This window comes from Malania oleifera, chromosome 3 (genome assembly GCF_029873635.1).
Source record: "Malania oleifera isolate guangnan ecotype guangnan chromosome 3, ASM2987363v1, whole genome shotgun sequence".
In the NCBI taxonomy this organism is placed as follows: Eukaryota; Viridiplantae; Streptophyta; class Magnoliopsida; order Santalales; family Ximeniaceae; genus Malania; species Malania oleifera.
The window spans coordinates 28,328,308-28,571,275 of NC_080419.1; the positions used below are offsets into that span (position 1 = coordinate 28,328,308).

The 242,968-nt window shown below is 36.2% G+C and overlaps 9 protein-coding genes and 1 pseudogene across 13 annotated transcripts; 6 read left to right on the plus strand and 4 right to left on the minus strand.

The window, feature by feature from the left end:
- The first annotated feature begins 33,384 nt into the window (after positions 1-33,384).
- On the plus strand, positions 33,385-49,273 carry LOC131151067 (calmodulin-binding transcription activator 5). Its single transcript, XM_058102243.1, has 14 exons — positions 33,385-33,583; positions 33,695-33,783; positions 34,604-34,729; positions 39,698-39,813; positions 40,209-40,297; positions 40,432-40,477; positions 41,763-41,901; positions 42,505-42,624; positions 42,722-42,783; positions 44,811-45,251; positions 46,328-47,025; positions 47,373-47,919; positions 48,173-48,481; positions 49,097-49,273. Exons 2-14 carry the CDS (start codon positions 33,720-33,722, stop codon positions 49,142-49,144), a joined length of 2,805 nt encoding a protein of 934 aa, XP_057958226.1. The 5' UTR covers positions 33,385-33,583; positions 33,695-33,719; the 3' UTR covers positions 49,145-49,273.
- Positions 49,274-51,893: 2,620 nt separating this feature from the next.
- Positions 51,894-55,248, minus strand: LOC131151068 (GTP-binding protein SAR1A-like). The gene is made up of 3 exons (XM_058102244.1): positions 54,756-55,248; positions 54,430-54,561; positions 51,894-52,505 (listed from the first exon to the last, which is right to left on the minus strand). Exons 1-3 carry the CDS (start codon positions 54,882-54,884, stop codon positions 52,185-52,187), a joined length of 582 nt encoding a protein of 193 aa, XP_057958227.1. The 5' UTR covers positions 54,885-55,248; the 3' UTR covers positions 51,894-52,184.
- A 22,031-nt stretch (positions 55,249-77,279) lies between these two features.
- Positions 77,280-86,985, minus strand: LOC131151363 (dihydrolipoyl dehydrogenase 2, chloroplastic-like). 2 transcript variants are annotated; one of them, XM_058102607.1, is made up of 7 exons: positions 86,790-86,961; positions 86,303-86,365; positions 86,135-86,209; positions 85,959-86,037; positions 85,755-85,855; positions 82,015-82,128; positions 77,280-77,937 (listed from the first exon to the last, which is right to left on the minus strand). In XM_058102607.1, the coding sequence occupies exons 3-7, from the start codon at positions 86,162-86,164 to the stop codon at positions 77,599-77,601; spliced, it is 663 nt and encodes a 220-aa protein (XP_057958590.1). In that variant the 5' UTR covers positions 86,165-86,209; positions 86,303-86,365; positions 86,790-86,961; the 3' UTR covers positions 77,280-77,598. The 2 variants fall into 2 exon arrangements, with proteins under 2 accessions (XP_057958590.1, XP_057958591.1); XM_058102608.1 differs by lacking the exon at positions 77,280-77,937 and adding an exon at positions 81,669-81,912 and having other exon boundaries at positions 86,790-86,985.
- LOC131151364 (large ribosomal subunit protein eL29z) lies at positions 78,056-79,034 on the plus strand. Of its 2 annotated transcripts, none has more exons than XM_058102609.1 (3): positions 78,056-78,191; positions 78,361-78,464; positions 78,708-79,034. In XM_058102609.1, exons 2-3 carry the CDS (start codon positions 78,363-78,365, stop codon positions 78,789-78,791), a joined length of 186 nt encoding a protein of 61 aa, XP_057958592.1. In that variant the 5' UTR covers positions 78,056-78,191; positions 78,361-78,362; the 3' UTR covers positions 78,792-79,034. The 2 variants fall into 2 exon arrangements, with proteins under 2 accessions (XP_057958592.1, XP_057958593.1); XM_058102610.1 differs by lacking the exon at positions 78,056-78,191 and adding an exon at positions 78,200-78,235.
- An 887-nt stretch (positions 86,986-87,872) lies between the features above and the next one.
- LOC131151362 (pentatricopeptide repeat-containing protein At2g22070-like) lies at positions 87,873-90,406 on the minus strand. Its single transcript, XM_058102606.1, has one exon. It carries the CDS (start codon positions 90,280-90,282, stop codon positions 88,195-88,197), a length of 2,088 nt encoding a protein of 695 aa, XP_057958589.1. The 5' UTR covers positions 90,283-90,406; the 3' UTR covers positions 87,873-88,194.
- Positions 90,407-96,637: 6,231 nt separating this feature from the next.
- LOC131151365 (large ribosomal subunit protein eL29z) lies at positions 96,638-97,653 on the plus strand. Its single transcript, XM_058102611.1, has 3 exons — positions 96,638-96,779; positions 96,949-97,052; positions 97,292-97,653. The coding sequence occupies exons 2-3, from the start codon at positions 96,951-96,953 to the stop codon at positions 97,373-97,375; spliced, it is 186 nt and encodes a 61-aa protein (XP_057958594.1). The 5' UTR covers positions 96,638-96,779; positions 96,949-96,950; the 3' UTR covers positions 97,376-97,653.
- A 3,385-nt stretch (positions 97,654-101,038) lies between these two features.
- Positions 101,039-119,137, minus strand: LOC131151366 (dihydrolipoyl dehydrogenase 1, chloroplastic-like). 2 transcript variants are annotated; one of them, XM_058102613.1, is made up of 15 exons: positions 118,573-119,137; positions 113,966-114,112; positions 113,658-113,792; positions 113,359-113,476; positions 112,271-112,395; positions 109,159-109,284; positions 108,995-109,075; positions 107,287-107,349; positions 107,119-107,193; positions 106,935-107,013; positions 106,731-106,831; positions 102,997-103,110; positions 102,017-102,130; positions 101,715-101,786; positions 101,039-101,421 (listed from the first exon to the last, which is right to left on the minus strand). In XM_058102613.1, exons 1-15 carry the CDS (start codon positions 118,873-118,875, stop codon positions 101,374-101,376), a joined length of 1,701 nt encoding a protein of 566 aa, XP_057958596.1. In that variant the 5' UTR covers positions 118,876-119,137; the 3' UTR covers positions 101,039-101,373. The 2 variants fall into 2 exon arrangements, with proteins under 2 accessions (XP_057958596.1, XP_057958595.1); XM_058102612.1 differs by having other exon boundaries at positions 101,039-101,322; positions 118,573-119,105.
- A 21,107-nt stretch (positions 119,138-140,244) lies between these two features.
- LOC131151368 (uncharacterized) lies at positions 140,245-177,794 on the plus strand. Of its 2 annotated transcripts, XM_058102614.1 has the most exons (25): positions 140,245-140,326; positions 140,492-140,548; positions 143,453-143,533; positions 143,684-143,783; positions 143,936-144,020; positions 144,156-144,205; positions 148,379-148,458; positions 149,420-149,479; positions 157,593-157,692; positions 157,779-157,856; positions 158,715-158,782; positions 159,119-159,187; positions 159,281-159,358; positions 159,475-159,570; positions 164,534-164,604; positions 164,797-164,874; positions 164,987-165,080; positions 166,034-166,144; positions 167,554-167,771; positions 167,860-167,974; positions 175,698-175,829; positions 175,924-176,031; positions 176,111-176,220; positions 176,319-176,405; positions 176,488-177,794. In XM_058102614.1, exons 1-25 carry the CDS (start codon positions 140,321-140,323, stop codon positions 177,020-177,022), a joined length of 2,667 nt encoding a protein of 888 aa, XP_057958597.1. In that variant the 5' UTR covers positions 140,245-140,320; the 3' UTR covers positions 177,023-177,794. The 2 variants fall into 2 exon arrangements, 1 of the variants encoding a protein (XP_057958597.1); XR_009135717.1 differs by lacking the exons at positions 167,554-167,771; positions 167,860-167,974; positions 175,698-175,829; ... (2 more) ...; positions 176,319-176,405; positions 176,488-177,794 and having other exon boundaries at positions 140,260-140,326; positions 164,992-165,080.
- Positions 177,795-179,208: 1,414 nt separating this feature from the next.
- Positions 179,209-210,117, plus strand: LOC131151369 (outer envelope pore protein 16-2, chloroplastic). Its single transcript, XM_058102615.1, has 8 exons — positions 179,209-179,611; positions 179,696-179,747; positions 179,833-179,904; positions 207,908-207,939; positions 208,322-208,355; positions 208,787-208,854; positions 209,686-209,829; positions 209,916-210,117. The coding sequence occupies exons 1-7, from the start codon at positions 179,483-179,485 to the stop codon at positions 209,827-209,829; spliced, it is 531 nt and encodes a 176-aa protein (XP_057958598.1). The 5' UTR covers positions 179,209-179,482; the 3' UTR covers positions 209,916-210,117.
- LOC131152001 (SKP1-like protein 1A) lies at positions 191,479-197,589 on the plus strand (annotated as a pseudogene).
- Positions 210,118-242,968: the final 32,851 nt, after the last annotated feature.

The window sequence follows — 242,968 nt, forward strand, 5'->3', positions numbered from 1 at the left end:
TGGCCGACCCGGTTAGACCAAAATATCATATCACATATCGCGTCTGTAGTACGACTGGTCGGCCTGTAGTGTAGTGACCTACTTAATTTCCATATATTTTTTCCCATAATATAATAAAACCATAATAACAAATTTAGCAGACCATAATCTACCTAAACCTATGGGTATTAGGGATATAACAGAAATACAAAACGGAAGCCTAAGCATTAGGAAACATGAAATCATAAACACAAAACCCTCCATTTTCAAACCAGAGTAACTACATCCATTGTATTCAAGTATGTACATCCCAAAAGAAAATCCTGGGGTCGTTTCCCCATAAAAAACCAACCAACCTTACCAAAACTTACCCTTCAGAAAGTGCAGGTCAACCATATCTACCTCAGTGAAGCTTTATCCGCTCTCCTATTAGGGGCTCCTGAAAAGTTCATATTTTTCGGGGTAAGACACCTCTCAGTAAGGGAAATAAATTAACTCTAGTGTGTGGCAACATGAGTGTTGAATCAGGTGTAATCCCAAGAGGGGGGGTGAATTGGGTATTTAAAAATTCTAAGGCACTTAGTTACCTTTTAAACCCTCCTTATAAATTTACCAACAACTTTTTGTTGCTTAATTCTGTATGTGTAAGGCTATTCAACCTATACATACAATATACCCAAATGTAAATGCAATGCTGAAAATAAAGAGTAAAGGGAAGAGAGAAGACAAACGCAGTTTTACGAGGTTCAGCTGACTTGGCCTACGTCCTCGCCTTGAGCAACCACTCAAGGATTCACTAAAACCCTGCTCCTTAAAGTGGGACAGAGCTTCCCTTACAATCCGTTGCTTACAAAAGGTACAGCTTCCTCCTACTCCAATGCTTACAAGAGATACAGCTCTCTCCACTCACACCGGTTCACACACCGAACCGTGTATACAATAGAATCTGAAAATTAACACTCAAAACAATACTTCTAGCAAAAGCTGGTGAGTACAATTCAAAATCCTAATACATTAACATATGATATAACTTGAAGCTCATGAATGTATGAAAACGATACAATTGTTTTAATGTATGATATGCTTCAACACACAAATTCCTCTTTAATCAAAACTCCCAAATAATGAAATATTTGAAATGCTTTGGAGTCAACAAGGGTTCTTGGTTATCTTGTTTAAAATAGCTATGTATATGTATAGGTACTTTCAAGATCAATCTTTTAATCAAACTAAGTTTTCAACAATAAGCTCTATGTAAAAATATATGTATATTTATATACCCTTGAATCAAAGATCAATCAACCAAGTTGAATAAACTTTCTCAAGTAATGTTCTCTTCACAAACAATTTTTATATGACTATGCACACTCAAGATCAAAACTTTTCTAATGATAGTCAAGAACACGCAATGAGATGAGATGAGAAGTTCGTAAGAATAATAACTTGAAAGATCAAACCTCAATACTAGATTGAAGTATGAATGAATGCCCTTTGAAAATCTAAGTTGATTTGCCCAAGCTTGAAGATAGGAGATTGAAGTACAAGCAATCGTATAGCACTAGAAGCAAATTATCGATCTTCTTTCAACAACGTGTGTTCTTCTCTTTTTTTGTGTGTCTAACATGTTTTCTAGGGTTTAGATATTCAGAATATATAGTATATTATCCTTAGAATTGATCTCATCTGTTTGATCAATAAAATAGCTCGCGAGTCCTTTTAATAAAAATATGATTCTTTAAGTTTCCCGCAGGTTCAGGCAACCGAAGTGGGGTTTAGGCTTCTGAAGTGACAACTTCAGGCGCCTGAGGTTCCAGGGTCAGGTGACCAAGGTACCTTTGCTAGGTTCTGTTTTCCTATTTAATTCTTCAGGTTACCGAACTTAATCTTCAGGCAACCGAAGAAAATCTTCAGGCGACTAAGGTTGAGTTCAGGCTACCAAAGTCCCCTTTTTCTCAATTATTCATTTCCAGTTTAAAAATTTTGCTTTGCTTCTTTGCTTGGGTCTTTTATAAAACAAGTTTTCCATGATTTTAAAAACTTTTCTAAGCCCATGTAAGTTCCCTAATGATGTACATGAAATGCATGAATCCTAAAATCATTTTAAGTTATGTTGAGCCTCAAATTAAATCATACGTAAATGTAAGTATATGAGTTCTAAATACCCATTCCCAAGATATTCTTGAACTTTGCCGCTTGTATCTTGATTCTCGTACTCTTTGAGTTCCATGGATCTTACTAAGATTTGTTAGCTTTACTTTGTGACTTCCATGACTCGTTATCTTTCCGTGCATGCTTAATATGGTTTATGTTCACAAACTTAATGCACAGATCAAATACCAAGTAATTTGTCATTATCAAAACAGGATTGGACTCGTAGAGTCAACAATGAGCATTTCTGTGATATATATATAATCATAAACATAACCAGTAAAACTGTATATATATATCATTTCTGGGAAAACATGTATAATCAAAACATGGCAGAACATGATGGTTTCCATAGCATAACTCATCTCATATAAATAATAATACGAAAACAACCCTGGTAGGTTAACTGGTTGTTGTCATGTATTACCCCCACATGACTGGGTTGTGTGGCCCGAAGGCAGGACCTGACAATGGTTGGCCGACCACTGCTAAGTCAAAAGAATAGTATGTAAGTCCGATGCGTCTGGCAGACCTAGTCCGTACACCAGGGGCGCTCACACTCCTTAAAACCACATCGACCATCCAACCTCACGTCACTCCGTACAGCAGCGTCAACACAAATATCATGATAAATCATAAACACATAGCATCGGTACCATGCAAGTGCTAGCCTAGACCAAGTCAACTAAGTTCTGATAACATATAGCATATAATCAAATTGTGATACATGAATATTTCATACTAACAATTGTCAAGTTTATCATCACATCATTTTGCGTATTCATATATATCATAAAAATCATTGGCTCGTACGCCGGCAAATCATATCAGTAGCACGGCATGTATGCCGGCAAATCACATACATAGCACAGCCCGTACGTCAGCAAATCATATACATAGCATGGCTCGTACGCCGGTTTTCCATTATAAAAGTCCATATCATTATCATATCCCAGAAAACAGTATTTCATTATAAATTCTACTCATGCCACATGAAATAGGTTTTTCGTATATTCAACATACCATCATTTTCAGCAATATTTCCCAAATATAAAACATATTTATATACAAATATACATACATATATAATATATGTATGTATGTATGTATATGTATGTATACATATATATTCCTGAAATCAGATGTTGTAATAACATACATACTTCCATAAAATAACTAACTTAGTTTAACCTTTTACCCGAGTCCTAAAAAGCCCCTAAGAGAAATACTCTTGCACCCGTAGGGTTTACCGTTCAACACCCCAAAAATGATATTCCCCAGAACTAAATTTCAGTATTTCTACGCATACTACGCTTTCTACAACTGTCAAAAAGTCAAATACTGAGTAGAAAGCGTTACCCTGAATCTGGGATGAATTCCGAACTCGACCCACCGACGATCCACTCTAGCAGATATGCAGAGAACTTCCTCAGGAGTGTCTTGGTGGCTTTGGATCGTAGATCCGATGAAGAATGAACCCAGAAAGCTAGAGAGAAGTGAGGGGAATCGAAGGGAGAAAGAGAAGAAATTTCTGCGGTCAAAATCCACCAAAAAATGGCATTTAACACTATTTATACACTGGCCTTCGTCGACGAGCCACGTCACCTCGTCGACGAGCTCATGAAGAAAACTTGCCGATGAACTCTCTCCTCGTCGACAAAATTCAGAATTACCCAAAACCTCTCTTGATATTTTCTCGTCGATGAATCATACCTTAGTCGACGAACCCAATATACAACGTCGTCGAGAAACTCTTCGCGTTCGTCGATGAAGACCTACTTTTGCCCTTTTTTTAATTTCCTTTTCTCCCTTTCTTTTATTATTTAACTATTATAATTCCTCTGGGTCACTACATTCTCCTTTCCTTATAAAAATTTCATCCTCAAAATTTACTGTTCATGTAACTTATCATACCTTAAAAGAAAAAAGGCCTACTTATTTTATTACTTACCCTCACTTATAGCGGAGGAATACCGTGATTACATTCCAAGTCCTGGGAGATTACATTCACAAAATAAAATTCCCCCAAAACTAAAATGTTACACACTAATTAAATCATTACATGTACCTGCAAAGAAATACTACCTAACTATTTACATTTACCTGGTTAAACTTCTTGGAAAAAGTGCGGATACTTCTGCTTCATCTGCTCCTCTGACACCCAAGAAGCCCCTTCAACTGTGTGATTCCTTCACAAAACTTTTACCAGATGAATCTTTTTGTTATGTAACTCCTATACTTTCTTATCCAGAATCTGTACTGGTACCTCCTCATATACTAGTGAATCACTAAGCTCTAACTCACCATAACTGATAATGTGAGAAGGGTCTGGGACATATTTCCTCAATATGGAAACGTGGAATACGTCATGGATTCTGGACAACATAGGTGGCAAAGCTAGCCTGTAGGCCACCGGCCCCACTTTCTCTAGCATCTCAAATGGACCGATAAACCTATGGTTAAGTTTAACCTTCTTTCCAAATCACATAACCCCTTTCAACGGAGCTATTCTCAAAAATACTTGATTACTCACATCAAATTCCAGATTCCTGCAACAATTATCAGCATAATTCTTTTATCGGCTTTGAGCTGCACTTATTTTCTCTCCGATGAGTTGAACCTTATCACGCGCTTGTTGAACAAGCTCTGGTCCCACTACTCACCCCTCACCCACTTCATCCCAAAACAAAGGAGAACAACATCTCCTACCATACAGTGCTTCAAATGGTGTCATGCCAATGCTGGTCTAATAACTGTTATTATATGCAAATTCCACCAGTGGCATGAATTAAGTCCAACTACCCCTAAAATCTAATACACACGCTCGGAGCATATCCTCTAATATTTGTATCGTCCTCTCAGTCTGCCCATCTGACTAAGGATGGAATGTCGTGCTAAACGATAACTGAGACCCCAGAGCTTCCTACAAGCTCCTCCAGAAACGTGACGTAAAACGCGGGTCTCGATCCGACACAATCGATATTGGCACCCCATAAGAACGAACTATCTCCTGAATGTAGATCTCTGCTAAATGGTTAAGGGAGTAGCTGATCTTGATAGGTAAGAAATGGGTTGTCTTAGTCAAACGGTCAACAATCACCCAAATAGCATTCTAGTCGTGCAATGTCGTCAGCAATCCCGACACAAAATCCATAGATATATGATCCTACTTTCACTCTAGGATAAATAATGGCTGCAACTGTCCTGCTGGCCTCTGGTGCTCAGCTTTTACCTGCTAGCACGTCAGACATTGAGCTACATACTCTGCAATTTCTTTCTTTATACCACTCCACCAATATGACTCCCATAGATCCCTGTACATCTTCGTACCACCAAAATGAACTGTGTACAAAGATCTGTGGGCCTCTTCTAAGATAGTCTTTCTAATATCAGCATCAGCGGGAACACATAGCCTGGAACGGAATCGTAGAGCTCCGTCATCTACAATACTGAATTCTTCCCACTGACCACTCTGCACTCTGTCCATCACCTCTGCTAATTCTGGGTTTCATTTTAAGCAGCTTTAATTCTTTCTTGTAGAGTAGGTTGCACTATTAAACTAGCAATATGTACCTAATAATCATTCCCAACTAATTCGATGTCGAGTCTCTCTAGATCCATCATAATCGGATACTTGATCTCCATAGTCGCCAATGCTGATTCCCGCGATTTCCTACTCAACGCATCAGCTACCACATTTTCTTTCCCTGGGTGATAACTGATGGTATAATCAAAATCCTTAATTAACTCCAACCACCTTCTCTGCCTTATATTCAGTTCCTTTTGCGTGAAAAAGTACTTCAAACTCTTGTGGTCGGAAAAGATTTCACACTGCTCGCCATACAGGTAATGCCTCCAGATCTTCAATGCATGTACAACTGCAGCCAACTCAAGATCATGGGTAGGGTAGTTCTTTTCATATTATTTTAACTACCTAGACGCATATGCCACCACCCTGCCATGCTACATCAATACATAGTCAAGTCCCTTCAAGGATGCATCACTGTAAATGAATAACCCTCACCCCCTGATGGGATGATCAATACTGGTGATGTGACTAATCTCTGCTTCAATTCCTGAAAACTCTGCTCACAGCTTTCGTCCCACTAAAACCTGACATTCTTCCTCGTCAATCGTGTCAGAGGCCCTGATAATGCTGAGAATCCTTCAACGAAATGATGGTAATACCCAACTAGCCCCAAGAAACTCTTGATCTCATGGATATTCCTCGATCTAGCCCAATTCACTACTGCCTCAATTTTACTGGGATCCACAGAAATACCATCTCCTAAGATAACAAGCCCCAAAAACACGACTTTCTCAAGCCAAAACTCGCACTTACTGAACTTAGCGTATGACTTCTTTTCCCGAAGCGTCTGCAGAAGCTACCTCAAGTGCGTCTCAGGCTCCTAATAGCTCTTCGAATAGACCAGTACATCATGAATAAATACAACAATGAACTGGCCTAGGTATTGATGGAAGACTTTGTTCATCAAGTCCATAAATATTGTAGAAGCATTCGTCAAACCAAATGACATAACAAGAAACTCATAATGCCCGTACCTAGTCCTAAAGGCTGTCTTCAAGACGTCTTCTGCTTTCACTTTTACTTGATGATAGTCAGATCTGAGGTCAATCTTCGAATACACCCGTGTACCCTAGAGCTGGTCAAACAAATCATCTATACGGGGTAGAGGATATTTGTTCTTGATTGTCACTTTATTAATCTCCCTATAATCTATACACATCCTCATGGACCCGTCTTTCTTCTTTACAAATAGAACTGGAGCTCCCCACGGAGATACACTAGGTCATATAAAACCCTTGTCAAGCAAATTTTGTAGCTAATTCTTGAATTCTGCCAACTCCGCTGGCGCCATTCAGTAAGGCACTTTAGAAATCGACGTTGTACCTGGAAGTAGATCAATAGAAAAATCTACCTCGCGATCAGGTGGCAAACCTGGTAACTCATCAGGAAACACATCTGTAAATTATTTCACTACAGGCATACTAGCAAGTTTCAATTCATTCTCTGACATTTTCTTTACAACTTCCACAAACCCCTGATAACCACTCAGCAGAAGTCTCCTGGCCTAGATAGCTAAAACTAGCTGAGGCGGGGATTGCACTCGCAATCCTATGAACTTGAATTCTGCTCTCCCTGGAGTTTTGAATATCACTTCTCCTGAATAACAATCTATGCTGACAAAATTAGTTGCTAGCCAATCCATGCCGAAGATCACATCGAACCCATGCATGTCCAGCACTATTAAATCAGCAAATATAATTTCCTTTAGATATCCACTAAACAACCCCGGAGCACCCTACTTCACCTTACTACAGACCCAGTCGGTGTAGACACTAACAATTCAGTATTCAACAATTGTGCTTCTATCCCACACAACTTAATATACCCCAAAGACACGAACGACTGTGTGGTACCTGAATCAAATAATGCACTAACTTTAAAAGAAAACATACTAACCATACCTATCACCACATCACCGGCTACCTCAACATCACCCGACGTCAAAGCGAACACTCTGGTTGGAGCTATATTCTTATGCTAGCCCCCACGTGGCGCTTGATAACCTCCCCGGTGTGGTCTAGGAGTAGGAGCTGCATCTGGTGGTGTAGGGCAGTCTTGCACCATATGTCCTAGTCTACCACAGCGATAGCAGACCACTCCACCTGCTCGACACTCTCCCCAGTGTCTCCTCACACAAGCTTGGCAGACTAGAGGGCCCTACACTTCCTGAACCTCATGACCTCCAGTCTCCTGTCTCCGTCCTCTACCATGATTTCCTCTCCTCCACTAATTCTGTCTAGGACCCTACTAATAACTCGAAGATGCAGATCTCTTTCTCTGTCCCTGTTCCTCTATATCCAGGCGCTCACCAACCTCTGCCAATGCTGCTCTATTAAGTAGCTCAGCAAAATCCTGGATCCGTAGCACTACCACCTACTTGAATATACTCCGCCTCAAGCCTCTTTCAAACTGCCTCACCTTTTTCGCCTCATCAGGAACAATATACGGGGTGAAATGAGAGAGCTCGATGAAACGCGCCGCAAACTACTGGATGGATAGTTGTCCCTGCTTCAGACTCAGGAACTCTTCCACTTTAGCCTCCCTGATAGTAGCTGGAAAATATCTATCACCGAACAACTCTTTAAACCGATCCCAAGTTATGGCTATCGAACTCGCCCTCTGCTGCTCCAGCAGTCTCACTACAGTCCTGTAATAACCCCAAAAGGGGATATAGAAGATTAGTGGAATGATTCCAAAAAAAAAATTTTAATTAATTAATTAATCAAAATTATAAAAATAATAATAATAATAATTTAAATTTATTTTTATTTTTATTAATAAAATATATTATTAATATTAATTAAATATATTATTAGTATTATTATTATTATTATTAGTATTATTATTATTATTATTACAAACATACTTCCTTTAGGATCATTCCTGAAGGAAGGAAAGAAAGGAAAAAAAAAAATTTCAAGAAGGCTCTGCGCACCCCCCCCCCCAATTCTCTCTGAACTCTCTCTCTCTCCTCTCGTTCTCTCTCCCTCACTCCTTAGTTACGTGGCGGATTCTCGCCCGATTGAGAATTAGAAGATACCGTTGAGCTCCATTCTCCGCGGCCGTCATTTCTACTAGAGCGGATCGATGGTAGGAGCGGCATAGACGTATCTCCTGGAGTAAGTCAATTTCCCCTTTTTCTTTAATTTATTGCAAATTATAAGCCTCATTGATGAACGAACACCACCACGAGAAGTAAAGTGTATTATAACTGAACTCATATGGCCACACACTGTAAATAATTTATTCCTTCTTACTGAAATGTGTCTCGCCCAAATTATCTAATTTTTTTTCAGGGAACAGGGATAGATCGGGTGATAGAACTTTGTAATTATAGGGAGCTAGGACCCTGACACTTAGGGTGAGGTTTGTGGACTAGGGGAGGTGTAATTCCTCTAGAGTTGTGTTGTTTTTGAGGTTGTGATGGTAGCGTATATATTTGTATGTATGTTGATACTATGAGTAGTGTATTCTGGTAGTTAAGTATGTATTAACTTCTACTGTTAGGTTATATAAATAAAATAACTTTTTACCCGGTACCCAATGCTGGTCGGGTCGTATAAATGATAGTAGGATTGTTGACGTGGTTGATTTATGGATGTTGTGTATGACAAGTGAAAATTTATTTATTATTGATTTAAAAAAAAATTGTATGAAAATCGGGGCGTCACATTTTGATATCAGAGCCTAAGTTACTAGGTTCTATAGACTTTAGTAGACAGCGGAATACAATACTAGAGTATAGGAGTGGATTTTGAGGGAAATAGGAGATGGGTATATTGAAATGGGGGTTTGTGGTTGTTAGAGGATGAGGTGAGAATTTAGGATTCTATCTTGCGGCCTAGAGGTAGGAGTACCGGAGTTGTTTCTGTGTTTTTCGTGGGGTGACGATTTCAAGAAAACCATGGTTACTATCGCTGGGTCTTGTTTATGAGTGGTAGGACTGAATCTTAAATGGGGATTAAGAATGGGGATAGAAGAGTAATGTATGAATTATTGCAGTGTATGGGTTGTGTGATGGTAATTTTATGCTGAGATTAGTTGCTTCCTTTGCAAGTGGATCTAGGGAACAGTAACACGAATACGGGAGGTGATGAAGTAGGGCCTTCCAGTATGGGTGGTGGAGACCCTGACGCAGTGTTGCGTAGTGTCATTCAGTAGGTGATGGCTGAGATGGCTAGGAGCTCGGGGGAGCGGAGCTATACGATCGAGCAGTTCACGCGTATGCGACCCCCGTCTTTTGCTAGAGCAGCGAACTCACTGGTAGCAAAGAACTGGGTTCAGGACATGGAGGATATATTGACAATCCTCTCATGTATAGAGGGGCAAAGGGTGTTATTTGCTACATTTAAATTGACCGGGAAAGCAAAGCGCTGGTGGAGATCTGTGAGATTACTTGAGGAGCAGAGGCCAAACCCTGTAGCGATGACGTGGATTCGCTTCAAGGAGATTTTCTTCGAGCGGTACTTTCCCGCTACGGTCAGGAGAGCAAAGGCATCGGATTTTATGTATCTGACACAAGGGTCTATGACGGTACAACAATACCCAGCGAGGTTTGTTGAGTTGTCCCAATTTGCCCCGTATATGGTGCCAAATGAGGATAGGAAGGTGAGGAAGTTTGAGGAGAGTCTAAGATAGAACCTGTATGAGCAGGTGGTAGGTTTCTGAGCTCAGACCTTCTCGAAGATAGTGGACAAGGATACGGTGATTGAGAGCAGCATGCAGAGAGGCGCAGCAGCCCAGAGCTAGAGGAAGAGGCCCGTGCCTTCTGATTTTTAGGCAGGGCCTAGTCGAGGGCCATGGAGGAGATATGATAATAAAGGAGGATGACGATAGGGAGGAGGAGAGCGAGTAGTATAGGGTAGACAGATGTTCCCTCCTTGTCCTAGATGTTTGAGGAGGCACCCAAGAGAGTGTCGAGCGAGGGAGGTTGTCTACTATCAGTGCCACCAGCTTGGGTATATTGCGAGGAACTGTTAGGCACCGCCAGCGGTAGCGGCTGCTCCTCGACCATGTAGAGGAGGCTATCAGGCGCCTCGAGGGGGACAGTAGAGGAATACTGCTCCAACACGAGTTTATGCACTGACGTAGTGAGATGCTGAGGTTGCTGGAGATGTGGTGAGAAGTACTATTTCAATACTATCATTTAAAGCTACTGTCTTGTTTGATTCTCAAGCGACTCATTCTTTTATCTCTCGGGATTATGATAAGTTGTGTGGGTTTGAACCTCAATAGTTAGATATTAGTTTGTTTGTTGTTACGCCGACTAGGGCTGTAGGGATATGTAGAAATATACTCAGAGACTGTCCAATGGGTATTCAGGGGAGGTCTTTGTCAGCTAATCTGGTGATTTTAGACATGCATGGGTTTGAGGTAATCTTGGGAATGGACTTGCTAACTGCCCACTATGCCAGTATTGATTGCCATCAGAAAAAGGTAGTGTTCAGACCTCCAGAGGGACAGGAGTACAGGTTCGTGGGATCACATGTGCGTACCCCAACTCAGTTACTATCTGCTATTCAGACACGTAAGTTGCTATCAGAAGGTTGTCAGGGTTATTTAGCCTGTGTGAAGGCAGTATTAGAAGGGGAGCTGAGGGTGGAGGATATCCCAGTGGTGAGGGATTTTCCTGATGTATTTCTCAAGGATTTGCTAGGACTACCTCCTAATCGTGAGGTAGAATTTATTATTGATCTAGTTCCGGGGACAATGCCGATTTCGAAGGCACCATATAGAATGGCACCGGTAGAGCTGAAAGAATTGAAAGAACGGCTGCAGGAACTATTAAATAAGGGATTTATTCGGCTTAGTGTGTCGCCTTGGGGAGCACCGGTTTTAATTGTAAGGAAGAAGGATGGGTCGATGAGGTTGTGCATCGACTACAAGGAAATAAACAAAGTGACTATCAAGAATAAATACCCGCTCCCGCGTATCGATGATTTGTTTGACCAGTTACAAGGGACACAGATCTTTTCAAAGATAGATTTACGCTCCGCGTACTATCAAGTGAAAGTCAGGGCAGAAGATGTTCTAAAAATGGCATTTAGAACACGGTATGGCCATTATGAATTTCTAGTTATGCCGTTTGGTTTGACGAATGCTCCTGCAGTGTTCATGGATTTAATGAATAGGGTCCTTCACCAGTATTTGGATTAGTTTGTGGTAGTGTTTATTGATAATATACACGTGTATTCGAAGAGCCCAGCGAAGCATGAGGAGCATCTGAGTATAGTGCTTTAGGTATTGCGAAAGAAGAAGTTTATGCGAAGCTTGAGAAGTGTGAGTTTTGGTTGGAATAGGTTACCTTCCTTGGACACGTTATATCCAAAAGTGGTATTCTGTTGATTCGAGTAAGATTGAGGAGGTGGTAGACTGGGTATGACCAAAGAATGTGCATGAGATAAGTAGTTTCCTGGGATTGACTGGGTACTACCGCAAGTTTGTTGAGGGCTTCTCTAAATTGTCAAACCCACTTACCAGATTGACCAAGAAGGGAGTGAAATATAAGTGGTCTGATGAATGTGAACAGAGCTTCCAGGAATTGAAGCAGCGACTCGTCACTGCGCCTGTATTGACGATTCCTTTAGGAGAAGAGGGGTTCGTAATTTATAGTGATGCATCCTATAAAGGGCTTGGATGCGTGTTAATGTAGCGAGGGAGAGTGATATTCTATGCCTTACGATAGTTGAAAGAATATGAGAAGAACTACCCTACCCATGATCTAGAATTGACAGCGGTGGTTTACACGCTAAAGATTTGAAGGCACTATCTACATAGGGGTAGGTATGAGATATTCACTGACCATAAGAGCTTAAAGTATTTCTTCATGCAGAAAGAATTAAATATGAGGCAGAGGAGATGGCTGGAGCTAATAAAGGATTACGATTGCACTATCAGCTACCACCCAGGAAAGGCTAATGTGGTTACTGATGCTTTGAGCTGAAAATCAATGGATTCGTCTGTATCTGCGGTGGAGATTCAGCTTCCAATCCAGATGGATCTAGAGAGGCTCAGTGTGGAGCTGGTAGAGGGTAATCACCAGGCGTTCGTTGCTGACTTGGTTTTGCAGCTGACTCTACAGGAGAGGATTAAAGCAGCCTAGAGAAATGATACATAACTAGTAGAGCTTATGGGGAAGGTAAATGATGGTCAGGAAACAGAGCTTAGCATCTCAGATGATGGAGCCTTGTGGTTTCGTGCCAGGTTATGTGTTTCTACCAATCCTGAGATCAAGAAAGTCATTCTAGAGAAAGCGCATCGGTCCCTATATACTGTATTTCAAAGTAGCACTAAAATGTACAGGGATCTTCGAGAGTCCTTATAGTGGAGCAACATGAAGAGGGAGATAGGCTAGTATGTGGATCAGTGTTTGACGTGCCAACTAGTGAAAGCTAAGCATCAGAGACCGGCGGGATCATTGCAACCACTCTACATTCCTAAGTGGAAGTGGGAGCATATAGTGATGGATTTCGTCACAGGATTACCGCCGGCGTTGCGTGGACAAGACGCTATTTGGGTAGTGGTGGACCAATTGACAAAGACTGCCCACTTTATGCCAATCAAAGTTAGCTACTCCATTGATAGATTGACTGAGTTATATATCCAGGAGATAGTTAGGCTCCACGGTGTCCCAGTGTCCATAGTTTCTGACAGAGACCCACGGTTCACATCTCGTTTTTGGAAGAGTCTACAAGGGGCCATGGGTTCTCAATTGTCGTTCAGCACAGCTTTTCATCCTCAGATATATGGGCAGACAGAGAGGACGATATAAATTCTGGAGGATATGCTGCGACCATGTGTGCTGGACTTTGGAGGTCGTTGGATGCAGTATTTTCCACTGGTTGAGTTTGCGTATAACAACAGCTACCAGACTAGCATTGGGATGGCACCATACGAGGCGCTATATGGCAGGAGGTGCCGATCCCCATTGTACTGGGATGAGATCGGGGAGAGACAGATTTTGGGGCCAAAGCTGAAATAGAAGACTCAGGATAAAGTCAGACTCATTAGAGACAGGATCAGAACAGCACAGAGACGGCAGAAGAGTTATGCAGATACTAGTCGGCGAGAATTGGAGTTTGACGTAGGAGATCATGTGTTTCTGAAGGTGGCACCGATGAAGGGGGTTATGAGGTTTGGGAGGAAAGGTAAGCTGAGCCCTAGGTATATTAGACCATTTGAGATTCTTGAAAGAGTGGGTCTAGTTGCCTATCGTTTGGCATTACCACCGGTCCTATCTAGAATTCATGACGTATTTCACGTTTCTATGTTGAGGAAATACGTCCCAGACCCCTCCCATGTGATCAGCTATGAAGCACTGGAGTTGGGAGACACTTTAGCTTATGAGGAAGTGTCAGTGCAGATTCTTGACTTGAAGGAACAGGAGTTACGCACGAAGAAGATTCTACTGGTGAAAGTTTTGTGACTCAATCATGTCGTTGAGGAGGCTTCTTGGGAACTGGAGGATCAGATGCGCCAAAGATATCCACACTTATTCAGTGGAGCTTAGAGTTAAGCCAGTCAAGTGAATGGAATAATATTGTATATTTTATTTGTATAGTGTAATGTAGGATATATAGGGTTTTTAGTTTTGAAATATGAATGGCTTTGGGAGAATTTTGGAAAAGTTGTAATCTCCCAAAACTCTCGTTGTAACCGCGGTATTCCTCCGCCATAAGTGAGGGTAGTTAATAAATTGGAAGTGTTTTCTCTAAGGATGGGAAGTAGAGGAATAACAAATTTCAAGGACGAAATTTTTATAAGGATGAGAGAATGTAATAACCCCAAAAAGGCATATAGAAGATTAGTGGAGCGATTCCCAAAAAAAAAAAAAGAATAATAATAATAACAATAACAATAATAATAATTAATTAATCGGAATTATAAAAAAAATAATAGTTTAAATTTATTTTTATTTTTATTAATAAAATATATTATTACTAATATTAATTAAATATATTATTATTATTATTATTATTATTATTATTATTATTATTATTATTATTATTATTATTATAAACATACTTCCTTCAGGATCATTCCTGAAGGAAGGAGAGAAAGAAAGAAAAAAATTCAGGAAGGCTCTGCGCACCCCCCCCCCCCAGTTCTCTCTGAACTCTTTCTCTCTCCTCTCATTCTCTCTCTCTCTTTCTCCTTAGTTACGTGATGGATTCTCGCCTGATCGAGAATCAAAAGATACCGATGAGCTCTATTCTCTGCTGCTGTCAATTCTACCAGGGCAGATCGATGGTAGGAGCGGCATAGATATATCTCCTGGGGTAAGCCAATTTTCCTTTTTTTCTTTAATTTCTCGCAAATTATAAGCTTAATTGACGAATAGACACCACCACGAGAATCTAGGGATGATTCTCTACAAGTCTAGCAGGATGAAATTCTCGTGGGGTCGTCGTGGGCAAAACCCCAAATTTGGGGTAAGAAAGTTACTAAATGGCTTATTTTTAATTAATTAGGATTAATTTAGAAATGCTAAAATATTGAGCATCTGGAGTTCAAGTAGAATTTTTGAAATTTAGGGTCCGGGTGAGCGCCGTGGGTGTAATTTTAGGACCCACAGGCAAATTCAGAAAACTAAGTGGGGGTGTCAAATATTTGTTTAAATGTTAATTTTGTGACGCCCCGATTTTCATATAATTTTTTTTCTCAATAATAAATAAATAATCACCTGTCATCCACAACATCCACAAATCGATCACGTCAACAATCCTACTATCATTCATACGACCCGACTCGCATCGGGTACCGGGTAAAAAGTTATTTTATTATACAACCTAACAACGGAAGACAGTATATACTTATCAATCAGAACACAATACCAAGAGTATCAATATACACATATACACAATACTATCTCATACCCAAAAACAATACAACCCTAGGGAATCACACTTCCCTAGTCCAAACTCACCCTGTATATCAGGGTTCTAGCTCCCTACTATCACGAAGCTCCATCACCCGGTCGGTCTCTGTTCCTTGAAAAATTTAGATAAATTGGGTGAGACACATCTCAGTAAGAAGGAATAAATTATTTACAGTATGTGGTTATATGAGTTCAGTAGGAACTTCATGCACACAATCTCCCCCTACTGAGCATACCTCCCCAACGACATCAGTAGGAACTTCACACACACACACAGTCTCCATACTGAGCATACCTCCCCAACGGCATCAGTAGGAACTTCACACACACACACACACACAAAGTCTCCATACTAAGCATACCTCCCCAACGGCATCAGTAGGAATAGAATACCACCCACCCACAACTATTATGCGGTATTAACATATCATCAATCATATTTCAGTATATCTCAATTCAATTTAATCTAAATATTCTCATCATTTTTTATGCACATTTCATCATCTTATAATAATATATATCATATTTCACATATTTTCACATTTCCCAAAATACTCATATCAGTAATTTGTACAAACTCATTTTTCATGCAAATAATTTGTACTCACGTATAAATATCACATTTCATTATTTTCCACTAATCACATCAATCATTCTCATTTCAATATTTTCTCAGAAAATACTCATCATTATATTTCACATTTTTCAACACATGTCATGTGCCACACAATGATCATCTAATATTCATAATATATTAATTTCATATTCCAAAGCATCACAATTTAATATTACTCAAATACCACACAATTTATCTAATATTTATATCATAATAACTTTCAGGCAAAATACTATAGGCTCATTTTCACATATTAATTTAAACGGTAATTCTAAAAATGCTGCTATAATTTATTTTCCTTACCTGACTTACAGAGAGTCTCGTTAACACCCAGATCCTACGCTTTTGGTGCCCGAAACTCAACTCCTGCAATTTGCATTTTTCCTATATTAATTAACATATTTCCCCAAAATAATACCCATCTAACCTTCCCTAGACTCCATATACCTCAAATTAACATTTAAACTAATATTTGACACCCCCACTTAATTTTCTGAATTTTACCTACGGGTCCCAAAATTACACCCGCGGAGCACACTTGGTCCCTAAATTTCAAAAATTCTACTTCAACTCCAGATGCTCAACATTTTAGCATTTCTAAATTAATCCTAATTAATTAAAAATAAGCCCCTTAATAACCCTCGTACCCCAAATTTGGGGTTTTGCCCACGACGACCCCACGAGAATTTCGTTCCGCTAGACTTGTAGAAAATCACCCCTAGATTCTCGTGGTGGTGTTCGTTCGTCAATCAGGCTTACATTTTGCAAGAAATTAAAGAAAAATGAGAAATTGGCTTACCCCAAGAGATACGTTTACGCTGCTCCTACCACCGATCCACTCCGGTAGAAATGACAGCAGTGGATAATGGAGTCTAGCGGTATCTTCCGATTTTCAATCGGACGAAAATCCATCATGAAATCGAGGAGAGAGAGAGAGAGAGAGAGAGAGAGAGAGAGAGAGAGAGAGAGAGAGAGAGAGAGAGAGAGAGAGAGAGAGTTTAGAGAACTGGGGGGGTCTGGCGCAGGAGTGTTCCTGTAAAAGAAGAGAAAAAAAATTTTCTTTCCTTCCTTCAGGATCATTCCTAAAGGAAGGATGTTATAATAATAATAATAATAATAATAATAATATATTTAATTAATATTAATAATAATATATTTTATTAATAAAAATAAAAATAAATTTTAATTAATTTTTTTCTTTTTTTAAAATTCGATTAATTAATTTATTATTATTATTATTATTATTATTTTTATTTTTGGGAATCACTCTACTAATCTTTTATAGCCCTTTTTGGGTTATTACATTCTCCCCTCTTTATAAAAATTTCATCCTCGAAATTTGCTTATTCATGAATTTTCCATCCTTAGAGAGAAAACACACTAATTTTATTAATTACCCTTACTTATGGCAGAGGAATACCGTGGTTACAACAAGGGTTCTGTGAGATTACAACTTTTCCAAAATTCTCCTAAAGTCATTCATATTTCAAAATTAAAATCCTATCTATCCTACATTACATTATACAAATAAAAATATATAATATTATTCCTTTCACTTAACTGGCTCAACTCTAAGCTCCACTGAATAAGTGTGGATATCTCTGACGCATCTGATCCTTTAGTTCCCAGGAGACCTCCTCAACTTCATGATTGCGCCACAAAATTTTACCAGTGGAATCTTCTTCGTGCGTAACTCCTGTTCCTTCCAGTCAAGAATCTACACTGGCCCCTTGCAGACTCTTCCAAAAATGAGATGTGAACCGTAGGTCTCTGTCTAAAACTATGGACACTAGGATGTCGTGGAGCCTAACTATCTCCTGGATATATAACTCAGCCAATCTGTCCATAGAGTAGCTAACTCTAACCAACAAAAAGTGGGCAGTCTTTGTCAGTCGATCCACCCCTACCCAAATAGCGTCCTGTCCATGCAATGCCGACGGCAGTCTCATGACAAAATCCATCGCTATATGCTCCCACTTCCACTCAGGAATGTGGAGTGCCTGCAATGATCCCACCGGTCTCTGATGCTCAGCTTTCACTTGTTGGTACGTCAAACACTGATCCATATACTAGGCTATTTCCCTCTTCATGTTTCTCCACTAAAAGGACTCTTGAAGATCCCTATACATTTTAGTGCTACCCGGATGTATAGTATATAAGGACCGATATGCATCCTTTAGGATAACCTTCTTGATCTCAGGGTCAGCCGGAATGCATAACCTGGTACAGAACCTCAAGGCTTCATCATCTGAGATGTTGAACTCTGTTTCCTGACCATCATGTACCTTCCCCATAAGCTCTACTAGTTTTGCATCATCTCTCTGAGCTACTTTAATCTTCTCCTGTAGAGTCGGCTGCAAAACCAAGTCAGCAATGAACGTTTCGTGATCACCCTCTACCAGCTCCACACCGAGCCTCTCTAAATCCATCTGGATCCAATGCTGAATCTCCACTGCAGATACAGATGAATCCACTGATTTTTGGCTCAAAGCATCAGTAACCACATTAGCCTTTCCCGGCTGGTAGCTGATAGTGCAATTGTAATCCTTTATTAGTTACAGCCATCTCCTTTGCCTCATATTTAATTCCTTCTGCATGAAAAAATATTTTAAACTTTTATGGTCAGTAAATATCTCACACCTACCCCCATATAGATAGTGCCTCCAAATCTTCAGTGCGTAAACCACCGCTACCAATTCCAGATCATGGGTAGGGTAGTTATTCTCATGTTATTTCTACTATCGTGAGGCATAGGCTATCACTCTCCCTTGCTGCATCAACACGCATCCGAGCCCCTCATAGGATGCATCACTGTAAATTACGAACCCCTCTTCTCCTGAAGGAATCATCAACATAGGCGCAGTGATAAGTCGTTGCTTCAACTCGTGGAAGCTCTGTTCACATTCATCAGACCACTCAAATTTCACTCCCTTCCTGGTCAATCTAGTAAATGGGTCTGACAATCTAGAGAAGCCCTCAACCAACCTGCAGTAGTACTCAGCCAATCCCAGGAAACTCCTGATCTCGTGCACGTTCTTTGGTCGTACCCAGTCTACTACTGCCTCAATCTTACTCGAATTAACAGAAATACCACCCTTGGATATAACATGTCCAAGGAAGGTAACCTGTTCCAGCTAGAACTCACACTTTTTGAGCTTCGCATAAAGCTCCTTCTAACACAACACCTAAAGCACTATACTCAGATGTTCCTCATGCTCCACTTGGCTCTTTGAATACACCAGTATATCATTAATAAATACTACCACAAACAGATCCAAGTGCTGGTGAAAGACCTTGTTCATCAAATCCATAAACACTACATGAGCATTTAGTCAACCCGAACAGCATAACCATCAATTCATAGTGTCCATATCGTGTTCTAAATGCCATCTTCGGAACATCTTCAGCTCTGACTTTCACTCGATGGTACCCAGAGCGTAAGTCTATCTTCGAAAAGATCTGTGTCCCCTGTAACTAGTCAAACAAATCATCGATACGAGGGAGCGAGTATTTATTCTTGATAGTTACTTTGTTTATTTCCCTGTAGTCGATGCATAATCTCATCGAGCCATCCTTCTTCCTCACAAAAAAAATCAGTGCTTCCCAAGGCGACACACTGGGCCGAATAAACCCCTTATCTAATAGTTCCTGCAATTGCTCTTTCAATTCTTTCATCTCTGCCGGTGCCATTCTATATGACGCCTTCGAAATCGGCGCTGTCCCTAAAACAAGATCAATAACAAACTCTACCTCACGACCAGGAGGTAGTCTTGGCAAATCCTCAGGAAATACATTAAGAAAATCCCTCACCACTGGGATATCCTCCACCCTCAGCTCCCCTTTTGATACTGCCTTCACACGGGCTAAATATCCCTAACAACCTTCTGATAATAACCTACATGCCTGAATAGCAAACAAAAATCGAGGTAGGCTGCACACACGTGATCCCACAAATCTGTACTCCTATCCCTCTAGAGGTCTGAATACTACTACTCTCTGATGGCAATCAATGCTAGCATAGTGGGCAGCTAACCAATCCATACCCAAGATTACCTTAAACTCATGCATGTCTAAAACCATCAGATTTGCTAACAAAGGCCTCCCTTGAATACCCTCCAGACAGTCTCTGAGTACCTTTCTACATATCCCAACAGCCCCAATCGGCATAGCAATAGACAAACTAATATCTAACTGCTGAGGCTTAAACTCACACAACTTTACATATTCTCAGGCGATAAAAGAATGAGTTGCCCCAGAATCAAATAAGGCAATAGCTTTAAATGACAGTATTGAAACCGTACCTGTCACCACATCTCCAGCCGCCTCAGCATCTCCTAGCGTCAGTGCATAAACTCACACTGGAGCAGTATTCCTCTACTGTCCACCTTGAGGTGCCTAATAGCCTCCTTTGTATGGTCGAGGAGTAGCCACTACTGCTGGCGGTGCCTGACAGTTCCTCACAAAATGCCTAGGCTGGTGGCATTGATAGCAGACAACCTCCCTCGCTCGGCACTCTCCTAAGTGCCTCCTCAAACATTTGGGATAAGGAGGGGGCATCTGTCTGCCCTGCACTGCTCGCTCTTTTCCTCCGTATTGTCGTCCCCCTCTGCTATCATATCTCCTCCACGGCCCTCGATTGGGCTCCGTCTGAAAATCAGAAGGCGCGGGCCTCTTCCTCTGACTCTGGGCTGCTACGCCTCTTTGTATGCTGCTCTCAATCACCATAGCCCTATCCTCTATCTCCGAGAAGGTATGAACTCGAAAACCTACCACCCGCTCATACAAGTTCTGTCTCAAGCCCTCCTCGAACTTTCTCACCTTTCTTTCCTCATCTAGCACTATATACGGGGCAAACCGGGACAACTCAACAAACCTCGTTGCATATTGCTACACCGTTATAAACCCTTGTGTCAGATACAGAAACTCTTATGCCTTTACACTCCTGACCGTAGCGAGAAAGTACTGCTCAAATAAAATCTCCCTGAAGCGACTCCACGTCATCGCTACAGGTTCAGGCCTCTGCTCCTCAAGTAATCTCACTGACCTCCACCAATGCTTTGCTTCCCCGGTTAATTTAAATGTAGCAAATAACACCCTTTGCTCGTCTGTACATGAGAGGACTGTCAGTATATCCTCTATGTCCTGAATCTGGTTCTCTACTACTAGGGTCCGCTCCTCTAGTAAAAGACGGGGGTCACATATGCGTGGATTGCTCAATCGTACAGCCCCATTCTCCCGAGCTCCTGACCATCTCAGCCATCACCTGTTGAGTAACGCTACGCAACACTGCGTCAGGGTCTGTACCACCCATACTGGAAGGTCCTACTCCATCACCTCCCGCATTCGTGTTACTATTCCCCGGATCCATCCTGCAAAGGGAGCAACTAATCTTAGCATACAATTATTATCACACAACCCATATACTGCAATAATTTATAAGTTACCCTTCTACGACCATTTATCTCCACATCCCTAATCCCCATTTAAGATTCAGTCCTACCACTCAGAAACAAGACCCAGCGATAGTATCTATGGTTTTCCTGAAATCGTCACCCTAGGAAAAACACAGAAACAACTCCGGTACTCATGCCTCTAGGCTGCAAGATAGAATCCTAAATTCTCACCTCATCTTCTAACAATCACTAACCCCCATTTCAATCTACCCATCTCCTATTTCCCTCAAAATCTACTCCTATACTCTAGTATTGCATTCTGCTATTTACTAAAGTCTGCAGAACCTAGCAACCTAGGCTCTGATACCAAACTGTGATGCCCCGATTTTCGTATAATTTTTTTTTCTCAATAATAAATAAATAATCACTCGTCATCCACAACATCCCCAAATCGGCCACGTCAAATATCCTACTATCATTCATAGGACCCGACTTGCATTGGGTACCGAGTAAAAAGTTATTTTATCATACAACCTAATAGCGGAAGACAATATATACGTATCAGTCAGAATACAACACCCAGAGTATCAATATACACTTATACACAATACTATCTTATACCCAAAAACAATACAACCCTAGGGAATCACATCTCCCTAGTCCAAACTCACCTTGTATATCAGGGTTCCAACTCCCTACTATCACATAACTCTATTACCCAGTCGGTCTCTGTTCCCTGAAAAATTTAGATAAATTGGGTGAGACACATCTCAGTAAGAAGGAATAAATTATTTACAGTGTGTGGTCATATTAGTTCAGTTATAACATACTTTACTTTTTTCCAAAACAACATTTCATCTGAGAAAATACACTGATATTTACATTCTCATAATCATATAAATATACAACACAAGCTTTTATAAGCTTTAAAATCATTTCTCAAGTTTATTCATTTCCAACACACACAATTACCCGCGAAGTTCCCGAGAATAGGGAAGATTGCCCGCCCATACAAGTAGTTTCCCTCTGCCCTAACATGTTATGCTGCCAAGAATGGCCACATATGATACCTATCAGGGCACTCACCTTACTCAATAAGCCCTCAGGCGGAGAGTTTCACTTCGTCTCAATTATTTATTTTATAAAACACACACTCTTTCATTTTTCATAATCATTTCCCATTTTAACACATTACATATCTATGTATACATAAATTCACATTTATGTACTTTACATAATACATTCGATCACATAATTCCAATTCTCAACACATTCACAATTTCCATACTGAGCATACCTCCCTAACGGCATCAGTAGGAATCTCACAACACAATTTCCATACTGAGCATACCTCCTTAACGACATCAGTAGGAACTTCACGCACATAATCTCCCTACTGAGCATACCTCCCCAATGGCATCAGTAGGAACTTCACACACACACACACACAATCTCCATACTGAGCATACCTCCCCAACGACATCAGTAAGAATTTCACACACACACACAAAGTCTCCATACTGAGCATACCTCCCCAACGGCATCAGTAGGAATGGAATACCACCCACCCGCAACTATTGTGCGGTATTGGCATATCATCAATCATATTTCAGTATATCTCAATTCAATTTAATATAAATATTCTTATCATTTTCTGTGCACATTTCATCATTTCATAATAATATATATCATATTTCACATATTTCACAATGGTATCTTCCGATTTTCGATCGGGCGAAAATCCGTCATGAAATCGAGAAGAGAGGGAGAGAGAATGAGAGGAGAGAGAGAGAGAGAGAGAGAGAGAGAGAGAGGGAGTTCAGAGAACTGGGGGGGTCTGGCGTAGGAGTGTTCCTGCAAAAGAAGAAAAAAAAATTTCTTTCTTTCCTTCAGGATCATTCCTGAAGGAAGGATGTTATAATAATAATATTAATAATAATATATTTTATTAACAAAAAAATAAATTTTAATTAAGTTTTTTCTTTTTTTTAAATCTGATTAATTGATTAATTAATTTTTTTTTTGGAATCACTCTACTAATCTTCTATAACCCTTTTTGGGGTTATTACAAATTTGGAGTACATGGGGCCTAGGGAAGGCTAGATGGGTAGTATTTTGGGGAAATGAATTAATTAATTTGAAAAAATGTAAATTGCAGGAGTTAAATTTCAGATGCCAAGGGCGTAGGATTTGGGTCCTAACGAGACTCTCAGTAAGTCAAGTAAGTGGAATAAATTATAGCAGTATTTTTAGAATTACCGTTTGAATTAATATATGAAAATAAGCATATTGTATTTTGCCTAAATATTATTATGATATAAATATTAGATAAATTGTGTGGCATTTGAGTAATATTAAACTGTGATGCTTTGCAGTGTTAAATTAACATATTAAGAATATTAGATGAAAACTGTGTGACACATGACATGTGTTGAAAAATGTGAAATATAACGATGAGTATTTTCTGAGAAAATATTCAAATGAGAATAATTGATGTGATTAGTAGAAAATAATGAAATGTGCTATTTATATGTGAGTAAAAATTATTTGCATAAGAAATGAGTTTGTACAAATTATTGATATGAGTATTTTGAGAAAACGTGAAAAATACGTGAAATATGATATATGTTATTACGAGATGATGAAATGTGCACAGAAAATGATGAGAATATTTATAATGAACTGAATTGAAATATACTGGAATATAATTGATGAAATGCTAATACCGCATAATGATTATGGGTATGTTGTAGTGAACCCTGATGGATGGTTATGATATTAAGCACGGTACCGTTGCTAATGGTGTTAGTGCAACCACACGAACTCTTGGAGCGTGTGGTGTGACAGTCGACTATGTCATTTTGTAGGGTTATTGGGCCCCCTGAGTCCGAATCAAGGCTATAGGCCGGCCAGTTGTACTACAGACGCAATATGTGGTATGATATTTGATCTAATCGGGTCGGCCAACCGCGGTTAGATCCAGCCTTCGGGCCGCACAACCTTGACCATGGGGGGAAGCATGGTGTGGATAGAAAGATCCTCAGGGTGGCCATGAGTTACCAAGAATACTCATGAGCCATAAAGTAAAATGGAAACGGAAAGTGAAAGAACGATAAAATTGACTAAAATGAGAAATGAAAAGAAGAGTGGAAATTGAGAAATAAAGAATGATAAAATTGAGAAATGGAACCGTGTGAGTTAATAATATACATATTTGAGGCGAAGTGAAACTCTCCGCTTGAGAGCTTACTAAGTAAGGTGAGTGCCCTGGTAGGTATCAGATGTGGTCATACGTGGCTGCATAACATGTTAGGGCAGAGGGAAGCTACCTGTATGAGCGGGTAATCTTCCTTATTCTTAGGAACTTCGCGGTAAATATGTGTTGGAAATTATTGAATTTAAGAAATGGTTTAAAAGTTTATGAAAGTTTGTGTTGTATATCTATATGATTATGAGAATGTATATATCAGTGGACTAGGGGAGGTGTAATTCCCCTAGAGTTGTGTTGTTTTTAGGTTGTGATGGTAGCGTATATATTTATATGTATGTTGATACTCTGGGTATTGTATTCTGGCAGTTAAGTATATATTAAATTCCGCTATTAGGTTATATAAATAAAATAACTTTTTACCTGGTACTCAATGCGGGTCGGGTCGTATGAATGATTGTAAGATTGTTGACGTGGCCGATTTATGGATGTTGTGTATGACAAGTGAAAATTTATTTATTATTGATTTAAAAAAACATTGTACAAAAATCGGGGCGTCACAAGTCCACCACCTCTCGGCCTCTCCTGTCAGTCTATAGGTGGCAAAGAAGACCCTTTGTTTCTCAATACACTGCAACACAGCCAAGACTTTCTCGGTCTCCTGCATCCAGTTCTCAGCGGCTACAGGATCGAATCCTTCCAAAAAGGCCGAAGGATTCATCTTCGTAAACTTCTCGCTAGTGCACCCATGGCTGGCCGACGGACCACCCTACTCTCTAGAGCTCCTAGTAATCTCAGCCATCACCTACTGAGCCACGCTATGTAATACCGCGTCAGAGTCAGTCCCGCCTACACCTGATGGCCCTGCTCCATCAATGTCACTCGCATGGGCACTACCTCTTCCTAGATCCATCCTGAAAATATAAAACGTAACTTAGAAATCCCATCCTTATAATTTACCCACCTAACCTCACCACTTAGCTTAACATTCTCATCTTATTCCTAACCCTAGTCCTACATTTTAGGAACATAACCCGACAATAGTTTACTATGGTTTTCTTGAAATCGTCACCCTAGGAAAAACACAGAAACTACCATGGAAGTCTTGCCTCTAGATTGTAGAACAAAACCTTAAATCATTTTCCTATACTTTGGTATTGTTTCCGCTACATTGTAAAGTCTACTGAATCTAACAACCTTGGCTCTGATACCAAACTGTAGCGACCTGTTTAATTTCCATATATTTTTTTCCACAATATAATAAAACTATAATAACAAATTCAACAGACCATAATCCACCTGAACCCATGGGTACCAGGGATATTGCAGAAACACAAACGAAAGCCTAAGCAGTAGGAAACATGAAATCATAAACACAAAACCTTCCATTTTCAAACCAGAGTTACTACATCCATTGTATTCAATTATGTACATCCCAAAAGAAAATCCTAGGGTCATTTCCCCACAACAAACCAACCTACCCTACCAAAACTTACCCTCCAGAAAGGGCAAGTCAACCGCATCTACCTCAGCGAAACTTTATCCGCTCTCCTATCAGGGGCTCCTAAAAAGTTCATATTATTCGAGGTGAGACACCTCTCAGTAAGGGAAATAAACTAACACTAGTGTGTGGCAACATGAGCATTTATGTGATATACATATAATCGTAAATATAACCAGTAAAACTGTATATATATCATTTTTGGGAAAACATGTATAATCAAAACATGGAAAAACATATTGGTTTCCATAGCATAACTCATCTCATATACATAATAATACGAAAACAACCCTAGTAGGTTAGCTGGCTATTGTCATGTATTACCCCACATGACTGGGTTGTGTGGTCCGAAGGTGGGACTTAACAATGGTTGGCCGACCACTGCTAAGTCAAAAGTATAGTTTGTAAGTCCAACCTCACGCCACTCCGTACAACAACGTTAACACAAATATCATGATAAATCATGAACACATAGCATTGGTACCGTGCAAGTGCTAGCCTAGACCAAACCAATCAGGCTCTGATAACATATAGCATATAATCAAACTGTGATACATGGATATTTCATACTAACAATTGTCAAGTTTATCATCACATCATTTTGCGTATTCATATATATCGTAAAAATCATCAGCCCGTACCCCGGTATTTCATATTTTACCATAGCTCGGCCCGTATGCCAGCAAATAATATCCTTAGCTCGACTCGTTCGCCGACAAATCATATCCATAGCACGGCCCGTACACCGACAAATCACATACATAGCACAGCTCATATGCCGGAAAATCATATACATAGCACGGCCCGTACGCCGGTTTTCCATTATAAAAATCCATATCATTATCATATTCCCAGAAAATAGTATTTTATTATAAATTCTACTTATGCCACACGAAATAGGTTTTTCGTATATTCAACATACCATCATTTTCAGCAATATTTCCCAAATATAAAACATATTTATATACAAATATATATATATATATATATATATATTCCTGAAATTAGATGCTGTAATAATATACATACATTTCCTTAAAATAACTAGCTTAATTTATCCCCTTACCTGAGTCCTGAAAAGCCCCTAAGAGAAATGTTCCTACACCCATAGGGTTTCCCGTTCAACACCCTGAAAATGATATTCCTCATAACTAAACTTCAGTATTTCTACGCGTACTACGCTTTCTACAACTGTCAAAAAGCCAAATACTGAGTAGAAAGCCTTACCCTGAATCTGAGATGAATTTCGAACTCGACCCACCGACAATCCACTTTAGCAGATATGCAGAGAACTTCCTCAGGAGTGTCGTGGTGGCTTCGGATCGTCGATACGGCGAAGAATGAACCTAGAAAGCAAGAGAGAAGTGAGGGGAACTGAAGGGAGAGAGAGAAGAAATTTCTGCGGCCAAAATCCACCAAAAAATGGTGTTTAACACTATTTATACATTGGCCTTCGTCGACAAGTCACGTCACCTCATCGACGAGGTCATGAAGATAACTTATCGATGAACTCTCTCCTCGTCGACAAAATTCAAAATTACCCAAAACCTCTCTCGGTATTTTCTTGTCAACGAATCACTCCTTCGTCGACAAACCCAATATACAACGTTGTCGACGAACTCTTCGCGTTCGTCAACGAAGACCTACTTCTGCCCTTTTTTTAATTTCCTTTTCTCCCTTTCTTTTATTATTTAAATATTATAATTCATCTGGGTCACTAAATATAGCCCTGATCCAGACTCAGGGGGCCCAACACCTCTACAAAATGGCACAGTCGACTATCACGCCACACGCTCCAAGAGTCTATGTGGTTGCACTACACCACTAGCAACGATACCGTGCTCAATATCACAACTATCCATCAGGGTTCGCTACCACATACCCGCAATCATTATGCGATATTGGCATTTCATCAATCATATTTCAATTCCATATTGCAGCATTCATATTTCCCATTTTCACATTTCAGTATTTCCATATCAATACACATTATTAAATTCATATCAGTATATCTCAATTCATCTCAATATAAATATTTTCATCGTTTTCTGTGCACATTTCATCATCTTATAATAATATATATCATGTTTCAAGTATTTCAACATTTCTCAAAATACCCATTTCAGTAATTCGCAAAATCTCATTTTTCATGAAAATCATTTTTACTCACATATAAATGTCATATTTCATTATTTTCCACTATTCACAACAATAATTCTCATTTCAATGTTTTCTTAGTAATTACTCATCGTTATATTTCACATTTTTCAATACACGTCATATGCCACACAGTTCTCATCTAATATTCATAACATATTAATTTCACACACCAAAATATCACAATTTAATATTACTCAAATGCCACACAATTTATCTGATATTTACATCATAATAATTTTCAAACAAAATATCATATGTTCATTTTCACATATTAATTCAAATAGTAGTTCTAAAAAATACTTTTATAATTTATTCCCCTTACCTGGCTTACTGAGAGTCTCGTTAGAACCCAAATCCTACGCCCTTGGCATCCGAAACTCAAATCCTGTAATTTACAATTTTTCCAAATTAATTAACTCATTTCCCTAAAATAATACCCAACTAACCTTCCCTAAGCTCCATATACCTCAAATTAACATTTAAACTATTATTTAACACCCTCACTTAAGTTTCTGAACTAAGCCCGTGGGTCCCGAAATTACACCCACGGCGCTCACCCGGACCCTAAATTTCAAAAATTCTACTTCAACCTCAAATACTCAATATTCTAGCATTTCTAAATTAATCTTAATTAAATAACAATAAGCCCTTTAATAACCACCTTATCCAAAATTTGGGGTTATGCCCACGACGACCTCACTGGAAATCCGCTCTGTTAGACTTGTAGAAAATCATCCCTAAATTTTCGTGGTGGTATCCGATCGTCAATCGGGCTTATAATTTGTAAGAAATTGAGATAAAAGCATAAATTAGTTTACCTCAGGAGATACGCTTACGCCACTCTTACTACCAATCTGCTTTGGTAGAAATGACAGCAGCGGAGAATTGAGTCCAGCGGTTCTTCTGATTTCCGATCAGGCGAGAATCCGTCACGGAACTGAGGAGAGAGAGAGAGAGAAAGAGAGAGATAGAATTTCAGAAAGAGAGGGGGGGCGCTGGATCTCTGCGCAGGCTTTTGAAGAAAAAGTAAAATCCTGAAGCTTTCTTTAAGCTTCATGATGAGTAATAATAATAATAATAATAATAATATTATTATTATTATTATTATTATTAATATTTAAATCATAATAATATTTTATTTAATTAATAAAAATAAAAAAATTAATTATTATTATTTATTTATTTTTAATATAATTTATTTATTTATTTATTTATTTTTTGGGAAATCACCTCATTAATCTTGTATAGTCATTTTTGGGATTATTACACATGACATGTCATTCCTCCTTACACATAACTATAGGATGGATATGCAATCTCAAACTTAAAGACTAATGTCACTGTGAAGCATATATCTTATATTGGGAAATACCAAGAAAAAAATTATCTTATTTGGGAGATAATATCAAATGAAATGGACATTTTTCATTTTGCAAAAATTTTAATATAGATCTAATGCATGTGATCATCCTAATTACATAATGGTTGTTTATTTAATTACAATAATTGTTTGTGCAACTTTAAGTCATTATCATATATTGTTATACTTTTTATCTATTTAGTAAGCTTAGTAATAACAATTTATAAATCTCAACTTTAATTGCCCCTTCAAGCTTCCTAGTAGCCAACGTTATGAAAATGTACTCATTACCTTTTGACCTTTGAAAGAAAAAAAAGTCAAAAAAAATAAACAAAGAGAAGAAGGAAAATAGAACTTCAATAATCAAAAAATTTATTTAAAAATCTGAAAAAAAAAATCATAAATCATAAAAACGTTTAAAAAAATATGAAAAAGGAAAAAAAAATGGTCAAAATTTTAAAATGAAGGCTTTTACGATTTGAAATTTTGATAAACCTAAATGAAATTTGATCATAGAGGCTATCCTTTCTCAATGATACTCTTGAGACGAGGATTCCTTCATATAGCTGGTTTAAGGCAATGAAGAGATATAAAACTGGTCCATACTCGCAGAACAAGAAATGCGCAAGAAAATGACATATAGAAAGAAAAATAAGAAGGAAAAAAAAAAGAAAATGGAACAAAATGTGAAAGGTAAAGTGGTAGCTAAGAGGCTCATTTCAAATATTGAGTAGTCGACGAAATATGATAACTCAAACTTGGCAACAATGATCATTGCTTTTGCTTACCGATACTATTCGAGAAATTCCAATTTTGTCAATGCTGTAATTTGAATCTTTAGGATGTGTTTTCATTTTCATTCCCATTTCCCGTGTTTTTTTTACTTATGACGATTGTTTGTATAAAGAGCTAATTTTTTCAGATACTTGGTCATATTGTTTATATGATAATAACAAAAGACCCATTTGAATTCTTCCTATCGGTAAAGTCTCATCATTATATAGATGATTAATTAAAAAGTGACAATATCTCTACTAAACAATTAACGAAGATAAAATGTTCTTCACCTTTTCAAAAGTCTCACAAATCAAAATATGGATTTTTTAGTTGTCCAAAGCAATCCAAAGTTATACAGTATCATTAGTGTTATTATACGAGAGGCTTAGTGCATAATTGCTTATGGAAACAGATTTTAAATAAATGTACAACTAACACATTCGTTACGCATACTCAAAATAATAATAAGAGCAATAATGTCTTCATCATTTTCAATTTTTATAAAAATATCTTTCTCATTCCCAAAATTTTTTATCATGTTTAAAGCGCTCTTATTTCACTTAGATGAAATCAAGCATAGACATAAAATCAATATCAAAGTCTATTACAATTTTTTCTCCTTAATTTGTAAAAAAAAGTTATCATCTTTCTCCTTTTGAAGTAGTTTCTACAATACTCATCAATGAATATACTATCTCAATAATAGTTATTAAAACATCAAATCAATTTATGATCAAAAGAATAAATGTTTGAACTATCTTGACTTTGTTTGCCTAAACAAAATCCCCATCCTTTACAAAAAAATATATAAGATGAGAAGGCTAGGACTTAAACTTAGGTCCCTAATATTTATTTAGAGTTAGTTTGGACCAACGATTTTATGTAGGAAAAGAAAATAAAAGAAAAATAAGGAGAAAACTTATTTTTCCTTATATTTTTTTCTCTATTAAATACTATAAAAAATGAAAATTTATTTAATACGAATAAAAATTTTAAAAATAAAATATTAATAATGTATAAAATCAAATTTTTATTTATAAATTTGATATATTTTTTATTTATTTTTTTCTTATTTTTTTTTTAAGAACGAAAATGTGGCTTCCTTTACCAAAAATGACATGACCACTTACCAATCACAGGGCCTATTAAAACAGAGTCCACATCCTTTCCATGCAATACATGCTTCCATCTACTTCTGCAGTGCAGGATCATCCACTCTGCTTTTATTATTTTATTTAATAATTTAAACGAGGAATAAATGGATTTCTCATATTATATTTTTAGAAAGTGTTTCAAAAATTGAATCTGCGCAACTTCTATTTTGATTTTTTAATATCTAACATTTATTTTTATAAAAAGCTAAGTCAAAATTTAATTAAATTATTAAAAAAATTAGACCAACTCTATAAATTTACATATTGTTTTAAAGTAAAAAGTATCATATTTTTTTGAAATATTGACGTTATATTTGTATTGCATTTCTTCAATATAATTTAAAATATATATTTTTCATTTACATAAAATTTAAATATAATTATATTTAGAATATAAATATAAAATTAATAAAATATTAGTTTTGAGATGAGTTGGTGAGCATTACTAAGCAAGATATGATAGAGTGATTCACTGATTTATTTAGTTCTAGAAACATTTTATATTGAATTAATGTTTGAGTATTATTTGTTAAGAATAGATTTTTGATTATTTTTTTAAAATTTTAAACTAAAAATATAAAAATATATATGTAAAGATGTCAACCTAAATGAAGGTAAATATATTTTTTCTGCATCAAAATAACAACATTGTCTTTCTTATCACCAGAAGAAGGAATAAAAATACTTCTAATAATTCAATTCCTATTTAAAAATAATTATGTCGAGATTTTTCATATTCATTCTCAATCTAAAATTTTAAAATATATATTTATAAATAATCTTGATAGCAATATTATTGTGCAAATTTCTAGTTAGCTCTCTTATTAGGAAAAAAACATGAATAATATATTCTAAATATGATATTTATTTACTTGAAAAAAAAAAAAAACAATCCAGTGCACAACTCTCATGTATGCAGGATTCGAAGAAGGGGTATATCACAGTTGATTTATAATACGTAGTTTTATTTTGTATTTTTATAAGAGATTGTTTCCACATCTTAAACTCGTAACCTGCAGGTCACACAACAACAAGTTTAACTACCCTTCATTTATTTACATGAAAGAAAGATGAGAATTAAAAAAAAAAATTAGCTATGCTCTCATTAATCAGTTCATGTTTGGAGATTGGACGGTATTGATTATAAAAATATATATTGATATGAGTTAAAATATTTTAGTGGCTGAGATTAAGCCAATGTATAAGTTAAAAAGATTTTGGTGGCTGAGATTAAGCCTAGTGACTGTATTCTCAATGAATACGTTCATGCGTCGTACGGCACCATGGACCAATGTACCCGCGAGAATTAACTAATAATTAATTAATTGATTAAAAAAAAAAAAAAAGGCTTTTCCCACCGCAATTTTATATATATATATATATGTAAAAAGCGAAAGCCGCCATAAAACGCCGTCGTTTGGATCACATCAGAATTAATTGCGATTTTATCAAGATGAGATCACGTGTGTCCCCTCTCCATCACAACAAGTTGCGCTGGCGCCTAGGATTCTTCTTGTCCTTCATCAAAACAAATCTCTACCGTAGATCACTCACCCTGAGCCCACCTAGGCTATTTTCCGGTGCGCCGCGTGACATGAAATCATTTCTTATGCTCCCCTTTATTTTTAATTTTTTTTTTGTTTTTTTTTTCCGGCTTGACGCAAACTATGACCTGTGACCTGAGTACACAGTACGTTGCTGAAGTGTGGAAAAGCGTCCCCTCTACCGTTCTTCAATTCCTCTGTTCACTCGCTTGCTCGCAGGCAGATGTTAACGGAAGAGAAGATAGAGGCTTTGTAGCTGTTATCCTAGGGTTTTGTTGTATGTGATGATACTTTTTTATTCTTTTATTTTTTTGAAAAAAATTTGACTCTGATCATTCGAATTCGTGTGTATGTGTGTATTCTTGTGCGATTGATCAAATTTTTTCAGAATTTCGCTGGTTGAAGCTCTCGCCATGGAGAGCAGAGTGCCGGAGAGACTTGCAGGCTGGGAGATTCATGGTTTCCACACACCAAAAGGTACGGTCGCACGGATATGGATAGAGCGCGAGCTGTTCCCTTTCCTTCTCTTTGGGAGAAATTGTGTGTGTTTCTGTTTCTGCTGTTGTTTTGGTTTCTTTAATTTCCGGAATTATGTAGAATTGGTGTCGCTCTCTCTCTCTCTCTCTGGTGTTTGAGTGGAGTTCAACAAAATTCAAAGCAATTCTGTAATATGTTTTGTCTTAAATCCAAACAACTTCAAAACCAATCTTAATTTCCATACACTCAACTGCGGTGTCAGTAACTGGTTGGATGATTGTCTCAATTTATTTTTGAGAATTTTTGCAGTATGTTGCCCTGTTATTTTTGTAGCCAAAACCATCACTCTTCCTCGAACACCCATGCCTTTTTGTTCATAAAATGAGCTTGGCTGGATCGAGGATATTAGGTTCGACGAGAGACAATACAAGAAAGAATAGGTGCTTGGAAATAACTCATTGCTCGAGAAAGAGATGAAAGAAGATTTCATAATGAACAGTAATGGGTAGAAAAGCGGAAAGTGATATGTTCAGGTTGAAGGCATGTGGTACAGGATTTTGGGGACATTGGGTAGAAGTTCTGGAAAAAAAAGACATTGTTCCTGTGATTTAATAATATAATTTGGCCACAAAGGGGCAATGCTGGCTGAGTTAAGGCGTTTTTTAGTTGGTAGTTATATATATTAAGGATTGATTAATGCTTTTTGTTGTGGTTAAAGTTAGATTATGTCTGCAGGATGTTGATTACTGTTTTTTTTTTTTTTTACACTGATGCAATTTATTATGCATATAGAATTTATGATTTCTTGTTTCATGAACAGATTTGGATGTCCGGAGCATTTTAGAAGAAGCTAGAACGAGATGGCTCAGGCCAAATGAGATTCATGCAATACTTTGTAACCACGCTTATTTCAAAATCCATGTCAAGCCAGTCAACTTACCCCAAAGTAACTATATATTACTTGCAACATGAATGTTATGGAGTCCTACAACATTGTGCTCCCCCATCCTAGTTTTAATTCTGGATTTGATTTTTCAGCCACTTAAGTAAATGTTTAAACCAATTAATGATCAAACTCTAAACAGGAAAGATGTTAGACCTGCATCCTACTTTTTTAATTGGTTTCCGTCATAATGCACTCTAATCAAGATTTATCATGTTATTCCTGCTCTAGTATTGACTAATCCCACCTAGTGAGACTTACGGCTGGTGGTTATTGTTGTATTTCTGCTCTAATATGACCATATATTTTTTGGAAATTTTTTTAGTCATGATCTAACTAAATTTTCACATTGCCATTCACCACAATGTGATGTTTTGCTGCATTAGTGCATATCCTATTTAAATATCATTAACTGAGGGGGTCTCCAAGAAGTTAAAGCTATTTGTTAAAGTGGTGCCCTTAGATAAGTGAGTTTCTATACTCTCCTGGTCACTTACTATTTGGAAAATTATCCTTATCTTACATTTTTTATGACTGCAGGACCTCCTCTGGCACTCATAAAAATAGTATTGGCTTTATCTAATATAGAATACTGCCTCTCTGTCTACCATACATCATTGAATTGTTTGAAATGACTCTCATACACCCTATTGAAAGTACAGAAGAATTTTCACGAAGTATAGATGGCAAGTTGAGGCAAAATTATCATCCTAAATCAAAATACTTGATGATTTTTCGAATTTCGTCAGTATTCTTGATGACCTACTAACAAGGTGTGTTTCATATTATAGCAAGCTTTAGAGAAATGTTATTCCTATACTTCCTTTGCATTTGGGACATGGAATCGGACCTTGCGTTTGGATTTGTGTGGATTTGAACCAAATGTAGCATAAATAACAGTGTTTCTTTCAAATCCAAGTTTGAAATCCACACTCCCAACACTACCTTAAGAGTTCATGCACAGGTAACTAGGGCAAACCATGCTAAGATATTAGTGTTCTAAGAAATTGACCTAAAAGGACAACTTTTTCTCTTTTTGACTAATAGGGCCAGCGAAGGCAGGAAAAGGCAATGGACTCGTACTTAATTTGATTTTTGTGTAGGCACCTTATTGTAGTCTTTCTTTTGAAAACTCCCTGCTAGCACTTGCCCTTAAACAATGTTTAGGTTCTTCATTTCCACCCATGGCATTGAGTCTGTTCAGAGAAGCAGTGATTGGTGTTGAATGGTAATGAAGATTAGATTATCTGATTGAAAAACATCGGTGGCCCCAGAGAGATTACTGGAGATTCTAACTCTTTTGTCTTAATTTATATAAAGACTCAACCAGTGAAAATTTAGCAATGCCTACTATTTGGGATTTCTCAGCCTGATTTTCACTGTTTTGATTTGGCTAGAGTTACTGTTATCAATTGACATGAATTTCTTTGCTTTGAATTGTGTGCAATAATCGTCTGCTGTAAAATCAAGTAGATACTGCCATTAGTAACCTAGATAATGTGTCAGTACTGTTGTAGCAAGAAACCAGGTTATGCTTGCATTATTTTCCTCACTTTTAAAATGGTATACTAAGCATATTTTTTATTATAATATGTTTTTTTTATGACTTTTTTATTTTGTATGTACATGTCACAACAACATTTTACTCATACAAAATACATAAAAAATTTTATCTTTTTTTGTTTCCTTTCAAGTCCAAATGTATTGCGATTGAGATGTCTTACAATGTAAATTATGACTTTAGTAGAATTTTTTTCTCCTTGTCTAATGGGTGTTGAATATTGTTTGGGTTTGTTGTCGTCCTAGTTTATATATATAGATGTATGGAGGAGGGTTATCGAATCATTCAGTATCCCAGTTATTTTAAGTTTACCTTTCCCCCTCCTACTACCACTAACAGTAGCTAACGAGCGCTTATTAAATGTAATAGAAAGAGGAAGAGAAGAAGGGAGAAACAGTGGAATAGAACTGAAATTAGAAACAGAGCAGAGAAACAGATAGAGAAGAGGGAAGAAGGAGAAGGAAGAAAAAGGAGAAGAGAGGAAAAATGAGAGGAGAAGGAAGGAGGAGGAAGAAGAAGAAGAAGAAAGAAGAAGAGAACAGGGAGAGGGCTGCATGAGATAGAGATAGGGAAACAGGAAGCAGTTCTGAATTTCAAAAACTTATTACTGACTGTCTCACACAACTCGAAAAAAAAGAGTACTTATACCTGCATCTAACTAAAACACATAATTACTCATAAGAACAGCTTAATTATATAATGAATCGAACACAACTGGGAATTATACAACACAAACAAAATATCGAACACATGCATAGTTTCCTAAATCTACGTCAATATAAGTGTTCAGAATAGGCGGCCTAAATGATGTAAGCATTCCACAATCACACTCCCCCTACTGAAAGGAGCTCGGCGAGAGTCGGACTGTAAGTATGATTCAAACAGCTCAAGACCACCCCTCATGACAACACCCTCAACAGGCCATGTAGCATCCGAAGGGAGGCAACCTCTCCATTAAACCAAATACCATTCAAAAATCACTGTGAGGAGAAGTCATGTACTCATCATCCATAAAAGAATCCATTGTCTTGTGGCTAAGAAATGGAAGGAGCCTGAAGAACTATTACCCTGCACAAGTGCTAGATGACAAATCAGGGGGTTCAAAGGTGCATCAACAAGGTGTCTAATTAGTGTAGGACACCTTGATGGAGAAACATGTAAATACGAAGAGAAAACATGGAAGAGAAGAGAAAGAAAAAAAACAAGGAAGAAGAGGAAGAGAAAAAGGAGAAGAAAGAAGAAACGTGAGAAGGAGGGAGAGAATCAGATGGTGGGGGGGGGGGGGGAGAAGAGACTGCCGTGATAGAGAGACAAACATGAAACCCAATTAATTATATAAAGTTCATTAGCCTTACATCATAATCTTATATTTATAGGCAGCTGAGAAATCCTAGAGATAAAACTAATAAAAATTACAACATAACCCAAAACAATAAAAAAAGTCATAAAATGACCCCATAACAGGAAATTGCACAAAACAAACAGCAAATCTAATACATGCATAGTTTCTATAATCTACACCAAAAGTAAGTTGAATAGGTGGCTTAAATGATGTAAGCAGTCCTCTAAGTGTCCAAACCATTTAAGCACCCTTTTCTTGTTTCCCCTGCCATAATGTGATGTGCTTCCAATGCCAATAAAAAGTAACCCATCCAATGGTATTTAACATCCAGAAAACCGCCAAATAAAATGGGTCCCAAGTCAAAATATCACAAGTACCACCTCGTCCTGGACCATCGCAAGGAAAACTATAACCGAAATCTTTTTTATCTGGCATTAACTTGGAACCGCGTGCAGCTAAAGCACCTTTTACCAATATCAATGTAGTTGTATGTAAACCTAGAGCAATAGCATGATGAACTAAAAAGTCTCCCGGACCTATTGTATCATCTACATGTGCTATGCCCAACTTACCACAAATGTGTTCATATCATAATTTATATTTTGGAGTTATATCAGTCATCAGCCTTAGTATTCTCATTTCAGAAACTTTTAACTTTTAGATATATTATTTCGTAGTTGCTCAGATCCATATAGCATAGTTGGTCAACTTGGTCTTATTGTGGTCCTATAGAACCCTCCTTTCAATTTTAAAGGCATTCTATGATCACCCATGCCCAAAGACTTCTCAATTTTACACATGTTTTTCATCATCCTCAGTTCCTCCTTGAGCTTGCATAATAGATCCAAGGCATCAAAATCTAAGTCCTAATGATTTCTCGACAATCATGTTCTATATTTTCTCTAATACTCCTAGTGAAATGAACAGAATTACATTTCATGAATTATTTCTACTTATCTTAGAATATCTAGATTCTAAAACTTCTATTGTGATTCTAATTTAGATTCAACTCAACTTTTAGTTTCATGAATCAAGACAATATCATTTGCAAACAACATGCACAATAGAACCTCATTTTGAGTGCCAATGCAAAAAGATGAGGACTCAAAGTAGACCCTTAATAAACACTTATTATGATTGGAAATCCCCTAGATTCTCCACATGCAATCCTAACATTAGTCATTACTTTATTGTATATTTGCTACATACTCCCTTTTTCTTTTGTTAGAACCCACAACTTCCCTAAGGTACCATATAGTAGGCTTTCCCTAGGTCAATAAGAACCAGGTGCAAGTCCTTTTCCCTAAACTTTTCCGCTTATCTGCTTAATAGATGTATAGGTCTTTTAGTTGGTCTCCTGGTCATAAAACCAAACTGATAAAACGTTCATTTATAACCTTAGTCTTTGTTCAGTTACCCTTTTTCAAAGTTTCATTGTATGACTCATAAATTTAATTCATGATGGTTATTGCAATTTTGGACATTTATGTTTTCTATGTGTAGGTATTAAAGTGTTTTTCCTCCTTTGTTTGGAATTCTCTTACTTCTTATGATAGTGTTTACAAATTAGTTGACCATATTATTCCATTAACTCCTAGGCATTTCAAGTAGGATGTCATCCAGCCCTACAGCTTTTCCATTTTTCATTTTCTTTAATGCATACTTAACTTTATTGACTCTAATTTTGTGTATAAATCTCAATTTTTTTGCCTTCTCCATGTTTTTCAATTCTAAGTTTAAGTCTTCTTCTTGGTTCTTATTGAATAGCTTATTAAAATAAGTCTGCCATTTTCTTTTTATATCTTCTTGTTTAACTAAAACACTATTATCCTCATTTTTTATACATTTGATATTATCTCCAAGCCTCTGCTCTTTCTCTATAGCTCTTACAAGTGTAAATATGTTTTTCCCCTTCTTTAGTATTAGTCTAGTGTGTAAATTATTATATGCTGTGTTTAGTTTCGCTAACAAAACATGCATACATACATACATACATACATACACACACACACACACAGAGGTTGATTCAGTCGTAGCTTATCTAATTTCAATCCTTGCGATGTGACAGGTGGCACAATTGTATTATTTGATCGTAAAATGCTGAGGAACTTTCGGAAAGATGGTCATAACTGGAAAAAGAAAAAGGACGGAAAAACTGTTAAAGAAGCCCACGAACATTTGAAAGTCCGGTTTCTCATTTTTTAAGGCTGGATGGTGTCAGATATATTATGCAATTTATAGTATCCCATTGGATTGTAGGCATTTCTTCAATAGCTGCTCATAAAATTTTGTTTTTCTTGGTTTAGTCAAATGCCCTTTGTATTTATTTTTAAAATTGATGGGAGCGTGGTTGCTTATAGTTTAACATATGAAATGGCCCTAGATAAAGCTGAAGGTGAAAAAGAATGTGTAACCATATATCTTGATTGAAATAATTTTTTTATTTGCCATTTTTTAGTGGGATCTTCTATTTTTAATTTTCTTCCTTGGGTTTTATTTGGACCAAAGTGCCTATGTTCTCCAAGCAAACTTTGTTTTTAAGAAGTTGTCAATTTATGACTTTATGTTTCATGATACAGGTTGGTAATGAAGAAAGAATCCATGTATACTATGCTCATGGCAAAGAGAATCCAACCTTTGTTCGTAGGTGTTACTGGCTACTTGACAAGTATGTAATCATTAATGTTTGTCCAGATTGATATTCCAACTAGAACTACTTGTTTCCTGTACTTGCTTTGCCTAAAGATGATGCATTTTAACTTTGGCGTAGCATCTAAGGAAGCCTTATTGTTTTTGTTTCAGGAAGCTGGAGCACATTGTCCTTGTACATTATCGTGAAACAAAAGAGGTTGGTCATTGTATCTCATTATCTATTATCTTCAAGCAACTTGAAACTTGAGGAATTCCTTGGTACTAGAAGTTTTATTTCTTGTCTGGAAACTGTGTTTCTCATATTAGGTTTCAACCCTTTATTTGTTTTTGATCCTCTATCTTTCTCTACACTTGTGCGCACGGGAGAACTTTTTGTTTTGTTCTTCAATATTATATAGGTTCTGGTTTAGACGACATTATTAGTCTCCCTTTGCTTGTTTGGAAGGATTTTAAATCTACTATTTTGTTATCAAATTTTCTCATGAATAATCAGCCACTTCATTTTTTCATCTCCTTTAACATTAGTCCCTGATATTAAAGTGATATTAATTAATGTTTTAAAATATATTAGATTCCCATCCTTTTAATGGACATATTCACCTGAATATAGCCTTTTTGTCTCTTTTAGAATTGTTTTCCATTGTAATCATGGGTTGAATTGCAACCACTGCTGCAGCCGCAGCTCACCCCTCTCTCCCTTTCAAAGAAAAACAAAAATCATAATCACAGTTTCATTGTTTTTTTTTTCCCCTCCTTTTTGGATAGCTTGATAGAATAATCATGATTTCATTGTAAAGATAATTTTTAGTCATCTTTAAGGCATTATGCAGCTCTCATCTCAATCCACATTTAGTCATGTGAGATCTACCTTCATTCTCACCAATATTTCCACTTTAATGACCTCATTTTTCAATAGCAAAATATAGTCTTTACTCGATCCTCATTTGTGATTATTTGGTCATAAGGGCAACTTCAGGGTTATGTTATATTTCAAAAATTGATGAAATGTAGTGGATGTAATGGTCAAGGGCGAAATTATTGAGCAGACACATTTGAAAAGACATAAGGGTGACACAGATCTACTGCCTAAGGGCAATAGCTCTATTCTGAGTATTTGGGGTAAAACAACAAATTTTGATCTGATTTTCAAGAGCTGTAATTTTTACTCTTATGAGTGGTTAATTAAAGGTCTTTGACATTCTGAACCTTATTTTAATGAGGATTCCTATTTTTAAAAAGGGAAATCAGCATTCCATATTTGAAAGTTATTTCGAGCAGACGTCCTAACTGTTTGTGCAGAATAATTATAGGTTCAGCACCTCTGTAAGGTCATCATATGCCCAGGAAGATATTTTTAATGGAAGATAATTAAGTTGACTGCAAAGACAGATGACTAATGAGTTTTGTTTCTGCCATTCATTCTGACTTAAATTAATAGGATGTTCTAATCTTATTTCGGGCATGGTTGACTTATGATACAGTTGCAAGCTTCTCCAGTCACGCCTGTGAATTCAAATTCTAGTTCAACCCTTTCTGATCCATCTGCTCCTTGGCTTTCGTCAGAAGAAAATGATTCTGGAACTGATTGTGCATATTATGCTGGTGAGAAGGAACATACAGGTGATGATAGTGTCTTTTTGCAAATCCAATTATGTAGTACTACCACTTGTTTTTGTTGTTTTACCACTTGTTTGATTTGGTAAAAGGGTAAACGCACTTACCTACTTGGCAGAAAGACGTGGACCTCCCTTGAGGTTTCAAAAATCACACAATCCTCCCTTAGGTTTGGCAAAAAGATGTGGGACCTCCCTAGAGTTTTAAATCCCAGACATCCCTACACATTTGATTTTTGGGTCACTTATACTTCCTCCTGGGCTTGATCTTGATGGTATATTATTGAAGAGGGTATGAGCACCCCAAAAATCAAATGTCAAGAGAGGTCCATCATGGCATTTTTTAAACTTAAGGGGTTGGTCACATCTTTATGCCAAACCTCAAGGGATTCCAATGTCTTTTGCCTTTACCAAAAATGATGAAACTTTCAGTTGACAAAATTGAGGAATGTATTTGCTTGTACTGCAAAATGGCTGTTCGAATTCTATTAACTGATAAACAAATAATATGTGGGCTTACATATACAATTGGTGTCAAGTTGTTGACAACTTTTTTCTCAAAAATGCTTGTTATTAAGTGCTGACCTTTTTCTTCTTGGAAAATTGACAGGACTTGAAGACTGTGTGACACTGAGAAATCATGAAATGAGACTTCATGAGATAAACACACTTGAATGGGAAGAGCTTTTGGCAGCAAATGATCCCAATGAATCAGTTGCACTTACAGGAGGTAGTTGTCTGGGATCTGGATGGTAATTGCAGACAAGCCTGTAGCTTGATCAAAACCTATTAATATTGCATTTTTACCTTTCATTTTGTATTTTCAGGAGACAAAGTTTCGTTCTTTCAGCAACAGGCTCAGCATATAGTTAATGGCTCCAAATTCGATGTAAGTAGGCTATAGGATCATTTATAGTTGTAGGACTTTATTCCCACACTTTATCTTGTTCTTCAAAAGTTATTTTGTTTTTCCTTTTTCTTTGAGATTTTATATCCTTTAACTTCTACATTTTTTGTTTTTTGGGATAATTAATTCCACCATAGCTGACGAACCTACTTCAAATTTTAGTCTCTAAGCGAAGCTTAAGTCTCTTGTTTATCATCTAAATGCTATCCCACTAAAAGGCATCCCTGAGTCACAAGGCTTCCCTTGTTGCAAGGGTAGGGGGTATGCAGCTTTGCCCCTGCTTTTATGTAGTGAGGCTGTTTCCTTGGACTCGAACCCATGAGCAACCAGCCACAAAGGAGCAATCTTATTGTTGATCCAAGACCCACCCTTACCTAAATACTGTCCTACTCTATCTACCAAATTGAATATGTTGCACTTATTATCAAAACTGTGATATCTTAGGGCCTGTTTAGCTGTGGAAAACATTTTCTTTTTGTTTTTCAAATTTTAATTCTCCAAAAAATTATAAAAATTTAAGCCTACTTTTAAAATTTTCAAGATTCGTATTAAGAAAGAAAATAAAGAGTTTGTTTAATTATGCAAAACAATTTTTCATTTCTAATTTTTGGATTTCAAAAGAATCACAAAAAAACAACTTTTTGTCCAAATTTTCAAAATTTTTATTAGGTAGTGTTTGGAATCATGGATTTTGCGGCTTGAATTTATATTTTTGTGGATTTAGAAGAAACTCTATACATAGTCCACACAAATTAAAGTTCAAGATCCAAATTTCATGCTCCTATTTGTAAAGTAAGAGTTAGAAATCTAGAAAAATAATGAAAAGATATTTTTCAACTTTTCTATATAAATTTGGAAAATTGGAAAACATGGTGGTGTATTTGTAATTATTTGAAAAATTAGAAATGAAAATTAAAACTATTTTCACGAGCAAATAGTGCTAAAATTGTTTATTGTTCATTTATTTCATACAAATGTTGTAAAAATGAAAGTTAGCCAATTAAAATGGAAAATGAAAACTGTTTTCCCAAACTAAATGGGCCCTTAATTTTTTGGACAAAAGTTCACCGATTAAATTTTGACATAAGGTTTTAGGTTGCCTCGTAAATAAATAAGCAAGAAGAAGAGAAATCTGATGATGGTATATTTCTTTTATTGTTCTTGCTCTCAAACTAAACTGAGGATTTGTATAGCATGTGATGCAGGGCACCAATTATTTGGACGTAAGGTATTAGGTTGCCTCATTTTTTAAGAAAAGAAATCTGGTTCCGTTATATTTCCTTTATTGTTCTTGCTTTCAAACTGAACGGAGGATTTGTAAAGCATGTGGTGCAGGGCAGAGTAAGGAAGGATGCAGAACAACAATAAGGACACTACCCAGCAGGAAAAAAAGGAGAGAAATACTGAAATCGAGAAGAGAGATAAAGAAGAAGAGGAAGGAGATTACAATGGGGAAAAACTCACACTTGCTCAATTCAAATTCACCGAAAGCAGACTTTTAATGGCTTTTTCACACCCTATTTATAAGAAAGCCTAAGTTACAAGGAAGTTACAAGTAACCATAAAGTTACGAGAAACTACAAATAAGCTAACCAAAAACACATCCATTACAAAGCCACCCTCAAATACATAAAAGCCTATTTACAAAATTAACTAAACACATTTGGGTTTATGGCCCACAATCAAGAACCTATTCTTTGAAAGAGGTCTCCAACTTGGGTTATAGTGATCCATCCAATTACCTGCTTCCCGTCCTACATCAGTGTGTTTTATGGGCATCACTGTAGGGGTCATATTGTATATAGTAGCATATATTATTCTGCTAGGAATCCTTTTTTCCCAATGTCATTTGCACATATTGCTAACTCATGCCTTTGATGCTTTGTTGCTTTACTTGCTTATTGCCAGTTTGCAGTAAAAGTTGTTATGAATTTTGATTTAGCTTATCCCCTTTTTCTATGTCCTAAATACTTCTCTCACTCTCTCAACCATATATTAACTGATCGTAGGATTCATCTCTACAAAGTAGCCCTTTTACAGCCAATAACATGCAAGCGAAAAGTCCTTCACTTGGGAATCCCACTGAACCAATTGCTGCAAGTGATTCTGTTCATTTCAACTTCCCAGGCCCTGTTTGCTTTCAGACAATGGAGAGTCAAGAAAATCCTAATTTGGAAAGTAAAGATTCCACTATGTTGAGCCCTGGTGAATCATTAAACACTCTGGTCAGAGATGGTTTGCGAACTCAGGATAGTTTTGAGAAGTGGATGAATTGCATCATGACAGACTCACCGGGATCAGTTGATGATCCGGTACTTGAACCTCCATTAGCTGGTCATGATTCATTTGCATCTCTGGTGATGGATCAGTATCAAACTACTGTTACAGAGAAAGTATTCAGTATAACTGATGTCTCACCAGCATGGGCTTTTTCAACTGAAAAAACAAAGGTTTTATACTTTGCACCACTTTATGTATTGTTATTTTGTAAAATCTATTTTACTGATTGGCTTTTTATTTTATTCTTTCCATATAATGAACTCTTTTTATCCTTGAAGAATCTTGAATTGATATAGAGATTCAGATAAATTGATTTAAATACTAAGGCAGAAAAAAGTAATGCTTGACTTTGTTCCATGAGAATCAGTTTATCTTAAAATTACCACTAGGATCTGTGGTTGATTGGAAAAAATTCACAATGATATTTCTTTTCATATTTTTCGGTTAAGAACTTCACAAATTATGCATTTGCATGGTTTATATCTTTCAATTGGCTTAAAAGCAAAACTATCTCATCCACGGTGTCACAGGCTGAGTGGTGGAAACAGCCTCTCCACATGTGGGGTTAAAGGCTGTACACTCACAAGTTGGCAGGAGCCACATTTGCTTGACTTTTCCTTTTTTCAGTTAAACATAAAAACTTTCAAGATAAATCTTTTATGCTTACAGCATTATGGTTCATGCTCACTATGATGTTGGGATTGAAACTATCAAAAGGTACAACCAAATGAACAAGATTTGTATCAACCATTATTTCATTATAAATAGAGGGATGGAAGTGTCTCTTGTTGAATGCAACTGTTTTGAGTCCAAATGGATCTCTCAGATTGAAATCTAGAGATATGTAATGTGTGTAAAATGTTTGGTAATGTTTATTTGGGGCAGTTTGATCATGAAGTTATCTAGTTGATCTTCTATCAGTTAACACAAAACTCTTAGCACTAAAGGTCTAGATGTGTTGAGATTGCCATCAGCTCCTTTTCTACAAAACCTGGACTTCAAATAGTGTGTCAAAAATTCAGATGTGTCCAAACTTAATTTGTATACTCAGTGATATGGGAACTTGTGAATTTTTTAATTTATGTTTTTTGTGATAAATGGTGAACAGGTTTTGAATTGACTGGGAAGGTTTATGTAGCAAAATTATTTCTTCTTAAGATGTGCCATTGTGTTAGCATTTTGGGCACTAAACAATTGGAGCTGAAAAATATCATGATTTTTTAAATCTAGTTAATTGTTGATGCAGATTCTTGTAATTGGATTTTTTCATGGAGAGAATCAACAGTATGCGAAGTCCAATTTACTTTGTGTCTGCGGTGACACATTCGTTCCTGTGGAAGTTGTTCAAGCTGGGGTATTTCGTTGTTTGCTACCCCCACATCCCCCTGGATTAGTAAATTTATTTTTGAGTTTTGATGGCCATAAACCAGTCAGTCAAATTTTGTCTTTTGAGTACCGCACTTCTTTAGCACATGATCAATTAATTTCCTCCAAAGATGAGTCAAATTCAGAAGAGTTTCAAGTTCAGTTGCGGCTTGCGCATCTGCTGTTCTCTACGTCCAAGAAGCTTAATATTCTGTCCAATAAAGTGTCATCAAATGTCCTGCAGGAAGCCCAAAAGTTTACACTCAGAACTTCTCACATTGCCAATTATTGGATGTATTTGATCAAGTCAATTGAAGATAACAAAATCTCATTTCCACAAGTAAAAGACTCTTTGTTTGAGCTTGCTTTGAAGAACAGGCTACAGGAATGGCTTTTGGAAAGAATAATTGAAGGGGGCAAGGCCACTGATCAGGATGATCAAGGTCGAGGAGTCATCCATTTGTGTGCTATTCTTGGTTATACATGGTCTGTTCCTTTGTTTTCACGGTCGGGCTTATCATTGGATTACCGGGATAAATATGGGTGGACTGCTGTTCATTGGGCGGCGTACTGTGGAAGGTAAAGTTTTATTATTTGATAAAAAAATTGCTGGCTGCTACATCACTGATTTGGTTGATGCATCCATTCTTTTCTCATGAAGCTTTGGATCATTTCTTCTACAGCTCTCTCCCCCCCAAGCGAGATTTTGGCTGTGTTCTTGATAATCTATTAATCTTTCACGTTTTCATTTTTTTTTTTCTAGCAATACACATATCCAGTGCTTAGGTTTGTGAGACAGCATAGTTTAGAGTAGACCATTTCTTCATGCTTTCTATTTTAGGGTCACAAGACACTGGTTGAAAATTGCTGTCAATTCTCATTGTGTGAGCTTTTGAGTGTTCAATTAAAAGAGTGTCCATCCACAGGGAGCAAATGGTTGCAGCTCTTTTATCTGCAGGCGCAAAGCCAAGCTTGGTTACAGATCCCACTTCAGAAAACCCCGGTGGATGCACTGCTGCTGATCTGGCTTCAAAAATGGGTCATGATGGTCTAGGAGCCTTTCTCGCTGAAAGTGCTCTAGTGGATCATTTCAATGACATGACCATAGCTGGAAATGTCAGTGGCTCACTGCAAATTAGCACAACTGACTCCTCAAACATCGAGGTTTTCACTGAGGATGAGATCTATCTGAAAGATTCTTTGGCTGCGTATCGAACAGCCGCTGATGCGGCTGCTCGCATACAGGCAGCATTCCGAGCGCAGTCACTGAAGCTACGGACAGAAGCAGTTGAGACATCTAATCCAGAGTCTGAAGCTCGCTACATAGTTGCAGCAATGCGGATCCAACATGCCTTCCGCGATTATGAGACACGAAAGAAAATGGTTGCTGCTGCCCGGATTCAACATAGGTTCCGGAGTTGGAAGATAAGAAAGGAATTCCTCAATTTGCGTCGTCAAGTTGTAAAAATTCAAGTACGCTCTTGTCCCCTTCCTGACCTAATTAACCTTTCAATGAGATGCAATTACTTGAAGATAGAAAATGGGTGAGGTGAATCCATAGCTTGATTTAGTGAAATTGAAATTACATTCTGTAAATGCTAAGTCAAGCTAGGCGGCAATTATATCAGCTGGTCAATCTTCTTTTTGTACTGTTAGATTGTGGCATGCCTAAAGTGCAGTATTTGAAGAAAAAGACAAATTATAATGCATTTTTTCTTTTGTGTAGGCTGCTTTTCGGGGCTATCAAGTGCGAAGACAATATCGTAAGATTCTATGGTCGGTAGGAATTGTTGAGAAAGCAATTCTACGCTGGCGGTTGAAGAGGAAAGGCTTCCGCGGGCTTCAAGTTAACCCTGCAGAAGTGGTTGTGGATCAGATGCCTGAAAGCGTTACCGATGAGGCCTACTTCCGAGCTAGCAGGAAACAAGCTGAAGAGCGTGTAGAGAGAGCTGTTACACGGGTCCAAGCCATGTTCCGGTCAAAGCAAGCACAACAAGAGTATCACAGGATGAAGCTGGCATGCGAAGAAGCTAAGGTTGGTATAATAGTATGGAAATCATTTAGGGTCCATTTCAAACTCAGAAAACACGAAGAAAAAGTAAAGAAATATTGAAAAAATAGATCTTGATCATTAGGGAAAGAAAAAAAATAAAAACCAATATACAAGGCTCCTCACTTTGCAAGGATTAAAAGCGGGGTGGTTTATAAAAGTATTCACAGCCTTACCCTACTTTTTATGCGTGGAGGCTGATCTTGGATTCGAACCTGTTACTGATCGATCATTTGAAAAAAAAAAAAAAACAGCCTTACTGTTGATCCACAGGTCTGCCCTCTCACGTATGGAGAGAGAGAGAGAGAGAGAGAGAGAGAGAGAGAGAGAGAGTAAATCAATGGACAAAATTTTTGTTTTCCACGTTCTTAGTCTTCAATTTTTCTAAATCTTAAATATATCTTGATTAATTTCCATTCTTAATAGCATTTGATATACAAAGAACACACAAAAATTGCTCTCTCTCTCTCTCTCTCCAACACACATTTTTCTCTCCCCCTTTCTCTGTTGCAAAATCTTTCATCGAAAGGTAATGAATATTAGGGTTGCAATTCAAGTCTGCGGATCAGCTTACGGTTCTTTTAACTGTGTTTAATGCAGCTGGAATACGAAGGGCTTCTTGACCCTGAGTTTGCGGCGATTAGGTGAGGAAGGATTGTAACTACGACTCTATTGCTACCACAAAATTGTCAACCCAAGCTGGGGATTATGTTTGTTGAGTCTGTACATTTTGTAAATGCATCTACTAGATTAATAATAGTTTTGCGAGTTGATCTCTTTTTATGGGTAGCTTAGGGTCCTTGTGGAACATTAATTGGTTCGGTTGAGCATCCGTTACGTTGATTAAGGCAACCTCTTGCGTTGGGGTGTGTTCATTTTACTACCATCCATGTGGCGGCTTTCGGTTGCTAAAAAGTTAGTTTTTTCGAAAAAAATATTGTGCTTATAATCTCCCATTGACTTAAATAATTACGAGTTGCATGCAATCTAATCTCCAATAGTTAGACTAGGATTGCAACGGTTTTAAAATTATATTGATTGCAATTTAAAGTTTGTAGTCGTATCTCATTTTTTGAGAGTTATAATTATTTAAGGTTAAAAATTTAAACCAAATAGTGGTGGAAATAACATTTCAACTTTAATTTGAGGCGCAATAAATCCCTCAGCACCTATTGCATATTGGATGTTGATGGGTTTCAAAAGGAAAGGTCCCCAATCACTTTCTAGCATTTAAGGAATTACGATGTATATGTACCCATACAGATCCTTCACAATTTATATAAATTTTTTTACCCGGTTTAAACAAATTTTGATAGACTTGAATCAATATTTAGTTATTAAATATAATTTCAGGAGTTTGGTATAATTCATGATTCAACTAATACAACGATCGTGCACCTTCCAAGAAAAATATATACAAATGGGTGTGCAAAGTGATAGTGATTTGGTGCGACTTATGGAATCTACCAGTCCAACAGGACAGCAGGCCAGCACGGTTAGAGTCCCATTTTCAAACCACTAGCTGTGGAAAGAAGCACTGATTCAATTTTAAAATCACATAATGCCAAACAGGGCTGGATTTTAAGGTCCCCTTGGAGCTCAAAAAATATTATGAATAGAAAAAAAATATTATGAAATTTTCATATTCGGTTATAGGGAAAAATGAGAGAAAAAAATATATGTTAAATTTATAAAGAAAAATTTGATCTTACACATTATTAATATTTAATTTTTTAAAAACTTTTAGTCATATTAAAACATATTTTTATTTTTAATAGTATTTAATAGAGAAGATAAATTTTCCTCCTTATTCAAGAGAAATATGTGCAATTTTTAAAACCTTAAAAAAGATTTTTGAGTATTTTTATATCTTAAAGGAGGTCAATATTTTTTTTATCAAACCTGAAAAAATAGATTAGTGCCTCTTACCATATATTTTTTTTTCCTGAGCAATTTTAGACGCCTAGTTAAGATTGGATTCTATTCCTAAATTCTTATTCTACCACCGGACATTCTAATTCTACCACCCAACAGCAGGTGTCTGCAACCAGATTGAAAGAAGTTAAAGTTGGTGTTAAATAAATAGATTTTAATATCTAAATATGAATTTGTTAGCATAATTATGTACTATATTTTATTTTGTTGTCTTTAGCGGCTCATTTCTTGATATGGTTGACATACACAAAGAGGAGAACATAGTTAATACTAGCAATATGAGAAAAACCATCGATGATTTCATTAAACCATCATTAAACCATCGACACTTTAACTGAAATCTCATAAATCTACTCTCGGTATCTTTCTGTCAAGCAACTGTCGTAGGGGTCTCTAAAACCGTTGACGGTTTTGGTCTGGCAACAATGCTAAATTCAAAATTTGAATATAAACATTAAGTTGATTCAATTTTAGAAAGAAACCTCCGAAAAAAAAACTTTGTTTATACACTTATCTGAGTATATTTAGAAGAGAAGATCATTGTGTATTGTATTGTTTCTTTTGACATTTACATAATAAAAACCTTTGTTGATTGCTCCCAAGAATATAGGCATTATAAAATCACGTAAATCTCTGTATTGTCATCCTTACTTTCAAATATACTACGTATGTCTTTCATATTTGTTCTTCATTTAAATTCTATTGTGCAAATACAAGTTTCATTCACAACATATTTAAATTTATACACACTCAAATTTAAAATTCTTAATTCATGACTCTCAAATGCTAGTATTTTTTATCATCTCCATGTGCCTAATGACGATGCTGCAGTTCACATGCCTAGCTGGAATAGAACTTTTGCAAGCAAGGAGTGCTGGGATTGTCGTAAGATTCCAGTATTCTAAACTCCCAAACACCAAAGCTTCCCCCAAAACTTCTAAGACGTCAAGTAAAGTCCTCATCTAAAAGACATTTCCGTCCTAAAATTAAAAGATAATCATTCTTTATCCATTCCTAATCAGATTTATAATGACACTTTTTGTAACTGACTAGAACATCTTCTTACAAATAAACATCAGCAAACCAAACAAAGCCTAAATTACGACTCCGTGGTGTAGACGAAGTCCAAAGTTAATTTCAATTACAGTGGATCAACAACAGGCGGAGTCTCCTTGCAACACGTGAACAAAGAACCGGGATTCAGAGAGAGAAGATAGAGGAACAAAGAAAAAAGGTCTATAAAAAATAATAACACAGCATTTGAGCAGTGATACGAAGTAAAGTTTCTATTTCTAGCCAAAGCATGGGCGAGAACATTTTTTTTCCCCAAACATGACAAATGACAACCATGTGGAGCATAGCACCTTTTCCTTTCTTCATATCCTTCTACTGAAAAAAGGGTGAAGCATTCCAAAATTGAATTGGGGGAAATCAATCTGTACTTGCAAACATCACACAGTTCTGAACCTCAATCCCTTATTCTTCAATTTGATTGCCCATACAAAGTGAGGAAATGAAAAACAAAAAAAAAAGACAAAAAACAAACACAGCTTACCTTTTACCACCAAAAATCAGAAACCCATGAAGTACGCAAGCTAAAATGTAGTTAAGGGTAGCATGAAAATTACATATTCAATTTACATAGCAACTATAATTAAATACCTCAAACATCCACTTTGAATGCTGACTGCAGCAAAGGAAGGTTTCATTTAAGCATCTTCAGTTCAGCACATCAGCTTGTCTATTCATTCGCCTACTTGATGTATTGAGAAAGCCACTTGAAACCATCGCCGTATCCCATCTTGCGGACGATACTGCACATGAAAACCTCAAGAGGGCGGACATTCGAGTCGGAGAGATTAACCCTTCCCTTACCTGTGGTAAAGTTGGTGAGGCCCATGTGGTAACGCAACTCATCCTCTGATGCTGCATATGGTATGTCAATCTTGTTTCCTAGTATGAGGAATGGGACATTTGCCAATGACTCGTCGGAAAGAAGAGCATCCAGCTCCTTCTTTGACTCTGCAAATCTTTCCTTGTCAAAAGCATCAACCAGGTATACAACAGCATCCACCTACATGGAAAAAAGCCTGATCATGTATTATCTAGGAACTGGGAACCCATCACTGGAAGCAGTAATTTGACTTTTTTACACCCTTGGACCCCAAAAGCCAAATCAACAGCAATCATGATCAGATACTGGCAATTATCAGACAGCAACCAAGGAAGCAATGAAATAAAAAGGTTCCAGCCTCAAAACTTCCAATAGAATGTCCCTTGTTCCCAACCAAACACAAGTAAAATGTTGCTTCCTCATTTGTGCCACGTAATCTGCATGCATGCATATGTGTGCACACGTGCACACACAGAGATCACAAGACAATGCGGACACACAAACACAAACATAAGCATGGATAATCTAACCATGGATTATAACAACTTAGCTGCCGCATCTTCATGAATGCTCCTACACTAGTAACAAAATAACATATGAAACACCATGCAAACACTTGTATGAAGAATAAACTCTTGAGTTACATACAAGAATCAAGGCAATATTCAAAAGAAATACCAAAATAATTGCCACCAAAAGACTAAATAGCTTTGGTGCAAGAAAATTGAACTTTGGCACTTCAACAGGCATGAATTTCCACAACAGAAAATGTTAAAATTATAAGCTTGTCAGGTGAGGCCTCAAGAATGATGTCATTCTCTCTTTAATGTGCCCTGCACTTGAAATCTCATTAGGCTTGAGGAGTGAATGGATAAAACACAGGCCCACCATAACTTGAACTGTAATTTTCTAATTGAAAGAATGAAAGCAACGAGATTTGAACTTTACACCTTTTGGTCATAAAAGCTCTAATGCCATGGCAAAGAACTAATTCTTGGATATCATGTCCATAGTTCGTCAATGGACGAAGTTATCATGTCCAAGTTATCTCAACAAAGCTACCCACAACAATGCCACTCCACACAACTTAGTGCAAGATCCTCTAAAAGTTGGAGTACCATCAAATATTTCTTAACGACCTTAGTCTAAATTATTCAAGGTCTACCCTTTCCTTCAACAAAATTATGTATAAAAATACAGGAAAAATCTGTGCAGAAGATCTTTGTTTGTTCCCCCCTCCCCCTTTGGTGGGGGTGGGAAATTGTTATCTAGTAAAACAATTACAAAGTAATCATAATTTCACCGCAGTATCTTCAATACAACACAGATCATGAAAACCGATGTCAAATACCTAGCATTTGAATCTTAACCAAATGTCTACTGCCTATGAAAAATCAAATGCACATTACTTTCCTCCTCCCCTCCACAAACTTAAGCATCAACGTAAATCCTTCTCCCAACTAATAATTAGTCGTGCTCAATCCAATGCTTTTGTTTGTCGTGGGCTTGAACCAACAACATACAGTTAATCACATTTCACACAAAGCATAAAACTGTGAATTTTGAAACACGACATTTTACCAACATTCCATTCCTGGGGGCCCTAAAAGCAAACAGTTGCTTCGTGCACTCTCCTCGTGCACTCTCTCTCATTGGGCTGTTTGCCCATGTTTCTCAAACATAATATGAGATAATCACTTAAAACAGTTTTGGATTCTCAATTTTTACATATCTTTCCCTCTAAATTATGATTCAAGGTTAAACAGGCAGCCTCTTTAGTTTTTGAAAATTACGTCAAATGAACCAATAACAGGTAGGACGCAAGGGAGAAATGCATAAAGCAACTTTTCCTTAGCATTCCTAAATATTAGGCACTTGATGAACATCGGTTAAGGGAAACTAAAATTTTGTAGAGACTAATATTGTGTCCAGACATCATCTAAGAAAGCTCAAATCAGTCTCAATAAGTGGCATTCTCCTCCAACATGAATATATGTATAAATAGATAACACAAAGTTTCTGAGCCAAACAAAAATAGAAAAACAAAAAACAAGAAAAACAAAAAAGCATCACGTGTAAGACATATAGAAACAATTCTAGTTACCTTGGCGTAATAGTCTTTCCAGACTCTGCGCGCAATCTGATGCCCTCCCAGATCAAAGGCTTTGAACTTAATTTTCCCAATACTCAGCTCCTCTGACGTCGGATACTGTGTTGGTTGATGCTGAACTAGTCTCTGAAACGACAAGGGCAAAGATTGAAACAAGATTACAACACTAATTTATTACGTGAATTTGTTAAAAATATATATATTTGGCGCTAAAGAAATTTTCACCCTCTCCCTTCCCCTTAGTTTCTCAGTAACCATACGAAAAAATCAAAATCAAGAAAGACAGAGAGAGAATCCAAATCAGAAGAGAGTAAAAAGACCTCGTCTTTCAACATGTGAAGGAGCGTGGTCTTGCCAGCATTATCGAGCCCTAGAAACAAGATCTTGGCCTCCTTTTGCCACAGACCTAGAGAGGCGAGAACTCCATAGAACCAGTCGACGAGAAACATGGCCACCGATGAGAATCAAAACCCTTGATTCCCCCAAAAACCAGCACAGTTCAAGCGAAACGCACGCGCCGGCGACTTCAAAAGCGCCGGAGGGATGGAGAGAGAGATAACGGGAAAGATCCGACGAGCGGAGGATAGATATAGAGAGAGCAGGCGAGAAAATTATAGACAGCTGAGAAAGAAAATTTGTTGGCTGTATATTCTATTTTTTAATTTTTTCGGTGGGGAAGATTTTCCGGGAATTTATGGCGTGAGCTGGGTTGGGTTCGTGTTACGGGTTCAGCCGGTGCGGGGGTTGGCGCCCAGGGTGCACACGGGGAGGTGACTGGAAAGTCCGGTTGCTGAGCTGTTGGACAGGTGGGAGACGACGATTGGGTGATGCTCGTCATCGGACGCTTAACAGCCGTCGATTTGAAAACCGGCGGCGATGATCTTTGACAAATAATGACAACGCAGGTGAGGCTACGTGGAAGGAAAGCCATCGCCTATCCCCCATCAGGGAAATGAGGAGTAATTAGGTACGGGCATGACTAGGGAACGGATTGAATTTAAACAGATCTAACGGCTGAGGAGCTCCCACGTGCCAATCATTAAGATCTCTCTCTAATTTTGAGCCTAGGGGCTTCTATTCTGGACTTGCTCTTTGATAAATTGATTTACGATCATAAATTATGACAATATTTAAATATATTTTTTAAGTATAAGATTGAAAAAAATGATTTTTATATTAATTAACTTTCACAATGAAATTGGTGCCATTTTGGGCTATATGTGAGATTATATTAAACTTTGAAATTAATATTTATAATATCTATTATTAGCTTTGGTACAATCCGAAGAAGGGGGATGAATTGGATATTAAAAATTATTTCCTAAGTCAACCAGTCTAACAATAATATTACGCAACTTAGGATCGGTTTATGCAATTATAAATTCAATCCTTCACAATAAAACATACACGTGTGGTAAGTAAATTGCAGTAATGAATTACATACACGATATATGATTGAGGTTTGGTCAAAATGCTTATATCCCCGCCTTGGCTCACCAGTATAAAGATTTCACTATAAGCTCACTTCACGGGTGGAATGACACTGAATACAATCAGGTAAATTAACGGGATTGACCTCAACCTACAACTACACCTTAGCAAGATAGTGTACCTAGCTTTCCTAATCAGGTCAAAACTAATCTGGAATTATGCAACAGGACTAGTCTCTCTCTTCAAACTCACGCCTAGAATACAACAAATATTCAATATAAATTTTGCGTGCACGGAAATATGCTTCTCAACAAGCAGATATGTACCACAATACAGTCATGATAATAATGCAAGCACATATGATAATAAATATGTTCACTCAATCTATTGTAAATATACAATCAAAATCTAGAGTATATTTCCAAGCAAACTTTGAAACAAATAATCAAAGTAAATTAATCACCACAAGTTTCAAAGTGTTTCAATAAGAATATTTAAAATATCCCAAACAAGATTTTTCTCAAAACAATAGCTCAAAAGATATTTGAAAAATGTAAGCTTGTGAAAAATATTTTTACAAGTCAAAAACACACAAGTTTGATGAGTCTTGCAATCAAGATGCAAATATTCACTAGCTATAAGGATTTTTCCACACAAAGATCTATTGATTAAATCAGGGGAAAAATCCTAGCAAAAACTCTATGAAAAATAATAAAGCAATCAACAACAAAGAAAGTTTAAGCACTTTGAATCACTCAATAACACTTTTAGGAAGTTAGATTTCTTAAAAGAATAGCAAAGAGTGAGTGTATGAGCTTAGTATGTGAAAGATATGATTTTTGAAAAACAGAGGATTTTTTGCTAATCAAGTATGCTAATCACCCTTTATTTTTGCAAATGAACTCATATATATAGAGAGGACCAAAATTATAATAGTTAGAGACACACAGGGAATTATTAAAAATATTTTAAATGAGTTTAAGAAATTAACCTTGATTTTCCCTAATTAACTAAGGTAACAATTAAAACAACTTGAGAGTTTCGAGCGTCTTTCCTTTGGTTTGGTCACCCGAACAGACACAATAAAAAAAGTGATTTTTGAAGTTCGGGTGTCTAAATTTAGGTTCGGTTTGCTGACCAAAGGCGATTTCCATTTTGTCCGAGGTTCAGTTGTCTAAATCAGAGTTTAGCTTACCGAACTTCCAAGTTCAGTCGCTCAAGGAACTATAAGTTCGAACACCCGAGGACGATGAAAAAGTACATGGTACAAGTTCGGTCGACTGTGGACATTGCAGTCATTTGAGTTTGTTCGTTAGAAGTCTGGTCAACTATTTGACCAGTCCACAGTTTAGTCGATTGAGGCAATTAGACTTTCCTGGTTCGGTCGCCCGAAGCCTCGTGATTTTAACCTAAGGTCCATTCTTTGAATTTAATTTAACCTCTAATAACATGTGAAGTATAGTGGGGCTTTGCGCACTAAGTGTGGGAACCTAAGGTCTATCTAAGGTCATTATGAGCATATTGTCCTACCATGCATGATGTAGATTATTACATGTCATATAGTGTTACAGTCCATAATTAATTACAACCCAAAATGAAGAATATAAAAACAAAATTACAAATAAGATACAATATTCTTCAGTCTTCTGTAATATCACCATACGCCATCATGATATAGCATTCTTTTCAATTCCATGTGTAACCTGCATGCAAACCTCAATGCAAACATCAGTACTAAGTGTATTTGTCATTATCAAAACAGGATATGACCAACTAGGTCAACAATTTTCCCCTTTTGATGATGACAAATACTTTATGTAAAAGTGGGTGCAGCCAAGAAAAACTCCCTCTAACTATATACATAAGAGAATTGAAGCTCAATTAAATTAACTAATGTACCCAATTTTGCCTCTTCTCCCCCTTTTGGCAACAATAAAAAGGGCTAAAAATAAATTATTATAAGTAATTTGGGCAAACAATGAGTAACTGTCAATTAGATACAAGAAATAATTTAGGAATATTTCCGAAAGTTTCGGCAACATGTCGTTTGAAAATAGAGTCTTTCCTAAAATAAATTCGTACCTAAGTTGTGACGCCCCAATTTTCGTACCAATTTTTTCCCTTTTTTTTACAATAATAAATATTTACACATCATCAACAATATTCACAACTCGGCCATGTCAACCACCCGGTTACCACCCATATGACCTGACCCGCATTGGGTACCAGGTAAATAGTCATTTCATTTATACAACTTAACAGCGGAAAATGGTATATACATAATAATTAGAATACAATACCTAGAATATCAACATACATACATATATATATATACATATATATATATATATATATATATATATATATATTACCATCACATACCCAAAAACAACCCCAACCCTAGGAGAATTACACCTCCCTAATCCATGAACTCACCCTGTGTAGCAGGGTCTCAGCTCCCTATGGTCTCAGAGTTCTATTAGGTTGCTAATACTCCCAGTGTTCCTATTTGATTGATTGATTTATTTTTGGGGAATTAGCAAGGTTTTCCCACAGATTTCATTTAATAAATCTTGTGTTGGGAAAAACCTAGTAGCTTAAGGATCTTTGCATTGTCATTGCAAAGATTCCTATAACTTGGATTTTTGTTGTGCAAATATTTTTAAACAAGCAAACTATTTTCAAACTAGTATTGTGCTTATTTCATTTAGGAAAATTCGTTGAACTAGTTTGATTATTTGATTTGTATACTTGGAATATTGATGTGCTATTGAAATAGTTTTGATTCCAAGATACTGCTTGTTGTGAACACTCTTGAGCATATTAGCGATCATATCCTGTTGAGTGTAGCTTGCACAAAAATACACATCACTGAGCTTACATCTACCTACATTGTTTATGTGCATTTGATTGATTAAGTATACTGCGCGTATATGTGTATACATCTACTTTACATGAAAGCATAATCATTGTACCATTTCATAGTATTTCAAATACTGTTGTATTTCTAAGCACTGGCCTGAAAAGGGAGACTAGCCCTTTGAAATAGTCCTGGATTAGCTTAGACCCAGTTAGGAAAGCTAAGTGCGCCATCTTGGTAAGGCATGTAGGTTGAGGTCAGCCCCACTATTGACCTGGTTGTACTAGGTGCCGCTCCACCCATTAAGTGAGCCATTAGTGGAATCCTCGGGCTTACAAGCTAGAGGCAGGAACGTAGGCACAATTGGCCGAACCCCAATAACATATCGTGTGTCTATTTATATTTCTGCACTTTATATTTATCGTAAGTATATGTTTTATTGTAAATGATGCGTATGGTTTAAATTTTCGCATATTATATTAATCTGTGCATTTGGGATTGCATAGACTGACCCTAGGTTTCGAATATACTGTTGTTAAATTAACTAAACCTAGGGGAGAAATTTTTGAATTCCAATTCACCCCCCCCCCCTCTTAGGAATACACCAAAACTAACAGGGGGCTCCACCGTAAAGGAGGGTTATAAACGGTTTGTTCCGTTCGCAAAGGTATGTGTTAGTGGAATCCTTAGGTGCTCTTGCCTAAGGCGAGGACGTAAACGGGGGATAAGCCAAACTTCGTAAAAAATCTCGGTCACACTTTCTACCCTTTTCTATTTAAATTTTAACATATACAAATTGTGTTTCAAAGTGAAGGATTGTTGAAAACTGAAATTGAGAAGACCTTTTAATTTAAGAAAGTACGTTGGTTAATCTTTTTCAAAAACCTTAAAGGGGGTACATTGATTAATTGCTTGCGAAAATCTTTGTTAAAATAAATGCATAAAAATTCATTCATATAGGGCTATAAACTGAAATTTTGGCAAATGCTGAAATAAGGAATTGCTGCAGCTCTCACAAATTGGTTAAGTATTGTCATTGATTGATTGATTGCTACTTGGTTTGTGATTGGTATTGTGTTTATGATTGTGGTTGATGTGATTGAGTATTTAAAATCAAAAACTTGTGTGGTTACTAAGTTGAAAAAAAAAAAAAAAAGATTGTGAATTTGTAAAAACACTTAAAAGAGTTTTATAAACCCAATTCACCCCCCTCATCTTGGGACTACACCTTGACTTTCACTACTGTTGGAAAACAAGAAATCAATTTATATTAATTTGAAAAAGTTCTTGTAACTGCAGAAATGGTTAAAAGGCGGACAACTTTAAATATTAAAGCAAGAAGCCCTATAATAAAAGGTGTTAGCTTGGGTGGCTACGTGATCCTAATTTTTGTATTTTGATGATAAGGACCCATTAGTGGTTTTAAGTTAAACTAATTTTTGCATACTAAGTTATGGCAGATATAAGTGGTGAAATCACACAAATTCGAGTTTTAGTGCAAAGATCAAGCGAACATTCTCATAAGCAAAGATCAAGTGGTCAATTCAAGAAGGAAAAATCAAAGTGGACAATCACTCGAAAGGACTCAAGTACAACCATCAAAGCAAATGTAAAGTCAAATATATAATGGGAAGTGTTTGATGTAGTATTTATTATAACTCTTGTAGTCCTGATTCGAGCAAGTTTATTGAGTAAGAGTTGAGTAAATTGCATGTGCATACTAGTTTGTAAAAGTACATAGGATATCACTGAGTCATAAGTTCAATACTTATGAGTTTTCAAAGTCAAAACAAGAGTTTTATAAAAATATCCTTTACTCAAATGTATTTTTATATGAGACACGTTTTAAATCATATTAGTGTTATAATCTTTTAAAGACTTAGTCCTGGTTGGGTTTAAAGCCTCATTTATGCACCAGTCAAATTCTTTTCTCAAATTTCTTAAAACACCCTTCAGTATTTTGGAACATAACTTTCACTAGAAAACTCCAAAAAGGGCGATTTTGGTATCTATAGAAAGCTAAGAAAAAATCTCACAACTTTTGTGTTGAAGATTTTCACATATGAAAAGGTTTAGATAATGAAAAAAAAAAAGGCAAACCATCAACGGTTTGGGCAAGTGCATCAACGGTTTCAGGCAGAGAGCTGAATGGTTTTTTGCCTAAGGAAACGTTGACGGTTTCCCCAAACCGTCGACAGTTTGCACCAGGACTCGAGATCCAATGGGTGAAAAAATGGTTAGTTTTCAAAATATTTAATTGTTTTAAATGTCCAATGGTCATATAACAGCTAGTTTGTCAATTTGCCTATATATACAAGCTCAAAGATTTGTTTAAAGATTTATCTTAGTTATTAACATCTTTAGAATATCATTCACAAGCACTTTCCATTAGTTCATCTTCTCAAGTGCTCAAAATGTCTCCTACTCTCTAATCATGTGTTGATTCATTACTTGAGAGATTTGTGTAAGGTTTGTGTTGTATCAAATATCTGCTCATTCAAGGAGCATTATTTGTAATTCTTTTTCATCTTATAAGGGTTCTTTGTGAACCAAGTGTTAAAGGGATTGATTCCCTTGTTTGGGCTCTTTGTGAGTAGTAAGAATTAGTTCATGTCTGAAGGTTCTTGGTGAACCTTACTAAAAGGCTCTAGGTGAGCAATGTGTAAAGGCTTCTCCACCAGTGAAGGAAGTTGATAGTGGGTTGTGGAATCCTTAAGTGTGTCTCAAGGCGTGGACGTTGACAAGAGGCTAAACCACGTTAAAATTATTTGTCGAACTTTTCTTCCTTTTATTTATGTCTTGTGCATGATTTATATTTTATATATTATGATATAATTGCTTGTATCTTACCAAGATTTATATTTTATAAAGAAAAGTGAAAATACGCAAAAGAGCCTATTCACCCCCCTCTAGACTCGACTCTAGGGCCAACAAAAGGGTTTTAATCAATGGTTGCAAATTAACTATGTAAATAATGTTGGGGCTATTATAATTGTAATCTCGACTTAGTTGTATTGCTTGTACATTGTAGATTTTTATGTCCTTTTTCCTGTCACATAATATAGTGGTGCTTAATTCTTCTTAAAAACATATAAAAAAATATTTAATAATATACTATCTGTCATATTAATGAAAAAATACTTTGTACAAAATATTGTTTTTACTCAATGATATATTGTGTATTAGGAAGCACAACAATGAATAATTTAAAAAAATAAAATTAAGAAACATTCAAATTAAAAGTAGGATCTTTAAATTGAAAGTTTGAAAGCTGGGAACATCACACTTTCTTCCAAAATGTATTCCTAATAAATCCATCTCAACATCTACTTAAAGCCCATTATTTTGGCTTTGTCTCGAACTAGTCCTTTGCATGTACTTTGTGAGTTTTCATTTTTTTTATTTTTATCAAAATTATAACTACAAATTTCAATTTTACACAATATAGATGTTAATAAAACAAAGGTGATATTCAAAATTATAATAATTATTATGGAATTAAGATTATGAGTCATGAGATGATCATGAAAATGTGGAAAAGAGTAGTTGAACAAAAAAAGTAAGACTAGAAACTAGAGTTTTAGAGAATCAATTTAGTTTTAAGAAGATTAATGGAAAAGTTTAAGAAAAAAAATAGAGACTTACATATGATTTTTATTGATCTATATGAAGCCTAGGGTAGAATACTTATGGAATTTCTTTGCTAAGTTTTTTATAAAAAAAAATGAATATATAGTAGATATACTAAAGTCTTCAAGGATATGCATGATAAGATAACTACTAATGTTAGTATTATAGGAGGAGACTTTAAAGAATTTCCAATCACAATATGTATATATCAAGGTTATAATTTGACCCCTAATCTTTTTACTTTAATGATTGATGAACTTACTAAAAATATTTACAACAAGATCTCCTGGTGCATGTTGTTTGTAGATGATATTGTTTTGATTGATGAAAGTACGAGCTGAGTAGAATCTAGGTTAAAATTTTGAAAATCACTTTAGAGTTTAAAGGTTTTAGGATAAGGAAATAAAATTAAATACATGAAATGTAATTTCAGCAATGAAAGGAGAAGTATAGGAGATTAGATTAGACTTGATAATCAAGATATTAATAGCACTAGTAGATTTTGCTATCTTAGATCTATTATATTGGCGGAAGGAGATATTGAAGATGATGTGATGCATAAAGTCAAAGTACTATGAGTAAAAATGTAGGAGAGTGTCAAGCATATTGTGCGATTGTAGACCCTTAAAATGAAAATAAAAGTTCTATAAGATAGCTTAAGGCAGGTCATGCTTTTTATGGATTGGAATGTGTTATGCAATTAAGAAACATCATGTACAAAAAGTTGAAGTTAATGAAATGTGAGCGTTAAGGTGAATGAGTGGTATAACACTATGAGATAAATTAAGAAACAAACACATATGCAATAAATTTGGTACAATACAAGTCAAAGACAAGATAAAGGAGTAGGGACTTACACAGTTTGGACATTTGAAACAAGGCCAAATAGCACACCTATGAGAAGAAGTGAGTTAGTTATTATTTATCGTATTAAAAGAGGTAGAGGTATAGATCTAAAATAATCGGAAATAAGGTTGTAAGGAAAGACTTAATAGCTCTTAAGTTAGCAGAGAAAAAATGCCCTAAAACAAGTGAATTAGCAAAAGCATATTCATGTGGTCGTCCCATCTAGTGGGACTTAGGATTTGCCATTGTTGTTGTTATACAAGTGACTAGTTCGAAAAGTTAATCTTCTAATTTTTTTTATCATCTCATTTCACACTTTGACAATTCACTTGAACATCTATCCGCTAAGAGCTTGTACTTCATTAAATTGATATAGATTTAAGAGTATATAAATCAAACTACCTCCTCAATCTTGAGATGTAGAGGTATACAATCAATTGGTTTAGCGGTTCAAAAGTAAAAGTGTCAGAATCAAATTTTTTTATGAGGATAAATCAAATTGAACCGAACAAATGGACCAACTAAAATTGAACTAACTAGTTCAATTTGATCTGAAAATATAAAAAGTAGAACAACCCTAAAAAATTTGAACCCTTAGAAACTAAATTGCATAGTGAAACTTTGTAATCAACTAAATTGATGGAGAGTTTAACTAAATTGTAACCCCGCGTGCATGCGTGCGCAAGAGAGAGAGAGATTAAGAGAAGAAATGACCTTCAACCTTCCAATTCACATGAAACATGAACAAGTTGAAAGCATGAAGTTGAAGCTCTATAATTGTAATCGAACCTTTGATTCTTTGAACACGAACACGATCACAAATTTCAAATCTTTAATTAGCCATCACGAACACAAATATGAACACAAATACTCTTGAGTCTCAAACACGAGCAAGTTGTGTTTCCAACTTCAAGCCTTCATATCCTCACCTTCACAAATGTCTAACATCTCTAGTTGTGAAATTATCTAAGCCTACACTAAGGCAATAACCTTAAAACTTTCAGATTTGGGAATAAGGGGAAACGGGAATATGGTATTTGAGAATGGTCAAATGGAAATGGGCTAAGCACAATTGAGCTTCGGTTGAACTTGGGTTGGGCTTGGACATGACTATTACAAGCAACTTTGATTTTTTATGTTTTTTTTTATTCCGAACGAAACAACCATTACAAAAATCAAAAATTGAATCAAAAATTTTTTATAAAAAAAAAAAAAAAAAAGCTAGATGAAATTTAACCAATTTCAAATAAAAAATGAATTAGTTTGATTCAATCGATTATTATGATTTTTACTGATTTTTGTACACTCCTATTGAGATGGATAAAATAGTGGAATGAGGTAGAGATGTGAGGCAAACTTCAGGTGCAGGGAATCCGCATCTTCACAGGCATGTCAATTTCACCGAACCTTTCTCCGAGACAATGCCCAGATCGTTACACCTTTCATGCTACACTTTCGTAACTCCAAATACCCGAATTCATTATAGCCCACTTGGGTGTGATACTCCAACCACCCCATGAAATGGTTATTCATAAACGAGTATTTTGAAATTGAGATGAGACTTGGTACCTAATTCTAATAATTATCGTTCTTATTCTTTTTAAAAATTTCAATTGAAAAAAAAAATGCATGACTGGTGTAACGACTCGAATAAAAATGGTGTTTAAACAATAAAAGAAAAGGAAATGGAAGTTGGGAAAGAAAGGAAGCTGCCAAGCTTCGTCGACAAACACAGGGTTTCGTTGACGAAAGCTTAAGAGAATTCGTTGACGAATATAGGGCTTTGTCGACGAGAAAATACCGAGAGGGGTTCTGAGGCAGCCTGAATTTCGTCAACTAATACAGGGTCTCGTCGATGAAATTTGTGAAGGACTCGTCGACGAAGAACGGGCTCATCGACGAAATCCCCTGTTTTATATATACGAAAATCCGGGTTTAAGCTTCTTTAAGAAGCTAACTTTTTTCTCTCTCTCTTCCCTTCGGCTCTCTCTCTCTCTTTCATCATTTTTGGGTTAGATATACGTCGGATCGACAATTCGAAGTCACCACGACGCTCCTGGCGGAGTTCTCTCCAAATCTGCTAGAGCGGATCGTGGGAGAAAGCTAATTGGAAATCATCCCAGAGTTGAGGTAAGGCTTTTTAAGCCATATTTGGTTTTGCAGTTATTAGAAATGTTGTGCGCATGAAAATATTGAAATTTAATACTAGTGGTTTTTAGTTTCAGAGTATTGGTTAGAGAATCCCTCAGGTGTTAGACTTGAATACGTTTGGGTAAAAACTTTCTACTCAATATTAGGTTTTTGACAGTTGAGGAAAGTATTATATGCTTAGAAATACTGAACTTTAATACTAAGAATTTTCATTTTTAGGGTGTTGAGTTAGGAACCCTGCGGGTGCAGGGAAGATTTTCTTAGTGGCTTTACAGGAATCAGGTAAGGGGATGAACTAAGTTAGTTTGTTTTGAGAAAATGCATGTACATATATTTAGCATCTGATTTGCGAAATATATATATATATATATATATATGTTTTATATTTGCAAAATACTAGGAAAATGATTGTATGATCGAATATGTGAAAATTCGTTTGTGTGGCATGAGTATAAACTGTTGTGAAAAATTGTTTTCTAGGAATGAGATTATGACACAGGTTTTCATGATGGGAAAACCGGCGTACGGGCCGAGATATATATATATATATATATATGTGATTTGCCAGCATACGGGCCGTACTATGTGGATGAGATTTGCCAGCGTATGGGCTGAGCTATGTGATTTGCCGGCGTGCGGGCCGAACTATGTGATTTGCCAGCGTACGGGCTGAACTATGATAAAATATGTAATACCGACGTACGGGCTGATGATTAATTTTATGATACACGTATATATAGATGCAAATGATATGATTGCTGTGAAAATGAATGATATGAGATATCTATGTATCACGGTTTTAGTATATGTACATGATATCAGAACCTGGTTGGCTTGGTTTAGGCTAGCACTTGCACGGTACCGTTGCTATGTGTCCATGGTCCTCGTGATCATGATATCTGTGTTAACGCCGCTGTACGGAGTGGTGTGAGATTGGATGGTCGATGTGGTTTTTTCAAAAAGTGTGCTGTTATCGCCCCTGGTGTACGAACCAGTCTGAGTAGACCCATCGAACCTACAGACTAGGCTATTGACTTGGTAGTGGTCGACCAACCATTGTCAGGTCCCGCCTTCGAGCCATACAACCCAGTCATGTGGGGGAAAAACAAGACAATAGCCAGCTAACCTACCAGGATTGTTTTATGTTATTATTATTATGATATGAGATGAGAAGTGTTTATGAAAATGCAGTATGTTCTGCCATGCTTTGATATACATATGTTTTCTCAAATTTGATATACAATACTAAATATGATATGTATGGTATATGTAGAACATGGAATACTCATGTTGCCACACACTGGTATTAGTTTATTTCCCTTACTGAGAGGTGTCTCACCCCTAAATCTTATTAACTTTTCAGGAGCCCCTGATAAGAGAGTGGGGAAAGCCCCGCTGATCTAGAGTGGTTTATCTGCCCTTTTTGAAGGGTAAGTTTTTGGTAGGGATAGTATGGTTTTGTTGGAATTGTCCCTAGATTTCATTTTTTTGGGATGTATATATGGTAGTACAGTGATTGTAGTAACTTTGGTACATTGTGATGTATGATATGATGGTATGAATATGATTGTACATTTTCTGCTGCGTAGGCTTCTGCTGTATGTTCTGATGTATCCCTGGCACCCACTAGTCCAGGTGGATTGTGACCTGCTGAGCTAGAATATGAGATGTGTAGTATTGATTTTATGATGATATTATTATAAAAATAAAAATAAAAATAAAAATAATAATAATAATAATAATAATAATAATAATAATAATGTGGAAAAATGAGCAGGTCGTGACAGTTTGGTATCAGAGCCTAGGTTGCTAGGTTCTGTAGACTTTAGAGTGCAGCAGAAACAATACCAGAGTATAGGAAATAATTTGAGGTTTTGTTCTACAGTCTAGAAACAGGACTTCCATGGTAGTTTTTGTGTTTTTCCTGGGGTGACGATTTCGGGAAAACCATAGTAAGCTATTGTCGGGTTATGTTCCTAGAATGTAGGACTGAGGATTAGAAATGAGTTGGAAATGTTGAAATAAGTGGTGAGGATAGGTGGGTAAAATATAAGGATAGGATTTCTGAGTTGCGTCTATTGTTTCAGGATGGATCCGGAAGGAAATAGTGCCTATGCTAGTAGCAGTGATGGAGCAGGACCATCAGGTGTAGCTGGGACAGACTCTGACGCGGTATTGCATAGCGTGGCTCAGCAGGTTATGGCTAAGATCGCCAGAAGCTCAAAGGAGCAGAGTGGTCCATCTGCAGGCCATGGGTGCACTATAGAGAAGTTTACGAAGATGAATCCTCCAGCGTTCTCAGGTGGAGTTGATCCTGTAGTCGCTGAGAATTGGATGCGGGAGACAGAGAAAATCTTGGCTGTATAACAGTGTACTGAGGAACAGAGGGTCCTCTTTGCCACCTATAGACTGACAGGAGAGGCTGAAAGGTGGTGGACTGTGGTGAGACTATTGGAGCAGCAGAGGGTGACTCCGATAGCTATGACATGGGACCGGTTTAAAGATCTGTTCTTTGACAGACATTTTCCAGCTACTGTAAGGGAGGCTAGGGTAGAAGAGTTCCTGAGTCTGAAGTAGGGACAACTATCCGTCCAGCAGTATGTAGCATGTTTTATCGAGCTCTCTTATTTTGCCCCATATATTGTTCCTGACAAAGCGAGGAAAGCCAGGCAGTTTGAGAGAGGCTTGAGGCGGAGTATATTCAAGCAGGTGGTGGTGCTGCGGATCCAGGACTTTGCTAAGTTAGTTGACAAGGCAGCCTTGGCAGAGGTTGGTGAGCGTCTTGATGCAGAGGAGCAGGGACGGAGGAAAAGATCTGCATCTATCGGCTACCAGCAAGGTCATAGACCGGGCCAGTGGAGGAGAGGTAACCATTGCAGAGGACGGAGACAGGAGACGGGAGAATGCGAGGTGCAGTCAGGGCAGAGTCCTCTAGTCTGTCAGACTTGTGGTAGGAGGCACTGGGGGGAGTGTTGAGCTGGTGGTGTGGTGTGCTATCCCTGTGGTAGATCGGGGCATTTGGTGCAAGACTGTCCTACCCCACCAGATGCAGTTCCGGAGTACTATCGCTGCGGTAAACCAGGGCATATGGTACAAAATTGTCCTACCCCACCAGATGCAGTTTTAGCTCCTAGACCATATCGGGGAGGTTATCAGGCACCACGTGGGGACCTACAGAAGAATACGGCTCCAGCTAGGGTGTTTACTCTAACACCGGGTGAGGCTGAGACATCAGGTGACATGGTGATAGGTATGGTCATTATGTTTTCTTTTAAAGTTATTACTTTGTTTGATTCTAGAGCTACACACTCGTTCGTGTCATTTGGGTGTGTTAAATTAAGTGGGGCTAAAACACGATCATTAGATATTGAATTGTTGGTATCTACACCGATGGGGTCGGTCGTGAGGTGTACTAGGGTGCTCCGAGGTTGTCCAATTGATATTCAAGGAAAGACTTTGTCTACCAACCTGATAGTGCTAGACATGCACGGGTTTGATGTTATATTTGGTATGGATTGGCTAGCAGCTAATTTTGCTAGCATAGATTGCCGGGCACGAGAAGTGATATTCAGATCTCCGGGGAAAGCAGAATTCAAGTTCGTAGGGTCACGAGTGCAATCCCCGCCTCAACTAATTTCAGCTATGCAGGCCAGGAGACTACTACTGAGTGGGTGTCCGGGGTTTGTGGCTATGGTGAAAAAGATGTTAGAAAATGAATCAAAACTTGCTAGCACGCCCATAGTAAAGGAGTATATAGATGTCTTTCCAGACGAGTTACCAGGTTTACCACCTGATCGAAAGGTAGATTTTTCCATAGATCTACTTCTAGGTACAGCCCCTATTTCCAAAGTACCTTATCGAATGGCGCCAGTAGAGTTGGCAGAATTGAAGAATCAGTTGTAAGATTTGCTTGATAAGGGCTTCATACGACCCAGTGTATCTCCGTAGGGAGCTTCAGTTTTATTTGTGAAGAACAAAGACGGGACTATGAGGATGTGTATAGACTACAGGGAAATTAATAAAGTAACAATCAAGAGCAAGTATCCTTTACCTCGTATCGACGATTTTTTTAACTAGCTCCAGGGTACACGGGTGTATTCGAAGATTGACCTCAGGTCCGGCTACCATCAGGTAAAGGTGAAAGTGGAAGACGTCTCGAAGACGGCCTTCAGGACCTAGTAAGGGCATTACGAGTTTCTCGTTATGCTGTTTGAATTGACGAATGCTCCTGCGGTATTTATGAACTTGATGAACAGAGTCTTCCACCAGTACCAAGACCAGTTTGTTGTTGTTTTTATTGATGATGTACTGGTCTATTCGAGGAGATATGAGGAGCATAAGACGCACCTGAGGCAAGTTTTGCAGACACTTCGTGAAAAGAAGTTGTACGCCAAGTTTAGTAAATGTGAATTTTGGCTTGAGAAGGTCGTGTTCTTGGGGCATGTTATATCTGGAGACGGTATTTCTATGGATCCTAGTAAGATTGAGGTGGTAGTGAACTGGGCTAGACCAAGGAACGTCCAGGAGATCAGGAGTTTCTTGGGGCTAGCTGGATATTACCGTCGTTTCGTTGAGGGATTCTCAGCTTTGTCAGGACCCTTGACACGACTAACGAGGAAGAATGTTAGATTTGAGTGGGACGATAGCTATGAGCAGAGTTTTCAAAAGCTGAAGCAGAGGTTAGTCACAGCACCAGTTTTGGTTATCCCATTTGGGGGTGAGGGGTATGTCATTTATAGTGATGCGTCCTTGAAAGGACTTGGCTGTGTATTGATGCAACATGGCAAGGTAGTTGCATATGCATCCAGGTAGTTGAAAGAATATGAAAAGAACTACCCTACCCATGATCTTGAGTTGGCTGCAGTAGTACACGCATTGAAAATTTGGAGACATTACCTGTATGGCGAGCAGTGTGAGATTTTCTCCGACCACAAGAGCTTAAAGTATTTCTTCACACAAAAGGAACTGAATATGAGACAAAGAAGGTGGTTGGAGCTGATTAAGGATTTTGATTGTACCATTAGTTTTCACCTAGGGAAAGCGAACGTGGTAGCTGATGCGCTAAGCAGGAAATCCAGGGAGTCAGTGTTGGCAGCTATGAAGATCCAGCATCCGATCATGATGGATCTGGAGAGACTCGGCATAGAGTTAGTAGAGAGTGATCTCCCAGTATGTATTGCCAGCCTAATGGTACAGCCTACTCTGTAAGAAAGAATTAAAGCCGTTCAAAAGGAAGACCTGGAATTGGCAGAGGTGATAGACAAGGTACAGATGGGTCAAGGGGAGGATTTCAGTATAGCAAATGACGGAGCCTTGCGATTCCGTTCCAGATTATGCGTTCCTACCAATACTGAGATCAGGAAGACTATTTTAAAGGAAGCTCACAGATCTTTGTATAAAGTTCATTGTTGGTAATACGAAGATGTACAGGGATCTGCGAGAGTCGTACTAGTGGAGTGGTATGAAAAGAGAGATAGTCGAGTATGTAGCCCAATATTTGATGTGCCAGCAGGTAAAAGCTGAGCACCAGAGGCCGACAGGGCAATTGCAGCCGTTATTTATCCCGGAGTGGAAGTGGGATCATATATCTATGGATTTCGTGTTAGGATTGCCGACGACGTTACATGGTCAGATTGCTATCCGGGTAATTGTTGAACGTTTGGCAAAGATCGCTCACTTTATTCCTATCAAGATCAGCTACTCTTTTAGCCGTTTAGCAGAGATTTATATTCAGGAGATAGTTCGTTCTCATGGGGTGCTTGTATCGATTGTATCGGATCAAGACCCACAATTCACGTCACGATTTTGGAGGAGCTTGCAGGAGGCTCTGGGGTCTCAGTTATCGTTTAGCATGACATTCCATCCTCAATCAGACGGGTAGACTGAGAGGACGAAACAGATACTAGAGGATATGCTCTGTGCATGTGTACTAGACTTTGGGGGTAGTTAGACTCAATTTATGCCACTGGTGGAGTTTGCGTATAATAACAGTTACCATTCTAGCATTGGCATGGCACCATTTGAGGCACTATATGGTAAAAGATGCCGTTCTCCTTTATTTTGGGATGAAGTGGGTGAGCAGCGAGTAGTAGGGCCAGAGCTTGTGCAGCAGGCGTGTGATAAAGTTCGGCTTATCAGGGACAGGATTAGTGCAGCTCAGAGCCGACAGAAAAGTTACGCTGATAATGGCAGCAAAAATCTGGAATTCGATGTGGGTAACTATGTGTTTCTGAAGATAGCTTTGATGAAAGGGGTTATGCGATTTGGGAAGAAGGGTAAACTTAGTCCTAGGTTTATCGGTTCATTTGAGATTCTAGATAAAGTGGGACCGGTAGCCTACAGGCTAGCTTTGCCACCTGTGTTATCCAGGATCCACGATGTATTCCATGTTGCTATGTTAAGGAAGTACGTCCCAAATCCTTCTTATATCATCAGTTATGATGAATTTGAGCTTAGTGATTCACTGGGGTATGAGGAGTTACCTGTACAGATTTTGGATAGGAAAGTACAAGAGCTACGTAATAAGAAGATTCCTCAGGTAAAAGTTTTGTGGAGGAAACATGCGGTAGAAGAAGCTTCTTGGGAATCTGAGGAGCAAATGAGACAAGGGTATCTGCATCTATTTCAAGAAAGTTGATGGGATAAAAAGCAAGTAGATAGATATTTTCTTTTGTAGGTACATGTAACGATTAATTAGTGTAGTATTTTAGTTTTGGGAGAATGGTTTTCTTATGTATATGTAATCTCTCAAGACTCAAATTGTAACCATGGTATTCCTCCGCCATAAGTGAGGGTAGGTAATAAAATGAGTAGACCCTTTTTCCTTATTAAGGGATGACGAGTTACGAGAATAGTAAATTTCGAGGACGAATTTTTATAAGGAGGGGAGGATGTAACGACCCGAATAAAAATGGTCTTTAAACAATAAAAGAAAAGGGAAATGGAAGTTGGGAAAGAAGGGAAGCTTCCAAGCTTCGTCGACGAACACAGGGTTTCATCGACGAAGGCTTAAGAGAATTCGTCGATGAACACAGGGCTTCGTCGATGAGAAAATACCGAGAGGGGTTCTGAGGTAGCCAGAATTTCATCGACGAATACAGGGTCTCATTGACGAAATTTGTAAAGGACTCGTCGACAAAGAACGAGCTCGTCGACGAAATCCCCTGTTTTATATATACAAAAATCCGAGTTTAAGCTTCTTTAAGAAGCTAACTCTTCTCTCTCTCTCTCTCTCTCTCTCTCTTTCATCATTTTTGGGTCAGATATACGTCGGATCGACAATCCGAAGTCACCACGACGCTCCTGGCGGAGTTCTCTCCAAATCTGCTGAAGCGGATCGTGGGAGAAAGCTAATTGGAAATCATCCCAGAGTTAAGGTAAGGCTTTTTAAGCCATATTTGGTTTTGCACTAGTTATTAGAAATGTTGTGCGCATGAAAATACTGAAATTTAATACTAATGGTTTTTAGTTTCAGAGTATTGGTTAGAGAATCCCTCAGGTGTTAGACTTGAATACGTTTGGGTAAAAACTTTCTACTCAATATTAGGTTTTTGACAGTTGAGGAAAGTATTATATGCTTAGAAATACTGAACTTTAATACTAAGAATTTTCATTTTTAGGGTGTTGAGTTAGGAACCCTGCGGGTGCAGGGAAGATTTTCTTAGTGGCTTTACAGGAATCAGGTAAGGGGATGAACTAAGTTAGTTTGTTTTGAGAAAATGCATGTATATATATTTAGCATCTGATTTGCGAAAAATGTATATATATATATATATATATATATGTTTTATATTTGCAAAATATTGTGAAAATGATTGTATGATCAAATATGTGAAAATCTATTTGTGTGGCATAAGTATAAAATGTTGTGAAAAACTGTTTTCTGGGAATGAGATTATGACACGGATTTTCATGATAGGAAAACCGGCGTACGGGCTTAGATATTTATATATATATATATATATATGTGTGTGTGTGTGTGTGTGTGTGTGTGTGTGTGTGTGATTTGCCGGTGTACGGGCCGTGCTATATGGATGAGATTTGCCAGCGTATGAGTTGAGCTATGTGATTTGCCGGCGTACGGGCCGAGCTATGTGATTTGCCAACGTACGGGCTATGCTATATGATTTGCCGGCATACAGGTCGAGCTATGATAAAATGTGTAATACCGACGTACGGGCCGATGATTTTTATGATACACGTATATATAGATGCAAATGATATGATTGATGTGAAAATGAATGATATGAGATATCTATGTATCACGGTTTTAGTATATGTATATGATATCAAAACCTGGTTGGCTTGGTTTAGGCTAGCACTTGCACGGTACCGTTACTATGTGTCCATGGTCCTCGTGATCATGATATCTGTGTTAACGCCGCTGTACGGAGTGGTGTGAGATTGGATGGTCGATGTGGTTATTTCAAGAAGCGTGCTGTTATCGCCCCTGGTGTACGGACCAGTCTGGGTAGACCAATCGGAGCTACAGACTAGACTATTGACTTGGTAGTGGTCGGTCAACCATTGTCAGGTGCCGCCTTCGGGCCACACAACCCAGTCATGTGGGGGTAATACATGACTGCCAGCTAACCTATCAGGATTATTTTATGTTATTATTATTATGATATGAGATGAGAAGCGTTTATGAAAATGCAGTATGTTCTGTCATACTTTGATATACATATGTTTTCCCAAATTTGATATACAATACTAAATATGATATGTATGGTATATGTAGAACACGGAATACTCATGTTGCCACACACTGGTATTAGTTTATTTCCCTTATTGAGAGGTGTCTCACCCTAAATCTTATTAACTTTTCAGGAGCCCCTGATAAGAGAGCCGGAAAAGCCCTGCTGATCTAGAGTGGTTTATCTGCCCTTTTTGAAGGGTAAGTTTTTGATAGGGATAGTATAGTTTTGTGGGAATTGTCCCTAGATTTCATTTTTTTTTTTATGTATATATGGTAGTACAGTGATTGTAGTAACTCTGGTACATTGTGATGTATGATATGATGGTATGAATATGATTGTACATTTTCTGCTGCGTAGGCTTCTGTTGTATGTTCTGATGTATCCTTGGTACCCACTGGTCCAGGTGGATTGTGACCTGCTGAGCTGAAATATGAGATGTGTAGTATTGATTTTATGATGATATTATTATAAAAAAATAAATAATAATAATAATAATAATAATAATAATAATAATGTGGAAAAATGAGCAGGTCGTGACAACTGGTATATTCAAATTAAATTGACTCAATGTAACCAGATATTCAAACTCTCAAATAAATTTGATTTACATATGCTTAAAAATATATTTAGATTCACATCATTTGCAAAAGGGTAAAAAATAAAAAGACAGTCTTTCTCATGGGCAACGTCCCATTCCATTAGATCGGGCCACATCTAGGTCGACTTGCAAGGCTATTTTCGTCATTACAGATTCCATTGAAACTTGAACTAGGGTTCCTTGCAAAAAGAAGCCTCTCTATTCGCACTATCACTCCCAATGAATCACAAACCCTAGCGGAGTCGTAGAAAATGAGTTTTTTCCCGAATTAACTTTTTTTAAAAAAATATATATTAAATAATACCCCTTTCTATGAAGTATTTCTCAGAATGACTCTGACGTAATCTCGTTACTCCAAGTAGTGAGATGTAAACAAATGTCGTTACTCCGAGTAACGAGATTTGCCACATGTTGACCTTAAGCAAATCTCGCTAATTGGAATAGCGAGATTTGGTTGTCACGCGTCTTTGCAATAATGGGCCTAGCATTTAAATCTCGCTACTCGGAGTAGCGACATTTGCCACGTGTTGACCTTAAGCAAATCTCGCTACTTAGAGTAGCGAGATTTGATTGCCACACGCCTTTACGAAAATGGGCCTGACATTTAAATCTCACTACTCCAAGTAGCGAGATTTTCTGTGCACCAGGTTTTCACTATTAATTAAATTGTTTTATGAATTAGGTGAGTGAAGAATCAATTATTACTTTAAATTTTCACTTATAATAATTTACAGTTTGTAATTTAGTTAAAAATATTTTTTTATCAAAAATTAATATAACACTCATACACTATAAATATACACTAATTATATTTAATTAAATAGGGAAATCTTTATATATTTGATTAAGTAGGAAATATTTAAATATTAACATGTTCCATTTGTTGCCACTATCTCTGGCATAAAAAGAGCCACTGATCCATCAATTTATCATACTGTTCCTTTTGATGGAGTTAGGATATTAATTTTCGCATTTCTGGCATTTCGTATTTTGTGTTTGTTCCTCTATTATCCTCTCTCTCTTTCTCTGTTTCTGTTCCACCATTTTCCCTATAAATTCTAAGGTCATTTTTATTTTACTAATATGGGTGTTTCGATTTTCTTCTGTTAAGGGTTAATTGTTTTTTTTTAAATTACTGAGAAAATTGGAATGATGAAGAGTAGAGAATAAAATGTTGATCATGAGTCTTTGTGTGTATATATGCACATATTTATGCCTGATATTTGTATATGCACTACTAAGCCCTAAATGGCATTCCATCAAATGAAAAGGCTAGCCTTGTGGAAGACTAGCTGGTCTATTTCAAGCAACATTTTAAGGTGTGGGAGTAGTAGCTGCACTACTAGTAACGTAATATTAAACATTTTGGACCATGCTTTTAAGGCTTGTTTCATTCAAGTTCCTAGGTACTTTGGACAGGTAGAGGCCTATGTCGTTGGAAAAGACAATATTGTCTCTGGAAATTTAGATGGTAAACATATGTTTGTTGGTTTGTATATAGGATGTTTCTCAACACAGTAAAGAGACTTAGAATCATGAAGACATCGGAAGCTAATGGACTTGGTACCTAAGATTATTAATTATGAAGACATCGAAGTTTGGAAATGCCTAGATGATACGAAATTATATGTTAACTAATTTACTTAACACAATTATAAAAATCAAGAAAATGTCAAACGAATAGAGGAAAAACACTTTAATAGCTATAAACAAAAATAAAGAATATATTTACAATTGTAATAATTACTTTGCAATTACGTTTATGACTCATGGAATGGAACTGCGGTAAAAGATAGTGGAACTAGCATTAAGGTTAGAAGCTAAGGTTTCAAAAAATCAATTTAGTTTTATACTTAGGAGCTCTATTACAAAAGTAATATATCATCTAAGAAGATTGAGCATATAAAAATTCAATTCACCAGTTTCGTACACATTCAACCTATCAAAATACTAAAAAAATTTCGACAGAGTCCTCTTAAAAGATTGAGCATATCCATCCACACACCTGTGCAAAGAAAACATTTTTCAAATACAATTGATATCAGTATGTTCACAACGTTACATTCACAAGTTTCGTATATATTCAACCTATCAAAATACTATTATAATTTCGGCAAAGTTCTGTTACAAATTGAGCATATCCATCCACGCACCTGTGCAGAAGCAAACATTCTTCAAATACAATTAATACCAGTATGTTCACAACGTTACATTCACAAGTTTTGTATACATTCAACCTATCAAAATATTATAATAATTTCGGCAGAGTCCTGTTTACAAATTGAGCATATCCATCAACGCACCTGTGTAAAGAAAACATTCTTCAAATACAATTGATACCAGTATGTTCACAACGTTACATTCATAAGTTTCGTATACATTCAACCTATCAAAATACTATAATAATTTCGGCAGAATTCTGTTTACAAATTGAGCATATCCATCTACGCACCTGTGCAAAGAAAACATGCTCCAAATACAATTGATACCAGTATGTTCACAGCGTTACATTCACAAGTTTCGTATACATTCAACCTATCAAAATACTATAATAATTTCGGCAAAGTCCTGTTTACAAATTGAGCATATCCATCCACGCACCTGTGCAAAAAAAACATTCTTCAAATGAACAAATTAACATGTTTGTCACTTTACATATGGGTCCTCTATACATTCAAAATTAAGAATAAATACATTTGTACAAATGAAGTAATGAACAAATACATAATGTACAAATGAAGTAATGAATAAATACATTATGTACAAATGAAGTAATGAACAAATACATTATGTACAAATGAAGTTATGAACATATATATGATGTACAAATGAACATATACATGATGTACAAATGAAAGAATGAACATATACATGTTGTACAAGTGAAATAATACAACGATCATCGCCTACTCGGTGCCACAGGGAGGTCGTCTCCGGTGTCGGGGTGGCTACCGTCTGCATCTGCCCTCGCCTAGCTGCTCGTCAACATCTGGCGTTCGGTCACGTCGATGTGCTGCATGTCCGTCGTCTCCACCCATAAGTACTGGATAATCTATCTCCACGTAAAGTGAACGGGGAGTTATGTTGTATGAAGTCTCTGGACAAGTCTGAGGTGGCAACGTGGGTGTGTCCACCTCCTCCGCATCGAAAGGGTCGTCTAGTAGGTATGACATCGATGGAGTGGCGGCAGAGTTAGATCGATAATCCGCCAGTCTACTGAAGGGGCCCGCAATATCGGCGGCTGTCGATGGGGCATACGGTGCGGACGATCCGAATACGTACTCCGCCTGTACAACATTATATTCTCATTCTAAAAATTTTTTAAAAAAAAATTGTGAAACTTTCTAGGTAGCTAAACATCCCATTTTTAAAAAATAAAATAAAATATTTAGGTAATTAGGCCCATGAAAATCACAAGTTAATGACATGTCGAGCTTGTAAGAGTAGCTAGGAGAGGATTGACAATATGAGTTTTACTCCCAACAAATCACAAACCCTAGCGGAGCCGTAGAAAAGGGTCTCATCTTCTCCTTGCCTTCAGGTTCGTTGTTCACTGAACATCATCTTCATCACTAAGTGATCGCTGTATTGCACTTCAATTTCAACAATCGATTGTTTTCTCGCTTCTCTTCTCGTGCTTCATTTCTGGGAAGGAGTGTTCTCGATTTGAATCTATTCTCTTTAATTTTGTCTGTTTTTTCGATTGCCAGAGATGGCGAAGTCGAAGAACCACACAGCCCACAATCAGTCGTACAAAGCTCACAAAAACGGCATCAAGAAGCCCAGGAAGCACCGCCACACCTCAACCAAAGGGGTACTTAATTTTCCCCTGGGAAAACAAAAATGAAATATTTTTACGATTTGCTCTCTTTTAAACAGCATTTCTGCTTTGATTTACTTCATGGTTTTTGTTTTTGTTTTTTCTTTTTGGGTTTCTTGATAATAGTTTTTTTTTTTTTTTTGGTTTGGAATTATATTTTTTCTTCTTGGATTGGTTTATGTGTATGTTTATTTGAGTTGTTGTACCTAAATATAATTTTTTGTTTGTGCTGGGTAGATGGATCCAAAGTTCCTGAGGAACCAGAGGTACGCGAGGAAACATAACAAGAAGAGCGGTGAGTCCGCTACCGAGGAAGAATAGACTGTAGACCTTCCAAAGATTTATCTGCTTCATGTTGGAAGGTGTAGTGATTTGACGTTGCACTTTCACATATCCGTGGCCACAGACATCAGCTTTTGGATGCATTGCACTTCCATGTAGGGGCAGTGCCCTTGAGCTGTTTGCTCTATTGTTTCTGTTTTTTGTTTGAAGATTTTAATTTCTGAAGTCTTAACTATTACTATTGAGCAGTTGATTAAAATGAAATGTTATTAATCTTTTAAATTGTTGTTGCAAGTGTTCAGATCTGGGAATGGTGTGTGAATACGGATAGTTTTTGGCCACTAAGCTATATTTTAAGCAGTGATTTTGAAATGAAAGGGATAGTACTCACCAATGTGTTTGAAATTTGTGTTAAATTGTGGATTATACTATTATAGTTGCTGCTCTGATGTGTACAAGACTTCGGAAAAAGGTAGCGTTGTTACCCTTTTCTTATTTTGATATGTTGTTAAATAACAAAAGTTACTAGGAGAGATAGTTACATTAATTCCAATGTTCCCTTAAAATTTGAGGTTTGATAATGGAAAGAGGAAATGAGGAGTCTTTTCAGTACGCTGCTCTTTCAAAAAAATACAAAATGATCAAACCTCTCATTCCTGCCCTTTTCCTTCCCCTCCTTCCAAATATACTGTTATAAGTTTATTTCTAGTTTTGCTCAAGCCTTGCTTAGGCGATAAATGAATGGAGTGGGATGAGGGATAATCAGGATTCAAAAGCTCCCTCTCAGGCAGCCGAAAAAAACCAGCATTGGCCAGCTTAATACAGGCATAGGAGCACATGCAGTCTCGTTGATATCTCATTGCCGAGTTCCCAAACTTTTTTTGGGAATATTGCCTGATTTCAAGGAGTGTTGGACAAAAGTTTTGGTTGCTTTTATTGTTGTTGATTTCATGTAGTTGAACTGATCTTTTAACTTACAATTGTTTTTATATACTTTGTAATGTGTCCTGGTTCTCAGTGAAATTCTATGATTATTTCGTTTATAATATTGCCTCCTGGGGATTGCTTGGTTAACCTGGCTTTTAAGTTTAATGTGCTGGATATGTTTTTTGGGATGGTTTGAGCTTGGTGCATCATTCTGTAGCTGGAGCAAATGGGTGAGAAGCAACATTTGTGGATCCAGCTGGTAGTTGTTGGCCTATTTGGAAGTGCATATTGCTGAAGAGCTGTCAGTTAATTTGATTGCTTAGTTTTGCATATCATTTACATGGTGGCCTGATGATTTGAGGGGTAGTTGTTTTGCAAGTTTTGGATGGTTGCTATATACAATTTCATGAATGCATTTCCTTGATCTCAAGTTACCAACCCCCATCTTCATGCAGCTTAGTGTTACAATGATAAATATCCCAGAAGGCTTAGCTATCTATTTCTATTTCACAACAGCCTGTTTCGTGTGGGGGAGAACACATCCATCTTATGTTTACATCAGATTAAATAGAAGTTTAGGCAAAACTTCTATATTTTTTGTCCTTTTTATAGTTGAGAATGGGTGTAAGAGCTTCCAGTATTAGGGCTAGGATTTCAATTGCATCTTTTGGCCATGAATTTTTGAAGTCAGGTATTTGGGAGGATGTTGTTTCGTGGATGACCTGGTCTGGGTTTCATACAGTTCTTGCCTGATCCATACCTTGATGAATGTGGGAAGAGGGGTGAGGGCTAGGATTTCATTTGCATCTTCATCCAAGAAGCATGAATTTTTTAAGCCATGTATTCAAGAAGATGGAGTTTTGTTGATAACATGGTGTGGATGTCTTGTAGGATCCATACTCTGATCAACTACTCTGCAGAAGGGATCGTTTTGTTTTGGCATTCAGATTGATTTTTAGACGTTTCTTCAGCATTTTGTGGCAGATGCCTTCAGGGTAGAATGTCATTGACAATCTTTAGAAACTTAACTCATGACATGACTTCAATTTGTGAATGCAGTTTTGCTTCAATTCTATCAAAATTTGGTAGTTCCAGTAGTTCAGCTTGCGAGTTAAACTTTGCCCCGCCAAACATGCATAGGTCAAATAAACAGTATTCCTGGAGTAATGGATTTTCAGTTTATCAGGGGTAGTATGGATCCGTCGAAGTAGGGGAGAAAATTACTGGTTTGAAATATGCTACCAATAAATTTTTCTCTTACTATAGTGTGGAGATTTATCAACATCAAGTTTTTAAAAAGAACCAAATTATTATTGTTAATTATGGATGATACAAAAAAAGAAAATTATGAAAAACCTTTCCCTCTTTTTGGTTTGTGATTCTCTCTTATCATTGCAATTCATCCCTATATTCCCAACAATGGAGGCATGCTATACCCATGAACACTAACGGTTTAAACCCCAGATTTGAGTGAAGCTTGTGTGTTTTCCCCTGGATGAAATAATTACCTTCTTGGGGAGTGAAAAATAAAAGGTTAACTGATTGCTGGTGTTGATCGAGGTGGAGGATATGAGACAAATTATTGCCAACGTTTACCTGTCAAATTATCATTATTTAATACTATTATAGAGAATTTTTTTGTAAGGAACTTCTATGGGTATGAGATCAACAATGTAAGCAATTTTAATGAGGGGTGAAAGACTTGCACAGAAAATAGGACATTTTTTTTGGGGGTGCTATATGGAATTATAAAATAGAAGTTAATAAAGAAAATCACTCTAAACTTGTCACTTGTCAGCAAGAGAACTCCGGCTGTCAGAGGGATGTGTCATATCCAACATTGAGTAAGTATTTGAGTTGAACTCGATTTGGCTAAATAATCAGTTGTATAATTATTCTCCACCAATTCTATAGATATGATCCATCATCCATCTAGTAACTCAACTTAATGGTATCAAACTAAGATCATGTTAAATAACAAAAGTGCAAAGGTCAAGCCTATTTAGTATCATTATATATATATATTAAGAAAATTGATCATATCAATGAAAAGAGTGAGACACATGATGTTTCTAATGTATTACTCAAATGAAGGGTCATATAAGTTCCATCAGTGTCGGAGAACGCATCCTTACTTGCATTTGCATGCATTTTGCTTGGTGTCCAGCATTATACCAAAGAGGAAAATGGGTTTTCTATGAACTATTGGAAATACAACCATGATTGTCGGCGTCTGTATAACGTATCATATAACATTTGAAAAACAGAATCCATCAGTACTATACCATAGTTCCTGCACACAATGAGCATTAAAAGAGGAGCTCAGGGATATAACCTTAGCGAGTCCCTCTCCTTCATTCTCTGCTAGGGCCTTTGTATTAGCCTTAAAACTTGTTTTGGCAATACTTACTTCAAATCCCTCCTTTTCCGCTTTCTCCCTTGCTTGAGGCTGCAAATGTTTAATATTCAGTCAGAAGTTCTTAAGACAATCCACTAACAAAAGCTCCCATTCACAACACAAAAAATAATACAAGAATAAAGGAAAAAAAGTGTGCAATATTCATAGGCATCAAACCCTGCGGTACAATTGTACAAAATCAAAACAAACAAACAAACAAACAAAACCAAGCCTTAAGTCCCACTAGATGGGGTCGGCTACATGAATCCTCTTCCGCCTTGATGCGATCATGGGCAATTTCTTTCGACAAATTCAAGGCTATTAAATCCTTACAATTGTCCAAAATCACATTCTTTTAAGTGATTCCTATGCAGCTATCTACAAAAGAGACTAGTGTTTAGGAGCATGCAATTTGGGTCTCGGATTTGGATTTGTATGGATTTGAAGAAACTCAATACAACATTACACTACATTTTGTCCAAATTCACACAAATCCAAATTAAAGCCCTGAAATCCATGCTCCCAAACGCAGAGTGGGAGTATTAGAGGTTTGTAGAGTAGCAACTTCAAAAAATTATCCTACGCATGAATGAGGACTGTCTTCTACAAATTATCCTTGTACTTCATAGGAGATACTGAGCATCCATCTAGTGATGGCATGCCATGATCTGTACATGCAAGAAATGAGAGGGAGAGAGGGAGAAGGGGAAGGACAGAGCTGATAATTCCAAATATACATGCAATTCCCAATACCCATTTGGCGTTAGATATCTTTCTTGCGGCTCTTAGAAGTTATTCTTTCCCAAAACTGCTTTCCACCAGCAAGTGTTTGGGAGTTGGTGTATTCCCTACTGGGAATTGGCTGGGGTTAACTTGAAGTCAGTAAGAGGAATGCATTCTCACCAAGGTTTTTTGCAAGGAAAACAATGGGAAAGCTTGGACTTTCACATGTGTTGTGATTTCTGGCTTCACATGGAAAAAGAAATCAATGATTTTTTAAGGAACTTTCATTCCAGGCCTTAAAAAAAAAGATGGGTCAAAACTCCTCGTTTTTGCAAAAAGAGTAATGTATATCTAGGGTTTTAGATTTTGTAATTTTATTGATAGTTTACACTGCAATAAGTGGGGGTATTGACGTACACACTGAGCTTGTATTTTGCACTTCAAAGATGCCTCGTTCAGCGTATTTCATTGAATGATATGCTTTCCATTGCCATTTTTTCAGAAGGGCAAAAAGGGAGTGCATGGCTATGGGAATAGATGGTAAAATTGGGGCACTTGTGCATACTGTGTTTGAGATGCAATTACACAAAGGAAAGGAAATTTTCACCACAAATGCAAGAATTGAATTTTAGCCCTCAATTCTACAGACATACACAACTGCGGGCTAACTGTCAATATTGTTATTCAATTGAAATGTGAATTTTAAACATATTCACAACACCTGAAAGAATTCACGGGCAATGAGGCAACTGCTATCTTGGGCCAGCACCGAAAAGTGAGAAGTGCCACCAGTAATTTGTATGTCATTATTGAATGCAACATCTTTGGTTGTGGAAGAACCCTCCCTCATCACAATATTTAAAGTGGTGCATTTTCAATCTGGATAACAATTGTTTGGTGTCGGGTTTTGAAAAAAAAATTGAGAAATCTGATCTTATTTCTTGCTTTTGCATGGAAAAGCACAAGATCTGGCTAGAAAGAGGGTGGGAGAAGTGACATTTAGAGTCTTGGCAGAAGGATCGTAGAAATTTGTTCCCTAAGTCTAACATTCATCAGTTTCACTGTGTGCAGCATCGCCGGCATGCAACATAAAGTTTTTGGAGTCATTGTTGCCACAGGGAATTTGCAGGAAGACATTACAGAGAGCACTGACAATAGTTCATAGAGAGAGAGAGGGAAAAGAAAGAGAATGAAAAACAAAACTTCCCTCTTTTTCCCTAGTTTGTTCACTATTTTTTTCAAATAACTGATGCTATGACTAGTTACATAACCGGTTCAGTTCGGCTTTGGCCTAGACAAATGACCAAACCGAACATGCCGAAACCAAAACTGAATTGTAAACCAATGATTCAAAAAGTAACAACAGCTGGGGTGTTGTGATTCAGTTAGGTTAAATATCAGTTTTTATAACCTTAAATTTTTGAACTATCAATGAAGGTAATGGATGATGATTTTAATCATTTTAAACCATTAATAAGATAATATGGGTAATTAATTAAGACATTAATTATTGTTAGTGGCTCCGCTTAAGAATCTAGCTTGTTCTATTGAGGTCCATGGGAAGAGAAAGGCAGGATTAATATTTACAGAAAGGGGAAAGCTCTTCCTTTCTCCGACTCAATCAATGTGAAACAAGTGCAAGGTCAGCACTGCCAACAGGAAGTGGAGTAGTATCATGGATTCATGGGGCAGGCTTGCGGGTAGGCAGCACGCAGCAGCAAGCACTGCTGCACAAGAGCTGGGCACTGGGCAGTGGGTACCTCCCCTTGTCCCACATCAACAAAATGGAAGGTTAGGGAGCCTCTCAGCCTCTATAGAAACCCCACCTATGTTTGTCTTAGTGACATTACCGCATTTTTCAAAGAAAATAAAATTAATAAAATTTCATTTTTTTAGAATAATTCAACCCATAGGCAAAGAGATATTAACAAATTATGATTAAATAAATGTATGAATATAAAATATAAAATAACATTTATTTTTGGGCTTTTTGGTTTACTTTTTCGGCCTTTTGTAAAATCAAAAGCAAACCTAAAAATCAATTTTGAAATAATAAAAAACTGAACTCAGAAACCAAAACTGAAAGGGCGAATCCAAATTTTAAACAGTTCAGTTTAGGCGTGACTTTCAATTTTCCAGTAATTTCTGTACGCCGCTAGCTATGATCATGTGAAAACAAAAAAAAAAAGGGACTGGGAAAGAAAAAATAAATAAATAAACAAATAAACCAAAAGGGGAGGAATACCAACGATTGATAAAGTTTTTTAAATTGCAACTTTTTTTTTTTTTTTTAAATTTTGGGAAAGTTGCAAGATACCCAATGGGTTTAGATACTATTTATCATCACTGCTCGAGTAATTTTTAGAATTCTTTAGAATATTGATTGATTTATTTGAATAAAAAATTCAACAACTTATAGCCAAGGTTACCAGCAAAGGAATTACACATTAATTTGATAAAAGAAAAAAAAAACATTTCTAACAAGTTAATTTAATAATGATAACAATAATTTAGGTTCTCTGGTTGTTTGTGTAACAGGGAAAAAAAATATAAATAATAAACTCTGACAAATCCTCTTCTTTGTTCCTTGTTAGTTTCATAATTTTTTTTTCTACCAACTGCAGTCCGAAGTAGCATTCCCACAAAGTGACCAAATTAAGTTTGTCAAAACATACCATGATCTAAAATACCATACCAACGAAGCATAATCCCCCAGCACCAACTACCAAATTAAGTAGTGCACCCTGTCCCCGTATTCGTACCTTGACCCAAAGTCCCAAACATTCCGCATTCCAGGTAACTATGGTGGTGATCATATTAATGATGGCTACAATGGAATGGACTAATAGATGAATAATGCTTTGTCGAGAAGAATCTTTCTAAACTCATAATATTTTTCCCAAATGAAATAAATCAAGAGAATAACAGTTTGTATCTAGAAGACCTATATTTACCTCTGTCAACCCAACCATACTGATTTCAGGATGAGTGAAACATGCTGCTGGGATGCTCAAATGATTAAGCACATGATCTTTTCCGCTGACTTGTTCAACAACTACGCCAACAAACGCACACCAAAAAAAAAAAGAGTAGGTTGTAGCTCAGGGAGTGAAATCTAAAGAAGCAACACAGATACAACGAGTGAGCTAGTGACTCACCTGAAATTCGTTGCGCACTTGCTGCATGAGCTAGCATCATTTTACCATTTGCATCACCAATGCAATACAAGTGAGGAACCTAATAAGAACAATTCCATATTAGCAACAACAGGCTACAGCAAAAGAAAAGTACTATAAATAAATAAATAAATGTGCTCCAAAAATTTTGGACCGACCAATTTGCCATTTGCATCAATTACTCGCATGCGGTCGTCAACAGGAACGAAACCACGTTGCGTTACTACATTGATCTACAAAAAAATCAATGCCATATATACAGTAATTCTTATTTTCATTAATTAGTTGCATATGAATCAAATACATAAATTTTCTAGACAACATACATTCTCCAAGCCAAGACCTTTTGTAAACGGAGCCCTTCCAGTTGTAATTAATGCTGCATCCACCTAGGGAAAATACAAAGTTGAAAATTAAAACTTCCATGAAATGACTAAAAGGTTAAAAGGTATATGCACAAAAATAAAAATAAAAGTAAAAGTAAAATAAAATAAAGCAAAAATTAAAGAAAAGGTTAAGATCTCAGATTGGGGATTTCAAGAAAGAGTCATCTATACTACTGTAAGGAACAACAGCTTCACAAGGACAGAGGTCTGTTCAAAAACGTACTTCTCACAAGCCAAAGGCAGAAACCTTCAAGAAAGTTTCAGGGATTTCCCACAAGGATTACTAACTACATTCATGGATTGAAATACAATCCAAAGAATTATATATATATATATATTCACACAAATATAAATCTAAAATCTGAATTCCATATTCACACAGTGTCAAAATATTTTAAGTAATAATTTGTAGAACAGTAGAACATACCAAGGATGCAGGAAACCAAAATCAACAGTATAGCCTTGTTGTAAGCTGCTGAAACCTTGAATCAGCAGTGAGTGGCCTTTCGCAAGCTGAATTAGCAAGCCTTAACCCTATGTTGAAGTGGCCTTGGATTTGGATGAGATGTAATTGAACTTTGTTCAAATTCGTCCACATCTAAATCTATGATCCAAAATCCATACTTCCAAACGCAGCGTAAGTAAATTTAATCAGCTATGCTAAGATCAGGCCATGATATAATTGAACTGTGAAAATATCCAGGAATGTGCAACCTGGATGGATACAATTTGAAATCATACTCAATATTTACCATCAGTGTGCAAAACAGAAGACAATCAAGAGGAAAAAAAGCATGCATATTAATTACACATGCAACTATGCAAGAACAAAATAAAAATTTTTAAGAAAAAAAATACATGGGACGTAAGAAGGTGAACATATAATGCCTTAAGCAGTTACTGCTGAACATCACCGGCAGCATTGTTATTATTATTGAAAATAATACTAGTAATACCCATTGCAAACCCTGTGTAAATTGATATTTTCAAAATCATAGAAAAGACAAACTTCAGTGATTGCCTCACCAAAGAGATATTAATGAAATAACAAGACAGAGGACAAAATATGCTATGTGGACAAACAGCCAACAAGAGTATGACATAAAATACAACTCCCAAACATCCGTGACCTTAACAACCTGAAGAGCCTAGGATGCTGTTATTAGCTGATATGCTGCTTTGTGGTGCAACACCCCAAAATCTCAAGCAAAATAAATAAAACAAAACAAATTCAATATAACCCATCCAAATTTATAAAATAAAAAAAAATAAAAAATTGAGATGATCATTACATGATCTTCATCTCCACCCACCAAGGACCCCATTTGTAAAATATTACATAAAACAAATAGGAATTTCTTGGCATCCCCCCCACCCCAAAAATCCTAGGTACTGTACATCGTAAAAAAGCAGTCAAAAGTATGCAAGAAATCAAATTGTACACGTAGCCTTATTTACCATTCATCTTTACCAGTTACCTGGGAACTTTCAGAGAGCATATTGGTTTCTTTCCCAATCTCATCAGCTTTCCAAGAAAAGAAAGATCCCACTGCTCTTCTATCATTTCCCCTTACTGTAGCAGTATGCATCTTCAGTTCTATTATGCCTCAACCTCTAAAAATGGACTCTGCAAAAACCAGTTCATCTCAATGCAGTAACTCATGCCTTTGCTCAGCCATGTGCCTTAGCAGAGTCCAAAAATTAGTTCCCTTCCAACATTTATCAGGGGAAATGACACTTGCAGTAGTCCAAACTCCTCCCTGTTTCTGTGTGTTTGGTTTGTTAGTATCTCAAAAGCTATCAAGCGCAACCACTCTCTACAGGTCTTCTTGCTACCAATTGTCCTTGCAGGAGCACTCCCCCCCTACAAAATGATGAAATCTGTTTGAATCTCTCAAGATGATAGGCCGTTCAACAATTTTACTTACAAACTTCATAAAAGTGTGACAGTCCCCACAAACACGGATGTTCTTTATAATCCTAATGGGCATTCTTCCATCAGGCTTCTTGATCAACCCAAATGCAAGGGCAAGTTTCTCACTGTGGTAGCAGATGGATTCGAACTTCTCATCCTCCCCCACATCATGAAGAACCAAGTTTGTATCAGGAGTAAAGCCAGCTTTCTGCAGTTCTTTTATCAATCTTTCCAATTCTCCATAAATTATTTCTGTTTCAGGATGGGTTCGATCTCCTGCTACAAACTTATGGACCTTGTTATCAATCTCAATCCAGCTGTAGGCAGCAAATTTCTTAACTTTCTTACTCTTCATGAGAGACCTCATAGATGCTACATCTTTCCATCTTCCACAAGCAGCATATATGTTGGAGAGCATAATATAAGGTCCAGCATTGAATGGATCCGTTTCAAAGAGATGTTTTGCCGCCATCTCCCCATGTTCAATGTCGCCATTTATTGCAGAGACAGACAAAAGGGTGGACCAAATTAGGCAATTCGGTTTATGAGGCATACTTTTAATGAGATCTATTGCCTTGTTTGGGGATCCTGCACGGCCAAGAAGATTGATCATACATGCAAAATGATCCAAAGTAGGCGTCATTCCATGCTGTTTGCTGATTGAGTCAAAATATGCCTGCCCATGGTCGATCAAACAACCATGGACGCAAGCAGACAAAATGCCCACAAAGGTAATATTATCAGGTTTCAAATCTTCTTGCAACATCTGTTCATAAAGGGCCAGTGCCTCTAGATCCTGTCCATTTTGTGCATAGCCCACAATCATGGAGTTCCAAGAAATCACATTCCGAATTGTCATCATTTTGAACACAACCCAAGCATCTATGGTTTCTCCACATTTGGAATACATATCAATAAGGGCACTAGAGACAAGCAAATCACCATCAACACCCACAAGAATGGATTTTCCATGAATTACCTGACCATGATACAAAGAAGCTAATTTGGCACAAGAACTGACAGCAGCTGAGATGGTAAAAGTGTCAGGTCTAATATCTTCCAATTGCACATCTCGAAACAACCTCAAAGCATCCTCTTCTTTTCCATTTTGTGCATATCCCACAATCATTGTCGTCCAACAAACAATATCTTTCTCCCTAATTTCATCAAAAAAATTTCTTGCTCTATGTAAACACCCACTCTGAAAGAAAGCACCAAGAACATTTGAAACAGTAACCTGGTCAGGCTTGAACCCCGACAATTGCATGTCATGAAACAAATCAATACATTTGTTGGGCTGTCCATTTTTCAAATAACCAGATATCATTGAATTCCAAGAGACCACATTCTTACAAACTGTGCGATCAAACAACCACCGAGCTTGATCAATCTCTCCACACTTGGCATACAGATCAGTCAAAGCATTCCAAACAAAAACATTCTCCTCCAAATTACCCACCGCAATCCTTCCATGAATTTGTTTCCCAAGCTTCAGATCCAACAACTGTGAACAGGCATGCAACGCAATCACGTGGGTATACTCTGTGGCCTCAAACCCATCTCTCTGCATTCTAACAAAAAACTCCAAAGCTTTCCTCGAAGACCCATTTCCGGAAAAACCAGCAATCACTGTATTATATGAAACCGAATCACGAATAGGCATTTGATCAAATAATGCCCGCAAATCCTCAATAGAACCCAACTTCGAGTATGCGGATAGCATTGCATTCCAAGAGAAAATGTCTCTTTTGGGCATTTTATCGAACAGGTTTTGAGCATGAGATAGTTCCCCAGATTTGGCATAGAGGTGGAGAAGACGGTTGTGGAGGAACGTGTTGGTGGGTTGAAAGGAGTTAAGCTCCATATGAGATTGCAGTCTCTTTGCTTGATCAACATCGTTCATTCGAACACATTCAAGAACGAGATGAGTGTATGTTTCGTAGCCTGCACATCCTCGAGAGTACAAGACGTCTATGGCTTTGCAAAGCTGGCGCTTGCCTTTCATCTTCTCCTGAATTTGAATGTTTGTTTTCTGTTATTTACATCTCAAATGGCGCTATCTAAAACTAGCCGTGTGGCTCCCTATTTTTATTTTAATTTTTATAAAGAAAAAACTATGAAGAAAATCAGAAAAAGTTGAAAGATAGTTTGAAGTTAATAGGGTATTTTGCGCATTTTTAAAAAGTAGGTTATTTTATGTTACTTGGGTTGGTATTGGATTTGAATAAAATATAATATAAAATTATATTAAAATTCATCCAAATCTGCCCAGAATTAGATTTAAGGTTCGAAACTCATGCGACCAAATATAACAGTACGTAGTAAATATAGAAAAATTGAGTAGAATTTTATTTTCAATTTGAATAATAATTGTAGGGAAAATAATTAGAGTTGAATATGGAGAATTTATAAGTAGTTTATGGAGTGTAAATTTTTTAGTTTGAAGAAATATTTGTAGAAAAAAGAAAGAGGAGTTGAAAGGAATTTTTAATTTCATTACAAAAGTAGTTATTAGTAATGACAAGAGTATTTTAGGTATTTAAAAATTAAACTAAGTTTGGAGAATACTTTCTAAACAATGTTTGATAAAATGAAATAAAATAAGTTGATATGCAATAAAATGAAAAGATATATGACAATTGATAAATATGCAAAAATATAAATACCACTTCCATTCCATATTCACATATCAAACATCTCATTAATTCTTGTAACCTTTGAAGCTCAAAACCTATTCAAGACCATTTCCCAAGTCCAAGCCCAAAACCCATTCTATGACTACCAGCTTCAATGTTCACAATTCCAAACCCAAACCCTGCCTAAGCCCAAAACCAATTGTAGGCCTCTAAAAATCATAGCACAAAATCATCTCCCCCCTCTGCCTCACCTCTCCTCCAATTGTGGGTCATTGCCTAGTTCACCCCCTGCACAAGTATAAACAAACTTACACAGGTCCCCTCCATTTCACCTGTCCATGGTCCATTTTGCTTGGGTAGTTCATTTCCTCTGTTGATTTTTCTTTCAATTGAGGTTCATTTCACATCCTTATCCTGTGTTTGGAATTTATGAATTTTTATAAAATGTAACTGAAAATCATATTAAATATTGTCCAAATTTACAATTCAAATACAAGTCATGAAATTCATACTCTCAAAAAAAAAAAAATAACATTTCTTTACCTTCCAAGTAAACAAAATTTTCAATAAATTCGTAAAAGGATACACTTCTTGTGCCAAATCCCTAAATAACGCGTGTTATATTTGTAAAACCAATGTAAGTATATAATTTTGTTTGAGGTCACTCCAAATAGCCCATAACTACCCGAGGTTGCTTTTGAAATTTTTTTTTTTTTTAAAGAAAATTTACCTATTTAACTTTCACGTCTAGAGGTTTTACACACAAACACATTAAGATATTAGAATAAGGTTGTTGCATGTTCTCGAAACTATCCAAACTTCGAATCCTACTTACTCAAAATATATTTTTTTAATTCAAAATTACTTTATTCTCATTGATTACTTGATCAATTATGTTCAATTCTATTAGTTATACAAATTTATATATTAAATATATTAATTTTCTTGGTCACTTTACTCCAAAACCATAATTCTTTTCCTTGAGCATTTGCACCATTTGATTGACTACTTAATAACAATAGTATATTTAAGAAGTTTCTTACTAGACATCTTAATAGTAAAAATTTGAGACATTCATGTTGAAATTTTAGGTTTGAACCTTAAGAGAGGTGAAAAAAAGTACAACATGAGAGATTGGCTAATATACTATTTCTGGTCGTGTAATCTAGCCCTAGCGAGTCTCTAATAGGTTGGAGAAAAAAAAAAGCACATCTAAGACACACTCCTCTTTTATGCCCAAATTTTTGGCTTTAATATTTTTTTATTATAAACACTTACATTGTCTAATTAAGTATTTTTGGTTCTTATGATATGTTTTTTTTTTCTTTGTCTATAACATAAAATTGTGCCATGTTTTGTTTAAAGATAATTTTATTTGTGATTCATCACAAATCCATGAAACCCAACAAGCCAAGCCAGTAACAGAGAACCTAAAAAATAAAAAAAAAAATCGTAACTCACCTCCACGGCTCCACCTCTGGCCCTCTGTGTCTGTGGATTGTGAGGGAGCTTGATCTATGAGGCCTAAGAATGCTTAATCTTACCATGGAGCAGCTGGAGGCTGGAGGTGTGGAGAAGTGGTCTGTGAAGCTGGGGGGGGGGGGATTGACGCCTGTGGCTGTGGTCCGTGGAGCCTGGAGGAGACGACAACTTGAGATGCTCAAGGTGTGGAGTGGATCGTTTGTAGGCTCGCAGCACCGGCAGGTCTATTGAAGAATGAAGGAAATTAAATTGGCTACAGGCAGCCGTCCAAACCATAACTACTCAGATTCTTTTTATTATTTTGTTTTATTTTCTCCTCTTTTCTATTACAAGGAAATTGTTAGGAATAACCGTATATTATTCCTGTAGTTAGCATCCAACTAATTTTTAATTCCATTTGTACTCTATTTATGCTGATCCTTATGATAGAAGGAATACACGAAAATTCTCTCCATCTCTCTTTTCTCTGTTCAACATTCTTTCCTGTTCTTATAGTAAAGTGCATTCTCTCATTCTCTCCCTTGTATTCGATCTGTTGCAGCTCAGCAGTTCTCACTCGCAGCAAGCAGAGCTTAGCAGTTCTCACTCACAGCAAGCAAAGGCAAAGTCTTATATGGTATCAGAGCTAGGTTGGAGGAATCCTTCAATACCAGCCAAACCACTCCTCCAAATCCACCACCAAACACCATTCCTGTGCAGCCAAACACCAATTCGTCAGGAGCTGTTCCTCACGACCCAATGCAACCCACCAATCCTTATTATATTGGCAGCAGCAATGGTTCAAGTGCCATGCTTGTCACACATACCTTGGATTGCAGCAACTACTATTCTTGGGCTAGATCTATGAAGAGGGCTTTGCGGATTTAGAACAAGCTCAGGTTCATTGATGGTACAATCTGTGAACCTTCTGACCCTAATGATCCTCTAATGGAACATTAGCTGAGGTGCAATTACATCGTGATAACATGGATGCAGAACACAATGACAATTGATATCAAGTCTAGCACTACATATGCAGAGACTGCGCATCAGCTTTGGTTGGAGCTGGAACAACATTTTGCTCAACAAAATGCTCCGAGAATTTTCGAGGTGAAGCAAGGCATCACAAACCTAAAGCAAAACCAAGACTCAGTAAGCATTTATTTTTCTAAACTTAAAACCTTGCTTGATGAACTACTCAATTATGAAACAATCCCTAACTGTACATGTGGAGGGTTAAAAGTTGTAGTTCAGAACTAGCAAAGGGATTGTGTGATGAAATTCCTAATGGGGCTCAATGATACGTATAAAGCTATTAAAGCACAGATATTGCTGATCAAACCTTTTCCCATCTTGAATGAGGTTTACTCCATTATCCATCAAGAGGAAAAGCGAAGAGAAATTTCTACAAACAACCTAGGCAGTGACTCTATGGCTTTGGTGAGCAAAGGGAATTTTAGCAAACAATCTACTGGGCAACAAAGGAGGGATAGGTATTATTGTACCTTCTGTAAAATCCCAGGACACTCTCTGGAGAGATGCTTCAAAGCAAATCCAAACAAGCCCACATGTACTCATTGCCAAATGCCAAGCCACACAGCAAAAAAATGCTACAAACTGTATGGATACCCAGCAAGATACAAAGGAGAAGTGAAGAACAAACCTGTTTTGAATCTGCCAAATGTAAATGCAGCTGTTGGTCCTGAGCAGGGGGTTCTGAAAGACAAACCTCAAATGTCATTGACACAAGAGCAGTATACTCAACTTCTGGCCCTCCTTAAACCTATCTCAAATAGGCCTCACATCAATGGTACTCAAAACTCTCAAATTTCATCATTCACCAAGGATATATTCAGTCCAAGGCAGATTACAGCTTGTTCAAAAAGGTAATTGAAGGCTCTTTCACAGCTATTCTAGTATATGTGGATGATGTAATAGTTGTTGGAAATAATATGGATGAAATTGATCAATTGAAGAGATCTCTTGATGACCAATTCAAAATCAAAGACCTTGGTAATTTGAAGTATATTCTGGGTATTGAAGTGGCAAGGATGGCAAAGGGGATTCATTTATGTCAACGTAAATATGGTTTGGATATTTTAAGAGACTCGGGTACCATTGGCTCCACTCCAGCAAAGATTCCCTTGGATCAAAATGTGAGAATGTCCAAAGAAGAAGGAGAATTGCTTCTCGAACCTGCTCTTTATAGAAGATTGATCGGTAGATTATTGTACCTGACCATAACCATGCCTGAATTAGCTTACTCAATCCAATTGTTAAGCCAATTCATGAAGAATCCAAAAGTGCCACACCTGTAGGCAGCCCACAAGGTACTGCAGTTCATCAAAAGGTCACTAGGGCAGGGTTTGTTCTATCCAGTGGACTCATAAATCCATCTTAGAGGTTTTAGTGATTCAGATTGGGGGGGGTTGTCCAAATGCTAGGAGGTCCGTGAGAGGCTACTGCGTTTTCCTTGGGAAATCCTTGGTGTCTTGGAAATCAAAGAAACAAAGTATGGTCTCTAAGTCTTCTGCAGAGGCAGAGTACCGGGCAATGGCAAATGTGAGTTGTGAATTGACTTGACTGAGGTATTTATTTAAAGATCTACAAATTGCTCATTCACAGGCTGCTTTCTTGTACTGTGACAACAAATCAGCTATACACATTGCCACCAATGCCATATTCCATGAGAGGACAAAACATATAGAAATAGATTGTCATTTAATTAGAGACAAGATTCAAGAGGGTTGCATTTCAACAAAGCATGTGGAAAGCAGGTTGCAAGTGGCAGACATTCTCACAAAGAGCTTAGGCTCACAAGCCTTTTATTCATGCTTATCCAAGATGGGAGTAGAAGACATCTACTCTCCATCTTGTGGGGGGTTGTTGAAGAATGAAGAAAATTAAATTGGCTGACTGCTTAGATTCTTTTTATTATTTTGTTTTATTTTCTCCTCTTTTCTGTTACAGGGAAATTGTTAGGAATAATCATATATTATTCCTATAGTTAGCATCCAACTAGTTTTTGATTCCATTTGTACTCTATTTATGCTCATCCTAGTTTTTATTATGATAGAAGGAATACAAGAAAATTCTTTCCATCTCTCTTTTCTCTGTTCAACATTCTTTCGTGTTCTTACAATAAAGTGCATTCTCTCCTTCTCTCCCCTGTGTTCGATCTGTTGCAACTCAGCAGTTCTCACTCATAGCAAGCAGAGGCAAAGTCTTATAAGGTCTGGCACGTAGCAGCACACCAGTCACCAGAGGAGAGGAAAGGAGACTCAGGACTGGAGGTCTCATCTTTTCCTAGCTTTCAGGTTCGTTGTTCACTGAACATCATCTTCAAATCTTTAATTAACCATCACGAACACAAATACTCTTAGAGTCTCAAACACGAGCAAGTTGGGTTCGCAACTTCAAGCCTTCATGTCTTCACCTTCACATATGTCTGACATCTCTAGTTGTGAAATTATCTAAGTCTACACTAAGGCAATAACCTTTAAACTTTCAGATTTGGGAATAAGGGGAAATGAGAATATGGTATTTGGGAATGGTCAAATGGAAATGGGCTAAGCACAAGGGTTGGCTGATTGAGCTTCGGTTGAACTTGGGTTGGGCTTGGGCATGACTATTACAAACAACTTTGATTTTTTATTTATTTTTTATTCCGAATTGAACAACCGTTACGAAAATCAAAAATTGAATCAAAATTTTTTCAGAAAAAAAAAAAGCTAGATGAAATTTAACCAATTTCAAATAAAAAATGAATTAGTTTGGTTATTATGATTTTTATTGATTTTTGTACACTCCTATTGAGATGGATAAAATAGTGGAATAAGGTGGAGATATGAGGCAAACTTTAGGTGTAGGGAATCCGCATCTTCACAGACATGTCTATTTCATCGAACCTTTCTTCGAGACAATGCCCAGATCGTTATACCTTTCATGCTACACCTTCGTACCTCCAAATACCCAAATTCATTATAGCCCCCTCGGGTGTGATACTCCAACCACCCCATGAAGTAGTTATTCATAAACGAGTGTTTTGAAATTGACATGAGACTTGGTACCTATTTCTAATAATTATCGTTCTTATTCTTTTTAGGAATTTCAATTGAAAAAAAAAAAAAAAAGCATGACTGGTATATTCAAATTAAATTGAATGAATGTTCAAACAAGGGCAAAAAATAAAAAGACGGTCTTTCTCATGGGCAACGGCCCATTCCATTGGACCGGGCCACATCCGGGTCGGCTCGCAAGGCTATTTTCGTCATTACAGATTCCATTGAAACTTGAACTAGGGTTCCTTGCAATAAGAAGCCTCTCTATTCGCACAATCACTCCCAACGAATCACAAGCCCTAGCGGAGCCGTAGGAAAGGGTCTAATCTTCTCCTAGCTTTCAGGTTCGTTGTTCACTGAACATCATCTTCATCACTAAGTGATCGCTGTATTGCACTTCAATTTCAACAATCGATTGTTTTCTCGCTTCTCTTCTCGTGCTTCATTTCTGGGAAGGAGTGTTCTCGATTTGAATCTATTCTCTTTAATTTTGTCTGTTTTTTCGATTGCCAGAGATGGCGAAGTCGAAGAACCACACAGCCCACAATCAGTCGTACAAGGCTCACAAAAACGGCATCAAGAAGCCCAGGAAGCACCGCCACACCTCAACCAAAGGGGTACTTAATTTTCCCCTAGGAAAACAAAAATGAAATATTTTTACGATTTGCTCTCTTTTAAACAGCATTTCTGCCTTGATTTACTTCATGGTTTTTGTTTTTGTTTTTTCTTTTTGGGTTTCTTGATAATAGTTTTTTTTTTTTGGTTTGGAATTATATTTTTTCTTCTTGGATTGGTTTATGCGTATGTTTATTTGAGTTTTTGTACCTAAATATAATGTTTTGTTTGTGCTGGGTAGATGGATCCAAAGTTCCTGAGGAACCAGAGGTACGCGAGGAAACATAACAAGAAGAGCGGTGAGTCCGCTACCGAGGAAGAATAGACTGTAGACCTCCCAAAGATATGGCATCGTTAGGGTTTTTAATTTTGCTTCATTTATCTGCTTCATGTTGGAAGGTGTAGTGATTTGACGTTGCACTTTTACATATCCATGGAACCGCAGACATCAGCTTTTGGATGCATTGCACTTCCATGTAAGGGCAGTGCCCTTGAGCTGTTTGCTCTATTGTTTCTGTTTTTTGTTTGAAGATTTTAATTTCTGAAGTCTTAACCATTACTATTGAGCAGTTGATTAAAATGAAATGTTATTAATCTTTTAAATTGTTGTTGCAAGTGTTCAGATCTGGGAATGGTGTGAATACGGATAGTTTTTGGCCACTAAGCTATATTTTAAGTAGTGATTTTGAAATGAAAGGGATAGTACTCACCTATGTCTTTGAAATTTGTGTTAAATTGTGGATTATACTATTATAGTTGCTGCTCCGATGCATAGAAAACGTTACTGTGGTTAGGAAGAAAAAGGTAGGGTGGTTACCCTCATCTTATTTCGATATGTTGTTAAATAACAAAAGGTACTAGGAGAGATAGTTACATTAATTCCAATGTTCCCTTAAAATTTGAGGTTTGATAATGGAAAGAGGAAAAGAGGAGTCTTTTCAGTACGCTGCTCTTACAAAAAAATACAAAATGATCAAACCTCTCATTCCTGCCCCTTTCCTTCCCCTCCTTCCAAATATACTGTTATAAGTTTATTTCTAGTTTTGCTCAAGCCTTGCTTAGGTGATAAATGGATGGAGTGGGATGAGTGATAATCAGGATTCAAAAGCTCCCTCTCAGGCACCCAAAAAAAACCAGCATTGGCCAGCCTAATACAGGCATAGGAGCACATGCAAACTTGTTGATTTCTCATTGCAGAGTTCCCAAACTTTTTTTGGGAATATTGCCTGATTTCAAGGAGTGTTGGACAAAAGTTTTGGTTGCTTTTATTGTTGTTGATTTCATGTAGTTGAACTGATCTTTTAACTTACAATTGTTTTTATATACTTTGTAATGTGTCCTGGTGCTCAGCAAAATTCTATGATTATTTAGTTTATAATATTGCCTCTAGGGGATTGCTTGGTTAACCTGGATTTTAAGTTTAATGTGCTGGTTATTTTTTTTTGGGATGGTTTGAGCTTGGTGCATCATTCTGTAGCTGTAGCAAATGGGTGAGAAGCAACAGTAAAATTTGTGGATCTAGCTGGTAGTTGGCCAATTTGTAAGTGCTTATTGCTGAAGAGCTGTCAGTTAATTTGATTGCTTAGTTTTTTGCATATCATTTACATGGTGGCCTGATGATTTGAGGGGTAGTTGTTTTGCAAGTTTTGGATGGTTGCTTCATGAATGCATTTCCTTGATCTCAAGTTACCAACCCCTATCTTCATGCAGCTTAGTGTTATAATGATAAATATCCCAGAAGGCTTAACTATCTATTTCTATTTCACAATGCCCTGTTTTGTGTGGGGGAGAACACATCCATCTTATGTTTACATCAGATTAAATATAAGTTTAGGCGAAACTTCCATTAAATAGAATGGGTGTAAGATCTACCAGTATTAGGGCTAGGATTTCAATTGAATCTTTTGTCCATGAATTTTTTGAAGTCAGGAATTTGGGAGGATGTTGTTTCGGGGATGACCTGGTCTGGGTTTCTTACAGTTCTTGCAGGATCCATACCTTGATGAATGTGGGAAGAGGGGTGAGGGCTAGGATTTCATTTGCATCTTCATCCAAGAAGCATGAATTTTTTAAGCCATGTATTCAAGATGGAGTTATGTTGATAGCATGGTGTGGATGTCTTGTAGGATCCATACTCTGATCAACTACCCTGCAGAAGGGATCGTTTTGTTTTGGCATTCAGATTGATTTTTAGACGTTTCTTCAGCATTTTGTCGCAGATGCCGTCAGGGTAGAATGTCATTGACAATCTTTAGAAACTTAAAGACTCATGACATGACCTCAATTTATGAATCTGTCGAAGTAGGGGGGAAAATTACCGGTTCAATAATATGCTACCAATAAATTGGGTTTTATCAACATGAAGATCGTGAAAAGAACCAAATTATTATTGGTAATTATGGATGATACAAAAAAATATATATTATGAAAAACCTTTTCCCGTTTTTTGTTTGTGATTCTCTCTTATCATTGCAATTCATCCCTATATTCCCAACAAAGGAGGCATGCTATACTTATGAACACTTTTAACGGTTTAAACCCCAGGTTTGAGTGAAGCTTGTTTGTTTTCCCCTGGATGAAATAATGATTCGTATACCTTCTTGGGGAGTAAAAAATAAAAGGGTAACTGATTGCTGGTGGTGGTGGCCGGTGGAGGTGGAGGAAATGAGGCAGAGAAACTATTCTCAACGTTTACCTGTCAAATTATTATAGAGAATTTTTTTTTAACTTCTATGGGTATGAGATCAACAATGTAGCAATTTTAATGAGAGGTGAAAGTTTTGCACAGAAAATAGGACATTTTTTTTTGGGGTGCTATATGGAATTATAAAATATAAGTTAATAAAGAAAATCACTCTAAACTTGTCACTTGTCAGCAAGAGAACTCCGGCTGTCAGAGGGATGTGTCATATCCAACATTGAGTGAGTATTTGTGTTGAACTCAATTTGGCTAAATAATCAGTTTGTATAATTATTCTCCACCAATTCTACAGATATGATCCATCATGTTAAATAACACAATTGCAAAGGTCAAGCCTATTTAGTAACTTTCTACTTTTGTTATTTGTTTTTTTGTAAAAAATTTAAAATTAAATTTTATAATTTTCAATTGTTTTGATAATTTATTGTTAGAATACAATAAAATATAGAATTAACTTTTATAAATTAAATAATTCATTTTATATATAATTTAAAACTAAAATTAATAGAAAATGAGTCAAATGACTGGCCTGAAATATATAATTTTAAAAAATTCCAAGGAATATATGAAAGGAAGTTGCTTAAAAATATTTTTACCATTTTTTAATTTTTATGTACAGTAAAATTATTCTTTAAGAACCAAAAAGTGAGTTTTGAATTATAATAATTAAATAAAATAGTTAGTGATTTTTTTAGCATAATATTTAAATTTATATTGTTTGATAATTTTATTATTTAAATAATAGTTTTACCCATTTATTGATGCAAGGATAAAAATGAGCATTTCTTCAATCAAAAATTTTAATTCATATTAATTTTATAAATATCAATCAAGTTGCTAATTTTAAAAGAAATAAACATCAATCAATTACTAAGTTCACAAATAATTTAGTAAAACTCAGACTCAGGACAATTAAAATTCAACATATGGTTCAATCCTTTTTTCTTTTTCATTTTTGTTAAAACTCTTGTTTTGCATGCGCTGCAAGTCAAATCTCACAATAAACTTTTTTGGATTCCTTTTTATCCTAATTTACGTGCTTATTCAAATTTATGCGACTAACAAAAAGGAGATAATGAGATAATGTCAAATATTTACCCTATATTTGAAAAGCGTTTGGATTTGCATTTATATTGAATTTGAATAAGATGTAATATAAAATTATATTGAAATTTGCCCACATCTAAATCCAAATCTAATGTTCTAAATTCATTCTTCCATAGACAGCATTTGATTTTTTTTTGACAGCATTTTCGTCATACTAGAAGAAGAATGAACTTCAAAAAATTGCATTCAATGGATCCCCCAACATCAACTCTTATATATGCAATAGTTTTCCAAAATTTAAACTAGAAAACAAATTTGTGAAGAAAATTAAATATGAAGGCAAACAGATCTCTAAAGCACTGTAAAACAAACTCTAAACATAGAGACATTGCAACAAGGAAAATTTTGGGGCTCACTGTTGTCAAGAAGCCGGGAGGTTCTAGCGGGCTGATGTTACTGTTCATATGATAGGATGCATCTCCATTTTTACTTTTGGCAAGAGAAGCGCAGTTTCTTGAAATTCCCTAATACAAGCAAATTTCTTCAAAAATATTATACCAGCAGTGTTGAGAAGCTTAGACTGCAACTCCCTCCCTAACTGGACTAGAAACATGAGCACTAACCTGCACCAGAAATTTAAAACCACCCCAACCCAAAAAGAAAAGAGAAGAAAAGAAAACAATTTTCTTGTTAGTTTTGCATATGAGATTTATTTATCTTCAGCTTAAGGAGGGTTTGACTGCATAGGCAATAATAAAATTTAAGGCATTTTTTTAACAACAATCTATGCTGTAGAAAAAACTGGGCTCATTCGTTTTTTTCACCATAACTCTCAAAAAACACATAGCATGGGCAAAGAGGAGACTGGTGCAGCAACACTAAAAACAGGCATTGGCAGTCGAAATTGGAAACTTACCTTTGCCGATTTAAAGAGTTCATCAAGCACTTCGGACAATGTTGGATGTGCATGAACTGCATACTTAATGTCCTGCAGAGTGTCAACATAGACAAATGTTGATTGCACTGAATCAAATACAACTTCCACGCATAATGTCAAATTTTGAACAAAACTAAATATAAGTTTGTATTGCATTTGATTGAAATTCACACAAATCAAAATTCAAAGTCTCCAAATTCTAAGCCCCCAAACACAGCTTTAAGTAATGTTAGATGTGGCAGTCCATCTGCATAGAGACTAGTTCAGCATACAAAACTAACCTGAATACGTGTCCCTAATGCTATAGCATTGGATGCTTCATGGATGAGGTCCGCAGCATGCAACCCAAAAATATGAACTCCAAGAATCTCTCCATTGTCAGGTCTGTATATCAACTGCATGAAATTAATAGACAGAGTTCAGAAAATATTAAAATATTCAGGGAATGCGAATCAACAGCAAAAATAAAGCCAAAGAGTCAGATATTTGAACTTTCACACAGATGCAAAACTGAAATCTAAAGGGTCTGGAATTAGTAAAAGCAACAAAGAAATGCGGGAGAACAATAGAGTGCTGCACACTTTAGCTCAAGTTATACCCCTTGTAACTCTGATAATTTGTTCGGAACACAAGAATGAAATAGGCTTTCATACACATATTCGTCATATTATTTTTCATTCCATTCCACTCCCAACCAATTCCCTTCCAGCATAATGAATATTGCATTACAATAGCACACTAAGAAAGTAAAGGGAGTAAGAATCTCTAGCACATGACCAGGAAAAGGTCAGGGTAAAGATAATTACCAGCCTCAGCAACATGAATGTAAGTGGAAAGGTAAAAAAGAAACAAAAACAAGAGCCTCCTTAAATAAAATCATAAAAAGCAAATTTTCTCTCATTTCATAGAGTGCTATGTCCATGGAAAAATCAAGAAACATGGTGCACATTAGAGTTGCTTGAATCATATTAATGAAAAGAGTGAGAAACATGATGTTTCTAAGGTATTACTCAAATGAAGGGTCATATAAGTTCCATCAGTGTCGGAGAACGCATCCTAACTTGCATTTGCATGCATTTTGTTTGGTGTCAAGCATTATACCAAAGAGGAAAATGGGTTTTCTATGAACTATTGGAAATACAACCATGATTGTCAGCGTCTGTATAACGTATCATATAACATTTGAAAAAGAGAATCCATCAGTACTATACCATAGTTCCCGCACACAATGAGCATTAAAAGAGGAGTTCAGGAATATAACCTTAGCAAGTCCCTCTCCTTCATTCTCTGCTAAGGCCTTTGTATTAGCCTTAAAACTTGTTTTGGCAATACTTACTTCAAATCCCTCCTTTTCAGCTTTCTCCCTTGCTTGAGGCTGCAAACGTTTAACATTCAGTCAGAAATTGTTAAGACAATCCACTAACAAAAGCTCCCATTCACAACACAAAAAATAAAACAAGAATATAGGAAGAAAAGTGTGCAATATTCATAGGCATCAAACCCTGCAGTACAATTGTCCAAAATCAAAACAAACAAGCAAAACCAAGCCTTAAGTCCCACTAGATGGGGTCGGCTACATGAATCCTCTTCCACCTTTATGCGATCATGGACAATTTCTTTCGACAAATTCAGGGCTATTAAATCCTTACAACTGTCCAAAATCACATTCTTTTAAGTGATTCCTCTGCAACTATTTACAAAGGAGGCTAGTGTTTAGGAGCATGCAATTTGGGGCTCGGATTTGGATTTGTATGTATTTGAAGAAACTCAATACAACATTACACTACATTTTGTCCAAATTCACACAAATCCAAATTAAAGCCCTGAAATCCATGCTCCCAAACGCAGAGTGGGAGTATTAGAGGTTTGTAGAGTAGCAACTTCAAAAAATTATCCTACGCATGAATGAGGACTGTCTTCTACAAATTATCCTTGTACTTCATAGGAGATACTGAGCATCCATTTAGTGATGGCGTGCCATGATCTGTGCATGCAAGAAATGAGAGAGAGAGAGGGAGAAGGGGAAGGACAGAGCTGAGAATTCAAATATACATGCAATTCCCAATACACATTTGGCGTTAGATATCTTTCTTGCGGCTCTTAGAAGCTATTCTTTCCCGAAACTGCTTTCCACCAGCAAGTGTTTGGGAGTTGGTGTATTGCCTACTGGGAATTGGCTGGGGTTAACTTGAAGTCAGTAAGAGGAATGCATTCTCACCAAGGTTTTTTGCAAGGAAAACAATGGGAAAGCTTGGACTTTCACATGTGTTGTGATTTCTGGCTTCACATGGAAAAAGAAATCAATGATTTTTTAAGGAACTTTCATTCCAGGCCTTAAAAAAAAGGATGGGTCAAAACTCCTCGTTTTTGCAAAAAGAGTAATGTATCTCTAGGGTTTTAGATTTTGTAATTTTATTGATAGTTTACACTGCAATAAGTGGGGGTATTGACGTACACACTGAGCTTTTATTTTGCACTTCAAAGATGCCTCCTTCGGCGTATTTCATTGAATGATATGCTTTCCATTGCCATTTTTTCAGAAGGGCAAAAAGGGAGTGCATGGCTATGGGAATAGACGGTAAAATTGGGGGCATACTGTGTTTGAGGTGCAATTACACAAAGGAAAGGAAATTTTCACCACAAATGCAAGAATTGAATTTTAGCCCTCAATTCTACAGACATACACAACTGCGGGCTAACTGTCAGTATTGTTATTCAATTGAAATGTGAATTTTAAACATATCCACAACACCTGAAAGATTTCACGGGCAATGAGGCAACTGCTATCTTAGACCAGCACTGAAAAGTGAAAAGTGAAAAGTGCCACCAGTAATTTGTATGTCATTATTGAATGCAACATCTTTGGTTGTGGAAGGACTCTCCCTCATCACAAATTCACAATATTTAAAGTGGTGCATTTTCAATCTGGATAACAATTGTTTGGTGTCGGGTTTTAAAAAAAAGTTGATAAATCTGATCTTATTTCTTGCTTTTGCAAGGAAAAGCAAGAGATCTGGCTAGAAAGAGGGTGGGAGAAGTGACATTTAGAGTCTTGGCAGAAAGATCGTAGAAATTTGTTCCCTAAGTCTAACATTCATCAGTTTCATTGTGTGCAGCATCACCGGCATGCAACATAAAGTTTTTGGAGTCATTGTTGCCACAGGGAATTTGCAGGAAGACATCACAGAGAGAACTGACAATAGTTCATAGAGAGAGCGAGGGAAAAGAAAGAGAATGAAAAAAAAAACTTCCCTCTTTTTCCTTAGTTTGTTCACTATTTTTTTCAAATAACTGATGCTATGACTAGGAACGTGACCGGTTCAGTTCGGCTTTGGCCTAGACAAATGACCAAACCGAACATGCCGAAACCAAAACTGAATTGTAAACCAATGATTCAAAAAGTAACAACAGCTGGGGTGTTGTGATTCAGTTAGGTTAAATATCAGTTTTTATAACCTCAAATTTTTTAACTATCAATGAAGGTAATGGATGATGATTTTAATCATTTTAAACCATTAATAAGATAATATGGGTAATTAATTAAGACATTAATTATTGTTAGTGGCTCCACTTAAGAATCTAGCTTGTTCTATTGAGGTCCATGGGAAGAGAAAGGCAGGATTAATATTTACAGAAAGGGGAAAGCTCTTCCTTTCTCCGACTCAATCAATGTGAAACAAGTGCAAGGTCAGCACTGCCAACAGGAAGTGGAGTAGTATCATGGATTCATGGGGCAGGCTTGCGGGTAGGCAGCACGCAGCAGCAAGCACTGCTGCACAAGAGCTGGGCACTGGGCAGTGGGTACCTCCCCTTGTCCCACATCAACAAAATGGAAGGTTAGGGAGCCTCTCAGCCTCTATAGAAACCCCACCTATGTTTGTCTTATTGACATTACCACATTTTTCAAAGAAAATAAAATTAATAAAATTTCATTTTTTTACAATAATTCAACCCATAGGCAAAGAGATATTAACAAATGATGATTAAATAAATGTATGAATATAAAATATAAAATAACATTTATTTTTGGGCCTTTTGTTTACTTTTTCAACCTTTTGTAAATCAAAACCAAACCTAAAAATCAATTTTGAAATAATAAAAAACTGAACTCAGAAACCAAAACTGAAAGGCCGAATCCAAATGTTAAACAGTTCAGTTTAGGTCCGACTATCAATTTTCCAGTAATTTCTGTAGGCCGCTAGCTACGATCATGTGAAAACAAAAAAAAAAGGGGACTGGGAAAGAAAAAATAAATAAATAAACAAATAAACCAAAAGGGGAGGAATGCCAATGATTGATAAAGTTTTTTAAATTGCAACTTTTTTTTAAAAAAAAATTTTAGGAAAGTTGCCAGATACCCAATGGGTCTAAATACTATTTATCATCACTGCTCGAGTAATTTTTAGAATTCTTCAGAATATTGATTGATTTATTTGAATAAAAATTTCAACAACTTATAACCAAGGTTACCAGCAAAGGAATTACACATTAATTTGATAAAAGAAAAAAAAAAACATTTCTAACAAGTTAATTTAATAATGATAACAATAATTTAGGTTCTCTGGTTGTTTGTGTAACAGGGAAAAAAATATAAATAATAAACTCTGACAAATCCTCTTCTTTGTTCCTTGTTAGTTTCATAATTTTTTTTTCTACCAATTGCAGTCCGAAGTAGCATTCCAACTAAGTGACCAAATTAAGTTTGTCAAAACATACCATGATCTAAAATACCATACCAATGAAGCATAATCCCCCAGCACCAACTACCAAATTAAGTAGTGCACCCTGTCCCCGTATTCGTACCTTGACCCAAAGTCCCAAACATTCCGCATTCCAGGTAACTATGGTGGTGATCATATTAATGATGGCTACAATGGAATGGACTAATAGATGAATAATGCTTTGTCGAGAAGAATCTTTCTAAACTCATAATATTTTTCCCAAATGAAATAAATCAAGAGAATAACAGTTTGTATCTAGAAGACCTATATTTACCTCTGTCAACCCAACCATACTGATTTCAGGATGAGTGAAACATGCTGCTGGGATGCTCAAATGATTAAGCACATGATCTTTTCCGCTGACTTGTTCAACAACTACGCCAACAAACGCACACCAAAAAAAAAAAGAGTAGGTTGTAGCTCAGGGAGTGAAATCTAAAGAAGCAACACAGATACAACGAGTGAGCTAGTGACTCACCTGAAATTCCTTGTGCACTTGCTGCATGAGCTAGCATCATTTTACCATTTGCATCACCAATGCAATACAAGTGAGGAACCTAATAAGAACAATTCCATATTAGCAACAACAGGCTACAGCAAAAGAAAAGTACTATAAAAAAATAAATAAATAAATAAATGTGCTCCAAAAATTTTGGACCGACCAATTTGCCATTTGCATCAATTACTCGCATGCGGTCGTCAACAGGAACGAAACCACGTTGCGTTACTACATTGATCTACAAAAAAATCAATGCCATATATACAGTAATTCTTATTTTCATTAATTAGTTGCATATGAATCAAATACATAAATTTTCTAGACAACATACATTCTCCAAGCCAAGACCTTTTGTAAATGGAGCCCTTCCAGTTGCAATTAATGCTGCATCCACCTAGGGAAAATACAAAGTTGAAAATTAAAACTTCCATGAAATGACTAGAAGGTTAAAAGGTATATGCACAAAAATAAAAATAAATAAAAAAAAGTAAAATAAAATAAAGCAAAAGTTAAAGAAAAGGTTAAGATCTCAGATCAGGGATTTCAAGAAAGAGTCATCTATACTACTGTAAGGAACAACAGCTTCACAAAGACAGGTCTGTTCAAAAAGGTACTTCTCACAAGCCAAAGGCAGAAACCTTCAAGAAAGTTTCAGGGATTTCCCACAAGGATTACTAACTACATTCATGGATTGAAATACAATCCAAAGAATTATATATATATATATATATATTCACATTGTTTAATTTCAGCAAACTTGTACAGAAATAGTGGAGAATATAAAATGTTATCATTCTCATCCATTTTCTAGGGAACATATATTGTAACACATATACTGTACCAGACAAAAATCTAAGATATCACAAATTTCAAATTTTTAGGCAAGGGTTTTCTCCCAAAAACTAAAAAATTGACAGTAAACAAATCTTAAAAAAAATTTAGAAAGTACTTTGGATTTCTATTTGCTCTGTAGGACACCGTTGCCATATAAAGAAAAAATTATATTACTAATGATTGAATAATACGCTTAATTTATCCTAAATGACAACCATTTTTAAAAAGTAGACTCAGTTTCTTATAATTTTTATATAGTCCATGTCCAACTTAAGAGAAAAAAAAAAGTAATTTAATCATATTCGCATTTCAAATGTTTGATTACTTTTATTTTTTATATAAAAAAAATTCACACAAATAAACTTTTCTCATGGATTAATATTAAATCCTTTTCGGAAAGAATATCCTTGACTTCGTCCTATATTACATAACTTTTATCTTTACAGGTAACCCTAACAAACACAACCCCCACCCCCCCCCCGCCCCCCCCCCCCCCCCCCCCCAAAAAAAAAGTTTTATCTAATCTGCATCCAACTTAGGAAAAAACAAAAGTAATTTAATCCCAAATAAGTTGTTATCACATTCCTAATGCTCAAGTAATTTGATTCTCTATACAACATGCATTACATTTTTCATGTAGACAAAAAATTAAGAAATTTAAATTTAATACAAAAAAAAATTTGAAATTTTTATCTTATCTATATATTTATTATTAAATTTTGTCTCATTTACGTTCAAAATATATTATATTAAAAATGATTGATTCATAAACAAGCTCCTAATTATTATATACCAAACCTTTTGTTAATTTAATTTAGTAAATTATTTTTTTAATAATTTGTCAAAACAATTCATAACAGTGGAAGGATATTGTCATGATTGGCATTCACAATGTCCCCAAATGGACAGCCATTCAAAATCCTCTCCAAACACCATTCTCTCATTAAGACTCGAATTACCATAGTAATATGGATCAAGGATATGTATGAAAACCAATAGATCAAAGGCTTAATCTGTGTTTATTCTGTAATCATTTTGCTCAGATTTTTTAGTATCTACCTAACCTGCTGGCTTATTGTTTAATTTCCTTGTGCATCAAAACTATAACATGCAACTAGCATGCTTCTGTGATTAGTAAATTTAAATACAAAGGAATCTACTGGCATCTTAAGCTCAGATTTAATCAATACAAAACAGGAAATTACCTCCAAAGTATCTTTTGGTTCCTTAGTCTTGGCATCAATAAGCTCAATACTGACTGGTTTTCCATCCTTTGCTGGAGTGATCTGGGAAAAAATGTCAGGAAAGATGTGCCTTAAGGAAACTTTCAACTAGAAAACAGATAAAAGTAAATAAATAAACACAAAACCTTGGTTGCAAACACTCCAATGTGATAGTCAATTTTCCGTGGATTTATTAGAATCCTTTGAGCCAACTTCCCAATCTCAGGATCAAACCCAGGCATTAGCTGATCTAGTGCTTCAATAAAAGTCACCTGTGCAATACATACAATGATTAACTTTGCCCAGCTTATAAGAAAATTTTAAAGGGGGCTCAAGCCTCAAATAAACATAATCAATAATGAAGTGATACAAATTACACTGGAGAAATTACAGGTTTGAAGTGCATTTCCTCAAAAGTAGGGGAAGGAGATCATGGAAGGAAGCTTTAAAATGGCATTTTATCTTGTGTAGAAAAATGGGGAAGAACAAACAATTTCAAATATTTTATTTTAGAATCCTTTCTTTCCACAAAGTCTCCTCAATTTATTTCCCCCTAATCAACCAAGCCTTAAGTCCCTCTAGGTAGGGTCAGCTACACGAAACCTTTTCTACCAATTTATTCAACCGTAGGCAATTTCCACCAACAATTTAAAGGCTATTAAATCCTTACTCTCTATCTCATTCTAAGTTGTTTTAGGATTACCCCTACTCCTTCGCCTCCAGCAGTAACTAGCTCACTCCTCCTCACAAGGGCACTATTTCATCAATGTTGAGATGCTCAAAGCATCTAAGCCACCCCTCCCGTATCTTATTTTCTAAAGTTCTATGTCTAACTTACAGCAAATATGTTCATTCCTTAATTTATCTTTTTAACATCCATCCACCTTAGCATTCTCATTTTGGCAACTTTTACTTTGTGGATATGTTGTTTTTGTGTAACCCAACATTCTGATTCATATAGAATAGCTAGTCTTATAGTCATCCTATAAAACTTTTCCTTTTTATTTTAAGGGGATTCTATGATCACACAAAACGCCTGCAGCACTTCTCTGTTTTACCCACCCTGCTTTAACTCTATGTATAACATCTTCCTTCAATTTCTCCTTCAGCTCGCATAACAAACCCAAGGTATCTAAATCTAGTAATGCTATTAATTTCTCAACCATCAAGTTTTATCTTTTCTCCAATATTTCTTCTCCCAAGACCTCTGTCTTATTTCTACTTATCTTAAAACCTCTAGATTATAAAGCTTATCTCTATAGTTCTAACTTAGATTTTACATTGTCTCCAGCTGCATCAACCAAGACAATATCATCAAAAAGCAACATACACCATGGAACCTCAATTTGAGTACTCCAAGTAAGTTCATCCATCACTAATAAAAAAAAATTAGGGCTCAAAGCAAATCCTTGAAGTTCACCTATTGTAATTGGAAATTTCCTAGACTCCCTATAGTCCTATCATTACTCATTACTCTTTCACACATATTCTTCATGACATCAGTATACCTACTACATACTCCCCATTTCTTTAAAATCCACCAAAGAGCTTCTCTAGGTACCCTACGTTTTAAGTAAGTCAATAGAAACTATATGCAAGTCCCTTTTCTTTTCCCTAAACTTTTCCATTAATCTTCTTAAAATGATATATAGCTTCTATAGCCAATCTCCCAAGCACAAAACCAAATTGGTTTCAAAGATTCTTGTGTCTAACCTTAGTTTTTATTCAATTACCCTTTCCTATAGTTTCATTGTATGAATCATAAGTTTAATTCCATGATAATTATTACAATCTTGAACATCTCCTTTATTTTGGTAAATAGGTACTAAATTGTTTCTTAGTTTTTATAATTGTGTTAAAATTTTCATTATCACCTAGGCATTTGAGCACTTCCAAACTTCAATTGGGATATCATCTGGTCCTATAGCTTTTCCATTTTTTATCTTTTACAAACTTAACTTCATTAACTTGAATTTTGCAAATAAATATCAAATTTGTAGCCTTTTCCTTATTTATCAATTCGAAGTTAAGTCTTCTACATGGTTTTCATTAAAAGTTTATTAAAGTAAAAAAAAAAAAAAACTTCATTTTATTTTATGTCTTCTTTAACCAAGACACTATCATGCTCATTTTCTATGCATTTTACATTTCCTAAGTCCTTGCTTTTCTTTTCTGTAACTCTAGCAAGTTTAAATATGTTTCTTTTCCACTCTTTTGTGTCTAATCTAGCATATAAATTATTATATGCTCTATGTTTAGCATCACTAATGACCTTTTTTGCATCTTTTCTTGCCTCTTAACACTTTTCAAATTTTTTCATGTTTCTATATGTTTGCCATGTGTTCCACCAAATTCTTCTTGTCTTTACGATTTTTTAGACATCTTAAGCCCGCCACCAACTTTCTTTACTAGTTGAGAATCTTCCTCTAGATTCACCTAAAAACTCTTTTGCTATCTCTTTAATATATACATAGGAAAAAATCAACACATGCAATCATATGGGAAATAATAGCATACAGCGTACACAACAATGCTTAACAATTTTCATGCATAAGAATAATAAAATACTTGTAACAAGGGGACTGTACAAGCTAACCTACTAATGACATATGAAACGTATTACACACAGACTGCAATCAAGAAAACAAACAAAAAACAAGCACATGTAAAAACACAAAGATTCCTGTGGTTAGGCAAGAGGCAGTGTCCATGGAGGAGAGGAAGATATATTGAAAGAACAAGTACAGGCATCACTCTCAACCTCACTCTCAATACAATGACAACTCAATTATTTCTCGAGAGGAAGATATATTGAAAGAACAAGTACAGGCATCACTCCCAACCCCTCTCTCAATACATGACAACTCAATAATTTCTCTCTTCAGAAAAACAAAACAACTTTTTGCAAGTGTGAAAAAAATTTCTACTTTGATCTGGTCATAAATTGGACCACTCCATCAAATATGGGGTTAACTACTAAACTACCCCTTTCATACTGCCATAGACTCCATTTTACCTTCACACCAACCTGGTGACCATCATCATCATGAGAATATGACACAGTCGCAACAATATGAAACAACTGATTGGGAAAATGTGTTAAGGAGCCCTAATTTTTTCAATTTCAAAATCAGTCTTGCTTAGTACCTCATTACCTATTTCAATTTTCATCTCAAAAATAAAACTCACTGATTCAGTTGATTTAACGCATACTAGTAATGACTTCAAAGAGAGAGAGACAGGTGAGGGAAAAGCTACCTCACTTCCAAGTGCTGTGTATACATCACTGAATTCAAGACCAATATAACCACTTCCCACTATAGCTATCCAATCAGGAACAAACTCCAGTTTAAGTGCATGATCACTGGTAATTACAGTCTTCCCTGCAGATTACCAACAAAATATAAATTCATAACACACATACAAACACACACAAGAAGAAGAAGAAGAAGAAGAAGAAGATTGTGAATTCTATATTATAGATATTGCAGACAACCAGCATATATTTCCTTCCATCCATAACCACTATTATTGACGAACCTAGCCAAAGAACATGCTTTACGCATCTTCAGCTGTCTGTCCCTCACTGACTCATAAAACTAATGCAGCTATTTTTCATCCAGCATATGAAGTTTTTCTTTTTATAGGTAAAAAAAAAGGCACTAAGGGCACCAAGAGAACGCAACCCAAGCAGAAAAATTACAAGTAGATAGAATCAACAAAATCAAACAGGAAGCCTAAACAATAAGAAAATGCTGCCTGCTGAACCAAAAATACACAGTTTTACACCTTCTGTCTTCTACATTATTAGTAGTTTTTTTTTTAATTCCTTCAAAAGTTTTAATAAATCAATATTTAGAAATGAAATTAGGAATTCATTTCTATATTTTTGGTCCTTTCTTTAGAAAGATATACCTAGAATTTTTTTCAGCTTCTTCCAAACAATGGAGGACTTTGGGACAGTTTCTTGACCACATCAATTCCTTGATACACCTAGGCAGGCTATGCAACAAGAGCTGACCATTTTTCTTTTAGCAGGGCCAGAAACCTCATTTTCATAGTTCCATGCATTCAATTCTTTGGAAAACCCCTCACAACCATGTTGGACAACGATAATGTAAGGCCTAAATCAATGTTCTCATTACATAGACCTGTAATAATTTCCTCAAGCAAGTTGTCCCTGGACTCCCGTCTTATAAATAGCATACATCTTCAATTTAGTTAAGACTAAAGTGGAAAACAAGATGCATCGTTTAAGAGATACCAAACACAACACTACTCTTGTTAACAAACTTTGTTAGAAGAAGCCACTTAAAAGTAGGGATAAGCAGAAAAAGAAACCCTACCATCAACTTCAACGCCTTTTGGGACAAAAGGTACAGAACCAGTAGCAATAATAATATCTTTTGCAGTTATTACTTGGTCAGAGAAGCCAACTTTCCCATATTTCACCTTTTGAGGGCCCTGAACAAATCCATAAATGAAATTATGATCATGACTCATTGTGATTCCCACAACAGTGATAAAGATAAACAGTAGGCCAACAACTAGTTAATAATCAATTCTTTATTTAATTTTTAAATGATTACAAGAATCATTGACATCTATGTTGCCCTAAATCCAAATGACAGCACATCAGACTAACCAAAATTGTGCCAACACCAGTCAAAATGTCTACACCAAGGGCCTTCATTGAATTGGTCAAATTGCTACGAATTTTAGAAGCAAGATTATTAGCATGATCAGCCACTCCCTGTCTGTCATAACCAGCAGCTGAAACCTAAGTCATGAGAAGTAAGAACTGTAAGTTCAAGAATGTTGGTGAACATACAGGAAACAGGGTGCAGTAAATAAGCATGCACCAGACCCAAAATAATAGCTTTCGTTAACAGTTTAAATTTGAAGATACCAACCTGCATAAAAAAATAATTAAAAAAATAATAATCATCTTACTTGCAAACCCAAAGCCTTCAAGTGATGCTCGGACTGAAGTTCACGCATTCGACCACTTACAGCAAGAAGTGCTTTAGAGGGAACACAGCCTCTGTTTACACATGTTCCCCCCACCACGTCTCCCTCAACTATAGCAGTTTTCAGACCCTGAAATAATTGTCTTTAAATTATTCACTACTTCTACAACTCAATTATCAAGAAGAATAAGCAGCTAAAAAAAATATGTTGCCTTCACCCCAACCATGCAACAGTCAGATGGCTGATTCATCATTACCACATGAAGCAACAAATGAACATCATACAGAAACATTTATGTGCCAGTATAACTTAATGCAACGTAATGCAAAATACTTGAAGTCTACAACTGCCAACACTGACAGCACACGAAACATCTTTAATGGACATTTGTAGAGTTACTCATTCCAGATATCTCAGTAAATGTGCTGCTTCCATTCAAATTATATTCAAACCCCTTCTTCAAGCTATTAAGTAGACTACTGTTGAGAAAACCAATTCATAATGGAGAAACCCAGACCAGAGTTCTAAGCAGTTATGAAGGACATTTCAACCTCAACAACAAAAATAAACATGCATCTGGAATAACAATGAAGACATGGGATCTCAAAGATAAAATGGAAATAGGATCCAAGCTAACACACTCAATTTTATTTTATTTTATTTTATTTCTGATACACCCAAAATTGATAGGAACACTCATAGGGTTGGACAGTTATAAGACCAACATTTGATGTCTCACATAATCGCCCTTAAGTTACCTATAACCACCCTAGGCTTAATGGTACAGTTACAAGAGAGCTATTATTGATGTCTTGCATAACCTCCCTTAAGTTACCTATAACCCCCTAAGCTTGATGGTACAGTTACAAGAGAGCTACTATTGATGTTGTCTCGTATAACTCCTACTAAACAATCAATAATCCCTTGTGCAGTTACGGAGACTGCAATTGATGGCTTACATAACCGCCCATGAATTACTTGCAACCCATGAGTTGCTTGTAACCCCTTAGACATAAAGGTACCTCATGAATGTCAAGCTGAAGGAGGGTTTGCCTCCACCACTATAAAAAAGGATCCTAAGAGGAGGTAAGCATCTCACTCATACTCACTCTTTCTACTGTTGCAATTCAAAGTCTCTCATTAGTCCATTACTTAGGCATCGGAGTGATCCCCCAGGGTATACCCCGGGTCCTCCAAGTCATTATTATTTGTTTCTTTTCAGGTTGTCGTGATCAAGGAACGATTCGTGAAGGTCGTTCAATTTTCAGGCAATAACAGTTGGCGCTATCTATGGAAATTCTTTTGAGAGGTTTTTTCAATCCTTGATTATGGCTACATCACACAATTCAAAGTCAGAATCGGCAATGGGTGACCAATCACCCCAATCCATACATTTTGCACCAGTTGACAATTCTAGCGTGATGAGAAGTGAATTCCTTGCATTTCAGAAAATGATGGAGGACATGTTCACATGATCCTATAGCAAAAAATGGATCATAAGGAACATGCTCCTCATCCTAACCGAGTAGAACCCGAGTCAAACGAGAAAGTTGCAGTTCCACCAGAAGTCACTAGCAGGGCTTCTGATCTAGTAAAGAAGTTGGAGGATGTGAATAGCGTAGGAATTTATGAACAACGGTCACACGAATTCAAAAAAATAAATCAATTGGAGAAAATGATGAAGGAAGCTCGCAGCAACCCCTCCACCGGGGAGTCCTCGGTCAAATATTCAGATCCATCTTTCACTAAAGAGGTAATGGACGTTCCCCTACCTAGTAAGTTTAAAATACCAAATATAGAAGGGTACAATGGCTTGTCCGATCCTATTGATCACTTGCACACTTTTACAGTAGTGATGCAATTGCAAGGCGCACCATATGCAATCATGTGTCGAGCATTTGAAGTCACTTTAAAAGGGAACGTCAAGGCATGGTATCGAACCTTGAAGCCTAGTTCCGTTGGATCTTTTTCCGAAATGGAGTAGCAGTTCGCTAGACACTTCATCAGCAGTCGGAAGATAACAAAAAATTCGCGCTCATCTGATGTGTCTTGTTCAAGGAGAAAGGATAACGTTAAATAAATTCATGCATCGTTTCGTCAACGCAACCCTGGAGATTCGAAACTTAGATCACAAAGTGGCAATAGCAGCCCTGACAACGGCTCTTTAGCCAAGGGATTTCCTAAATTCACTAGGAAAAAAGTCCCCAGTCAATATGGGAGAGCTGATGGCACGTGCCTAAAAATACATCAACCTATAAGAGGTGATGACCACAAGAAGGAGTCGAATTGACTTGAAAATGAAGGGCCCAATAGATGAGCACCGTTCATGTGGCCCAAATACTAGCCTACTTGATGAGGACGGCTCATGAGGCAAAACAAAGACTGAGCACTACTCAACTGAGTGGCCCAATTGATGAACATAACTCATGAGGCCTGAAGACTAACCCAACAGATAAGCACCGCTCATAAGGCCTAAAAACCAACCCACCTGATGAGCACAGCTTATGAGGCAAGACAAAGACTGGGCACTACTCAACAAAGTGGTCCAACTGATGAGCACAGCTCATAAGGCCTAAAGACTGGCCTAACAGATGAGCATCGTTCATGAGACCCGAAAACTGGCCCAACTGATGAACATAACTCATGAGGCTCGAAAACTGGCCTAGCTGATGAGCACAGCTCATAAGGCATAAAAAATTGGCTCAACTAATGAGCACAACTCATGAAACCCGAAGATCAGCCCAAATTGATGAGCACAACTCATAAGGCAGAAAAAGTTTAATCTACAAAATCGTAATGCATCCTGCTCGAATCGAGCAGAGGTATAAAACATATCAAGTAAAAGCACTGATCAGCTTGGACTGAGCCAATTCAGGGATAAATTGGCTTAGATTGAGTTGGTAATTGTGCCAAACTTGGCTCGGATGGAGCTAGTGTTTGAGATATAGGCTCAGATGGAGCCAATTGATGTAAGAACCGGCTCGGATTGAGCCAATTGGAAGCGAAACTCGCTCGGATTGAGTAAAACTCATGTGGCCCTGAAGACCTGCCCACTTGATGGGCACAAAGGAGTGAGCATGATTCACCTGTAACGCCCCTTCTAACGAGCGTTGCTTGGATAATGCCAGCCTAGTCATAATACGCTTTTTTTTTCCCGGTTTGGATTGAGTCGAGTAATGTAGAAGTCGGCATGAAGTGAGCCCAAAAGTAAGTGCATTGACTCGGATCGAGCCGATTGAACTAAATCACTCGAGGTCTGATTCGAATTACAACTCTCGAATAAAAGAAAATATTCGAGAATGTTGAGGGGCAACTAATACACCCAAAATGGAACACTCATAGGATTGGACAGTTATAAGATCAACATTTGATGTCTCACGTAACCACCCTTAAGTTACCTATAATCCCTTAAGCTTAATGGTACGATTACAAGAAAGCTAATATTGATGTCTTGCATAATCTCCTTAAGTTATATATAACTCCCTAAGTTTAATGGTATAGTTACAAGGGAGCTACTATTGATATCTCACATAACTCCCACTAAACAATCAATAATCCCTGGTGTGGTTACGAAAACTACAATTGATGGCTTACATAGCCGCCAATGAGTTACTTATAACCCCTTAAACAAACAGGTACTTCGTAAATGTCAAACTGAATGAGGGTTTGCCTCCAAAACTATAAAAGGAGATCTTAAGAGGAGGTAAGCATGTCACTCAAACTCATTCTTTCTACTGTTACAATTCAAAGTCTCTCATTAGTCCCTTAGGCATCGGAGTGATCCCGAGGTACACCCCGAGTCTTCCAAGTCATTCTTATTTGTTTCTTTTTAGGCGTTCGTGATCAAGAAACGATTCGTGAAGATCGTTCGATTTCAGACAGCAACAATTTCAATTCATTGCGAAGGGTGGCGGGAGGAGGGGAAAGTGAAAAAACAAAAAACCTAAACTTGCTCATTTTGAAAGTAGTTAGCATATATTGTCCATCAATATGAAATTTCAAGGAGAACCTAAATTCTATCCTATCTGGTACTATTTACTGATCTCAAATACGTTCGAATAAAAATTCACATATGCAGTGTGTTGCTCCAACCAAACCGAAGCAGGTAAAAATTTAAGATCAGCTCCAGAAAACAATTGATCATTTCAAAGATCCGGCCATGTATGTTATTCCAAATCAATCCAATTAATTTCAAAGACGCAGATGCGAATTCACAAATCAAACTAATCATTTCAGCTGAAGCAACGCTCAAAATCCATAAATTTCACACCATAAAAGAAAAAAAATTGTTTAGTTCGGAAACTTTCTTACGTGTGCCAATCCACTCTCAATTCAACTAATTTCAAAGGCATGCAACTGCAAATTCACACATCAAAATGGTCATTCCAGCTGAACTAAGCTCAAAACCACAAACTTCACATCAATTCGAGTATAAAAATGATAATTCAAAAAATACAGCGCTATTGCACAATCAATTCTACTAATTTCAAAGACGCGAAGCGCAAGTTCACATATCAAACTGGACATTAGAATCATCTCAGCTGAATTACAGCTCACAAACGCAAACATCACGTCACTAATGCTTATACCTTCTCGACGGCGTGAAGCGCGGCTCCGTGACCGCCGACGCCAGCTCCTATTATGACCAAATCGTAATCGAATGCTTTCGGAGTGCTGCCATTGTCGGACGCCGAAGCCGAGACCTTCTTGGCGCGCCTGCGAGTGGATAGAAGAACTCGACGAGAGTCGTAACCAAATCCTAGGGCCTCGCGCTGAAGACCGCAGAACCGGAGGTTCAGAGGCTTGAATGGGACGGCAGAGGATAGGTCGGAGATGTGATTTGATCTGGCAATGGCCGGAGAAGAGGTGGAGAGAGAGAGCGAGCAGTGCATCGTGAGAGAGAGACAAAGACAGAGAGAGAGAGATCTGAAAAAATGTGGAGACCGAGAGTATGGAGTGGAGATCGCAGGGAGGACTGGGGTAGTCCGTTAAGAATGCAGAAGGGGGCGGAGAAATCAAAGAGCGGCGGATAAACCACCCGCGCCTCTCTGTTTTTGGCTTCGCGTTGCTAAAGTGCGCATGGCGCGTGATTGCCCCTCCTTGCCTGGGAGAAAATCACAAAGCGGTGGCGCCGTGCACTCTTCGCAATTAATTTGTTGAATGTCAAGGGGAAAAAGGTACTTGCAGTTGAGATCAATGTGTTCATATGATTGGGTTTTAAATTATTTAATCAAACATGCAATGAAATACCTTTAATATGTATAATTTTTATATGTATACATCACAAAAAACAATAAAATGAGCTTAAAGTAAGGTTTAGACCTATAATAATCAACGTCGCTTAGTTCAATTTTGAAAAATTAAATTTTAAACACTCTAGATTTTGACATTATGCAAATATGATTGCTCAAAAAAAAAATTGAATCTTAATGGGTTAAAAGTTAGGAAACTTCATTGAATTGCAAGCTTAAGTATTACGAATAGGAATGTGCTGCACCATTTGAGTTCAGATGTTGTTACAGGTACAAAATTTCATTATTCAAAAACCTATAATGAAGTCATATGGATCCGTATTCAAAAACTATGAATGCAAGTTTAGTATATATGAATATGAGTAGCCTTTTTCTTATTACAAAAACACTCAATTTGAAAGTTATTTCCATATTTTCGAGTATTGTTTGAGTTTGCTAATTTGCATTTTTTTTGAAACTTTACTTGTAGTTAAAAGCAAGCACAAATCGTTACTCATTACAATTTTACGTTATTGTTACTCATTGTTGTACTTTATAATAATGGTTGACTTACTTTCTTTTGAATTTATATACTTTTTGTATACTCTTTTAACATTTTTTTAAAAAAGTATAAACCGTGGAACTATATAGTTACTCTTCATTCATAATATTTTTAAAATACAATAGGAGTCAGAAGTCAAATACTTTCAACTAATATGCATTATTTGAGCTTTTATATTTCATCCCCAAAAGAAAGTAAGAAGTCAACATAAATCACAACAAAATGATAATATAGGAAGGGAAGTAGTGACAAACACTCTTGACAATATCAACATGATATTCTAAGTCAAGTGTTAAGTACAAACAATGATTAATAAAAATCGACATGATTGAGACGAGGGCATTATTAATGCAACAGAAAAAGGCAAAACATAATGCATTTTCGATTGCACAAAATATTTCTCTTTTTTTTTTGACTAATTACAAAATAGTCACTTTATTTTTAATTTTTTCAACATTTATTTCTAATACTATAAAAGGAATTCCTCTTTCTTGATCTAGTTTTTAACCTACTAAAAACACCTTAATAAATATTCACAATTGTCTTAAAACACCCTTATAACTACCCATATCACAGCGAGCTCAAAAATATCTTTCTAATTAATCATAACTGTTCATTTAGATGCACTTTAACTCCTGTTTTTTTTTTCCACAATTATCTACTAAAAATAAATATAAATTTAAAAAAAAACCACGAAGTGCATGCCCACGACTATTATAAGGAAAGCCAAAAGATAATAAAAAAATTGAATTTTTTAGTGTAAATGCTAGAAATTTGAAAACCTAAGTGATGCTTTTGTAATTATTTTGAAAATCAACAATAAAAAAATAAGAAATAATTCACTTTTTATATTCAATTGCCAAATAAAGTTAAAAAGAAAATTAAAATACACCAAATCAATAAAAAAAATTCTACATACCTCACTAATATTTGATTATTCTTAATTTTTAATAATTTTAAAATTTTTTAATAGTATTTAATATAGGGTGAGCTTGTCTCACTTTATTTTCCTCAACCTCTTACTTTTTAAATGTAAAAATGGGTCTAAGCACTTGATAAACAATCTATGCAACTTTTTTTCAACAGATTATTTTATTCCATTGCGTTGTCCTAATTATTTTTTTTTTCAAATATTACGAAATCATCACTGCATTAATTATATATTTTTAAGAATACATATTTATTTTAATCATTTTAAATACTTTTATGCATGTTACAACTTTTAATCAAACACTCAAAATTAACTTTTGCTTCTAACTATTTTTTACCCTACAAGAGGGCAAACATTTTTAAAACAATATCAATAAACACCTCAGTTTAAACTAAGTCATAGAGAGAATATCATAGAAAGTGAATGTTCCTATTTTTCTTTATTTTTTATTTTTTAAAATAAAATCTTAATTCAAACATTTCTTAATTGTTTTATACAATATTTTTTAAATATTTAAGCACAAACATAAAAAATTTCCCACTTCTATTATTGAGATTTTAAATTTTTAATAAACCAAACCAAAAGGAAAACGAGAAAAAAAAGCCCTCCAAACAAATCACATTTTTAGGATTTTAATATTTATTAAATTAAGTCCCGTAAGAGTTACTTAGATAATAAATTCAGTGTTTTCTTAATTAAATGATCAGATTTCAAGTTTTGAGAATAATTTTTTATTTGAAATAATATCTTACTATTTAAATCGAAAAGAATATAGGAATTGATTAATTATTTTGATGGATTAGTCGAGTGTCAAAGAGTTTCAATACTATCATTTAAAAAAAGAAATAGAAAAGGAAGAAACCTCCAAACAAATCCATGCACTCAAAAGGGCTATGATTCCCTACCATTACAATACACTTTTGAAGTGGAGGAGGACAGCCACGATTTCGCATAAGCACAAATTTATAGGGATTATTATATAAGCACATGATTATTTGCAAGGGAAAACCCAATTCCAATCATGCCCATCTATTTAATAAAAAGAGAAACTCAAAGCAAGTGTCAAAGCCAGTCGGAATTTGATTTTCCTGGTAATCCATCGCAGGCGCCAAACGTGGGAAAAAACTTGTTTGCAGCGTGGCATACGGATACCGTACAACCGCGGGAGGCATATAGATGGGCATGATTGTTATTTGTTCCATTTACATGTGCAAACAATAGTCATCAAAAATAACTTCAAGGCACCTTTTATACTTGGGACTAGTTATTTTGATATAGCTAAAAAGATCATTATAAATTATTTTAAAAATAAATATAATTTAAATTTAAAATTTATTTTAATATGACTAAAAATTTAGGAAAAAAATGATAAGAGTGCATAAAATTAAATTTTTTGTTCATCAATATAGTATATTTTTTTACTTTCTTTTTTACTTTTCTTGACAACCAAACATGAAAAACTAAAATTTTTCGTATTTTCTTTTCCCTTCTCCAATATTTTTTAAGTTCCAAACAAACCATTAGGGTTTCCTAAGATTTTGCTCACATACCCAAAATTTCATACGCACAAAACTAAAAAAAAAAAAAAACTTGATTCATTTCTTGTTGATCTGTGCGCCATAGGTGGAGACGGAAGCCACCAACCCCAGTAGCTTATGTTGATTTTGCAGAGGAGACCAGCAGCCCTCCACCAACCTTGCCTACCATGGTTGAAATGCAGCCACCAACCCTGCTCACCTTGTTTGAATTACACCCCCCTTTAAAGGTTATATAAAGGAGATGTGTGTGTGTAATTGTGAGTGGGGCAATATGTAGAATTGGGCGTGGCTGTGTGTGTGTGCAGCAGAAAGCTGTGTGTGTGCATAGAATAGAGTGTCTGAAAGAATTGTGCAGTGAATGGGGCAAGATGTAGAATTGTGTGTGGCTATGTGTGTGGGTGGCAAGAATCGAGAGTTCTTGTGTGCAGAAAGTGTTGTGTGGTGTGTCATGTGTAGAGCTGTGTATGTGTGTGCAGCATAGAGTTGTGAGGTGTGTGTGAGAGAGCAAAAGATTTGAGTTGAGTAGTGTGGCTCCTCCTTGTATTATTCTCCCAGTTTATAGTGAAGTTGTGTGTGCTTTATGGACGTAGGTTGTAAAGACCAAAAAAATTAAAATGATTAAAATAATTAAAGAAAATTAATAAATAAAATAATAGATAAAATTAATTAATTAATTAAAATTATTAATCAATTAATTAGTTAAACATTATTAAATTGATGTATTAAATAAATAAATAAAAAGAAATAGTATGAAAAAAAAAGAAAAAAAAAACTAATTGAAATAAGATATATATGTAAGTTATTATATATATATATATACTAAATATCAATTTGGATGCTTATCATCCATTTTGATTTCTCAATCTCGGAGCGGAGAAGGTTCACGCCCCCTTGCAAGTCCTGTTGTGCGCGCCGCGGCCATCTTCGTATCCATCTCTCTCCCTCTCTCAATTTCTCGGCGGATCATAAAACGGAAGGTGTCGTTGGATTCATAGCTCCGCCATCGATATTTCTACTGAAGCGGATTTGTCGTGAGAGCGGCGTAGGCATCATTCCTAAGGTTTTTCTAATTTATCAATTTCTTGTTAAATTTGTTGTTAAATCGACGATCAGACACCACTACGAGGTCCTAGTCATGATCGTCGTCATTTTGACAAAAGTAAAGTTCTAATTGGGATTTTTTAGGCCTCACTCTAAAGCGAGAATGAGATTTTGGAAATTTGGTAATTTGGCTATATTTAAAGGTATATTTATTTATTTAGAATTTATGGGTTTAAGAAATATTAAAATAATATTTTATTCATGATCAATTATATAGAACTAGAATTTTTGATTTAGGGTCCAGATGAGCGTCGCAAGTATTTTTTCGGAGTCCCTGTCGATGTAGTTCAAGAAACCAGGTAAGGGAAAAAATATATATTAAATCAAAAATTTTATAAATTTAATGAAAAATAAATTGTGTTATATATACGTGTATATGTTTCGGTATGAGTTTAAAATTGTCGACCATTTAAATACTGTTTTTTTGAGTTTATAGTTGTTTATTATATACGTATATGTGAAAATGAACTGATGAAAGTGAAAAATATTTTCAAGATAATCATGTAAGAAATTAAAAGTATTTTTCTAGTATATAAATGTTAAAGGTGGGTTGACTTATTTTACAGGAAATATATGCATGAATTTTACTGCTAAATTGTGTGGCATGAGTAAAATAGAATTTTATGTGGAATTATGTTATATATATGAGATGCAAGATATACAGAAATGAACTGAGTATGAAAACGATATATGAAATATGCTGCATGTGAGTGTTAATGCAATCATGGAAATAACCACGGCTGAAAAGATGCCGACCACGGATGAAAGGATGCCGAAACTAACCAACCACGACTGATAAGATGCCGACCACGACTGAAAGGATGCCGAAGTTAACCAATTACGACTAAAAAGATGTCGATCACGACTAAAAGGATGCCGAAGCTAACCAATCACGGCTGAAAAGATGTCGACCACGGCCGAAAGGATGCTGAAGCTAACCAACCACGGCTGAAAAGATGTCGACCACGGCTGAAAGGATGTCGAAACTAACCACCCACGGCTGAAAAGATGCCGAGTATTTATGAATTAAAATAAAAATGAGTATGAAATAGAAATGAATGAAATGTGAAACAAGAACAATGTAAAATGTGAAATAGTTACTTAAAGTGAAATGAAATAGAATGTTAAAGTTATAAACATGAACATGTGTGAATGGTTGAGTAATGACAGAAAGAACAATGTATTATGATATTAGAAGTATCTATGCTTGTAGAATATGTTACGATTGGGCGAGGCGTACTCTTCGCCCGAGGGCTTACTGAGAAAGGCGAGTACCCTGGTTGTATCAGGCATAGCAGTAGACTGCATAACGTGTTAGGGCAGAGGGAAACTACTTGTATGGACAGGTAGATTTCCTTATTCTTGGGAGTCTTCGCTGGTAAACTTTTCTATGAATTGTGTAAGTACGAGATCAATTTATCACTCGAGGGCTTACTGAGTAAGGTAAGTGTCCTAGTATGCTTTAGTTGTGACCTTTGGGTTGCCTAGGTGTAAGGGCAAATGGGTGCTACTTGTATGGGTGGGTAATCACCAATATCCTTAGGTAATCTCGTAGGTAAAATACTTTACATGTGTTTGAATAGGATCAGAGAATGATTTTAGATATAGTGTTTATGATAACGTTTTGCAAATGTTATTAAAATAATATTTATGAACCTCGTGTTAATCACACACTGTTTTAATATATTATTTATTCCCTTACTGAAATGTGTCTCACCCGAATATAAATGTTTTTTTTTAAGACCTCATCGAGATCGAGCTTAAAGAGCTCAAGATTTTATAACGTTTTTGGGAGATATAATAAAAATGGTATAAACATTTAATGATGTTTTGGAAATGTAAATATTTATGTTTTATGTCTTTATGTTTTAAGGTTGTTGAGTAAGGAATGATTGTGAAAAATACTGAAATGTTTTGGGGGTTATATAGATTTATGGAAATGCAATTGATGAATGATTTATTATGGATTATAGTTAGAATTAGTAAATTCTGGTATTATGTTATATGAAAATTTTGTTTATGTTTTCCGCTGCGTATATATTGACTTATGGATTATTAGAGATTTTATCAAGTATAACGCATCGGACCCAGGTTTAAGGGTTCGGGGCGTTACATAGGTCAGGTTGGACCAAACCACATAAATTTAGTGTTCCATTCTTGTTTGTGTATTTTTACTCGTGTGAGATTGTTGCTCATAGATCCACCCCTAACAATTGGTATCAAAGCGAGGTTGGAGCAAAATCGTCAAATCGGAGCAGACGGTTTGTAACTCTAGGTGAGTGATATAGTAAAAAGTCGAGACATGAAGTTTATTCTCCTGACATGCTAACAGTTGGAGGACCAAATGTGTAGCCAAGGTCAATAAAGATCATCTAGGCTGGGGATGGATCCGAATAGGGTCAAGACGTGAGATGTATGATTGGTTTGAAAGCACGTGGAATGCAATCTAACACATGTAAGATGTCAATGGTAAGACCCACTTGAGCAGCTGTTAGAGAATTGGACTTACTCTTAGAAGGGAGACGATTTCCGTTCAAGGGGAGCAGCTAGAACTCACAAGTGAGGGGAAGATTGTTGAGAATTCCACTTGTGAGCTTGTCCCACATTGGAAAATTAGAGTGAATGATGTGTGTTTATCTACATAATTGGCCCCAAGACCCAATAGGTTTAAGCTTTTGAGACAAGTTGGTGTTCACCCATGTGTATCAAGCCTTCCCATAGGCTCCTCCGGTCCCAACATTTCTTACATAATAACCTCCTTTAATTAACTTGTTCAAAACTAATTGTACCAATCAATTCTCTGAGTTTAATAAAATTTTTACTTTGAGTGGTTTTGTGAAAATATATGTAACTTGATTTTTCAATAAACAAAATTCAATTATAATTTCTTCATTTCTATCACAAAAAAATTGGATTTTTTTTTCTTTAAAGAATAGCAAAACTATCCATTATCACGAAATATCTTTATAAGATTATTCCACTAGTATTGTTGACCAATATAAAAATCGCATGTCTAGGGCTCCTTAAACAAAACTAAATATAGAATTCATATAATAAATAATAAAGACTCCTTACAAACTTAGGGTTTGCTACACACAAAAAAAATAATATAAAACTTTTTTGCAATAAATAAAATGAAAACTTGGTTTATTCATTATGAGAGATAATAATAGTTGAAAAAATAATTAAAAAGTTTAAGAATTTTCTTTAAAATTCGAAAATTATAATCATTTTACTAAAATATTTATATGCTTGGTATTTGCACATCTTGTAATTAAATTATAACTTGCAAAATTGAAGGTTTTTTTTTAATCAATTAAGAAAAATAAGCATATTGAAATGATTATTACACAATTGATGATATTAAAACAGTATCGAAAGATCAATACGTGATATGCTAAAACGTAAAACTTAATGGTAAATTTGGAAATACTGGTAAAGTTCATTAAAATAGTGTTTGGAAGCATGAACTTCATGACATGAATTTTGATTTTTGTGGATTTTAAAGAAACTCATTATAATTTTGTACTAAATTTTATCCAAATATATATAAATTCAAATCAAAAGTTTAAATTCAATGCTATGAAACTTATATTTTTTAGAGTATACATTTCACTTTTTGAATTTGAATTTGTTTAAATTTGAACGAATGTTCTATTTTGCTCATATACAAATTCAAATCTAATATCTAAAATGTATATTCCTAAAATGCATGATATTTTCAGACAATTAATTCAAATTTGAGAAGTTAAATATTCATTTTGCAGATAATTATTTGCTTAAGTATAACATTAATTCATAACTTAAGGAAAAAATTCTATCTATAATTATATAATTTAATTAATTTGTTTAAAATTTGATATAATTAATAAATTTATTTAATATTTTTTAAAAGGAATTTGGTGAATGCTATTTAATTTAACCCATCAAAAGTCACCACATGGCACATGGCTACTAGACTTTAGATGTCTATACTATATGTCAATGAAACTATAGTTTATAACTATTTTGTTTAAACTTTAGTCAATTTAAAAATTATTTTTTTAACTACTTTAATAACATCGTGCGGCATGTGTATTTGATAAAAGAAATAAATATAAAATTTTTAAAAAAATTTACATAGGGATCGAACCGACAAAATGGATAAAAATTCGTTAATCCGAACCGAATCTGACCCGCTCGAATTGACTTGGAATCGATCCGCACATTAAATGAGTCGAATATGGTTTGAACTTTTTTTTTTATCTGTCTCTAAATGAGTCGGTTAATGGTTTTATGATTTTATCCGATGGATATGCATCTATCCACTAACAAGTAATGTTTAAATTCATTAATAATCCAATATGCTTATGCTTATTAGCCATCAATCAATTAGCACAAATTCTATTGGTCAAAACTTAGTCTTATACTCTTAACTCCTGCACTACTCTATGTGTGACATGGGTTTCTAGGTCTATTCTATGCCCACATTCAAATTTGAGCCCAAATACTTTTTTTTTTTTTTTCAAAATAAAAGTCTCTAAACTCATGCTCTGAAAAATAAATAAATAAAATTAAAATTTTATGATTAGTTATTAAATGTTTAATATATTACTAAATTATAATTTTAAAAATAACTTCAGTTATTGTGTTTTAAAATAAATTGTTCATTGGATGGTAAAAATATATATATTAGGAATGAGAATGACGGATTATCCGCCATTCGCTACGAATTATTTGATCTAAATTGTCATAAATCTGCAACTTAAATGAGTCAAATATGAATTGTAATATTTTCATATGATAATTCGCCTAATCTACTACGGATTATCCGACCCGATCTACTTTACCAAGTCTACATAAGGAGATAAAAAATAATTTTTGCATCTGAAAATTTCTCATAAATTATTCAAAAAATAAACAAAAACATGCTTTATAATGTATTAATCTTATATCTTGACATCATTATTGTTTTCTCATATAAGTGATAGACTTGTGAATCCATATTTTGGTTTAATAGACTTATATTTTAGTGTTAAAAAGGAAACATAAAGTTTAATTGCTTAACTACATTGCATTTAGATAATTGATCAATTTTTTTGAATATAATCGTTCAATGAATAAACTCTACCATGTGCCTTTAAATTGTTTATGAGGTGTGTGAACCGAGTGAGCATAGATAAAATTTCTTCGTCTTCATTTAACTTAAACATTTCATATTCTCTAACTAGCATGCATATTTTTTATTGTTCAATTTGTGATATGTTTCTATAGATGTTTTCAAGTACATCCCACATTCCTTTTGTGGTTTGACATTCGCAAATAAGACTATGTACATCATGATTTAAACCACAAAGAATAATATGCTTTGCTTTAAAATTTAGTTTAACTAATATTTTTTCGCTTGGTGATTGTTCCAATATAGCCTTTAGAATATCCTCATTTTTCTTTATGATTGAGAAGTCTTCTTTGGAGATGATCTCCCACAAATCCAAGTTGTATGCTTGAATGAACACGGACATTTGATTTTTCCGCGCGTGGTAGTTGAACCGTTGAACATCGGTGGTTGATAAATGGATTGTCCATGTAGAGACCTGAATAATTATCGTAATTTAATAACAGTAGGAGGAGAGGAAAGAAGAATTAAAGAAGTAATTAAATCGGGTCTCGTCGACGAACGCAGAGAATTCGTCGACGAGCAGACATGAGGGGCTCGTCGACGAGGACATGTCTCGTTGACGATAAGATACCGAGAGGATATATCATAGTTCTGAATTTCGCCGATGAGGAGTAAGCATTCATCGACGAATTTTCTTCTTGACCTCATCGACAAAGTGACGTGGCTCGTTGACGAAGATCAGTGTATAAATAAGCCTAAACTTCATTTTTGGCCAAAATTCACGCACTAATTCCTCTCTCTCTCTCTCTCTCTCTCTCTCTCTCTCTCTCTCTCTCTCTCCTGTTCGTATCTCCCATCTTCTCTCTAAGTTTTTAGGCCGAATTCTTGCCGGTTCTACGATCTGAGGCCGCCACGACACTCCTGGAGAAGTTCTCTTAAAGTCTGTTACAGTGGATCGTTAGTGGAGGCTGCCTTGGATTTCATCCAAAATTCAATGTAATGTCTGTCATTTAATAGTTGGCCTTACCATAGTTATAAGAAATGTAGTATTCTGAAAAATACTGAAATTTTGTTTTGGGAGATGTTGTTTCCAGGGTGTTAAGCGGGAAACCCTGCAGGTGTAGGACCAAGCACAGTAGGGGCTTTTCAATAATCAGGTAAAGGAAATATGTTATGCTATAAAATCTTAATAAAGTTATCAGAAATGTTATGCATGTTTATATATATATCAGTTCATTATCCAGTTTTCCAAAATATGAATTTAATTTGTGTGACCTGAGTAGATATTTGTCTGATATAGAATTTATATGGTTTTTCCCATAATATCATAATTTACGGTATATACAAATATAGACAGATATTTATCAGACAAATATTATAGATGTTTTTTCAGACTATTATGTTACAGTAATTATAGCATGCCATGTTTTCTAAAGCCATGACACTTAGATTTACAGATTATACAGTCAGTTATTACAGTCAGATATACAGATATAACAGTCAGTTGCTACAAATATGTTATACAGATGTTACAGTATGTATAGTTCTGATTTATAGTGTTATGGTTATTTTGAAAACATGATGAAAACAGTAGGAAAATTATAATAGTAGTAGTAGTATATATATATATATAGTATCAGATCCCTGATGAAATATTTCAGACAGATTTAGACAACAGAGCACGGTATCGTTGCTATTTTCAGATCAAAGTGCAACCATATATCTCAGATAGTATGTGGATTCCGTTAACCGCGCTCAAAGAGCTTGCAGTCTCCCTAAGAATCTGGGTTTAGGGGACTCGGTTTGATGAGGTAGTTTTCCAGTTCCGTGCTTAGGAGTAGATGCAATTTGGCTGGACTGAAGAAGGGTAGAGTATAGTGACTTACCTGGTAGGCCAACTAGAGTTAAGTCCAGCCTACGGGCCGCACAACCCTGTCATGAGGGGTCAAATCATAACATACAATTTTCTAGGGAAAAGGTCACAACTATGTATATGCATACAGATTTACAACATTTAATGATTATAGTATGATATTAGCAGTATGAATGGTAGAAAACTCATATGATACAGTTATGTTTTAAATTACGACGAATGCAAGTTATACTTTATATTAATTCACCAACTGATACAGTTTTGGATATTATAATAGTATTTATGCAACTCGGTCGCCACACGCTAGTAATAGCATATTTCCACTTATTGAGCGTCGTCTCACCCCACTACTCTAACATTTTTCAAGTGATCTAGTTAGGCAAGCAGATCAGGCTCGCAAATAAATTGACCTTTTAATTGCCCTGTTGATAGGGTGAGCATATTTTGAGGTTTTGTTTTGAGTAGGTGGTGTCGGTGGGAAATGTAAAAATGTACCTATGGTTTAGAAACATTGGATTCTTGTATTATATTTATATATATGGATTGATGACTTTATGTTTTCCACTTCATAGGTGTGTTTATTATGTATAGGAATACTTCAGTGCTCTTCTAGGGTCTGAGATGTTATAGCAGGGGTATCAAAGTAATTTATTTATTTAAAAAAAATGGTATAATTTTGGGTCGTTACAATCCATATGAAGAGGTGCTTACCGAATACTTCATTTGATCTTTTATGCTCTAGATTTTACCCTGAAAATACAAGTGTCTCGCTCTGATACCACTTGTTAGACGTCCTAGCCCTGGGAGTATATAATTTAGAGGGGGGCGAATAGACTCTTTTCACGGAATACGTATTTCTCTACAAAATAAAAACTCTTGACAATATACAAGAAATTATATCACAATATAAGTAAATGTAAATCACGCACAAGACAAATAAAATGAAGAGAAGGGTAGAGAAAATTAACACCGGTATTTTCACGTGATTCGACACCAAGCCTACGTCCATGCCTTGAGACCAGCCCAAGGATTTTACATTCCACTAAGGAACTCCTTCACCGGCGGAGAAGCCTTACAACTTGGGAACAAATCCCTACCATGCTCACAAAGAGCCTTCACTCGGGAACAAATCCCTACCCACTCACAAAGAACCTCTTCGGTTCACAAAGAACCGTCACCAAACGGTTTACAAAGAACCTTTACAAAAAGATGATGGAAATACAATATGATGCTCCTCAAATGAGCAAATATTAAATACAAAGCAAACCTCACACTCTCTCTCAAGTAATGAGTCAAACACAATTAGAGAGCAAGAGAGAATGAACACTTGTGAATGAAAAACAACAATGCAAAGTGTTAGGTGCTTAGGTTTTGGTGTAAAAAGATGTTTTTCATTAAGAATGATCAAAAGTCTTCAAAACCATGTTAATACAAGTCTAATAGCTTGTATTTATAGCCCAATAGCCAAAGGAGCCGTTAACTAGACGTTGGGGGGAATAAAATATATTTTATTTGGTAAACTAACCGTTTTCTGCCCATTATCATCATTCTGCTCTTTAGACTCGTCGACGAGCCCCTAATCTTATCGACTAATCACACATTGCAACTCATTGACGAATTTCATGTGTTTGTTGATGAGTGCCTTGAATTTGAAAAAGTCACCAACATGAAAGTTGTGGCATTTTGTCTCACCTTTTCAGGGACACCAAGATGATCTCATTTGGAATTTTCTAACAAAAGTTATGCCCAAAATATTGAAATATGTTTAGGACTCAAGGCTGCACTACGGCAGTGACGATTGCTTTGCTTTTCCTTGTCAACAAGAGTTTTAATGATTCAAAAACATTATTGGACAAAAGTATATGAAATGTATTAAGTCTAATTAAGATTAAAACTTGTTCAAATAAGTTTCCTTTTGAATATAAGATATCTTGATTAATAAAACACATTTGAAAACCCATTTTGATATCTTATATGCTTAGTATGTCCTTTTATAAATATACTTGACTTTCTTTGAACCTTTATGACACAAGACTCGTTTTGATAAAACCGGGACTAATTATGAAGATGTTCAAAATACCAAGATGTTTGAAAACTTGTCTCTTTAGAAAACGTATCTGAGTTTATGATTCATTTAACAAACTCTTTAAGTTTAACTTTGAAAAGCCATGAAATGTGAGTTTGTGTTTATGTCTTTAGCGCAATCCTATAAACTCATGTGTCCTAGTATGCATGTGCTTTGCTCAACTCTTGCTTAAAAATCATGTAGAAACAAAACGCAAGAGTTACAAACTGAACCTACCACTCACACAACCCTTATTACAAATAATTCAACAATTATAAAACATTTGGTTGTGCTTGAGTCCTTCCGAGTATGTGTCCATTTGATCTTCCTACTTGACGTCAACTTGGTCCGATCTTTTCCTCTGATCTTAGTATTTTATGTAATTGCCACTGAACCTATACTAAACATGATATGTAAAGATGGAAAACACTAGAGACCACATATAGGTTAATATCATCGAAACACATAAACCATGATAGTGTAGCTACCAAGGCTAACAATATACCTCGCCCCAAAAACATGTAATACTTGTAATGACCCAAAGAATAATGGTGTTTAAATAATAAAGAGGGAGGGAAATGGAAATAGAAACAAAATGAGGCAGTAGATTTACACAAGGCCTTGTCGACGAACACGGGGAGTTCGTTGACGAGCACATAAGGAGACCTCGTCGACGAAACCATGTCTCATCGACAAGAAGATATCGAGAGGGGTTTTGGGGCAGTCTGAAATTCGTCGACGAGGGAGGAAGTTCATCAATGAAATTCCTTAAGGACTCGTCGACGAGATGATGTGTCTCGTCGACGAATCTGGGGCTATAAATAATGAAAACCCAGATTTTTCAACAGAAAATTTGTGTAAAAACTTCCTCTCTCTCTCTAAAACATCTCCCACTCCTTCTCTTTTTGATTCCGGGTCCGTTGCCTGCTGGATTGAAAGATCAGATGCCACCACGACGCTCATGACAAATTTTTCTACAAGTCAGTTGGAGCTGATCGTTGGTGGAATTGGTTTGGAGTTTATCTCAAATTCAGGGTAAGATGTTTTATTCAGAATTTGTTTTCCCTGTAGTTATAGGAAATGTTGTATGTAGGAAAATATTGATGTTTTGTTATAGGGGATGTCGTTTTCAGGGTGTTGAGTAGAGAACCCTGCGGGTGTAGGGCCAGTTTGACGAGGTAGCAGCCAGTCCCGATCTTAGGTTTGGATGCAGTTTGGCCGAGTTGAGGTAGTGTAGAGTATGATGACTTACCTAGAGGGCCGACCAGGTTAAGTCCCGCCTACGGGTCACACAACCCTATCATGAGGGGTCAAATCATGATATACAAAGTCCCAACGAAAGAGCACACTTATATATATGTATATGTATTCAGTTTTACAGCTTTGTTGTATATAATATCATATTAGCAGTATGAATGATAGAAAGTATAGATGATACAAATATTTTAACCTGCTATACATGTGATATATGTACTTTACAGATTTGTCAGATCATGTAGTTTTAAATACTATTATTATAGTTATACTACTCGTTCGTCACATACTAGTAATAGCATATTTTCACTTACTGAATGTCGTCTCACCCCATTACTTTACCACTTTTCATGTGAGCCAGCTAGGCGAGTAGATCAGACTCGCGGATAGAGAGTTTACTTGGTTACCCTAGTTGTAGGGTAAGTTTGTGACAGGGTTTTGTATTTTTTGGGTAGATGATACTGGAGGGAGTTATTGTATATGACTATGATCTGAATGTACTGAATTCTGATATTGTTAGTATATATGGTTGTATGACTTATGTTTTCGTTGCTTAGGTATGGTTGTATAGATATTTATAAAAAAAAAAATTTGTGGACGTTACAATACTACTATATTTAATACTGATAATACTTTACTACATTACTCTTTATACTGTTATCTTTGTGTTTTTCATTACATTCACATTCATATTCTACTTTTTTCATTTATGTATTCGTGTCTGCTTTCACATATTCTGATATCATATCATTCTTGTCTGCTATTCTTATATTTGTTATTCTTATATCTGCTGTTTCCAAATCTGTTGTTCTCATATTATCAATGGTTAAATTAACAATTATGCATTTAGAACTCTTTATACCGGTGAAGAAATCACTGTCATGCTTTCGCCCCATAATGGGTTGTGCGCCTTGTAGGCTGTACTTGACCCTAGTTGGCCCTCCAAAGTTAAATCAACCACATTCTACAGTTTGAAGGTCCGATTGGCTATTTCTATACCATGGGGGAAAATGGTGTGTTAGTTTCAGGGAGTGTCTTTTAAGCATATTTGTTGATTTATGGAATTGGTGTTATTATTTATTGAACTGGTTTATATTGATGAAGCAAATGCATATTTTTCAACTGTAAATGTATGAGGATTTATATGTAAATAAAAATGTATAAATGTTTATGATGAAGTAAACTCTTCGCTCGAAGGCTTATTGAGAAATGCGAGTACCTAGATAGGTATCAGGTGTAGCCATACTAGGTTGTATAACGTATTAGAGTTGAAAGGAGCTACGTGTATGGATGTGTAATCTCCCCTATCCTCGGGAACTTTCGCTTATAAATAATTGTGTGTGTGTGAGAGTATGGTCTGAGAATGATTTTATAACTATGGTTAATTAACAACAGATGATATTTTGTATACACTAAAACTCTTGTTGGCCACACACTGATATAAACTTAATATGTTTTACTGAGAAGTGTCTCACCCCAATATACAAATCATTTTCAAGACCATCTCGAGATCGAACTTAGCAAGCTCCGGGGCGGGGTGATAGCTAGATTCTGTTTGTAAGTGTTTGTTAGAACTCTAATATATTTAACTTATGTTTGAAATCCCTGGATATGTAATATGGTCGTATGGGCTGAGTTAGTTTTTTTTCTTTTGGTTGGGATGTAATATAAATATTGGGAGACTTTTATGTATGTTAACTATTTAGAATTCTGGTAATGTATTTTGAGGATGTATCTTTTATTTCCGTTGCTTTTATATAATGAATATAATATTAGGAACACAAAGGTTACTAAAATAGCACCCTGGGCCCCATGTCGCTGGTCGAGGCGTTGCACCACTAGTATTGTTGACCAATATAAAAATCACATGTCTAGGGCTCCTAAAACAAAACTAAGTATAGAAATCATATAATAAATAATGAAGACTCCTTACAAACTTAGGGTTCACTGCACACAAAAAACTAATATAAAACTTTATTGCAATAAATAAAATGAAAACTTGGTTTATTCATTACGAGAGATAGTAATAGTTGAAGAAATAATTAAAAAGTTTAAATTTTTTTCTTAAAATTCTAAAATTGTAATCATTTTACTAAAATATTTATATGCTTGGTATTTGCACATCTTGTAATTAAATTATAACTTGCAAAAATTGAAGTTTTTTTTTTTTTTAAATCAATTTAGAAAAATAAGCATATTGAAATGATTATTGCGCAATCGATGATACTAAAACAGTATCGAAAGATCAATGCATGATATGCTAAAACGTAAAAATTAATGGTAAATTTGGAAATACTGTCAAAGTTCATTAAAATAGTGTTTGGGAGCATGAATTTCATGACATGAATTTTGGCTTTTGTGGATTTTAAAGAAACTCATTATAGTTTTGTACTAAATTTTATCCAAATATATACAAATTCAAATCAAAAGTTTAAATTCAATGCTATGAAGCTTATATTTTTTAGAGAATACATTTTACTTTTTGAATTTGAATTTGTTTAAATTTGAATGAAATCAAACATAATTTCATGTTCCATTTTGCCCGTCCATACAAGTTCAAATCTAATATCTAAAATGTATATTTCTAAAATGCATGATATTTTCAGACAGTTAATTCAAATTTGAGAAGTTAAGTATACTTTATGTAAATAATTATTTGCTTAAGTATAACATTAATTCATAACTTAAGGAACAAATCTATCTATGATTATATAATTTAATAAATTTGTTTAAAATTTGACATAATTAATAAATTTATTTAATATTTTTTTAAAAGGAATTTGGTGAATGCTATTTAATTTAACCCATCAAAGGTCATCACATGGCACATGGCTAGTAGACTTTAGATGTCTATACTATATGTCAAGGAAACTATAGTTTATAACTATTTTGTTTAAACTTAGTCAATTTAAAAATGATTTTTTAACAACTTTAATAACATCGTGCGGCATGTGTATTTGATAAAAGAAAAAAATATATAAAATTTTTAAAAAATTACATAGGGATTGACCCAGCAAAATGGATAAAAATCCGTTAATTTGAACCGAAGCCGACCCTTTTGAATTGACTTATAATCGATCTGCACATTAAATGAGTTGAATATGGTTTGAACATTTTTTTTATCCGTCTCTAAATGAGTCGGTTGATGAATTTATGATTTTATCCGATGGATATCCATCTATCCGCTAACAACTAATGTTTACATTCATTGATAATCTAATATGCTTATGCTTACTAGCCATCAAATCAATTAGCATAAGTTCTATTGGTCAAGACTTAGTCTCACACTTATAACTCTTGCACTACCATATATGTGACATGCGTCTCTAGGTCTACTCCATGGCCACATTCTAATTTAAGCCCAAATACTTAGTTTTTTTTTTTTTAAATAAAAGTCTCTAAATTCATGCTCTGAAAAATAAATTAAAAAATTTATAATTTTATGATTAGTTATTAAATGTTTAATATAAATCTGCAAATTAAATAAGTGAGATATGAATTGTAATATTCTCATATGATAATCCGCCTAATCCACTATAGATTATCCGACCCGATTCGCTTTGCCAGGTCTACATAGGGAGATAAAAAATATTTTTTGCATTTGAAAACTTCTCATTAATTATTCAAAAAATAAACAAAAACATGCTTTATAATGTATTAATCTTATATCTTGACATTATTATTGTTTTCTCAGATAAGTGATAGACTTGTGAATCCATATTTTGGTTTAATAGACTTATATTTTAGCGTTAAAAAGGAAACATAAAGTTTAATTGCTTAACTACATTGCATTTAGATAATTGATCAAATTTTTAGATCTTCAACGATGAGATAATTTATTGAAATGGATTAATTATTACCTTAAAACTAAATGGATTTATTATCACTTCAAAACTATTAAAAGGTTAAGTTTAAACAAATGATCCAAAATATAGCAAAAATGCATATAAGTTGCATTTTATTAATTGTTTTCTAAAAATTGTTTTTAAGAAATATGAATAAACATTGTTTAAAAGATTAATTTTAAAAAAATTTCAAGATATTTTTTGTGTTTTTAAGCATAAGATATAACATACAATATACTTTCTATTACAATAATGACAAACAACAAAACAACAACAAATTGTCACTCAAATCAACCTTCACTAAATGTAATTTGATTCTTTTTATTTTTGTGAATAATTTAAAAAAGCATGTGTTTTTGAGTATTAAAAAAATACATCACATTGTTTTTTTTATATTATTTTTAAAAACAATAATGCAATAATACTTTTTTTCTTTCTAATTTTTTGAACAAACATAAGGTTGAAAATGAACCAAATTGTTCACGAGTGACTCGAGAACTTGACTCGGTAATAGTTCGTTAAAATTTGTTCATTATATAAACAAACGATTTTCAAACCTTTTTTTTTTTTTTTTTGGCAACTAGTTAAACAAATGAGTAAAACCTAAACACAAATAGGCTCTTTGGTTTAAACTCGCGGGTAGTTAGATTTGGACTCACTAAATAATCTCAAATTAAAATCATTATGAACTAATTTAATAATGTGGAATTAGGTTTGATAAAGTGTTGTGGACTTGAAAGTAAAAACAGTTGTGTATAGGATTATTTAGCTCATATCTCATGACTTGAACTTAGTAATAATACTAATTATCAATACTAATATGTTGGTGTGGCGGAGTTAAAAAAAATTCTAAACTCTTTTCTTCGAGAAGTATTGGATTTGAAGTTATATTGAATTTGAATAAAATATAATATAAAATTGTATTAAAATTTACTTAAACATAAATTCAATGCCTAAAATTCATGCTCCTAAATGCAACATAAGGTAGTATTATTGAGAGTCACTTTTACCTTTTTGTCTAACAAAACCTTTATTTTCTTGAAATGAGAGGTTTCAAAAAAATTAAACCATTGGTGAGTATCTGACTCGATAAGAATATGTGACTTTGTTCATTTGTAAGATAAATAAACATACGAAAATAAAAGTTTAATTTAAATCTGACTTAAGTTTAAGTTTAATTAAAAATTTAATAAACAAGCTTGAACATTAGTTGACTTGACTTGGTACATTTGTAGGTGCAAAGAAAATTAGTTAAAAATCTAAGAGGTTGTTTGGTATCATTGTAAAAAATTAGAGACGTTACAAATAATATACATTAAAAAAACAGCTATAATAAAAATAAAATGTATTATAATTATTTTACTTAATTGCTCTACATTCAAATTTTAATTTAGAATAAAAATTTGATTGAACATGACATTTGAAAAAATTCGTTTCATTATTATTTTAAAAAATTTTACGTATATATTTTTTAAAATAATAATGAAACAAATTTTTTCAAATGTCATGTTATTTTACGTATATATTTTTCTTTTAATTATATTTAAATTCATATGATCATTTAATTTTGATTTTAATTTAAAAGTGTATAAAATGAATAATTTAATATAAAAAATTATTTTTAAATATTAAAAATTCAGATAATAGGTTGTCAAAACAACTGAAAACCACAAAATTCGATTATCAGTTTTTTGACAAACAGTCAAATAGTAATAGAAATATAAAATTGACAATATAAGGGTCTGTTTCGTATCGTTGTTATTTTTTGTTTTTTGTTTCTCCATAGTGAAAAAGTAGATTATAAAAACACGTTTGTTTTTTTTTTTTGTTAATTTTTTTATTTATGTTAATAATTTTCAGTTGTTTGTCAAAAAACTGAAAATTAGATTTGATGGTTTTCAGTTGTTTTGACAACCTATTTTTAGAAATTTTAATTTTAAAAAATATTTTTTCTAGATTATATTATTCGATTTATACACTTTCAAATTAAAATTAAAATGAAGTAATCAAATAAATTTAAATATAATTAAAATAAAATATGGATAAATTTTATAAAATAATAATAAAGTCAATTACAAAGTACTTTTATTATTTTTCAATTGTCATGTCTAATAAATTTTTCATTGTAAAGTAAATTTTGAATGTAAAACAATTAAGTAAAATAATTATAATATATTTTTTATTTTTATTTTTAAAATATATTATTTGTAATTTTATTATTTTAATTATTCTTTTATAATATTATTTGATTTAAGAATAAAAATGAATATTTTTTTAATTAATGGTTTTTAAGTTTTAAATTTTAGTTCTAATTTTAGTCCCTTAAAATAAATATATTTTTATAATCTATTTTTTCAGTATAAAAATAGAAACTGAAAACTAAAACACCCAAAATGGGTTCCAATGGCGCGCTTCGTCCGACAACTGGCCCATAACAAACAAGCTCCCCGGTTCGTCATCAGCTACGTGCGCGAGCGTTCACACGGGAGCCGCAGCCACACGTGTGATATGATTCATCTCGAGTGCCAGCCAATCAGAGGCCGCTTCCGTCTCAGGGCCAGGCATGCATGGGGCCCACTTCAAGACACCAATGGATGAGCGTGGGCGCGTGAATTTACGCGCGCGCCTGGGTTATATCTCTCGCAAGGAGGCTAGTGGCTTATTGGTAGTTTACGCTTATTCCAGGGGCAATGCGGGGAATCTGGATTCTTACATTTTTATTGGCTCGCTTATAAACAGGTCGGGAAAGATAAAAGAACAAAAAGGAAAGAGAGAGGAGAGAGGAGAGAGAGAGAGAGGGAGGGAGCGAGAAAAACCGAAGGTTCACTGCTCTGCGCTTATGGCGGTTAGGGTTTTCTATTGATCCCTATTCTCTCTCCAACTCTTTGCATCCTCTACTCTTTCCCTCCCTTTCTTTCTCCCCTCTTTCGAAATTCCAATTGTACGTTCGCTAAGTCGCTGCTTCCATTTCATCTCTGCAATTTTCTCCTGCGAATTTCGATTCGGATAGGGCGAAGCTGATATGGGCGCGCAAGAGAAGACACCTGCTACCGCCAATTCGATGCAGGTTAGTTGTATAACTGCTGTAGAAAGTTTGTTGCTTTGCTTTACTTGGAGCCGCCTTTGTTGCCCTAGAATTGAAGTCAAGACCGATTACTTGTTGCTTATAGGATAATCACTGGTAATTGCACTGCTTAATTCAGCGATGTAATTCTATTCTTCTTTGGATACAATTTTGCCGTACTTGGGAACATTTTTGGTTTAAGCATATTTTGAGGCGTGTTATGTGGGGATTGTTTCTAAATTGGTACTTAACTCCATGATTTTCCTTTTTTTTTTAGTATCAGTTTCAGTACTATTTATGACGAGGTTTTGTAGTGGTTGTAAGTATTTGCTATTCATGCCGGTCTGTTCTTGTGATCGAAGTATTTGATGTCATCATTAAGGGGCTGAATTAGATTTAGGCAGTTATGGACTTGGGATTTAATAGCTTGAAATTTTTTATGTGCGTTTATGGTAAATGTAAGCCTATTGCTGTGCAAGTCCTTTGAGGGGAGAGTTTGATCTAGTTTATGATGTGAACAGCTTAAGCTGAAGTTATGTATGGGCCGTACTTCATAGAAAAATATGATGCTCAGAGTAGGTTTTCAATCCATGTTCAAGCTCTTAGTATTCAGAGCCCAGGATTTCAGAAATGTTTTGGCTTGGCTTGGCTTGGCATGGCATGGCTGTACTTAATTACTCAGGTGTTTGTGTTTGTCTTTATCTCACTGAACAGTGATTGGAATTTGGGAGATAGCATACGGATATTGATGGATTATCCTCTACTTTTTCTGCTAGTATTCGCATAGCGATTTCCTTGTGTGGAGAAATATATTTTGTTAAACTGCTGCATTGAACTACCATTCCGTGATACTATTTGGTTCAACTTTTATTTTTGCTTTGTTCTCAGTTTTTAGGGAAATCCACTTAAAATCATATGATATTTAACATGCTTCTCGAGCTGAGGTTGGTGAAATTGGGATCCAACCTCGGATTGCTAGTAAGGTTAACAAGATCAGATCTGATGTACTAGCCGGTTTAATGATATAATAAATATAAAATGCATTTAAATGCTAATTTTTTTTTCATAAATTTCATTGATATAAACCTGAAAAACTAGCAAGGGTTCAAGATGAAGAAAATCACTAGTAGCTCATGTGGTAAGCCCCTCATATAACATAGTGATCAATTGTTTCAGCTAAATCGAATGATTCAAACCAACTTATAATATAAATGGAATCAATCAATACTTATGAAAAATGAACTTAATTTTTAACTCAAATGATTTGACCCTAGAATAAAAAAAATATTTTAGCAAACAAAAACAAAATACAAACGTTAAAGCTACCTCCTCAATATTAGTGTCAGCATCCAAGCCACTATGTGTTTCACAGGTATTAAGATCTCATCAATGACTTCATCAGGCCCATCATTAAAATCACGACCGTCATCATCATTACTGTTATCAAAGGCATTAATGTATTAAATATCTATCTTCATGCTCAATCTAAACATTAACATTATGAAGCTTGAACCACCCAGTGAAAATCAAAGAACTAAAAAGATATTTTGTCGATGATTTTATTAATATGAAATATACCAAAATCACTTCTAAAATTTATGGTACAAGTCATACACGGCTAACATCGAATCTATAGCACAAGCTATTTAGTATAGATAAAATATCGTTGTCCCACAGAATCTTACAATCCTACCTTTATCCTTTCACAATCACCCTCCTGTAATCCTACCAATTTGTAAGGATCAAGATCATTCTGCTAAAAGTAGAATTGTACAGTCTGGTTCATGATTTTAACTACCATGTTCTCCATATGATTGGGTATTGGAAATTTATTGACCCAACATTTTGTGCAGGCCACCTCCAGACACTTGTTGTAATTAATTACTCAGGTGTTAGTGTGTGTTTATCATTTAATCTCGTTAAGCAGTCATTTTAAATATGGATTTTGGAAGATATATATCAATATATGGGCTTGTCCACCACTTTTTTGACAAGTGTTCCCAGAGCAATTAGCCAAATTGGTGCACCTCAATACTACCTTTTGGACTAAGTATCTTTGGATGCATGAAACCAACAATTTTCTTCGTAATAGAATTGTGTGGAGTAACTTATTTTGTTGAACTGCTGCATTGAGCAAGTGCCTTGTCATGCTGACTTAACTGAACTTTCACTTGGTGTTTTATTCCCAGTATCTTGGGAAAACTAACATCAATCCTATGGTATTTAAGATACTTCTCCAGATGATTCACTCTGGGGCATTTTTGATGCAACTTCCTTTGCTGGCACTTGTTTGGGTACTTGCAAAAAGATTAATATATTTAACCTTTGTAAGAAAAAATATATCATGCCCTTTCATTTTGCTTTCTCAGTTTTTTACTTCAGGATTCTGGCACATATGGCGCATATCCATGCATGTGAACAGGTTAAGGTGTAGACAGAATTAAATATACTGGTTTATGAAACATTCATATGGTTATCTAATCTACTATCATAGTTTCTACTTTGATGTTGTGTTTCTATTTTATGTTTTCAGATGTCATTTACAGCTCTTTGTAGTCTTTTTGATATTTTGTGTTTTTTATCACTGAGAGTTGTTCTGGAAATGCATCATTGCTTTTTGGTAATTGTAAGGTAATTGTAAATTTATAATTTTAATTTTTTATTGTTTATGTTAGCTTTGTATCAGAGAGGTTATGATGATTTCTCTGCGCCTACTAGACGCATCCTCTAAAATCTTAAGAGAACTATTCAATCTAGTTTTAGTTTCCTTCTGACCCCCTTTCCCGTAGTTAACTTGAAATCCTATTTTTTAGCCTGGACTTGAAGCTTTATTGAGATTCAATTATTAGCGTGCTATGAACTACAACTGGTAAATGTGGTCTGTTATAATTAGTTTTTGAATTGCAGCGTGTTAAGGTCTATCGCCTGAATGATGATGGGAAATGGGATGACCAAGGAACTGGGCATGTCACTGTTGATTATCTAGAGGTTTGTTTCGTTTCTTGATCTGGATTGAAGTGTCCCCTCGTTCTCTGTTATTTTGACAGACTCAAGTTATTAAGTCGCTTGACAAAAATTATTGGTGGAAATTTTCTTGTTGATCTGCACGTTGACTGAATGCAAAAATTTCTTACACAGAGATCTGAAGACCTGGGTTTATTTGTTATTGACGAGGAAGATAATGAGACATTACTTTTGCATCGGATCAGTTCAGATGATATATACCGAAAGCAAGAAGGTATTCTTATCTGTGCTGAAGTGAATACTATGCCTATATTCTTCTTTTTCTTATTTTTTGGTAGCTAATGTGATGTTCCTTGGGAAAGATGGTGTCTTTTTGAATTGTTGAATTTAGCTAATACTCTTATGTATTTACCTACAATTCATTAGATACAATAATTTCTTGGAGAGATCCAGAATATTCTACCGAGTTAGCTCTTAGCTTTCAAGAGACCACAGGCTGCTCTTACATCTGGTACCTTTCTAATACTTTTTAATTTTTTTTTTTTCGTTTATTGATTTACCTTTAATCTGTTGTTATGATCATTTGATACCACAATAAATAATGTACTTGTTTTATGATCTTTACATCGTTTGATATATTATGTAGGGATCACATTTGTAGCGTGCAAAGAAACCTGCATTTTAATACTCTCAACAGTAAGTATTTGTTACATTAATGTTACCATTTATTGAAAACAAGTGTGACCATGTTCCCTTACTTCTTGAGCACCCTACTTTTGTGGATTTTGACACTTTTTCTTGCTTCTTGCCCTGTGAATCAGGCTTTGCATGTGTCTGGCATTGCTTAGTTTGGTAGGACCTTGGTAACAACTTGAAATGATATATATTCTATTACATCTCCCATAATATCTTGAATTTAAGAATTTAATTGATATAGCCATAAGTGAGTATAATAAAATATCAAATTATCAGCAGCAAAAGATTCTTCAGATTTACCAACCACAACTAGCTTTGCTGCAGTTTGTTTATGAATATTTGCAGGAGTGGCTGCGTCTTCCTAATTGTTGGGTTGAACTTTTTAACATTGCTTGAAATGTAAATATTTTGTGGAATCTTTTATGAAGTTTTGATTTAAAAGCTGGTCGATTGATTCAAGACCTGAGAATAAATTCTTTGGATTTTACTGGTATTTCAAATCCTTTCAATTGAAAATTTTCAAAATTGTAATAGCTGTCATGGAATTGAACTTAAAAGAGTCATATGATGTAACTTTGGAAAAAGGTAATTGAATAAAGGCTAAGGTTTGTAACTACAGTTTCAAAAAATCAGTTTGGTTTTATGCTTGGATGATCAACTACAGAAGCTATACATCTATTAAGAAAAGTGGGACCTAAAAGAGAAGTTAAAATTTGGAATATTGACACGTATTTCGGGGACTTTAGGGCTTAGAAAAACAGCATTTTAGGTGAAATTAATTTATTGGATAGGAAAGAAGAAGGGGGTTTTCTGGAGTGTGATGATAAGGCTAGGAAGGTAAAGCTGATTAATGTTTTAGAGGAGGTAATTTTTAGGTAATTGAGGATTTGGAGGCAAAATAGGAAGTCTAAATGGGTTGGGGAAGGTGATTGTAATTCAAATTCTTTTCATAGGTTGGCTACTGGTAAAAAGAGGAGGAATATGATTGCAGAATTGGAACTGGCAGGAAGGAGATATTGCTACTGATTCTTCTATGATTTCTGAGGAGATTACTTATTTCTTTGATAATTTGTTTAGAGGAGGATATTAGTCTACGCCTATATGTGAGGGGTTGGAGCGAAGTCTTATTTGCAGTGATCAGATGAGATGGTAGTTGGAATGACCTTTTTTGAAAAAAGTGAGGTTAAGGCGGTCGTGTTTAAGATGGAGAGGGATAAGGCTCCACACCTGAATGGGTTTAGTATGGCTTTCAATGTAGTTAGAAGGGATTTAATGAGGATCTTCAGTTAGTTCTTCTTTAATGGGCTGTTGGGTAATACTATTAACTCAACTTTTGACCACTTTGTTGCCTAAGACTTGTAGATTTTCAGCCTTTTACTTTAGTGGCGCATGTGTATAAGATCATTGAAAGGTTTTAGCTGATAGGCTGAGCTTGTGAGGAGATACTATTTTGGATGTTCAAAGTGCTTTGTGGGGAATGGGCAGATTGTGGATGCTCTTTTAGTAGAGGTTGTTGAGGATGTTTGTAGAATGAGAGATAAGGGGGTTGTTTTTAAAGTAGACTTTGGAGAGGCTTATGACTGAGTAAGTTGGAATTTTCTTGATGAAAGGAAGTGGTTGGGTTAAAGGTGGTGGTCTTGAATGAAGGAGTGCTTTTGTAATGCTTCTTTCTTTCTCTATAATGGGAGAGCCAAGATCTTGTTTTAAGGCTTTGAGGGGAGTTAGGCGGGGAGATCCACTTTCTCCTTTTTATTCATTCTTGTGTGTTTTAAGTAGGTTGGTTTACAGGGCTGTAGGATGGGGTTTGTGAGAGGGATTAGGGTGGGAAGCGAGGGGTTTTGGCTTCTCATCTTCAGTTTGGAAATGATACTGTTTTCTTTTTGTAAGATCATTGAGTCTCTCTTTTAATGTGCTTACTATTTTGCAATTGTTTTTTTTTAAAAAAAAAAGGGGGGGGGGGGGGGAGAACTTTAGTTTTAAAATAAATTTGGAGAATGGTAGGATAGCTTTTATGAATTTGGATATTTCTAGATCTTTGGCGTTATCCTCTTTAGTTGGGTGTGGTATTCTTGAGTGGCTTCTGTTTTATTTGAGTGTGCTTTGGAGGTGGCAAACCTAAGGTGGTTAGGCTTTGGGATCTTGTGGTGGAGAAGGTGTGTAAAGAGGTTGGATGGGTGGAAGGGTGCTTTATTTTTTTTTAAGTGCATGTATTACCCTCATTCAGGCTTGCCTCGCTAGTTGTCCTCTTTATTTATTTTCTATTTTTTGAATTCTTGTAAAGTGTAGCTTGTAATATCAAGAAAATTATGAGGGCTTTTCTTTAATCTGGGGTGGGTGAGAAAAAAGATCATTTGGTTAGTTGGGGGAAGCTGTTTGCAGGTCGTCTAAAATGGAAGGTGGGGGGGGGGGGGGATTGAGACTTGGTAAGTTGGTGTCGAAGAACATTGCTTTGATGGATGAATGGTTGTGGTGTTTTCCCTTAGAGGAGTATTCCCTTTGGTACAAGGTTAGTAAAAGTAAATTTGGCTTCTAGGGTAATGGGTGGGATGCAAATTTGGGGTTGAGATGTTTTTGTGGAAGTCCTTAGGAAGGGGTTTTTCACAGTTATATCCGCTTTTTATTCCTTATGCTAAATTTTATTGTGGGAAATTTGTGCCGCATCCGGCTTTAGGAAGACATTTGGTGTGGGGTCGCATGCTTTTCACATACTTTCCTTGTTTTGTATAGACTGTCCACTTTGCATGATGAATCTATTTTGTCATTCCTTATTTTAAATGAGGAGGGATTCTCTTGGGATTTCTATTATTTAAGGGCTCTTAATGATAGGGGGCGTGTTGGAACTTGCTTCATTATTAGGGAAAACACGGTGGACTGGCACATGGCTTTTATTGACCTAGAGAAAGCCTAGATAGGGTACCTAGGGAAGTTCTATGGAGGGTTCTAGAGAAAAGGGAGTATGCAGCAGGTGTATTGATATCATTAGCTGTATGCATGTTAGAATAAAGCGTTAGGACTATAGGTGGAGAGTAGAGAATTTCCACTCACAATAGGTGTACTTCAAGGGCCTGCCTTGAGTCCTATCTTTGTTTTAATTGTGATGGCTGGACTTACTAGGATTATTCAAAGTGACGTTCTGTGGTATATGTATTTTGCTGATGACATTATCTTTATTGATGAATCTAGACATGGGGTAGAATCTAAGTTATGAGAGAAGCTTTAAAATTTAGAGGCTTTAAGATAAGTTAAATAAGATATAATGTATGAAGTGTAATTTCAATCATAGCAGGAGGAATATTGGAGAAAAGATATATTGGTCAAAATTGCAGTAGTAGATTTTGATACGTAGTATCAAATATGCAAGAAGGAAAAATTGAAGACGTGATACATAAGAGTTAAAGCAACTTGGGTAAAATAGAGAAGTGCTTTAGGCACGTTGTGTGATCAAAGAAACCTTTAAAATTGAAAAGAAATATAATATTTTTGTAGGACGAGCTATATTCATATGGATTTTGGGCAATTAAACTAATAACATATCCAAAAAGAAAAAAATTGCTGAAGTGAGGATGCGAAAGTGAATGAGTGGTGTGTAATGCTTAAAGATGAATTAAAGAATGAACTATTTGTGGTAAGTTAGACATAGTACGTGTAAAAGATAAGACAAGGTTGGCGCAGCTGAGATGGCTTGCAGACATGCAATGAAGACCAAATAATGCACTAGTGCGGGAGAGTAAGCTAGTTAATGCGAGTGACAGTAGAAGGGGTAGGGGGTAGACCTAGAATAACTTGGAATGAGATAGAAAGGAAGGATTTGCCCTCAACTTGTTAGAGGATATTGCCCAAGATTGTGTAAATTGGCAGAAAAGGATTCATGTAGCCCACTTCTCCTAGGGACCTAAGGCTTGTTGTTTTTGTTGTTGTTAAAAAACAATGGGTTCTAATGACTAATATTTTTAGTGAATGAATCGTAGTAGATTACTCAAATGTCTTGACATAAAATTGTATTCAAAGAATTTATCCATGGCTTCTATCCAAATTGGATGCCATTTTTAAGGAGTTGCAAAATTTATGATTTGGTTTTGTGGGAGATCTTTCTGTTTGCCATGAGCCATGTGATTGTGTAAGATATCATGCTTGTTTTAAATGTGAGTTTAATCACTCTTCTTGTTTCTGCAGATGAGACATTTCACAATGTCAACAATGAGTTGAGGGAGTTGCCCACAGTTGAGCTGTCCACACTTCCGCTGTTACTCAAGGTTTTAATGGATGCCACAGCTGTCTTATTTCCTGTTTGTTTTTATTGTAGGCTAAATTTTTCCTTGTTTTTTGAGGTGGCATTGTGTATTCGAGTTTTCATGTATGCTGTCTCTATCATATGACAAGTATATCATAATATTTAAAATTTAATATTGTTCTAATTTTTATATGTTATAACATTATTATATATAATAAAAAATATTAATGATGATGATTCGATATTTTATATTAAAATATGTTAAAATATTAATAATGATATCATAATGTTAGCATTATTTTTTCAAATATTAATATAAATTATCATATTATAATAAATACCATGTTTCTAGGAATCAGAATTTGATTCCGGAGTAAGGATTAGGAATCAAAATGTAGGCTGATGGGAGAATCCCATTCCTGCATGGAATGGGAATCGGAATGAGATAAAGATAAAACGAGCATTAGGAATGGGAATCAATCATTCTGATTCCGATTCCTAGAATTGATTCCCAATTACCAAACACCACCAAAGGGTATTTTACAGTCACATAACATGCGTGAACTCCATTTCACTCATTCTGCTTTAACTCTATGTATTCATTGAATAATAGGTCCAAGTTTAATCTTTTCTCCAATATTCCTTCGTATATGTCTTTTTCCCTCCCTTTTGCATCAAAAAATTATTATATTTTCCATGTCTAGCTTCATTAACAACTTTAAAATTTTTTTTTTCTTGTTTTTTTATACCTTTTGAAAATTTCCCATGTTTCTACTTTTTTGCCGGGTCTTAAAACATGTTCTTTCCATCTTAATGGTTTTTTGGATGTCTTGATCTACCAGCCATGCGTCTTCCTCTAGATTTACCTAAAAACTTCTTTTGCTCTCTCTTTATTAGACACACATGGATGCATATAGGTTTGAATTTAATTTTCATTTTTTGCATATAAAAATTATTTATTAAGTTTGATTTTTCCCTTACAGACTGTGATTGAGAGTGGCATTGCTGATCAGATGCGTCTGACAGAACTCATATTAAATGATGTAAGCTTCGTGCAAATTTGTGAGTACTTGTGGATTGGAATATTTAGTGTTGTGTAGGTGATGAGAGTTTACCTAAACTCTCCTTTTCGTTTCATTACAACCTCATACTATCAATTAGAATGGATTACTATGGATATAATGGTCCATAATTCAAGATGCCAACTGAGACTGGGTGGCTTTATTAAAGTAATGTTGTTTTTTTCTTTTATCTGTTCTCATGAACGAGGGCTTCTTCTTCGCCTTTACTGTATCTGTTTGTCCTTTTATAATTTTAGTAAAGCTTCGTTTTCTATTAAAAAATAGCGATCAATAATTCATAAAAATATATGCTTTTTATGATGGCTTTGATATGCTAGCCGGTAATTGTGAATTGCCTGTGAGCATTGCAGAGTACAGAACTTGAGCTTGGTTAAAAAATTTCTGCCAATTGGAGGAAGTTTTTCAAGGGTCTGTTATGTGATTACTGTAGTTTGTCAAAAAAACTTTTGCAACTGTAGTATGGGTGTTATGGCCTTTTATGTTGCCAAAGCAGCGAAGGCCCAATTATATCTCGTATGCAGCATGTGAAATATTGCATGTCTGAATTATCATTGCTACATTGATCATCAATTACCACTCTAAACCTAAGGAGGGCCAATAGTGATATGAGACACGCATGCAACATGATACCGGCATGGCAATATGGAAATTCTGAAACAATTAGGATACGGCATGGCAGGGATATTTTAACTAATTAATGTAATATATGTGTGTGTGTGTGTGTGCGCGCATGATTTTTTTCCTTTTATATTTAAATTCAAAATGAAATATAGTCATCATTTTTGTATATTCGACAAATAAATTCCTTTTACAAACTACAATTATACATTCATTAGCTACCTTTGTATAATAAGAGTTTTAGTCAACATTAAAAACTTTTGTTCAAAAACAATAAAACAACACGTGGAATATAGAGGGGCAGTCAGGCAGAGCAGAGGTTCTTTTCTGTCACAACTAGACCATGCTGGGCAATGGTTGGTTCATCAAGAAATTAAAAATTAAAAAGGAAAAAGAGAGCGGATGATGCCTGATCGCAAAGAGAGAGAGAGAGAGAGAGAGAGAGAGAGAGAGAGAGAGAGAGAGAGAGAGAAGCTTGGCATACCAGTTGACTCAAACTGAAGAAGGAAAATCTTCCTTCAGTGACTCGTTAGTCACGCCCACTGCTCCTTGTTCTGTTACTGCTCTAATGATTCCTATTTTTGTTGCTAGTTTGTGATGCAAGGAAAGCTTTGAAGGTCCAGTGATGAAGGCAGCAATTGGCTAGGGTTCAACATTTATTGCCTACACATCTCTCAAGTCCATATTTCTTCTTTCAAAGACAGTACAGAGAGAACAAATACTGCATTTTAAGTCTAGAAGTGTGCCGGCCATGTCCCAACATGTCCAGCAATGCCCCAGCATGTCCAGCCATGTCTCAAGCATGTCTAGCAGTGTCTCAAACTTGTCCAAAAATAAAGAACAATTAAATTAGTTTTTGACACTTATCGCACACAGGGCTTCCTAGAGGGTCAGCATGTCAAGTAACAAACTACTTCATATAATAGTAATATTAAGAAATTAATACATGTAATGTCCATTATAATTTGTTGATGTTTACAAAAGAACCTTTAAGATTATTAATATCTAGTCAATGTTTATTGTTATTTGTGCGAAATTTTCTGTAGAAATTTCTTTATTGTTTGTAGTCATCTGGCATCCAAATTTGGTGGGGAAAAAGGCCCCGAGTTCTTTGTTTTTTGGAGTGTAGATATCCATGGAAAGGAAAAACATAGTGGATTGTCTTATTATTATGCTCAACCAATATTAACTTTCTTAAACATCGTGTTTCTATTGTGCATTTTGGGATTCCAAACTTTGTGGGCTTATGCTTGGCTAGGTGGGGCTAGCATGGTGCCATCTTGTTCAATGCTAACGTAGCCTAAATGGCACCTCCATTTATTTTAAAAATGAAGATGCTGTCACTGTCTTTGTGTAATCACCCTTCTTGTATTATTTCCCTAATTATGGTGTCGAGTAAACTAAATGAAATTGATCTATTTGGTAGGCTAAGTGAGCTTTTTTGGGATTGAGCTTCGAAAAGTATTTAAGTGTTTCATGATTGGTTTTGCAAGCATACCAAGGAACATGATGCTTATTATGGATGTCTAAAGTTCAGGCTATCCTTGTTTATCTTTTTGTTAAAGAGGAATTGTGTTTATAGGACAACTTAGCCCTGATCTTCAAGTACAATTCAGCCTTCCCATCCTCCAGTGGTCACTTCAAGAATTTTGTACAATTTAGCCTTCTCATCCTCAAGTGGTCGCTTTAAGAATTTTGTGCCTCGTTGTGGTTTCCGATTTATTTTGAATTTGTTACTGGCTACTGCGTTGGGTGTTGCACTGGCATGGGAGCATTGCATTGTGAGTTCTGTTGTGAGCTCCGGGTTTTTAGTTTTTAAGAATAAATTTGGGGAGGATTGGGATAGCATGTAATAATCTGAGTGACGCTAGATCTTTGGAGTTGGCCTCTTCAGTTGGCATGGTATCCTAGAGTGGCCTTTGACATATTTAGGGGTTCCTTTGGGTGGTAATCCTAGGAATTGAAAAAAGATTAATAAATGAACTTACGGGTCTTAAGGGAATGAATCCGTAAAATAATCATGAAAATTTGAAATTTATGATGTTTAATAAAAAAATTGTTAATAAAAAAAATCATCTTTAATGCATGGGCTTACTATAACAACTAAAACAATAAGAAAAAGTAAATAAGGCTTGGACCGAGTTTTGTTCCTTTCTCAACTTTAAGTTCAAATATTTTTGTTCTTGCAGTGGTTTTGCTCTCTCTGGGAAACCCTCTGTTGGCTCATCTCTTTGTTGCTTGAAATCATGTTGCTAGTACAAACTGATGGTGGGAGTTTGTTCAATCCAGTTTGAAGGGAAGTCCTTCAATCTGAGATTAGATAAGATAGGGAAGTTGGAGCTCTGTTTGTCCTTGAAAAGAACTGTAAGTGCAATTGGTGGGTATGTCTCTCTTCAGCTGTGGCTTCATGGTTTTCTCAGGGATTCTCATCTCACGTGGGTAGGTTGTGCAAGGGTTTTTGAAGAGTTCAAGTGGGATATGGCGACTACTGGATGGGGATTCATGCGACTAGGGCAAGGAAGTTCATGGAAATAGGGCATGGATGGAGGGGTAAAAGCTATTCCATTTTTGTTCTTGAAGGGCTGAAAGGGTATGGGTGGTCTCGATTCGTGGATGTTTTCGTTGCTTTGGGGAGCTATTGTTGGTTAGGATTGATAATTGTTCATGGAGTCAAATTGCTTCAGGCAGTGATGATGGAGGTCGTTTGATCCCTAAGAGTGTGCAGGAGGGGCTCTGTGCTCGCTGTGGGGGAAAATTGCATGAGAAGTTCACTTCATCAGCTTCGCACGACCAATTGACCGTGGCAAGGGCATCACTTCCGCTGAGCAGCTGAGATCAGAGGCGGATAGGGTATCCTACAAGGGTGATGGGTTGACGAAGATTGAGTGGGCTGGGCCTGGTTTGGCGATTATAAACTTGGGCTGGATGTAGAAAATAATAGATCTCTTTTAAACTCTTCACTGGGTTTGCTGATTAAGGAGGCTGAAGAGCAATCTTATGATTTAACACCGGGGTTGCGTAGTCAATTATATGAGCAGGCTCATAAGTCCTTATTAGGTCCCTAACCAAGAGGAAGTCCTCCAGCCCAAATCTGGGAAGGCTACAGAAATTCAGAGTTTTTCAGAGCAGAAGCAAGATGATCAAAATTGATCTTTGAACGAGGCACAGGATGATAACAAACATCCAAAGCTGTGCTCCTCTTTGAACAACATCCTTGGCGTGCATCAGGAAAAATGTTTCGGTAACAGCAAAGAGCAGGCGATTGGAGTAGAAAATCAAGGTACTTCTCCTCGGTAGGAAAAGAATGATAATAGGAGAAGCTTCAGGGATGAAGGGGGGTGGGGGTTCTAAGAATCTTAATTCTTAGGAATTTGGAAATCAGGACTTTATGTTTGGGTCAGTTGGAAATCTTGATGGTAAAGGAGTCAGCTCGGACAATTTGAAAATTTTTACCAATTGTAAGGAAGTCCAAATTGGGGTTGAAGGGAGGAAAATTAATGGAGATATGTGAGATTTGTCAGGTGAGAAAACAAAAAAAATTGTTAAGACAGATTCCAAAGTTGTACCAAGTATAGTGGAGGAGCCAATTGGTGCAAGGACCAAATGGTGTAAGGATAGTAAGAGTTGGAGAGATGTTATGGATGAGGATAGTGTGGGAGTAGTGATTTTGAATGTGAAAAAGGTTTACTTTTAGATCATATTTGGGATCAGAGGGATATTCATCTGATTCTTCTACTGATTGCCTTGGGAATTTATCTTATGTGCCGCCTCCTCCTTTAAAAGGCTTAGAGGGAATTATTATGTTTGATGATGAGGTTACTAAAGTTGAACATAAGGTTAAGGATGGAATTCTGCCTACCCGAGTCTAATAAATCTTTAGGAAAGACAATGAAAGTCAGTGTTTGTTGGATGAATTGGGCCTTAAGTTGAAGTTAGGCTTGCCAAGGGAAAATCAAAGGTGAAGAAGGGGCACTAGCTAATTTGAAGTGTTTAGTGAACTATGATGGGAAGGGATTAAAGAGGGGGTTCCTAGGCTGATAATAGCAATTTCTTTTGTTTTGCTTTTATTTGTCCTTTTTTCCCTTTAGTTTATTTTGTTTTTTCTTTTTCTCGTGATGATTGTACATTCTCTTTCTTAACATTATTTCTTTTATTATCAACAAAAAGAGAAGAAAAAAGTAAATAAAAAATATAAACAAAATTGCTACAACAACAACAACAACAACAACAATAACAACAACGAGCCTCAAGTCCCACTAGGTGTGGTCGGCTACATAAATCTTTTTCCGTCAATTCACCTAATCAAGAGCGATTTTATCTATTAGTATAAGGGCTATTAAATCCTTCCTCACTACCTCATTCCAAGTTATTTTAGGCCTACCCTTTTTTCATGCTAGACACAATAACTAACTCATTCCTATTTACAAGTGCTCCACTAGGTTTGGGTTTCAAATGCCCAAACCATTTAAGCCGCCCCTCCCTTATCTTGTTTTCAACCGGTGCTATGCTTAATTTATTACGTATATGTTCATTTTTTACTTTATCTTTTAATGTTAAACCACTCATCCACCTTAACATTCGCATCTCAACAACTTTTATTTTTTGTGCATGTTTCTTAGTTGCGCAATATTTTGAACCATAAAGCATAGCTGGCCTTGTAGCCATCTTATAAAACTTTCCTTTTAATTTTAAGGATATTTGACAATCGCACAAGACACTTGATGCACTCCTCCATTTTACCCAGCTTGTTTTAATTCTACGTACTACATCATCTTCAATTTCCACTTCAGCTTGCATAATAGATCCAACATATCTAAACCTATCAGTACTATTAATCTCTTGATTATCAAGTTTAATCTTCTCTTTATTGCTACTCCTTACATTACTGAAATTACATTTCATATTTTCAGTTTTATTCCTACTTATCCTGAATCCTTTAGACTCTAATGCGGTTCTCCAAATTTCTAGCTTAGATTCCACTTTGCTTCTACTATCATCAATCAACACAATATCATCTGCAAACCACATACACCAAGCGATCTCATTTTGGATATTCTTAGTTAGTTCATCAATTACTAAAGTAAAAAGATGAGGACTCAAAGTAGAATTTAAGAACTGATAAAAACTAATGAAAAACAACCCCGCTTTGTCTCCTACGGGATAGTGGTTTTCCTTGCATCTTTTTGGGCTCATTCTTTTGGATTTTTTTGGGGATCACCTTTGTTAGACCTTTAGAGGGATTGAAGGGGAGCATTAGTGTAGTTTCTTTTGTTGTTGTTCTTTTCCGTTTTTTAGGAGATTCTCTTACCCTCCACTCCTAGAAAGTTCTTCCCTCTCTTGTTAATGAATTTCTTTTTCTATGAAAAAGAAAAAAAAACAAACCTTTAAATCTGGAGAAGGCAACCTGAAGTGTAGATAGGTTTTCTTTTCCGGACTCAGGTTTCCTTCTCAATTGTAATCTTTGCAGAAAACAGAGGGGCAGAATGAGAAGGCCAGCGGACTTTTTTCTTCTCTTTGCAGGACAGAACTCACATATACAGCAAATGCAATGTCTTTATGGAAAAGGAAAAAGAAAGAAAGAAAGAAAAAGTTTAAAAGGCTTTTGGGTGAGTTTTAATGCAGTTGGATCTGACTGGTTGTGGACAAACTGATATGATTTTTATGTTTTGATTCAATTCTGCGATACACTTCGTGAACAATTCATCTATGAATCATACCATTCTGCAGTTCACCCATTAGATTCAAATCGGTTGGAGCCCTACTTGATATGAAAATCATACAATTTGAATGAAGAATTATATGATTTTTACATCTACGAAAGAGTAAATTTGGCATTTAAGTAAATTGGTGGGGTACTGATATGTGGATAAGATTTTCCTTTGAGAGCCCTTGGAGGAGTATTTTGCTGCTTTATTTCCTCTATCCCTCATACCAAATTCTAAGAGCCATTATTAAAAGTAAATTTGGCATGTAGGTAAATGCATGGATGCTAATATGGGGATGAGATGTTTCCTTTTGAGAGCCCTTGGAGTGGTATTTTGCTGCTTTATCCCCTCTTTACCCCTTGTGCCAAATTTGATGTGGGTGATGGGTTTTACATTTGTTTTTGGGAAAATATTTGGGTGGGTGATTCTGCACCTTTCATTCCTTTTCCTCATCAATATCGCCTTTTCTCGATGCACGATGGTCTTATTTCCTCTTTTTGAATCCCTAATGGGGATAAATTCTCTTCGGATTTTCATTCTTGCTTATCTCTTAATGATGAGGAGGTTGAGGAACTCTCAACTCTGTTGTGTTTGTTGGTGGTTGTCATCCTTCCGGTAGGAATGATGCTTGGTTTTGGGTTCTAGATTCTCTCCCCAGAAAAAAGTGCGTGAGGGGGCTGTACATCTTTCTTTGGCTTTTGATTTGTGAAAACCGTTTTGGTTCATTGTCGTATTTGGAAGGTCAAAGCTCCCTCTAAGATCAAAGCTTTTATTTGGTTGATTGTTCTTAATAGAGTTAACACCAACAATCTGTTGTAGAATCCAAGGCCTTTTAAGGCTTTACCTCTGGTTGTATGAACTACTGAACTCTTTTTTTCGGTAGTAAAGAATGTATCTGATATTCTCTTTGCATTCTTCCTTTTCATGGTGGCTTTGGAATAATTGTTTGGAATTTTTGGAGAGAGCTGGTTTTTCCCAGAATTTGGTGGAAGATTTGTTGATTATTTCCTTTATAGGTTTTGGTTGGAGCAGTGATGGGTCAGCTTCGTGGAGGTGTGGCTATGTGGATTTTTTGCTGTTCTATTGGGTGTTTGGATGGAAAAGAATGCTTGTATCTTTATGCCAAAGAAGATGACTGGGCCTTTGCTCTGGGATGGGATAGGATTGAGTGTGGCCTTGTTATGGGCTTTTTCTGTAGGTTGCTTTAATGGGGCATCTTTTTCAATTTTACTGCATTACTAGATCGCTGTGTTATTTGATTATATTTTTATCTTTTTTGTTATCTTTTCTTCTTAGGAGAATTTTTTTTCTCCTTTCTGTATATTCTTCCTTCATTAATGAAATCTCTTCTTTCTCTATAATAAATAAATAAATAGCTCGCAACATTGATAATCTTTTCCCGGGAAACTAAATTTGTGATATGAAGTTAGTGGGAAGGTCTTTTAATTTCTACTCTGTACAGGTTGAGTTTTATTTTTCATAATTTTTTATCCTTAATGGTGCACCCCTTATTTTTATCCTTAATGGTGCACCACTTACCCCCTCAACCAACACTGAAAACAACTATCCTTTTTTCTTGAAACAATTTTTTGGTTTCTTGATGAATTGTTTCCTTTCTTCCTGCTTTCAATGTGTCTTTCTTCTCATTAGGCCATTAATAATAATGCTTTAGATTTAGATTTTCCCCCCTTTTTTTGAGGGGGCACAATGCTTTTGAATTTTTGTGAGTTTTATTTCTCTCCTTTGTGCAGCTAGATTTTTTCCGAAAGCTGATGGACCTATTTCATATTTGTGAGGACTTGGAAAATGTTGAGAGTCTTCACATGATATTCAAAATAGTCAAAGGGATCAGTCAGTATCTATTTCTTTCCTCCTCAACTAACTTACATGCATATTCTTCCATTAGTTACTAAGCCACCCTGTTTATTTCTCTGCAGTTTTACTCAATAGCCCGCCGATCTTTGATAAAATATTTGGGGATGAATTGATGATGGATATTATCGGGTCCCTTGAGTGTAAGTTGTTTTTTTGTTGGTCTAAAAATTGTTTTGATAATCTCTCTTTTCTGAATGAAGTTGAATACTTGAATTTGCATATTTTTATCTGCCTGGTGGTTTTGAATGGGAACTTCTGGTCATAGTGTTTTGGATGACAATGCAGCGATAATTTGGTGTATGCCAGTTAACATAAATCTTTCCTAAGCTCAGGAATTCTGTGTTTGCATTTGTGATTTAAAGCTTTTACAGCATTGAACTTTGATATCTACTTGAATTTCCATATTTTTATCTGCCTGGTGGTTTTGAATGGGAACTTCTGGTCATAGTGTTTTGGATGACAATGCAGCGATAATATGGTGTATGTCAGTTAAGATACATCTTTCCTAAGCTCAGGAATTCTGTGTTTGCATTTGTGATTTAAAGCTTTTACAGCATTGAACTTCGATATCTCATTATCCTAATTCAGTAACAGTGGGATTTTCTTTTACTTGTCAAAGAAACAACAGTTGGGAAGTTTTTTCGTTCATTTTTTAGTAGAGAATTGATCTGTTGTGATCAGCAAATCTTAGTTTGTTTGGTTTGTCTATTTTTATTTTTATTTTTCCAAATAATCTTTTGTCAGCTATTCTTTGAAGCATAAAGTCAGTGTTGTAGCATATAGCTCGTTCTCATTTTCTTTTCCCTTTCCTGTAGGTATATGCTATAATTTTTTTTCATATTGTCCAACAATTTGAATTGCATTTTCATTTTTTTTTGGCTACTTTTAAACAACCCTTCTTTCAAAAATGGCTAATTAAATATCATGGGCATATGTACATTATGGTCCATGCTATGTTGATGGTGATGATGATGAAACACTTCAAATTTTTGTTGCAGATGATCCCGAGGTTCCTTGCGTTCAACATCATCGTAGTTTTCTCAAAGAGCACGTGGTTTTTAAGGAGGTGATTTATTATTCCTGGTTCTTCTTTCTGCTTAGAAGAGATGGAGGGAAGGAGGTCGGGTGAGGTGTTTTCAGTCTAAGAGGATGTTGTCATCCCCTTCTTGTTCCATTGGGAAGACCACTGGACATAGGGATAGCCCATCTTGCATGCAGACCAGTTTTGGTCCTATCTCATATCAATATTTGGACCTATGACTTCTAAGTCCTAACATGGACGTCCATGCTGAAACCATTGGGCTGCCCCTAGGGGGATGAGGGTATTCTTTGCATTGTAAAATAATTTTTTTTTTTTTTGGAGTTTTCTTCTTATTTATTTGTTTCTTTCATGTTTATGTAGGCTATTCCAATTAAAAATCCCACAGTCCTCTCAAAAATACACCAAACTTACAGAGTGGGTTATTTGAAGGTCTGAGTCTTCAATGCAGAATTTGTTAATTGCTGTCTTGTATTTCTGGTGTAGTACTACCTGTATTGTGTTAACAAAAATTTCCTCTTTTAGGATGTCATTTTGCCTAGAGTGTTGGATGATGCCACAATTTCAAATCTCAATTCCATAATCCATGCAAATTATGCCAATGTAAGGTTTTTACAATCCTTACTATTCTCTCTCTCTCTCTCTCTCTCTCTCTCTCTCTCTCTCTCTCTCTCTGTGCATGCGCGTGTCCAACTTGTAATGGGGTTATTTTGTTGTAGGTTGTCTCTTTGTTAAAGGATGACAGCACTTTCATTCAGGAATTGTTTGCAAGGTTGAAATCACCAACCACTTCTGCAGAATCAAAGAAAAATTTGGTAATTGTTAACATTGCAAGCCATTTATTTGTTGTTTTCAGCCATACGTTGAAAATGACACTCCCAAGATTCCGGCAGGCTGTTAGGATTAATGTGTATTTTCACTACCTTCTATTCTTTAATTTTTTCCTTTTGTATTGTTACTTTCTGGAGTGGTTTTTTAGTCTCTATACTGATTTGATTATTGAAAAATTAAAAGCGTTTGCATCTTAATGCTTCGAATTGGCTGCTTAGCCATGGGTCTGGCAGGGTGCAAGATGGCATCCCCATGTTAAGAATCTATCACGTGTTTATTTAACATTCAAATGTAATAATTTCTTTTGACTGTTAAAACACAACTCTAGTCATCTATCATTCACTTTGGAGGTTGTTGTTCAGTGTCTGCCTAGATTATTAACCATGAGTTCTTTCCCTGGCTGATGATATCCTAGTGAAGGAAGATGTTAAAGAAAGCTGATTGTGAGATGTGCATCTGAGATCAACTTAGGGCTGTCTGGTATCAATTTTGTATTTTTGTTTTTTTTTGTATAGTGAAAAAATAGGTGCAAAAATGCATTTGTTTTTGTTGCTCGTTTTCAATTTTGTTGCTTCTCAACCTTCTGGCTCTCTCTTTTTGTTTATTTATGAGGAAGAAGAATGTACTAGTAGAATGAGAAATCCTCGAAATGATAAATAAAAAAAAGAACAACACAATTTTTTTTAAAAAAAGCTAATAAATCCCACCAACCCTGCTGCATATCCTAAAAAAACCATACTTGCAAAATTACCTGTAGAGAAATCCCCAATTGAAGCCAAAAAAAAAAAAAAAAACTATTCTTACCCATACCAAATCAAGAGATGAAACAGGATCTCTAAAATCCCATAATGTCAGCAGCCAAAGTACCCATATCATAGCTAAAACAGCAGTCTGCAACTTTACTTCAATATTCCAAATTTATTTGTGATTAATCATTGTCCACACTGTTTTTAAATGAAAAAATTAAAATAAACTTACCACGTAAATTTAAAATAGAATTCTAATTAAATATTCTTAGTATTTCTAAAAATATGATAAGAAAAATATCCCTAAAAAATATCTTGACCATTTTCAACCTTCATATACAAGAGCATTTTTCTTGGAGTTGATGCCAGAAAGGGAAATGAAGGAGAAAAGTGAGAAATATGAAAGAGAGAGAGGAAGAAGAAGAGAAGAAGGGACATACATAGAGAGAAGGGGGCTTTGATTCAACTCAAATTGTTCACTAACTGCATAACAGACAGCTACCTATGCACATTTACTTTACTTCCTGCTGTTCATTAATGCATATTATTGCTCAATAATCCTCTTATAATTAAATATGTAAAGAGTTCAGATTTTAACATGTGATTGTTAACATCTTAAGACTGCGCTTTAAAGTAAGTTTTTCATGATTAAAAGTGGCAGTGGTTCTCTGTCACAATTACTGAGTAAATAAAAAAAATATAATTATTTTATTGAGCTTTCCTTTTTTTAATTATAAATATTTGAGATTATATTTGTTATAAACATATTTTAGTTTATTCAGGCTTAAAATTTTTTTGGATAAGTAAAAACGATTAAAGAATGAAACATGGTGCAATAACAAGAGGACAATGTGTCCTTTGAAATGGAAAGAACAACAACCAAAGAAATTAAAAAGGAGCTGCCTTCCAATCCCTTTGAAGGACGAACAACAACAAACTCCTAAAAAGTCCAAATGAATGGGCACAAAAAGATGCCAAGAACACAGCTGTATCCCTCAGACTAGGAGGGGTTATGTGACCCTTGAATTTGAAGGGGTTATGTGACCCTTGAATTTGAAGGTTCTCGTATTCCTCTACAAGTTGGTCCGAAACGCGGTCCTTCCTACTTGAGCCAAAACCCCAGTGTCTTATGAGCAAGATATCTCCTATGTTTCAAGGCGCACTGAAGCTTCATCAAAGCAAGAGAGAGGAGAACATTCTGAAGTTGGGTTGCCGCTTGACAATGGAGGAAATGTGGCATTGGTTTCATTCAAGTCGCACACATCAAGCTCATAGCAGGACTGAGAGACTTGTGGAGTCTTCTTCTCTGTAATGAATCATGCATATTAATTCTATTAGAATTCAGTGTCCAAATGAGCGTTGGAATCTTAAAAGGAACTCTTGCCTTCCAAATGATGGTGTTCCATGGGAATAAATTGGACAAGGGGTTTTTAATAGGTGGAGGAAAAATGATTTTGAAGAAAAGAGATCTGAAGAACCACACTCTCATCATCCCTTTGGAAAAGAGAAAAAAAACAATCAGACTAAGTTGGCAAGCTAGTCGACCTATTTTGCATTGAGACTCATAAAAAAGTGGAAATTCCATGAAAGTGAGTTTCTAAGAAGAAAAGAGAGAGCTAATAGGTTTGTTTTGTAGACTAAACAGCTTAAACTAGTGAGGCACGGAATTATCACCCACCCATACATCTTTATAAAGTCATACCCTATTGTCATTATGCACTCTGAAACAAGTGACAGGAAAGAACAGACACACCACCTTTTAGGGGCATGCATGAGAAATAATGCTGCTTCCTCTAGTCTTCCACCCATTTCAATGAAGTCCATATTTGCTTTTTTTTGTTTTTAAAATTTTTAATTTTTTATAATTTTTATTTTTTCACTTTGTTCCGTATGGAATTAACCTCTAAGGGAAACCTCAACAACCATTTGGCAATTAGATGGTTGTTTAACTACATTCCCAAGCCCCAACCCTTTCAGATTTGGATCTTCTAACAACCTCCCAGCTAAGTATCTCTTATTCCCTTGAGAAACTGATGAGAAAGCCACAAATTAGCCTTTCAAGAGTTCTGGCTACACTAGCAGGCACTCTAAAAAGAGAAAATAAATAGGAATGTTGGAAAGGGAGGCACCAACAAGTGTAACAAATACGCCCTCTTCCATCCCTCCAAACTCCTACCAATCCTCTCGATCATGGGGTCCCAAAAAATCTGCAAATGCTGGATTCCCCAAAAGGGAGGCCAAGATAATGAAGCAACCAATCTAGGGAGAGACAACCTGCCAGGGTTATAAAGCTCTCTAAGTCCCTACTGCTGGGTTGATTGCAGTCATCTTGCTCTTGACAAGTTGCTCTTCAGACCATTTTCGAAATTTTTTTTAAATAATAACCTTTTTGAATTTCACAGTATTGTCCTCAAGAAACAGCATAGCATCATTGGAGAACCGGAGTCCCTCTCAACTGATATATCTCTGAGCACCCCCAAACCTTGGGCATGCAAGAGGATTCAAGCTTTAAATTTATTTCTAATATTTCATTTATTAAGGTTCAACAGTGGTATTGTTAAACTGTGCAGCACTCTTTTTTTTTTTTTAAAGGTCAGCAAAGAAAAATATTATTAGAAAAAGAACTGGGCATCAAGAAGATTCCAGACAAGTACAGTGAGACTAACAAAAACAATACACCGGTCACTTAAGCACATCCAGAAAATCAAGGATTACAGAGAAATCAAGACAAGTACAGTGAAACTAACAAAAACAATATACCAGTCACTGAAGTACATCTAGAAAATAAAGAATTACAGAGAAATCTCTCTCAGGTGTCTTACTATGCCAACTAGAGATCATAGAAATCTTGTTATCCATGACAGCCTGCAAAGAAGAGGCTGTTCCATTGAAAGCCTGTCTGTTCCTTAATTTCCAAACCTCCCAAAAAATTACAGTATATCTCACGTGCCCCATTGTGTATTAATTTTAATTTGATCTATGGACAAAATTGAACATGCATTCAATCCTGTTTCTTTTTTGCTTCAGTTTTGGGAATATAAACAAATGGCCCTTACTTTGTAAGTGCTTTCTTTTCTTGGCATAAAATAACAGTATAATTTATGAGTTGTGCTTGTGCAATGGGGAAAATAATCCAAAAATACATCATCCCTCAATGATTTACCCAGAACATGTAACGAGTGTTAGGATGACCTATGTTAGCTAGACAACCAGCAACCTTACTAGCTTCCCTGGGCATATGTAATTTGAACTGACTGAAATTGGGACTACTAAGGATCAAAATCTTCAGGGGACATGACATTTTCCAAGTAAACAGCCAATGACAAGTTTGGATCTCCTTGTTTACATTAGTATTGTTTCAGTTAAAATGATCTTATGTAATTTTTTTCCTGAATTAGAGTGCTCATTTTCTCAAAAGATTTTTGCTGAGGAAAATAGCTCATTCATCCACCAGGAAAAAGAAAAAGGAAAAAAAAAAGGCATGAGCCTCTCAAGCAAAAAAACTTCCAGTTCAATAGTCTAGATTCAATTGGCATATTTTTGCATGTGAAACAAATGGTGACGGAAATTCCATGTTCTATCTAAAGAATGTATAATTGATAATTTCCTAGGTTCAACGGGCATGTTTCATATGCGAAACAAATGATGACAAATATTCCAGCTTTCATCTAAACAATGGATAACTGATCATTTTCTAGAAAAATTTCCCAGATGGTGATTTCTGGAAAACAAATCGTATTTGTTTCAATATCTGTTACTGTTTATTTATTTAAAAGGATGTCAACCTTTTGTTCTTAATGCTTGATTATCAAATGTCTTGACTTACCCTGGGGCTGTTCAATGGATGAAATTTTGTGTGCTTAATCATTTTTGTACTTGGGATGAGTTTACATGATTGTTACGTGGTCTAAGTTATAGACATTCTTCTTAATTGCTAAGGCCAACCCAAGGGCATTAGAATCTAAGAAAACATCAACGCTAGGTAAAGAACAATGATACAAACTTGCTGAAACAAAGTTACAAAGCTAAATTGACTACTTCCATAAATGATTATTAAAGTGAAATTATTTTTCTTCCAGGAAATGTTCAAAGAATTATTTTTGTCATTGTATCATCATGTTGATGTGGATGTAGACTTTATAAATATGTAACTATGTGCTTCACTACATTGAGACGTTGCTGTATGGTCTCATGAAAACAGGTTTATTTCTTGCATGAGTTTTGTAGCGTGAGTAAGAGCTTGCAGGTGGTCCAGCAGCACCGGCTGTTTAGGTATGCAGTTTGGTGAATTATAGAAATTACATACAGATTTATTGCTTGTACGTGGACCTGGATTTTCAAGTCAATTTATGTTTTAAGTTTTACCTTTGGGATTGCTGAGTTTCTACTTGGTGCAGGTCTTTTAAGTGTCTTTGTCATCTTATCTTGCATGTTTATCAAGTCCAACTTCCTGTTTGCATGTAGGGATCTCGTAAATGAAGGCATTTTTGACATAATAACTGATGCTTTGAAGAGTCAAGACAAGCGGCTTGTATTGACTGGGTAATGTTGGCCCTAGAACCAATCTTTAGAATATATTTTGACCGCTTTTTGCTTTGTAATTTTTCTCCCATCCGAAGATAGTCCTGACAACAGGTTATTCCAATGGATGCAGGACAGACATCCTCATTCTTTTTATGAATCAAGATCCTAACCTGCTGCGTTCTTACATAATTCGGCAAGAAGGAATTCCACTACTTGGGCTTTTGGTATGCAATTTATGTCATGTTTGGTTTGTGGAATGGAATGGGATAGGAATGGAATTGAATGAAAGTGAGAAGAAAGGAATTTCAGTGAGATCAAGATTTTCAAAACATTTGCTGCCTTGGAAACATTAACCCTGTGTTTGGAAGCTTGGGTTTCAGGATTTGGATTTGAGCAGATATGGAGAAAATGTAGTACAAAAAAATTGTATGGAGTATCTTCAAATCCAAGGCTTGAACCCGTGGTCATGAACAGTTTTGTATGAATTTGGACAAACCCATACAAATGCTATAAGTTTTTCATTTCTTAAATTACTAGTGAGCTGTACTACATCTTAAGAAGTTGATTGCAAGCATAATCTATTCTCACTAGATTTTAATGGGATTAGCGAGGTCTTCCTAATGTTTTCCTTTATGGAACAAAATAGGTGTGTTTATTTTATATTTTGGTACTTCGCCGCATGGTATTTGTCTAGTACCTTATGATCAGCGATCAATATCTGCAGTGCTTCTATGACTCTTGGATATGCTTGCATATACTTTCATTTGGTTCAGTTCATTTGGATTTGCTTTTCCCATTTGGATAAAATGGTGTACTTTTAGAAAGGAGAGGATTGAGGGAGCCCCCAAGAAAGCCCGTGCTAAACAATTCTAAAGAAGACCACTTTAGACAAGGCTTACTAGCCTGACTTTGGGAAGACCCAGATGATAAAGAAAAATAGAATTCTCCCAATTGATAAGCATCTTTTTGATGGCCATAATGTACTTTTTAAAGTAAGATTCACTAAAAACGAGGTCTTAACCATGACCTGTGTTTTTAGGTTCATTTGGCGTTGCTTTAAAGAAGTGTGCAACGGTTGCTATGCATTTTCATCTATATTTTTGCATTTCTACTGAGGTATTTATTTATTTAGACTTTCCTTTCTGAGAATCTGATTAGTGTGGTTATTCCTTGACAGGTTAAAGGTATGATATTAGATTTTGGGGAGGACATGAATTGCCAGTTTCTAGAAATTATTCGCAGTTTACTGGACTCGTACACACTGCCTCCAGGATCGCAGAATTTGCCGGTGATCTCTCCCCCCTCCCCCACTTTTCTTAAAATGCAACTGTTGTATTATATTTTTATTTGTTATATTAAGTGGTGAAGAGAGTGCCCACTTAAATTTTGAATTATTGTAATTGCTCTTTTGCTTATGTGGAGTGTTAATTCAACTATTGCGGCATCATCTTGCATCAGAATAAAAAGAAAATATAGAAATCGTTAGGTTGCATTTGGTTAACAGAATAGCTATTCCTTGCAATGAGATAGAATATAGTGAAAATATTGGGAATGGAGGTAATAAATATTTTTTTAATATTCTTATTATTTCATCCAACATCTTGTAAGAAAAGAATAGACATTCCTATGGTAAAAGTTGGGAATAGTTATTCCTTATATAATCCTGTTATGGATTCATAGAAAGTTTTACATTGTCATTGGCTTTATGGTAGAAGCATTTTTTAAGTATCTAATTATAACTAAGCTATTCTTAGGAATAGGCGTCTCGCCAACTGAACATAACCTTAATATTTCAAATAAAGTTTAATGATGATTATGCTGGTTTGATGATTGAGATTTTTAAGCAGAATAAATATATGGGTGAGCATTTGTTTTGTAGCTCCTCTTAATCCTTGTTCCCATAGATAACTAGGTACAATCATATTGTTTTTGAAGCTGAACTAGCTGTACCAACTTGTTAGGCTGTATTTTTTTTTTTTGGATGGGCATGAATGCGGTATATGCATCCCACCCACCTGCCCCCTCACCTTGTTGCAAGAGAAAAAAAATCCCATTGTTTTTCGCTACCTTTGAACAATTTTTAAGGTCGCTCATCTTTAAGTTGAAATGATATAAATAAAATTAAAATGAACTTTGAAAAAAAATGAGAGGCTGTATTCTATTAAGTATTGAACAATCATATGGGAAAATAAATTCAGTTGCCAACTTCTGTAATAAATTAACCTTTCACTGGTATTGTACTGACAGCTCTGGGGTTGAAGCCAAGTGATCTGATTCACATTTATGACATTTTCATTTTTTTGACAAAATTTGAAAAAGTGCATTTAAAAGGAAGGAAAGAGATCAAAGAACAATAGGAAAATGATTAGGGAAGATGCAGAATGATCATCATGCGTGCTGGTGTGACTTTTCCTTTATATGGGTTTAATATGTCGTATACAGAATGGTAGTAATTGATATCGTAACAAATTTTGACTGTTTTATTTTGTAATAATTTTGTGTGGAGTACATGGTGTTTCTGAGTTTATGTTTTAAGTTTGTTTATGATGGTGTAAAAATCTATCTTTCATATGTGCTGGAAAAAAATGCCATTTAACTCGCATCTAAGTTCTGATTCATATGTTTTTCTTTGAAAATAGTTTACCTAATTAATGCTCCAATAATTATATATTAAATGGGTGTCTCGCTTTGTTGCAGAGAGATGCTATTGTTGAAGTTTTTTACGAGAAGCATTTGAGTCAGTTGATTGATGTTATAATATCATCATGTCCTTTGGAAGGTGTTGCTCAATCAGTCAGTGTATCTGCTGGTTCTGGTGGAGTAGCTGCAGATCAGAATGGTGCCAAGCCTGAAATATTGTCCAACATTTGTGAACTGCTTTGCTTCTGTGTTCTTCATTACCCGTATAGAATAAAGTAATCATTTGGGTGCTTCTTTTGTGATATTTTGGAACTGAACTGTTGTTGCCTGTGATAATGTGTGCTTTTCCTTTTCTGTTTGCAGGTGCAACTTTCTCCTCAACAATGTGATAGATAAAGTTCTGTTACTGACACGAAGGAGGGAGAAGTACCTAGTGGTTGCTGCCATTCGATTTGTTCGCACTATTCTTTCCCAACATGTAAGAATTTTGGATTGATCCTTGGAAAGAAAGCATTATGCTGAAATAAATTGCCTTTGTATTGTCACTGCATTAATTTGCTTGAGATATTTGGCCTTTCATCATGCTCAATTAGCATGTCTTATCTGAATTCGTCTAAACCTTGATCTAACGACTTGGGATGGCTTGTTGGATACATAATCAGTTGCCACATGTTCAGTTAAATGAACGGCCACTGCTTCCTTTGATGATTGTGCTGCATGCTCTCCCATGTTCTGGCCAGTTGTATCTGTACATTTTCTCCTAGGTTTTTAAAGATTTTCTAGGTGCATCCTGTATACTTGTAGTTAATTTCACGAGTTCTTATTTCTCTTTTACACAGTTATTTGTTTAGAAGTTATTGTTGGCAGGTTGGGTAAAATAGATAAAATGTAAGGGAAAATGCTACGAGCATTTTGTATCATCATAAACGTCGAGTTTTTTATGAAAATATTATATAAAAAAATAAAAAAAAACATATATACAGGGGAAATGGGAAATGGTACCAAACCGACTTTTGAAAAATCGGTTCGGGCTTAAAAAAAAAAAAAAAAAAAAAAAGTTGCTGCCGGGTCTCGTCATTGTCAGAAATAAAAAAAAAAAAAATTGACTTGTTAGGCTCATTTAAGAGGGGAGGGAGGGAGGGGGGTGGGGGAGGGGGACTTTTGTTCGCAGGGGTGAGGGAGGGGGTCTGAACTTAGGGGTTGGGGAATTGGGCCTGTCAGTGCAGGCGGGGAAACAGAGAGGGGAGAGGGGAGAGAAGAGGGTGGGGGGGTTCTGATGGCTTTAAGGGATGGGATGGGAGAGAGAGGGGAGGGCGGGTGTCCAGTCTGCATGCATGGCTGTGCCATGCACGATGCCAAATTAATTTAAAAAAAAAAAAAAAAAAAATTGAGCAAATTGACTTTTGAAAAGTTGGTTTGGTAAAATTTTTTAAATTTTTTTTAAAGAACCGACTTTTGGAAAATGGGTTTGGTATTAAAAAATTAATTGTGACGTCCAAACTAACTTTTGGAAAGTCGGTTTGGTATTAAAATAACTAAAAAAATCAAAATTGACTTTCCACAAGTCGGTTTGGTTACCCCTATATATCCATTCATCATCTCTTGGCCATCACTCAAGCTTTCTCTTCTTTCATTTATTCTTTGATCTTCCAGCCTCCTTCACCACCTCTTACAGATAAATTTTTTTTTTTAGAAGTTGTAGTGACGTAATTCGTCGGCTAACAAAGTGACGGTCTTATTATACATTGATGGTGAGATTATTCATGGATCGACCAGTATTGAGTACAATACTGGGCCAACGAAAGCCATTCGAGTTTGAAGGAGGATGAAGTTGGAAAGTTTGAAACGCAAAATATATGAAGACTTAGATATTGATCTAAATGAGTACATGTTAGAATTGACATCGAGATATCCGCAACGAGGGGGTGGTGGAAATTTCATGTACATTGACGTCCTAATAAAAATTGATGCAGACGTCCTAATTGCGTTGGACCCGCAGAATTCTTGTCTAGACGTATATGTAGCTGAGATTTTTGTTAAACACATTCCTTGTAGCAGTAGTATGGGCGGAGCCCCAAGTTTGTAGGGTGAAGCATTCATCAATTCTTAACCATATACCGAATATGATACTGGTGAGATGAGCAGATTAGTTGATAATCTTTCACAGGTGATTGTAGTATTAGATTTGAATGACGTCCCTGGTACATCATTTCAGCTGGAAATCTTGTCAACCGAGATCCGAGGTGAGCGGTCTACTTTGCAAGGATTCAATGTGGGAAGCAATTATCATTACGAACCATAACCGTCAACAGAGTATAGGCATGGCCGAAGTTCAACTGGAGCTATCCCCATACTAGACTTCCAAATGGTTCCATCTATTGTCATGAATGAGAGGGGGGCATACATGGTCCAACCAATGCAACTGAATATGGACAGTGACTGTGAATTAGAGGAAGAAGAGGATTTAGAATAGGATTTTGAAGAGGCAGACCGAGGGGTAGATGAAGCCAGTGCACAAACTGCATATGAGGTTCACCATGAAGAAGTTGTCATGCCTCCTCAGAGCACACCTGTCGGTCACAGGAGGGTATGCGACGTGCCGCCGTTAGCATACATGGTCGATGTCGAAGTTAGTCATATCAGAACTGAAGTTGAAAGCTCACTTGAGGGCAGACGATGGGATGGTGTCTCGGAATTTGGGAAAGGTATGATTTTTGACACGAAGGATGACCTCATGCACTCCGTGCCATCCACCATGCGCAAACACACCACAATTTTAAGGTGGTGCAATCCACCCCAACAACGTGGATGGTTAGGTGCAGTGTAGATGAGAGCTGTGTTTGGCGGTTGTGTGCAACTCAACACAGAAAGCATAGGATGTTTGAAATTACACAATATAGAGGGCCACATACATGCATAAATGAGACTCTCTCGTAAGACCACCCGCAACTGAAGTCCAGCTTAGTAGCAAATGAAATCGTAGAAATTATCAAAAGTGACGCCGGTGCTTCCATTGCAACTTTGCAAGCACACTTGATGTCAAAGTATCAGTACCATGTATTGTATAGGAAGGTATGACTTGGGAAGCAAATGGCAGTAGCAAGGCTGTTTGGAGATTAGGATATTTCATATCAAATGCTTCCAAAGTGGATGCATGCTATGTGTGAAACAAATCCTGGTACAAAGGTGAAGTGGGCGTGGATAGAAATTTTTGATGCTAACAGCGTTGCTATTTTGACATGTGTGTTCTGGTCATTCGCTGCATCAATAGAGGGTTTTCGTCATTGTACTCCAGTTTTCTGTGTGGACGGAACACACTTGTACGACAAATATAAAGGTAAATTGTTAATTGCAACGGCCCCTGATGCAAATCAACAAATTTTTCCTGTAGTGTTTGCTATCGTTGAGGAGAGCACGCGTACATGGTCCTGGTTCCTTAAGTGCATTCGAGATGAAGTGACTGATCGCGATAATTTGTGTCTTATATCAGATAGACATGCCGGTATTCTTTCTGCCATTCGTCAGAACGATGTCTGGCAACCACCGCGTGCGCATCATCGATTTTGCTTGCGTTATGTTGTTAGCAACTTCAACCAGAGGGTGCACAATACAATGCTAAAGCGGATCGTTGAAATAGCTGGTAGGGAGCACCACGTTAGGAAATTCAATAGTAGGATGAAAAGAATCCTAACAGAGGGTGGGCCAATTGCAAAGTCCTTTTTTGAAGAGATCCTTCCTCACATGTGGACGCAATGTCACGATGGTGGCGTAAGGTACGGAAACATGATCACGAATCTTGTTGAATGTTTTAATGCTGTCCTGAAAGGAACTCGCAGTCTACCATTAACGGCCATTGTCCAGATGACATTTTATCGAGTTGCGCAGTACTTTAGTACCTGGCGGGAGGCATCTCGGCAAGCAATGGAGTTGGGGAATGGTTACACACCACATATGTTGTTGCAAATGCAGAGGAGGGAAATGGCGTATACTGGACATGAGGTTATCAACTTCAACATTGAAAGGGGGTTGTTTAGTATACAAACTGCACCGCGACCACCAAATAAGGGTCGAAATATTCAAACAGTTGACATAAATGGATGCCGGTGTACATGTGGGAAGTGACAAAATCTATACTACCCTTGTTCTCACTTATTAGTTGTCTGCGGTGCTAGGAGATTGGGGTACAGTGGCTATATTGACTCTTATTTCACGGTGTAGGAGCATTATGCGACATATACGATGGACTTCATCCCATTCCTCCATGAACAATATTGGACGAATTCAGTGGCGCCAACATCATACGGTAACCAAAAGTTGCTTAGGCAGAAAGGACGCCCCAAAAGTTCGAGACTACGTAATGAAATAGATGTATGAGAGGGCGGTCGGAGGATACAGTGCGGGTTTTGTCACGAAGAGGGTCACAACCTCAATCGGTGTCCAAGGTTGCTTTAGGAGGTCATGACCATGCTGGACTATCATAATAACTTCCAAATATGTACTTAATGTGTATTGTACTTGACATTTATGAGTTATGGTTAAGCTTTTTAGCTTTTGAAAATAGTGAGTTGTACTCGAGTTCTATTCGTTATTAATTTATGAGTTGTGCTCAATTTATAATTATAAAAATTTATTATTCACTGCTAAAAAAAAAAAAAAAACATTAAAGTATACATGCATAATGAAATAGCCTAAGTCACTAAGTCCCACATGGTCTTGGGTCACTAAGTCCCACATGGTTGCGGTCTCCTCTATCTGGGCGATTGTTGGCGTTGTTCTTGCAGCGTTTGACGTTGCCTTCTACGACGTCCAGCTGGCCCTTCCGTACCATCGTTACCTTCAGTTGTTGGTGGGATATGTTCCTCTAGTCTAGCATCAATAGACCCCCCCCCCCACATCAACGAAAAGATCAAATGGGCTCGGTGATGAGTTTAGAAATTGGTGGTATTGCTGTTGTTCTCGATACATTGAGGGTGGGTCGCTTTCTGTGGACTGCAGAGCCTCCGGCTGGTATGGTGTACTGGTGGATGCCCCATTCTGATGTTGATACCCCCCATATGGCATGTGGGAAGAAGAAGTCTCTGTGTGCTAGATGGAGGTCTGTGCCGGTGTGAACTGCGGTGTTGATGATCCCCAATCACCTTGCGTTAACTGGGATGGTTGGGTGGGAGGCCCCCCCCCCCCCCACCTCTCAACTCGAACACGACCGCCCCACGGCTCCGGCGAGGTCCACCGCGACCTCTCCTCTGTGACGCTTGCTCAGCAACTGCAACATCATCATCCGATTCGGGCCCATCCGCGTCGGCGCGGGAAGACCTATGAATTGACCGACGAGCTTCCTAAGCGACAAACTGCATACATGCCTCCGCAATCGGTGGACACAGTTTGACAAGTGGATGCTCCCCATCATGTGCTCCTACATCAAAATATGTTTTGAAAGTACCTATAAGTTAATGATAAAGTCGGGGTCTATTCCTTACATGCGTTTAGTAATTTTTTCTTTCACCACTGTCATGTTTAAATTGGCGGTTTTGCTCACACAGCGAATCGTGTTGGATTAGTACCAATCATTATATCCGTCTTCCATCCTTGGATGCCTAGGGAGTGGAAGCTCCCTAAGTATGTAGACGACATTGTCCAGACTGTGTTGCCACATCTAGATAGTACGCTCGTACTTATTGTGCCAGTTGATTTGATGACCGCCGCGTTGGTTATAGTCGTGTAGATCCGAATTATGGTTGTCGAGATAGTAACTTGTCTGAGCTGGACGAGGGATCTGCTGCCTCAGCCCAAACTGCTGCATTACATGGTCCGACAAGTGCCACTCCATGATCTGAACGCAAATCATAGGAGTACGAACTAGCCAAACTTGTACACCTATGAGGCATATAGGGGGTAAATTCACGTAGACATCCGCAGTGTATGACATCCATATAAACGGCTAACACTGAATTTAGGTCAGAAAATTATTACGAATAGTAAACGTTTCGAACCCATATTGAACGATTCAAAAACAATAAATACGGTATTACCTGGTCCTCACGCATCACATCAATGCCATATCGATATGACCACAGAGTATGCTGAGGGACGTGTGCGGTATGATATAAAGCTCACCATCTAATTGCAAGTGCGAACCGGTCATCGTCGACATCAGCAGGCAGATGTGGCAGGCCAACTCTAATTGGAGCAAGAAAGGGCATGCGCTCCCATGCCCAAACCTATAGGAGGAATAGGGGACCTCCAACTGATTGCGCTTGCCTACGACCAACTTGACACATCTCTCTATATAGTCATGCAAGGGCAGCGCTACCCCAGCTATACGTCAATGCCCTCTCCAACTCACTTAGCAGCGGGAGGAATATTAGCGACACATAGTATTGCGAATTGTTCACGAACAACAAGTCGCACATTAGACGTAGTATGTACCCTTGAGCGTACTGCAATACAGCCTCCTCAGATGCTTCATCAGTAAGATTAGCTAAGTTCCCATCCATCCATGTCATAGACAAGGACGTGCTATTTCGTCCGCTCCGGCCAAAGGGGCGGTTGCGTCCAAGTAGGTTTTGGCACAACATATCCCAGTCTTGCTGCATCGTGCTCGTAACGACGTCGCCATTAACGGGTAATCCTGTGATAACTGCGACATCATGCAAAATTATCGTCGCCTCGCCGCAAGGAAAATGAAATGTGTTCGTCTCAGGTCTCTACTGCTCCAACAATGCACTAATTAAATGATGGTCTAAGTGAATGTACCGAATTTGGTACAGTGGATAGAACCTTGCTTGTTGAATCTTCGGAATGCTTCTAGAATGAGCATGGCACATGGTCTCCAATGTGCGCACACACTGACGTCCTTTAAAGGCGTCAAAATGATTCTCATCCCATGCCCTGTAGGAAGGATGTACAGTTCCCAATGTCAATATAGATGAATCAAGTGGACCAAACTCCATTTTTATGTGTTAAATATAGTAGGAAGTGTGCAGACAAAATAAATATTTATCAGTTGGAGAGCAATTGGATGATGATATGAGTTAAATCAATTGGACGGTGATGTGAATTTATAGTGAAAAGAATTTACCAAACCGACTTTTTGGTCACTTTTTAAAAAAAAAAATTTTTCATTTTTTTTTCCAAACGGACCTTTCAAAAGTCGGTTTGCTCAGTTTTTTTTTTTAAAAATATATATATATTTTGCAACGTGGCATGCATGCAAACCGGCCCCCCTCCCCTTTACGTACACATCCCCCCCTCCCCTTGTCTTCTCTCTCTCTCTCTCTCTCTCTCCTATCCCATCCCCTTAAGGCCGTTAGAACCCCCCCTCTTCTCGCTCCCCTCTCTGTTTCCCCGCCTGCGCTGACAGGCCCAATTCCCCACCCCTTGATTTCAGACCCCCTGGCCCCCCCTTGCGAACAAAAGTCCCCCTCCCCTCTCTCCCCTTTCTCCTCTCTCCCCTCTTAAATGAGCCTGACAAGTCAATTTTTTTTTTTTTTTTTAGTTCTGACAATGATGAGACCCGGCAGCAACATATATTTTTTTTGTTTTTTTTTAAGCCTGAACCGATTTTTCAAAAGTTGGTTCGGTAAAATTATGTAATTTTTTCCCATTTCCCCTATATATTTGTTTTTTATTTTTTTATATAATATTTTTGTAAAAAACTTCATAAACATCAAGGTAAGTTTTACAGAATGACGATATGACCTGCCATGATATATGGGTTAGAATGTTAGGCAACTAAGAAACAACATATCCAGAAAATATTGGCAGAAATGAAAATGACAAGATGGATGAGTGCTGTGTATAAGTTTAGAAGAAAAAGGTCAGGAATGAACCCATCCATAGTTATCTTGGCATAGCACATGTAGATGATAAGATTAGGAAAGGATGATTAGGATGATCTGGGTAATCCTGATGTAGGACAAATAATGCTCCAATGAGTGGAGTTGATTTAATTGTTGTTAGTTGCGGTAGGAAGGGGATCTAGAATATAATGATCTTGGGTAAGGATTTGACTGCACCCTAACATTCATTTAATATTTGTCCTAGATTTCATGGAATAATGGGAAAGGATTCATTTGGCCAACCCAACTAGTGAGACTTAAGGCTTGGTTGTTTTTTTAACTTTTTTTTTTTTTGGCTGTATTCTGTTGGGCTGAAAAATTAAAATATGTGGTAGTTGGCTTAAAATATGAAATAATTTGCAGGATGAACATCTGATAAATCATATTGTTAAGAACAACCTTCTGAAACCGGTTGTAGAGGCTTTTGTTGGTAATGGGGACCGCTATAATCTGTTGAACTCTGCAGTGCTAGAACTTTTTGAGTATATCCGAAAGGTACTCTGCTCTTCTGACCTTTTATTTTGTTTTATTTTTGGCATCATATATTGATAATAGCTGGAGTTATCTACTGATTATTTTGCTTATGCAGGAAAACCTGAAATTATTACTTAGATATCTAGTTGATTCATTTTGGAATCAGTTGGTCAAATTTGAGTATTTGGTCACCATTCAGTCTCTAAAAGTTAAATATGAGCAGGTATACTATATTCTTTTCTAGTTTTTACTCACATTTTGTGAATTTAGATTTCTGTTGTTACTGAAAAATGAATTTCCAGTCCCTAGAAAATGTTGGAGGAAAAGCCACAGTTAATACATTGGAGACTAGAAAAAGAATTGATGAACGTGCTCTTGAGAAAGAAGAGGAAGACTACTTCAATGAGGACAGGTATCTCTCTCTGTCTCTCTCTCTCTCTCTCTCTCTCTCGTGTAATAGCATTGAAGAATTTTGAGGCCCATAGCAACTGAATTTTTGCACTTAATTAGTGATGAAGAAGATGCAGCGTCCGCATGCACGTCACAATCCCAAAAAGTACAAGCTCAACCCATTTTACCCAATGGAGATAATGCAAGGTATTTATTATTGACACAATTCTCTTTTATAATTTAATAGACACATGACCACACTTCATGGAACCTGTCTTTATTTTTGTAGTCCTAGATCTGGTGGACTGGTGGACTATGCAGATGATGACGATGATGATGAGGACTACAGACCACCACCAAGGAAGCAGCCAGAAACTTCTGATGGAGATGAAGGATTAGTTGAGTCCCTTAGGCTGAAGCGGAAAACAGCTCCCAGGGAGGAGCCTGAACCGACAAAGAAGCAACGTGTGGGTAGAAATGTGAAACCAAGGGATAGTGTATTTGCTGCCTTGTGTTCAACATTAAGCCAGGCAGTACTACCTGGTAAGAAAACAAGCACCATGCATATCATTTCTCGCACTTCAGATGGGACCAAAAGCTTAGATGATGAAAATCATCGGGGAGAGGAGCCTGCTGTTTTTAGTGGTTGTTCCGATAACAGTGACTATTCTGCTGAGGATAACCATAAAGAGAATGAACCTGCTGCCTCTAGAAGCTGTTCTGATTGCGCTCATAATTCTTCAGACAATAGGCAGTTAGGTGGAGAGGACTGTCCATTGATACCACCAAATTCCTCGCCAGAAATGACCGTAAATGGATCCTAATTTATTCCTCAGAGTAGTATTCAGCTCGGTTTGGTTCCTTGTTTTATGCGACTTTTATTTATGCGCGTTGGGGCATTCCGTCCTGAGTTACTGAAGGAACAAACACCATACTGAAAAAGAGAGAAGGATACAGTCCAGAAGAAAAGAGGGGAGGGGCCAATTGTGGTGCAACTGTTTCCACTGCTAGCATTGGGGTAGGATACTGTACAGCGAGCAGTATGGCAGCGAGAAGATACTCTTCTAGGTCCAATCTCCTCCATTTTTCTCCCAATGTTTTGACCTGGGTAATTGTTGCTGTAATACACATTGATCAGCACCCATTTTCATCTTTAGTCTCTCTTTGCTTCAGAAATCGCCCTTGCCCCCATTTCCCACCATCTTTCCTCTTTGCCTTCTTTTGCCTAATTGGTCTCTTTAAAGCCAAATCAACATTATTATAGAAGAAGGGGCACCCAACATATGCCCTGCACAGTTTCCTCTGTTTTATTAGTTCAATTTTGTGGTAGGTGGTGTGGTGGTGATAGAGAGGAGGGAAGGAAGGTTAGTGAGAGAAGTTGGCGGGAGGCCACAATTTATTTTAAATGTAGTGCTGGTAGTATGCATTTATAGACTTTTGTAAATTAAACTTTGAACATAATGTTGTGCTATATGGCCCCTTCCTCCTTCCCACAAAAAAAAAAAAACAAAAAAAAACATTTATATTGTTATATTACCAACATTGGAATGCTTTTCTTCCTTCGCAAATTTAAGGTGTATTTTTGCCTTTTGATTCTATTTTTGTATAGCTTTTGTTTTCGTTTTTCCTCCTGTATGGTAAGATCGCATTAAAAGCCCGAGTTCTCTTGGTGCGTTTGTACAGGTCATTATCAAGCCATTACAAAATTTGGCGTCTAAATTATATAGACAGAATCAAGTGAGCCTTTTCAATTCTTTTTGGTGGGCTGAGTAAAAAGAGTCCCGTGTTGCTTCTTCAAGAATTTTGGTATCTTTATTGTGTTGCTTGAAGTGTGGAGGACTAAATTAAGATTTGGTGTAAGGATACGGATTTTTATTTAGGTTTTGCTATAAAATATATGGTTATGGCCTTGTATGGTTTTTCTAAGCACAAGTACTTATTTTTGTTTGAATTACTATATAGAAGCAATGGTTGTGCACTTGTACAGAAGTAATGGCTGTGACCCGGATCTTTTCTTAAATAAGTTATTCAAATTGTTTAAATTGTTATATGATTAAACTAGCATAAAATTTAGTTTCTTTTTAAAGAAAGTTTATGGATATGACTGATCCTTTTCTTTTTTAGAAAAATCTTAAAAGAATGGAACTAACAATTTATTTTAAGTTTCTTGTACTCCCTATCTTTTAAGTTATTAAATAAATACCTTTCCCATTTAAAATAAAGTTCGTGAAGTAACGAGATATGTTATATAATCATCACACAATAAGTCTATTGCTTATAGAATAAATAATGAGAGTGTTATATATATCATTTAATAATTGCATTGATATTTTTTATTTTTCTTTACTTATTCTATAATTAGAATTACATTGAAATTTTTATTTCTATTAATTTTATAGAAACACTTTATTTTTCTAGTCACTACAAATTTTATTTTATATATTTTATTACATGAACTAATATTTACCTCTAATATTTGCTTAACTGAACGACCACTATAAAAAATCTTTTGAATTTTTTTGGGGTAAATAAGTTTTCACATTATGTTTATTATTAATTAAGAAAAAGACAAGTTTTAATTAGTATTTTCTTTTCTCTTTGTTAGTTTTAATATTACTCCTAAAAATGGATTTCTCTTTAATAAAGTAATTTAATAAAATAATTTTATATTTTAAATGCAAATATTGTGTTTGTAAATATGAATTTCAGATATTAAATTTAAATTTAGATGTATTTAAGTATATATTTTAATATAATTTTAGACTACAATTTATCAAAATTTAATACAAATATAAATCTAAAGGCTATCTAAATGTGTTTTAGTGTGAAAAAAAAAAAAAAAACTTGTTTGGATGTAATTATCATTTATACAGACAGTTATTAGTGTAATGCTTAGGCAGTGTGGAAACCGTTACGCTCAAACATTTTGTTACAGAAGAGCGACACGTGGCAGCCTCCAGGCTGAGCTTTGGCGCCATGTCCGCATTCTTGTTACGACTTGAGCAGACACGTTCTCCTTCCGAAACACGTGTCCTCCTCTCTCTCTCTCTCTCTCTCTCTCTCTCTCTCTCTCTCTCTCTCTCTCTCTCTCTCCTGTAGGATCGATTCATGCTTCTTCCCTCTTCGTCTTCTCCATTGATCTCTCAAGCCCGCCCCCCGTCTTGAATCTACGGTTCTGCTGTTGTGATTTTCAGAGTTTTGTATATTTGAATAATTCTCCGCGCACGCATTTCCTGCGAGATCGAGCAGCGGAAATTGCAGAGATCAAACTAGAAGAGGCAAGGATGAACGGCAGTAATTTGGAGACTCGATCGCTGCTGGACGAGCTTTGCAGCTTCGACAAAGGCGGATTCTTCGACCTTGGCCACCCTCTCCTCAACCGCGTCGCCGAGAGCTTCGTCAAAGCTGCTGGTGTATGTTATCTCTCTCTCTCTCACAGACACACACACACACTCACATCACAATCTCTTCGTGATTTTTTTTTTTCTTTTTTAAAGATCGGAGCGATTCAGGCTGTATCGCGCGAGGCCTATTTCACCGCCATTGAAGGTAGGATCGCTCAATATGAGTCCATCAGCGGTTACTGTTGATTGATTATATATATTGTTTGATTCTTTGGCGATTGAATCGTCAGGTTCAGGTCTCGACTCCGCCGGCGCGCAGGACGTCACAGGTACCAAGAAGCAACGCTTTCCGGACCTCAAAGGTATTTAATAATCCTACCTTCCATTTTCTTCTTTTACTCGAAAAAAAAAAAAAAACATTTAATAGATGCTAGAATATCACCCTTCCATAATTTGCTATTACTTTATATTGTAATACTAGTAACACTAGAAAGGGATTCTTCAACTTTGGTTTGTTTTTCAAATGAGCTCTTATAATTTCTCGTAACTCCTCGTTTAATTAAATTGCAATATCCTTTTCAATTCATAATTATTTTTTAATTTTTTCTTAAAATTAAAATAAAATTTTAGAGCAGTAAGCATGCACAAATTTCTAGACTCGATCTGATTATTAAAATATCGAAAATACAAATTTAAAATAAAATAGTGGAGATCCATAGAGTAGATGTGCTGTGTTCGTGGGCGCGCGCGAGCGCGCGAGAGAGAGAGAGAGAGAGAGAGAGAGAGAGAGGTCTGGTCTTTCACGGAGTCTCTTTTACTGATTGAGGGGGCTAAGACAGATTAAGGCTCCACTTGGAACTTAAAAATATTATGGAAAACAAAAAAGAAAAATGTGAAAGAATTCACCTTTTTTAATTGTTATGGAAAATAAAATAAAAATATATAAAATTAATAAATAAAAATTAAATTTTAGGCATCATTGACATTCTTAATCATATTAAATAAATTTTTATTTTTAATATTATTTGATATAATGGGAATATAATATAATATGTATTTTCTGTTATGAAAAATATGTATGTCAAACCATCTTTCACCACCCCATCTTTCACCAATTTGGTTTTTTCACCCCAATAAATGCTTAGTTATTCATATTGCCTTATAAAAGGGCACCCTCTCCCTCTCCTTCTCATTTGGGACACACATATTTAATGCTTTAATGTAAGTATATATATAGTGAGGATAAGAGAAGAGTAGAGATAAAGTGAAGAGAGATATTTTGTGTTAGGGTGTGGCTCGTAATGGAGTAGGCAACCGCACCACCTAGTCGCAATCGTTGACGTTGGAGACTGGCAGTTGCCTACCCAGCCCACCTGCATTGAAATTAAGCCGCCTATTTTGACTTCCACCCTTTGCAGCTATGCGATATGTGTGTGTAATTTGTGCTATGAGGAGTGTGGCAAAAACATTGCGAGTGCAGAGGGTGTTGTGTGGAGTTGTGCGCAAAATAGAGTGCAAAGAGTGGGCAGAAGCTATGAGTGTTGTGTGAGGCAGAGTGAATCTTTGTTGAGAGAGAGAGAGTTGAGTTGAGGGCAGTAGCCTCCTTCTCCTCCTTGTAATTCTCCCAGTTTATAGTGAAGTTGTGTGTGCTCTGTGGACGTAGGTTGATTCGGCCGAACCACGTAAATTCGGTGTTCCAATTTTTGGTTGTTTATATTGCTCGTATGTGATTATTGCTCTTAGATTCATCCCAATATTTTGTACAAGGGATAAAGAGAGAAGTGATATTTTGTACAAGTTCGGTCCCAAATCATCTTGTAATTCCGCTCGAGATAGTGAAGTTTTTGATCCCATCCGCCTGTAGAGTAGGTATATCTGAACCACATAAAGTTTTTGTCTTGTCTCTATTTATTTTTCTATTTATTTCCTTCATATTTTATATTATCAGCACTAGACTCAAACCAACTCTAACCAACTGAGTTATTTCTTTAATTATTGTTTAATTTGTTTTTTTCTTGTAATTTTTACTCCACATGAATATAATATTTTCCAGAAGAGATGGTAAGATAGTTGTCTTGAAGAGGTTATATATATATATATATATATATATATATATATATTTCCCGAATAGATAGTTCTCCTAAAGAGGCATTATATTTAAATTTTTCGTCTATATAGTTAATCTCCCGAAGTGATAGATCTCCTAAAGAGGCTATGTATCTAATCTTCAGAAGAGATGGTAAATATTTCCCTCCTAAAGAGGGTATATTTTTAACTTCCTGAAGAGATGTTACATTCAACCTCCTGAAGAGGTGAAATATTTTTTTATTTTTATTTTTGGTAAAAGAGGGCGGCACCTCCTTACTTTATTAGAAAATCCCTCACTTATGGCGGAGGAAAACCATGGTTCCAGCAAAGCAAATTAAAAACATATAGAAACTAAACGTACGAAAAGGAAAACGAAGACAAAACAATACATTAGACTCTTAACTTAGGGAGACCAATTTTGTTAAGTTGTATCATGCCTCTGACTGGACGAGGTAAAGAATCAAACTCCAAATATCTCATAGTGGTGCCTTCCTCTCCCGGACGTGCCAAGAAATCTGCAGCCTTATTTCCTTCTCTGAATTGGTGAGCAATGGTAAAATTAATCATGGAAAGAGGCTCAAGCAACTCTTCCCAAAAATCCCAAAAATACTATACCATGCATTTCCGAGAACGAGCCCAATCAACCACTACATTAGAGTCATATTCAATCTCCACATTCATATAACCTATCTCTTTGCACATCCGCACTCTCTCCGTTAGGGCCCTAAGTTCGGCTTTATTATTAGTGCCATAGCCAAAGAAGGACGAATAAGCACCCGAGAAATCCCTGCTTCAACCTCGAATCACACCACCCACTCCACAAGTCCCTGGATTCCCACGGAAACTACCATCTACTATAAGCTTTACGGACCCGACCTGAGGAATCCCCCACCTAACAACACAAGGAGTCTGTGCCTTCGGAGTAATAATTGGAATCTCAAGAGCACTTAGAACTTTGCTATCCTGAGTTGAAAGGGATCTGCTTGTTCTCATACTCTCCGAAATCCTCCTAAGCCAAACCTTAATTGCCAACCAAACTCCTTTAGCCGATTCCTTAGCACCTTCCATTCAGGCTTTACAACGACGCACCCAAAGTCTCCAAGTTATTAAACTTGGTAAGATACCAATGATTACACCCCTCTGAGTCGATTTCTTAGCATAAGTAAACCATTGTTGAACACAATAAATCCAAGAAACTGCAGTTGTACAAGGAACCCCCAAGGCCGTAGCGACAAGATCCCAAACCTTCACAGCAATCTTGCTCGAACCAAGCACATGATTCAAGGTTTCTGTTTTACCCAGCTTGTAACAGTTACAACGAGAAGCAAGAGCAATTCCTAAGGATTGAACTTTCTCATCCAATGGAAAGCTGTCAAAACGAGCTTTCCAAACACATATGCTAACCTTCTTTGGCAAGAGATTGTGCCACAACCAATCCATATCCCTTACATGTGGCCCTTTGACTCTAATTAAATCCCATGCACTTGACAACGTAAAGCTTCCTTTATCATTGAGTTCTAAATTAGAATATCCCCACCTTGTCTCCCACAAGCAATATTGTGTATGACTTCTTCGGCTTTGTCATTACCAACCAACTCTACTAAGTGTTGCCTATCCTAGGCACCATCCACCCACACATCTTTAATATTCAGCAGAGGGTTTTGAATATTGTTAAATTGCAAACAAAGCAGGCCACTAGCCAACCAATTATCAAACCAAAACGAACCCTTGCCATTCTTTACCTTTGGCTGTACGTTCTCCACCACCTAAGGTAAAACCCGCATAACAGATCTCCAAAACCTAGAACTCGAGTCTTTAGGAACCGCTATAGAGATATGTCCTTGTTTCACATATTTAGCACGGAAAAATTTTGTCCAAAGATTATCTAAAGTCATGAGCCTCCAAGCAAATTTCATATGAAGAGATTTTTGAACTTCATCAAAATCACGAACACCTAAACCACCCTCACTAGTGGGCTTGCATAGCTTAGACCACGAGCGCCACTTCACTTTCGGCTTTCCATTTATTTCACCCCAAAAGAACTTTGAAAGGATAGAATTCATCTTCTTTTGAACTGCCTTCAGAATGTCTAATACCGCCAACAAATAAGTCGCCATACAAGTGAGAACATGCTTTAAAAGAATTAGACGACCACCATGCGAAAATAGCTTTAGCTTCCACCCCGCCACCTTACCTTTTATTTTTGAACCAAAGGCTCCAAGGATCTAATTGTTAAATGCCTAGAAACAATCGGGACACCTAAGTAAGTGACCGGGAAAACACCCTCCAAAAATTTTGTTAATCTTATCAGAGTCCGCCTTTGCCACGTAGGAATTTTCTTTGAAAAGAAAATAGCTGATTTTTCTTTGCTAATCATTTGGCTAGACCACTGCTCATAGATACCCAGAACTTTAATAAGACGCCGCATGGATCGTTTCTTCCCATTAAGAAAAATCACAATGTCATCTGCATAAAGTAAATGCGAAATCAAAGGAGTCCCCACAGGGTGTGAAAAACAGCCAATATGCCCCTCCTCATAGTTTTTCTGTAGCAATCGAGATAAAGCCTCCTCCATGACAATAAATAGATAAGGCGATTACGGGTCACCCTGCCTTAAACCTCTAGTAGGTTTTAAGAATCCTTTGTAAGAACCATTCATCATAACGGAAAACCAAGGAGTCTGAATACATTCAGCCACCAACTTACAAAAATTTGAAGAGAAACCAAATCCCTCTAACACCTGAAGCAAAAAATCCCAGTCAACTTGGTCATAAGTCGTTGCCATATCAATTTTCACCATAATATTACCACCAACATTATTTTTGTTCAAGGAATGCACCATCTCTTGAGCAAGAGTAATATTTTCAAATATACTTCGGCTAGGAATGAACACCCCTTATGCTGGTGATATTATTCGGGTAAGTAAACCAGTCATGCATTGAACAATAATCTTAGAAAAAATCTTGTAAGCAATAGAACAAAGGCTAATAGGGCGGAACTTTTCAAAACTTTTTGGATCCTGCACTTTTGGAATAGGCACTATGTACAAAGAAGAATAAAACCTTGGTAGATTAGTGCCATTAAAGAAATCCTTGACAGCCTCTAATAAGTCTTCTTTAACCACATCCCAACATGAAATATAAAAAGTTGAGTCGAAACCATCAGGACCTGGGCTACTGTTTTTAGGAATGGAAAAAAGAGTAGTTTTTACCTCTTCCTCTGAAGGATCTTGATAAAGAAACTCATTTTCCTCTTTAGTTTTAACCTTCTCTAAAATGGTTGGTAAGTCGGCCACTTCATGAGTTCTTGTTTCTATTAAAAAATTTTGAAAGTAAGAAGTTGCTGCTAGATGAATGCTCTCTGGTGAGTTTAACACACTCCTATCCGCAAGATTCATTTTAGAAATCACAGAATTCTTCCTTCTTTGCTTTACCACCGCATGAAAAAAATTTGAATTTTGGCCCCCTTCTTTAAGCCAAGATTTTTTTGCTTGTTGCGCCAATTTAGTCTCCTCTCTTTGTTCCCATATTTCCAGATCAATCTTGGTGAGAAGAAATTCTGTTTCAATTCATAGGTTAGAATCGCATAGCATTTGATTTTCAAGGGCCTCCAAACGATCCTCAAGCTCCTTAATATTCTGATCTACACGCCCAAAAACCTGCATATTCCATGCTCAAAGAGCTATTTTTGTTTTTTTCAGTTTGGCCGCAAGCTTCAAAAGATCCTGGGCATATACTGGCTCAACCCACACCTTTGTCACACAATCAAATAAAGAATCATGAGAACACCACATATTTTGAAATCGAAAAGGTGACGTACCATACCTTATCTCCACTTTGTCGAAATTGATAACCATAGGACTATGATCTGACGACTTCTTTGTTAGATACTCCAATTGAGCATTAGGGAAAGTATTAGAGAAACTCATATTCATAACTGCTCTATCAAGCCTTGCCCAGCTACGAGAGTGACCTTCATGTTCATTACACCAAGAGAACCTCCTCCCACTAAAAGACATTTCCATGAGTCCGTAGTTATCCAATCAAGAATTGAACTCATCCATGACTCCAATTGGTCAAAGATTGTCTTTAATCCTCTCCCCATCCTCTCTAATTACTTTAAAATCCCCCACCACAATCCACGGGTGATCCTTAGGTTGTAAATCCTCCAAAGCTTTCCACAATTCCCTGTGTTCATTTTGAGTACACTTCGCATAAATGAAAGAAATAAAAACTTTCTTGTTATCTAAAAGTAACCAGCCAAAAATCTTTCGATTATTCATGCAAACCGTCTCAAAATTTCAGTCTTCTCTCCAAAAAACTCACAGCTTACCTTCCACATCGCCATTACTATAGAAGTTAAGAAGTAGTAGCTGGTTAGCTAGCTGGGGCATTCTGGTATCCTCCAAAAACAGCTTAGCAATAGCTACAATAGCAACTCAGTGACATCTAACTAAATCTTTCAACCTCCTCCTTGATCTTCCCAAACCTCTTACATTCCACACTAGCATTGTTTCAATCATAAATTTAATTTTGAGGGGCGGGTAATAACCCACCAAGAATGACGCACACCTTGCTCTATCTGATCCTTCAAAGTTGCTAAAGAGACCTGTAAATTCGAATCAGAATCATAATGTTTATTCTTACTCAGCGGTTGTATAGGTCTATTAGTATTATGGTCTGATGCATAAGTAGGTGAAGATGTCCCATCTAACTTTGGGGGTTGAACACACTTTAATTCTAAAACTTCAGATACAACCTCCACATTCCCCACTGCACCACCTTGCCTCTCTAGGTTCTCATCCACTCCCATCATCTCCTCCTCCATATGTGCACAAATCAAAGCTTGGTCCTCCTCTAAATCCACATAATTCTCCTCATTCACCAAAGTAGTTGCCTCCCCCTGTGTCTCATTGGTCCTTTTATGTTGTGCATCAAGAACAAAATTCTCGTGCCTTGATCATGTTTCCTCAGTAATGCCATCCTCCTTTTGTGTAGCATTCTCTATGTTAACAGTACTGTTCTTCTTCACTTCACCTTCCTCTCGTACTTCAATTATCACTGGCAATTCTTCCACACTCCCTGCCTATTCTGGTTCCTTCACATGAGACTCCACAGCCTTCGACTCTATATTATTGTACGTCGGGAGGCCTGTGTGTCCTTCTTCTTCTTGTTTCTCCTCTTCTCTCCACATTTTCTTTGGCACATGAGTAATTTCTTTATCCCTCTTGCCCTTATTTTCTCCAGCTCTACAAACTACCTTTGTATGTCCTTGACGACAACATTTGGAGCAATAGAAACCATGCTTCTCATTTTGTACCTCCTGCCAAATCAGTTTATTATTTGAAACAACAATGGGGAATCTCTGTACCAGTTCCTCTTGAAGGTCAATCTCTACACATATCCGTGCACTAGATGTTTGAGTCCTGTTCAATGTCGCATTATCAACTCCTAAAAATCAACCAAATCTGGATGCTAGAATTTGAAGACAATCCGGGTGATACATATGGATCTGTAAGCTAGGAAGGAATATCCATTGGGGTGCCAAAGGAGACTCCTTCTCTAGATCAAAGTCTTTCATCCAGTGAAACAACTGAAACAAACACCCATATATTACTGTTCCTTCACGTGCCCATGCATGCACAAAGTCCCTCTCAGATCTCAATTGTACAAGAACATGGTAATTGTCCATGAAACTAACAGTTGGGATTTCCAATAAACCCCAGGTTTTCACCACTGTAATTCTGATGACATCTATTGAGGGCTTAGAGTGTGTAAATTTCAAAACCAAAGCAAATCGGAATTCCTCAGCTGCCTTTGTCATCTCCATCTCAGTAAAAATGAAGCCTTTCTCTCCATTAATATTTATAGGATGCTGCACTGGCATTCTGAATGTAGGCACCACCGTTTTTGTTACCATATGAGAATACGTATTTTTGCTAGTATCTCCAGGTTCAATGGTCCCCACCGTTGAGAGATTCACCGTTGGAACAGGCGCCGCCATGGGCAACCTAGAGACTAGGATTGACGACGACTGTTATTAACGGCGGCTACTTGTTTCCCACATTGAAAGCCTAAAATTAAAAAACCAACCTTTTGTGGAAAGAGAAGATGGAACCTGAGGTGCGATGGTGACGGCAATCTCCTTCTGGTGTGCGGCATCCCCAAAACTTCAATCTTTGGCAAAGGTGGGCTGGATCTTGCACTGCTTTGCGAGGGCGATGGTACTCTCCTTCTTGCGTGCGATGACGTCAATCTTCGGAGGTGAAAATGTTGCAGGCGGCGGCGCTTGCTAGTTCGGCAGTCGACACTTCGGCGTGTTGCCTAAGACGTGAAGGCACCAACGATCTCTTGAATCGAGCCAAAAAGAGAAATCTTCTCCTTCTTGCGTGCGGCAATGTCAATCTCCGGAGGTGAAAACGTTGCAAGTGGCGGCACTTGGTGTGGGCGGAGCTTGCTGGTTTGGACTTCGGCATGGCACCGTGTGACTGGGCGGCCGCGAGTAGACCACAGCGCCTGTAACCTGGAACTCGCCGGAGAAGATTATTGGCAGTCGGCTATTGGCGGAGCGAATGGAGACAATGAGGTCGACAGGCGAAGGAGGACGCGTCAACTGCTCCTCTCTCTCGCGAAGGATTGTTGCCTTTGTTCTTGAATAGAAAGCAGTGAAACATTTATCCTTTAGATGAGATAGTATATTTAAACTCCGTAAGAGGTGGTTAATTATTACTCAATTTAATATTGTAAATTGGAATCATACTCTTGAAGAGTACAAATTGAGAAAAATAAAATAATGTTCCTGAAGAAACATATTTAAGTACCATAGAATGGTAAAAATAATATTATATTATTGTCTTAGTTTTATTTCAGTTTTTACATTTTTTTTTTCTAAATTGTCTTATTATTGTTAATTTATTCAGATGTCGAACCTAAGTAAAGTTGAATTTGTTCTGCTTGATATCAAAGACAATAATTATTTATCATGGATTCTTGATGTTGATATCCATCTAAATGCAATGAACTCGAAAAACATTATTTTAGATGGAAATACCGCATCCCTGTAGGATTGCGCAAAAGTTATGATTTTCTCTGTCATCATTTAGATGAAGAATTAAAGACTGAATACCTTATTGTTAAAGACCCACTTATCCTATGGAAAAATTTAAAGGATAGATTTGACCACCAAAAAACTGTGATTTTACCGAAAGCTCGATATGAATGGTTGCACCTGAGGTTGCAAGACTTTAAAACAGTCGGTGAATATAACTCAGCTCTACATAAGATTAGCTTGAAGTTAAAATTATGTGATGAAAAAATTATTGATGAAGACATGTTAGAAAAAACTTTTACTACTTTCTGTCCCACTAATGTGCTTCTGCAACAACTATATAGGGAGAGGAAATTTACTAAATTTTCTGAGCTTATATCATGTCTTCTTGTTGTTGAGTAGAATAACGAGCTTTTGATGAAAAATCACCAAACTCATCCAACTGGTTCGACCCCATTCCTTGAAGGGAATATGAATACATCTTATGGTCGAGGATGAGGCCATAGGCATGGTCGTGGTCGAAATAATCACTGGCATCAACGTGAGACTGCAATCCCCTATAAGAGGGTTGACCCCCAGAAACGAGATAATGATCAAAATCAGCGACCCAGGTAGCATGAAACTGAATGTTATAGATGCGGAGAAAAAGATCATTGGTCGTGTACTTGTCGTACGCCCAGACACTTGGTAGATCTATACCAAGCATCTATAAAAGAAAAGGAAATGAGTAAAGAAGTTGAAACAAATTATGCTAATAATGTTGTTCCAATATATCTTAATGCTGGACCATCCAACTCTATTTATCTTGATGTTGCTGATTTACTTGTAAATCAAGATGAAAATAATGATGTAATATTTTAAGATATATAGTAAGTAATATTGTATTTTTAATTTTAATAAATAAATTATCGTATTTATTGTTGTTATGATCAATTAAAATAATGTGTTTTTAAAATATGTGTTGTAGTGTGAATTGTATTAAAGTTTTGATCGATTCTAAGATGTCTTTGGAAGAAGTTTGTTTAGTTGACAATGCTACAACACACACAATTCTTCGAGATAGGAAATATTTCCATTACTTGAATATATCTTCAACAAATGTTAATACAATATTTGGTTCTACAAATTTGATTGAAGGCTTCAGAAGAGCTAATATAAAGTTACCCTTTCCAGCAGATCCACAAGAAATCTGCTAAGCTTTAAAGATTTAAGACTCAATGGATATCACATTAAAATTACAAATGAAGGAAGTAAAGAATTCTTTTATATTACTTCTATTGTTTTTGGGAAGAAATAAATTTTAGAAAAGCTGTCAACTTTATCTTCTGAATTGTATTATACAAAGATTAAAGTAGTTGAATCATATAATTTCTTGCACCAGAAGTGCAATGACCCAGAATTATTTACACTTTGGCATGATTGTCTTGGACATCCTAAAGACATAATGATGCAAATAATTATTGAGAATTCACATAGTCATCCACTAAAGAACCAGAAGACTCTTTTATAAAATGATTTCATGTGTACTGTTGGCTCTTAAGGGAAATTAATTGTCAAACCATTTGTTTCAAAAGTAAGTCTTGAATCTCCCAGTTTCTCACAGAGAATTCATGGTGATATATGCGGACCAATATATCCACCATTTGGACCATTTAGATATTTTATGGTTTTAATTGATGCATATACTAAATGGTCACATGTTTCTCTACTTTCTACTCGTAATATTGCATTTGATAGACTTCTTTCTCAACTGATTAGATTATGAGCTCATTTTCTCGATTATCCAATTAAATCAATTTGTTTGGATAATGCTGGTGAATTTACATTCCAAACTTTTGATAACTATTGCATGTCACTTGGAATAAATGTTGAGCATCTTGTTGCTCATACCCATACACAAAATGGTTTAGCCGAATCTTTTATTAAGAGACCTCAACTCATTGCTACACCTATGATTATGAGAACCAAATTGCCTTTATCTGTTTGGGGACATGCTATTCTTCATGTTGCATGTTTAGTTCGTATAAGGCCAACTGCTTACAATAATATTTCACTCATGCAATTAGTTTCTGGACAACAACCTGATATTTCTTATTTAAGAACTTTTGGTTTTGCAGTATATGTTCCTATTGCCCCTCCTCAAAGAACTAAAATGGGTCCTCAACGTAAGCTTGGTATCTATGTTGGTTTTGATTCTCCTTTTATTATTAGATATCTTAACCCTTACGGTTTCAAGATTGTCATTTTGATGAAGCAGTATTCCCTACTTTAGGGGGAGCAAAATCAGTGCCTGAAGCACAACATGAAATCACATGGAATGCCATGACTTTATCTCATTTAAATTCTCGCACAAATTAAAGTAAACTTGAAGTTCAGAAGATTATACATTTGTAAGGGGTTGAAAATCAATTACAGTAGAAATCCTGAGTATCTTGGAGTAATTTAGGGAAGTATATATGTAAAGAATTGTATATTCTTGAGAGAGAAAGGAGATTATTTCCATGTTTAGATTTTGCGATTGTATTATAAATATTGTGTATTGATTTGTACAAAATTATTCAAGAAATATAGAAATCATTCATTCTGATTTCATGGTATCAGAGCTAGGAAATTAAACCTAGCTATCAATGGTGGAAACCGCCGGCCGAAGTAGAGGTTCGATGACCTCTAAATCTCATGGGGTCCTCCAACAGAGTTTCACGAGGTCCTCCAACAGAGTTTCGGTCTGCGATTCACCCCATCTCTGCATCAGAGGGAAGAACTCTCGAGTTAGGGTTTCCTTTTCAGTTTCACAAGCGGAATCGACTATGTCGGCAAGGAAGATCACATTGAGGAGCTCCCACGACGAGACCTTTGAGGCCGATGTGATTGTGGTTCTTGAGTCTCAGAAAATCAAGCACATGATTGAGGACGACTGTGCGGACAATGGAATACCCTTGCCCAACGTCACCATTCGGATCTTGGCAAGGTCATCAAGTACTGCAAGAAGCACGTCGAGGCTCCCAAGACCAAGAAACGAGGCGGTGTCGATGAGGATCTCAAGTCGTGGGACGCTGAGTTCGTCAAAGTTGACCAGGCGACCCTCTTCGATCTCATCTCAGCTGCAAACTATCTAAACATCAAGACCCTCGTGGACTTTACATGTCTAACTGTAGCAGACATGATCAAGGGAAAAACTCCAAAGAAGATACACAAGACATTCAACATAAAGAATGACTTCACGGTGAAGGAAGAGGAAGAGGAAGAGGAAAGAAAGGAGCGAGAATTTGACGTTTTTGGTTCCGACAGAGAGATTGGGATTGATGAGAAAATGTTGAGGCAAGGTCTATTTAGGTTGGCGGACCAGGCCTCGTTTAGTTATTACAGAGCTTCGTCTTCTACAAATATTTCTTTGGGTTCTTTAGCCCAAAGAGGTAATTTTTTGCAAGCATCGAGTATAACCTCTGGATCCAAAACTCCTTGGATTATTGATTTTAGTGTTTCTGACTACATGACTGATGCCTATCATCTTTTCTTATCATATTCACCCTGTGCTGGAAATTTGAAAGTTAAAATTGCAGATGGATCACTCTCGTCTGTTGCATGCAAAGAGAATATCCAACTCTTCGACTCAATCACACCAGAGTCCGTTCTATATGTTCCTAATTTATCCTGCAACTTACTATCCATTAGCCAGTTAACTAAAGATTCCAATTGTTCTGCTAAGTTTCTTCCCTCTCATTGTGTTTTTAGGATCTATCATCGGGGAAAATGATTGGCAGTGCTAAGGAGTGTAAGGGACTTTACTACTTTGAGGAGGCTAATGTGAGTAAACAATGTCAAACTTCTATTTGTGATTCTGCATTTGTTTCTAGGAATATTGAGATTTTATTATGGCATTCTAGGATGGGTCATCCAAATTTTCAATACTTAAGACGTTTATTTTCTTCCATTTTTTCAAATAAGACATCTTTTGATTTTCAGTGTGAGATTTGTGAACTTGCAAAACATCATCGTAATTTCTTTCCAAAATCTACATACAAACCATCCATACCTTTTACTATGATTCACAGTGATTTATGGGGGCCCTCACGCTCTCTTAATTGCACTCACACGAAATGGTTTGTTACTTTTATTGATGATCACATTCGTATTTGTTGGGTTTACCTATTGAAAGATAAAATTGAAGTCTATTATATTTTTATCAATTTCCACTCCATGATTCAAACACAATTCCAAACTCACATTCAAATCTTGTGTACTGATAATGGTACTGAATATTTCAATACTATCTTGGGAAATTATCTTCAAGAAAATGGAATTTTTCATCAAAGTTCCTGTGTGGATACCCCTCAACAAAATGGGGTTGTTGAACGTAAAAATAGGCATATTCTTGAAGTAGCTCGGGCATTGATGTTCACTACAAATATGAAAAAATATTTTTGGGGCGACGCCTTTTAACAGCTACATATCTCATTAATCGAATGCATAGTTGGGTTCTTTCTTTTGCCACTCCTCTCCAGAAATTCCAAGAATGTTTTCCCAACTCTCGGCTCCACTCCAATCTCTGCCTGAAAATCTTTGGATGTACTGCATTTGTTCATGTTCATGCTCACAATCAGGATAAATTGGAACCTCGTGCCATTAAGTGCGTTTTTATTGGTTACTCTCCTACTCAGAAAGGCTACAAATGTTATGATCCCGTCATAAAAAATTATTTGTAAGCCTTGATGTCATGTTCTTTGAAACTACTACTTATTTCCAAAAGGCCTCTTTTCAAGAAGAGAAGTGGAGTGAAGATTGGTTCTTTGATTTCTTTGTTGATGAGTGTGCCATTGCATCATTTGATTTCTATGTTGATGAGTTTGCCATGCATCATTTCCTGACCTGTAATGTGCAAAATATCATTTAAACTCAGGGGAGATGCAGAAAAACAAAATAACAAGGAAACACTTATTTACTTAAGAAAGCCAAAAACAAAGAACATGAACAATCTCATACCTGAGGCACTAAAAGAGTTGGAACCAGTGATAGCTTCGAGCAACCATGAGTCCACAACCAATCCCGATTAGGTAAAAGATGGCCATGAGCTTCCTTCCGATAAGTATGCACTTGATGACATCAATTTACCCATTACAGTCAGAAAACAAACTAGGTCGTGTACTCTATATCCTTGGTCAAAATACATGTCTTATAAAACTCTGTTTACAAGGTATCGTGCTTTTGCCTTTAACTTTGATAGGATAAAAATTCCAAAGAATATCCAGGAAGCCTTGGAGATTCCCGAATGGAGAGAAGCTGTTATAGAGGAAATGTGAGCCCTAGATAAAAATGGAACTTGGGATGTTATGAATTTTCCGAAAGGGAAGAAACCAGTAGGCTAAAAATGGGTCTTCGTAGTGAAATATAGAGCTGATGGGACTATTGAACGGTATAAAGCCCGGCTTGTTGCAAAAAGGTTTACATAGACCTCTGGTATTGACTACACGGAGACATTTGCACTAGTAGCAAAATTGAATACAGTTTGGGTCCTTGGTAGCAAACTTAGATTAACCACTACAGCAACTCGACATTAAGAATGCATTTCTAAATGGCGAGTTAGAAGAAGAAGTCAACATGACGATACCACCAGGTTTTAATAAGAAAGGTGAAGAAAATAGAGTATGTAAACTCAAGAAGTCCCTGTATGGACTCAAGTAGTCTCCCAGAGCATGGTGCGACAGATTTGTAAAGGTGATAAAGAACCAAGGATACCGACAAGGGCAATCAGATCACACTATGTTCTTCCCACAATTTGAAAGTGGTAAGAAAACAATTCTGATAGTGTATGTTGATGATATAATCTTAACTGGAGATGATACAGTGGAGATGGAAAGATTGAAGAAAGTCCTAGCTACTGAGTTTGAAGTTAAAGACCTGGAACCAATACGGTACTTCTTTGGAATGGAAGTTGCTAGATCAAAAAAGGGTATTAGTGTCTCTCAGCGAAAGTATATCCTTGATCTCCTAAACGAAACTGGCATACTTGGATGCAAACCTAGTGAAACCCCGATTGAAGCAGTAAAGAGGGTCAAAGACTGCGGTATACCAGTTGAAAGGGAGAGATATCAGAGATTGGTTGGTAAACTAATCTATCTATCACATACCAGACCCGTCATTGCATTTGGGTAAGTGTGGTAAGCCAACACATGCATTCACCAAAAAAGACTCACCTAGATGCTATGTACAAGATCCTTAGGTTCCTCAAGGGTTCTTCGGGCAAAGGACTTTTCTTCAAAAAATGTGAAAGCAAGGAAGTAAAAATTTTCATAGATGTGGATTGGGCAAGATCAGCAGAAGATAGAAGGTCTACTACCACATATTGCACCTTTGTATGGGAAATTTTGGTAACTTGGAGGAGCAAAACATAATGTAGTGGCTCAAAGTAATGCTGAAGCTGAATTCAGGGCAGTTGCATAAGGGATATGTGAAGGACTGTGGTTACGAAAACTCTTGGAAGAATTACAGATCTCAGTGAAATTCCCTATCAACTCTATTGTGACAACAAAGCAGCCATCAGTATCTCTCTCAATCTAGTTCAATATGATAGGTCTAAGCATGTAGAAGTGGACCGACATTTTATTAAAAAGAAAGGTTAAAGAAGGAACCATCTGTATGACTTATGTACCTACCAAGGAGTAAACTGCAAACATCTTTACCAAAGGGTTTGCCCGACAGAGCTTTGATGATTTCATCTACAAGTTGGATATGATCAATATCTATGATCCAACTTGAGGGAGAGTGTAGAAATCCTGAGTATCTTGGAGTAATTTAGGGACGTATATATGTAAAGAATTGTATATTCTTGAGAGAGATTCTTTTAGGAGATTGAAAATTAAGGTGTACTCTCAAGAGGGGGGGGGGGGGTGGGTGAATTGGGATTTAAAACTTTCTTTGAACTCTTTTGTTAATTTTTTATCAACTCTTCACACATGTATGATTTGATTTTCAATCACAAATTCAGCCAAGCATCAATTTAATTTTAAGTCTTTATGGATGAGTGTATCAATTTGAATGCTTTGCAAGTTTCTCAATACTTCTCTCAGCAAATTAAACCAAAACTCAATAAGTCAATTCAATCAATCAATCAAGATAAGCTTCACAATATGAAATACTATAACAATTCCAGCAAGCTTCCAAGATTCAGTCTTTTGATATTGAGCTGTAGCTGATGAATGACCTGTATGATGAACGTACTCCCCTTTATTCAAGGTTTCTGCAATTCCCAATCACAAAATAATTTCCAGCAATTTAAATAAGCATCCACACAGTTTATATGTGCTGAAATTTAAAAGAGAATAGGGAAGAGAGTGACACCGAGATTTTTATGAGGTTCGACTATACCCACCTACATCGTTGCCTTAGGCACACCACTCAAGGATTTCACTATACCACTCCTTTAATGGGGCGGAGCAAACCGTTTACACGCTCCTTCAAGTAGGATGGAGCCCTTCTCTCCAAGTGATACCCCACACTTGGTAATCCAACGATTTAATCAACCTGAACTGTAAAAAAATAAGAAAAATAAGAACAATTCTTGTGTACAAAGATCACTCTCAAAATAGAGCTTATTAGTACATGTTAAAGCATAGCTAATATACTTCAATTTAAAATATCAATAAAGAATTGAATTGAAGCTTAGAAAATTTATCACTGGGATCTTCTTTTTTTGATTGAAAAACTCAGTATATGTGTGCAAAGTTGGTGAGAATAGATCAGCAAGACTCAATAAAATCTCAGCAAAGAGTGTGAGCAAGAAAGCTTTTGAAGAGTATTGGCAATAAGACTTGATTGCTGAATGTATTTCTTGATTGTATGTAGTTGTACAAAATCTTTTGGTTTTCCATGTATTTATAGAGTTAAAAAGGTTCTATTTCGTGTTCCTCAAGTTTCTTTGAGTGTTTCTTAGGTTTTTGCAAAGATTGGGGTCCAAGAAATCTAATTTGGAAACTTTTCTTCACTATTTAAAAATAGCCGTTACAAAGTTCAGTCGACTGGACTTATCGGGGTCAATCGTCTGGGCTTTGAATTTCACCGAAATATCAAAGTCAGAATGGGGTCAGTCACCTGAACTCACAGGGTCGGTCAACTGGGCCTATTCCGTCTTCCCAAATTAATTCAGCATAAATGTCAGTTGCCTGACCAGAATGGGTCAGTCGCTTGGACATGCAAAAATTCATGCTTTCATATTGTTTGTTTCCAAAAAAATTTGTGAGCTTTTACCTGCCAAATTACTTTGAGTCTTTTGAAGATATTTTCTGGGGTTTTTCAAAATTTGGTCTCTAAGTCAATTATTAATCCTAATGAGCTTCAAAGCATCCATATTGAATTTTAATTGAAGTACTTACATAAGACTTTAAGACTTAAAAACAATCTAAATGCGAAGTCTTCATGTATGTCTTTCTTTGAGTCCATCTTGACCTTGAGCTTCAATATTCTTTAAGCTTGCATCAAATTGATTTATCTTTGATCGTTTAAGCTTTCACTTGACCACTTGTATTTGGAATGTAAACTTTCAATTTAGCTTGTGATCAATTGATCTTGAACTCATATGCTTGATTCCTGACCAAAACATGTTAAATTCCCTTGATTTGTTATTATCAAAATAATATTCGTAAGCCTTGTTAGGCCAACAGAGATTATTTCCATATTTAGATTTTTCGATTCTATTATAAATATTGTGTATTGATTTGTACAAAATTATTCAAGAATACAAAAATCATTCATTCTGATTTCAATTACTAGATTCTTTTGCAGATACTAAGGTCATATTAAAATCTCATATACCTACTGCAAATATTCTAGCACGTATTGAGGTCCCTGAAGGACAACGGCCGGCTAATGAATATAAACCGCAAGTTAAGCATGGAAGGCCTGTTGGTGCAAAAGATTAAAAACTCTCTCAGAAGGAGAAATTTGAAATCTGTAAACACTGCAGAATAGGTTACAAAGGGGATAATCCATTTGACATTCACAAACCCGTTTACCTGAAAATGAAATCCCTATTATTGAACCTCCTGAAGAGGAGAAATGTGGGATAGAAATAAAGTTGTTGTCAATAACACATTTGCATATGTAGTTGCTACTGATATTACCAGAAGTAATGAGGATCCTGAACCTAAATCTGTTAATGAATGTCGATATTGAAGTGATTGGCCAAAATGGAAAGAGACTATCACATCAAAATTAAACTCTTTATCAAAAAGAGAAGTTTTTAGACTAGTAGTCCAGACACCAGAAGATGTCCAACCCGTTGGATACAAATGGGTATTTGTGCGCAAGAGAAATGAAAAAAATGAAATTACTCGATATAAAGTAAGGCTTGTGGCATAAGGTTTCTTATAGAAATGTGGAGTTGATTATGAGGAGACATATTCTCCCGTAATGGATGAAATCACTTTCAGATTCTTAATTGGGCTAGTAGTTGTTGAACAACTGAGCATGCGTCTTATGGATATGGATGTAGTAACAACATACCTATATGGATCGTTGGATAATGAAATTTATATGAAAATCACTAAAGGATTTAAATTGCCTAAAGCAAAACTCAGAAATTTATCTTCAATTAAACTCCAATGTTCTTTATATGGATTAAAGCAATCTGGACGCATGTGGTACAATCGATTAAGTGAGTACCTTGTGAAAAAGGGATTCATAAATGATCCAATTTGTCTATGTATTTTTATTAAAAGATCAGAATCCGAATTTACTATAATTGTTATTTATATTGATGATTTGAATTTAGTTGGGACTCCTAAAGAGCTCACTAAAACTGCTAATTATTTAATGGCTGAATTTGAGATGAAAGATTTAGGAAAGGAAAAATATTATCTTGACCTACATATTGAACATGTAAATGACGGAATTCTTGGTCATCAATCTAAATATACCGAAAAGGTATTAAGACAATTCTATATGGACAAAATTCATCCTTTGGGATCTCCAATGATGGTGCGATCACTTGATAAGAAAGATCCATTTCGACTTCATGATGAGGAGGAAGAATTACTTGGTCCTGAAGTACCATATTTAAGTGCTATTGGCTGGCTAATGTATCTGGACAATTGTACAAGACTCGACATTGCATTTGCTGTAAATTTACTAGCAAGATATAACTCTCCTTCTACTTGGCGTCACTGGAATGGAATTAAGCACATTCTACGCTATTTGAGAGGTACATCTGATTTGGGTCTATTTTATTTATTTGATTCCAAATATCAACTAGTAGGATATGCAAATATTGGATATCTATCTCATCCTCACAATGCTAAATCTCAAATTGGATATATTTTTTTTTTGAAAAAAAACTGCTATATCTTGGAAATTAGTAAAACAGACGGTTATAGTAATATCCTCCAATCATTTTGAAATACTAGCTATCCTTGAAGCTAGTAGAGAATGTGTGTAGCTTAGATCAATGATTTCTCATGTCCAAGCAAATTGTGGTCTTCAATAAATCAAGGATATTCTAACAGTATGCAGACAATGCTCAATGTATAGTTCAACTAAGAGGAGGATACATAAAGGGTGACAGAACAAAGCATATCTTTCCAAAATTCTTCTATACACATGAATTCCAGAAGAATGGTGATATAGATGTTCAACAGATCCGATCAAGTGATAATCTAGCATATTTGTTTACCAAAGCTTTGCCTACTGCAACATTCAAGAAATTGGTTTATCTCATTGGAATGAGACATCATAAAGATCTTAATAGGAGTTAATATATGGGTGACATCCAAGGGGGAGTGTTATGAAAAATGTGTATGTCACCCCATCTTCCACCACTTTGGTTTTTCCACCCTAATAAATGCTTTGCTATCCATATTGTCCTATAAAAGGGCACCCTCCCCTTCTTATTTGGGACACACACATTTGATGCTTTTATGTAAGTAGATATATAGTGAGGATAAGAGAAGAGGAGAGATAAAGTGAAGAGAGAAATTTTGTACAAGGGATAAAGAAAAAAGTGATATTTTGTACAAGTTCGGTCCCAAATCATCTGCCCGAGATAGTGAAGTTTTTGATCCCATCCGCCTGTGGAGTAGGTATATTCAAACCACGTAAAATTTCTGTCTCGTATTTATTTATTTTTCTATTTATTTCCTGCATCTTTTATAACATTTCATTCTTATTTTTAAAAAAAAATTTTCAAACAAAATCTTTGATATAGTTGGAGAGAACCAAAGTGATAGAAAAAGGAAATGACCGTGGATAAATGGGGCAATATTGTCATTTTATGATTATTGATGATGTAGCTTCTTTTAATTGTGTGATAGATTCAATTTAGATTCACTGTTGGCTTCAACATCATTGTTGAATTAAAAACAATTGCTCAAGCAGTCAAGTCTAGACCATCCCAATGACTTGTTGGAGAGAATTGAAAACCATTCTCAGGGTCACATATGATGAACTCGAGCTTTTAGGTGTATCGGTTTGGATTAGAGTTTCTTATCAAAAACCATTCAGCATGAGATATGGTTGGCTTGTGCTTTTTTCTACTTCCTAGAATTATTTTGAAGGGAGTGTTGACTGTCCCTCTACATAGGATTTAAAATACACTGATGCGAATGTTTTGACTTAGTATGGGACTCACATCATTGGGATCCACACAAAACCATATAGATGAAGGGACCATTTTCTTCTAAGTATTTCTCTTCAAATGCACACGTGCAGGTTAGAGATGAATAAAAATATCACGAGGGTCATGCCTCACAAGCTCAAGCTTTTAGGTGAAGAGTTGTGCTCTATGATGCGGGCTCCTCTGGTTCACCTTTTTTCTTTTGGTGAATTGTTTCTTTGATAGAATTGACTACAAAAAGATAGTTGAACTTGTTCTCTCTCTCTCTCTCATGAATCACACTGATATTTCACTAACTTTAAAATTACATACTTGACCTCCTTGCAAAACTCAATTGTATTCCTAATTTCGTTTTCTTCAGTTAATCATGGTGGATGTTGGGAAAAAATTATGGTAGGTTTTAAGAGGGAAAATAAGAGGGGTAATTTATTGTTTTGTAGTAGTCACTTGTATTCATATCTGTGTATTTGCATGTTTACACTGGTCCAATTTAATGATACAATTAGGTCAACAGAGGGCTCTATTTGATATGTAACAACAGTTCAAGGTTCTATTAATTGATGTTTAAAATTCATGTTCAAGGACACAGAAATTTTAATCAAAGATGAACAGGGACTTGATAACCTTGTATATATTTTGGGAAACTTGTGGCATGTTCTGGATTCTCATTACCAGCTCCCGACATGTCATTGTTAGCGAGTACTATAGCATTTAAATTTTAAAATGAGTAGGTTCATAATTCAAAAAAAAAAAAAAAAAAAGATAAAACAAGTAATTTCAAGGGACTAGTAATATGATCGATGCCATTGGCATTCCATTGTTATGGAGGTACAGGACACTGTGTCATCGCAAGTTTGGTTTCAATACGTAGGCACATTTTCAACTGAGCGGCCATGATGTTGGTGCAGTGCCTAGCTACTGATGGACTTGGTTAAACCCTTGTTAATATATCTCCCTAAAATATTCTTGTACCTATGTTAGTATATCTCCCTTACCTTGTACCCTTGTATGCCTCCTTCTCCTATAAAAGGATGGCCTTATACAGTTGAAATTGCACAAACAAAAGATTAATAAATTTTGCATTAATATTAACATGGTATTAGAGCCAAGTTAACCTTAATTTTTTTTTTTTCCTTAAACTCCCTGCCCCCTGCCATCCCAGACGCCATTGTCTTCATCGTTGGTAGCCGTTCCCTCTCTGTCGTCGCTCAATAGTCTGGAGCTCCTCAGCCACCCCCCGTTTCTGTCCGCCACCCCCCGTTTCAATCCGGCGCACAACACCCTGAGCAGAGAGTTCGTCGTCGTGCTCCCCGTCTATTCTCCCCGTATCTGTCTTCCACGACGCGAGTTCGTCGTCGTGCTCCACCACTTGTTTCCGTCGTTCGTGCACTCGCTGCTGATGTAGCAACCGGAACCGGTGCGCCCTGTGTCACGGTCCGCCTTTTTCACACCGTTGTGAAGGGCCGTGCGGCGCTAGCTAAAGCACTCTTGCTTAACTAGCCAGCCTTTTGTTTACCAACATTCATCCACGAAGCACTTTCATTAACATTCAATCAGATAGCAGCGGAAATAATAATCAATTCATGAAAGCCGTGGCAACCAAGCAGTAAATATTGAAGCTAACGTAATTCATTAACAAATCCTCCGTTGACATGTTGTACTTAGCGAGGGAGGCAAGTAGGCTAAGCACGTTGACAATTGCTAGTGAGTTTTACAATGATTGATGAACACTCACCCTCCCCTAAAGAGCTTTCTAGGCCATTCTCACTCTAGCACTAGGAAACATCAAAGTGACCGAGGAGTCATACTGCCTTATTTGGCTTACAATGAAAGAAATACTAGAAAATAACCCTACACTAGTATTTACATGATGGAAACCCATCCCAAACACACGAGATAAGCGGTCATAGGCAAGCATAATGCCCTGAACAAGCTTAGCCCGTGACACCCTGCCAGTCCCTGATCTCGTCCCTGCGTCTCTCACGTCTTCATTGGTTCGGCACATAAGAGAGACCGCAGCAACAGTTGCCGCCGCCGCTCCCTGCACGGGCCTGCTCTCGAGTCTTCACGCCCTCTTTCAACACCTCTTTGAGTCTGGGGATCTCCGAAATCTCAACCTTGACCGAGAACTCTTCCCAGCGCAGCACGTCGCTAAAGGGCAGCACGCAGTGGTTTGACAGTACATCTTGCGACAACCTAGTCTGACAGAACATCTTGTGACACCCACGGCGGAATTTTTCGTGTGCAAGCCAGAAAAAAAAATAATTCCTCACAATTTTTTTCTCAAATTGGGCGGTGTTTGGGTTCCTTCTCCACCACACCTTCTGGATTTTGAAAGTGGCTCTCTGTGATACTCCAGCTACCCATGGTTTTGGCTGGTTCTGTGACGTGACTGGGTTTTGAAAGTGGCTCCTTGAGACTTGATTATTATTTTTATTATTTTATTTTTACTGTGCTTCACTTTTTGTCTCTTGTCCATGCATCTTTGGCCACCACGTGCAGGATATGAATAACCTTCTCTGACGAAGCACCAGTTTCCATCTTTGAGATTCCATTAAATTGCTATTTTCTTTATGGCGTCTTTCACTGATGTTGTCCGCCCTATAGGGATTGTTTTGAATGGCTCCAACTACAATGCTTGGGCCTAACAAATGTCAGTTTTTTTATTGGTCGGAGATTATGGCGTTTTGTTACTGGAACAAAACAAAAACCCACGACAACTGCCACGCAATCAACGGCAGAGTTTGATGAGGCCTTTGATGAATGGAAAAGTACACACTGTAAGATCCTTTCCTGGTTTATTAATACATCTGTTCCTACTATTCAGAGTTTGCTTCCAAAATTTCGTAATGCCAAACTTGTTTGGGATTTTTTGGCCAAACGATACAACTGTGGCAGTGATGTTGCTTTCGAGTTTCAATTGGAAACTAGGCTTTCCTAGATGCGTCAGGAACCTGGCCAATCTATTGCCTTGTTTCATGCTCAGGTTAGTGGCCTTTGGGATCAGCTTTCTCAAGCTGACCCTACTTTTTCTGATGAGCAGTCGATCAAACTTTTTGCTGCATATCGGGATCGTCGTTAGTTTATATACTTTATGATGCATATCAAGGATGAATTTGAGAATACTCGAGTTTCCTTGTTACATCGCTCTCCTCTTCCTACACTTGAGGTTGCTCTTGCGGAGCTCATTTCTGAGGAGACACGCCAACAAACTCGTCGGGCTCATTCTACAGATATGGTTTTAGCTACTGCTCCGTCTAGTTCCTCTACTCTGGCTACTCCTACTGCAGCTGTTGCATCTTCTAAACCGCGTCATTTCCATGGCCAGTGTCACTATTGTAAGGAAGATGGTCACCATATTTCCGATTGTCCTAAGAAGAAGGTCAAGGATGCTAGGGATGCTCTCAAGGCTAAGGCCTCTTACTCTTCCAAGCCCGTTGCTGCTGTCTCCACCAGCTTCTCAATTTTTGCTCCATCTTCTGCGTCTCTTTTGTTGTCTCTTTCTGCAGCTGACCTTGAGGCAATTATCACCCAGGTTCTATCCCGCACTTCTACTGCCTTATTAGTCTCCACAGGTACCCCGACACCTTGGTTTATTGATTCTGCCTGTTGCAATCATATGACCTCTAATTCCTCTTTAGTGGCACATAAGCAATCTTTAAATCTTGTTCCCTTAATTTATACTGCTGATGGTTCACATATGTCTGTTAGTCATCTTGGTCATATTTCTACTACTTTTTCCGTGCCTGACACATATGTTGTGCCTAACTTGTCTCTTAATCTCCATTCTATTGGTCAATTTGTTGAATGTGGTTTGATCTTAACATTTTCTCACAAAGGTTGTGATGTGCAGGATCTGAAGACGGGCCAGCTTGTTGGGACCAGGCGTAAAGTTAGTCCCCTTTTCGAGCTCACATCTCTGCATTTGCCTCATTTGTGTTCTCCTCCGTCTCTTTCTGCTGCAGTGTCTTCCAGTGTTTGGCATTCTCGTCTCGGTCATGCCTCGTTGTCTCGTGTTCAGTCTTTAGCTTCTAGTGGTTGCTTAGGACATGTTAAATTTGACCATTTTGATTGTATGCCTTGTCAACTTGGGAAACAGAAAGCTTTGCCTTTTAATGAAAGTAATTCTTTTTCTTCTGCACCTTTTGATTTGGTTCATTCTGATATTTGGGGACTTGCTCCTGTCCTTACTAAGGGCAGGTCTCGTTACTTTGTTATTTTTATCGATGATTACTCTCGGTATACATGGATTTATATTTTGCATGATCGCACTGGGTTACTTAATGCTTTTCGTGACTTTAAGCAGATGATTAAAGCTCAGTTTGTTCGCACCATTAAATTCTTTCGATCCGATAATGCCCTGGAATATACTTCTACCCATTTCATTGAAGAACTTCGAGAGGCCGGCACCTTACCCCATCGATCCTGTCCATCCACCTCCCAACAAAATGGTCGTGCCGAACGTAAGCACCGTCACATTCTTGACATTGTTCGCTCTTAGCTCTTCTCTGCATCCCTCCCAGAATCCTTTTGGGGTGAAGCTGCTTTTACTGCCGTTTACACTATTAATCGGGTTCCAACCCCTACTCTTTCCAATAAATCTCCATATGAGGCTCTATATGGAACGGTACCTGATTATTCTCTTCTCAAAGTTTTTGGTTGTGCTTGCTTTGTTTTACTTCCACCTCTTGAACATACAAAACTTGAACCTCGCTCTCGTCTCTGTTGCTTTCTTGGTTATGGCATTGAACACAAGGGTTATCGGTGCTATGACCCCATAGCCAAGTGTCTTCGCGTCTCTCGGCATGTTTAGTTTTGGGAACACAAAATGTTCGCTAGTATCTTTCCATTTTCTTCCGATTGTCTCTAATACTCCCCCATTTTCACTGATCTTGCCCTCGATCCCTCTCCCACTTTCTCTTCTAATGCAGGTCCTCCCAGCTCATCAGGTGATCCCTCTGCATCTGCCGCTCCCGAACCTGGACCGTCCGATGATCCTTCCGTCGCTTCCACACCGCTTGAGTCCACTGATTTGGATGTTCATTGTTCTAGTCGGGTAAGGGCACCTCCTACCTATCTTAGTGACTTTCACTGTTTTTCTACTCTTGACTCCCTTCACGAGCCTCATAGTTATCGCGAAGCTTGTTCTGTTCGTGTTTGGCAGCAAGCTATGATTGAGGAACTTGACGCCCTTCACAAAACTCATACTTGGGACTTGGTTGACCTGCCTCTTGGTAAGACTATAGTTGGGAACAAATAGGTGTATTAACGAAAAACAAATTCCGACGGTTCTGAAGTACGACATAAAGCTCGTTTAGTCGCAAAGGGCTTTACTCAGGAATATGGCATTGATTATGAGGAGACATTTGCCCCTGTTGCTCGTATTACCTCCGTTCGCTCCCTTTTGGCTGTTGTCTCTGCTCGGCGGTGGCCTTTATTTCAGATGGATGTCAAGAATGTCTTCTTACATGATGATTTGGTTGAGGAGGTATATATGCAGCCCCCTCCTGGGTATCCTCATTCTCCTGGTCAGGTTTGTCATCTCCGCCGTGATTTATATGGGCTTAAGCAAGCTCCTCGTGCTTGGTTTGCCAAGTTCAGCTCCACTATTGCCCAGCTTGGGTTTGCCTCTAGCCCCTATGATTCAGCTCTTTTTACCCATCACACTACTACTAGCACCACTCTTCTACTACTTTATGTTGACGATATGATCATTACTGGTGATGATACTTTTGGTATTCATGAGCTTAAGCAATTTCTGTGTCGGCAGTTTGAGATGAAAGACCTCGATTCTCTTCGCTACTTCCTTGGCTTAGAAGTGTCTCCTACCTCTAATGGCTACTCCTAGACCTAAGCCAAATATGCCTCTGATCTTCTCACACGTGCTGACCTCACCGATTGTAAGATAACTAATAGTCCGCTAGAGCCCAACATCAAACTCCGTCCTACTGATGGGGAGCCCCTTCCCGATGCCACTCGTTACCGCTAGTTTGTTGAGAGCTTGATTTACCTCACTGTCACTAGACCGGACATTGCCTATGCGGTGCACCTTATTAGTCAGTTTATGTCAGCTCCTCGGTTTGTTCACTATGCAGCTGTTCTTCGCATCTTACGATATGTGAAGGGCACCTTATTTATGGCCCTTTTTTTCCCTCTCACTTATCCTTGACGTTACAAGTTTATTCAGATGCTGATTGGGGCAGGGGACCCTACTGATTGTTGGTCTACCACTGGTTTTCTTTTTTTACTTGGTGACTCTCTTATCTCTTGGCGGAGCAAAAAGCAGACTGTTGTTGCTCGCTCTAGCACCGAGGCTGAGTATCGGGCTCTCGCTGATACTACTTCTGAGCTTCTTTGACTTCGTTGGCTTCTCCAAGATATAGGAGTTCCTCAGCCCTCGAGCACTCCACTTTATTGTGACAATCATAGTGTTGTCCAGATCGCTCACAAGGATGTCTTTCATGAACGCACCAAACATATCGAGATCGACTGTCATTTTGTGCATCATCATCTTCAGGACGGGACACTTCGCCTCTTGTCCGTTCCTTCAGATGATCAGTTGGCTGATATCTTCACGAAATCTCATCCACCTAGTCGTAATCGTGCTTTAGTCTGCAAACTCCAGATGTCATCTTTGATACCACCTTGAGTTTGAGGGGGGATGTTAATATATCTCCTTAAAATACCCTTGTACCTATGTTAGTATATCTCCCTTACCCTTGTACCCTTGTAAGCCTCCTTCTCCTATGAAAGGATGGCCTTGTACAGTTGAAATTGCACAAACAAAAGATTAATAAATTTTGCATTAATCTTAACAACCCCCAATCTGGCTATTAGGACTTGGGAATGGGCACTGGATTTGGAATTTATACTTGTGTGTGGGGCTGTACAAACTTTATGGCACCAATTCTGTGTTTGCAGATGCAACCTATATCTTTTTACCAAGATTGTGTTATCTTGTAGTTTTGATTTTGATCCCTTTATACAAAAACTCACCTCTCATTTCAATGTATGGGCCATATTAATTTGGACTACTTGTTTGATTAAAATGTCTTTATGCTTGAACTATATATTACTAATCCCAAAAAAGTACATGCCAACTTGGGATGGGATGTAGTGAGTTTTGACCAGTTCCTTGTATTCCAAATCCAAAGCCTTGATTCTAGTCTCTACTTTCACATGCTGCTAAGTTTCTGGAATAAAAAATTATGGGTTTGACTCACTTTGTAGTTTGATCAGATAGAAGTACAATGATAATTATAGAGATGCTTGGGTGCACTAGCCAGACACAGGTCCATAATTTATTGAATCATCATCCTAGGACCTAGCTTGGACAAATACCATTATATAAACTTTGTGAAGGCCTTGAATTACTGAATTATGATGGTAATGTTTTGGAGAATTAGCATTGCTTTGTTGGTCATGGTCATCAGGATTGCCAGTGCTGGAACTAGCACATATGTCAGCTAAGTGGGACATCTGAGAATGGATCTGTTTTATTCTATGCACCTTATAGCATATGCCATCTTAATATTCTGAGACAAGTCCATAAATACTTTCTTGAATGCTCTAGGATTCATTTAGTGAAATATTGCTTTGTGACACTTTTTTTGTTGGTGTGTGCTTGGCAGGAGAAACCAGCAGGAAATCTCTTGAAGCCTTGGTGAGTTGGGAACTTTGTATTTGAATTTGGTCACATTCCTGGTGGAAAGAAGGGTTTCTTTCATTTAAACCCGTTGTAAGAGCCAATGTATGGTATTTTAGTCTAGTTCGTTGGGGAATTCTCCTGCAGCTGAATTAAGCAGTGTGTTGTGGTTCTCATTGGGAAAAAAAAGAAAAAAAAAAAAAATCAAAGACTGCTTAAGCTTTCCGCTAGAGGAGAGCTAGCTAATTGGTATGTCATAGGTATGTTGGCCAACTTGTAAACTTGACTAATAATGAAATGCCCAGTTGGGCTTCATGTGCATTTGGTGGCACACAATCTCCCTTTTTTTTTTTTTTTTAGGAAAAAACTTAATTACTCATTTTGTTAAATTGTTTTCCAGGTGAAAAGTACAGGAAAAGAATCTTTACAATGGGGTAAGTTTATGCATTTCTTTGGAATTTCTTAATTACTTTCATTTTAATTCAAAAGAAAGAGGAAACCTTCCATGGGATATGGATAATAGAATTATGGTTCATACATAGTCCAAACTTGTTAACAAGCATTGGTAGGCAGATGGCCGTTACTTGTCATATAAATTAGGGAGGGAAAATTCTAAGACACACCCTTGAATTTTGGGGTCAGCTTAGGGTCAGGCCATTGGATTTTGAGGTCAACGGAGATTAAGGGGGTATGTGTGCCCAGCCCCTGGTATGAGTATGGTTAGAAGGGTCCTTTACTGAGATAATTAACCAAAATAAATGATATATTTCCTTTGATTGTATATATTCTGGCACTTGTACTGGGTATGGGTAGGCATGCAAGATATTATGACTGTAGGATCTGATTTTTATATTTTGTGCTGCAGGACTCGCTGCAGGGGTGTATTCGGGGCTTACATATGGGTTGAGGGAGGCCCGTGGAGCACATGATTGGGTAATGTTTCCATATCTAATAATGATATTCACTTATTTTAATTACAATGATATTTAAATGACAACAATAATAAAGTAGAGCAGCAATCTTATTTGATTTTCATGCTAATATACATCTTCCATTAAAGCAGAATAGCAATCTTCAAATATTTGTTGTTTGAATTGCACATGAAGGCTTCCCCATCACAGCATTTCAATTTCAAATTTCTTTAGTATTTGAGCTACTATTTCAGAAAGGAGCCTTCATCAGTTCTGTTAACCATGCAGCTATATGGTTGCCTTGTGGGTACTCTAGTAGAAAATAAATCCAAGCAAACAAAAATAAAGTACTAGCTTGAATTGTGTTTAAAACCGAACTTTCAAGCTTTATATGCATGGCATTGGTGCCTCATGTGCGTCTTAACTGAAATACAACATCTAAACATCTTAGAATTGGGACATGCCTAGGATGCACTATCAAATTATAACAATCAATGTTCTAAACATAAAAGTATTTGCAAACATTAATTTACTTGGCAAAAAATGAAACAACATGTATAACAAACATGTTAATCTTTTAACATAAACCTGCTTCAACAATGATGATGATAATTTTTTTTCCCCTAAATACTTTTATCTTTTGCGAGGCATCTTACCTAATGGTAGGAGTATTATTGTGTTAACATGCTTTGCTCGTATAAATTAGATTGTAGCTTTAACAGCAAATTACAGGGAACGATGGTCCAAGTATTCCCCATCTAAAAAAAAGAAGGCCTACATCTTAATAACCAGCACTTATCACGTATTAGTAATTTACATTGATACTAAGACTTGGTCAATTAATTTGGTGCAGAAAAACAGTGCCGTGGCAGGAGCAATTACGGGTGTGGCGTTGGCGCTTACATCGGATGACACTTCCCATGAGCAGATTGTGCAATGTGCCATTACTGGAGCTGCCATCTCAACTGCTGCAAATCTTCTTACAGAGATATTTTAGGTTGGTGCATGGTCCAAAAATGTAGCAATCTGCCTTTCTCTCTAATATACGAAAGGTTCAGCAATAGTCTAAATGTTGTCTTGCAGGAAGTTTCCTTCTGAATTTGGTATTTTTCCTGGGTTTTGCGCTTTTCTTGGGCTTATGTTCGTTATCTTGCAAGAAGTTTACTTCTGAATTTGGTATTTTCCTGGTTTTTTGCCCTTTTCTTGGGCTTATGTTCTGTGGATGGTTTAACGTTATGAACAGATGGCTACTATAAAAGTTAGAAATGAGGCTAGGCTGGTTTTTTGCTTTTGGTTTTGATGAGCTAGCCCTTGTTAATTGCAGAGGCTATAAAGCAGGGTGCATTTCTCTGATGATTAAACTTTCATAGCCCCTTTTGGACATTTGTTTTTGGCTGCTATGTTGCATGTACGTCTGTAATTTCCCGTTTGCTGCTAAGGTCTTGGGTGGTAGTTTGTGATGTCCTCCCAAGGTAATGCTTGGGGGCATGAGTTTTTGGATGTTCCGGACTTGAATGAAAGTTGATATAATATAATATTATATTTCGTTTAAATTTGCATACATTTAAATTTAAAAATTAAATTCTATGTTCTTCATCTCAAAATGTGCACAATTCTCTTTTGGAAATGCAAAATGCTGCCTAAAAATAGTGGCTAGATTTGCAGAAAATGAAAGGCAAATTTGAATCCTGTTGAGAATTTTTTATATGAATGGATCTAGCTTGGTATTTAAATTATATGTATTATTTTATTTTTATTTTCTTTTTAGAAATTTTGTTCAATAAAATTAAGGATCGAATGTTAAATTTCTAAGGCTGTTTGGGCACGAAGTTAATTGACTAATGCATTAATAAAAAAAAGTGAGTGAATTAATTAATGAAGTGCATAAAATTGAGAGGGTTTTATTTGTTCAGTGCGAAAGAAGATTAATATATTTGTTCCCATTCAACAAGACTTCTCGTTATTGTTGCTAAATTTTGAGCAATTGAACTGACAAGTGAAGTCACTTGATTTATTATTTTGGGATAAAGGTGGCCATGTGAGCAGTCAAAATAGTAATTATATTTGATCCCATTTAATGGGCATTGTAAATGAAATAAAAGAGGAATATAAAAAAGTTTAGAGTTATAGAAATTCAACAGTTTAATTCTTCAGAAACTAGATGTTGCTAATCATTTTGTTGTAAAGCATATCCTTATATAGACAAATACATTGACATCTCAAAGGTTAACCACATAATGAACCATTATGTGGGCATATTAAAGGTTGTAACTTATTATCTAGATACTCATCCACATAAAATATACATGTTTACAACACTTCCCTTTGGATGACTGTACACTATAAACAGGTCTCTTTAAAATCTTTGTTAAGGAAAATCCTGTGGGACAAAACCTTAACGAAGGAAAAAGAATACAATATTCATACTTTCTCTAAAAAATACAATCAATTAAGAAATGTCCTTAAGTTGTCGCATTCCAATGTTACGTACATGTTTCTTGAAAATTGAAGTCAATACTTTTGTGAATGGATCTGTTGAGTTGTCGCTTGAACGAATTTTGTAAATGTCAACATCTCATTTCTTTAGAAGTTCATGAGTGTAAAAGAACTTTGGTGAAATTTGTTTAGTTCTATCACCTTTTATGTACCCACCTTTGATTTGAGCAATACATGCTGCATTGTTCTCTTACAATATTATTGGCGTGTCATTCTCTAGTGATAATCCACTTGTCCCTTTAATGTGTTGGATTATAGTTCTTAACCATACACATTCACGACTTGCTTCCTGAACTGCCAATATTTTTGAATGGTTTGAAGAGGTAGCAGTGATTGTTTGCTTTACAGATTCCCATGAGATAGCAGTATCACCACATGTAAAAATATAGCTTGTTCGTGATCGAGCTATATGAGGATCTGAAAGATATCCAGCATCAGCATATCCTTTCAACACAAACTTTACTCCCTTTGGTTAAAACAAACTCATATCAAATATGCCGTGGAGATAATGAAGAACATGTTTTACTCCATTCCAATGTCTCTGAGTTTGTGTAGAACTAAACCTTGTCAGCAAATTTACTGCAAAAACTATATCTGGTCTAGTGTAATTTGCAAGATACAAGAGTGCTCCTATTGTACTAAGATAGGGTACTTTAGGACCAAGGATTTCTTTATCATTTTCTCGAGGGCGAAAAAGATCTTTTTTCACATCAAATGAATGAACAACCATCGAGGAGCTTAATGGATAAGGTTTATCCATATAAAATTATTTCAAGATTTTTTCTATATAAGATGATTGATGAATAAGAATTCTACTTGTTAAATGTTCAACTTGAAAATCAAGGCAAAATTTTGTTTTCCCTAGATCCTTCATCTCAAATTTTTTCATTAAGTAGTCAGCAGTCGTTAAGATCTCTTTTGGAGTTGCTACTATGTTTATGTCATCAACATAAACTGCAACTATAGTAAATCCATAATTTATCTTCTTAATGAAAATACAATTATTTTCATATCCAATTTTCAACAAATATTCACTTAAACGATTGTATCACATTCGTTTAGAATGCTTCAATCCATACAAGGATTTTTATAATTTAATAGAATACATTTGCCATTGTTTTGGATTATATGCTTCAGGCATTTTAAATCCTTCAGGGATTTTCATATATATGTCATTATCCAATGAGCCATACAAATAAACTGTTACTACGTCCATGAGGCGTATGTCGAGTCCTTTAAAAACCATTAAACTAATAAAAAAAATCTGAAAGTAACTGCATCCATAACAGGGGAATAAGTCTCATTATAATCTATATCAGATATTTGGGAGAAACCTTGTGCTACAAGACGCGCCTTATATCTCTCAATTTCATTTATTTCATTTCTTTTACGTACAAAAACCCATTTATACCCAACAAGTTTGACATTCTCAGGTGTTTGGACTACTGGTCTAAATACCTTACGTTTGGCTAATGAGTCTAGCTCAGCCTGTATTGCTTCTTTCCATTTTGGCCAATCATTTCGATATTGACATTCTTCTACAATTTGAGGCGCAGGCTCATTATCATTAATAATTTCTGAAGCAATCGTATATGCAAACACATTGTCAAATACAACTTCATTTCTTCTCCGCATATTTCCAAATTTTAATGAGATCTCATAATTTTTCGGTATCGGAACCACTTCTGGTGTCATGCCCCGAACCCCGAAACTAAGCCCCAAGGTGTGATCTGAGAACCTAACCTTTATCTATATCATAAAAAGCATCCATGATACCAATAAATATGAGGGTCCAACCCGATAGGGCTCGCGGATACCCTACTCACAACACTTATTAACATGAATAACACAGTGGAACATATTTCAACCTATTACATTCATTCATACTAGAGTACTAAGTTTGTCATAATACAAAACATCAACCCAAGGTATCCAACATAATCCAAAATGGCATCCCAGCTACAGTTCAATACTCACAACAGTACTTACAAAAACTAATAGAATACTACGCTCTAGAACTCTCTAGAACGCTAGGTCCGGCTACCTGAAGGACATGAAACAAATTTGTATGATTGGGGTGAGACACTTTTCAGTAAGAGAGAATCAGGTTATATCGGTATGTGGGCACATAAGTGTTATTCTAATAAGAAACAAAGCATTTCACATTTTCAGTATTTTCACAAACAATTCTAGTTATTTCACAATCATCAGTATAATCCAGTAAACCGACATGTCATTATTGACCCACTATATTGAATCGACATTCCACAACCCTCGATATTATTCGGCAAACCGACATGTCATTATTGACCCCACGGTATTGAACTGACATTTTAGTAACCATAATCCAAAAAATCGGCATGTCATTATTGACCCCACGGTATTGAACCGATGTTTTAGTAACCATAATTCGACAAACCGACATGTCATTATTGACCCACGGTATTGAATCGACACAAATCTAGTGTTTTCACACTCTTCAGCATAAACTGGAAATTTACAACCATCGCGGAATCAAACTAGCATGTCATTATTGACCCCATTGTAATGAAGCCGGCATGTCAATAACCACCATTCCTGAAAACAATTTTAAACTCCAGTTCCTATATTTCATTTCAAACACATCACAACTCAATCATCACATAATATCCTCTTTTGCCACACCTATTTGGATAATTAAACAATCATATGATAATTGATCCGGAAATACAGTTTAACATAAAATAAAGGTATGGTCATCTCTATACTTTAGTTTTATTCAAATAAAGGATTTTCCAAAAGAAACGGAGACAATACCTGAAACCCTAATTTTCTTGAAAACCGTACACCCAAAAAACTAGCAATCTCACTTGGTGAAAATTTCCAAACAAGTAACCAAAACATCCGTATAAACATAACCTACAGTTCTACCGGATCAGATTTTAAAAATAACTAATATAAACAAATCACATTACCTATTCTCGAATACCGAAACATGACTCCAAATGGCTCGAAACAACCACATGGATTCCCAAATCCTAAAAAACCGAAAGACCATACGTCAACATCACCCTATTTAGTATAGATCTACATGTCACTAGACTCGTTTCAATCCTTACCTCAACTTCAGAGTAAAAACCCGAAAATCCTCAACTCAAGATTCTACTTTGTAGGAATTGTAGAGATTCACCCGCTGATCCACGTAGTAACATTGGATCATTAATTCGGGCAACGAGCCGCCCGAGATCTGAGATAGAAAGAGAGTGAATTTGCGGTTGAGAGAGAGAGAGAGAGAGAGAGAGAGAGAGAGAGAGAGAGAGAGAGAGAGAGAGAGAGTTATATAATAAACATAACTTAGCCCTTAAGTAATCTAAAAATATCTCTTCCAATATATTTATACATATATCTAAAAATATCTCCTCTAAGATTTTTTTTTTTGTTCGAGTTACTACATCTGGTGTTGCTTCTGTGGAAATATGGGATTGTTGATTTATATTTCTTTTAACCTCTTCTTGAGTGTTAATGAACTCTTTTGGAGTGTCACTTTTATTCATTTACTTTTTCTTTTGAGGAACAGTATCCTTTGCACCAATTGATCTATTACGTTTCTGGTGCACTTTAGATTCATTAGCTGGTATTCTCATTGGGTGTTCTTCAGGAACAATCAACCTAGCAGAAATATTTGTGGTTAGAAAATGTGATTGAGTGACCCTTTTGGTGTTTGTAAAAACATCTGGCAATTGATTTGCATCATTTTGAAAATGAATTATTCTTTGAATTTCAAGTTCACATTGATTTGTGCATGTATCAAGATTAGACAAAGTTGGTGTGTTCCAATAAATTTCTTGTGTTTTTAATCATTTACCTTTTCCTTCTCCTAATGACGGGAAAACTGATTCATCAAATTGACAATCTAGAAATCTTACTCTAAAAAGATCACTTGTTAGTGGTTCAAGATATCTAATGATAGAAAAAGAATCAAAACTAACATAAATACCAAGCCGACGTTGTGGTCCCTTCTTACTTCGTTTTGCAAGTGCAATAGGAACATATATAGCGCAATGAAAAATTCTAAGATGAGATATATTAGGTTGGTGGTTAAACACAAGCTGTGGAGGTGAAAATTTGTGATATGCAGTTGGTCTAATTCTAATCAAAGACACAGTATGCACTATAGCATGACCCCAAGTTGATGCATGAAGCTTTGATCACATAAGCATAGGTCTAGCAATAAATTGTAAATACTCAATGAAGGATTCCGCTAAACTATTTTGTGTATGAACATGTGCAATAGAATGTTCAACACTTATTCTTATTGTCATGCAATAGTCATAAAATGCTTTTGAAGAAAATTCACCTGCATTATCTAAATAGACAGTCTGAATGGGATGACCAATAAAACTTGATCTTAACTTTATTATTTGAGCAAGAAATTTAGAAAAAACAACAATACAAGTTGAAAGTAGACAAACATGTGACCATTGGGTGGAAGCATCAATTAAAACCATGAAATATCAAAATGGTCTGCAAAATGGATGGATTGTGCCACAAATATCTCCTTGTATTCTTTGCAAAAAAGATGGAGATTGTAAAGATAATTTAGATGGAGAAGGTCTAACAAGTAGTTTTCCTTGAGTACAAGAAGTATAAAAATAATCACTAGGTAAAAGAACTTTCTGATCCTTTAATGGATGTCCATGTGTATTTTCAATGATTCGTCGCATCATAGTTGAACCAAAATGGCCAAGACGATCATGCCAAAGTATAAAACTTCTAGGCTCGGAGCACTTTCGGTGCATAAAATTTGATTCAACCATCCTTATTTTTGTGAAATATAGGCTAGATGAAAAATTTGAAATTTTTTCTAATATGATCTTCTGATTTGAAATTGTAGATGTAATAAAAAGATATTCCATATCTCCTTCATTTTTGGTTTCAACATGATATCCATTGCAACGTATATCTTTAAAACTTAATAGATTTCAGATTTCTTCGGGATCTACTGGAATATAACGCATCATCAATATACAATTTTGTCTCATTTGAAAACATAATGTGAACTCTTCCAAAGCCCTTTATTACATTTGCAAAGTTAGATATTGTATTAACATTAATTTCAGTTAATGTTAATTGCAAGAAATATTTTTTAACACGAAGAATTGTGTGAGTTGTGCCACTGTCCACCAAACAAATGTCATCCTCCATTTTATCAAGTTTATTTTGTATGATCTAGTAAATGAAAAATAAAATTTAAGAATTAGGAAACATAACAAAATATTACCAAGCATATTATATGTAAAATTTTTAATAAAAAAATTACATAAGTTAATTTTTTCAAAATAACATAAACATGAAGATAATAATTTAATAGTAGACATTTCCATCTCCAATCAAATGATCAATTTTGCCATTAGGATCCTCAAAAAAATCAGAAACATCAAAATTGTTGATTAAGGTGTAATCCCAAGAGAGCCCGGGGGGGTGTGAATTGGGTATTTTAAAAAATTCTTTGAAACTTATTTACCAATCAATCCCTATTTCTATGTTAAACTAATTAATGGCTGGAATTTGACGTTGATTTGAATTACTAAATCAATGAATTCCTTTTTACCCAATTAAGCGCGTGTAAAGTTATTCAACAAACGCAAGCAAGCTGGAAATTGAAATACGATGCGGAAAATAAAAAGGATAAGGGAAGAGAGAATACAATCACGATTTTACGAGGTTCAGCCAACCCGGCCTATGTCCTTGCTTTGAGCAACCCATTCAAGGATTCCACTAAAATCTCTATTCCTTAAATTGGGACGGAGCTTCCCTTACAATCTGCTACTTATAAGAGTTACAACTCCCTCCTAATCTGTTGCTTACGAGAGGCATAACTTCCTCCTAATCCGCTGCTTACAAGAGGTACAACTTTCTCCTCACACCTGGTTCACAACCCAAACCGTGTTTACAATTTAGGCTCAAATCTGCAAACACTCAATGTTGCTTCTAAAAAAAGTTGGTGAGTACAATTCAAATTTCTAATACATTAACATATTATGTAACTTGAAGCTCAGAATGTATGGAAACGATACAATCATTTATGTATGATATGCTTTAACACACAAATCCCTCTTTAACCAAAACGCTCATGTAATGATATATTTAAAATGCTTTGGAGAATTTTAGGGTTCTTAGTTCACTTTGAAAAAATGCACAAATATATTTGATATGAATTTATTAATAAAAAAACTTTGTCTTGAATATTAAATCAATCAAAATCAGAAAGCTTTCTTTCAAATATTCAATCACAACATGACCTTTGCAATATGCAAATATATATAGATATGTATTCCAAAGATCAAAAACCAATGTAATCTATTTCAGAAAATATCCTTCAACAATATATGTATTTAAGAACTCCAAGGATATCTAATCAAGTGGATTTGTAATATTAAAAGTATCGAGTCTTAGAATGGAAAAACTCACTTGAACCTAAAATATTTAATCAATAGCTAAAACTCTTTTCAAGTGGTAATCTTATCAAAGTGATTTAATATATATGCACACTCAAGATCAACCTCTTAATACTTAATAAAAAATAGATTTTGCTATAATAAGCTCTATGAACAATATATATATATATATACTCTTGAATCAAAAACCAATCAACCAATAGCCAAAAAAACTTTCTCAAGTAATGATCTTGTCAAAAGAAATTTTTATATGTATGTGCACACTCAAGATCAAACTTTTCTAACGATATACAATAACAAGTGATGGGATGAGAAACTCTTGAAAATATTAACTTGAATGATCAAACCTCAATACTATAATGAAAAACAAGATGAGTAAACGAGTTCCCTTTGAGATTCTGAGTTGATTTTCCCAAGCTCGATGAGTAGAAGTTGAAGTGTAGGTAATCATATATCAATCAGCTCAAGTTTCTCTATTCTCTTTCAATAAGATGTGTTCTTCTCTTCTTGTGTGTCTTAGCTTGGTTCTAGGGTTTATATATTTAGTATGTATAGTGTCTTACTGTAACGACCCAAAAAATAATGGTCTTTAAATAATAAAGAGGAAGGGAAATGGAAACAAAAATAGAAGGTAGCAACAGGCTTCTTCGACAAACACAGGGAATTTGTCGACGAGCGCATAAAGGGACATTGTCGACGAAGTCACGCATCATCGATGAGAAGATACCGATAGAGGTTTTTGAGTGGTCTGAAATTTGTTGACGAGGGAGGAAGTTTGTTGACGAAATTCCTTAAGGACTCGTCGACGAGGTGACGTGTCTCGTCAATGAATCCGACTCTATAAATAGTAAAAACCTGAATTTTTTATGAAAATTCAGCGATCTCTCCATTTTATCTCTCTATGTTTCCCTCCCCTTCTCTATTCGATTCTGGCCCCATTTCTCACCGGATTGAAGATCTGAGGCCACCACGATACTCTTAGTGAAGTTCTCTATAAGTCTGCCAGAGCAGATCGTGGGGAAAGTTGGTTTGAAATTCATCCCAAATTCAGGGTAATGTATTTTATTTAGATTTTGCCTTCCTTGTAGTTATAAGAAATGTTGTAGGTAAGAAAATACTGATGTTTTGTTCTGGTTTAGGATGTTGAGTTAGAAACCCTACGGGTATAGGGCCAGAATTTAGTAGGGGCTTTTCAGATTTAAGGTAAGGGAAATATTCTATGCTAGGACTTTTAAGAATGTTAACAAAGATTTCATAGATAAATATACATACTAGTTTATTATACAGTTTTTACAGAATAAGAGTTTTTAATGTTTGTGACCTGAGTAGATATTTACGTGATGTAGAATTTATACAGTGTTTCAGCATATCATGTTATAATATATATATATATATATATACACACAGATATTCACAGTTTATACAGACAAATTTATATAGATTTTATTCAGTTCAGTATATTATAGTATTTACAGAATGCCATAGTGTACAGTTTATACAGATAGATTATACAGACAGCTTATAAAGACAAATTATATAGTTATAGCATCAAGATGCTACAGTTGCTCAGATATTACAGTATTTACAGTACAGAATCATAGCGTTATGGTTATTTTGGAAATATGATGAGAACAACAAATATATATATATATATATATATATAAATGTACTTATATAGTATCAAATCCATGTGGAAATATTACAGACAGATATAGTTTACAGAGCACGGTACCGTTGCTATATACAGATAGAGTGCAACCACATGTCTCAGATAGTATGTGGGTACCGTCTAACCGTGCTTGGAGAGGATGCAGCTCCCTAGAACGTTGGGTTGAGGGGGCTAGTTAAACGAGGTAGCAGCCAATCCCGAGCTTAGGAGTGGATGCAGTTTGGTCGCACTAAGGTAGTGTAGAGTATGATGACTTATCTAGAGGGCCGACTAGATTAAGTCCCGCCTATGGGCCACACAACCCTGTCATGAGGGGTCAAATCATGACATACAGAGTCTCAGGGAAAGAGCATAGTTATGTATATGTATACAATTGTACAACTTTTATTGTATATAGTATGATATTAGCAGTATGAATGATAGAAAGTTAAGATGGTACATATATTTTAAGCTACTATACATGTGATATATGTGTGTTTTTACAGATTTACCAGTTCATGCAATTTCATATACTATTATTATACTTTTACGAGTCGGTCGCCACACACTAATAATAGCATATTTCCACTTACTAAGTGTCATCTCATCCCATTACTTTATCATTTTTCATGTGTGCCAGTTAGGCGAGCAGACAGGTTCGCGAGGAGGGAGGTTACTTGATTACCCTGGTTGTGGGGTGAGTTTTTGACAGAGTTTTGTATTTTTGGAGTAGATAATGCTGGAGGGATTTATATTGTATGGCTATAGTTTGTATGTACTAGATTCTGGTATTGTATAGTATGTATATATATAGTTATATGATTTGTGTTCCGCTGCTTAGGTATGGATATAGATATGTATATATATAAATGGAGAAATTTTGAGGATATTACACTTACCCTTAGGATTGATCTCAACCATTGGATTAAAGAAAAAGCTCATGAGTTCAATTAATAAAAATCTGAATTTTAAACTTTCCCGCGATTTCAGGCTCCTAAAGTGACTTTAGGTGCCAAAGTTCCACTTCAAGCAATCGAAGTACCTCGGCCAGATTCTGTTTTTCCTATTAATTCTTCAGGCTACCGAACTTAATCTTCAAGCTACCGAAGAAATTCTTCAAGCGACTGAAGTTGAGTTCAGGCTACCGAAGTGCCCTTTTTCTCAAATTTTCTTTTCTAATTTAAAAATCTACTTTTCTTTCTTTCTTGACTCTTTTATAAAAATATGTTCCAAGGTTTTAACAATATTTCTAAGTCCATGAATATCCCATAATGATGTTCATGAAATGCATGAGTCCTAAATACATTCTAAGGTATATGTTGAGCCTCAAATTAAATCATATGAAAATGTAAGTATATAAGTTCTAAATACCCATTCCCTAGACGTTCTTGAACTTTGCCACTTGCATCTTGATTCTCGACTCTTTGAGTTCCATGGATCTTGTCAAGATATGTATGCTTTACTTTAAGTCTTCCATGACTTGTTATCCTTCCATGCATGCTTAATATAGTTCTTGTTCACAAACTCAATGCACAGATCAAATACCAAGTGATTTGTCATTATCAAAACCAAATTGGACTCATAGAGTCAACAAAAATCAACATCCAAAGGAGACTCATACTTAGCATCAATGGGTTCAGGCAAATTCACTTCAACATTTTTCTCTTTTCCTTTTAACGATGCCTTGTAAAGATCAACTAGGAGTTTAGGAGTGCGACATATTCGAGATCAATGACCTTTTGTTCCACACCTATAGCAAATCTTGTCATTATTTTGTACTTTGTTATTTTGTTCAGAGCTTTCTTTATTCTTTGCCCATTTCCTTTAAGTCTTTTCAGCACCTTTGCTTTCAAACTTTGAAGGATGTTTATCACGGGTCCAACAATTTTTCCTACCACGACCCCTTTTACCATCACGACCTCGTCCGCGACCTTGAGAAAAAGCCACATTCACTTCAGGGAATAGTGTTGAGCTAGTTGGATGAGATTGATAATTTTTCAACAAAAGCTCATTATTTTGTTCAACCACAAGTAAATAATAAATTAGCTCAGAATATTTTGAAAATCTACGTTCTCGATATTGCTGATATAGGAGCACATTTGAGGCATGAAAAGTCGAATATGTTTTTTTTTAACTTATCATCATCGGTGATTTTTTTTCTCCAGATAACTTCAATTGAGAGTTTTGATCAAAACTGAATTATATTCACTTACAATTTTAAAATCTTGCAAGAATTACCATTTTTTGGTGTTCATGTCTCTCCTTTAAGTTGTTCCAAAGGGACTAATGGATCCTTAATAGTAAGGTACTCAATTTTCAATTCTTCATATAAATGGTGTCGAAGGAAAATCATTACCTTTGCGCGATCTTGTAGGGATGCTTGATTTCCTTCTTCAATTGTACTTCCAAGATTCATAGCATTAAGGTGAATCTCAGCATCAAGTACGCATGACAGATAATTTCTTCCAGAAATATCAAGGGCAACGAATTCAAGTTTTGTGAGGTTTGACATCATAAAGTAACTTTGAAAACAAATAAAAATTCAAAGTTAGGTAAATATTAAATGGAAATGTTATTCTCACATATATCCCAACATAAAAATATTTAAGGACACGTACTCAAGATAAGAGATATAGTCAACATACAAATATAGTTTGACGAAAAACTAAAGTTATATAGATAACAAATGTTAAAGAAAACAAGATTCTTACCTTAGAATAATACCAACGAAACTTGTTATACCATTAAAGACTTGATCATGCTGATAATGTGTTGTAAATGTAATAAAAGAGGAATACGAAAAATTTGGAGTTATAGAAATTCAACAGTTTAGTTCTTTAGGAACTAGATGATGCTAATCATCTTATTATCTCATTTTGTCGTAAAGCATGTCCTTATATAGGCAAATACATTGGCATCCCAAAAGTTAATCACATAATGAACCATTATGTGGGCATACCAAAGGTTGTAACCTATTATCTAGATAGTCATCCACATAAATATACATGTTTTACAACAGTTTCTTGTTTTTATTATTACTAAATATTTGAGCAAGATTATTGGAAGTAGAGTTGAACAAATCATCTCTCTCTCTCTCTCTCTCTCTCTCTCTCTCTCTCTCTCTCTCTCTCTCGTATTTGTTTAACGATGATGATTCAACCATCCTTTTCTTCGCAGAAGTTGCAATGCTCGATTGACTAACATGAACTAAAATAAGAATAATACAACATTATGCAAGATCCATTACAATCTAGTCGTTGATTTTTTTACCATTGGTCATCATAATCACCTCATTTAAGATATGAGGCATGTTACTTAAGCTGGTCAGCACACACACATGGAGCTTGTTGTATGCAAGAACCAATAACATGCTTAAGCAAGCATATTATTATTTTATTTATTGTCTTGAAAAAAAAACATATATCTTAGAATGAAGTATGTATTTACATTTAATTAGGTCATTCATTCATGTATCTCATAAATTTATAAGATTAATTATGTAAGTGTGTCTTAAAATTAGGTGTGTACCTATTTAATATATATATATATATATATATATATATATATATATATATATATACATACATCTTATTTATTAACTGTTTGGAGAATGAAATGTCATTTTGTGCCTATAAATATACCCTTAGGGCATTGACACTACACACCAATCTCTTCAGATCATTCATCATGTTATCCTTCTTTCAATTCTAGAGAATTTAACAAGCAAAGAAAAGTATTTTTTTTATTTTTTATTTTTTAGTGTGGAGCTTTGAACTCCTTCATTTGTGCGGAATTGGAGAGAGTCATATGATTCAAATCAAGTTGTTGTATCTTGGGGGAGACAAGTCTTGAGGAAATCTGCTGTACTGGTTTGTGAGTTAGGCTAAAAATCATAGAGGGCTTGAATCTCCTTAAAGAGAGTGAGATATTTGTGCCTCAACCTATTTGTGGATCGTGTTTATATTTGTATTTTTATTCATGTTTAAGTTTTATTATTTTTTATTTTATTAAATTTCCTAACATTTTTAAAGAGAATCAAAATATGGAGCCTACAATTGAGAAATCGAATGAAAATGATAGAGATCTCAACAAGATTTTTTGGTTTAAAGGAGCCCACTTTGATCAAGAGATGGAAAGACAAGGTACTCTTCTACCTTAGTCTCTTCAGAGTTACTTATGTTCTCACTGAGAAGGATAAAAAAAATTTGATACCAAAAAAGTGAATGAAGATGAGTTCGTCGATCACCATAAAAAATGGAACAATACGAAAATGATGAGTATAAATGTAGGTATTACATTTTAAATTGTCTAGCCAATCATTTTTATGATTATTATGATACTATTTACTCCACAAAGAAAACTAGAAGGTTTTGTAGAATAAGTATGATACCGAGAAGGCAAAAGGGTAAGATGCAATTCTACAAGAAAATGGTAATACCAACAATGATAATATGACAAAGGTAAATTTAATTGCTTTAGAACATAATACTTTGCCCAAAGGTATTTTTCCTAAAAACCCTCAATTATAGCCTAAGAGGAGAAATATGAAAATTAATGGTAGACCTCACAAAATGAATTGGGGCAACCCTAATTAAAAGAATTGGAATTTGAACCCCCTTATAATAAGAACAAGCAAAACAACAATGTTTATTTTGTTTATGGCAAATGGGCATATTGCTCAGATTAGCAAATTTCTGGCATATCTGTTATGATAAATCTTGGTAAGATTCACATATTATTTGCCTCTATGTGGATGACTTGCTCATTTTTTGTTCAAAAATTTGCATGTCATAAAAAAAAAAAAAACTATGCTCAAAAAACATTTTGAGATGAAAGATTTAAATGAGGTTAATGTTATTTTAGGCATGAAAATTATAAGATCACATGATAGTATATTTCTTGATTAATCGCATTAAGTTGAAATTTTTTGAATAAATATGACTATGATAAGTGCAAGCATTATACTACTCCTTTCGATTCAAGTAATCACTTATTTCCTATTGAGAATGAAAATTGAGTGATTAATAAAAAAGAATATAATAACATTATTGGTAGCCTGAGATATGCAACTGATTTAACTAGAGCTGACATTGCATATGCAGTAAGAATACTTAGTAAATTTTGAGCAAGCTGCGTAGAGAACATTGGAATGCTTTTGAATGTGTAATGAAATATTTAGTTGGTACAAAAAATTATGGCTTGTTTTTTACTAAGTGTTGTACTTGAAGGTTTTTGTGATGTTGATTGGAATACTTTGTCAGGTGATTCTCTCTCTACTACTAGTTATATTTTTACTTTAGGTGGTGATGCTATTTGCTGAAAATTAAAAAAAAAACAATAATTGCTAACTCAACTATGGAAGTTGAGCTTATTACTTTAGCATTAGCTAGTGAGGAAGCAAGTTGGTTGAGAGATATATTGTACGGAATTTCATTTTTGGAAAACCCAATACTGCCTATCCTAATTAATTATGATAATACTGCTACAATTATTAGGGTGAATAACTATTATTATAATAGTAAATCTAGAACCGTAAGAATAAAACACAGTATTGTGAGATCACATCTGAGCAATGGCATCATTAATGTGAGTTATATAAAATCTTTTGAGAATCTTACATATCCACTAACTAAGACCTTAGCAAAAGATTGGATCTAGAATACATTGAGGGGGATGAGATTAAAGCTCGTAAAATCATGAACCATGCATGAGGATACCCAACCCAAGGACTAGTGATCTTGTAATTGGGTTCAAATGTGAAGAATGAATCACATGGTAGTCATAAGAAATGCACTATTATTTTTAAACCCATCTCTATGGTGTAAGTGCATTTATTATGTAACAGAGGAGGTTGAGTTTTTAAAACACATAATGATAATCAGTGTCTCTTATGAGTGGGGTGTTAGAGTTACAAGAGCACCCTTGTTAGATTTCATGGCCTATGTGAGCATAAGAGTGGGGTTTGTTAGCTTTGGTGTATTCCCTAGAGGGGGTGAATTGGGTATTTAAAAATTTCTCCCCTAGGTTCAACTAGTTTAGCAATATTATATTCACAACCGAGGTCTATCTATCCAAATGCGCAGATAATTATAATATGTGGAATTTAAATCATGCGCATCATTCACACCATAGCATACATGTGCGATAAATATAAAGTGTAGAAATATAAACAAGGCACACAATATGTTATCAGGGTTCGGCCAACTGTGCCTATGTCCTCGGTTCTAGCTCGCAAGCTCGAGGAATCCACTAAAGGCCCACTTAACGGGTGGAGCGGCACCGATTACAATCAGGTCAATTAGCATAGGACTGATCTCAATTTTTACAACTAGGTCAATTAGTGGGACTGACCTCAACCTACACCTTAACAAAATGGTGCACCTAACTTCCCTAACTGGGTCTAAGCCAATCCGAGACTATTTCAAAGGGTTAGTTTCCCTCTTCAGGTCCGTGCCTGGAAATGCAACAGTATGTTCACAATCAACGAAATGGTACAGTGATTATGCTTTCAAGTAAAGCAGACATGTACCCAATTACGTGCAATCACATACACCACTAATAAGATATAATAAGTAAGCTCAATGTGGTTTAATATATCAATTCTCAAATATATGTGCTATCAATGTAATAAGTGTGTGAGAGTGCAAACCAGTATGATCTTTGTATCACAATATGCATTCAATCTAAAAGCCCACACAAAGATGTCAATCAACTCTCAAATATTTCAGTCAGCTAAATATCTCAATCATATAAAGCTTAAGCAATGTATAGATTTGGTTTGCAAAAAGAAATTTAATCTTTGTATTCAGCAGGAGATAAAGCTCAATGAATATTGCCATAAATATTTTTAACTCATAAACAAATATCACTTCAAATATTTTTCAAGATAAACACAATAGATATTTGTAAATGATTTTGAAAAGATTTTGCAACCAAAATAAAATACGAGCTTCTCAAGATGTTGTAACGAATATGCAATTTCAGAAGATCAAATGAAAGTCTTCTTAGGATAGACTTATTAACAAAGTCTCCTAAGAATACTTGGGCTTGGCTCTCTAGAAAAATTATATCAAGTAATCACAAACCAGATGAGAGCAAACCCTTTTTAAGCAAAACAATCACTCAAAACAAACTTACGAAGGATTTAGGCAATGGTAAAAGGTAAGTATGAGTGAATGGGGCTTAGAAATGAGTATTATGGGATTTGGGAATTTCAGAGGATTTTTCTTAATCAAGATTGTTAATCCCTTGCTAATTATTCCAAATGAGGGGGTATTTATAGACTTCCCCTGAAATATAACTGTTAGGGACATGGTTGGAATAATTAGAAAATTTTTAATGATTTTTAATTACTTTAACCCCATTTTACTGAGTTAACCACGGTAAAAAAATAAGTCCAACCTAAGAGCACCGGTCGACCAGGACAAGTTTAGTCGACCCAAGTTCTTGGGGTTCGGTCGATCGGGCCAAAAATGAACTGTGAGTTTGATTGACTGGACTTGTAAATCCGAAGCCTTTTTGCGAGGTTCAGTCGATCGGGACTAAAATGAACTGCATGTTCGGTCGATCGAACTTGTAAGTCCAAAGGCAATTTTTCCATTTTGCAAGGTTTAGTCAACTAGGGCCATTTGAACTAGATTGGTCGGTCGACCAGATCGTTGGGTTCCCACAGGTGAGAACTCGGTCAACTAGGTTGGTGCAATACAAAAATCACTCGGTCGACCAGGAAGTCAATAAAGTTGACTTCATAGAGGTTCGGTCGACCAAGGTCAATTGAACTATAGAAGTTCGGTTGACCGGGTTGTGGTCAACCGGTTGACCCAGACCAGGTTCGATCGACTAGGAGCAGAATGAACTGCATAGGTCGATCGACCGAAGGTGCACATTTTGTGCATTTTAGTCCTTTTTAAACATGCAATTGCCCTACTCAAATGACCAACATATATATATATATATATGCAATAGTGAGTGTCCTATGGTCATTTCTAGGTCCTTTAAAGACACTGAAAAAATCCGGCGTCGGTCAACTGAAGGGTGATCCCTAAGGTATTTCCAAGGTCATTTTCATTTTGAGCTTACCTATTAAATCATGTAGGTGATGCATGCAATTATTACAAGCCATGGAACCTAATTACTATTACATATCCTTTGCGTAAGAATGAAATATAATATAATAGAAATTGGGTCTTCAACTTCAATCTTCTCTTTGTGCATTATGATATGTCAATTTGAGTTCTTGCACATAACCTCAAACACCCATTAAATATAATAGGTATTTGTCATTATCAAAACCAGGTGTGACCTATAAGGTCAATAGGGTCGCTTTCTATGATAGTTGGGCTTATTCTTAAACATGCTCATGAAACTGGGATTAGCACAAGGCCGAAACGTGCTCGTTGTTAAAGCTCATGTCAATACCTGAATGATTATGTGTGAGCTAAGTAGTCATAGTTCTAGTCTGAGACCACTACTGACTTTGGAGTAAAGGTTATTGTTCACTAAGTGAAAGTTCAATGTAGAGCACACCTTCATTATGCATAATTATTCATCTCTAATTGTTCAACTCTCTGCGTGTATGGTACATACATAATATTAAAATGAGGGGGAATTGTTAGTGTATTTTAATATTATTATTTTATTTATTATCTTGGAAAAGAGCATGTATCTTGTAATGGGTTATGTATCTACATTTAATTAGATCATTCATTCATGTATCTCATAAATTCATAAGATTAATTATTTAACTGTATCTTAAAATTAGGTGTGTACCTATTTAATATATATACATCTTATTTGTTAAGTGCATGGAGAACGAAAGGTCATTTTGTGCCTATAAATAGATCTTTAAGGCATTGACATTATACACCGATCTCTTCATGCCATTCATCATATCATCCCTCTTTCAAGTCTAGAGAGTTTGACAAGAAAAGGAAGATGATTTTTTTTTTTTTTTTTTGTGGAACTTTGGACTCCTTCATTTGTGCAGAATTGTAGAGAGTCATATGATTCAAATCAGACAGTTGTATCCTAGGGGAGACAAATCTTGAGGAGTTCTAATGCACCGGTTCGTGGGTTAAGCCAAAAACTGCAGGGGACTTGAATCTCCTTAAAGAGAGTGAGATATCTGTGTCTCAGCCTATTTGTGAATCATGTTAATATTTGTATATTTATTTGTGTTTAAGTTTTATTGTTTTTATTTTATTAAAATTCCTAACACTTCCCAAAATTCTTGGCACATGGAGAAGGCAAGTCTTTTTCCTTTCAAATTCAGGTGTAGGTATTTAAGTCCTAGCAAACAAAGAACCATAATAGGATATTTTTTTAGTGCTTGTTAGTCGAATGGTGTAGGCCTTGTCTCGGAGTCTAGAGACCCGAAGAATTATATAAATTAAGTAAATAAAAGAAAGGAGAGAAAATGATTTTTCAAAAAGGGGATTCAGTAGGGTCTCGTCGACGAGGGCAAAGTGCTCGTTGAAAAACAGGCTTCTTGGGCTCATCAACGTGGATGCGTGTCTCGTCGATGAGACATTACCGAGAGGGCTGATTTTCGGATTTGAAATTCGTTGATGAGGGGTAAGTGTTTGTCGATGAACTCCCTTCATGGACTCGTCAACGAGGTGACATCGACGAATTCATGTTTTATAAATATACCAACCTTGGGATTTCAGTGTGAATTTTTTATGCAAAACCCTCTCTCTCTATAAAACTCATCTCTCTCTCTCTCTCTCTCAAGATTTTTGGCTTCTTACTTCGCCAATTCGACAATCGGAAGCCACCACGCTACTCTTGGAAAAATTCTTTTCAAGTCTGCTGGAGTAGTTCGTTGGTTAGGCCAACTTGTGCACCATCCCAAAATCTAGGTAAGTTGGTTATTTTAAGTTTTATAACGTATTTGGTGTTTCTCAACTGAGAAAAATGCTTTAAATAGAATAATATTGAAGTTTTGTTAGGGAAAATGTAATTTCAGGGTGTTGATCTAGGAACACCATAATAGTAGGTTTGGTTACTTTTGTAGGCTTCTTAGTAAGTCAAGTAAGAGGATAAATTAAGTCACCATTTTCATGGAATTATTTATTATTATACAACATTTATTTTCAGGAAAATATGTATGTTATAAAACTATGTTTGGGAATACTGCTATTGAATAGGGAAATGATTTTAACACATTTTATAAGAAAATATGATTTCAGAACAAATTATGAGTTTATGAGGCTACTTACATTTGTGTGGCATAAGTATAATATTTCCATGAAAATTATGTTATTTTGAAATATTATGATTTTTCCAAGATAAGCATGTTATAGCAGTTTTCAGGAAAACCATAAAAACAGTACAAGATCTATGATTTTAAGAATATTATGTTAAATAGTGCAAGAATTTCATGTACAAGTACGTCATGTTATACTGGCGCCAGTTTCATAATTTTTACGTTATGATATGACGATGTAAATGCCGTAAATTATACATATTATGTCAAGATTTAAGAAAATATTATCATGTTATGTTTTACTCTGAAATATGAAAGTACTATGTTCAATATCATGAAATGTATTATATGTTATCACAACCCGGATAGCTTATTTTAGTTTCACGAAGCACAGTACCATAGATATATGTTCACATTTACGTTAGTGCTACCACACATCTTATTTAGAGTGTGGGAGATGACAGTCGATGTGGCTTTATGGAAGTGTCGTAGTTCCCTTGGTAGTCTGGCACAGGTGGAACATACCCATTGTACTTACACACCTATGTTTGACTTAGCAAGGTTGGCCAGCCATTGCTAGGTCCCGCCTTCAGGCCGCACAACCTTGTCATGTGGGTGGCAAGACATGACAACAACTAACTATCTATCTATCCTGAGTAATAATTCAAGTATGATATGGTTATATGAGATGATTTTTCAGTACAGGAATTTAGTACATTAAATTATGTTATGTTAAATCATGTTTTATTCAAATATGATACAACTGTTTATACCAGATAAGAATTATGTACTGTTTATTGGTATATCATGAAAAATACTCATGTTACCATACACTGATATTAATTTATCTCCTTTACCGAGAGGTGTCTCACCCCAGCCATACAAACATTTCAAGAAATCTAGGTAGAAAGGCGGATAAAGCTCTGCAACGGTAGGAGTTGACCAAACTACTCTGTTAGAAAGGTAAATTGGTGAGATAGGGTCAGATGAGTTTTTTTTATTATAACCCTAGGATACTTTTTAGATCTTTTTGTTGATGACTGTGTATATATATATATATATATATATATGAAAGATTTAATATAACTCTGGTATGATTTCTGGTGTTTTATGTCATGTATGTAATTTTATGTTTTTCGTTGCTTAGGTATCAGAGTTGTATGACAGATATATCCTTGGTACCCATGCGTCCAGGTTGATCATGACAATGACAGCTTAGCAGGATTATTATGTATGTTATTATGGAAAAAAATATATATGGAAAAATAGGCAGGTCATTTCAGTTTGGTATCAGAGCCTAGGTTGCTAGGTTCTGTGGACTTTAGAGTGCAGTGGAAACAATACGAGAGTATAGGAAAAAGGATTTGAGGTTTCGTTTTGCAGTTGGAGGCAAGACTTCTGTGGTGGTTTCTGTATCTTTCCTGGGGTGACAATTTCAGGAAAACCATAGTAAACTATTGTCGAGTTATATTTCTAAAGTGAAGTATTGAATCTTGAATTAAGATAAAGATGTCAAGTTAGAAGGGATACTAAGAGTTTTGGTTAGATACGTAAATTATAAGGGTAGGATCCCTATGTTATATTTATTATCTTTTCAAGATGGACCCTGGGGGTGGCAGTGCTCATGCAAGCGGTAGTGAGGGTGCAGGGCCCTCGGGTGCAGGCGGGGTTGATTCAGATGCAGTATTACATAGTGTAACTCAGCAGGTTATGGCTGAGATTGCATGGGGTACCAGAGAGCAGGGAGGTCCGTCTGCAGGCCACATGTGCACGATAGAGAAATTCACCAAGATGAACCTTGCGACATTTTCAGGAGGAGCTGATCCTGCAGTCGCCAAAAACTAGATGTAGGAAATAGAAAAAGTATTGGTAGTACTGTAGTGCACTAAAGAATAGAGGGTCTTATTTGCCACCTATAAACTGAAAGGAGAGGCTGAAAGATAGTGGACTGCGGTCAAATTTTTGGAGGAATAGAGGGTGGTGCCTATAGCTATGACCTGGTGCCATTTTAAAGACTTATTCATTGATAGATACATTCTGGCCACTATTAGGGAGGCCAAAGTGGAGGAGTTCCTGAACTTGAAGTAGGGACAGCAAACAGTTTAGCAGCATGCGGGGAGGTTTATAGAGTTATCTCACTTCGCCCTGTACATCATACCCAATGAGACAAAGAAGGCAAGGCAATTTGGAAAAGGTTTGAGGCAAGAAATATAAAAACAAGTAGCGGTGTTGAAAATGCAGGACTTTGCTGAATTGGTAGACAGAGCAGCTGTGGCTGAAGTCGATGAGCGGATGGGTGCAGAGAAGCAAGGACAGAAGGAGAGGTCCATGCTTTTTGGATTTCAGCAGGGATCTAGTCGAGGCCAATGGAGGAGAGGAAATTATGGCAGAGGACAGAGGCAGGAGACTAAGGGTTGTTAGGTTCAGGGAGTGCAAACCTACCCTGTATGTCAGACATGTGGGAAGAGACACTTGGGACAGTGTCGTGCAAGGAGAGGCTTCTGTTATCGTTGTGGTGTATCGGGACATTTAGTACGAGATTGCCTTACACCACCTAGTACCGCACCTACTCCCAGACTGAATCGGGGAGGTTATCAGGTGCCTTGTGGAGGCCAATAGAGGAATATAGCCCAAGCGAGGGTTTATGGTTTGACGTCGGGAGACGCGGAGGCCGAAACGACATCGTGAGAGGTACCTTTACTACTTTATCATATCAAGGTATTGCTTTATTTGATACAAGTTCCACCCACTCCTTTGTGTCTGTGAGATATGTTAAATTATCTGGTGTTGAGACACAGTTATTAGATGTCGAATTATCAGCAGCAACACCAACAGGGTCAGTGGTGAGGTGTTATAGGGCGCTCAGGGGCTGCTCGGTAGAAATTCAGGGGCGAGATTATCAGCTGACCTAATTGTGCTAGATTTGCATGGATTCAATGTAATACTGGGTATGGACTGGCTGGCTACTAACCATGCTAGTATTGACTGTCATTTGAAAAATGTGATTTTCAAACCACTAGGAAAGTCAGAATTCATATTTGTGGGGTCGCGGGTGCATTCCCCACCTCAGTCAGGGTCAGCCATGCAGGCGAGAAGACTACTTCTGGACGGATGTTAGGGGTTTATGGATTATGTAAAGGAGGTGATAGAAAATGAATTGAAACTTGTCAGTACACCAATGGTTAAGGAGTTTCTAGACGTTTTTCTAGAAGAACTACCTGGATTGTGGATGACGCTGATCTCTAAAGCTCCTTACCGAATGACTCCTACAGAATTAGGAGAATTAAAGGATCAGTTACAAGATTTATTGAATAAAGAGTTTATCAGACCTAGTGTATCGCCCTAGGGAGCTCCAATGTTATTTGTGAAAAAGAAGGATGGGTCTATGAGGATGTGCATAGATTACAGGGAAATAAACAAAATAACAATTAAGAACAGGTATCCTCTACCTTGTATAGATGACTTATTTGATCAGCTTCAATGTACATGAGTCTATTCCAAGATTGACCTCAGGTCAGGTCATCACCAAGTGAAAGTTAGAGCAGAAGATGTTTTGAATACAACTTTCAGAACCAGGTATAAGCATTATGAATTCCTAGTTATGCCATTTGGTCTGATGAATGCTCCTATTGTATTCATGGATTTGATGAGTAGAATCTTTCACCAGTATTTAGATTAGTTCGTTGTGGTTTTCATTGATGACATACTGGTCTACTCGAGGAGTTTTGAAGAACATGAGACGAACCTAAGGCTAGTACTTCAGATGCTCAGGGAAAAGAAATTGTATGCCAAGTTTAGCAAATGTAATTATGGTTAGAGAAAGTTGCGTTTCTAGGGCATGTTATATCAGGGGATGAAATTTCAGTATAACCTAGCAAGATAGAGATAGTAGTGAATTGGGTCAAGCCGAGAAATGTACAGGAAGTCAGGAGTTTCTTAAGACTAGCAGGTTATTACCGACAATTTGTAGAAGGATTCTTAGCATTATCAGGGCCTCTGACACGACTAACTAGAAAAAATGTCAAGTTTGAATGACAGTTGTGAGCAGAGTTTCCAAGAATTGAAATAGAGGCTCGTCATAGCACCAGTATTGACTTTTCCATCAGGAGGTGATGGTTATGTGATCTACTGTGACGCATCTTTGAGGGGGCTCGGATGTGTATTAATGCAATAGGGCAGGGTAGTAGCATATGCCTCCAGATAATTGAAAGAATACGAAAAGAATTATCCCACTCATGATCTAGAATTGGCTGCAGTGATTCATTCATTGAAGATTTGGAGGCATTATCTATACGGAGAGAGATGTGAGATATTTTCAGACCATAAAAGTTTAAAGTACTTCTTCACACAGAAGGAGTTGAATATGTGATAGAGAAGATGGTTAGATCTCATCAAGGATTATGACTGCACCATTAGTTACCATCTAGGTAAAGCAAATATGGTGGCTGATGTGCTGAGCTGAAAGTTCATGATAGCAGCATTGTCAGCAGAAGAAATTCAACGCCCTATTTAGAAGAACTTGGAGAGGCTTGGTGTGAAACTAGTAGAGAGTGATCATCTGGTATTTTTTGCCAATCTGGTGGTGTAGCCTACATTTTATGAAAAGATTAAAGCAGCTCAGAAGAATGATGTAGATTTGACGGAGTTGATAGAGAAGGTAGAGGACGGACAGGGGGAGGAGTTTAGTATATCATATGATGGAGCTCTGCGGTTTCGTACCAGATTGTGTGTGCCTGCAGGTAAGGATATCAGAAAGGCGATCCTTGAGGAGGCTCACAAATCTTTATACACGGTTCATCCAAGCAGTACTAAAATGTATAGAGATCTAAGAGAGTCTTTTTGGTGGAGCGGCATGAAGAGGGAGATTGCCGAGTTTGTGCAACAGTGTTTGACATGCCAGCAGGTAAAGGCTGAGCACTAGAGGTTGGCGGTCCAGCTACAGTCACTTTACATCCCAGAGTGGAAATGGGATCACATTTCTATGGACTTAGTGACGGGTTACCGTTGGTACGATAGGGGCAAAATGCTATTTGGGTGGTTAAAGATCGATTGACGAAGACCGCTCACTTTATCCCTATCAAGATCAACTACTCCATGGACAAACTGGCAAAAATATATATTCAATAGATATTATGATCACATGGTGTGCTAGTGTCTATAGTATCATACTGAGACCCATGTTTCATGTCATGATTTTGAAGGAGTCTACAGGAGGCTTTGGGGTCTTAGTTGTCATTCAACATGACATTTCATCCCTAGATCGACGGGTAGTCAGAGAGGACGATTTAGAAATTAGAAGATATGTTGTGGGCATATGTGCTGGATTTTGGGGGTAGTTGGACCTAGTATCTGCCGCTAGTAAAGATTGTATAGAATAACATCTATCAGACCAACATCAGAATGACACCTTATGAGGCGCTATGTGGTAGGAGATGTCGTTCTCCTCTATATTGAGATGAGATAGGTGAGAGACGATTTTTGGGCCTAGAAATAGTGCAATGGGTGTATGATAAAGTTCGGCTTATTAGGGATAGAATCAGTGCAGCTTAGAGTCAGCAGAAAAGTTACGCTGATAATCGCCATCGAAAGTTGGAATTTGAAGTGGGAGACCACGTATTTCTGAAAATAGCACCACTGAAAGGTACTATGAGATTTGGGAGGAAAGGTAAGCTGAGCCCTAGGTTTATTGGCCCTTTCGAGATACTTGAGAAAGTAGGGTCAGTTGCCTACTAGTTAGCTTTACCACTAGTTTTAACCAAAATGCATGACGTATTTCATGTTTCTATGCTGAGGAAATACATCCCAGATCCCTCTCACGTGGTCAGTTATGCAGGGATAGAACTCAGAGATTCACTGGTTTATGAAGAGATACCAGTGCAGATCTTAGACAAGAAAGAACAGGAATTGCAAAATAAGAGAATTCCATTAGTGAAAATTTTGTGGAGGAATCATGTAGTGGAAGAAGTTTCATGGGAGCTTGAGGAAGAAATACGATAGAAGTACCCACATTTGTTTAGTGGGGATCGGTAGTAATCATAAAAATGCAGGTAAGTCTGTTAAGTTTTTTTTGTACAGGTTAGTTAGTATATGTAATAATTTTCTATTAGTAGGTAGTGTTTTGGTTTTGGGAGAAATTTCCTTTCTTGTATATTATGTAATCTCCCAAAACCCTAAAAGTAACCACGGTATTCCTTCGCCACAAGTGAGGGTAAGTAATAAAATAAGTAGCCCATTTTTCTCAAAGGATGGTGTTCAATACAGATAACAAATTTTGAGGACAAAATTTTATAAGGAAACGAGAATGTAGAGACCCAAAGAATTATAGAAATTAAGTAAATAAAAGAAAGGAGAGAAAATGATTTTCGAAAAGGGGATTCAGCAGGTTCTCGTCGACGAGTGCAGAGTGCTCGTCTACGAACAGGCTTCTTGGGCTTATTAACATGGACGCGTGTCTCGTCGAGGAGTTATCGAGATGGCTGATTTGAGGGCTTGAAATTCATTGACGAAGGATAAGTGTTTGTCGACGAACTCCCTTCATGGACTCGTCGACGAGGTGACGTTTCTCGTCGATGAATCCGTGTTTTATAAATATACCAACCTTAGGATTTCAGCGTGATTTTTTCATGCAAAACCCGCTCTCTCTCTAAACCTCGCCTCTTTCTCATTCTCTCTAGATTTTTGGCTTTGTCCTTCGCCGGTTGGAAGATCAGAAGTCACCACGCTACTCCTAGGAAGATTCTCTTCAAGTCTGTTGGAGTAGTTCGTTGGTTATGCTAACTTAGGCACCATCCCAAAATCTAGGTAAGTTGGTTATTTTAAGTTTTATAAGGTATTTAGTGTTTCTGGATTTAGAAAAATGCTTTAGATAGAATAATACTGAAATTTTGTTGGGGAAAATGTAATTTCAAGTTGTTAAGCTGAGAACACCACATGAGTAGGTTTGGTTACTTTTGTAGGTTTCTCAGTAAGTAAGGTAAGAGGATAAATTAAGTCAGCATTTTCATGAAATTATTTATTATTATACAACATTTATTTTCAAGAAAATATGTATATTATAGAACTATGTTTGGGAATACTGTTGTTGAACAGGGAAATGATTTTAACACATTTTATAAGAAAATATGATTTCATAACAAATTATGAGTTTATGAGGCTACTTACATTTGTGTGGCATGAGTATAATATTTCCATGAAAATTATGTTATTTTGGAATATTATGATTTTTCCAAGATAAGCATGTTATAACAGTTTTCAAGAAAACCATAAAAACAATACAAGATCTATGATTTTAAGAATATTATGTTAAATAGTGCAAAATTTTCATGTACAAGTACGTCATATTATGTCGGCGCCGGTGTCATGATTTTTACGTTATGATATGACTACGTAAATGCCGTAATTATGCATATTATGTCAAGATTCAAGAAAATATTATCACGTTACGTTTTACTCTGAAATATGAAATTTCTATGTTATATATCATGAAATGTATTATATGTTATCTCAACCCAAATAGCTTAGTTTAGTTTCACAAAGTACGGTACCGTTGCTATATGTTCACGTTTACGTTTATGTTTATGTTAGTGCTACCACACATCTTATGTAAAGTGTGGGAGATGACAGTTAATGTGGCTTTATGGGAGTGTCATAGTTCTCCTGGTAGTCCGACACAAGTAGAATAGGCCCATCGTATTTACACACCTATGTTTGACTTAGCATAGTCAGCCAGCCATTGGTAGATCCCGCTTTTAGGCCGCACAACCCTGTCATGTGGGGGCAATACATGACAACAACTAACTATCTATCTATCTTGGGTAATAATTCAAGTATGATATGGTTATATGAGATGATTTTTCAGCATAGGAATTTAGTACGTTAAACTATGTTATGTTAAATCGTGTTTTATTCAAATATGATACAACTGTTTATACCAGATATAAATTATGTATTGTTTATAGGTATATCACGAAAAATACTTATGTTGCCACACACTGATATTAGTTTATCTCCCTTACTGAGAGGTGTCTCACCCCAGCCATACAAACATTTTAGAAAATCCAGGTAGAAGGACGGATAAAGCTCCGCAACGATAGGAGTTGACCAAACTACCCTGTCAGATGGGTTTTTGTGATTATGACCCTAGGATACTTTTTGGATCTTTTTGTTGATGACTGTATATATATATGACAGATTCAGTAGAAGTCTGGTATGGTTTCTGGTGTTTTATGACATATATGTAATTTTATGTTTTCCATTGCTTAAGTATCAAAGTTGTATGACAGATATATCCCTGGCACCCATGGGTCCAAGTTGATCACGACTATGATAGCTTAGCAGGATTATTATGTATGTTATTATGGAAAATATATATATATATATATATATATATATATATATATATATATGATAGCTTAGCAGGATTATTATGTATGTTATTATGGAATATATATATATATATATATATATATATGGAAAAATAGGCAGGTCATTACACGGAGCGTTTGGCAGCACTGAGGATCTCAACATCAAAAGGTCATTTTAATAAATTTGGTCTCTCTTTTTCAAGAAAAAATTAGGTATTTCAAAAGATTAAATTGGTTTTTTCATCAATCCCATTTGTAGACACCCCAATTTGTCTGGGGCTCATATAACAAAATTTAAAAAAATTTTATTTTATGAAATGAAAATATACAGGGAAACGAGCTTTACATGAAAATAAAAAAAAAATAGAAAAAGGAAAAATAAAGAAGTGGGCCAGCAATCTTTAGGCTTCCAATTTAAACATGTGAAAGAAAAAAAAAAAAGCAAATTAAACATGTGTGAAAAATGTGCAAAATTAGAGATAAATGTTGATTGATGAAATTAAGAAGCCTATAAATAGAGGCTTTTGAAAGTAAGAGAGACATACACACATTCACATAGACATTGATAATCATAGAGAGAAATCATGTAGACAATTGTGAGAAAATCAGAGAGTTCTGATTGTAGGACAGTCAGATAGACAAACTATAATCTAAAGTGAGCAATAGAGCTTTAGAATTGGAGATATTGTGAAGGAAAAAGAAGAATTCAAAGAAGCTAAGACAAAAGTTGGTTGGGGTTCGAAAGTTAGAATTTAAGGTTTGAGGATTGCATATAGAATCAAAGAGGAATTGAATGATTGACATTGAACCTGAAGACTGAAGGAGTTAAAGACTAAGGTTGGTTTCATTTTTGTTTTTGTGTTTAATTTTGCTTTTAAATTAAACAAAAATTTAAAGATATAGTGATTCGAAGTGGCAAATTTTGTTCTGAAATTGATCCGTTATTTCGACTCGTTAACCCAAGATCCGACCCATTGGACTTGATCCAACCCATTAATCTAGGCCTGACCCATTAGATTGAAGCCGACCCACTGACCTAAGTTCAATCTATGACCTAGATTCAACCCATCAATCCTTGATCCACAGACTTGAAAGCCGAGGGCTGGGTCCATTGACTATTGACCAATGCTTAGCCCAGTATCTCAAATTGAATTGGGTCCAGCCTAATTAGTTTGTCTTAAAACCCAGTATCCCAAAATGAACTGGACCAAGGCCAATTAATTTGTCCTAAGCCCAAAATCCAAATCAGGTCAAGGCCCAAAGCCCAAATTGAATATTGATTTGGCCTAATTGAGCCAAATCAATTCAAGGCCAGAAATTCAATTAACTGGTCATTTATTCAACAAGAAAATCTTAAACACACCATAAAATGTAAAATAATAGTTAAGAAACAAAGAACTTATCTGAGTTTGTTCACCTGATTTATTATTCACATTCTCCCTTCTCTGGTTCAAATCTGCAAAAAAATAAAAATAAAAAACTGAATGAGAGCCTAAAATGAGAAATAGAGTGAAAGAAGAAGAAAAAGAGAGTAGAGAAAGGGAAAGAGTGCAAGATCTAGAAGAGAGAGAAAAGAAAAAGAAGAAGAAGAGGGATTGAAAGAGAAAGAACAAAAGAGAGAGATCTACGAGCAGAGATAGAGTGAGAGAAATGCCAGAGAGAAAGAGAAAGGAGAAGAGAAGAGGAGAAGGAAGAAGAAGAAGAAGAAGAAGAGAGAGAGATTTGTGAGCACAAAAGAAGAGAGAGAAAAAGGGAGAAAGAAATAGAGAAAGATGAAAGGAAAAAGAAAAGAAAACAACATAAATAAAAAGAGAGAAAAAATGGGTTTTTATATGGGTCTGAGTGGGACACATGTCACCATTCATATGGTGACACATCGTACGACCAAGACCGTGCATTCAGATAGTGACATGACACATTCTTGGCCGTCCAATTTTTGTTCTCTTTGGGCAGCCGAATTGCTGCCACGTTAGCAATCCATGTTAAACACTAAGAGCCAATTAGAAATTGCCACATGGTGGTGATGTCATGCTGACGTCACCCTACTATAGTGATTTAAAAAAAAAAAGAAATTAGAGAAGAACACGTTGTGGGCTGAACAAGGCCCACTTAGTCCAATCGGGTTGAACTTGGTTTGAACAGATCTGATTTATGAGCCACTAGTTTTATTTATTTATTTATTTTTTATTTTTAATTAGAAAAAATCAGCAAAAATATTTAAAAATTAGAAAAAATAAATGAAAAATATTTGAGTTATTTTGACTCAAATAATAAAATAAATTAAAAAACCAAAAAAATGAGGAAAAAGTCTTTAAAAATCCTAGAAAATTTTAGAAAAATGTTGAAAAATTGTAGAAAATTTCTATAAAACCATGAAAAAATTTAAAAAAAATTTAATGACTCTTTTTGCTTAAAATTTAATGATTTTACTTGATTTTTTGTGTGCGTATCCCAATAATTTAACAAAGGGTTAAGAGGTATTTCAGACATCCTCTATATTAGTTCTGAGGGAGGTTTATCTAACAAGATCCCCTTGTTTGGAGGTATTATTCGACATTCTTAAACTACACTATAGTTTTCATTTTTTTTAAATTTTTTTTATTTATTTATTTATTTTAGTTAATACAAAAATATTAGATTCAATGTAGGAATAATTCATAATTAATTAGGTATCGTTCATAAAACGAGTGTGTAGGAGTACTGATACCTTTTCCTCATATAACTGAACTCCCGATCCCAATTTTGGTAAAAGTAAACTGAGACTACTGGTTCCTTGGCATAGTATTAGTTTAGAGACCAATCAACGATAGTAATTAGGTGAACTAACCACACCTAGGTAAAAAACAAGTTAGTGACAACTTCATCAAATTTATAATATTATTATTCCTCGCTATTTTGGACTCTTCTTTGGGACAACTTGGTGACTCCACTGAGGACCTGGAGAGTCGAGCCATTAATTAGTTATGAATCATCCCAAATTTGAATTTAATGATCTTTTTTATTATTCCATAATATTTTATTTGTAAATATGGATAATTGTTACATACTTGTGAATATTTGACCTATATATATAACTCTTGTTTGTATGTTGTGGAATGGATGGATAAACATGTGTAGAGTTTGATGATATGTGGGGATTAAAGGGATAGACTCTAAAAGTTATGTCAGCGCACACATTTTCATGAGCCTCCAACTCGGGTTTTACCTTTTAAGAATAGATAGGGGTGTAGTACCATTAGCTCTCATGAGATAGGGTTTGTGGGGGCGCATGAACAACTCGGCTCTGTTTGTACTTTGTCCAAGCCCATTAGGTGAGGATATAGGATATGCTGGGAACCTATTATTGATAGGGAATAGAGTTTGAACCACACATATTTAACTCTACCTTTCTTCTTTAGGATAGAGCCTTGGAGAAAATCTATAAGTGATAAATCCACCTGGGGTTGGGACAGGAGCTTCATCCTTCTTCACATGACTTGGTTTAGTCTTTGTGTATCTGATTAAATTCCTTAATGTGGTGTCTCACATTTTTGCATTCGTACTAGGCATATGTGTTACTTAGTCAAAATTTTGGAAAGCCCCAAATCAACCTATGGACAACTCAGTAAGGGTATACAATAAAGAGGAAATAGAGGTTCAGTGGTATCTTGGAGTCTGTCAAAGTCATTAGAAAAAGTAGTTAAATTGAAGAAATTAAGGTGATTGAGGGTAATCTAGTCAAGTTGGTGCGTTAAGTGAATTAATCCTCCCAAATCTCCAACCATTGTGCATTTAAGAAGTTCCCACTCTTCAGATGGAAATTTTTTTCCAAGTCTTGCATTAACAGGAATGGTATGGTTGTAGGGAAAGGTAAGGCTGCATGAAAGAATTCTTAGCTTAGGAAAGATATTTCAGGAGTTGAATTGAATGCACAACAGAAAAGGTCAACTCTTAGGAGTCAGTAGAGGAAAATAAATGTGTCTACAAGTTAAGGAAGACAACTCGATTCTTAAATTGTGAAGATTGTATATCAAAGGTTGATTTGATTTGGGAGTTTTCATTGGCTGAAATTGTTGACAGTTTTAACCTGAGAGCAATACCTTGCAGAATTTCCTGAAACCATCGACAGTTAGGCCAAACCATCAATGATTTGCCTCCTGCAACCTTCTCTCTTTGTTCTCCGCTTTAGGCTGCTTTCCTAGGTTCACACATTCCACTCAAAATGTGAGCCACAAACCCAACAATGTCTTCCGTAAATTGGAATGGTTTGCATTCTACTTAGGGTATGGGACATCAGTTCCCAAATCCAAGTAGTTCTTTCTAAATTGTTTTGTCTACTTCAAATATTTGGGCATTAATTCCATAATTTGAATGGTCACATTCAAGTTGTTCTATCTACTTTGGATGGGGCATCAGTTCCTAAATCCAAATAGTCTCTTCCAAGTTGCTCTATCTACTTTGAATATTTGGGATGTTGATTCCCAAGTTTGAGTAGTTCCATTCAAGTTGTTTTGACTATCTCATTAATTCAAGTAATCACCTTCAAGTTGTTCTAACTATCTCATTAATTCAAGTAGTCACATTCAAGTTATTATGACTATCTCGTTAATACGAGTAGCCGCCTTCAAGTTGTTCTAACTATCTCGTTAGTCACATTCAAGTTGTCTTGATTACCTCGTTAATTCAAGTAATCACCTTCAAGTTGTTCTGACTATCTCATTAATTCGAATAATCACATTCAAATTGTTTTGACTATCTCGTTAGTTCGAGTAGCCTCATTTTAAGTAGTCACATTCAAGTTTTTATGAATATCTTGTTAATTCGAGTAGTCATATTCAAGTTGTTCTGACTATCTCGTTGATTCGAGTAGTCACATTCAAGTTATTCCGACTATCTTGTTAATTCGAGTAGTCACATTCAAATTATTCTGACTAACTTGTTAATTCAAGTAGTCATATTCAAGTTATTCTGACTATCTCGTTAACCCGAGTAGTCATATTCAAGTT

Bases quoted from the DNA above. Each gene is read 5' to 3' on its own strand.
- LOC131151067 (XM_058102243.1), top strand. From the start codon at position 33,720: ATGGAGAGCAGAGTGCCGGAGAGACTTGCAGGCTGGGAGATTCATGGT. The intron at 47,026-47,372 runs GTAAAGTTTTAT...GTCCATCCACAG, and splicing joins TGGGCGGCGTACTGTGGAAG to GGAGCAAATGGTTGCAGCTC. The intron at 47,920-48,172 runs GTACGCTCTTGT...TCTTTTGTGTAG, and splicing joins GTCAAGTTGTAAAAATTCAA to GCTGCTTTTCGGGGCTATCA.
- LOC131151068 (XM_058102244.1), bottom strand. From the start codon at position 54,884: ATGTTTCTCGTCGACTGGTTCTATGGAGTTCTCGCCTCTCTAGGTCTG. The intron at 54,562-54,755 runs GTCTTTTTACTC...TTGTCGTTTCAG, and splicing joins TTCACATGTTGAAAGACGAG to AGACTAGTTCAGCATCAACC. The intron at 52,506-54,429 runs GTAACTAGAATT...TTTTCCATGTAG, and splicing joins GGAAAGACTATTACGCCAAG to GTGGATGCTGTTGTATACCT.
- LOC131151364 (XM_058102609.1), top strand. From the start codon at position 78,363: ATGGCGAAGTCGAAGAACCACACAGCCCACAATCAGTCGTACAAAGCT. The intron at 78,465-78,707 runs GTACTTAATTTT...TGTGCTGGGTAG, and splicing joins GCCACACCTCAACCAAAGGG to ATGGATCCAAAGTTCCTGAG.
- LOC131151363 (XM_058102607.1), bottom strand. From the start codon at position 86,164: ATGCGAGTAATTGATGCAAATGGCAAATTG. The intron at 82,129-85,754 runs GTAAATATAGGT...AAACATTTGCAG, and splicing joins GTATGGTTGGGTTGACAGAG to CCTCAAGCAAGGGAGAAAGC. The intron at 77,938-82,014 runs GTTATATCCCTG...AATGTTGTACAG, and splicing joins AAGGAGAGGGACTCGCTAAG to GCGGAGTACGTATTCGGATC.
- LOC131151362 (XM_058102606.1), bottom strand. From the start codon at position 90,282: ATGAAAGGCAAGCGCCAGCTTTGCAAAGCCATAGACGTCTTGTACTCT.
- LOC131151365 (XM_058102611.1), top strand. From the start codon at position 96,951: ATGGCGAAGTCGAAGAACCACACAGCCCACAATCAGTCGTACAAGGCT. The intron at 97,053-97,291 runs GTACTTAATTTT...TGTGCTGGGTAG, and splicing joins GCCACACCTCAACCAAAGGG to ATGGATCCAAAGTTCCTGAG.
- LOC131151366 (XM_058102612.1), bottom strand. From the start codon at position 118,875: ATGCACTGCTCGCTCTCTCTCTCCACCTCTTCTCCGGCCATTGCCAGA. The intron at 113,477-113,657 runs GTTAGTCTGATG...GGATTTGTTCAG, and splicing joins CTGGTGTTGGCACAATTTTG to GGCCCTCAAAAGGTGAAATA. The intron at 112,396-113,358 runs GTAGGGTTTCTT...GGTAATCTGCAG, and splicing joins AAAAGGCGTTGAAGTTGATG to GGAAGACTGTAATTACCAGT.
- LOC131151368 (XM_058102614.1), top strand. The intron at 159,188-159,280 runs GTCTGAGTCTTC...TTCCTCTTTTAG, and splicing joins ACAGAGTGGGTTATTTGAAG to GATGTCATTTTGCCTAGAGT. The intron at 167,975-175,697 runs GTAAGAATTTTG...AATAATTTGCAG, and splicing joins GCACTATTCTTTCCCAACAT to GATGAACATCTGATAAATCA.
- LOC131151369 (XM_058102615.1), top strand. From the start codon at position 179,483: ATGAACGGCAGTAATTTGGAGACTCGATCGCTGCTGGACGAGCTTTGC. The intron at 179,748-179,832 runs GTAGGATCGCTC...TTGAATCGTCAG, and splicing joins CTATTTCACCGCCATTGAAG to GTTCAGGTCTCGACTCCGCC. The intron at 208,855-209,685 runs GTAATGTTTCCA...AATTTGGTGCAG, and splicing joins CCCGTGGAGCACATGATTGG to AAAAACAGTGCCGTGGCAGG.